Below are 288,358 nucleotides of genomic sequence, written 5' to 3'. Positions count from 1 at the left end.
TTTTGCCTGTTCTTTGCCTGGTGATAGCAAGTGAACATTCTGCTTGCATTGCTGTCATAAAAGAACCCACTGAGGAAACCACAAACTGATGATGAAACGTATCTCTACACAAAAGAACTACCATTCCTAGATTTGGGGTGCAACATGTTATGTGACCACATTGTTTAAATATTAATCACAGAGGCTCTGCACTCACCATGGTAACTAACAGTGGTAAACAGTTGGGTTTTGGTTCATAAATTGATCAATGCATTTAAGCCTGAAGCCCTCGACAAGTGACCCCACTTTACTGCAAGACCCTGCTTTATTTCTCAAAATTATAACCATGGAAATAGCTAACACATTAGTGTGAAACTTTAGGTATGCTACCTGGTTTAATACTTACAGCAACTTTGCTTTTAAACATGACAGTGTTGGTGAAATTAAACCACAGTGTTTGATTACTATTCCTAACTCATACACGTATTGTGACACTGTAGTTGGTACTTTTATTGGACAAATTGTAGTGTGTGCTGTACCCCACTTGATTCATGTTTGTGGATAGATATGGAGGATGAACAAATGAGAGGAGAGCAGGAAGCACATACTAGTGCTGCAAGTGCTGTCACCAGTCAAGACGATACAAGTCCGTCATTGTCATCTACTAAGGCCAATGCCCAAGGGCATAGACGACTTAAATCAGGGAATGTAAAATCGAAGAAGCAATATCAGTTTACAGTGTCAAAGAAAAAAAACATAAAAAATAAAGTTAGTTACAGAGAAAGATAAAATTGGTAATATGCCATTCACCACACAAACGGCAAGGAAAGGATAAGACCTTGGCCTTTAATTATGAGTGGTGGTTCTGCAACTGTCAGTGAGGCATCTTCTTCTGCTTCTTATGACAATATAAGAACTTTTCACTTAGAGTCTAGAAGAGGGGTCAAAAAAATGAAAACAACTAAAGCAGTAGAACATACTGTGCCTTTAGAACTGTAACACATTCCTGAGGAACGTTTAGGGATGTCCACATTAGCTATGTGTGAGTCTGACCATTCTCACACTGTCCTCATAGAGAAGCCTCTTCCATCACCTTCCACCATTTCTGCACATGTGGGGAGCAGTACACGTAAAGATGGTGATGGGGGCACAATAGAAATTGAGGATTCATGTGTGGAAGTCGAATCGGATAAGGAGGATATGTGTATACTACTACTATCTGACACCGAGGATGATGATGGAGTGTGTGTAAGTCAGCCACCAGTGGCTGCAGTTCTTGCCCATGATAAAAAGAAAGCCATTGTGATGCCTGGGCATAAGACCAAAAAAGCCACCTCTTTGGTGTGGAATTATTTTTCCACAAATCCTGACAAGGATTGTGAAATCATCTGCTCCATTTGTGAGGTCAAAGTTAGTAGAAGTAGGAACGTTAGCCATCTAGGCACATCCTCCACGTTACATCATTTGCGGTGGATTCATGACATTTATTTTACAAGATTTTAATGTAATTAACACTCTCATCATCCATCCTCCTCATTAGTGATTGGCGGTAATCCTTCCAAAAAATAGTTTTGTGCTTGCGAAATTAAAGCAAGCACTTCAACCACAAAAGTGTCAGTCCCTGTCGCTGAATTGCTCGGTATTTTACATGTTCTTTTTAATATCCAACATAAGGTTGGGAGGCAGGGCCGGATGAAGGGGCACATGGGCCTGGTGCTGAAAAGGTTTCACGGGCCTATACTGAGAAGAGGAGAAGCTGTGACCTGTGCTGTGTGGGTGTGGTCACTGACAAGGGTGTGTACACCCCTACACTATCAGACCCACTGTCTCACATAACCATAGAAAAATAGCTACATTTTGTGAGAAAACGAGAATTCGAATTGTAATAGTCATGATTTATCGCTGGTTGTGTTGCCAGCTAGGTGGCTTGTTATCATCCTACTGTCATGATGATGGGCCTATTTTATGTGGAGGCCTGGAGCTGTAGCTCCATCTGCCCCGTTGTTAATCTGGCCCTGGTGAGAGGGAGGGCCCAAGCACAATTCAGTCTTGCCCCAATCTTCATTTGTGCACTGCTGTGTGGCAATGTTTCATATAAACTGCCATGTGTTTGTGCTGCTGCTCTGTCAGTTAGCAACCAGTCAGCTCGCTTCAGCCTTTGGCCTACATGGATGAAAACAATATTGCGAGCTGTGAGGTGGTCACAGTTGACTGGAAATGAGTGGAAATTAATGCTATTGAGGTTAATAATGCTGTAGGACAGGGGTGGCCAACCAGTCAGAGACAAAGAGCCAGAAGAGATCCATAGGCAAGGGCAAGATTCACTATCATGCGCGCGCCAAAGGCGTGCAAAAATGGGGGGGTGGCCTAGTCACAAAGCACGCCCCATTTTTGTGCACACACCTTTCGGTATGATGTTTGTAGGAGCGTGACCTTGTGTTATAACCCCGTTTAGTCATGTTGTACAGTGCCACATACATATAAAAATGCCAAAAAATGGATGCCCCCACAGTGCCAGATACACATGTCCCCACAGTGCCAGATAAATATATGCCCCCAGTGCCAGATACACATGCCCCCACAGTGCCAGATACATATATGCCCACAGTACCAGATACACATGTCCCCACAGTGCAAAATACATATATGCCTCAAGGTGCAAGATACATATATGCCGCACAGTGCCAAATACATGAATGCCCCCACAGTGCCAAATACATATGCCCCACAGTGCCAAATAAACATGTCCCCACAGTGCCAGATACATATATGCCCCCAGTGCCAGATACACATGTCCTTACAGGGCCAGATATGTCCCCAATGCCAGATACACATGCCCCCACAGTGCCAGATACACATGCCCCCACAGTGCCAGATACACATGCCCCCACAGTGCCAGATACACATTCCCCCTCAGTGCCAGATATGCACCCGATGCAGATACACATGTCCCCACAGTGCCTCCCACAGTGCCAGATGTAACCCCAGTGCAGATACACATGACTCCAGTGCCAGCTATGCCCCCAGTGCAGATACACATGCCCCCACAGTGCCAGATATGCCCCCACAGTGCCAGATATAACCCCAGTGCAGATACACATTCCCCCACAGTGCCAGATATGCCCCCAGTGCAGATACACATGCCCCCACAGTGCCAGATATTCCCCCAGTGCTGATAAACATGCCTCCACAGTGCCAGATGTGCCCCCAGTGCTGATACACATGCCTCCACAGTGCTTCTCACAGTGCCAGATACACATGCCCCACACAGTGCCAGATATGCCCCCAGTGCAGATACACATGCCCCCACAGTGCCTCCCACAGTGCCAGATATGCCCCCAGTGCTGATACACATGCCTCCACAGTGCCAGATATGCCCCCAGTGCTGATACACATGCCTCCACACTGTCAGATGTGCCCCCAGTGCTGATACACATGCCCCCAAAGTGCCTCATCCCCCCCCAAAAAAAGTGCTGCTCAGCTGCTGCTGTGAAGGGAAGGAGAGCACAGTGTGTGCCTCTCCTACCCCACAGTCTCAGGCGGCGGTGTCTATCTTCAATTTGGCGCCAGCCCATGAGCCAATCAGAGCTTGCGGTCCGGCAGCCAATCAGGAGCCTTAGCTGCCGGTCCGCGAGCTCTGATTGGCTCACGGGCCGGCGCCGAATTGAACTTAGATAGACACCGCCGCTGGGGACCTGTCTGTGCGCCGGGCTGTGAGTGCGCTGTGTCGGGCAGCGGTGGCCGGGAGCGGATCGAGCCGCATGCGGAGGATGAAAGAGCCGCATGTGGCTCGAGAGCCGTGGGTTGGCCACCGCTGCTGTAGGAGCAAAAAACATGCCAAAATAAATACAGATCCAAAACCCACAAGGGCGGTTGGGGCAAAACCAATACAGATCCAAAACACGAAGGAGATACAGATACAAAACCCAAAACTCAAGATTTGGGCCGGCATTTATAACAGGTAAATCCTGATGCAACCTGAACAATATTTAGTTATCAGCCAACCTCCCCCAACTGGTAGAACCAGGGCTTGCTACAGTCTATGTGTTCACATCATACTTACCTACATTGTAAGTCTCCTCTCCAGGAGAAGCCCGGAGAGGAGACGCTGCAGGTTTCTTCGGGGGCGGGGCCGGACTGTGACATCACTAAGCCCCGCCCCCGCATCGGGAAATGCCGCGATTCTCGGGTCCGCGGGAAGGGGGCGGAGCTAAAATGACGCAATTTGCGTCATTTTAACCCCTTCTCCACCCGACGGACCCGCGAATGCAGGAGGTTATCTCTCCACCCTGCCCGCATCACTAGGGTGCGAGCAGGATGCGGGAGACCTGCCCACTCTTCCGGGGGTGCGGGGGGCTACCCCAAAAAATGGGAGCCTCCCGCAGCTTCCGGGAGAGTAGGTAAGTATGGTTCACATCCCGAAAACAGGGGCAAGAGGAGCAAATCTCTTGAAGTAATAACATTTTTTTTACACAAGGCTGCTTAACACTCAGTGCTGGTATTGCAGAGAGCAAATGCAATCCAGATCTTACACACTGTACAGGCAGAGTTACTTAACGATGCTTCCATTTTAGTTTAAGCAGTGAGTCACAGCAATTGGCAGACTTTCCAAGAAACCTGTGTCCCCATCTGTTAGCTAGAAGAGCCACATATTGCTGCAAAGCTGGTGTGAAATGAACAGCTTACAAAAATGCAGGATTCCATCCATGTGGCAAACAAATGACATGTAAATATTAAATAATCACTTACACAGTTCATTTTCTTTTATTCTTTATTTACCCCTTAGAGAAAAAAAAAGAAAACAGAAGAAATTACTTACTAATTTGAGACATTAATTGTAGATATGAATAAGATGTGTAATGTCTGTAGTCAAATACATGGTGGAAGGGCATTAGAGATGGGTTGGGGTTGCCTGACCAGCGCACGGGATCTCGGCGGTCAGCATACCAGCACCGGGATCCTGGCCGCTAGAATGCCGGCAGTTGGATGAGCGCAATGAAGCCCCTTGCAGGCTCACTGCGCTTGCAATGCTGCAGGATCGCTGCGCTCACTACACTGTGGGCTCGGTGGCTCGCCACAGGATTCATTCCCACTCTGTGGGTGTCGTGGACACCTACTAGTGGGAATAGCCCCTGTTGGCAGGTATTGTGGCTGGTAGCATTGTAAGTTTTGAGGATCCCATCATTGGTATGCTGACCGCTGGGATCCCGTTTTCCGGCCACGTAACCGCTTCCCTTATGAACATATTTAGTAATTATCAGGACCTAGACATTAAATTATTACCCAGATGTATAAAAAAACACCTGCAGTTATATTTTTATTGCCACTTTTACTAACCTTAGCACCTATCCTAACCATCAGAACTCATTTTATACACACATAGATTGACAAGACGTAGTGAATGCCACCCATATACCCCATTATTAATATCTTGTAGAATCTGATGGGGCATAACCAAGGGCGTAAAAAGTGAGGAGTGGGCCCATGTGCATTCTCCATCCAGGACCCCTCCCCTCTAGCCGTCAGCACAATAGATGTTTTGTTCATATGTTTGTAAATCCAGTCATAAGGACACAGAGATATGTGAGTTCACTGCTGTGCTGTTTATTCCATCACCAACTCCAGGCACACTGCACACTGGACCACCCACTTCCCAGCATCTCCCTGGTCCCAGGGACCATCACTGAAGATTCAGGCTTACACAGATTAGTAAGGAAGTGTCTACAAATATTAAGCATTCTAATACACTAACATCACATCCTCTTTTCTTTAAAGATAAGCCCTGTACGCTTCAATGCAACAATTAACAACATCATAATAAGAACGTCATCTAACACGTTTCAATGAGTCTCTCAGGTCTGCGTATTTTCCTTTTGGGTCTTTCATACACAGTCTGTGTTTCATCTACCATGTTGGACCTTTCTAGAATCGTGGTTTGTTCACCATTATCAGGATCATCATACATGTCAGATGAAGGGTATTCTTCAGTCATGTTGTCTTCATTATGGTTAGGTTGAGATCTTAAATCCACCCGATTTCTTCTTACTTCCGTTCCATGCTCTGTACGTATAGTATAAGATCTTGGTGCTACTTGTGCTTGCACAATACCTTTCTGCACCCAAATACCTTTCTCGTGATCTCTGAGACGGACTTGGTCACCCGATTTTAGATCAGATAAGCTTTTTGCTCGCCTGTCATGGAACAGTTTCTGTTTCACCTGTTGACGTTGACCAACGCTGAGTTATGTGTATTAAGCAGTTCATCATGTATCGGGAGATTTGCTCTAATCCTCCTTCCCATCAGCATTTGTGCAGGAGAAAGTCCATTCTGTAAAGGTGTACTGCGGTAGATTAAAAGACTTTTGTAGAAATCTTCTTTACCTTCTTGAGCTTTTTTCATGAGACTCTTTACAGTTTTTACTGAACTTTCCACCAACCCATATGAGCGTGGATAGTGGGGACTTGACGTAGTATGGACAAATTCCCACTCATCAGCAAATTGTCTAAATTCAGCACTGGAAAACTGAGGACCATTGTCAGTGAACACTTCCATAGGAACACCATGCCTTGCAAAGATTGACTTCATGCAATTGATTACGGCTTTACTAGTAGTTGTATGTAGTGTCTTCACCTCAGGGTAGTTAGAGTAAATCAGTCACGACAATGTACGTTTTCCCATTACAATCAAACAAATCTGCGCCAACTTTCTGGTACGGTCTCTCTGGCACTGTGTGAGGACTCAGTGGCTCGACTTGTTGATTCGATCTATATGTAAGACATAATTCACATGTAGCTGTAGTCTGTGCTATGTCTTGGTTCATTCTTGGACAATACATAACTTCACGCGCTCTCCGCTTACATTTTTCTTCTCCTAAGTGGCCTTCATGTATCTTGCACAGCATAGTTTTTCTTAGTCGTGCAGGTATGACAAACCTATTGCCGTTGTAAATAATACCATCGACAACTGTAAGGTCACTGCGGTACATCCAATAATCATGGATAGACAGCGGGCACGCATGTTTTTCTGCTGGTCAACCTTTCAGAATGATATCTTTCAACACTTTCATTGTGTCATCTGTCTCAGTTTCTTTCCTAATCTGTTCTTGTCTTGCAAGAGACACTGGTAGAGAAGCTACGATCAAATTAACATAGGCTTCTATCTCTTCATCCATCAGACTTTTGGAACCTTCACTTTTGTCCACAGCACGAGAAAGTGTATCAGCAATGTACATGTATTTGCCGGGACAGTACAGCAAGTGTACATCATATTTCTGTAGTCTGATAAGTATTCGTTGAATTCTCATAGGACAGTCATGTAATGATTTAGTCATGATAGCTACCAATGGCTTGTGGTCAGTTTCCACTGTAAATGTTTGACCATACACAAATTGATGAAATCGCTCACATGCATATGTGATCGCTAGAAGTTGTTTTTCTATCTGAGCATACCTTGTTTCAGCACTTGTCAGTGATCTTGATGCATAGATTACTGGTTGCCATGTATCCTCATGTTCTTGTAACAGCACTGAGCCTAGGCTAAATTGCGAAGCATCTGCTGAAATTCTTATTCTTTTCGCAGGATCAAAGAATTTTAGCACTGGTTGCTCTGTAATGATCTGTTTCAAGTTTTGCCAACTTTCTTCTTGTTCATGTGACCACATCCACTTGTTATCTTTGTCCAACAACCATCTAAGAGAAGCTGTTCGTTCAGAGAGTTGAGAAATAAACTTTCCTAAGTAAGTAATCATTCCTAGGAATCTTCTGACGTCGTCTTTGTTGTTAGGACGTTCCATGCTCACTATGGCTGATATTTTCCTTGGGTCTGGTTTTACACCTTGATCCAAGACCACGTTGCCCATAAAGGTAAGTGTATTCACGCCAAATTCACATTTGTCCTTGTTTAGCTTTAGATTCACTTTCTTGACAAGTTCCATTACTTGTCTCAATCTAGAATCATGTTCTTCCTTTGTAGATCCCCAGACAATAATGTCATCCATCATTGTTTCAACACCTGGAATATGTTCAAAAATGATGTGTATCTTTTGTGATATACTTCTGGAGCAGACAATATTCCATATGGAAGTCGAAGAAATCTGTATCGACCTTCTGGTGTATTAAATGTATAAAGCTTTGAGCTGGCCTCATCTAGCTTCATTTGCCAGAATCCTGAAGATGCGTCCAATTTACTGAACCATTTTGCTCCCGCAAATTGCGACATGATTTCATCTCTGGTTGGTAGTTTGAAATGTTCTCGTTTAATAGCTTTGTTTAAATCTCTGGGGTCTAGACATATTCTGAGTTGTCCATTTTTCTTTTCAACAATTACTAAGGAGCTTACCCATTCAGTAGGCTCATCAACTTTCTGTATCACACCCAAGGCTTCCATGGGATTTAGCTCTTGTTTCAGTTTCTCTCTCAGCGCAAACGGCACGTTTCTACAGGGGTGTATCACTGAAGAAACTTGTGTGTCTATATTTATTGTATGCTCTCCAGGCAAACAACCTAGACCTTCAAACAAGTCTCTGTATTCTGTAAACATCGATTTGCAGTCCTCTTCTAAAAACTTTCTTTAGCAAGCTTAGTTTCTCACAGGAACTTAATCCTAGAATCGGTTGCACATTTTTATCCAGAATCAGTAGAGATATTTTAAACTGTTGTTCCTTATATTTCAGTGTCACTAAGCATGTGCCTTTCACAGGAATTTTCTCCCCAGTGTACCCTGTAACTTTCACTTTGGCTGGATGAATTTTAGGTTTTACTCTAAAAGTCTTATAGTCTTGAAACGATATTAAATTCACCTGCGCGCCAGTATCAAGCTTAAAGGGAATTACAATCTCGCTCACTGGTAAAGGGACAACCCATTCTTTCTTATCTGCACTGCAAAGTTCAATGCAATCCACAAAGAATTCCTCTTTTTGTTTAACAGCATGCACATTGGTTGTTTTACTTTTCATTTTACAGCATTTGGCAAAGTGATTAAGGCTACCACATTTCATGCAGGTTTTACCATAAGCTGGGCACATTTTAGGATTGTGAGCATTTCCACATCTACTACACATTTCCTTATTAGACTGTGGCTTAGACTGCTTCATTCTTGAGAATGGAGGTTTGCTTGGCTCTGTTGTCTGCACTACATGTACATCAGCATCAGCTTCCTTGTGTAACGTTTTGGCTTGAAATCTAGTTATTTCTGCAGATCTACACATAGTCACTGCCTTGTCTAGTGTTAGGTCTTGCTCTCTCAGCAATCTCTCTCTGAGTCCATTATCAGGTATTCCACAGACAATACGATCTCTAATCAGTGAATCCTTTAAATCACCAAACTCACAGGTTTTACTGAGTGATTGCAGCTCTGTAACATACTGATCAAATCCATCTACAGACTTCTGATCACATGTGAAAAACTTTTATCTTTCATATGTCACATTTTTCCTTGGCACAAAGTAATCTTCAAACTTTTGCATTATAGAAGATAGCACCATATTCTGCCCCTCAGCAAACTGAAAACTATTATAAATGTCCAGCACATCCTCTCCTATCACATGGAGGAAAATGGATGCCTTCGTTTTGTCAGCCTCTGTATCAGCTCCACATGCAGCAAGATATATATTAAACCTTTGCTTAAATCTTTTCCAGTTTTCAGACAAGTTACCAAACATCAGCATGCTGGTTGGAGGAGCTAGTTTATCCATGGTTACTCACTGTTTGAAGAGAGGAGCACATGGCAGGCTTTGCAGACACCGAGTATCACAGCCTTACAGACTGCTGCAAGATTCTTTCACACTCTGAGAACACTAGCAGTCCAAGTTAAACTTCTTCTGACACCATGTTTTGTTCATATGTTTGTAAATCCAGTCATAAGGACACAGATACATGTGAGTTCACTGCTGTGCTGTTTATTCCATCACCAACTCCAGGCACACTGGACCACCCACTTCCCAGCATCCCCCTGGTCCCAGGGACCATCACTGAAGATTCAGGCTTACGCAGATTAGTAAGGGAGTGTCTACAAATATTAAGCATTCTAATACACTAATATCACAATAGACTCTCAGCATTAGTGTGCATTAGTGCCCGGAAAGTAGTGTGTGTGCTGGTACAGCAGAGGTTAAGGACAGATCCTTGTTCGATCACATGTTCCAGATGGTGGGCACGGATTGAACAAGGCAGTCTGGGAGCAGAGGAGTCTTGTGGGGAAAGAAAGGGAGAGTTTGAGGCAAGCGGTTGGTGGTTCTGGACACGCTGAGTGAGGAGCAGAGTGGCAGCTAAGTAACGGATGCAAACTGCATGGTCACACTGGGTGGAGAGAGCAGCAGAGCCGAAGAATCACGGTGCTACCAGGAAACGGAGAGCCGGGTAAGCAAGTCTGAGACGTTGCAGCCGGAGACCAGACACCGCCATGCCTACTGAAGGGCTCGCCCATCTTGTGCAGAAAGGAACTGCTGAGACAAGTCCAGCTAGTAAGTACATGTATCACAGAAGTTCTGAGTCAGAACACAGAGACCGTTTTTGTTATGAACAACAAAGTGCCAAGCCCAAGTGTCCATTTGTCAGACGATGCACATTGTAAATGAAACAAGCATTGTAATACAGCCCTTACCATCCAGCCCGTTTGAGTATAGCTAAGACAAACACTCTCTCTTTAAGAACTGTTAAGAGATATATTTAATGATCATGAAAGAGAAAGAGACCGAATAATTTATACAAGTGAAATTCAGTTATTTTATCTGGAAAGGTCTTCGTTTATTTGCCCAAGGAATCCTTATTACTAAGTAAGCTGTATTCATTGAGAGACACTACAAACCTTTGCTAGCTTCATCCTTTTTGAATAGACTGATAGGCCCTACACACTGGTCGACATCACTGCACGATATGAACGAATGAGATAACGTTCATATTGTGCAGTGTGGAGACACCAGCAATGAACGATGCTCGGCCCCGCGCTCGTTCATCGCTGGTGCCCCGTCGGCTGTGCATGCAGGCCAATTTGGATGATCTTGTCCATATTTGCCTGCAGTTCTATGGAGCCGTATGACGGGGGGAGTGAAGTAATTTCACTCCCCCCGTCACTACCCCCCTACCGCCGGGTCGCCTGTCGGCCGTATCCGCCGTCGGGCAGCTCGGCGGCGGATCGGCCAATGTGTAGAGCCCATGAGTCAAAGTGACATTCTTGCTAACCCAAAATTTCTTGTGTTCACCTGTGCCTTTTCCCAATTGCAAAACTGTGGCACCTCAGGATTTAAAGAGAGCTCCAACGTTATTTACTGTTTTCTGCATGCCATTAGCTATAGCCAACTGTGACTTACCAATCTTCTTCAGTGACTGTGATTTACCAATCTTCTTTAATGCCATGTCATTCTTGTGATTATTTTATTTTTGCCAAACAACTAATCACCATCTTTAATCAAGAGTTCATTGCGGCTCAATAAAAAGACATCCTGTTGGTAATGCTGTCTCACTCCTGTTTAGTATCAGTCTATCCTACCTCTCTGAGCAAGGTACTAAAAACAAGGTACAGGGAAGAACATTTCAAGAGAAAGGTCTGTCACCCAACACCCATGATACCTCCCCCAACAACTTAGACCTACCTGCCAACCCCGGCGGTGTTACACTAGGGTCACTAGTAGACCCTAGCAACATTGGCATATCTGTAATAGGTGTACTGTGTGCGGTGCACATTGGTCCCTGGGGTCCAGGGGAGCCCACACTGCTCACCATGCACCCATTTTGTTTCTAATACTTACCCACCGGAGTCCCGTGTCAGCAGCAGCAATGCTTCAGAAATCTCTGTGAAGATGGCACAGCAGCCAGTGTTTCGGTGCCCATTTTCCCAGAGACCTGTGCAGGCACAGTAGACTCTGGGACAGTGCTTAGGTCTCCTAGTCAGCACAGTGCCATGATTCTATTGCTCTTCGAAATGGAGACTGCACACAGGCTTCCTACTCTCTTGATCCGCCTCCGCCTAGCACTGTGCCAGAGTCTAGTACACCTATGTTAGTCTCCGGGAAAATGGTGCGGTGGCTACTTTCACAGTAACTTTCTTGCTGCACAGTTTCCCCGATGATTTTTGCAGCACTGCTGCCACTGATGCTGGACTCTGGAGGTGTAAGTATTGAAGATATGGGTGCAGGATGTGCTGTGTCCGGCAATGCAGCCAGTATTGATACGAGTTTAAAAAATCCTGTCACCACCAACAGCAACAGCCCAGCTTAATCAATTCCCAGGCAGTCCCTGCCCCTCACTCACTAACCTTCCCCCCCTCCTACGATCAGCAGAAATTCTATCTACCTATGGACTGGAGTAGTCTGAAGCTCTGCCCCCTGTGTGTCATGAGCAGAGCTGCTGTCTGAGTAAGAACACAGTCTGGCCGGAGGGAAAGGAGAGGCCAGAATCTCCTCTCCTCTCAACTCCTCCCCTCTCCCTATTGCTCTCAGTCTGAATTGGATTCCTCTCTACTGGAGCTGTCCTTGGTGTCATCCTCTCCCTGGCATCACTCATTGCTATCACCCTCTCCCAGTCACCCACTGCTTTCACCTTCTTGGCATCACCCTCTTCCTGGAGTCATCCTCTCCTTGGCATCACCTATTGCTGTCTCCCTTTTCCTGGCGTCACCCACTTTGTTTTCATCCTCTCCCTGGTGTTGCCCTCTACCACATCACCCAACGCCTCTTCCTGTCACCTTCTCCCCATCACCCTCTCCCCTTCAACCTCTGCCTCTCCCCATCGTCAACACACTTCTCACTGTCATCCACTGCCTCTCCCCGTCACCCTTTGCCATGTGACATACTGTATAATGGACTTAGGGTGGAGTGTTGGAGGCGGACCCAAAGTATATTTTTGCACCTGGGCCCACCAATCACAAGTTCCGCCACTGCATATTGAGTACTGTTATTAGATGTTAGGTAATGATTCTTTGTTATTTTTGAGTGTTTATAAATTTTTATTTTTTTTAACGTTTTATTTATGTGTGAAAGTCACCGACTATTGGGCTTTTGCATAGTATACTCCCGTGGTAAAGCCTAAATAGCTTTTCCAACAATATTGAAAGCTATGTATTATTGAATCGATTAGGTTTTAATATAGAAACTGCTTAAGAAGCCCCTTTATTGATTGAATGTTACATGTACAGTATTAGGGCCGGATGTAATGATCCCAAGTTTGGCGGCTGTGCGGGATGCCGGCCAAATTCTGACTTTTTCTTTAAAGGGGCAACCCTTGCAAGGCAAAACCATGACTTGTAAGTGATTACACCTTTAAAAAAATGTCCGTATTCAGCCGGCATCCCACTTGCGCGTCATTACATCCAGCCCTTATTGCTCGTTTAATATTTCACTTTATTAATTTAATTTTTAAATTTTTAATTTATTGTATTGCTGTGTCATTTCTGGCGGGGTGGAACAATGGTTGCTTTCCCGGGTGTGGGATTGGTAACTTGGTTCCGTTTGTCGAGGATGTACTGTATGTCTGGCAGAAGTCCAGCCGCAGTGCTTCCAGCACAATGGAAATTAATACTCTACCCGGACATATTGATTTGAGTTGTTGGGTTTCGTCTTACGGCCGACTAGCGAGCAGCATGTGGATTTGCTTTTTAAATGTCATGTTCTTACAGGTGAGGGGATTTTTATTAATCTCTTTGGTTATATAAAGCCTTTGGGAGGAATTCAGTTGCTGGTGAAGGAGTCACCATTGCCGTTGCCACTGTATTTAAATGCAGACAATGGCAGCCTGATTCGCCCCCTTCGCCCTTCCGATTTGCACCCTTGTTCATCCAAAAGTGTTAGACACCCTACTGATTATAGAGGAATAGATATTATTGCTGGCTGATAAATTCCATTCCAGGGACCATGGTGTGTGGCTATAATGTCTTCTGTATTTTATGCTGCCGTTGGAGTTCTCGGTTTTATATGGGACTAATTACAATGTTCTTTGTATTGTATGGAGGTTACTTGGATGCTTGGTGTATAATATGATGGACACTACGTAGCTTTCTGTTTTATTTGGTGGCCACTGATGGTCTCTATATAATCCTATCTGTATTATCTAGTAGTCACTATAATGCAATCTGTACTATATAGCACTTACTGCAATGCACTCTAAGTTATCTGGCTGTCACTTTAATGCTTTTTGTATTATATGGCATTCACTGCAATGCACTCTGTATAATATGGTGTTCACTGCTATGCTTTCCGTGTTATATGGCAATCACTGTAATGCTCTCTGTATTATACGGTAGTCACTGTGATGTTCTCTATTATATGGTAGTCACTGTAAAGCTCTCTGTATTATATGGTGGTCACTGCAATGTTCTCTACAGTATTAATTTAATTAAGTTAGTGCAGGGGCTAGGTATGTGGGATGAACACTTATAGAAATATGGAGATAGCCACACCTATGGCATAGGTCACACGGGATCTGCACTTTGGGTTGACATGCAGTATGTCGACAGTCAATAGGTTGACATGGATAATAGGTTGACACAAGCAAAAGGTCAACATGGTCATGGTTGATACATGACAAAGTTGACATGAGTTTTTTATGATTTTTTTTTTTTTTTTTTACTTTTTCATACTTTATATATATAAATATCTCCAGGAGTGATTGAGCAGCTACCACTGTTTGTCTGCACAGCCTTTAAAATGACATAGGCTGATTGGTTGGTACTTAGAGGCAGATGTGCTAAGCCATGGAGAGTGATAAAGTGGAGAGAGATAAAGTACCAGCCAATCAGCTCATAACTGCCATGTTCCAGGCTGTGTTTGAAAAAATACAATACAGAGACTGCACGTTTTGAAAGTCAACATAAAGGGATGTCAAACCTCATGTTACGCAGTTATCCAAAAGTGACAATGTCATATTGTGAATTATTATAAAAGAAACATTTTGGATGATGCAGCAGTAACAAGCCCAGGATATTGTGTGGGCTAAGGTGAGCCACACACGGAATGTCTTCAGTTCTCAGAACATCTCCCGAGAATCATGACTATCATCAAACAGACGCAGCGAGAGACGTTCAATTTTCTTCCAGCAAAATGTGCAGAAAATCCTCAGCTCAGTCAAGACAAAGCCTAAGGCGGTGTGAAATTAATACCTGGATTTAGACTGAGGATAAGGAATTCAGTTAAACAATATCTGAATCAAGAGATGTCATCCTTCCAAATAAAATAAGGTTATTCTTAATTGGTATTTGTTAGAGATGAGCGGGTTTGGTTCTCTGAGAAACGAACTCCCCCGAACTTCACGTCCCGAGCCCGGATCCAAGCCTAGCTCGGGACTTCCTGCGAGACTCAGAAACCATAATGAGGCAAAACGTCATCATACCACTGTCATATTCTCGCAGGTTTTGGATTCCATATAAGGAGCCGCGTGTCGCCGTCATTTTCACTCCAGTCCTGGAGAGTGTAGTGAGGGAATGTGTCTCCTCAGTATCTGTCTGTGCGGGAAAGTGGTGTGGCGTGTGGGGTGGCGACCTGCTCTTATGTGTGATTCCATTGCTGTCTTGTGCTGCATCAGTCCAGTGGTGGTGTCTTGTGCTGTAACAGTCCAGTAATAGTGGTGTGTCCTGTGCTGCCATATGTTCAGTGCTGCTGTATAAGTCCAGTGCAGTGGTGCTGTGTTGTGCTGCATCAGTGAAGTGGTGGTGTCTTGTGCTGCCATAATTCCAGTGGTGGTGTCCTGTGCTGCCATAAGTCCAGTGCTGCTGCTTTATAAATCCAGTGCAGTGGTGCTGTGTTGTGCTGCATCAGTCCAGTGGTGGTGTCCTGTGCTGCCATAAATCCAGTGCTGCCTCTGTATAAGTTCAGTGCAGTGGTGGTGTCCTGTGCTGCCATAAGACCAGTGCTGCTGCTTTATAAGTCCAGTGGTACTGCCTTATAAATCCAGTGATACTACCGTATAAGTCCAGTGGTACTGCCTTATAAGTCCAGTGGTACTGCCTTATAAGTCCAGTGGTACTGCCGTATAAGTCCAGTGGTACTGCCGTATAAGTCCAGTGGTACTGCCGTATAAGTCCAGTGGTACTGCCGTATAAGTCCAGTGGTACTGCCGTATAAGTCCAGTGCTGCTGCTGTATAAGTCCTGGGGTACTGCTGTATAAGTCATGGGTTACTGCCGTATAAGTCCAGTCCAGTGGTACTGCCGTATAAGTCCAGTCCAGTGGTACTGCCATATAAGTCCAGTAGTACTGCCGTATAAGTCCAGTGGTACTGCCGTATAAATCCAGTCTAGTGGTACTGCCGTATAAGTCCAGTGGTACTGCCGTATAAGTCCAGTCCAGTGATACTGCCATATAAATCCAGTGGTACTGCCATATCAGTCCAGTGATACTTCTGTATAAGTCCAGTCCAGTGGTACTGCCGTATAAGTCCAGTGCTGCTGCCGTGTAAGTCCAGTGCTGCTGCCGTGTAAGTCCAGTGCTGCTGCCGTATAAGTCCGGTGGTACTGCCGTATAAAACCAGTCAAGTGGTACTGCCGTATAAGTCCAGTGGTAATGCGGTATAAGTCCAGTGGTACTGCCGTATAAATTCAGTCCAGTGGTACTGCCGTATAAGTCCAGTGCTGTTGCCGTATAATTCCAGTGGTACTGCCGTATAAGTCCAGTCCAGTGGTGCTGCCATATACGTTCAGTGGTGCTGTCCTGTGCTGTATATTATTTACTCCAAATAAGGGGGATATTAATATTTAATCCAAATAATTTTCACAGGGTTTGCCCTGTGTGGTGTCGAAGTCAAAAATATTACATAAAAAGAACATACAAACTACACACATATAAGTTGCTATACTTGCAAATACGCGCAGCGAGCACAGCAAAATATGGTAACACACGCATTTACACGGACATACCACAGAGATGGATTCGACACTTATTTCATACAGTACATAATTATAATAATATCAAGCGTCAGACATCATGATGATTTAAAATTATATAATGAAGTAATGTCATATATGTGTATTATTTGAACGCAACCAGATACACCTGTCATATTTGGTATTTAAGCAACCATATTAATGTGTAGATTCATTTGATACTTGTTATTAAGTTGTAGGACATTGCAACAAATAATTATGAGTAAATGTATAAAAGCTAAAATCACTTTTATTAGAACAATAGATATTCCAAACAGGTAGTGGACAGGAAGCTCAGGCCAGCCCCTTTGGACGTCCCCAAGGCTGAACCTGATTAGCATATACAAAGAGACTAGTGACTCATCATGAATGAGTAAGTTCCCTCCCCCAAAAACTAGATAACACATTGCTGATCACACAGGAGCTCAGTTCCTGTTTTGGTCTCAGCGTAAGATGGAGTCCCAGCATGATTTTACAGAGAGAGAGAGACATAAGCATTGAGGGAATGGTATTGTATTGCTGGCCTGTAACTGTATGTAACTGTAACTGTATGTAACTGTATGTTTTAATTGCTTAATGTGTGAGTGTAACCATGTAACTATAGGTATACTGTACATTGTAATATATATTGAATCCATATCCTTTTAATAACAAATATATACATCAATGAGCTTTGGAACTCAGATAATGTGTGGGTGTATTGTTTTTCTCTTATGGGATGCAGTGTTTTGCGATGTACAGCGCACTTTTATCGTATATGGCAATAAGATGCGCCTGGCGTCTGCAGTATATATTAGAGTGGGCATTTTAAATATTTGTGAGAAAGCAATTTGGCATTCACAGATGAGGATACAAGGGAATAAACAGAAAAAGAAAGAGTCCTTATCTGTTATTCTTCCGGCGCTGATAACAATTAGTAATTAATTATATAAAGTGCATCAATAGCAGCTGAGTAGGACAACTTGCTAGGTTGCCAATTAATTGGAAAACAAGAGAAGAATTGTATACTCTGCGCTATATAACCACTGTATCAGAATAAACTATAGTGTGCAGTCTGTCATATAGAATAATTGACTCAGTAGAACTGTGAAAATATAACAATAAATTCTTTATCTAATAATAAAAAACGGTATACATTTTGTGCAGAATAAGCAGCATGTATTAAACAACAATTAATCTATAATCACAATTATTATAGCATATAATGAGATAAAATATCTTTGTTGTATTATTAAAAAGATGATGAATGAAAGAACACTGGCGTCCCAGTGATTAGTAAATGTCTCGTAGGAATTAATCACAGCTTTGTTTAATAATGAACTTTTGTGTATATTGAGGTATATTTACCCATGTGCAGATTTCTGGGAGTATGGATAAACCGGATCCGTTAATATATATGTGCACATCGATGGGTATGCAGTTTAAATTAAAACTGATTAGAGCTGGTTTTAAGCAGGCCGTATATTTTTCACGGCTACATTCCGGATAAATATAGTTCTTATTAACCTGTGTAAAGATCTCCAAAGAACCCACCTCCTCAAACCGGGTGTTAGACCTCACTGCAGAGGCCAGTAGCAGTCACTCGGTACGGGAGAACGGAAAGCTGGACGTCTGTGGTAATGGCAATCGCCTCAAGCCGGGTGTTAGACCTTCATGCAGCGGCCAATATCACTCACTCGGTACAGGTAGGAGGAGGACCTGACGTCTGCAGCACAGCACTTGGACGGATGTCAGCGTCCTCGCCGAGAGCCGCTGGCCGGAGCGCCCGGCGTGTAACCAAGCCGTAATGGGATGTAGCTGTGGAGATCGTTAGCTGTGAGACGGTTTAGCAAGATGGGTCAGCAAGTAGTGCCGAACAGCTGAACTTCGGAAAGTGGGCGTCAACGCGTTTCGTCTCCTTGGCAACCGGAGACTTCCTCAGGACGAAGTTCAGCTGTTCGGCACTACTTGCTGACCCATCTTGCTAAACCGTCTCACAGCTAACGATCTCCACAGCTACATCCCATTACGGCTTGGTTACACGCCGGGCGCTCCGGCCAGCGGCTCTCGGCGAGGACGCTGACATCCGTCCAAGTGCTGTGCTGCAGACGTCAGGTCCTCCTCCTACCTGTACCGAGTGAGTGATATTGGCCGCTGCATGAAGGTCTAACACCCGGCTTGAGGCGATTGCCATTACCACAGACGTCCAGCTTTCCGTTCTCCCGTACCGAGTGACTGCTACTGGCCTCTGCAGTGAGGTCTAACACCCGGTTTGAGGAGGTGGGTTCTTTGGAGATCTTTACACAGGTTAATAAGAACTATATTTATCCGGAATGTAGCCGTGAAAAATATACGGCCTGCTTAAAACCAGCTCTAATCAGTTTTAATTTAAACTGCATACCCATCGATGTGCACATATATATTAACGGATCCGGTTTATCCATACTCCCAGAAATCTGCACATGGGTAAATATACCTCAATATACACAAAAGTTCATTATTAAACAAAGCTGTGATTAATTCCTACGAGACATTTACTAATCACTGGGACGCCAGTGTTCTTTCATTCATCATCTTTTTAATAATACAACAAAGATATTTTATCTCATTATATGCTATAATAATTGTGATTATAGATTAATTGTTGTTTAATACATGCTGCTTATTCTGCACAAAATGTATACCGTTTTTTATTATTAGATAAAGAATTTATTGTTATATTTTCACAGTTCTACTGAGTCAATTATTCTATATGACAGACTGCACACTATAGTTTATTCTGATACAGTGGTTATATAGCGCAGAGTATACAATTCTTCTCTTGATTCACAGATGAGGGCTCTCTCGGGATATCAGAGTCTTAATGATGCACTGTACATTACAAACACGGCTGTAATCGACCGGCTCCGATGGACGCATCGCGACGCTGATGAAAATAACATCCACGTGTATTGTTGTGATATCAGTAAGCCAATGATATGAAATTTCAAGGGACAATGCATTTCTCATAATATTTAAGATGCTAAAATTTATTTTTATTGTTGCAAAACAAAGTTCAAATAAGTCATATTGTGTTTGATTCAGATTGGATTGTTTATCTGTTAAGTAGGGTTAAAAGTACATTTAAAAGTTGCTGCATAGCCTTGATATAGTTTTTTTTTAACTCAGGCCTAAAATAACTTCTGGTGCTTGTATAATGTGTGATTTCTTTGTGACAAAGGAAGCCGCATGGTCTGTCCTCCATTTTGGACTAACCACATGGCCTGTCCACCATTTTGTGTAAACCTCATGGATGTGGAAGGGGGAGGAGTGTCCATTTTAGGAAGGTCATTTTCTAAATAGCTGATTTTCAGTCTGCTCAGAATAATCAGTTTCCTTGGTCACATCGAACACCATTTATGAGTTACCAATGCATTTATTTAACCCATGCCATAGTCAATTACAAATAGTTTCAGTTGGGCCTAGTGAGAGTAAATGGTGAGATAAATGCTTGGCTTGGGGTAAAAAAATTGCACATAGATAGAAAAAGGAAAGAAAGGGTTTTTTTTTCTTTTTCTCTTTTTCCTTCCAAGACTTGTAGAATCTGCTTGCTATAGGATAGCCATTGAAATGCAAATTAACCTGTGTAACTGCTTTTTTTTTTTTTTTGCAGTGGAAAAGCAAATAGCTTTGATATGCAAATAAGAGGTAAGGGGTCTCATAGGAGACCAGTGAATGGTACATATATATAATATTATTATAATTATGTGTATATTTATATCAGTGTATGTTCTGCAAGATAGCTATCCAATCTGAATCATATCATTTAAATTATTGATTATTGCAGTCATTATAGATCTGTGTGAAATAGGATACATTTGTTGCTATATAGGTAAATTTGAAATAACAGTATTTTAAGGAAGTAAGGGGGTAATTCCAAGTTGATCGCAGCAGGAAATTTTTTAGCAGTTGGGCAAAACCATGTGCACTGCAGGGGGGGGGAAGATATAACATTTGCAGAGAGAGTTAGATTTGGGTGGGTTATTTTGTTTCTGTGCAGGGTAAATACTGGCTGCTTTATTTTTACACTGCAATTTAGATTGCAGATTGAACTCACCACACCCAAATCTATCTCTCTCTGCACATGTTATATCTGCCTCCCCTGCAGTGCACATGGTTTTGCCCAACTGCTAACAAAGTTCCTGCTGCGATCAACTCAGAATTACCCCCCATATGTAAAGACACAAACGCAGGTCTGCATAAAAGTTTATACAGAACAAGTTGTGTCTAGTGGGCAATAGTAATTAGTATTGTTCACATTTATAGAGCTGTGTGATTTGTTTTATTGCGGACACAGTGTTTTGTACACGTGTCTCGGACAAAGTACAGGACTGCGCACGCAGCGTAAGAGACACGCACGGTCACGTGTTTACGCAAAGTGTGTAAGAATGTGGGTGCTAAGTACAAATTATACAATAGTGTCGTTTAGTTCAAAGGTGGGATAGTAGACATTTAATACAATAGCACAAAACTACCCGGTTTCTAAAGCAGATTAGTATAAAACTTTTGTTTAAACTGTATTGCCTCTGGGGTAAAGCTGCCTATCTAAATGAATTGAAATTTTCTGTACAGAAAAAAACCAAAGTGTATTTGAGTGAGCGAACGGTAGGAGTGAGTGGATATTGAACCCAGGGAATTCGGGATCCCATATTGTGGTACATCAAGTAAGTGGAGGCTTGGTGGCATGAGGCGGCTGACTCACGTTAGTATAAGGTTTAATACGCAAATCGTGAGGAGATTTGCAGAGGAGCGTAATAGGGAATTGTGCATTGTGTAGTATTGAAGTAAAAAGGTTTTTTGTTACGCTCCGAGCTGAGGGTCACAGTTTGTACAATGACCCGTGGTTGTACGGCAGACAGGTAACAAGTACCTATACGCTGTTCGATTGGACCGCGCGTTTGTGGGTGCGATAGATAGCACAACTTGATACCCTTTTTACGAGTTGTTTGCATAGAATCGCGGTATCATTAGCGCTGTATAGAGCATACGCAAGCGTGATTTGTGTATAAAAGTGTATAGGGAGTTTTCGCTGGTCTCTCTCAGGAAAATCTCCAGCGGCAGATATTTACTGGAAAAGGTAAGTCACTCCTAACACTTCCAGTAAATAGAAACCAATAGGGCCTCACTGGGTACGCGGTGTTCACTATTGGAGTGAGTCGTGGTACTCAGCGGAGAAGGAGCGAGTGAAAGCGCTAGGTGTCTTTCACCGTCTATTTGCGGTGTGCATTGGGGATTGCGTTTATTGGCAAAAAATCCGCGATGGGATCCAATTGCACAAGCAGTGGGCGTTTGGTAGCTAGGGTTCAGGTTGAAGAAGAGTTGGGACCGAGAAGGTTAGACTCGGGACCGAGAAGGTCAGAATTGCGACCGAGAGGGTCAGCAAGGTTTATTATGTGTGAAAAGTATGGTTCACACACGGAGGCTTTTTGCAATGCATGGTTATGTATGACTGACAAAGATAGGGTACCATTCCCTAAGGTGGGCAGCTTTGAACCAGAGGTATTGCAGTACTTAAGGATAAGGATATGTCTGATAAAATCCAGAAAACAAAGGGTCAGACATACAAAGTGTTTAAACCTGTGGCAGCAGGAGGGGTTGGTGAGTTTGATCCTAAGGTATTGCAGGTGGTATTTCTAACCAAAGTCATATAAGACAAGAATGGAAATATAAGAACTGTTTGAACTTGTAGCAACAATAAGCAAGTAGGAAGAAAAAAAGAGAATGCAAGTACACCGCCATATGTAGATGTGGAAGCAGTTACGGCCAGCATACAAACTATAGAAAATAATAAAAATATGAAAAATATGACTCTAACCTATATATGTACTAATGAATGTTGAAGTTTTATTTAGAAGGAGAAGGTGACCTGATTGTTTTCAGCCATTTCTCATGCACCCAGAGGAGTATCCAACCGGTAAAAGAAGAGCAGTAGCCTGTGGGGGAAGTGGCTGAGACCAGTGGAACAGGTAAGTATGGTATCATTCGTGTACATATATAGTAAAACCAAAAAAAAAAAAAAAAAATCAAGAAAGTAACATCAGAAATGGAGAAAAACAACCTGTCCGCACATTAGTATTTGCCAGTAGGAAAGCGGACAGAGACAAGGTAACCCCCGGGTATTTCTTTCAGTTACCATATAAGAAGTATTCATTCCTAGTAATGCCCCTAGTCAAGATGAGCTCAGAAATGTTTGTTGGACCATGTACAGACCCTTAATACGGGATGAGAAGGATTGAATGAATACTTCGCATGACCTAGAAGCTTGTTAAACTTTTTTTTTTGTCTCTTGCAGAAATAGAAAACTCTCCATCTGGATAAGACCACTGGTAAACACTAATTCGGCAAATGGGAGGTGGCTGTCTCTGTGCAAATGGACAGGCTCAATAAGGCATTGAGTGTCAGGGTGCAGACTTCTTTGCAAAATTGGAAAGGGGTCACAGTAGCTAATCTTAGATAGTGTGCTATTGAACATCACAAGAATAGTGCTAGGCGCAGGAAACAACAGGTGGAGAGGTTGAGGACGGTAAGTATACTGGCACATACAGGAAAGACCCATCAGTCCATACCCCAGATCCCTAATGGTCAATAATATGTTACACTTGTAGGAAGGAAGGGCATTTTGCCAGAGATTGTAGGAGTAGTAGGACACATAGTCAATATAGATCCCCTAGACAGAAAACACAAGCCCCATTATTAAACACATAGACGGGACCAAGGAACATATAGTAAGGAATCATAAGCCATATAGAAAACACAGATTCGGCTAATGGGAAGATCAAAATAAATGCAACATTACCCTTTGACAAAACTTGCTGGGGTTAAGATGGGGCCTCTAAACTTTTGCTTCTTTTTCCTAGCAGAAATGGCCCCTGATTAATTTAATTTTGTTAGATATGATATACATATACTGTGCTCCCGCTCAGGAAGTACAAAGTATGTTAGACACCCACGAAGACTAATGTCGCATTCTACTGTTCTAGATGCATGTTCATCACAGGTAGAGGAAATTATCTCACAGATACCGGGTTCCCTATGAACTTAGTATGGAAAGGACACTGGATTGATGGCTGGGATAGTCCCAATAGCGATACGACAAACACAGAATTTTTTTCAAGGGGAGTAGACCAAGTAGAGAATCACTTCCCCGTAGTGCCCAATCCAGTTGTCAAATTTTTATAAAATCTTCTTCACCTCTACAAACCCATCTGTCACCAACCTCTATTCTATTTCTCTACAGTTTTCCTCTTCATCTTTTGCGTTCACACAGGGTGGTACAATACATGGACCCAAGTACAGTTCAAACTCCACATGCCTAGGTCCTTCAGAGTTCTGCTCGAACCCAGTATATCTCAACAGCACGATGACACCAGTATTACTGCAGTGTGCCTTGTCATGAACAAAGGGTGGAGAATGGGAATACTGGTGAAGGGAAATTTTGTATAGACACTGATATGCCTGTTGGTGAATGGCAAACCTGACATTCTCTTTTTCATTTTCTTCTTCTTTCTCTCCTCTAGAGATGTTTCTTTTTTCTTTTTTTTCTTTTTTAATTATGCTCATGGTACTCTACATTGCAAACACACGATAGTTAAATTAAGATACAAAAATTTGTGTTCCCTACAGGAAAAGGCAGTCTGGAGGACAAAGGGGTATGGCCAGGAGTCCTCAGGACTGTGGACAGGTGGACACGGTAAGCCAGTAGCCCCCAGAGCATACCTTCCAAGTCTAGCTGAGGTGGCACACGGTCTGACTCATCTAGGCAAAGAGGGTATGTGCAGGCTGATGAGAGCCTACTGGTGTGCGCCAGGATTCTATTCTCATGCAGGTAAGAGAGCAATGACCTGTCTTGCTTGCTTGAGGAAGAATATTGGTAAAGCAATACCAACAGAGCCATCCCATATCCCTCCTGCAGACGGATCTTTTTAGGAAATAAAAATCGACTTCGTAACACCCTTTAGGAATTATTGTTATGCACTGATGTTTTCTCAAACTGGATAGAGGCATTTCCTGCCGCCACGGATACTGCTCTGTTTACCGCAAAGAAAAATTGCGCAGAAATTTGTATGTAGATAATGGTACCCCTAGAAGTAGCAGCAAAGCTTGAAATTGTACTATTGTGATCATAGATACTGCCACTAGTATTATGTAGCATCGGAACCACTCCCAGATCTTCCCTTAACGAATCACCTTCTTCGAAATTTGTTTTTGTTTTGGTATTTGTGTTTTTTGGGGTGTTTTTGGAAGACAACCTCATGTCATGATTGATCCGCACAATGATCAGAAATACACCAATGAGGTGACAGTACAGTACCTTGTTGAGATGAGCCAGCATTTGAGAACTTGACAAAAGAACCTTAAATTGTTGATTGCTGGTATGCCAAATACTAACTGTCTTGATTGTGAACCAAGAGACTGTGTGATTGTTCTTACGCTCAGGTTGTCTAATAGACAGGTGGGAAGGACCATACCAAGTTTTGTTGACAGCACTATCCCAGTAAAAGTAGCCGAGAGAGAGACTTGGGTCCATGATTCCCATTGCAGGAAAGTTGGTAGTCCGGAAGGAACTCGTAAATGGAGTGAGATCGCAAAAGTATCACCAGAGACTCTGTTCCGTGAAGACTGAGAGGCGGCACTGTTGAACACTACCTGAGCATACTAAAGGATTGCAGAAAGACCAGTCATTGTAATTGATTTGTTATGAACAAGAGTTATTTTGTTCTATTTCTCTTTTCTCTCTTTCCCACTGACAAACATTTTTTTTTTCAGGATATTCTATTTTTGCGAGGTTTTTTATGAGGAGTCGAGTGTGGGACTGGAACCGGTTCTGGAGGAAGGAGTGATTTCCTTATAGGATCCCAGGATTAGCCGATCAGTTTGTTAAAATCAGAGAAAAATCAAAGGTCTATGTTACGCACACCAGTGCTAACAGGAGTATACCGGTGTATGAACAGAGAGGGAAGCGAAGCAAACGAACTCACAGACAGTATAACATAACATACACAGGAGGTGATGGAATAACTAATAAACACAAAGTGAACGGAGAAGCCCAAAGGCTCAGGAATTGGGTGTCTCCCTAGTGTCAGGAATGCTCAGATGGAATAGAGCGGACAATGAAGCGAGGTGTAGTGATTTAACATGTGGAGCACCTGAAATGATGTTGCTAAGAGCAACAGAAAAAACCCCAAAGGGTTACCAACGGGTGTGGGAATAAACTCCTTGGTCAGAGATAGAAATATAGACACAAGGAGAGTATCCACAATCCTAACCCCCACTTGCAGGGCACAGGTTCAGCTTACTGCCACTAAACTGACACCTGGACGCCCTGCACAGTGAGGGAGGATTAAGCAAGCAGGTCTGAGAGTACAGCCGCAAACCTGCTGGGTTCACAGAATAGCAAAAGAACCCCAGCAGGTCAAACAACTGACTCCAGTCTTACTGCTAGGTCCGGATTGGCAGAATGAAGTACCGAATCCCAAGGCCTATTCGCAGTAAGCAACAAGTAAATACAAAGTCACACAGTACTAGCTAACTCTCTGGAACTGACTAACAAACAAAGATTCAGCAGCATTTGCCTAGCCTGAGAGGATGGTTTATATAGCAGGTGCTGTCCACGCCCCACTCAGACCTCAGACTGTGAGCACAAAACCAGCGCCGGATTCCCTGCCGTGCACAGAGCCTGTAACCACTACACAGTAAAAACCCGGACCGGAGTATCAGCTGCGCTCAGGTTACTTCGCTAACACTTGCCTCCCGGTTGCCATGGCGACGTGGCAGCACAGAGCAGGAGATCCTAACAGTACCCCCCATCTGACGAGGGGTCAAAGAACCCCTACCACCGGGTTTATCGGGGAACTGCGAGAAGAAAGAGCGTATCAATCTGGGGGCATGAAGATCACAACTGCGCACCCACGACCGCTCCTCCGGGCCATACCCCTTCCAGTGCACCAAAAATGACAGCCGACCCCGAACCATCTTGGAGTCAAGAACCATTTCAACCACAAACTCCCTCTGACCCCGTATCAGAAGAGGAGAAGGTCTTCCACTGGAAGAAGGATTACTAACCGCCAGTTTTAAAAGGGAACAATGAAATGTTTTATTGATACCCAATGAACGGGGCAGATCTAACTGAAATGCCACCGGATTAATAACCCTGGTGATCTTATAAGGGCCGATGAACCGGGGGCCTAACTTATGAGATGGCTGTCTCAACTTCAAATTCTTGGTGGACAACCAGACGAAGTCTCCTAATTTAAGCTGCAGGGTCTTCTCCGCTTATCAAAAACCCTTTTGGTCACTAATGACACAGACACAAGGGCTTTCTTCACTTTCCTTCAAATACCCCTAAGGACCGAAACAACAGAGGAACCACCAGGCGTGGAATCCAGGGGGTCAAAAGAATTGGCCTTAGGATGATGCCCATACACACAAAGGAAGGGAGAGATCCCTGTAGCAGAGTGAGCCGCGTTGTTATAGGCAAACTCCGCCATGGACAGATGAGCAACCCAGTCAGTATGACACTTGGAGACATAACACCTGAGGAACTGCTCAAAGGACTGGTTCACCCTCTCAGTCTGCCCATTAGACTGTGGATGGTAGCCTGACGACAAGCTCACAGAAATCTGGAGATCAGAACAAAATGCCCTCCAGAATTTGGCCACAAACTGGGATCCACGGTCAGAGACCACATCAAGTGGCAACCCGTGGAGGCGCACAACATGCTGCATAAATAACTCAGACAGGCGTCTGGCCGATGGCAACCCAACCAGTGGAACGAAATGCGCCATCTTCGAAAACCTGTCAACGACAACCCAAATGGCTGTCATCCCCGAGGATTTGGGCAAGTCCACCACAAAATCCATGGAAATGTGGGTCCATGGCTTAGACGGAATAGAGAGTGGATGTAATGGGCCGACAGGAACCCCTCTAGGAGTTTTATTTCGGGCACAAACGTCACATGCCCGAACCCACTGATCCACATCCCTAGCCACCGAGGGCCACCACACCGCCCTAGACAGCAACTCCCGAGTTCTGGCAATACCCGGATGCCCTGCCGACCTCTTGGCATGGAATTCCAGGAACACTCGCTGTCTTAACCTAGGAGGCACAAACAAGAGACCTATCGGAAGGTCTGGAGGAGCCTGCTCCTGTGCTCTAAGGACTAATGACAAGAGGTCCTGGGTAATGCCCACTTTAATACATGATGGGGACACAATGGGCAATGGCTCCTCGGTGGTCTCTTGAACTGGAGCAAAACTCAGCGAGAGCGCATCAGCCTTGATGTTTTTTGACCCAGGGCGATATGTTATCAAAAAATTAAAGCGAGCAAAAAACAAAGCCCATCGTGCTTGCCTGGCATTGAGGCGCTTCGCTGACTCTAAATATGCCAGATTCTTATGGTCGGTGAGAATTGAGACCACAAACTTAGCCCCCTCAAGCCAGTGTCTCCACTCCCCGAGTGCATCCTTTATAGCCAACAATTCCCGGTTACCCACATCATAATTCATCTCGGCAGACGAAAATTTACGGGAAAAGTAAGCACAGGGATGAAGGCGATTATCAGACACCCCTATCTGAGAGAGCACTGCCCCAATACCTATCTCAGAGGCATCCACTTCTACCACAAAAGGACGCTCTGGATCTGGGTGTCGCAGCACCTTGGCCGAGACAAATGCCCTTTTGAGACGGGCAAAGGCCGCTTTGGCCTCACAAGACCAGTGAGCAACATCCGCCCCTTTCTTAGTGAGTGCCACCAAGGGGGCCACTATAGACGAAAATCCAGCGATAAACCGTCTATAAAAATTTGCAAAGCCCAGAAAACGCTGAAGCACCTTCAAACTAGTGGGCTGCACCCAATCCAGGACTGCCTGTACCTTAGAACCCTCCATTTGGAAACCTTCTGAGGAGATAATATACCCTAGAAATGCGATTTGCTGGACTTCAAACTCGCACTTCTCCAGCTTCGCCCCAAGCTGGTGGTCTCTGAGTTTCTGGAGGACTAAGCGTACATGCTTCCGATGTTCCTCCAGGGAATGAGAGAAGATTAGGATGTCATCTAGATAAACAACTAAGAATCTATCCAAATATTCCCTGAGCACATCGTTCATGAATTCCTGGAAGACTGCCGGGGCATTAGAGAGCCCAAAAGGCATCACCAAATATTCATAATGCCCTGAGTGGGTATTAAAGGCAGTCTTCCATTCATCCCCCTCTCTTATTCGGATTAGATTGTAAGCACTGTGTAGGTCAATCTTAGAAAAAATGGTGGCAGTACGAAGCTGGTCAAACAAAACCGAAATGAGAGGCAGTGGGTACGAGTTTTTAATCGTGATACGGTTCAATTCCCTGAAGTCGATGCAGGGTCGCAACGAACCGTCCTTTTTACCCACGAAGAAGAACCCCGACCCAACTGGGGACTGTGAGGGTCTGATAAATCCCTTAGCCAAGTTCTCCTGAATGTACTCTGCCATAGCCTGAGTCTCAGGACGTGACAGGGAGTACAACCTGCTCTTGGGAAGCTTAGCATCCGGCAACAAATCAATGGCACAGTCATAGGGGCGATGGGGAGGTAGAACCTCCGCAACTTTTTTGGAGAACACATCCGCAAAATCTGCATAACATCCTGGCAATCCTGGCAAACTTAGCTGCGAGAGCCTGACTGGAAGGCTCAAGCAACTCCTGAAACAATCACTACCCCAACTAAGAATCTCCCCAGAGACCAAGTCAAATTGAGGGTTATGGGCCCTTAACCAGGGTAACCCCAAAACCAATGGGGCAAAAGAACAGACAGTCACATAAAAAGACAATTTTTCAGAGTGTGTGGCTCCAATAAACAAAGGAATTTGGCTGGTGCAGGAGGTAATTTTACCCTGGGACAATGGTTCCCCGTTTAACCCACAGATCGCAATCTCTGATGCCAAAGGTACTGAGGGAACAGAGTGTTCCAGGGCGAATTGACGGTCCATGAAAACCCCATCGGCCCCACTGTCAACAAAGGCCTCAGTCTTGACAGTTTGACAGAGGATCTCCAAAGTCACCGGAATGAGAAAAGTCTTTTTGGGAGATTCTGACTTCTGGCCTGACAGGATATTTCCCATCACCCTTAGGCCCTGAAGTTTTCCGGTTTTTCTGGGCATGATACTACAACATGACCTTTATTCCCACAGTACAAACACAAACCCTGCTGTCTCCTCCGCGTCTTCTCACGCGTGGAGAGGCGGGTAACCCCAATCTGCATAGGCTCCTCGGAATATTCCTCAGAGTCTGAGGTTCCCTTGGGAAAAAAGGAAACTGCGGTCTCCCTTTCAAGCCTACGCTCTCTCAGCCGTCTATCCACCCGGATGGATAACTGCATGAGCTGATCTAAGCTATCAGGCGAGGGATATTGTACCAGTTGGTCCTTTATCTGGTCAGAAAGGCCCCTTCGGTACTGGTTTCTCAGGGCTGGGTCATTCCACTGGTTACATGAGCCAACCTCCGAAACTCCGTACTATAAACCTCAGCTGGCCGTCGCCCTTGCTTAAGAACCGTAATCTGAGCCTCGGCTGAAGCCATCTTGTCAGGGTCATCATACAAAATGCTCAGTGCCGTAAAAAAAACATCAACACTTTTAAGCGACGGACAGTCAGGCTGTAACCCATATGCCCAGACCTGTGGGTCTCCTTGTAGCAAGGAAATCACCATGCCCACCCGCTGAATCTCCGACCCAGAAGACTGGGGCCTAAGCCTGAAATATAGCTTACAGCTCTCCTTGAAACAAAAGAACTGCGAGCGATCTCCAGAAAAACGATCTGGGAGATTTACTTTCGGCTCCTTAACCCCTGAACTTGCCGCTGCTGCTGCGGGAGCTCCGCTAGCGGCCTGCGGGGTGTTCATTTTAATGGACATCTCATTAAATTGTCGAGTCAGGACCTGCACCTGATCGACCACCTGTTGCAAAGTATTTTGAGGGGTATGCTCCATATTCCCACAAAATTTCAACAGGAGTAGGGCTGCTGAATATGTTACGCACACCAGTGCTAACAGGAGTATACCGGTGTATGAACAGAGAGGGAAGCGAAGCAAACGAACTCACAGACAGTATAACATAACATACACAGGAGGTGATGGAATAACTAATAAACACAAAGTGAACGGAGAAGCCCAAAGGCTCAGGAATTGGGTGTCTCCCTAGTGTCAGGAATGCTCAGATGGAATAGAGCGGACAATGAAGCGAGGTGTAGTGATTTAACATGTGGAGCACCTGAAATGATGTTGCTAAGAGCAACAGAAAAAACCCCAAAGGGTTACCAACGGGTGTGGGAATAAACTCCTTGGTCAGAGATAGAAATATAGACACAAGGAGAGTATCCACAATCCTAAGCCCCACTTGCAGGGCACAGGTTCAGCTTACTGCCACTAAACTGACACCTGGACGCCCTGCACAGTGAGGGAGGATTAAGCAAGCAGGTCTGAGAGTACAGCCGCAAACCTGCTGGGTTCACAGAATAGCAAAAGAACCCCAGCAGGTCAAACAACTGACTCCAGTCTTACTGCTAGGTCCGGATTGGCAGAATGAAGTACCGAATCCCAAGGCCTATTCGCAGTAAGCAACAAGTAAATACAAAGTCACACAGTACTAGCTAACTCTCTGGAACTGACTAACAAACAAAGATTCAGCAGCATTTGCCTAGCCTGAGAGGATGGTTTATATACTAGGTGCTGTCCACGCCCCACTCAGACCTCACAGACTGTGAGCACAAAACCAGCGCCGGATTCCCTGCCGTGCACAGAGCCTGTAACCACTACACAGTAAAAACCCGGACCGGAGTATCAGCTGCGCTCAGGTTACTTCGCTAACACTTGCCTCCCGGTTGCCATGGCGACGTGGCAGCACAGAGCAGGAGATCCTAACAGTCTAGTAGTTATGGAGTTCAGAGGTAATCAGGAACAATCAGACAATGGCTATTCACACATTGCAGATAAAGAGCTCATTAATATATGTGGAAGAAAGGTTTATGAGTGGCTCACCCCGAACTCCGAAGGTTTATGTTATTTAGGAAGGACACTACTTATAACCCTTGTTCAATGATTAAACAGACCTAGTACACGTTCCAGAAATGGAAACAATGTTCAGAAAATGATAGGAATATGTAGATCATGAAAATTTTATATGTCACTGTCACGATTTGTTTGTGTCTTCTTCATCTACCCAGCAGAACCTCAATCGAATCCAAACATCAGTGTACAAAGACGTAGGTACATGTATGTGTGAAATGTTCGTCGCAAATCAGACATTATAGGCCAAAGCACTGTCCCAGCATACTCTATAGGTTGAATGTTGTCCCACACCCAACCAGTGGTCCCGTGACCACCGAGTGCATATAGAGGATGTCTCGTCCTCCTCCCTGTCTTCCCCAAATATAGTCAAGTGTCTGATTTGCGAAATGCATACATACTTGTGTCTAGGTCTAGGTCACCGATTATTGTATGAAATATTTTTTTTTCTTATGTTAATAATTGATGGCAGTTATTGTTTGCTGCCAAAGGGTGGACTGTCGAAGTCAAAAATATTACATAAAAAGAACATACAAACTACACACATATAAGCCGCTATACTTGCAAATACACGCAGCGAGCACAGCAAAATATGGTAACACACGCATTTACACGGACATGCCACAGAGATGGATTCGACACTTATTTTATAATTACAGTGATCCTGCCGTATAAATCCTGTGATCCTGCCGTATAAATCCAGTGATCCTGCCGTATAATTACAGTGGTACTGGCGTATAAGTCCAGTCCAGTGATCCTGCCGTATATATATATATATATATATACATACCCTGTTGCAAAGCCGATTACTAAGGCCATAACAACTATGCTGGTGTTAGATGTGCGTCCGGTATCCACCATTAGTGCAGTGGGACTGCAGTGCCAACCCTAGATGGGCCAGGTGTTTGTGCCGCACACATGTGTTGCTTAGCTTAGTCATACAGCTACCTCATTGCCCTCTTTTACTTCTTGGCATGATGTGCTGTTTGGGGACTATTTTTTTTAAAGTGCCATCCTGTCTGACACTTTACATATATGTCCAGTGGTACTGCCATTTAATTCCAGTGATTTTGCTGTATAATTCCAGTGATTTGGACATATAATTCCAGTGATTTTGCAGTATAATTCCAGTGATCTTGCCATTTAATTCCAGTGATTTTGCCGTTTAATTCAAGTGATTTGGACGTATAATTCCAGTGATTTGGACGTATAATTCCAGTGGGAATTGTTTGTGTCGCTTGGCATAGTCGTACAACTATGTAGTCATACAACTACCTCATTGCACCTCTTCGACATCTTTGCATGAGGTGCATCTTTGCATGAGGTGCCGTATGAGTCCAGGGGTACTGCCATATAAGTCCACCAATTGCAGATTTTTTTTAAAATGACAGGGTCGTACTGGAGATGCTGTCAGTGGACCGAACAATTGCGGCCCACTCTCAACATTCAGCCACTGCGTGACACTACTAGATGGGCCAGGTGGTTGTGTCGCATAGCTTAGTCATACAGCAACCTCTGTGCCCCTTTTTATCTTCTTTGCATCATGTGCTGTTTGGAGCTTTTTTTATATATATCTGCCCTTCTATCTGCCACTGCAATGCCACTCCTAGATGGGCCAATTGTTTGTGTCGCTTGGCTTAGTCATACAGCTATCTCATTGCACCTCTTCTACATCTTTGCATGAGGTGCTGCTTGGGGCCTAGCTTTTTAAAAGTGCCATCCTGTCTGACACTGCAGTGCCACTCCTAGATGGGCCAGGTGTTTGTGCCGCACACGTGTGTTGCTTGGCTTAGTCATACAGCAGCCTCGGTGCACCTTTTTTTCTTATTTGCATCATGTGCTGTTTGGGGACTAGTTTTTGAATAGTGCCATCTTGTCTGCAATTGCAGCGCCACTCCTAGGGGTAAATTTACTAAGATGGGATGGTGCCCATAGCAACCAATCGGATTCCAGGTATTATCTTCTAGAAGGTGCTAGATAAATGAGTAGTAAAATCTGATTGGTTGCTATGGGCAACATCCCATCTTAAATAGAACTCATATCTTAGTAAATTTACCACCTAGATTGACCAGGTGTTTGTGCCGCACACTTGTGTCACTTAGCTTGGTCATACAGCCACCTCGGTGCAACTTTTAGGCCTAAAAACAATATTGGCCCTCATTCCGAGTTGTTCGCTCGGTAATTTTCTTTGCATCGCATCGATTTTCCGCTAATTGCGCATGCGCAATGTTCGCACTGCGACTGCGCCAAGTAAATTTGCTAAGAAGTTTGGTATATTACTCACGGCATTAAGAGTTTTTTTCTTCGTTATGGTGATCGTAATGTGATTGACAGGAAGTGGGTGTTTCTGGGCGGAAACTGACCGTTTTATGGGAGTGTGTGAAAAAACGCTGCCGTTTCTGGGAAAAACGCGGGAGTGGCTGGAGAAACGGGGGAGTGTCTGGGCGAACGCTGGGTGTGTTTGTGACGTCAAACCAGGAACGAAACTGACTGAACTGATCGCAGTGGCAGAGAAAGTGTCGAGCAACTCAGAAACTGCAAAGAAATTTCTAATCGCAATTTTGAGAATCTTTCGTTCGCAATTTTGCTAAGCTAAGATTCACTCCCAGTAGGCGGCGGCTTAGCGTGTGCAATGCTGCTAAAAGCAGCTTGCGAGCGAACAACTCGGAATGAGGGCCCATGTGAGGTGTTCAGAATAGACTGGAAATGAGTGGAAATTAATGTTATTGAGGTTAATAATACCGTAGGAGCAAAATTACCCCAAAATTCTGTGATTTTAGCCGTTTTAATAAAAAATCATCCGGATCCAAAACCAAGCCAAAGCCAAAACACGAAAGTGGAATTACAACCAAAACACAAAAAGTGCCAGCCGCCCATCTCTAGTTTGAATGCAATAAGATTATGCATGATGGTCAAGCAGTCAGCAGATAATAATGAATAGTAGTGGGGGTAATTGATCGGGAGTTGATTGATTGATCGGGTGATTGATTGGGAGTTGATCGCAGCAGCAAATTTGTTAGCAGTTGGGCAAAACCATATACACTGTAGGGGGGAGGCAGATATAACATGTGCAGAGAGAGTTAGATTTGGGTAGGGTGTGTTCAATCTAAAATCTAAATTGCAGTGTAAAAATAAAGCAGCCAGTATTTACCCTGCACAGAAACAAAATAACCCACCCAAATCTAACTCTCTCTACATATGTTATATCTGCCACACCTGCAGTGAACATGGGGGGGGGTCATTCCGACCTGATCGCACGCAGCAACTTTTTGCTGCCCGTGTGATCAGGTAGACGCTGCCTATGGAGGAGTGTTTTTTTGCATAGCAAGGCTGCGTTCGCTTGTGCAGCCGTGCTATGCAAAAAAAGTTTTGTGCAAAAGTAGATTGGGGCTAGACATATAGTACTTACCCTGTGCGATCACTTCAGCGTGGCAGGTCCAGGAATTGACGTCAGACATCCACCCTCCAAACGCCTCGACACGCCTGCGTTCAGATCTCCATGCCACGAAAATGGTCAGTTGACGCCCGATCCGCCTTCCTCCTGTCAATCGTCTTACGGTCGCCTCTGCAACCGCTTTCTTCGTTGGAGGCATCACTGGCCGGCGACAGCCGTCGCTGCTCAACGACGCACCTGCGCAGTTCCGACCCGATCGCACGGCGCAGCCTGCGATCGTGTCGGAATGACCCCTATAGTTTTGCCCAACTGCTAACAAATTTGCTGCTGCAATCAACTCTGAATTACCCCCTGTGAAAGAGAAGGATAGTTCTCTCTCTATTAATGAACTAAGGGGGTCATTCCGACCCGATCACACGCTGAAGTTTTTTGCAGCCGTGCGATCGTGTCCAGAATGCGCATGTGCTGCGGCCGCATTGCGCAGGTGCATCGTTGCCCGGCGATAGGGAACGCAAGGCAGCGATTGTTCTAACGAAGATTTTGATCGCAGTGGCGATCGTAAGGTGACTGACAGCAGGAAGGTGTTCCGCGGTGGCAACTGACCGTTTTCTGGGAGTGGAGAGGAAAATGAAGGCATGTCCAGGCGTTTGCAGGGCGGGTGTCTGACGTCAATTCCGGGTCCTGACAGGCTGAAGTGATCGCAGCGGCTGAGTAAGTTAAGAGCTACTCAGCAACTGCACAAAATGTTTTTGTACAGCTCCCCTGCACAAGCGTTCGCACACTTGCACAGCTAAAAAACACTCCCCCATAGGTGGCGACTATCTGATCGCATGGGCTGCAAAACGTTGCAGCATGCGATCAACTCGGAATGATCTCCTAAGGGCAGCTGCTGCCTGCTGTGTGCTGTGCAATAATACAGCGGGTTAGTGCGTCTCTGGCACACCCCAGGAAAGGAATCAGTGCAGGAGGTGTCTGCTTTTGAAATATGACCCTAGTAATCCCTTTCTATCAGCGCAGTAATAATAATATAATACAATAAGAGTATCTTGAATATAACAGATATACAATATCAGAGGTTTGGAAAAATGTATACTGTAGGTTTTAGATTATATCGATGTACAGTGATCAGATGTTAGTACCTTCCCCTGTATGCAGTGTTGTCTGCTGCTGCTCCACAGTCCACATATACCCCTATTTTAAAATTTCTCAATAAATGTACATTTTTATAATAACAGTGCCCCCAAAAAAGGAGAGTTCTCTTTTTCTTTTTCCGTTACCAATGCACTGTAGTGCCCACACTCTGACTCTTGTCATGAAGATCTATGGAAAAGCCTTTTTTCAGGGTTCGAAGTCTACCTTTAAAAGTGGAATTATTGTCATGCATCAGTCCATGATATGACATGTACTGTACCTACAGTACCAGGCCTGGGGGGTACTGGCTTACTGCTAGGTACAACTTATACAATCACACTTCACTGCAGGAGTATCATCAAAGTATTGGACAGAATGATTGATAACGCATACATACTTCCAGGTTCGTCCGGCATTGTACCATCACATCTCATACATTTTAGGACTCGCAGAAAACCAGGATGAGCCAAAAACATGATCATGAGTGTGTACAAACTCTTACATTATCTTACTAATCTGTCAGACAATTGTATAGGTGTGTACCCGGCTGAAGACTGATGGGTACGGGAGAGCGCTCTAAAATGGATAGTGATGAGCGGGTTCGGTTCCTCGGAATCCGAACCCCCCCGAACTTCACCCATTTTACACGGTTCCGAGGCAGACTCGGATCCTCCCGCCTTGCTCGGTTAACCCGAGCGCGCACGAACATCAACATCCCGCTGTTGGATTCTCGCGAGATTCGTATTCTATATAAGGAGCCGCGCGTCGCCGCCATTTTCACTCGTGCATTGGAGATGATAGGGAGATGACGTGCAGCGTTCTCTCAGTTTCTGTGTTCAGTGTGCTGCAAATATCTGTGGTCAGTGTGCTGCAAATATCTGTGCTCAGTGTGCTTGCAAATATCTGTGCTCAGTGTGCTTGCAAATATCTGTGCTCAGTGTGCTGAAAATATTTATATTCTCTGCCTGAAAAACGCTCCATATCTGTGCTGCACTGTAGTATATAGTAGGAGGACAGTGCAGAATTTTGCTGACCAGTGACCACCAGTATTATATAGCAGTACGGTACAGTAGTTCACTGCTCTACCTACCTCTGTGTCGTCAAGTATACTATCCATCCGTACCTGTGGTGCATTTTAGTTGTGCGCAGTATATATAGTAGGAGGACAGTGCAGAATTTTGCTGACCACCAGTATATAATATATAGCAGTACGGTACAGTAGTCCACTGCTCTACCTACCTCTGTGTCGTCAAGTATACTATCCATCCATACCTGTGGTGAATTTTAGTTGTGCGCAGTATATATAGTAGGAGGACAGTGCAGAATTTTGCTGACCACCAGTATATAATATATAGCAGTATGGTACAGTAGGCCACTGCTCTACCTACCTCTGTGTCATCAAGTATACTATCCATCCATACCTGTGGTGCATTTTAGTTGTGCGCAGTATATATAGTAGGAGGACAGTGCTGAATTTTGCTGACCACCAGTATATAATATATAGCAGTACGGTACAGTAGTCCACTGCTCTACCTACCTCTGTGTCGTCAAGTATACTATCCATCCATACTTGTGGTGCATTTTAGTTGTGCGCAGTATATATAGTAGGAGGACAGTGCAGAATTTTGCTGACCACCAGTATATAATATATAGCAGTACGGTACAGTAGGCCACAGCACTACCTACCTCTGTGTCGTCAAGTATACTATCCATCCATACCTGTGGTGCATTTTAGTTGTGCGCAGTCTATATAGTAGGAGGACAGTGCAGAATTTTGATGACCACCAGTATATATATAGCAGTACGGTACAGTAGTCCACTGCTCTACCTCTGTGTCATCAAGTATACTACAAAAGTTCAGCAAAATGACCCAAAAATCAAAATTAAAAGCGTCTGAGGAGAAGCGTAAACTTGCCAATATGCCATTTACGACACGGAGTGGCAAGGAACGGCTATGGCCCTGGACTATGTTCATGGCTAGTGGTTCAGATTCACATGAGGATGGAAGCACTCATCCTCTCGCTAGAAAACTGCAGTGCCACTCCTAGATGGGCCAGGTGTTTGTGTCGGCCACTTGGGTCGCTTAGCTTAGCCATCCAGCGACCTTGGTGCACCTCTTTTTTTCTTTGCATCATGTGCTGTTTGGCAGTGGCGTACAGTGAGGTCAGTGGCTGGTGAGGCACTTCAGCCATAATGTCCACAGAGTCCCGCCGATGACTCCTACCACCGGCGAGCTGATGCCCACTACCACCGCCACTAATGGCTGCTGACCACGCCAATGGCCGCTGCCCCCACCAATGTCCTACAAACTGCCACCATCAACCACCCTGGCTTCCCTAATTCGCATCTCAGTCCAATTAATAAAAAATAAGAATTTACTTACCGATAATTCTATTTCTCGTAGTCCGTAGTGGATGCTGGGGACTCCGTAAGGACCATGGGGAATAGCGGCTCGGCAGGAGACAGGGCACAAAAGTAAAAGCTTTAGGATCAGGTGGTGTGCACTGGCTCCTCCCCCTATGACCCTCCTCCAAGCCTCAGCTAGGATACTGTGCCCGGACGAGCGTACACAATAAGGAAGGATTTTGAATCCCGGGTAAGACTCATACCAGCCACACCAATCACACTGTACAAACTGTGATCTGAACCCAGTTAACAGCATGATAACAGCGGAGCCTCTGAAAAGATGGCTCACAACAATAATAACCCGATTTTTGTAACAATAACTATGTACAAGTATTGCAGACAATCCGCACCTGGGATGGGCGCCCAGCATCCACTACGGACTACGAGAAATAGAATTATCGGTAAGTAAATTCTTATTTTCTCTGACGTCCTAAGTGGATGCTGGGGACTCCGTAAGGACCATGGGGATTATACCAAAGCTCCCAAACGGGCGGGAGAGTGCGGATGACTCTGCAGCACCGAATGAGAGAACTCCAGGTCCTCCTCAGCCAGGGTATCAAATTTGTAGAATTTTGCAAACGTGTTTGCCCCTGACCAAGTAGCAGCTCGGCAAAGTTGTAAAGCCGAGACCCCTCGGGCAGCCGCCCAAGATGAGCCCACCTTCCTTGTGGAATGGGCATTTACATATTTTGGCTGTGGCAGGCCTGCCACAGAATGTGCAAGCTGAATTGTACTACACATCCAACTAGCAATCGTCTGCTTAGAAGCAAGAGCACCCAGTTTGTTGGGTGCATACAGGATAACAGCAAGTCAGTTTTCCTGACTCCAGCCGTCCTGGAAACCTATATTTTCAGGGCCCTGACAACATCTAGCAACTTGGAGTCCTCCAAGTCCCCAGTAGCCGCAGGTACCACAATAAGCTGGTTCAGTTGAAACGCTGACACCACCTTAGGGAGAAACTGGGGACGAGTCCGCAGCTCTGCCCTGTCCGAATGGACAATCAGATATGTGCTTTTGTGAGACAAAGCCGCCAATTCTGACACTTGCCTGGCCGAGGCCAGGGCCAACAGCATGGTCACTTTCCATGTGAGATATTTCAAATCCACAGATTTGAGCGGTTCAAACCAATGTGATCTGAGGAATCCCAGAACTACGTTGAGATCCCACAGTGCCACTGGAGGCACAAAAGGGGGCTGTATATGCAGTACTCCCTTGACAAACATCTGGACTTCAGGAACTGAAGCCAATTCTTTCTGGAAGAAAATCGACAGGGCCGAAATTTGAACCTTAATGGACCCCAATTTGAGGCCCATAGACACTCCTGTTTGTAGGAAATGCAGGAATCGACCGAGTTGAAATTCCTCCGTGGGGGCCTTCTTGGCCTCACACCATGCAACATAATTTCGCCAAATGCGGTGATAATGTTGTGCGGTCACCTCCTTCCTGGCTCTGACCAGGGTAGGGATGACCTCTTCCGGAATGCCTTTTTCCCTTAGGATCCGGCGTTCAACCGCCATGCCGTCAAACGCAGCCGCGGTAAGTCTTGGAACAGACATGATCCTTGCTGAAGCAAGTCCCTTCTTAGTATCTCTTGAAGTTCCGGGTACCAAGTCCTTCTTGGCCAATCCGGAGCCACGAGTATAGTTCTTACTCCTCTCCGTCTTATAATTCTCAGTACCTTGGGTATGAGAGGCAGAGGAGGGAACACATACACCGACTGGTACACCCACGGTGTTACCAGAGCGTCCCAGCTATTGCCTGAGGTTCTCTTGACCTGGCGCAATACCTGTCCAGTTTTTTGTTCAGACGGGACGCCATCATGTCCACCTTTGGTCTTTTCCAACGGTTCACAATCATGTGGAAAACTTCCAGATGAAGTCCCCACTCTCCCGGGTGGAGGTCGTGCCTGCTGAGGAAGTCTGCTTCCCAGTTGTCCACTCCCGGAATGAACACCGCTGACAGTGTTATCACATGATTTTTCGCCCCGCGAAGAATCCTTGCTGCCATTTCCCTCCTGCTTCTTGTGCCGCCCTGTCTGTTTACGTGGGCGACTGCCGTGATGTTGTCCGACTGGATCAGCACCGGTTGACTTTGAAGCAGAGGTCTTCCTAGGCTCAGAGCATTGTAAATTGCCCTTAGCTCCAGTATATTTATGTGGATAGAAGTCTCCAGACTTGACCACACTCCTTGGAAATTTCTTCCCTGTGTGACTGCTCCCCAGCCTCTCAGGCTGGCATCCGTGGTCACCAGGACCCAGTCCTGAATGCCGAATCTGCTGCCCTCTAGTAGATGAGCACTCTGCAGCCACCACAGAAGAGACACCCTTGTCCTTGGAGACAGGATTATCCGCTGATGCATCTGAAGATGCGATCCGGACCATTCGTCCAGCAGATCCCACTGAAAAATTCTTGCGTGAAATCTGCCGAATGGAATCGCTTCGTAAGAAGCCACCATTTTTCCCAGGACTCTTGTGCATTGATGCACTGACACTTGGCCTGGTTTTAGGAGGTTTCTGACTAGCTCGGATAACTCCCTGGCTTTCTCCTCCGGGAGAAACACCTTTTTCTGGACTGTGTCCAGAATCATCCCTAGGAACAGCAGACGTGTCGTCGGAATCAGCTGCGATTTTGGAATATTTAGAATCCACCCGTGCTGTCGTAGAACTACTTGAGATAGTGCTACTCCGACCTCCAACTGTTCTCTGGACCTTGCCCTTATCAGGAGATCGTCCAAGTAAGGGATAATTAAGACGCCTTTTCTTTGAAGAAGAATCATCATTTCGGCCATTACCTTGGTAAAGACCCGGGGTGCCGTGGACAATCCAAACGGCAGCGTCTGAAACTGATAGTGACAGTTCTGTACCACGGACCTGAGGTACCCTTGGTGAGAAGGGCAAATTGGGACATGGAGGTAAGCATCCTTGATGTCCAGGGACACCATATAGTCCCCTTCTTCCTGGTTCGCTATCACTGCTCTGAGTGACTCCATCTTGATTTGAACCTTTGTATGTAAGTGTTCAAAGATTTCAGATTTAGAATAGGTCTCACCGAGCCGTCTGGCTTCAGTACCACAAATAGTGTGAAATAATACCCCTTTCCTTGTTGTAGGAGGGGTACTTTGATTATCACCTGCTGGGAATACAGCTTGTGAATTGTTTCCAATACTGCCTCCCTGTCGGAGGGAGACGTTGGTAAAGCAGACTTCAGGAACCTGCGAGGGGGAGACGTCTCGAATTTCCAATCTGTACCCCTGGGATACTACTTGTAGGATCCAGGGGTCCACTTGCGAGTGAGCCCACTACGTGCTGAAACTCTTGAGACGACCCCCCACCGCACCTGAGTCCGCTTGTACGGCCCCAGCGTCCTGCTGAGGACTTGGCAGAAGCGGTGGAGGGCTTCTGTTCCTGGGAAGGGGCTGCCTGCTGCAGTCTTCTTCCCTTTCCTCTACCCCTGGGCAGATATGACTGGCCTTTGCCCGCTTGCCCTTATGGGGACGAAAGGACTGAGGCTGAAAAGACGGTGTCTTTTTCTGCTGAGATGTGACTTGGGGTAAAAAAGGTGGATTTTCCAGCTGTTGCCGTGGCCACCAGGTCCGATGGACCGACCCCAAATAACTCCTCCCCTTTATACGGCAATACTTCCATGTGCCGTTTGGAATCTGCATCACCTGACCACTGTCGTGTCCATAAACATCTTCTGGCAGACATGGACATCGCACTTACTCTTGATGCCAGAGTGCAAATATCCCTCTGTGCATCTCGCATATATAGAAATGCATCCTTTAAATGCTCTATAGTCAATAAAATACTGTCCCTGTCAAGGGTATCAATATTTTCAGTCAGGGAATCCGACCAATCCACCCCAGCGCTGCACATCCAGGCTGAGGCGATCGCTGGTCGCAGTATAACACCAGTATGTGTGTATATACTTTTTAGGATATTTTCCAGCCTCCTATCAGCTGGCTCCTTGAGGGCGGCCGTATCTGGAGACGGTAACGCCACTTGTTTTGATAAGCGTGTGAGCGCCTTATCCACCCTAGGGGGTGTTTCCCAACGCGCCCTAACTTCTGGCGGAAAAGGGTATAACGCCAATAATTTTCTATCGGGGGAAACCCACGCATCATCACACACTTCATTTAATTTATCTGATTCAGGAAAAAACTACAGGTAGTTTTTTCACACCCCACATAATACCCTTTTTTGTGGTACTTGTAGTATCAGAAATATGTAACACCTCCTTCATTGCCCTTAACATGTAACGTGTGGCCCTAATGGAAAATACGTTTGTTTCTTCACCGTCGACACTGGAGTCAGTGTCCGTGTCTGTGTCGACCGACTGAGGTAATGAGCGTTTTAAAGCCCCTGACGGTGTTTGAGACGCCTGGACAGGTATTAATTGGTTTGCCGGCCGTCTCATGTCGTCAACCGACCTTGCAGCGTGTTAACATTATCACGTAATTCCCTAAATAAGCCATCCATTCCGGTGTCGACTCCCTAGAGAGTGACATCACCATTACAGGCAATTGCTCCGTCTCATCACCAACATCGTCCTCATACATGTCGACACACACGTACCGACACACAGCACACACACAGGGAATGCTCTGATAGAGGACAGGACCCCACTAGCCCTTTGGGGAGACAGAGGGAGAGTTTGCCAGCACACACCAAAACGCTATAATTATACAGGGACAACCTTATATAAGTGTTTTCCCTTATAGCATCTTAATATATAATAATATCGCCACATAAAATGCCCCCCCTCTCTGTTTTAACCCTGTTTCTGTAGTGCAGTGCAGGGGAGAGCCTGGGAGCCTTCCTAGCAGCGGAGCTGTGTAGGAAAATGGCGCTGTGTGCTGAGGAGAATAGGCCCCGCCCCCTTTTCGGCGGGCTTCTTCTCCCGTTTTTCTGACAACCTGGCAGGGGTTAAATACATCCATATAGCCCCAGAGGCTATATGTGATGTATTTTTAGCCAGCATAGGTACTTTCATTGCTGCCCAGGGCGCCCCCCCCCAGCGCCCTGCACCCTCAGTGACCGTTGGTGTGAAGTGTGCTGAGAGCAATGGCGCACAGCTGCAGTGCTGTGCGCTACCTCATGAAGACTGAGAAGTCTTCAGCCGCCGGTTTCTGGACCTCTTCTCTCTTCGGCATCTGCAAGGGGGTCGGAGGCGCGGCTCCGGTGACCCATCCAGGCTGTACCTGTGATCGTCCCTCTGGAGCTAGTGTCCAGTAGCCTAAGAAGCCAATCCATCCTGCACGCAGGTGAGTTCACTTCTTCTCCCCTAAGTCCCTCGTTGCAGTGAGCCTGTTGCCAGCAGGACTCACTGAAAATAAAAAACCTAACAAAACTTTTACTCTAAGCAGCTCTTTAGGAGAGCCACCTAGATTGCACCCTTCTCGGCCGGGCACAAAAACCTAACTTAACCTAACTGAGGCTTGGAGGAGGGTCATAGGGGGAGGAGCCAGTGCACACCACCTGATCCTAAAGCTTTTACTTTTGTGCCCTGTCTCCTGCGGAGCCGCTATTCCCCATGGTCCTTACGGAGTCCCCAGCATCCACTAAGGACGTCAGAGAAATATATAATTGGTGCACACCCCCGCCCCGCTGCCCAATCACATAAGACTCAATGACAGGGGCGTGCTTACATATGGACTGACAGCCAGAGGCATAACAAGGGTTTTTGGCACCCAGGGCAAGATGAAAAAAATAGAGAAGAGGATAGGAAGAGAGGGGAGAGAAGAGAGAGAGGGGGAGGAGAAGTAGAGAGGGATGGAGGAGAAGGGGAGAAAAAGGGAGGGAGAAGAAAGAGGAAGGAAGAGAGGGAAGAAGGAGGAGGAAAAGAGAAAGGAGGAGAGAAAAAGAGGGGATAGGAGGAGGACAGAGGGAGAGGGGAGAACAAGAGAGGGAGAGAGCGGGAAGGAGGGAGGAGGAAAAGAAGGTGAGAGGGAGGGAGGGTAGTAGTACAAAGAAGAAAGAGTGAGGGAGGAGTAAAAAAAGAAAGAGGGGAGGAGGAGGAGGAGGAGGAGGAAGAGAAGAAGAAGGAGAGCGGAGGAGGAGGAGAAAGCGAAGGAGGGAGGAGGAGGAGAAGAAGAAGAAGGAGGGAGGGTAGTAGGACAAGAGAGTGAGGAGGAGGAGGAGGAGAGGAGCAGAAGAGGGAGAGGGGGGATGAGGAGGAGGGAAAGAAGAGAGGGAAGTAGAGAGGATTAAGGGAGGAGGAGGAGTAGGAGGAGAAGAGGAGAGGGAAAAAGGAGATTGGAAGGAGTAGGAGAAGAAGAAATAGGGAGAGAGAGAGGAGGAGAGAGGGAGGAGGAGAGAGGAATAAGAGAAGAAAGCGAGAGGGGAGGAGAAGGAGGGAAAAAAGAGTAATAAAAATATATCACATTTACTGTATTAATAAATCACATTTAGATTAAGCAATAAAAATGAGTATATACTCAATATAAATATATACAAAAAAATATTAGCTGTGGGGTTTCCATGAACCGGAGCGGCTGAGTGTATGGAAGCAGTATCTCTCTCCGATATTAATAACTGGGAGTGTGCCACTGGAGTGTGATCCTGTTGCGCAGATCCACCGTCGGGTCAGCTGCGTGTGGCTCCCTGAAGCTAAAGGGTCCTCTGAATTCCAACCAGCGTCCACCAGGTCAACAGCAGGGAGCTACAAGGAGACATACACAGGGGTAAGGGGTGTAGAGTGTGTCATACATAGGGGGTAGGTGTGTACAGGTTGTCATTCACTGGGGAAATGGGCACAAGGTGTAATGCACACATACACAAGGGTAGAGGGGTACAGGGTGTCACATACACACAGAGAGGTAGGGAGATACAGGGTGTCTCACACACACACACACACACACACACACACACACACACACACACGCGTAAGGGGATACAATGTGTTACAACCACAAACACAGGAGTGTGTGTGTGTGTGTGTGTGTGTGGGGTGTTACAGAGTGTCACACACACACTGGTATGGGGGTAAAGGGTGTCACAAACACACACACACACACACACACACACACACACACACGGGTAAGGGAGTACAGGGTGTCACACACACACATGGGTAGGGGGGGTACAGGGTGTCACACACACAGGTAGGGGGGAGTACAGGGTGTTACACACACAGGTAGGGGGGAGTACAGGGTGTCACACACACACACACACACACACACACACACACACACACACACACACACACACACGTGTGGGGGGTACAGGGTGTCACACACATGGATAGGGGGTACAGGGTGTCACACAAATGGATAGGGGGGTACAGGGTATCACACACACATTGGGTAGGGGGGTACAGGGTGGCACAAACACATGGATAGAGGGGTACATGGTGTCACACACACATGGATAAGGGGGTACAGTGTGTCACACACACATGGGTGGGGGGGTACAGGGCATCACACACACGTGGATGGGAGGGGTACAGGGTATCACACACACATGGGTAGGGGGGGTACAGGGTATCACACACACACACACACACACACACACACACACACACACACGTGTAGGGGGGGTCACACACACACACACACACACACACACACACACACACACACACACACACACACACACACACGTGTAGGGGGGGTACAGGGTATCACACACACACACACACACACACACACACACACACGGGTAGGGGGGGTGCAGGGCTCCTTGGGCACTCACCACTTGAGCTCCAATCCACCTCAGGTAAGCTGAAGGGGTAGAAGGGCGCCCGCGGAACCAGGTACAGGCCTCCACTCAGGGAACTGTACTATGCCACAGGAGGCAGAGCCCTGCTTCCCCTAAACATCCCCCGAAAGAAACAGCCCTGCCTGCCATGGGGATATAAAAGGACAGGTCTGGTAAGCCGGAAAGCTGCGCACCTCGCCAAGGCCACCGGAGCCGCGGCGCCCCCCCTCCTCTAGCAGCTGATGACCCCCGGCACCCTCCCTCCTCCAGCACATCACCAAGGCCACAGGAGCCGCGGCGCCCCCCCCCCCCCCCTCCTTTAGCAGCTGATGACCCCCGGCACCCTCCCTCCTCCAGCACATCACCAAGGCCACAGGAGCAGCGGCGCCCCCCCTCCTCTAGCAACTGATGACCCCTGGCGCACTCCCTCCTCCAGCACATCACCAAGGCCACAGGAGCAGCGGCGCCCCCCCTCCTCTAGCAACTGATGACCCCTGGCGCACTCCCTCCTCCAGCACATCACCAAGGCCACAGGAGCCGCGGCGCCCCCCCCCCCCCTCCTCTAGCAGCCGATGACCCCCGGTGCCCTCCCTCCTCCAGCACATCACCAACGCCACAGGAGCATCGGATGCTAGAGGAGGGAGGGTGCCGGGGGTCACCGGCGGCTAGAGGACGGTGGGCGCCGTGGCTCCTGTGGCCTTGGTGATGTGCTGGAGGAGGGAGGGCGCCTGGGGTCATCAGCTTCTAGAGGAGGGCGGGCGCCGCGGGTCCTGTGGCCTTGGCGACGTGCGCAGCTTTACAGCTCACCAGACCTGTTCTTGTATGCCTCCGCAGCAGCGCTATTTCTTTTGGGGGACATTTAATGTGCAGGAGATGCTGTCCCTGGAAGCAGCCTGCTCTGGATCCATAGCAGCTGCTTCTCTGCCAGCAGAGATAGCAGCGCTACTAACGCTTTGCCGGCGGCTCCCCCTCTTCTGGACCTGCACGCACCCTACTCGCCCCACCAACCCACCCTTGTTACACCACTGCTGTCAGCACGCGAAGCAGCACTTCTGGAGGTGCCGCTTATAGGTTTTTTGTTAATGGGCTATTACTGCCCGATGCTTGGCCCCGCCCCCATCTTCCGGCCCTTCATCATTGATAGCGGGAGGCACCGAAAGCGGTGCCTCTAAAACACATTTAAAATAGTTTTTAGTGGGTTAAAAATGAATAAAATAATACTAAGGCTAAAGTATATACTTATGACAAAGAATATGTGTCATAAGTATCTTCTTTGTATTATTTTATTCATTGTTGACAGGGGAGGCACTGCCTCCTCTGACTGGACGTCCCTGCTGTTTGGGGCCTATTTATTAAATCGGCCATCCTGTCTGACACTGCAGTGCCACTCCTAGATGGGCCAGGTGTTTGTGTCGGCCACTTGGGTCGCTTAGCTTTGCCATCCAGCGACCTTGGTGCAAATTTTAGGACTAAAAATTATATTGTGAGGTGTGAGGTGTTCAGAATAGACTGGAAATGAGTGGAAATTATGGTTATTGAGGTTAATAATACTATGGGATCAAAATGACCCCCAAATTCTATGATTTAAGCTGTTTTTGAGGTTTTTTTGTAAAAAAAAACACCCGAATCCAAAACACACCCGAATCGGACAAAAAATTTTCAGGGAGGTTTTGCCAAAACGCGTCCGGATCCAAAACACGGCCGCGGAACCGAATCCAAAACCAAAACACAAAACCCGAAAAATTTCCGGTGCACATCACTAAAAATGGATCAGATATTGGCCCTCATTCAGCTTCACTAACAGATTCTGCTAAATTGTAAAATCTGCTACTGAAAAATTCTCATGCTGGGGGTTGCCCAGCAAAGGGCAAGGCCGCTCACCATGAGAAGGGCCGCCCCTGCGTTACAATCGCATTTAAAAATGCGAGCGTAATGCAGGCATCGGGCATCATCGGACTTACTGGTAGCCCCCCTGGATATGCAGCATTGCTTCGTATGCAGGTGCACCGGCATCATGTCTGCCCCTGCATGGGGCCGTGTGTGATGTCATGCGGCCGTCCCTTATACGGTCCAGACACACCTGCATTGTCCGGGTCACTCACCCCTAATGTCGCATTGCCCCCCCCCCCCCCCCCTAGCAGTCGCTGCTGTCAATCACCGTGTGATCGCATCATGACGGGATGCGATCGCTCTGTGATGCCAGCGCACGCACAATGCATGCCCAGGTGGCCATAAACTGAATGAGGGCCATCGCCTGGAATTGTAAATGTTCTCCACCAGAAGCACAAAATGATATGTCCATGTGGATATATTCAACCCAGTTGCTGACTTTGCTCCCAACACTGAATTACCCAAAAACTTTTTACTGAAACATTACCAAAGTCTACCAATTTGCAATATACATGCTTATTACACAAATATTTTGAAAGAACATTTGTCTTTGGAAGCTCGAGTGCTATTGGCACTGGGGGGAGAGACTTGTTACAATAGAATATGTTCAGTTTACAAAGTTTACGTTTGAATACAGAGACACTTTTGAAATTGTGCTGGAAAATGTCTGTATTTATGTCCAAATTGCCCAAATTTGCCCAGAGATGCAGGTGGGCGGTGACAGGGGTGGGGCCAGACTAGTCACATCATTAAGCCCTGCCCCTCACCGGTAAATGACCCTTGGACAGGCCCCATGAAGAAATCTAGCCTGTCCAAAACGTTCCCAGAGTAGCACTGCACGACTAAGGCGTGCTGCCATGACATCACGCAGATTCGCCCATACCTTCAGAGTCCCGTTGTCTGCACCGTGCATGTTAATTACTTGTAATATACTGTACTTGTAATGTAAGGCAGTCCTGTCCTCTTCCCACCTACAATACGCAATAAATCCTATAGTGTACTTGAAAAAAAAAAAGTGGTATGCTTATACGGCATCTATCAATTTACAGGGTTGTTGGGTAGTAAATGTCTAGCTTGTGAAATTACCTTGGCACCCCAGTAATGTCACTGTTATATTAGACAGGCACCCAGTGCTTGCAGTGTGAAAATGCAAATGAAAGCCCTGTGCCACACAGCTCGGGAGAGATAAGGCCACCACAGTTTGTGGTGATAACTCATCACCATCATTATATGTCATAGGCACTAAGCAGGGCACAGACACGCACATTACACAGTACATGCATCCTAACCCATCACACCACCAGCTCTTTGTGTCCACACCACAGCCACCACTGCAGATGCCACCTCACAGCGACCTTCTAATCCCTAGCACTCTTTCAGGTCAGAATTGTGTGTTGTATGTAAGGAGCAACAGACAGAGGGCCATCCACCTTTGTAGTACTAAGTAGTGATGAGCATCGGAAATTTTTCGGGTTTTGTGTTTTGGTTTTGGGTTCGGTTCCGCGGCCGTGTTTTGGGTTCAGACGCGTTTTGGCAAAACCTCACCGAATTTTTTTTGTCGGATTCGGGTGTGTTTTGGATTCGGGTGTTTTTTCAAAAAACCCTAAAAAACAGCTTAAATCATAGAATTTGGGGGTAATTTTGATCCCAAAGTATTATTAACCTCAATAAGCATAATTTCCACTCATTTTCAGTCTATTCTGAACACCTCACACCTCACAATATTATTTTTAGTCCTAAAATTTGCACCGAGGTCGCTGGATGACTAAGCTCAGCGACCCAAGTGGCCGACACAAACACCTGGCCCATCTAGGAGTGGCACTGCAGTGTCACGCAGGATGGCCCTTCCAAAAAACACCCCCCAAACAGCACATGACGCAAAGAAAAAAAGAGGCGCAATGAGGTAGCTGTGTGACTAAGATAAGCGACCCAAGTGGCCGACACAAACACCTGGCCCATCTAGGAGTGGCACTGCAGTGTCACGCAGGATGGCCCTTCCAAAAAACACCCCCCAAACAGCACATGACGCAAAGAAAAAAAGAGGCGCAATGAGGTAGCTGTGTGACTAAGATAAGCGACCCAAGTGGCCGACACAAACACCTGGCCCAGGCATCTAGGAGTGGCACTGCAGTGTCACGCAGGATGGCCCTTCCAAAAACTACTCCCCAAACAGCACATGACGCAAAGAAAAATGAAAGAAAAAAGAGGTGCAAGATGGAATTGTCCTTGGGCCCTCCCACCCACCCTTATGTTGTATAAACAGGACATGCACACTTTAACCAACCCATCATTTCAGTGACAGGGTCTGCCACACGACTGTGACTGAAATGACGGGTTGGTTTGGACCCCCACCAAAAAAGAAGCAATTAATCTCTCCTTGCACAAACTGGCTCTACAGAGGCAAGATGTCCACCTCATCATCATCCTCCGATATATCACCGTGTACATCCCCCTCCTCACAGATTATCAATTCGTCCCCACTGGAATCCACCATCTCAGCTCCCTGTGTACTTTGTGGAGGCAATTGCTGCTGGTCAATGTCTCCACGGAGGAATTGATTATAATTCATTTTAATGAACATCATCTTCTCCACATTTTCTGGATGTAACCTCGTACGCCGATTGCTGACAAGGTGAGCGGCGGCACTAAACACTCTTTCGGAGTACACACTTGTGGGAGGGCAACTTAGGTAGAATAAAGCCAGTTTGTGCAAGGGCCTCCAAATTGCCTCTTTTTCCTGCCAGTATAAGTACGGACTGTCTGACGTGCCTACTTGGATGCGGTCACTCATATAATCCTCCACCATTCTTTCAATGGGGAGAGAATCATATGCAGTGACAGTAGACGACATGTCCGTAATCGTTGTCAGGTCCTTCAGTCCGGACCAGATGTCAGCATCAGCAGTCGCTCCAGACTGCCCTGCATCACCGCCAGCGGGTGGGCTCGGAATTCTGAGCCTTTTCCTCGCACCCCCAGTTGCGGGAGAATGTGAAGGAGGAGATGTTGACAGGTCGCGTTCCGCTTGACTTGACAATTTTGTCACCAGCAGTTCTTTGAACCCCAGCAGACTTGTGTCTGCCGGAAAGAGAGATCCAAGGTAGGTTTTAAATCTAGGATCGAGCACGGTGGCCAAAATGTAGTGCTCTGATTTCAACAGATTGACCACCCGTGAATCCTTGTTAAGCGAATTAAGGGCTCCATCCACAAGTCCCACATGCCTAGCGGAATCGCTCTGTTAGCTCCTCCTTCAATGTCTCCAGCTTCTTCTGCAAAAGCCTGATGAGGGGAATGACCTGACTCAGGCTGGCAGTGTCTGAACTGACTTCACGTGTGGCAAGTTCAAAAGGTTGCAGAACCTTGCACAACGTTGAAATCATTCTCCACTGCGCTTGAGACAGGTGCATTCCACCTCCTATATCGTGCTCAGTTGTATAGGCTTGAATGGCCTTTTGCTGCTCCTCCAACCTCTGAAGCATATAGAGGGTTGAATTCCACCTCGTTACCACTTCTTGCTTCAGATGATGGCAGGGCAGGTTCAGGCGTTTTTGGTGGTGCTCCAGTCTTCTGTACGTGGTGCCTGTACGCCGAAAGTGTCCCGCAATTCTTCTGGCCACCGACAGCATCTCTTGCACGCCCCTCTCGTTTTTTAAATAATTCTGCACCACCAAATTCAAGGTATGTGCAAAACATGGGACGTGCTGGAATTTGCCCAGATTTAATGCACACACAATATTGCTGGCGTTGTCCGATGCCACAAATCCACAGGAGAGTCCAATTGGGGTAAGCCATTCTGCGATGATCTTCCTCAGTTGCCGTAAGAGGTTTTTAGCTGTGTGCGTATTCTGGAAAGCGGTGATACAAAGCGTAGCCTGCCTAGGAAAGAGTTGGCGTTTGCGAGATGCTGCTACTGGTGCCGCCGCTGCTGTTCTTGCGGCGGGAGTCCATACATCTACCCAGTGGGCTGTCACAGTCATATAGTCCTGAGCCTGCCCTGCTCCACTTGTCCACATGTCCGTGGTTAAGTGGACATTGGGTAAAACTGCATTTTTTAGGACACTGGTGAGTCTTTTTCTGAGGTCTGTGTACATTTTCGGTATCGCCTGCCTAGAGAAATGGAACCTAGATGGTATTTGGTACCGGGGACACAGTATCTCCAACAAGTCTCTAGTTGGCTCTGCAGTAATGATGGATACCGGAACCACGTTTCTCACCGCCCAGGATGCAAAGGCCTCAGTTATCCGCTTTGCAGCAGGATGACTGCTGTGATATTTCATCTTCCTCGCAAAGGACTGTTGGACAGTCAATTGCTTGGTGGAAGTAGTACAAGTGGTCTTACGAGTACGACTTCCCCTCTGGGATGACCATCAACTCCCAGCAGCAACAACAGCAGCGCCAGCAGCAGTAGGCGTTACACGCAAGGATGCATCGGAGGAATCCCAGGCAGGAGAGGACTCGTCAGAATTGCCAGTGACATGGCCTGCAGGACTATTGGCATTCCTGGGGAAGGAGGAAATTGACACTGAGGGAGTTGGTGGGGTGGTTTGCGTGAGCTTGGTTACAAGAGGAAGGGATTTACTGGTCAGTGGACTGCTTCCGCTGTCGCCCAAAGTTTTTGAACTTGTCACTGACTTATGATGAATGCGCTGCAGGTGACGTATAAGGGAGGATGTTCCGAGGTGGTTAACGTCCTTACCCCTACTTATTACAGCTTGACAAAGGCAACACACGGCTTGACAAATGTTGTCCGCATTTCTGTTGAAATACTTCCACACCGAAGAGCTGATTTTTTTGGTATTTTCACCAGGCATGTCAATGGCCCTATTCCTCCCACGGACAACAGGTGTCTCCCCGGGTGCCTGACTTAAGCAAACCACCTCACCATCAGAATCCTCCTGGTCAATTTCCTCCCCAGCGCCAGCAACACCCATATCCTTCTCATCCTGGTGTACTTCAACACTGACATCTTCAATCTGACTATCAGGAACTGGACTGCGGGTGCTCCTTCCAGCACTTGCAGGGGGCGTGCAAATGGTGGAAGGCGCATGCTCTTCACGTCCAGTGTTGGGAAGGTCAGGCATCGCAAACGACACAATTGGACTCTCCTTGTGGATTTGTGATTTCGAAGAACGCACAGTTCTTTGCTGTGCTTTTGCCAGCTTGAGTCTTTTCATTTTTCTAGCGAGAGGCTGAGTGCTTCCATCCTCATGTGAAGCTGAACCACTAGCCATGAACATAGGCCAGGGCCTCAGCCGTTCCTTGCCACTCCGTGTGGTAAATGGCATATTGGCAAGTTTACGCTTCTCCGACAATTTTATTTTAGATTTTTGAGTCCTTTTTTTACTGATATTTGGTGTTTTGGATTTTACATGCTCTGTACTATGACATTGGGCATCGGCCTTGGCAGATGACGTTGCTGGCATTTCATCGTCTCGGCCATGACTAGTGGCAGCAGCTTCAGCACGAGGTGGAAGTCGATCTTGATCTTTCCCTATTTTTGGAACCTCAACATTTTTGTTCTCCATATTTTAATAGGCACAACTAAAAGGCACCTTAGGTAAACAATGGAGATGGATGGATACTAGTATACTTATGGATGGACGAGCGACTGCCGACACAGAGGTAGCTACAGCCGTGGACTACCGTACTGCGTCTGCTGCTAATATAGACTGGATGATAATGATATAAAAAATATATATATATCACTACTGCAGCCGGACAGGTATATATTATATAATGACGGACCTGCTGGACACTGTCAGCACTGCAGACTCCTAAAGTAAGCTACTAGTATCAAGAAGATAGAAAAGAAAAAAACACCACAGGTAGGTGGTATACAATTATGGATGGACGAGCGACTGCCAACACAGAGGTAGCTACAGCCGTGGACTACCGTACTGCGTCTGCTGCTAATATAGACTGGATGATAATGATATAAAAAATATATATATATCACTACTGCAGCCGGACAGGTATATATTATATAATGACGGACCTGCTGGACACTGTCAGCACTGCAGACTCCTAAAGTAAGCTACTAGTATCAAGAAGATAGAAAAAAAAAAAACACCACAGGTAGGTGGTATACTATTATGGATGGACGAGCGACTGCCGACACAGAGGTAGCTACAGCCGTGGACTACCGTACTGCGTCTGCTGCTAATATAGACTGGATGATAATGTTATAAAAAATATATATATATCACTACTGCAGCCGGACAGGTATATATTATATAATGACGGACCTGCTGGACACTGTCAGCACTGCAGACTCCTAAAGTAAGCTACTAGTATCAAGAAGATAGAAAAAAAAAACACAACAGGTAGGTGGTATACTATTATGGATGGACGAGCGACTGCCGACACAGAGGTAGCTACAGCCGTGCACTACCGTACTGCGTCTGCTGCTAGTATAGACTGGATGATAATGATATAAAAAATATATATATATCACTACTGCAGGACAGGTATATTTTATATAATGACGGACCTGCTGGACACTGTCAGCAGAATGCGTTTATAGAATAAAAACACCACACGACGAGTGTTTAACTTTTTCAGGCAGACAATCACAATATACTGGTGGTCACTGGTCACTGGTCAGTCACACTGGCAGTGGCACTCTGGCAGCAAAAGTGTGCACTGTTAAATATATGTACTCCTGCTATAACTGCTCCCCAGTCTCCCCCACAATTAAGCTGTGTGAGCAGTGAGCACTCAGCACAGTCAGATATACATAGATGATGCAGCACACTGAGGCTGAGCAGATATGGTATACTGTGTCACTGTGTATCGTTTTTTTTCAGGCAGAGAACGGATTATATTAAATAATAATAAAACTGCACTGGTGGTCACTGGTCAGTCACTAGTAAACTCTGCACTCTCTGAGTACTCCTAAGCTCCAGTAAATCAAGTGTCTCACTCTCACTATCTATTTCTATTCTAAACGGAGAGGACGCCAGCCACGTCCTCTCCCTATCAATCTCAATGCACGTGTGAAAATGGCGGCGACGCGCGGCTCCTTATATAGAATCCGAGTCTCGCGATAGCATCCGAGCCTCGCGAGAATCCGACAGCGGGATGGTGACGTTCGGGCGCCCTCGGGTTAACCGAGCAAGGCGGGAAGATCCGAGTCTGCCTCGGACCCGTGTAAAAAGCGTGAAGTTCGGGGGGGTTCGGTTTCCGAGAAACCGAACCCGCTCATCACTAGTACTAAGAGGAACATTTTTTGGTAAGGATATTAGGGTTAATTTAGAGATTTGGATTAGGGTGTTAGGATTGGTGTAGTGGTTTGGGTTAGGGTATTAGGGTTTGTTAAGGGGATTGGGTTAGAAATAGGGGGCAGGATGTACTAAACGGAAAATGTGGTAAACCCCATCTTTAACGCATTTTCCTAATGTACTGTCCCCCAGCCGCTAGGTCAATTGGATCCCTCCCAGCATGCCTTGCATCCGCTCAATTGGATCCCTCCCAGCATGCTTTGCATCCACCCCCGTCACCCCGCACATGCCAGACTGACTCCCGGGGGAGAATCCCGGAAGTCAGGCTGCCGTTGCGCATCGTGGAAGACAGCTCTTATCGGAAGAGCTGTCCTCCGCAATGCTGATCGCATATGTAAGTGTGATACCCCACCATAGGCGTGCGCAGCACATTTTATTAGGGGGTGCATGACTGGAGTGCCGTGCCTAGCACCGCCTACTGGGCGTGCCTAGCACCTCCTACTGGGCGTGTCTAGCACCGCCTAATGGGCTAGTATACACATATATATATAAAAAAAAGGGTTACACACACTTGGGAGAGAAGCTGCCGGGGGAAGTGGAGCAGGGAACTGCACATACACAGTACAATCCCGTGATTGGAACCGCCAATCCCAGGATTCAAACCCTGGTGTTTTGGGGTTGGGATCCCGCAGATCCCAGTGATCGCGCTGAGCGAAAAAAATTGTGGGTCCCAGGGACCCATTACGTTAAAAAAATTGGGGTCCTACTCCACTGTTTCTGGGTCCTATCACATATTATGGGGGTAGAGGCAGGGAGAAGCTGGTTAGAGCTGGAGGTAGAGGCAGGGAGAAGTTAGGGTAGAGCTAGGGGTAGAGGGGGTAAGGGCAGGAAGTGCTGGGGGTAGAGAGGGGTAAGTGCAGACAGCAGTTGGGATAGTGCTGAGGGGCAAGGAAGGGGATAGGGGCAGGCAGTGCTGGGGGTAGTGAGGGGCTAAAGGTAGATAGCAGCTGGGGTAGTACTGGGGGGCAAGACGGGGGTTAGGGGAAGTCAATACTGGGGGTAAGGAGGAGGAAAGGATAGATAGCAGCAGGGGCAAGTAGTCTTCAATGCTGTAAGTGTAATAACACTTAAAAAAAAACCTGTGATCCTAGCTCACCGCTCTGTCACTACAGCCACACACTGCAATCACTGCACCCTTACTAAAGACACACACTATAATCACTGCACCCCTACTACTGCCACACACTGCAATCACTGTGCCCTCACTACTGCCACACACTGCAATCACTGCGCCCTCACTACTGCCACACACGGCAATCACTGCGCTCTCACTGCTGCCATCACTGCGCCCTCACTACTGCCACACACTGCAATCACTGCGCCCTCACTACTGCCACACACTGCAATCACTGCGCCCTCACTACTGCCACACACTATAATCACTGCACCCTCACTACTGCCACACACTGCAATCACTAGTCTGCGCCCTCACTACTGCCACACACTGCAATCACTGCGCCCTCACTGCTGCCACACACTGCCATCACTGCGCCCTCACTACTGCCACACACTGCAATCACTGCGCCCTCACTACTGCCACACACTGCAATCACTGCGCCCTCACTACTGCCACACTATAATCACTGCACCCTCACTACTGCCACACACTGCAATCACTGCGCTCTCACTACTGTCGCACACTGCAATCACTACGGCGACACATTGCCTTCTCTGTATTTTCTCTGCGTCCCCTTCTCCGTTCTTATTGCAATTACGTCCTGCCTGTAGCGGCCCATCACCTTGTGGATGGCCGTCTCTGGCGGTCCTGGCCTCTGTTGGAGGTCCCCGCGAGGTGAGGCATCAGCTTGTCTGGATCACCGATCCAGGGGGCAGTGCTCTCAGGTGGCTCTCTCCTCCCAGCTCCCCTCTGCCGATAGCACAGCAACACGGTCTGTGGAGAACTGTGGGGCGGCGCTGAGGCCACGGGGTATCGGCAGGGGCATAACTAGAACTTTGGGGGCCCCATAACAAAATTTTGAAAAGGGACACCTTTCTACAGAGAGGGGAGGTAGAGGGTGACAAAAACCCAGGGGTAGAGTGTGCGTACAAGGTGGCACAAACACACACAAGGATAGGGGGTACAGTGTCACACAGGGGTAGGGGGTACAGGGTGTCACACATATGGGTAGAGGAGTACAAACACACACACACATGGGGTAATGGGTACACTGTGTCACACATACACAGGGGTAGGGGGTATAGTGCAGGGTGTCACACAATGTCTGCGTGGGCAGTAACAGGCAGGGTACGGTCCCCGGGCTGTAAGTCACCTGTGTCCAGCACCCAGCAGTTCAGCGTTGTCCTGGTACTGCTAGCCCTGGCTCCCGGGCACACACCAATCCACCAGCTGTAGGAGCAGTACGTATGTCTGGCGGGAAGAGCTGCCCATGTCCCCCTGGGACACCCGGCAGCGCCTGCTTGGCTCACCATTCATGCAGAGCCAGCCGTACGTGTGACCGCTCACAAAGGATACCCCACAACCTGGGCACAGCAGATTTCGCCCAGTGGTGGGTCCCTCTGCGCAGTCTCTTCGAGCTTCAGCAGGCACTCCATCAGACCTCCAGCTGCAGCCGCAGAGCGGAATCCATTTCTTCCTTCAGCACCGCTACCTACCGGAGAAGGGCTGTTTGCAGTGTGTCTGGTGTGGGGGATGTGGCCCACGGTAGTTACGCCACGAGGTATCGGGATTCCAGCAGCTCTGGCATTGGCTGCAGGTGCTGCTCGCCGCGGGAGGGACTAGTGGGTAGGCGGAACACACTCCTGAGCGCGGCTCCCTGCTGACGGCATACTGTATGTACTTTTTCAGAATGGGTGGGGGTACCCGGGTATGAGCTCCAGTGGGATTGGCTACAAGTTTAATGAATGATATCTGCCTTGCCTGGCTGCTTCTCCTCCACTTTTATAGTCCCCTCTGCAGCTGGGCAAGGGAGACATCAATTATTAAACCTGTAGCCAATACAGGCAGAGTGCGTCTCCGGGGACCAACCCACTTTGAAAAAGTGAGTCACCGGGCAGCAAAATCGCGTAAAATACGCGCCATATCGCGTTTTTGCGAACACTGGATCCCAATCTCTGGATTGGCCCCCCTATTCACAACTGGCCTTGCTGCCCTCAGGTAGAAACAATAGATGCTAAGTGGATGGTTGGTTCTATATCGGAGGGGCTGAAGGGACCTTGTGACGTATTGAGGGGAGGAGCTACGTCACCAGGGGGAGGAGCTACGGGCGAACAGGGTACCCGAAAAGTACCCTCGCGGGCTCGCTTCGCTCGCCACGCTTCGGGCACGGTGGCTCGCTCCGCTCCGCTTCGCTCACCACCTAATTACTAAAGGTAATAGTTGGTGGCGTGGATAGTAGAGGAACTATCCCGCTGGCCTAGCTCCTCCCCCTTGCGTCGTAACTCCTCCCCCTTACGGAAAAGGTCCCTTAGCCCACTTGATTCTAGCATCTACCCTAAGTGGATGGTGGCACTTGCAGGACTTTAAAGCATGCTACGTTCCTCTGCTGAGTTGTCAACGTTTCAACTTATTCAATAAATTTTCGTCAGGAAATAATGAAAATTATTGTCCTGACGAAAATGTATTGAATAAATTGAAACATTGACAACTCAGCAGAGGAACGTAGCATGCTTTAAAGTCCTGCAAGTGCCACCATCCACTTAGCATCTATATATAAACATATATATATATATATAAATATATATATTTATATATATATATACTTAAACATATATACATACTGAGTGTATATATATATATATATGTATATATATATATACACACACACACACACATATATATATATACACACACACACACACACACACACACACACACACACACACACACGTGTGTGTGTGTATATATATATATATATATATATATATACACACATGTTTATATATATACACAGACACTTTTGAATACATGTAAGTTGCCTTACTATTATCAAAAATAAACGTCATCGTGCGCTGGTCTGCCCCTGCATTTTGTGCTGGAGGGTAGCAAAGGTCCGGCCACAGTGGTGGCGCAATGTCCGGAGTCTCACTGACTCCGCAAAGGACCATGGGTGGAGGAGCTGCTGCAGCCGGGCATGCGCAGCAGCCCTCCTCCCGATAGGGGCTATCATACATACGCTAACTACAGTGCCCCACCAACAGTGCCGGCGCCGCAGCCCGCAGTGCACCCGCATCGGCGCCACCACAGGCGGCTCTGTTCAGATGTGCGACTGCAGAGCCGCTGGCGGCGCCATATCTTCACATCGGCGGCACAACGGATCACAGGTGCGGGGGGGGGGTGCCGGACATTAGGGGGTGCCTGTGCGCACCAGGCACCCCCCGTGCGCACGCCTATGTACCCCACGGGTATCTGGTATGCAAAATCTGCAGTCACTGTGTATAGTACATCACAGTTACTTTACCCCGGCTTGTCATGGGTTCAGGCACAGTTGCCAGAGGGTCCCCTGAAGAATCAGGTCTTTAACTACAAGTACATTGTGGGTGTGGACTACAGGTGTCGGTGCAGCGCATAAAGAATTGGGCTCCAGGCCATCTCAGATAAACAGCATAAAGTTTATTTAAACATCAAACAGGGAGATTGCAGGGATAACTTGTGAACACTCCTCCAGCACAAAGCATAAGTTACAGTGGATCCCATATCAGGGCACCTCCTCCAGCGCATCGCTTAGTCGCAGCGGCATATATATGGCGAACATCAGTACATACCAGGGCATTCTGTGACCAGTAGTGCTACACATCAGGTGACCGTCTGTCTCTCTTACTTAGCGAGGATTGTTTTCCTTGGGGGGCGCTTACTCACGCCGCGTGGCTTTCCGCCCACTTCACCCAGATACCTCTCGAGATACTGTTCCATGGGGGAGCTTACTCACGCCGCGTGGCTTCCGACCACTTCACCCAGATACCTCTTGAGACTCACACCATTAGCACACTTTTCTCCTGGCATCACCCTTTCACTGGATTCTGCATACTGCTGCTCTCACACTGCGATGTCTCCCTCTGTCATCAAGCGCTTTGCTGTGGCTGGCATCACTCCCCACCAAAACATGTGGGGAGGGGAGCCCTCACTGGGGCTACATCTTTCTGGTCAATCCACCACACTTCTGCTCACTCTCCTCACTGACTGTCCTCTAGGCTGCTGCAGGACAACCTTTTTATAACCTTGCATTCCCAGGGACACATTCTAAATCTGGGTTTTCCCGCTCTGTGTTTCCCGCTCTGTTTGCAAAAGGGTGAGTCATGCCCTTTGCATTTTGCAGACTGATCTGTATTGCTATGAGCTGTGCTGTTAACTCCTTCTGTGCTGCAAGCTGTAGGCTGCTGGCACAGTGCTTATGCAACTCCAGCAAACATTTTACTTTTATTAAAGTCATGCTGGCACCTGTAGTGCCACAGTTGATTTGGGCTGCAGTTTCAGGGTATCACATAAGTACATATGCGGTCAGCATTGTGGCGCTGGGCGGCGATGTACATTAGTACATCCCACTCAGGGTATTAGGGTTGTGTAGGGTCTAGTGGATTAAGTTTGGGGTTATACTGTAGTTAGGGTGAGGTTTGGGGTTACTGTAGTTATGAGCTAGGTTCAGGATTAGAGTAGGGATGCTATGCATCCTGGATTTACAGATCTATGGCCCAGATTTATCAAGCCTTGGAGAGTGCTAAATTGCACGGTGATAAAGGACCAACCAATCAGCGGCTAACTGTCATTTTCAAACAGCCTGTAACATGGCAGTTAGGAGCTGATTGGTTGGTACTTTATCATCCTGTAATTTATCACTCTCCAAGGCTTGATAAATCTGGGCCTAAATATCTTTGTGTAGCTTCATGTCCAGGCATCATACAGTTTTCAGCTGCTGTGTAATGTGTTATTGCAGTCTCATTTAAACACTCATCTATACACCTAGATCCTGTTCAGTCCAAGAAATATAAGGTCCTGAACCAATAATCCGGAGAATGCAGCCTGTCAGCTTATAACGTCTAGTGACATCTTTGTCACTAGTCCATTGTATGTGGGCAGTTGGTTTACCTTAACTGTGAAACAGGTTTCATATCTACTTCTAAAAGACCTAGGGCCTGATTCAGATTTGTACGCAATGCCAATGTTCATGCAACTGAGCGATTATTGGTAGTCTGTGCAAGTGCTGCGATCGCACTACACATGCACCAAGGTATTGTTGTGATGCTGCTCGCAACCAGGAATGAAAATACAGTGCGATGGATTGTTGAAGGAGGGGGACCCCAAACCGATATCTTGCCTAGGGCCCCATGAGATCTAAATCTGGCTCTGCCCCATTCTGCCCACTTCATTAGGAAGTGGACGGGATGTGGGAGGGCTGGCCACTCTTCCGGGGCTGCGGAGGTCAACCCCAAAAATCTGGTGTCTCCCGCAGGATCCAGGAGAGTATTTTTATGCCATAGGGGGTATATTCAATTGAAGTCGAAACTGCCGTCTTGTCGGAAAGACGTCAGTTTCCGACTATTTTAGGTCGGAAGGGGTTCCGACCTATTCAAAAGACCCCTAAAACACATGGATTGGCGGAATAGGCACCGATACGCATGCTTCTGTCGGAAATGGGGCCAAATCCAACAGGTTTTGGCCCAGTTTCCGACAATCTCAATACGACTTAAAAAAAGTTTGGATTGAGGAGATGAGACGGGGAGAACAGCCAATTTCTTCTAAAAAGAAGATAGATAAAGCCAAAATATGCACCTTGATGGAACCCAATTTCAGGCCGGCATCGACGCCTGCCTGCAAAAAATGGAGAAACCGACCCAAGTGAAATTCTTCCACAGGAGCAGCTTTAGTCTCAAACCACGAAACATACTTCCTCCAAATACGGTGATAATGTTTCGCCGTAACTTCCTTCATCGCCTTAAGGAGAGTGGGAATGACCTCCCCGGGAATACCTTTCCGAGCTAAGATCTGGCGCTCAACTTCCATGACATCAAACGCAGCCACGGTAAGTCTGGAAACACGCATGGTCCCTGTAATAACAGGTCCTCTCTTAGAGGGAGTGGCAAAGGATCTTCCACAAGTAATTCCTGAAGATCTGGATACCAGGCCCTTCTTGGCCAATCTGGAACGACAAGAATCGCTTGCACTCTTGCTCGTCGAATGATTCCCAGTACCTTTGGAATGAGAGGAAGCGGAGGGAACTCATACACCGACTGAAACACCCACGGAGTTACCAGGACGTCCACTGCACTGGCTTGGGGGTCCCTTGACCTGGAACAATACCTCGGAAGCTTCTTGTTGAGGCGAGACGCCATCATGTCGATCAGTGGAGTTCCCCAACGCTTCGTCACTTCTGCAAATACCTCTTGGTGAAGAGCCCACTCTCCCGGATGGAGATCGTGTCTGCTGAGGAAGTCTGCTTCCCAGTTGTCCACTTCCGGAAGGAAGACTGCTGACAGGGCGCTCACGTGCTGTTCCAACCAGCGAAGGATTCTTGTGGCCTCCGCCATAGCCGCCCTGCTCCTTGTACCGCCTTGACGGTTTATATGCACCACCGCTGTTATGTTGTCCGATTGTATCAGGACAGGCCGACCCTGAAGAAGGCTTCTTGCTTGTAGCAGGCCGTTGTAAATGGCTCTTAACTCGAGAACATTTATGTGGAGACAAGATTCCTGGAGCGACCATTTCCCCTGGAAATTTCTTCCCTGGGTGACAGCGCCCCGGCCTCGGAGACTTGCATCTGTTGTCAACAGGACCCAATCCAGGATACCGAATCGGCGCCCTCCTAGGAGGTAAGAACTTTGTAGCCACCACAGGAGAGAAATCCTGGCCCTGGGAGATGGACTTATCTTCCGGTGCATGTGCAGGTGAGACCCGGACCACTTGCTCAGCAGATCCCACTGAAACGCCCATGCATGAAACCTGCCAAACGTTCCAGAGCTTTGTCTTCCGGAAGAAACACCTTCCGTAAGCCCGTGTCCAGAACCATGCCCAGAAAGGGCAACCGAGTGGTCGGATCAACTGAGACTTTGGCAAATTTAGCAGCCAACCGTGTTGTCGCAGAACAGACAGAGACAAATTCACATTTCTCAGGAACCGTTCCCTGGACCTCGCCTTTATCAGGAGATCGTCCAAGTACGGGATAATGGTAACCCCTTGCTTGCGAAGGAGAACCATCATTTCCGCCATGACCCCGGCGAAAATCCTCGGGGCCGTGGAAAGCCCAAACGGCAACGTCTGAAATTGGTAATGAGAATCCTGTACCGCAAACCTGAGGAAAGCTTAATGCGGAGGATATATCGGGACGTGTAAGTAGGCATCCTTTGTGTCGACTGAGGCCATAAAGTCCCCCCCTTCTAGGCTGGCAATCACAGCTCGAAGAGATTCCATCGTGAACTTGAAAACCTTCAAGTATGGATTGAGGGACTTTAGGTTCAGAATCGGTCTGACCGAACCGTCCGGTTTCGGTACCACAAACAGGCTCGAGTAGAACCCCTCCCCCTGTTGGGACGGGGGAATGGGAACAATGACCCTCTGTTGACACAACTTTTGTATTGCTGCCTTCACCACCTCCTTGTCCGGAAGAGACACTGGTAAGGCCAAAATGAAGAACCGGTGAGGGGGCACCTCCTGAAACTCCAGCTTGTATCCCTGAGATACTATCTCTAGGACCCAAGGATCCAGGCCTGATTGAACCCAGACCTGACTGAAGATCCGCAGACGGGCCCCCACCAGTCCGGACTCCCCCAGGGAAGCCCCAGCGTCATGCGGTGGACTTGGTAGAGGCAGGGGAGGACTTTTGGTCCTGGGCGCCTGATACCGCAGGCGACTTTCTTCCCCTTGCTCTACCCTTTGAAGCGAGGAAGGACGAACTTTTTCCACGCTTGTATTTATTGGGACGAAAGGACTGCATCTGCTGCTGTGGTGTCTTTTTCTGTTGTGTGGGAACATAAGGAAGAAAAGATGACTTACCCGCCGTCGCGGTAGACACCAGATCAGCCAAGCCGTCACCAAACAAGACATTACCTTTGAAGGGGAGAGCTTCCATAGCTCTTTTGGAGTCGGCATCAGCATTCCATTGATGAATCCACAGCGCTCTTCTGGCCGAGATCGCCATGGCATTGGCCCTTGATCCCAAGAGACCAACATCCCTCGCCGCATCCTTCAGGTAATCTGCAGCGTCCTTGATATAACCAAGAGTTAAAATAAGAATTTACTCACCGGTAATTCTATTTCTCGTAGTCCGTAGTGGATGCTGGGTACTCCGTAAGGACAATGGGGAATAGACGGGCTCCGCAGGAGACTGGGCACTCTTAAAAGAAAGATTAGGTACTATATCTGGTGTGCACTGGCTCCTCCCTCTATGCCCCTCCTCCAGACCTCAGTTAAGGAAACTGTGCCCGGAAGAGCTGACATTACTAGGAAAGGATTTGGAATCCAGGGTAAGACTCATACCAGCCACACCAATCACACTGTACAACTTGTGATAACCATACCCAGTTAACAGTATGAACAACAACTGAGCCTCAGTCAACAGATGGCTCAAAACAATAACCCTAAGCAATAACTATATACATGTATTGCAGAGAGTCCGCACTTTGGGACGGGCTCCCAGCATCCACTATGGACTACGAGAAATAGAATTACCGGTGAGTAAATTCTTATTTTCTCTGACGTCCTAGTGGATGCTGGGTACTCCGTAAGGACCATGTGGATTATACCAGAGCTCCCAAACGGGCGGGAGAGTGCGGACGACTCTGCAGCACCGAATGAGCAAAGGCAAGGTCCTCCTCAGCCAGGGTATCAAACTTGTAGAATTTAGCAAATGTGTTTGAACCCGACCAAGTAGCAGCTCGGCAAAGTTGTAAAGCCGAGACCCCTCGGGCAGCCGCCCAAGAAGAGCCCACCTTCCTCGTGGAATGAGCTTTTACTGATTTAGGATGCGGCAATCCTGCCGCAGAATGAGCTTGCTGAATCGTGTTACAGATCCAGCGCGCAATAGTTTGCTTTGAAGCAGGAGCACCCAGCTTGTTGGGCGCATGCAGGATAAACAGCGAGTCAGTCTTCCTGACTCCAGCCGTCCTGGCTACATAGATTTTCAAAGCCCTGACTACATCTAGTAACCTGGAGTCCTCCAAGTCCCGAGTAGCCGCAGGCACCACAATAGGTTGGTTCAAATGAAATGCTGATACCACCTTAGGGAGAAATTGGGGACGAGTCCTCAATTCTGCCCTGTCCATATGGAAGATCAGATAAGGGCTTTTACACGACAAAGCCGCCAATTCTGACACACGCCTAGCCGAACCTAAGGCCAATAGCATGACCACTTTCCACGTGAGATATTTTAGTTCCACGGTCTTAAGTGGCTCAAACCAGTGGGATTTCAGGAAATCCAACACAACGTTAAGATCCCAAGGTGCCACTGGAGACACAAAAGGGGGCTGAACGTCTGAACTTTTCTTACTCCTCTCTTTCTTACTATCCTCAGTACCTTGGGTATGAGAGGAAGAGGAGGGAACACATAAACCGACTGGTACACCCACGGTGTCACTAGTGCGTCCACAGCTATCGCCTGAGGGTCTCTTGACCTGGCGCAATATTTTTTTTAGCTTTTTGTTGAGGCGGGACGCCATCATGTCCACCTGTGGCCGTTCCCAATGGTTTACAATCTGCGTGAAGACTTCTGGATGAAGTCCCCACTCCCGGGTGGAGGTCGTGCCTGCTGAGGAAGTCTGCTTCCCAGTTGTCCACTCCCGGAATGAACACTGCTGACAGTGCTAGCACGTGATTTTCCGCCCATCGGAGAATCCTTGTGGCTTCTGCCATCGCCATCCTGCTTCTTGTGCCGCCCTGGCGGTTTACATGGGCGACCGCCGTGATGTTGTCTGATTGAATCAGCACTGGTTGGTTTTGAAGCAGGGGCTCTGCTTGACTCAGGGCGCTGTAAATGGCCCTTAGTTCCAGTATATTTATGTGTAGTGAAGTCTCCTGACTTGACCACTGTCCCTGGAAGTTCCTTCCCTGAGTGACTGCCCCCCATCCTCGGAGGCTTGCATCCGTGGTCACCAGGATCCAGTCCTGTATGCCAAATCTGCGGCCCTCGAGAAGATGAGCACTCTGCAGCCACCACAGCACACCACAGGCCCTTGGGGAAAGGGTGATCAACCGATGCATCTGAAGATGCGATCCGGACCATTTGTCTAACAGATCCCACTGAAAGCTCCTTGCATGGAACCTGCCGAAGGGAATTGCTTCGTAAGAAGCCACCATCTTTCCCAGGACTCGCGTGCAGTGTTGCACCGACACCTGTTTTGGTTTCAGGAGGTCCCTGACCAGCGATGACAATTCCTGGGCTTTCTCCACCGGGAGAAACACCTTCTTCTGTTCTGTGTCCAGAATCATGCCCAGGAAGAGCAGACGCGTCGCAGGAATCAGCTGCGACTTTGGGATATTCAGAATCCAGCCGTGCTGTTGCAACACTTCCCGAGAAAGTGCTACGCTGACTAACAACTGCTCTCTGGACCTCGCCTTTATAAGGAGATCGTCCAAGTACGGGATAATTATAACTCCCTTCTTCCGAAGGAGTATCATCATTTCGGCCATTACCTTGGTAAATACCCTCGGTGCCGTGGACAGACCAAACGGCAACGTCTGGAATTGGTAATGACAGTCCTGTACCACAAACCTGAGGTACTCCTGGTGAGGTGGGTAAATGGGGACATGCAGATAAGCGTCCTTGATGTCCAGCGACACCATAAAATCCTCCTCTTCCAGGCTTGCAATAACCGCCCTGAGCGATTCCATTTTGAACTTGAACTTCCTTACATAAGTGTTCAAGGATTTTAAATTTAGAATGGGTCTCACCGAACCGTCCGGTTTCGGTACCACAAACATTGTGGAATAGTAACCCCGTCCCTGTTGAAGGTGGGGACCTTGATAATCACCTGCTGAAGGTACAGCTTGTGAATAGCCGCCAGCACTACCTCCCTTTCCCTGGGAGCCGCTGGGAATGCTGATTTGAGGTAACGACGAGGGGGAGTCGCCTCGAACTCCAGCTTGTATCCCTGAGATACCACTTGTAGAACCCAGAGATCCACCTGTGAGCGAACCCACTGGTCGCTGAAGGTCCGGAGACGCGCCCCCACCGCACCCGGCTCCACCTGTGGAGCCACAGCGTCATGCGGTGGACTTAGTGGAAGCAGGGGAGGAATTTTGTTCCTGGGAACTGGCTGTCTGGTGCAGATTTTTTCCTCTACCCCTGCCTCTGGGCAGAAAGGATGCGCCTCTGACTCACTTGCCTTTCTGAGGCCGAAAGGACTGTATTTGATAATACGGTGCTTTCTTAGGCTGTGAGGGAACCTGAGGTAAAAAAGTCGACTTCCCAGCTGTTGCTGTGGATACGAGGTCCGAGAGACCGTCCCCAAACAATTCCTCACCCTTATAAGGCAAAACCTCCATGTGCCTTTTAGAATCAGCATCACCTGTCCACTGCCGAGTCCATAATACTCTCCTGGCAGAAATGGACATTGCATTAATTCTAGATGCTAGCCGGCAAATGTCCCTCTGTGCATCCCTCATATACAAGACGATGTCCTTTATATGCTCTATGGTTAGCAATATAGCATCCCTGTCGCAGTGCCGTAACTACACATTTTAGCGCTGTGTGCAAGAAACAGCATCGGCGCCCCCCCCCCCCCCCCCCCCCGTATACAAGACAGGGCCAGTGTCAGCTTTAGGCGTGTACAAAATATGTAGGGGCGTGGCTTCATGGGGAAGGGGCGTAGCCACGGAGCTCCCTTTTACACATTATGGCAGCAGAGCCCCCCTTTTTACACCAGCAGAGCCCCCCTTTTTACATATTACGGCAGACAGCGTCCCCTTTTTACACATTACGGCAAACAGCGTCCCCTTTTTACACATTACGGCAGACGGCGTCCCCCTTTTTACACATTACGGCAGACGGCGTCCCCCTTTTTACACATTACGGCAGACAGGGTCCCCTTTTTACACATTACGGCAGACGGCGTCCCCTTTTTACACATTACGGCAGACGGCGTCCCCCTTTTTACACATTACAGCAGACAGCGTCCCCCTTTTCACACATTACGGCAGCAGAGTCTCATATATAAACTGTGGCCCAGACACAAGTTATGGTGAAGGAGGGAGGGACTCACCACAGCCAGGGACTCATGTCTGGCACAGGGACTCTGTGTCAATATGGACGGCAGGGGATGGGGGCTGCCGGGTGTTGCTGCGCTTTGTATGTCCCCCATAGACTCATGTCTGGCGCCGGCGGGAGGCTGGGCAATAGCATTGCTGGTCTCAATAGAGTGCGCTGCGGTGGGGGACATGGAGAAGTGCACAGCACAGGTTCCGGTTCGTTATGCCCGGCACCAGGTCTTGGGAGCCAAGGGCGTAAGTTCAAACAAGATGCCAGGAGGTGAAATAGAAGATGGTGTGACCCCCGTTCGCACACAGTCAACAGGCAGGTTAGGGTTAGGCTGTGGGAGTGGACAGTTAGCACTAGGCTGCAGGAGGGGTGAGTAGGGGTATGGTAAAACATTTACTGGGCTCTGTCGGGATGCCAGTGTCGGCTTTCTGACTGTTGGGATGGGCAGCGCTGGGATTTCGATACCAACCCGAAGAAACTACTAAAGAAGTCCAATAAAGTCTACTTTGAAGGACGTTCCTGTGTTATGGTGGAAAGCGGTAATGGGCAATATGATCTGGTCACTCCAACAATACGCTTCTAGTAGAAAAAAAAAAGACCTGGGAATAAAGTATGATTATGGAGGAAGCTGGCAGGGGCTCATGTGAATACCTGGGCACAATCTCTGCAGGCACCCACCAATTACATCTGAGCTCCCAAACCCCATGAGTGAGACCTATGCTGTGGGGACCTATCATGTCAACCACTGGCAGGTCTGCACTATACAGTGATAAAGCAATAGGCTCTGCCCCCCTGCTAATAAAAGGGGTTTCCTCTCTCTCCTCCCAAACAGGTGGCTAATTAAAATACTGTATTTTTAAAAATTGTCCTGTCCCCCCCTCCCCCACAGGCCAACCAGACGCTATGTACTGTACTCACCTTGACCGCAGCGTTGGCAGCGGAGGAGGGATTAAGGAGAACAGACAATTCACGCGGCTGCAGTGCATTGTACAGTGGCCGCTAGTCTCTGGGGAGGGGCCACCCAGCCACCAGGCAGGAAGTAATCTGCCCCCTCCCTTCCTCCCCATTGTAGATTGACAGATCATTTACAATCAGACCACTGTCATTCCCTCAGCTGTAGAAGGAGAACTGTGGCAGGCATCCAGCACAACACAGCATCTTCCCCTCTGGGTCCGCATCTATGTTGCTGCGCCTGAGAGCAGTGCCCTGAACGCGGCTGCACAGCAGCGTTGTCACTACTCACTATCGATGTGATGGCAGCTGCTGATGGTGTCTGTCTAAGCTGGCATTTCCCTACCGCCGGCATCACTGTCCATTTCCCCTCCCCCGTACTTTTTTGGTCCATACCGTCCAGACTGCCCACACACACTGCTACGCGGCGCCTGCTGCTCTCCCACCCACCTGCCGAGTGACAGCCGCATCACCCTCTCTGCACTCCCACACAGACTGCCACGGTATCCCGGAGGGCTCCCCTGTCAAGCTCTGTGTCACAGTCGGATGTCACATCCGTGACCAAAGCACAGCAAAGAGCAGTGAGCACCTCCTCGGGCAGCCGCAGCGCTGCAGATAACTGGTGATGGCTGGCTGGCGAGCGGTAGTGTGGCGAGGCCCGGCGGGTGTGTGCGGAGATTTTTCCGCCTCTCAGCGCATTGCGCTGTGTGCAAAGCCCCGCTCGCCCATAGGTAGTTACGGCACTGCCCTGTCGAGGGTATCAATGTTGTCTGACAGGGTATCAGACCATGCTGCTGCAGCACTACACATCCATGCTGAGGCAATAGCAGGTCTCAGTATAGTACCTGAGTGTGTATAAACAGACTTCAGGATAGCCTCCTGCTTCCTATCTGCAGGCTCCTTTAGGGCGGCCATATCCTGAGACGGCAGTGCCACCCTTTTAGATAATCGTGTGAGCGCCTTGTCCACCCTAGGGGATGTCTCCCAGCGTAACCTATCCGTTGGCGGGAAAGGGTACGCCATCAGTAACCTCTTAGAAACCACTAGTTTCTTATCAGGGGAACTCCACGCTTCTTCACACAATTCAATTAATTCAGCAGATGGGGGAAAAGTCACTGGCTGCTTTTTCTCCCCAAACATAATACCCTTTTTAGTGGTAACTGGGTTAATGTCAGAAATGTGCAACACATTTTTCATTGCCGTAATCATGCATCGGATGGCCCTTGTGGACTGTACATTTGTCTCATCCTCGTCTACACTGGAGTCAGACTCCGTGTCAACATCTGTGTCTGCCATCTGAGCTAGCGGGCGTTTTTGAGCCCCTGATGGTCTCTGAGACGCCTGGGCAGGCGCGGGCTGAGATGCCGGCTGTCCCAAGGCTGTTACGTCATCGAACCTTTTATGTAAAGAGTTGACACTGTCGGTTAATACCTTCCACATATCCATCCACTCTGGTGTCGGCGCCGTAGGGGGCGACATCACACTTATCGGCTCCTGCTCCGCCTCCACGTAGCCCTCCTCATCAAACATGTCGACATAGCCGTACCGACACACCGCACACACACAGGGAATGCTCTGACTGAGGATAGGACCCCACAAAGTCCTTTGGGGAGACAGAGAGAGAGTATGCCAGCACACACCACAGCGCTATATAACACAGGGATTTCCACTATACTGTGATTTTTCCCAATAGCTGCTAATACACAAATTGCGCCTAAATTTATGTGCCCCCCCTCTCTTTTTTACCCTTGTCGTACTGGATACTGCAGGGGAGAGCCTGGGGAGCGTCCTTCCAGCGGAGCTGTGAAGAGAAAATGGCGCTGGCTGTGCTGAGGAAGATAGCCCCGCCCCCTCAGCGGCGGGCTTCTCCCGCTTTTTATAATGTTAATGGCGGGAGTTTTTGCACATATACAGTGTTATACACTGTATTATGTGCTAATTTATGCCAAAAGGTAAACTAATTGCTGCCCAGGGCGCCCCCCCCCAGCACCCCCTGCACCCAACAGTGACCGGAGTGTGTGGTGTGCTATGGGAGCAATGGCGCACAGCTGCAGTGCTGTGCGCTACCTTAATGAAGACAGGAGTCTTCAGCCGCCGTTTTTCATCTTTATCTTCCGTCTTCTGGCTCTGCAAGGGGGACGGCGGCGTGGCTCCGGGAACGGACGATCGAGGTCGGGCCCTGTGTTCGATCCCTCTGGAGCTAATGGTGTCCAGTAGCCTTAGAAGCACAAGCTAGCTGCAAGCAGGTAGGTTTGCTTCTCTCCCCTCAGTCCCTCGTAGCAGTGAGTCTGTTGCCAGCAGATCTCACTGAAAATAAAAAACCTAACAAATACTTTCTTTTCTAGTGAACTCAGGAGAGCCCACTAGGTGCATCCAGCTCTGGCCGGGCACAGATTCTAACTGAGGTCTGGAGGAGGATCATAGAGGGAGGAGCCAGTGCACACCAGATATAGTACCTAATCTTTCTTTTAAGAGTGCCCAGTCTCCTGCGGAGCCCGTCTATTCCCCATGGTCCTTACGGAGTACCCAGCATCCACTAGGACGTCAGAGAAAAGAACATTATCTTTATCAAGCGTATCCATATCAACAGCTATATTCTCAGCCCATTTAGCAATAGCACTACTCACCCATACTGACGCCACAGCAGGTCTGAGCAATGCACCCGTATTAGCGAAAATGGACTTCAGAAACGTCTCCAGCTTGCGATCCGCCGGATCCTTGAGAGCTGCCGTCTCAGGGGACGGAAGCGCCACCTTCTTAGACAACCGGGATAGAGCCTTGTCGACATTTGGAGACGACTCCCATTTTTCCCTGTCTTCAGAGGGGAAAGGATACGCCATGTAAATTCTCTTGGGAATCTGCCACCTCTTATCCAGCGCAGGGCCGAAACTAGGATTCCTGTCACCCGGGGCAAGGCAGTAATTTGGCGCCCCCCACCCCACAAAAAAAATTAAAATAATGAATAAATTTTTTAAAATAAAAACATAAATAAATAAAATAATAAATAAAAAACACAGAAAACCCCACAACTGTACACTTTGCCTTTCAGACATTTTTCAACCATTAACGATGGCCTTTCTGACATAAATGTAGTATCCATCCCTTAAAAATATTGAATGGTTTCTTAAATAACACCATCAAATATCCAAATTTGTAACACTTCAAAAGACCTGCCTGAGTGCTGATATATTTATATATCTATATGTGTATAATATATATATATATATATATATATATGTGTATATTTATATAAATTTTATATATATATATATATATATATATACATACATAGAACAGCCAGTCAGGCGGCACTCCAATTACTTCAAATGATTCACATAAAGCATACCGGTGCTCTCCAATTGAAGAAAGAAACTTATTCCTCAAACATAGAACGTCTGTGCAGGCGGCACTTACGGCGGAGAAACAGGACAAGAGCCAAAAGTTGCTGTCATATACATACAAAAATAGGCATATATATATATATATATATTAGAGATGAGCGCCTGAAATTTTTCGGGTTTTGTGTTTTGGTTTTGGGTTCGGTTCCGCGGCCGTGTTTTGGGTTCGAACGCGTTTTGGCAAAACCTCACCGAATTTTTTTTGTCGGATTCGGGTGTGTTTTGGATTCGGGTGTTTTTTTCAAAAAACACTAAAAAACAGCTTAAATCATAGAATTTGGGGGTCATTTTGATCCCAAAGTATTATTAACCTCAAAAACCATAATTTACACTCATTTTCAGTCTATTCTGAATACCTCACACCTCACAATATTATTTTTAGTCCTAAAATTTGCACCGAGGTCGCTGTGTGAGTAAGATAAGCGACCCTAGTGGCCGACACAAACACCGGGCCCATCTAGGAGTGGCACTGCAGTGTCACGCAGGATGTCCCTTCCAAAAAACCCTCCCCAAACAGCACATGACGCAAAGAAAAAAAGAGGCGCAATGAGGTAGCTGTGTGAGTAAGATTAGCGACCCTAGTGGCCGACACAAACACCGGGCCCATCTAGGAGTGGCACTGCAGTGTCACGCAGGATGTCCCTTCCAAAAAACCCTCCCCAAACAGCACATGACGCAAAGAAAAAAAGAGGCGCAATGAGGTAGCTGTGTGAGTAAGATTAGCGACCCTAGTGGCCGACACAAACACCGGGCCCATCTAGGAGTGGCACTGCAGTGTCACGCAGGATGTCCCTTCCAAAAAACCCTCCCCAAACAGCACATGACGCAAAGAAAAAAAGAGGCGCAATGAGGTAGCTGTGTGAGTAAGATTAGCGACCCTAGTGGCCGACACAAACACCGGGCCCATCTAGGAGTGGCACTGCAGTGTCACGCAGGATGTCCCTTCCAAAAAACCCTCCCCAAACAGCACATGACGCAAAGAAAAAAAGAGGCGCAATGAGGTAGCTGTGTGAGTAAGATTAGCGACCCTAGTGGCCGACACAAACACCGGGCCCATCTAGGAGTGGCACTGCAGTGTCACGCAGGATGTCCCTTCCAAAAAACCCTCCCCAAACAGCACATGACGCAAAGAAAAAAAGAGGCGCAATGAGGTAGCTGTGTGAGTAAGATTAGCGACCCTAGTGGCCGACACAAACACCGGGCCCATCTAGGAGTGGCACTGCAGTGTCACGCAGGATGTCCCTTCCAAAAAACCCTCCCCAAACAGCACATGACGCAAAGAAAAAAAGAGGCGCAATGAGGTAGCTGACTGTGTGAGTAAGATTAGCGACCCTAGTGGCCGACACAAACACCGGGCCCATCTAGGAGTGGCACTGCAGTGTCACGCAGGATGTCCCTTCCAAAAAACCCTCCCCAATCAGCACATGATGCAAAGAAAAAGAAAAGAAAAAAGAGGTGCAAGATGGAATTGTCCTTGGGCCCTCCCACCCACCCTTATGTTGTATAAACAAAACAGGACATGCACACTTTAACCAACCCATCATTTCAGTGACAGGGTCTGCCACACGACTGTGACTGATATGACGGGTTGGTTTGGACCCCCCCCAAAAAAGAAGCAATTAATCTCTCCTTGCACAAACTGGCTCTACAGAGGCAAGATTTCCACCTCATCTTCACCCTCCGATATATCACCGTGTACATCCCCCTCCTCACAGATTATCAATTCGTCCCCACTGGAATCCACCATCTCAGCTCCCTGTGTACTTTGTGGAGGCAATTGCTGCTGGTCAATGTCTCCGCGGAGGAATTGATTATAATTCATTTTAATGAACATCATCTTCTCCACATTTTCTGGATGTAACCTCGTACGCCGATTGCTGACAAGGTGAGCGGCGGCACTAAACACTCTTTCGGAGTACACACTTGTGGGAGGGCAACTTAGGTAGAATAAAGCCAGTTTGTGCAAGGGCCTCCAAATTGCCTCTTTTTCCTGCCAGTATAAGTACGGACTGTGTGACGTGCCTACTTGGATGCGGTCACTCATATAATCCTCCACCATTCTATCAATGTTGAGAGAATCATATGCAGTGACAGTAGACGACATGTCCGTAATCGTTGTCAGGTCCTTCAGTCCGGACCAGATGTCAGCATCAGCAGTCGCTCCAGACTGCCCTGCATCACCGCCAGCGGGTGGGCTCGGAATTCTGAGCCTTTTCCTCGCACCCCCAGTTGCGGGAGAATGTGAAGGAGGAGATGTTGACAGGTCGCGTTCCGCTTGACTTGACAATTTTGTCACCAGCAGGTCTTTCAACCCCTGCAGACCTGTGTCTGCCGGAAAGAGAGATCCAAGGTAGGCTTTAAATCTAGGATCGAGCACGGTGGCCAAAATGTAGTGCTCTGATTTCAACAGATTGACCACCCGTGAATCCTTGTTAAGCGAATTAAGGGCTGCATCCACAAGTCCCACATGCCTAGCGGAATCGCTCCCTTTTAGCTCCTTCTTCAATGCCTCCAGCTTCTTCTGCAAAAGCCTGATGAGGGGAATGACCTGACTCAGGCTGGCAGTGTCTGAACTGACTTCACGTGTGGCAAGTTCAAAGGGCATCAGAACCTTGCACAACGTTGAAATCATTCTCCACTGCACTTGAGACAGGTGCATTCCACCTACTATATCGTGCTCAATTGTATAGGCTTGAATGGCCTTTTGCTGCTCCTCCAACCTCTGAAGCATATAGAGGGTTGAATTCCACCTCGTTACCACTTCTTGCTTCAGATGATGGCAGGGCAGGTTCAGTAGTTTTTGGTGGTGCTCCAGTCTTCTGTACGTGGTGCCTGTACGCCGAAAGTGTCCCGCAATTTTTCTGGCCACCGACAGCATCTCTTGCACGCCCCTGTCGTTTTTTAAAAAATTCTGCACCACCAAATTCAAGGTATGTGCAAAACATGGGACGTGCTGGAATTTGCCCATATTTAATGCACACACAATATTGCTGGCGTTGTCCGATGCCACAAATCCACAGGAGAGTCCAATTGGGGTAAGCCATTCCGCGATGATCTTCCTCAGTTGCCGTAAGAGGTTTTCAGCTGTGTGCGTATTCTGGAAAGCGGTGATACAAAGCGTAGCCTGCCTAGGAAAGAGTTGGCGTTTGCGAGATGCTGCTACTGGTGCCGCCGCTGCTGTTCTTGCGGCGGGAGTCCATACATCTACCCAGTGGGCTGTCACAGTCATATAGTCCTGACCCTGCCCTGCTCCACTTGTCCACATGTCCGTGGTTAAGTGGACATTGGGTACAACTGCATTTTTTAGGACACTGGTGAGTCTTTTTCTGACGTCCGTGTACATTCTCGGTATCGCCTGCCTAGAGAAGTGGAACCTAGATGGTATTTGGTAACGGGGGCACACTGCCTCAATAAATTGTCTAGTTCCCTGTGAACTAACGGCGGATACCGGACGCACGTCTAACACCAACATAGTTGTCAAGGACTCAGTTATCCGCTTTGCAGTAGGATGACTGCTGTGATATTTCATCTTCCTCGCAAAGGACTGTTGAACAGTCAATTGCTTACTGGAAGTAGTACAAGTGGGCTTACGACTTCCCCTCTGGGATGACCATCGACTCCCAGCGGCAACAACAGCAGCGCCAGCAGCAGTAGGCGTTACACGCAAGGATGCATCGGAGGAATCCCAGGCAGGAGAGGACTCGTCAGAATTGCCAGTGACATGGCCTGCAGGACTATTGGCATTCCTGGGGAAGGAGGAAATTGACACTGAGGGAGTTGGTGGGGTGGTTTGCGTGAGCTTGGTTACAAGAGGAAGGGATTTACTGGTCAGTGGACTGCTTCCGCTGTCACCCAAAGTTTTTGAACTTGTCACTGACTTATTATGAATGCGCTGCAGGTGACGTATAAGGGAGGATGTTCCGAGGTGGTTAACGTCCTTACCCCTACTTATTACAGCTTGACAAAGGGAACACACGGCTTGACACCTGTTGTCCGCATTTCTGGTGAAATACCTCCACACCGAAGAGCTGATTTTTTTGGTATTTTCACCTGGCATGTCAACGGCCATATTCCTCCCACGGACAACAGGTGTCTCCCCGGGTGCCTGACTTAAACAAACCACCTCACCATCAGAATCCTCCTGGTCAATTTCCTCCCCAGCGCCAGCAACACCCATATCCTCCTCATCCTGGTGTACTTCAACACTGACATCTTCAATCTGACTATCAGGAACTGGACTGCGGGTGCTCCTTCCAGCACTTGCAGGGGGCGTGCAAATGGTGGAAGGCGCATGCTCTTCACGTCCAGTGTTGGGAAGGTCAGGCATCGCAACCGACACAATTGGACTCTCCTTGTGGATTTGGGATTTCAAAGAACGCACAGTTCTTTGCGGTGCTTTTGCCAGCTTGAGTCTTTTCAGTTTTCTAGCGAGAGGCTGAGTGCTTCCATCATCATGTGAAGCTGAACCACTAGCCATGAACATAGGCCAGGGCCTCAGCCGTTCCTTGCCACTCCGTGTGGTAAATGGCATATTGGCAAGTTTACGCTTCTCCTCCGACAATTTTATTTTAGGTTTTGGAGTCCTTTTTTTACTGATATTTGGTGTTTTGGTTTTGACATGCTCTGTACTATGCCATTGGGCATCGGCCTTGGCAGACGACGTTGCTGGCATTTCATCGTCTCGGCCATGACTAGTGGCAGCAGCTTCAGCACGAGGTGGAAGTGGATCTTGATCTTTCCCTAATTTTGGAACCTCAACATTTTTGTTCTCCATATTTTAATAGGCACAACTAAAAGGCACCTCAGGTAAACAATGGAGATGGATGGATTGAATACTAGTATACAATTATGGACGGGCTGCCGAGTGCCGACACAGAGGTAGCCACAGCCGTGAACTACCGCACTGTACTGTGTCTGCTGCTAATATATAGACTGGTTGATAAAGAGATAGTATACTCGTAACTAGTATGTATGTATAAAGAAAGAAAAAAAAACCACGGTTAGGTGGTATATACAATTATGGACGGGCTGCCGAGTGCCGACACAGAGGTAGCCACAGCCGTGAACTACCGCACTGTACTGTGTCTGCTGCTAATATATAGACTGGTTGATAAAGAGATAGTATACTCGTAACTAGTATGTATGTATAAAGAAAGAAAAAAAAACCACGGTTAGGTGGTATATACAATTATAGACGGGCTGCCGAGTGCCGACACAGAGGTAGCCACAGCCGTGAACTACCGCACTGTACTGTGTCTGCTGCTAATATATAGACTGGTTGATAAAGAGATAGTATACTCGTAACTAGTATGTATGTATAAAGAAAGAAAAAAAAACCACGGTTAGGTGGTATATACAATTATGGACGGGCTGCCGAGTGCCGACACAGAGGTAGCCACAGCCGTGAACTACCGCACTGTACTGTGTCTGCTGCTAATATATAGACTGGTTGATAAAGAGATAGTATACTCGTAACTAGTATGTATGTATAAAGAAAGAAAAAAAAACCACGGTTAGGTGGTATATACAATTATGGACGGGCTGCCGAGTGCCGACACAGAGGTAGCCACAGCCGTGAACTACCGCACTGTACTGTGTCTGCTGCTAATATATAGACTGGTTGATAAAGAGATAGTATACTCGTAACTAGTATGTATGTATAAAGAAAGAAAAAAAAACCACGGTTAGGTGGTATATACAATTATGGACGGGCTGCCGAGTGCCGACACAGAGGTAGCCACAGCCGTGAACTACCGCACTGTACTGTGTCTGCTGCTAATATATAGACTGGTTGATAAAGAGATAGTATACTCGTAACTAGTATGTATGTATAAAGAAAGAAAAAAAAACCACGGTTAGGTGGTATATACAATTATGGACGGGCTGCCGAGTGCCGACACAGAGGTAGCCACAGCCGTGAACTACCGCACTGTACTGTGTCTGCTGCTAATATATAGACTGGTTGATAAAGAGATAGTATACTCGTAACTAGTATGTATGTATAAAGAAAGAAAAAAAAACCACGGTTAGGTGGTATATACAATTATGGACGGGCTGCCGAGTGCCGACACAGAGGTAGCCACAGCCGTGAACTACCGCACTGTACTGTGTCTGCTGCTAATATATAGACTGGTTGATAAAGAGATAGTATACTCGTAACTAGTATGTATGTATAAAGAAAGAAAAAAAAACCACGGTTAGGTGGTATATACAATTATGGACGGGCTGCCGAGTGCCGACACAGAGGTAGCCACAGCCGTGAACTACCGCACTGTACTGTGTCTGCTGCTAATATATAGACTGGTTGATAAAGAGATAGTATACTCGTAACTAGTATGTATGTATAAAGAAAGAAAAAAAAACCACGGTTAGGTGGTATATACAATTATGGACGGGCTGCCGAGTGCCGACACAGAGGTAGCCACAGCCGTGAACTACCGCACTGTACTGTGTCTGCTGCTAATATATAGACTGGTTGATAAAGAGATAGTATACTCGTAACTAGTATGTATGTATAAAGAAAGAAAAAAAAACCACGGTTAGGTGGTATATACAATTATGGACGGGCTGCCGAGTGCCGACACAGAGGTAGCCACAGCCGTGAACTACCGCACTGTACTGTGTCTGCTGCTAATATATAGACTGGTTGATAAAGAGATAGTATACTCGTAACTAGTATGTATGTATAAAGAAAGAAAAAAAAACCACGGTTAGGTGGTATATACAATTATGGACGGGCTGCCGAGTGCCGACACAGAGGTAGCCACAGCCGTGAACTACCGCACTGTACTGTGTCTGCTGCTAATATATAGACTGGTTGATAAAGAGATAGTATACTCGTAACTAGTATGTATGTATAAAGAAAGAAAAAAAAACCACGGTTAGGTGGTATATACAATTATGGACGGGCTGCCGAGTGCCGACACAGAGGTAGCCACAGCCGTGAACTACCGCACTGTACTGTGTCTGCTGCTAATATATAGACTGGTTGATAAAGAGATAGTATACTCGTAACTAGTATGTATGTATAAAGAAAGAAAAAAAAACCACGGTTAGGTGGTATATACAATTATGGACGGGCTGCCGAGTGCCGACACAGAGGTAGCCACAGCCGTGAACTACCGCACTGTACTGTGTCTGCTGCTAATATATAGACTGGTTGATAAAGAGATAGTATACTCGTAACTAGTATGTATGTATAAAGAAAGAAAAAAAAACCACGGTTAGGTGGTATATACAATTATGGACGGGCTGCCGAGTGCCGACACAGAGGTAGCCACAGCCGTGAACTACCGCACTGTACTGTGTCTGCTGCTAATATATAGACTGGTTGATAAAGAGATAGTATACTCGTAACTAGTATGTATGTATAAAGAAAGAAAAAAAAACCACGGTTAGGTGGTATATACAATTATGGACGGGCTGCCGAGTGCCGACACAGAGGTAGCCACAGCCGTGAACTACCGCACTGTACTGTGTCTGCTGCTAATATATAGACTGGTTGATAAAGAGATAGTATACTCGTAACTAGTATGTATGTATAAAGAAAGAAAAAAAAACCACGGTTAGGTGGTATATACAATTATGGACGGGCTGCCGAGTGCCGACACAGAGGTAGCCACAGCCGTGAACTACCGCACTGTACTGTGTCTGCTGCTAATATATAGACTGGTTGATAAAGAGATAGTATACTCGTAACTAGTATGTATGTATAAAGAAAGAAAAAAAAACCACGGTTAGGTGGTATATACAATTATGGACGGGCTGCCGAGTGCCGACACAGAGGTAGCCACAGCCGTGAACTACCGCACTGTACTGTGTCTGCTGCTAATATATAGACTGGTTGATAAAGAGATAGTATACTCGTAACTAGTATGTATGTATAAAGAAAGAAAAAAAAACCACGGTTAGGTGGTATATACAATTATGGACGGGCTGCCGAGTGCCGACACAGAGGTAGCCACAGCCGTGAACTACCGCACTGTACTGTGTCTGCTGCTAATATAGACTGGTTGATAAAGAGATAGTATACTACTAATATTATATATACTGGTGGTCAGGTCACTGGTCACTAGTCACACTGGCAGTGGCACTCCTGCAGCAAAAGTGTGCACTGTTTTAATATAATATTATGTACTCCTGGCTCCTGCTATAACCTATAACTGGCACTGCAGTAGTGCTCCCCAGTCTCCCCCACAATTATAAGCTGTGTGAGCTGAGCAGTCAGACAGATATATAATATATATATATGATGCAGCACACTGGCCTGAGCCTGAGCAGTGCACACAGATATGGTATGTGACTGACTGAGTCACTGTGTGTATCGCTTTTTTCAGGCAGAGAACGGATATATTAAATAAACTGCACTGTGTGTCTGGTGGTCACTCACTATATAATATATTATGTACTCCTGGCTCCTGCTATAACCTATAACTGGCACTGCAGTAGTGCTCCCCAGTCTCCCCCACAATTATAAGCTGTGTGAGCTGAGCAGTCAGACAGATAATCAGATATATATAATATTATATATAGATAATAGATGATGCAGCACACTGGCCTGAGCCTGAGCAGTGCACACAGATATGGTATGTGACTGAGTCACTGTGTGCTGTGTATCGCTTTTTTCAGGCAGAGAACGGATTATAAATAAAACTGGTGGTCACTATCAGGAAAACTCTGCACTGTACTGAGTACTCCTAATGCTCCCCAAAATTAGTAAATCAAGTGTCTCTCTAATATATTCTAAACGGAGAGGACGCCAGCCACGTCCTCTCCCTATCAATCTCAATGCACGTGTGAAAATGGCGGCGACGCGCGGCTCCTTATATAGAATCCGAGTCTCGCGATAGAATCCGAGCCTCGCGAGAATCCGACAGCGTCATGATGACGTTCGGGCGCGCTCGGGTTAACCGAGCAAGGCGGGAAGATCCGAGTCGCTCGGACCCGTGAAAAAAAACATGAAGTTCGTGCGGGTTCGGATTCAGAGAAACCGAACCCGCTCATCTCTAATATATATATATATATTCATATATTTATATATATATATATATATATTAATGTGGGATACTGGTTTAACATTTTTTTTACCTGTCAGCGAGCCAGTCACAGTGTATATCGTACTCTGCAGTCAGGCATGTTAGCCCCGGCCCCCGTTGCTGATAGTGTGGTGATAGATGCGGCCGCGGCGCCAGAGACTCCCGCCTCCGTCCTCTCTCTAGCCGGGGGGACACCTGTGACGTCACATGCATGTGCGACGTCATGATGTCACACGCGCGATGTGCCGCCGTCCGCATCCCGGAAGCCCAGGGAGCCGCGTTTAGTGCTGCTGGCTCCCTACAGCAGGTCAGTTGCTGTCGGGGAGCCAGCGGAAGCTACTGTTACACAAGAACTGGGCTCAATAGTGGCCCCTACAGCCCAGCACCCGGGGCACGTGCGCCCCCTCCCCCTAGTTTCGGCCCTTTCCAGCGACTCCCAAGCCTTTTCGCAAAGAGTATTCATTTCATGAGAGGGGGGAAACTTCACCTCAGGTTTTTTTTCCCTTTGAACAAACAAATCCTTGTTTCCTGCACCGCAGGTTCATCAGAAATATGTAAAACATCCTTTATAGCCACAATCATGTACTGAATACTCTTAACTAACCATGGATGTAAAGCAGCCTCAGTGAAGTCGACATCGGAATCAGAATCCGTGTCGGTATCCGTATCTACCAACTGAGTAAAACTGAGTCGGTATCCGTATCTACCAACTTTGTGACCCTGATGGGGTCTGCACCTGAGACAAAGCATCTTCCATGGATTTCCTCCATACCTGAGTCTGAGACTCCGATTTATCCAACCTTTCAGACAAAGAGCCCACATTTGTATTAAGCGTACTTAACATTGTAAGTAAATCAGGTGTCAGCTGCGCCGACAGGGCCAACTCCAGACCCACATCTGCTCCCCCAGCAACCTCCTCCGGGGAATAACACTCAGCCTCAGACATGCCGACACGGAGTATCGACACACCGACACACACACACCCCGTCTCAGCTAGGTGACAGACCCACAAGGAAGCCCAGATAGAGAAACACAGAGGGAGAATGCCAGCTCACACCCCAGCGCCCATATATCCCAGAACACAATATATGTTGAAAGCGCTGCTATGGAAAACAACAATTATGCACCAATAACTGTGCCCCCCCCACCCGATTAGCTCCCTGTTACTTGTAGTGGAGCTTGGAGGTCCTGGGCCAGCGTTCTCTGCAGCGGCGTGGATGAGAGAAAATGGCGCTGGTGAGCTGTGCGGCTAAGCCCCGCCCCTTCCCGGCGCGCTTCAGCCCGCTAAAATTTGAAAATTGAAAATGCCGGCGGGGGGCTGAAAAACGAAGCCTTTTGCCAGCTCCCAGACCCAGTAACATGCTGCCCAGGTGCTCCCTCCCCCCCCAGCGCCCTGCACCCTGTGAGTGCCGTTGGTGAAGTGCGTGGGAGCATGGATCGCAGCGCTATCGCTTCGCTGTACCTCGTTACTGGAGTCTTCTGCCGTCACTGAAGTCTTCTGTCTTCTGCATACTCACCCGGCTTCTTTCTTCTGGCTTCTGTGAGGGGGGTGACGGCGCGGCTCCGGGAACAAGCAGCTAGGTGCACCAAGTGATCGAACCCTCTGGAGCTAATGGTGTCCAGTAGCCTAATAGGCAGAGCCCTGAACTAAGTAGAAGTAGGTCTGATTTCTCTCCCCTCACTCCCTCGATGCAGGGAGCCTGTAGCCAGCAGGTCTCCCTGAAAATAAAAAACCTAACAAAGTCTTTTCTAGAGAAACTCAGGAGAGCTCCCCTAGTGAGTGTCCAGTCAGTCCTGGGCACAAAGTCTAACTGAGATCTGGAGGAGGGGCATAGAGGGAGGAGCCAGTTCACACCCAGTCAAAGTCTTTTCAGTGTGCCCAAGCTCCTGCGGATCCCGTCTATACCCCATGGTCCTTTTGGAGTCCCCAGCATCCTCTAGGACGTAAGAGAAATTATGATATCCATTAATATAATATACTTTACTTATACACAGATCGTAGACACATTGAGGACCAACAGTTACAACAGGAGAAGCATCCTAAGTAGGCATCAGCAGTAGGCATCAACAGCCAATTAGAAAGTACATAAACATATAAGCAAAACAAGAAAACAGTGACTTACAGGCCAAGACAATATAGGACCGCCGCCGAGATGCCAGTGGTCATGTGACTGACGCCGGAATCCCGACACCGCTCAGGACACCAGCGCTGAAACACAGACCACCGAGATCCGAAGGTAAGTATCTCACTGGGTAGTAGGTTTAGGACCCGGGGGGGCAGGGGGGGGGGAGTGGGTCGTAAGCTTAGGGTTAGGCATTGGGGGGTTATGGTTAGGTACTAGGGGGGTGTTTAGCCGTAGCTGCCATCCCCCAATATTTAGGCATGGCCACCGCCCGCCTAGATTTAGTCCTAGCTGCCACCAGAGGAGGGTTAGAGGGGCGGTTGGCATGCATGGTTTGTTCCCGACACACAAGGTTACTTGCTTTTTTTGCTTTACTTACAAACATGAATCAGGCCCGTTGTCCACAACATCATACAACAAAGCTGAATAACATACATGATGCAAAAAAAAAAAGGATAGCCATAATACAAGAAAAACACAAAGGGCAGATGGACTCACTGGGCCACACCAGAGGAACTAGGAAGGAAACAGCAAACAATGAGCCTGTACCCACACAGCAGGCTTACAAACAGGATCAGAGTCACTGGGGGGGAAATGGAGCTAGAAAAAGCAAGGGAAGGGCACCAGCACGCAGGGGGGTTTCTGAGAACCCTGAAACCCTACCCCCCCCCCCCCCCCCCCCCCGACAAGCCGATATTCCTGCCTGCAGGTCCCGATCGAAGCCCTGCCTCTTGCGGCATAATTCCATGAGTAGTTTTTAAGAATCGCATAATTTTTGGCCCCGCCCTCTCACAGATCCACGAATCACGGGATTGTGAGTGGGCGGGGCCAAACAAGACTATGCCTGGTCCCAGTTCTCATCAGCTCATGTGCTGCATCTGCCTGCAGTAAAGCAAAAGTAAGTTTATATTTATATACTGTACGCTTACAGGATGGTGGCACACAAGGGACTTAGTAATGTATAAAAAAAAATGAGTAGATGGATGCAGATCTTGCTGCGGAAGCAAGATCTGCATCCATCTCTGAATAACCCCCTATATACATACAGGAAATGACACATTGGAGTGCAAACATGGTGCAAGTAGTGATGAGCGGGTTCGGTTTCCGAGAAACCGAACCCCCCCGAACTTCACCCTTTTTAGACGGGTCCGAGCCATACTCGGATTCTCCCGTATGGCTCGGTTAACCCGAGCGCGCCCGAACGTCATCATCCCACTGTCGGATTCTCTCGAGATTCGGATTCTATATAAGCAGCCGCGCGTCGCTGCCATTTTCACACGTGCATTGAGATTGATAGGGAGAGGACGTGGCTGGCGTCCTCTCCGTTTATATAGTTACACAGTTGATCTGATTGCTTAGCTTATTGTGGGGAGGATTGGGGAGCAGCTGTTAGGAGGAGTACAGTGCAGAGTTTTGCTAATAGTGACCACCAGTTTTTTATCCGTTCTCTGCCTGAAAAAAACTCTCCATACCATATCTGTGCTCAGTGTGCTGCATGATATATCTGTGCTGAGTGCTCACACTGCTTAATTGTGGGGACTGGGGAGCAGCTATAGCAGGAGTACAGTGCACAGTTTTGCTGACAGTGACCACCAGTATACGTTTGTCTGCCTGAAAAACACTCCTGTGGTGTCTTTTTTTTTTATACTATAAACGCAGTCTGCTGACAGTGTCCACCAGGTCCATTATACTGTATATAGCAGTACGGTAGGCCACTGCTCTACCTACCTCTGTGTCGTCACTCGTCGTCCATAAGTATACTATCCATCCATCTACATTGTATACCTGTGGTGTCTTTTTTTCTTTATACTATAAACGCAGTCTGCTGACAGTGTCCACCAGGTCCATTATACTGTATATAGCAGTACGGTAGGCCACTGCTGTACCTACCTCTGTGTTGTCACTCGTCGTCCATAAGTATACTAAGGGGTATATGCAATTGCGGTCGAATTCCCGAAATTGTCGAATTTCGGGTCATTTTCGCCAAAAAAAATAATTCGTCAATGCAATTCAGTGCTTTCCGTCAAAAAAACGGACTTTCAAAATTCGACTTTTTGAAATTCGACTTTTTGCAAATTCGACTTTTCTGCAATGATACAAGTGCTGCAATTCGACAAAAGCATATTCAATTCAAGTTTGGAAATTCGACAGCAGTGCTTTTAGACAGTAAATTCGTCATTTTCAATCCGCCACACTTTGGAGGGTGAAAACAATAAAAAAAATTTTAAACATGTTTTTTTTTGTGTTTTTTTTTTTGGGAATAGCATATCTATTTATATTAGAAGGGATTAGGTACTTTTTTTTTTTTTTGGAGGCACAAGTATTATTTATATATTTTTAAAAATATTATTTTTTTTTATTTTTTTTTTATTGCTGGAACGGTAAAATTAAAAAAAAAAATGGCGTGGGGTCCCCCCTCCAAAGCATAACCAGCCTCGGGCTCTTCGAGCTGGTCCTGGTTCTAAAAATGCGGGGAAAAATTGGGCAGGGATCCCCCGTATTTTTAAAACCAGCACCGGGCTCTGCGCCTGGTGCTGGTGCAAAAAATACGGGGGACAAAACGAGCAGGGGTCCCCCGTATTTTTCACACCAGCATCGGGCTCCACTAGCTGGACAGATAATGCCACAGCCGGGGGTCACTTTTATACAGTGCCCTGCGGCCGTGGCATTAAATATCCAACTAGTCACCCCTGGCCGGGGTACCCTGGGGGAGTGGGGACCCCTTCAATCAAGGGGTCCCCCCCCCCACCCAAGGGCCAGGGGTGAAGCCCGAGGCTGTCCCCCCCATCCAAGGGCTGCGGATGGGAGGCTGATAGCCTTGAGTAAAATGTCAGAATATTGTTTTTTCCAGAAGAACTACAAGTCCCAGCAAGCCTCCCCCGCAAGCTGGTACTTGGAGAACCACAAGTACCAGCATGCGGGAGAAAAACGGGCCCGCTGGTACCTGTAGATCTACTGGGAAAAAAATACCCAAATAAAAACAGTACACAGACACCGTGACAGTAAAACTTTATTACACACTGCCGACACACACATACTTACCTATGTTCACACGCCGACATCGGTCCTCTTCTCCATGTAGAATCCACGGATACCTGAAAAGAAAAGATCAATATAGTATACTCACCTCAGCCATGGTCCAGAGATAAATCCACGGACTTGGCAAAAAAAGAAAACGAACACCCGGACCACCGGACTGAAAGGGGTCCCATGCTGACACATGAGACCCCTTTCCACGAATGAGACCTGTCAGTGACAGCTGTCACACAAAGGTCTCTAAAGCCAATCAGGAAGCGCAACTTCGTTGCGCTCACCTGATTGGCTGTGCGCTGTCTGAACTCAGACAGCGCATCGCACAGCTCCGTCCATTATATTCAATGGTGGGAACTTAGCGGCTAGCGGTGAGGTCACCCGCCGGTCAGCGGCTGACCGCGGGTAACCCCACCGCTGACGGCAAAGTTCCCACCATTGAAACTAATGGACAGCTCAGACAGCGCACAGCCAATCAGGTGAGCGCCACGGAAGTAGCGCTTCCTGATTGGCTGAAGGGACTTCAGTGACAGGAGTCACGTGATGTCCCGGCAATCGTGGAAAGGGGTCTCATGTGAAAGCATGGGACCCCTTTCAGTCCGGCATGGAACGGGTGTTTGTTTATTTTTTTAACAAGTTCGTGGATTATCTCTGGACGTGGATGTACCTCTGGACGCTGGAAGGTGAGTATAATTGTTTTCACAGGTACCCTCGGATCGTCGGAGACCGTGGCAGTTGGCGTGTCAACATAGGTAAGTATGTGTGTGTCGGCAGTGTGTAATAAAGTTTTACTTGTCACGGTGTGTGTGTCCTGTTTTTATTTGGGTATTTTTTTTCCAGTAGAACTACAGTTACCAGCGGGCCCGGTTTTCTCCCGCATGCTGGTACTTGTGGTTCGCCAAGTACCAGCTTGCGGGGGAGGCTTGCTGGGACTTGTAGTACTGCTGGAAAAAACAATATTCTTGTCATTTTACTCAAGGCTATCAGCCTCCCATCCGCAGCCTTTGGATGGGGGGGACAGCCTCGGGCTTCACCCCTGGCCCTTGGGTGGCTGGGGGGGGGGACCCCTTGATTGAAGGGGTCCCCACTCCCCCAGGGTACCCCGGCCAGGGGTGACTAGTTGGATATTTAATGCCACGGCCGCAGGGCACTGTATAAAAGTGACCCCCGGCTGTGGCATTATCTGTCCAGCTAGTGGAGCCCGATGCTGGTGTGAAAAATACGGGGGACCCCTGCTCGTTTTGTCCCCCGTATTTTTTGCACCAGCACCAGGCGCAGAGCCCGGTGCTGGTTTTAAAAATACGGGGGATCCCTGCCCAATTTTTCCCCGCATTTTTAGAACCAGGACCAGCTCGAAGAGCCCGAGGCTGGTTATGCTTTGGAGGGGGGACCCCACGCCATTTTTTTTTCCGGGTTTTTCCCGTTTTTTTAAATCGCGGCAAAATCCGGCAAATCGGCCGATTTTCGCCCGCGGGACTGTCGAATCTGTTTTTCATTGAATATGGTGAATTCCGGCAGCCATCTGCCGGAATTCACCTGTCGAATTGTGTCGAATTAAAAAACGGCGATAATTTGCCGCGATTCGCCGTGAATTGCATATACCCCATGGTCTCCTTAAATACATAAAAACAGAAAATGTGCAGAATTTTGTAAGAAAATTAGACATGTACTTTTAATACTTATGACAGGCATTCCCAACCACGGTCCTCAAGGCACACTAACAGTGCAGGTTTTAGTGATATCCAGGCTTCAGCACAGGTGACTTAATTAGTAGCTCAGTTATTTTGATTTAATCATCTGTGCTGCAGCCTGGATATCACTAAAACCTGCACTGTTGGTGTGCCTTGAGGACCGTGGTTGGGAATGCCTGACTTATGATGATGGGACTATTTTTATGAGGAGGCCTGGAGCTTGAGCTCCATCCGCCCCATTGTTAATCTGGCCCTGACTCTGCTAGATTGCATTGATCAATTTGATGTGCAATGTGCGAGTCTGAATCTGTATAGGAAGTGCTACAATGCAGCAGCCACAAATTTTTCTCACACCAATGGGGTCATTCCGACCCGTTCGCACGCTGCTGTTTTTCGCAGCAGTGCGAATGGTTCGGTTCTGCGCATGCGTGGAGGCCGCAATGCGCAGGTGCGTCGTTGCCCAGCGATGTCCGCCGCTGGGCAACGACAAGAAGACCGAACAAAGCGATCTCTACCGCAAGAAGATTGACAGGAGGAAGGCGTTCCGAGGCATCAACTGACCGTTTTCTGGGAGTTGTGCGGCGAACGCAGACGTGTCCAGGCATTTGAAGGGCAGATGTCTGATGTAAATTCCGGGACCTGCAAAGCTGGAAACATCGCACAGGGTAAGTAACTCCTACCCTGATCTAGTTGTACACAAAACTTTTTTGCATAGCAGGTCTGCACAAGCGTTTGCAGCCTTGCTATACAAAAATACACTCCCCATAGGCGGCGTCTAGTTGATCGCACGGGCAGCAAAAAGTTGCTACGTGCGATCAACTCGGATTGACCCCCAGTGTTCCATTGTGCTTCATCTGCTACTTTGTATGCGTTTAAAACAAATTCCTGTGCAGTTAAAGTCACAGCCAAGCATCCTAGTACACTGTGAATGGGGTTTCGCTGGGCATCTTTGAGGTAAATTTATTAAGAAACGAGTTTGGGTTAGAATGCTTCCAAGTGCGAGTTTAGCCTGTTCTGCCGACTCTCAAATTTACTAACATTAAACACGTGCAAACTTCCCGAAAACAGAAATTAAAACTCGCACAAATTCAAAAACTACGACAAAACACACGATCAACCAAACTCTCAATTACTTGCCATAGGAAACAACAAAACTCACAATTTACCAGGAATTGAGTTTAGAAACTTGCAGAGGAAATGACAAAACTGTCAACAAAATAGACTTTTCAAATAGACTACCTCCCGAGATGAGTGTCTGCATGTGTTCACAGGTGTTTCAAGTTGCAATTAGTGGGAACACAATGATGATGCCTATAATTCAGCTGCATTGATTTGTGTAAAGCAAACATGGCAGAATATGCTAGTACTGCTGTACACTGCATGTGGCTGGGATTTCAGAGGCTTTACCTCTAGGCTGGAAGGACACAGAAGCAAGAAACTGAGCAGGCTGCGCACAGGGGCAAACGCAGGATTTCTGGAGGGGGAGGGGTGGGGTTCCAAGTTGTCGCCAGCCCATAAAGAATGAAGAATTAGCATGTAACAAGCTATAGTCTACCCCCCAAAAAGTGCAATTTATGTAATACAGAAAAATAAGGTGGATGTACCACCAAATCTCCCGACGCAATAATCAATAAATTGCTCTTACTTTGTTCCGGGTTCACCAGCTGCACAAACGGAAGCATTGCTAGAGCCTTGGGATTAAAACACTATATATACAGAGAGTTGGTGTGCTATATGAGCGGACAAAAGTATATAGTTAATAAGTGTTTGCTTTCATTCATAAAATTCAAGAGACTTGTTTAAAAGTAGAGATGAGCGGGTTCAGTTCTCAGAGAACCGAACCGTACTGAACCTCACGCTCTGAGCCCGGTTCCGAGCCCGGCTCGGGTTTCCCGCCTGACTCGGAAACTCGAACGAGGCAAAATGTCATCATCCCGCTGTCGGATTCTCACGGGATTTGGATTCCATATAAGGAGCCGCGCGTCGCTGCCATTTTCACTCCAGTCTCGGACAGTGTAGTGAGAGGACGTGTCTCCGTCCTCAGTGTCTGTGTGGGGGCGGGAAAGTGGGGTGGCGAGTTTTGTGCTGTGTTGTGCTGCTCAGTCCAGTCCAGTGTAGTCAGTGTATTGTGCTGCATCAGTCCAGCCAGTCACAGTGTTGGTGTCCTCTGCTGCTATACAGTATGTCCCCAGCGCTGCTGGCTGCTGTATAAGTCCTTTGCAGTTTTGCTGTGTTGTCTTGCATCAGACCAGGGGTAGTGTCTTGTGCAGCATCAGTCCAGTGACCAGTCACAGTGGTGGTGTCCTCTGCTGCCATATATCCAGTGTTACTGGCGTATAATTCCCGTGATACTGGCGTATAATTCCCGTGATATTGGCGTATAATTCCCGTGATACTAGCGTATAATTCCTGTGACATTGCCATATAATTCTCGGAATACTGGCATATAATTCCTGTGACATTGCCGTATAATTCTCTGAATACTGGCGTATAATTCCTATGATATTGCCGTATAATTCTCGGAATACTGTTGTATAATTCCTGTGACACTGCCGTATAATTCTCGGAATACTGTCGTATAATTCCTATGATATTGCTGTATAATTCCTGTGACATTGCCGTATAATTCTCGGAATACTGGCGTATAATTCCTGTGACATTACTGTATAATTCTCGGAATACTGGCGTATAATTCCTATGATATTGCCGTATAATTCCTGTGACATTGCCGTATAATTCTCGGAATACTGGCGTATAATTCCTGTAACATTGCCTTATAATTCTCGGAATACTGGAGTATAATTCCCGTGATACTGGCGTATAATTCCTGTGATATTGCCGTATAATTCCAGTTATCCTGCCCTATAATTCCATATAATTCTGTATAAATCCAGTCCAGTGGTGCTGCCATATAAATTCAGTGGTGCTGTCCTGTGCTGTATATTGTTTACTCCAAATAAAGGGGTTATTAATATTTAATCCAAATAATTTTTACAGGGTTTGCCCTGTGAGGTGTAGGGGTACGCTCTCTTGTGCCGCATATTGTGTTTTATAAATCCAGAAAAATAATGGAGAACAAACATTTGGAGGATAAAATAGGGAAAGATCAAGAACCACTTCCTCCTAGTGCTGAAGCTGCTGCCACTAGCCATGACATAGACGATGAAATGCCATCAATGTTGTCTGCCCAGGTCGATGCCCATTGTGATAGTAAAGGGCATGTAAAATCCAAAAAGCCAAAGTTCACTAAAAAAAAAACAAAAAAGAAATTTAAATGGTCCGAGGAGAAACGTAAACTTGACAATATGCCATTTACGACACGGAGTAGTAAGGAACGGCTGATGCCCTGGCCTATGTTCATGACTAGTGGTTCAGCTTCACATGACGATGGAAGCCCTCATAACTGAGGCCTTGACACTTATGTTGGTGTTAGACGTGTGTCTGGTATCCGCCATTAATGCAGTGGGGTTTAGATCTTGTGCTGGCGGGTACGGTTGTGGACTTCCAAACAGTGAGCGGATCTTGCAGGCGGCAAAGGCGGCAAGAGCGTTTGAACTGGTATCTTTGAATTGGGCGGTACTCCAACACGAAGTGACATCAATCCATTTCGTCCCGTCGGTTCTCTGGACTTTCCCAAGACTCTTGAGAAAGTCCCGAGAACCGACGGGATGAAACGCTCTTGCTGCCTTTGCTGTCGTGCCGACTGCAAGATCCGCTCACTGTTTGGAAGTCCACAACCGTACCTGCCAGGACAAGATCCCTGCACCAGTGCTAAGTGCCGGCGGTGGAACCAAACAATCAGAGGGGTAAATATTGATTGAAATTCCCCAACAAAAATACCGCATGATCGGGTAAAAACTCTATTGGGAAACCATCCTGCACTGGGACGCCAGTGACAGGCAAATCCGAGACTTTACCCCCTCTATGGTTGTGAGACTATATCATCCGTTATTGCAGGCATAAATTTATATACCGCGATTATTAGCAGCTGCTTAAAGCGACACTGAGCATTTTTATATAATCGTTAATCATCTTTATAATCTGGATATCACTGGATAAATTACTTGCCAATATTATTGGTACTTTACTGAGATTTTACTTATGGCATATCTATGTTAATGTACGTCTTGATCTGTGTGTGTCAAGTGTTATAATTGTGGCTGCTACATTTGTTTTAGTATTGGATCAATTTGTTACTATACTATATGTGTTTTAGTAAATATTTGTACTTTTAAACAAGTCTGTTGGATTTTATGAATGAAAGCAAACTATATACTTCTGTCCGTTCATATAGTGCACCAACTCTCTGTATATATAGTATTCAGACATATGCAGGAACAATGATCATGGTAAGTCACTTACCAGATTCTCTCTCTGGTGCGATGACTGAGCACTCAGATCCACAGACACACTCACAACGGACTTGGTAGGAAAATCTGCTGCCACTGGTCTTGTGCAGCAGCCTATTTCACCCGTCATACTGCTTGTAGTGACCGCTGGCCAAGCTGTGGGGAAGGGAGGGTTTCCGAAAAACTGGAACACCTCTCATGTGTTTGCCTATGGTGCAGGCGGTGGTTTTTTAGGAGGTGTTTGAACCTGAATGCATTGGTCAATGGCGAGGTCATACAGATGTTACGGATCAACCAAAACAACATATTCCATCTGTATGGCCAAGTCACACTGGACCTAGACACTGACACAGCACATGCCCACTCTTGCTCAAGGCCTGCATAAGCTTCTAGCGGTGCTGCCCTTTCCACTATGGCCATTTTTTGCTTGACATGGTGCTTTATTTTAAGCAAAGCGTTTTTTTTTTGTTTTTTACACGTTTCCACCAAATGGCGACTAATGGGCCCCTCTACATTTACAGCAGCCACAACCGCCGCCCAGATTGCGTTCTTTCTGTGGATTGAGGTGCTGGCAGCCTTCCTCCTGAAGAGGAGCTGGCGTGACTTCATTACGTCCTCTACCAGCACCTGGTTCTCCTCGAAAGAGAATTTCACATTGTGGCCCATCTTTGGCTTGACCCCCTGGATGGGCGTTTCATCGCTGCTGTCTGAAGAGCTTAATAAGTCCTCTTGCATATGTGGCACCCCACTGCTTGGAGACCCCCTTGTGGAGTACCACTGGTGGCTGTGAACAGTAACTACCCAGCCGGGCCACTTTTGACCTTGCACTGTATGCAGGGACTGTGAACTTCTAACCTGGTTGCTTGGCAACCCGGGTGGGACAGAGAAAGGCCACCTGGAGGGTGTTGAGACCCAGAAAGAACCGCAGACGCCTGGAGAGTGAGCGCAGGAAGGCTAGTAGGGTCGGATTGGCTGGCACGGACTGGTGACGTCAGATGCCGGGGAAGTGGTGTGAGGAGAGGTCAGACTGAGCCACACTGAAGTGAAGTGCGATGCGCGGGACTTGCGCTCACCTGATCCTCGCACCTGTGACCTGACGGGCGCCTGTGGAAAGAGCGGCGAGTGGCGACTCCTGCCCTGCCACCCAAGTGAGACCCTGGTGTCTGGCTGAGTATGGCAACGCAGCTGCGCCCATACAAGCCCAGGACAGGGAGAGGAAAAGCTGCACGCGAGTGCGGCGCGGAAGGGGTGACTTCTGAAGCTGGAGACTCCAGCATATTGTGTGACCGGGGACGTGACTGGCAGGAGCCAGCAATGGCAGCAGACGCACCGGTACTAGGGTAGCCATAACCTCTACCAATAAGACTTAATGCCACCTGGCCTCTCTAGGCTGTCCTCGCTGTTTTAGTGGCCCTGACCCAATTCATGCTCGCATCCACTGACAGCCAGGCCCACACCAGCCCATAACGAAGGGCTCCTGAGCTGAGAGAGACACTGGGAAAATGTCTAAAGACTTTGCAAACATTCCTGGGCCCTCATTATGCCCTAATTATAGGAAACTGCTTCTTTTGTGAGAACGGGGTGTGTAAGAGGTGAGACTCTGTCAGTAGCTCTTATCAGACTCTTTGATGTGACAAGTAACCTCTATCTTGTTACTCCTTTCAGTGATCTTTTCATGGAGATAGCTGTTAATCCAAATTACTGGGACAGTAGCATGTTTGTCGGCTTCACTGAACTGTTCTAACTGCCTATATTGAAGCTAAGATGTGTAAAGTCAAGTATTCAGAAATAAACCAGCGTCAACTTGCGGCCACCAATAAATTCACAATCATCTGCTTTGTACTAAGGAGAAAGGTATTGAGCCTTGATTAGCCCAGGCTTCCTTGTGGACTGGATAGTGGCTTTACTTACCCCAATTCCGGATAAAGCTGGCTTGTTGCCCAAGGTGATTTTTGCACATTGTTTTGGAATAAATTGTTCTTGAGGAAACACTAACAGAAAAATTCTGTGCACAGGTCAGAATCCTGAACTCACGTCCTTAAGTTACAGAATGAGAGGGTACCCGGTGTTAGGGTGACACATTGCCTACAGTCATGGGTTATTATATTGTGATATTGATATGTGTGACATTTATGGTGTTATTGATAATTGGTTAACTGACTCCAGTGCTACTGCTACACTAAGTCAGGAGCAGCGAGACTCATTTCTCTGCTATACAGGTGGAGTATTATTTAGTGCCACTATACCCGGTCCATCACCTGACCTTGCCTAACAATATTAACAACACTAAAAAGGAAAAACATATAGTTACAGAAATAATGTTGATCTCATGTGTTTTGTGATATAGAATATTGGAAAGTCTGTTGTTACACTAAAGTACTTACCTGATATGTGCAATTGTCCTAGAGTCAACCTATCCAAGGCTAAAGTTTCTATAACCTTTTATTGCTTTAAATAAATTGGAAGCAGTTAAGTACTGTATTTGTCATTGGTTATTCATCATGAATACATGAATCAAGGTGATACTTACCTCTCTGCGAAGAAAAGTGGTCAACATCGGTCAAGGTACATCTGGTAAGACAAGTATCTGTAGTATCCTTATAGAGTGTCACACATAGCGACCTCCTCTCCACACTCTCTCCCTGCCTCTCCTCTACTATTTATTTTTTATATTTATTTATTACCAGTTATTTATATAGCGCACACATATTCTGCAGCACTTTGCAGAGAATTGGCCATTCACATCAGTCCCTGCCCCAGTGGAGCTTACACTCTATATTCCCGATCACATGTACATGCACACACATTCACCCTAGGGTTCATTTTGTTGGGAGCCAATTAACCTACCAGTATATTTTTGGATTGTGGGAGGAAACGAGAGTAACCGGAGGAAACCCGCGCAAGTACAGGGAGAATATACAAACTCCACACAGTTAGGGCCATGGTGGGTATCGAACCCATGACCTCAGTGCTGTGAGGCAGTACTGCTAACCATTACACCATTCTCTCTACTACAGACATACTCCCTGTCCTTCACACATCACACACACAAACCACTGACAAAATCAAAAACAACACCACAAATATGCACAAAACAACTTACACTGACCATTCAAAAATCAATTAGTAAAACTCCTCAGCCACTAAACACACTCCTAACTCACTCTACCAACTCCAAACAACAATAGTGTCAAAGGTGAGGCTGTTTGGCTATTTTTTATATGCTTGGCAAGTGTGTACATGACACGTGAGTGCTTCAACCAATCAGAACACGTTTCTATGGTGATGCATGCATTCTTCTACGTGTTTTACAAACATACCCAAGCTTGTGTGCGTTTATGTCGCATGTGTTGAAAATCTCTACGTACTTTCACATGCGTGTTTCAACTAGTACGTGTTTGGGCTAAAACTTGTACGACAAAACTTGTTTGCTTTCACCATCAGAAAACCCGATTTAGTAAAACTCGCTTCTTGGTAAATTTGTGAGTTTGGTTTGGGAGAACTCGTGCATGTTCATGCGAAGTGCGAACCTGTTGAGTTTAATCTCACCCAAATTTGTTTCTTGGTAAATTTACCCCTAGGTGTATGAGTATTCATCTGTACCTTAGAAATATATTTTTGTGTTTAATTAAGGTAGAATATCAGTTGTATAAACCACTGCGGCTTTATCATGAGCTGTATACCATTTGTACATACCTGAACCAATTTCATGACCTTCACTTTATACTTCAGAAGTTTACACAGCAACCAATAAATGTTCTCGCAAGCAAGAAGTGTGGCTCCGATTCTGTTATAGCTACATCTATTAATGACAACAAAAGAAGAAAGCAAGTTAATGCATTTTTTTTTATTTACAATGTGTATACAACAGTACATTCTAATTATATTATTGGCTACAGATACAGTTGTATTTGCAAGATATATACATTCTGGAATTGAGGGGCTTTTTAAAAAAGGCAGAGGCTACACACAGTCCCCCTCCTCTGTTGCCAGCAGCGTTGTAGATTCTGAGCACAGGGGGCTCAGACTCTAATACGCATGCGCAGATCTCCGCCAAAAATGGCACGGTGGCCATTTTCCCGGCGATATCTCTACTGCGCATGCGGTGATGATTTGTGCTGTTTCTGCCACTGAAGAGGGGCTACGGAGAGGTGAGTAGTAAAGAAATGGGTGCTGCTTGTGAAGTGTGGGCCCCCCTGCACCTTATACACTCAGGTTTGGACTGGCCTACAGGGGTACAGGGGAAACCACCTGTGGGCCCTACTGCCTGGGGGCCCACCTCCTGCTCTAAGGATCAGGTTCCAGACTGTGCACTTGAATTATATATTATACATATTTTACCTTATACTGGACTATGGTGTATTTTCTACAGTGCATTGCTGTTTATTAATCTGTTATTAATCTCGTACATTACCATGCATGCAGCAGCTGAATTTACTGCATATATTTATGAAGGGGCCTAGACGTTGCACTCTCTAATGGTTAGTCAAACCAATGAGGTGGCAGGCCACACCCCCTCTGCAGACTGGCCACACCCCTAACATAGGCCCCTACCACTGCATTTCCCCGGTTGGGCCATACATGCCCCAGTCTGACACTGTATACACTGCACCCATTATAAATACGCCTGTGCTGGAATTTCATGTACTGTATGTAATACTAGGATTACAATTTAGATTTTAAAATGAGTTGTTCATATACAGTAACTGTCCCCTATATCGGTATCATAGTCGAGATTACAACCCTTTGTCATTAAACTGCGTAACTGACTACATAAATATGGACAAGTCACGCAATAAATTGGCATTTGCCTGTGCTCCATTATCCTCACTACAGATGAATTGTAGCACCGAATATTAGCAGGATTCATCCACTTCCCCTGAGCAGCAAAGGATTTGTTGTAATGTTGTGCAATGCTGGGCTAAGCCGGGCAAGCTCAACTAATCTTCAGAATATGTGCCAGAACATTAGAACAACATGTAGAGGTAGCAGTCTGCAGACAGACCTTTACCAGAGATTAGATAAACTGAAGGCTGCATAAGCCTGAGGCCATATAAGCGATCAACTTTTTGTGATTGGTTGTTAAATGACTAAGCAGTTGCTAGGCAGATCAGTTTTCCCGGTTGGTTTTTCCTATTGGATTAGAGGGTTGTGCATCAAGATGAAGAGGAGGGTCTTAGGTTAGTATATAGGGGGTGGCCATTTTTGCTAGACTTCCTCTTGCCATTCAGTTTATGCCCAGGAAGGATAAGTATACTATTGCTTATTCAACTTGCTATAACTTGGTTAAATTTCATTTGCCTTCACTAGGGCATTATATAATACTGTTGCCCCCTCTTTGTGCGGTCATTTGTTTTGCTTTTACCGACGTCTCCCTCCCTCTGCAATGCCTCGTCCCAGACGATCAGCTCCCCCCCCCCGGCGCCTCGTGGATGCGGGGAGCGCCTTCCGCTCCCGCTCCCCGAGCATTGCGCCTCAGAGAGGCCTTTCCCCTGCTGCAGACAGGCGGCGGGGGCGGGCAGTTACAGCCCGCTCCCCTGCCGCACGGAGACGGGCGGCCAGCGGCCGCTCGTCACGTGGTGCCGGGCCGCGCGCACCGGCGCTCGCAGCGGGACGGGCCTCTCCTCGCCCTCCTGCTCCGGGCGCCTTCAGTCCTCCTCCTCCGGCGGCCAGCGGCCGCTCGTCACATGGCGCAGGTGCGCGCGGCCCGGCTGGGCCGCGCGCCCCGGCGCCTCCCGCGGGTCAGCCATCTCCTCACCCTCCTCCTATCAGTGCCTCCGGCCCTCCTCCTCCATCCCCGCGGACGGCTCTCGGCGGCGTCCTGGGGGCACAAGCCGTGCCGGACGGCCGCGGCAGAGCCGCAGGGGGCGAGGGGGGGTCAATGTTCAGCGAGGGAATATGAGCCCAGGACAGCGGGTAGCGGCTCCCGCTGTCCCCGGGACAACACAGGGCCCCAGCCTACCCCCCTCCAGCGATGGGGCTAGCACACCCCAGGGCGTTTTAAATAATGTGGGGCCGTTTGGGCCTAGTGTGGCTGGGGCGGGGGACGTGGCAGCGGCTGCCGCCACACCCGCCCCGGCGACAGTCACATGGCAGGGTTTCCCCCCGGCCTCGGGGGCCTGCTCGAGCGCCCCCTGGTCGTCAGCCGCCCCGCCGCCATTAACGGCGCCCCCGCTTGCAGGGTTTCAAACTCCTCCCCACGCCCTTCCCGGTCCTTTTCAATTCGGGTCCACGCAGGCGTCCGTCTCGGCGGCTTATATTACGCCCGGCGGGGCGCTTGCGGTAGCAGCGCAGCAAGGCTTCGCGGGGAGCCAGTCCTTCCCCGGGGGTTTTGCTTGGCCTCCGGCTCCAGCATTCCCCTTAGCCGCCAGCATGCCTTCCATGGGCTTCATGACGGTGTCCGGCACACAATTTTCCCCGCACGGGTCCAGCGCGGGCGCCGGCGTGCAGTCCACGTGGTCGGTTGGTGGCCCCCGAGTCGCGGTGCCCTTTCCGGCCTTTGCGGGCCTGCAGTCAGGTCAGGCACCGGGCGGTGGGTATCAGGTGGCACAGAGTTGGCCCCCTCTCCCGGCGCCCCCTCAGTTCCTTCCGGCGTCATCCAGATGGGCGGGGGCAGGCGTCTGCCCGCCGCATACGGCGTGGCGGCCGTCTTACCCCGCGAGTTTTGGTGCAGTGAGCGGGTCGGCCTTTACGCAGTCGGTCGGGTACACCTCGGTGGGGGCCCCCTCCCTGCAGCTGCCGGGCGGCCATCCGCCGCGGAGCGGAGGGGCGGGCCCTCCGCCTCCGCAATTGCGGCCAATTGTTAATGATGTTTTCGTTCCCTCTGTGCCCGTTGTCCCCTCTTTTTCTCCCTCACAGGTCCCGTCTAATTCAGGGGCTACGCCCGGCAGGAGGCGAAGGTCGCGGACGACCGCGACTGCGAACGTGGAGGTACGGCCATCAGCGGAGGCGGATGCAGCGGACGACGCGGTTCCGGGTCCTTCGAACTCCGGTGAGCTAAACATTCCTTTACACGTTTCAACTTGTAGTTCCTCATCTTCTAGCAGCGTATCATCCGGCTCTCCGCGGCACCCGCGTAAATTAGCTAGGCTCATCGCGCGGCGAATGGCTAAGAAGGCGCATAAGGTGGCCGCTCCTGCGCAGGTGGTCCCCTCTGACCCCCCCCCGTTACGGGGAGATGGTACATTGCGCCAACACGGCAGTTACAAGGGGGGTTCGCAAGCGCATGCGGGGAAAAATCCGTAAGGGGAAGTATGTAGACATATTCACCCTTACGGAGGAAATGCGGCAAGGTTTTGACGCAGCCAAGAAGCCGGGTGGTATTGGGGAAAATGCGTTTCGCAATTTTCACCAGTGGCTGCGTGGTTTTTTGGTTTTCATGGCTTGCTACACGGAATCGCGTCCCTCGGAGTATGCCAACTTGGTGAAATATGTTTTTAGTACACGATATGTACTTAAAATCCAAGGGTTCCGCGTGGCGGGATTACGACGAGAAGTTTCGTCGCAATCAGGATGGCAACCCCATCCTGCCCGCGGGTTTTAAGGATGTTGAGGTGTGGTTGGAGGTCACGCAGCAGGTCAAACCCACCCCGGACGTCACGGCCAAGAAGCCCGGGGCCGCCGGGGCGGCGGCTTCCCGATTGACGGGAAAAGGCAAGTGCTTTGCCTACAACGACGGCAAATGCGTCAAAGGAACGAGTTGTCGTTTTCGCCACTCATGTAGGTTGTGCGGAGCAAGTCACCCGGCCAAGGAATGCACCGCGGCGACAGGCAGTAAGCCTGCCGCTTCCACCGAGGCCGGTGGAGTTGGCAAGTAAGGCCTTCTCCCCGATTATAGTTCCCGAGTTGCAGCGCTGGCTTACCTTGTACCCCGATGAGTCGGCGGCATCGTTTCTCTTGGAGGGCTTTCAGCACGGTTTTAGTTTGCCAATTCCGGATTCGGTGTATGTGGTTGCACGCCAGAATTTGAGATCGGCTCGGGAATTCCCGCAGGAAGTCCGGCGGAAGGTTGACGGGGAGATTGGGCTGGGGCGCATGGCTGGGCCCTACGCCTTTTCCCCGCTGCCCTCCTTGTGCATTTCCCCAGTAGGGGTAGTGCCCAAGAAGGCCATAGGCAAGTTTCGTTTGATACAGCACTTGTCGCACCCGCCGGGGTTGTCGGTCAACGACGCTATCCCGGAAGCCCAGTGCAGGGTTCGATATCAGTCGTTTGACGACGCGCTGCGCTTGGTGAGGGAGTGCGGTCCGGGGAGTCTGTTGGCAAAATTGGACGTGGAGTCGGCCTTTCGGCTACTCCCGCTACACCCAGATTCCCTGCGGTTTCTGGGTTTCAAAATAGGGGGCGAATTCTACGTCGATCGGTGTCTCCCCATGGGTTGCTCTGTCTCCTGCGCCTACTTTGAGTGCTTTAGCACATTTTTACACTGGTGCGTCCAGACCGCCTCCGGGCAACTGGGGGTGGCTCACTACCTGGATGACTTTCTCTTTGTTGGGCCCGGGGACAGTGCGGTCTGTGGGGACATTCTCTCGGTGGCCAGGTCGTTATTCTGCGCTGTAGGGGTGCCGGTTGCGCAAGATAAGTGCGAGGGTCCTTGCACTTGTCTTAGCTATTTAGGTATCGAAATTGACACGGTAGGGGGGTGCTGTCGCTTGCCCGAGGATAAGGTGCGGAAACTATTGGGTTTGATTACAGACTGTTTAGGAAAACGCAGGGTTCGGCTTAAGCAGGTGCAGTCCTTGCTTGGTTCTCTCAATTTTGCGTGTCGGAGTATCCCCATGGGTAGGATTTTCTGTCGCAAACTCGAGCGGGCCACGGCGGGGGCGGTACGGCAGAATCACTCCGTGTACCTTTCCCGCGAGATCAAGGATGATTTGCGGATTTGGGTCTCTTTCCTGGTGTCCTTCAACAGGGAGGTCTTGTGGCCCGCTCCTTGTTGTTCTAGTAAGCAGCTGCAATTGTTCACGGATGCTTCTGGCAGTCGAGGGTTTGGCGCGTTCTTCGCTGGCGCATGGTGCGCTGCGGCTTGGCCGGCATCTTGGGTGACGCGCGGGTTTACCAAGAACCTTTTGTTGCTGGAATTGTTCCCGATCTTAGTGGCGCTTGAGTTATGGGCCGGACGGTTCGCGAATAGGGACATCTTGTTTCTTTGCGACAACTTGGGGGTAGTGCATGCGATTAATAATCAGCGTTCCTCCTCACCGCAGGCACTGAGACTGCTAAGGCATTTAGTGTTGGTTTGTTTGCAGCGCAATATTAATTTTAGGGCCAGCCACGTTCCTGGAGTTGACAATGGAATTGCGGATGCATTGTCCCGGTTCCAATTTGACAGGTTCAGGACGTTGGTTCCGGGAGCGGAGGCAGAGGGGTTACAATGCCCACCTTCTGTCTGGCAGATGGTCGAATCAGTTTAACGGCTTTAGCCAGGTGTGCTCTGGCTCCCTCCACGCTACGAGCGTATGATGCTGCATGGCGGGATTGGTCAACCTTTCAGAGTAGGTACGGGGTAGCAGGTGAGTCCTCGGCCGACGCCCTGTTGACCTTTGTTTGGGAGCATTACCAAAACGGTAGGTCAAAAGCGGCCATGGCTACTGCCCTTGCGGGCATCGCCTTTCACTCGCGGCTCCACGGGACGACAGACCCCACGGGGTCGTTTGTCCTTTCCAGAGCGCTGAAAGGTTGGGCTAGGTTGCACCCGGCGCCTGCGGATTCACGTAGGCCTGTAACGTTGCAGCTGCTAGCAGAATTGCTGCGCGTGCTACCTCAGATTGCGTCCTCGGAATTTGAGGTGGCATTGTTTAGTAGCGCGTATGCCCTGGCCTTTTTCGGGGCTTTTCGGGTGAGCGAGTTAGTGGCGAGCAGCAAGGCGTCCCGGGAATCGGGTCTGCTCTACGAGAATGTGCGCTTGCAGGAGGGCCTGTTGCTCTGTAGGATTGTGCGATCCAAGACAGATCAAACAGGTAGGGGTCGCTGGTTGTCCTTGGAGGCTCAGGAAGGAATGGGCGTTTGCCCGCTGCGGTTGACGCAAGAGTATGTGCGTTTAAGACCTCCGGGGGGCAACCAGTTGCTGGTGCACGCGCAGTCGGACCCTCTGACAAAGTTTCAGTTTTCATCTGTGTTCAAGAAATGTTTGACGACGCTGGGCTTGCAGGAGGCGGACTTCGGTACTCATTCCTTTCGGATTGGGGCGGCTACCCATGCGGCGGCCGCTGGTTCATCACCAGCGGCTATTCGGGAGTTGGGTCGCTGGAGGTCGGCCTCCTATAAGTCCTACGTCCGTATAGATAAGTTATAAGTGCGCCTGTTGCGCTAACCCAAAAACGTGTTTACTCGTCGGTTTTTGAACGCTTACCGTTCAGGAATCGAGGGTGTGAAGTGAATTTTTAAAATTTTTCCTCCGAGGGGGCCTAATTTCAATTGGCTGTTCTATCAAGGTCCACGGGAGGTTTTTTGAGTTTTCTCCTTCACTTGGGTTTAATTTGGTTACGTTGTGTTTAAGTTACAGATTATGTGCATAATCTGACGTTAGGATATTTTCTTTTACAGCTGTCATCAATTTTGGAGACCACATATGGATGGTTGGTCATTCTTATGTTTTTTGGGCGGAGAAACATCCCATGGCATCTAGGGCGACTGAGATTTTTGGGTCCAGGCAATTTAGATGGTTAGGTGTTAGGGGCATGTTATGGGGTGATCTGTTGCGCGTCCTTTTTTCTCGGGAGCGCCGCTGGGGTCGCCCCAGTTGTATTATCATTCATTTGGGTGGTAATAATCTCGGCCGAGTTAAAGGCATAGACTTGATTTTGTCTATAAAGGCGGATGTAGTGGCGATCCGTTGTCACTGGCCTGGGGTATGCATTGTCTGGTCGGAAATGGTGCCCCGTTTTCATTGGCGTGGTGCGGTGCGTTTCTCTGCGCTGGAGAAAGCACGCAAAAAGGTGAATTCTACGGTGTCTCTTTTTGTCAAGGCCATAGGCGGAGTGGCAATCAAGCATCCTCTGCTGGTGCTGCGGAACAGGCAGTTCCACAGAGACGATGGGGTTCACCTTTCTCCGGAAGGAGTGCAGTTTTTTCTGGAGGACATTTTTGGTCTTTTTCGGTAGAGCTAGTTAGTTTCTGGTTTGGTTAGGGTTCTGTTTGCGGATGGCGGTGGCGGTTTGGTAAACCTTGGTGGCGGGAAATCGCTGCCAACCAGCTGTCACACAGGCATAAGTGGTCATTGTGGGGCTCCCTCTTTAGAAGGACGGCAGGTGTGTCCTTTTCTTGCGGTTGGACATTTAGACGTTCCCCTGCGGGAACCGAACGTTTGCCAGAGAGAGAGGGGTAAGGCCAGCACAATGCGGTTTATGCGGGAAGGAGGTGGGGTAGGTGTACGCCCCTCCTTGGTTTGGTGGTTTTTCATCTAGGTGACGGGTGCTGGTGTTTGGCAGCGGTTTTCTGTTTGCGATCCTCCAAACTAAAGTTAAATATATATTCAATTCAATTCTAATTCGGCCTCAATTATTAGTTTAAAGAGTTGGTCAGCGATTAATAAACATCGTCTGACCTTTAACTCCAGCTACTGTGTCCGTGTCTTTATTTCAGTGTGTGGTGTGGTTTTATTTAGTGATAAGCTAGTTTAAAGAAAAGGTTTATGTAATCACAATAAAGTTATGAGCGGCTTAGATAAGCTGAAGGCTGCATAAGCCTGAGGCCATATAAGCGATCAACTTTTTGTGATTGGTTGTTAAATGACTAAGCAGTTGCTAGGCAGATCAGTTTTCCCGGTTGGTTTTTCCTATTGGATTAGAGGGTTGTGCATCAAGATGAAGAGGAGGGTCTTAGGTTAGTATATAGGGGGTGGCCATTTTTGCTAGGCTTCCTCTTGCCATTCAGTTTATGCCCGCCCGCCCTCCCAGAATGCGTCTACGTTTTTTGTTCTTGCTGTGGGCTATTGAAAGCCAGATTGGCGGGAAATCGCTGCCAACCAGCTGTCACACAGGCATAAGTGGTCATTGTGGGGCTCCCTCTTTAGAAGGACGGCAGGTGTGTCCTTTTCTTGCGGTTGGACATTTAGACGTTCCCCTGCGGGAACCGAACGTTTGCCAGAGAGAGAGGGGTAAGGCCAGCACAATGCGGTTTATGCGGGAAGGAGGTGGGGTAGGTGTACGCCCCTCCTTGGTTTGGTGGTTTTTCATCTAGGTGACGGGTGCTGGTGTTTGGCAGCGGTTTTCTGTTTGCCATCCTCCAAACTAAAGTTAAATATATATTCAATTCAATTCTAATTCGGCCTCAATTATTAGTTTAAAGAGTTGGTCAGCGATTAATAAACATCGTCTGACCTTTAACTCCAGCTACTGTGTCCGTGTCTTTATTTCAGTGTGTGGTGTGGTTTTATTTAGTGATAAGCTAGCTTAAAGAAAAGGTTTATGTAATCACAATAAAGTTATGAGCGGCTTATGCCAAACAGGCAGGTGATGAATAGAAGAGATTAAATAAACATAACTAAAATCAGTCTTAGTATTTATCCAAAAATAAAATTAAATACAGGACTATTTTAACCACTTAATCAACGTTTCTGCTGCGGGATACACTGGGCTCCACAAGGGTTGGACAATGGGGTGTAGAGTAGGATCTTGATCCGAGGCACCAACAGGCTCAAAGCTTTGACTGTTCCCAGAATGCACAGCGCTGCGTCCTATATCACTCCGCCTCCCTGCACAGGAGCTCAGTTTTGTCAGTTGGTGCTGCAGTAAGCAGGCACTTAACAGAGGGGCTGCTCCAAGCAGCCCTGAGAAAAGCTTTTTATGAGGTAAAAAGTGAAGACTTCAAGGGCAGCAGCGGTGGTAAATGTCTTGTGACATTCACTGCTGCAGCTCCAGCTCTCCCCAGCGGCGCTGTACACTCCCGAGCCCTGGTTGCCGGGTACCTACAGCGGAGGCTCCGGTTTTCTTCATGTTAGACACACACGGCTGGGGCTCTCCAGGATCGCGTGGCCGCGCTTTGGGAGGTGGTAAGTGGGTCCCGCTTGCGGGACCCGGTCTTTATCGCGATCCGGCACGGTCAGTGGGAGGCGGACCGCGCGCGCTGGCGGTGGACACAGTGGCAGTACAGTCGATCCCACTAGATCACCAGGGCATGGGCGCAGGTCAGGTTTTCTCTCTAAACCAATTCTTATATCGTCCACAGTACCCCGTGGTTTTGCCAGCAGAGGGAATAAGGCTTAGACCTGAAGCCCCGCCCCCAGCCCCAGGGCGCCATTTCTAGCAAGTGTTCCCGCCCTGGAGCTGCATATCTGTCTTTTCCTCACTCCCTGTCAGTGTCTGCGGCGCCATTATCCCTCAGCTCACTGTTCCTGGGACTGCTTGGGCAAATCTTCCTATGTAAAGCCGCCTGGTTGTCAGCGCTGTGCCTTTACATGACACTTAAGTATTCTACCTGCCTTTTCAGTAGGGATGAGCGGGTTCGGTTCCTCGGAATCCGAACCCGCCCGAACTTCATGTTTTTTTACACGGGGCCGAGCGACTCGGATCTTCCCGCCTTGCTCGGTTAACCCGAGCGCGCCCGAACGTCATCATCCCGCTGTCGGATTCTCGCGAGGCTCGGATTCTATCGCGAGACTCGGATTCTATATAAGGAGCCGCGCGTCGCCGCCATTTTCACACGTGCATTGAGATTCATAGGGAGAGGACGTGGCTGGCGTCCTCTCCGTTTATAGAGAAGAGAGTGAGACAGTAGAGAGAGACACAGTAGTAATTTTGGGGAGCATTAGGAGGAGTACTAGTTACTTGCTGAAGTGATAGATAGTGTGACTGTATATTATCTGACTTGTGGGGGAGACGCTGACAGTGGGGAGCAGTTAGAGTCTGAGAGCAGGACTCAGGAGTACATATAACGTACAGTGCACACTTTTGCTGCCAGAGTGCCACACTGCCATTGTGACCACACTGACCACCAGTATAATATATATTGTGATTGTCTGCTTAGGAGTACTACTAGCAAGTTGCTGATAGTTTGACCAGTGACCTGACCACCAGTCACCACCAGTTTAATATATATATATATATATATATATATAATTGTATATAATATATATATAATATTGTATACCACCTACCCGTGGTTTTTTTTTTTTTCTTTCTTCTTTATACATACTACTATAGTAGCTTACTGTAGCAGTCTGCGGTGCTGCTGAGCTGACTGTGTCCAGCAGGTCCGTCATCAGTCATTACATAATAAATATATATACCTGTCCGGCTGCAGTACTAGTGATATTATATATATATATATATATATATATATATATATATATATTGATTTCATCTCATTATCATCCAGTCTATATTAGCAGCAGACACAGTACGGTAGTCCATGGCTGTAGCTACCTCTGTGTCGGCAGTCGCTCGTCCATCCATAATTGTATACCACCTACCCGTGGTTTTTTTTTTTTCTTTCTTCTTTATACATACTACTATAGTAGCTTACTGTAGCAGTCTGCGGTGCTGCTGAGCTGACAGTGTCCAGCAGGTCCGTCATCAGTCATTACATAATAAATATATATACCTGTCCGGCTGCAGTACTAGTGATATTATATATATATATATATATATATATATTAATTTCATCTCCTTATCATCCAGTCTATATTAGCAGCAGACACAGTACGGTAGTCCACGGCTGTAGCTACCTCTGTGTCGGCAGTCGCTCGTCCATCCATAATTGTATACCACCTACCCGTGGTTTTTTTTCTTTTTCTTTCTTCTTTATACATACTACTATAGTAGCTTACTGTAGCAGTCTGCGGTGCTGCTGAGCTGACAGTGTCCAGCAGGTCCGTCATCAGTCATTACATGTTTTTTGGAAGGGCCATCCTGCGTGACACTGCAGTGCCACTCCTAGATGGGCCAGGTGTTTGTGTCGGCCACTAGGGTCGCTTATCTTACTCACACAGCTACCTCATTGCGCCTCTTTTTTTCTTCTTTGCGTCATGTGCTGTTTGGGGAGTGTTTTTTGGAAGGGCCATCCTGCGTGACACTGCAGTGCCACTCCTAGATGGGCCAGGTGTTTGTGTCGGCCACTAGGGTCGCTTAGCTTACTCACACAGCTACCTCATTGCGCCTCTTTTTTTCTTCTTTGCGTCATGTGCTGTTTGGGGAGTGTTTTTTGGAAGGGCCATCCTGCGTGACACTGCAGTGCCACTCCTAGATGGGCCAGGTGTTTGTGTCGGCCACTAGGGTCGCTTAGCTTACTCACACAGCTACCTCATTGCGCCTCTTTTTTTCTTCTTTGCGTCATGTGCTGTTTGGGGAGTGTTTTTTGGAAGGGCCATCCTGCGTGACACTGCAGTGCCACTCCTAGATGGGCCAGGTGTTTGTGTCGGCCACTAGGGTCGCTTAGCTTACTCACACAGCTACCTCATTGCGCCTCTTTTTTTCTTCTTTGCGTCATGTGCTGTTTGGGGAGTGTTTTTTGGAAGGGCCATCCTGCGTGACACTGCAGTGCCACTCCTAGATGGGCCAGGTGTTTGTGTCGGCCACTAGGGTCGCTTAGCTTAGTCATCCAGCGACCTTGGTGCAAATTTTAGGACTAAAAATAATATTGTGAGGTGTGAGGTATTCAGAATAGACTGAAAATGAGTGGAAATTATGGTTTTTGAGGTTAATAATACTTTGGGATCAAAATGACCCCCAAATTCTATGATTTAAGCTGTTTTTTAGGGTTTTTTGAAAAAAACACCCGAATCCAAAACACACCCGAATCCGACAAAAAAAATTCGGTGAGGTTTTGCCAAAACGCGGTCGAACCCAAAACACGGCCGCGGAACCGAACCCAAAACCAAAACACAAAGGCCCTCATTCCGAGTTGATCGGTCGGTATTTTTCATCGCATCGCAATGAAAATCCGCTTAGTACGCATGCGCAATATTCGCACTGCGACTGCGCCAAGTAATTTAACAATGAAGATAGTATTTTTACTCACGGCTTTTTCATCGCTCCGGCGATCGTAATGTGATTGACAGGAAATGGGTGTTACTGGGCGGAAACACGGCGTTTTATGGGCGTGTGGATGAAAACGCTACCGTTTCCGGAAAAAACGCAGGAGTGGCTGGAGAAACGGGGGAGTGTCTGAGCGAACGCTGGGTGTGTTTGTGACGTCAAACCAGGAACGACAAGCACTGAACTGATCGCACAGGCAGAGTAAGGTTGAAGTTACTCAGAAACTGCAAAGTAGTTTGTAATCGCAATATTGCGAATACATCGGTCGCAATTTTAAGAAGCTAAGATACACTCCCAGTAGGCGTAGGCTTAGCGTGTGTAACTCTGCTAAATTCGCCTTGCGACCGATCAACTCGGAATGAGGGCCAAAACCCGAAAAATTTCAAGTGCACATCCCTACTTTTCAGTCAGTGATAGTTAAGAAAGAGTGCATTTAGTCAGGGTTTTATAGTACAATTACCCTGTGATATACATCCAGTTCTTACTGTGTACGGTTATATCTATTGTTATAAAGCTGTGTAAGCTAGTCCAGTGCAGTATTATTGTCAGTAATAACCTCTGCATTGTACAAACTATGACTTTCTGTGTGTGCATTTGATAGCTGAGGGGTGTCCATTTCGTGTCTTTCACTCAACCTGCTATCCCTATATTCCATAACCTGAGGGGGCCTGGTGCGTCAGGTGTTATCTAATATAGGATTTTCACAAAGATATACTGTATTACATATTTTTCTCTGTGATTTAGTCACCATATCTCTCCTTTATCTCTGCTAGTGCTGACTACACTGCGCAGGGGTTTGGGTTTAGAGGTATAGTGCTGCTGATAATTGTACTGTGTTACCTGATACTGCAAGTTATATCATGTCTGCTTCTGAGGGTAACGGTTCTGGGGCTGAACACACTGCCGGTGTTGCTACAGCCGCAGATAACTATGAGGAGAATATAGCAGCTTTGGGCTGTGGTTCTGGGAGCTCCTTGCCCCCCAGTGGGAGGGTGGCAACGGGGGCTAATAATGACCCGCCGCGGGCCGCTTTTTCCACGCTTCTGCATACGCTAGTTCATAAAGTGCAACCGTTTGTGGTCCCTGCAGCTAACCCGCCGTGGGCGGACAATTTATCTGCTCAAATAAAGAAGTTGAACCAGTCCCTGACTACTAAAAAGTCTGACCGTCGCTTGCCTACGTCCAAGGGGTCCTCTAAGCGAGCGCTTGTCTCATCACAATCCACTGCTGTCACTGACACCTCGTCGGATGAAGACGGCACTTACACTGACCCCACAGGTTCTGACTCAGATACGGCTGATGGGGAGGGTGGTTCACATGTGGATGTTCCTGATCTTTTGGAGGCTATTAAGTTAATTTTACAGATTAGGGATGATCCCGAGCCATCCGTTCCTCCTAAGAAACCAGATAGGTTCAAGCGTCAGAAGGTGATTAAACAAGTTTTACCTCACTCTGACCACCTAATTGATATACGTCAGGAACCCTGGGAAAACCCGGGTACGAAGTTTGTGCCTCAAAAGAAGATGCTGGCTCGCTATCCCCTCGCGCCGGAGTGTCTAAGAATTGGGAAACGCCTCCTCCAGTGGACTCACATGTGGCTAGGATGGTGGTTTCCTCAGCTCTACCAGTCACCACCGTCACGTCTCTAAAAGAGCCTACGGATAAACGTGTGGAGGGTTGTCTGAAAGTGATTTACGCCCTCATGGGTGCTGCACAAAGGCCCACTATCGCAGCTACTTGGGCTGCAGAGGCCATTGAAGCATGGGCCTTGGAGTTAGATGCTGAAATCTCCTCTGACCATGCTAGACAATGCTTGTCTTATATTGTCACAGCTTCTCGTTATATTAAAGAGGCGGCTTCTGATGCCGGTATCCTGGCAGCCAAGGCCTCTACTACGTCAGTCCTGGCTTGCCGGATATTGTGGCTGAGATCCTGGTCTGTGGATAAGGACTCTAGAAAAACCCTGGAGGTACTCCCTTTTAAGGGAGATATTCTGTTTGGGGAGGATTTAAATAAGATTGTGGCTGACTTGGCTACTGCCAAAACTGCCTGTCTGGCAAGTACTGCTCCTTCTGTGTCGAAGGCTAAAAGTACTTCCTTTCGCCCCTTTCGTCCTTCAGGTAAAGCAAAAGGTCAGGCGTACAACAAGCAGGCCCGCACTTCCAAGCCTAAGCCCAAAAGAGCATGGGCAGCCCATCAGCCAGCTTCCAAGACAGATAAGCCTGCCGCATGACGGGGCGGCCTCCCTCTGGGGGATCCCAGGATGGGGGGCCGGCTTCTAGGGTATACCAGGAATGGTTGAAGACCACTTCAGATGCCTGGGTACGGGAAGTCGTCACTCGAGGTTACGCCATAGCCTTCAAAAACCGACCCCCTCATCGATTTTGCCAGATAGATGTCCCGTTGGACAAGACAAAGGCAAACACTCTACATTCGGTGGTACAGACCCTCCTGGATACAGGAGTCGTAGTACAGGTGCCTCTTGCACAGAGGGGCCGGGGGTACTATTCTCCGCTGTTTCTAGACCCGAAACCGAATGGGTCCTCCCGGCCCATTCTCAACCTCAAGGCATTGAACAGGTTTGTGAAGGTTTCCAAGTTCCGGATGGAAACCCTTCGCTCTATAGTTCTGGCCTTGGAACCTGGGGACTACATGGTCTCCCTGGATATACAGGATGCTTACCTGCATATTCCTATAGCAGTGTCTCATCAGCAATACCTGAGATTTGCAATTGGCAACTGCCATTACCAGTTTTGGGCGTTACCTTTTGGTTTAACAATGGCTCTGCAAGTCTTTACAAAAGTCATGGCGGTGTTGACGGTGGTACTCCGCCGTCAAGGGGTCAGGATACTGCCGTATTTGGACGACTTGTTAATCCTGGCAAATTCCCCAGAACTTCTCCTGCATCATCTAGATGTGACGGTCCGGTTTCTGCAAGCCCACGGGTGGCTCATCAACTGGAAGAAGTCATCCCTGATCCCTGCTCAGAGCATGGTGTATCTGGGAGCACTATTGGACACTCACAACCAGCGGTTGTTCCTGTCTCAGGAGAAAGTCCTGAAACTTCAGGACAGGATTCGTTGCTTCCTATCTCGTCCGCAAGTGTCGATACATTCGGCAATGCAGGTGCTGGGCCTCATGGTGTTAGCATTCGACATGGTGGAGTACGCTCAATTTCACTCTCGCCCTCTCCAGAGGCTGATTCTAGCCAAATGGGATGTCCTGCCTCAGATGATCTCATTGACTCCGGAGGTCCGTCTGTCGCTGCTCTGGTGGCTCCAGGACCAACAACTGTGCAAGGGGCTGTCCGTTCTGGATATCCGACTGGGTCCTGTTAACGACAGATGCCAGTCTAAGAGGTTGGGGCGCGGTGCTGGAGCAACACTCCCTTCAGGGTCGGTGGACCAAGGAGGAGTTCCTCCTCTCGATCAATATTCTGGAGTTGCGGGCGGTCTTCAATGCCTTGAACCTAGCCCAGCATTTAATTCAGAACCGTCCTGTTCAAGTACAGTTGGACAACGCTACCACAGTGGCTTACATAAATCATCAAGGCGGCACTCGAAGCCGCCTAGCAATGAAGGAAGTCTCACGGATTCTACAGTGGGCAGAACACCATCTACCGGCCATATCGCCAATATTCATTCCGGGAGTCCTGAATTGGGAAGCAGACTTTCTCAGTCGTCAGGACGTGCATGCCGGCGAGTGGGGCCTCCATCCAGAAGTGTTTCAACTCCTAGTGGAAAGGTGGGGCCTTCCAGACGTAAATCTGATGGCGTCTCGACACAATCACAAGGTTCCGGTCTTCGGAGCAAGGACAAGGGATCCTCAAGCAGCATTCGTGGATGCGCTGGCGGTACCATGGAGGTTTCGGCTGCCGTATGTGTTTCCTCCGGTGTCACTCCTGCCCAGGGTAATTCGGAAGTTCAAGCAAGAAAAAGGAATTCTGCTTCTCATAGCTCCAGCGTGGCCCAGACGGCACTGGTTCTCAGACCTGCCCGGCCTATCGTCAGAGCGTCCAATTCTACTTCCACAACGCCCAGACCTCCTCTTTCAGGGCCCCTGTGTCTTCCAGGACCTAGCCCGGCTGTCTTTGACGGCGTGGCTCTTGAAGCTTCCGTCTTAAGGGCTAAAGGGTTTTCTGAGGCGGTCATTCAAACTATGTTGCGGGCCCGGAAACCGGCTTTCGGCTCGGATTTACTATAGGGTCTGGCATTCTTACTTTGTTTGGTGCGCATCTAACGATTATGATGCTTCCAACTTTAGTATAGCCAAGTTGTTGGCTTTTCTTCAGCAGGGCCTGGACTTAGGCCTGTGTCTGGCCTCCCTCAAGGTTAAAATATCTGCCTTGTCGGTGTGGTTTCAGAGAAAAATTGCAACCTTACCTGATGTGCATACCTTTACTCAGGGTGTGTTGCGTATCCAACCTCCCTATGTCCCGCCTGTGTCTCCTTGGGACTTGTCGGTGGTTTTGGAGGCGTTACAAGAGTCTCCGTTTGAACCTCTTGGTTCAGCTGACCTTAAGTGGCTTTCCCTTAAGGTGGTGTTTCTGCTGGCTATTGCTTCAGCTAGAAGAGTGTCGGATTTGGGTGCCTTGTCCTGTAGTTCCCCATATCTGATATTTCACCATGACCGGGCGGTTCTTAGGACTCGTCCCGGCTATCTACCTAAGGTGGTTTCTTCGTTCCACCTTAATCAGGAGATTGTAGTTCCGGCACTTGTTTCTCCTGATCTGTCTCCCAAAGAGCGGTCTTTGGATGTGGTACAGGCTCTCCGTATCTATGTGAAGAGAACTGCTCCTCTTAGGAAATCTGATTCTCTTTTTGTTGTGTTTGGGTTTCACAAACGTGGCTGGCCTGCTCACAAGCAAACTCTGGCCAGATGGATTAGAATGGTGATTGCACATGCTTATGTAAAGGCTGGTCTCTCTGCTCCTGATCACATTAAGGCCCATTCTACTCGGTCTGTTGGACCTTCTTGGGCGGCCCAACGTGGTGCGAACCTTGAACAATTGTGCAAGGCGGCTACGTGGTCCTCTGTGAACACGTTCATAAGGTTCTATGCCTTCGATACTGCCACTTCCCAGGATGCTTCCTTTGGACGCCGGGTTCTTGTGCCCGCTACAGTGCATCCTCTCCCATAAGGAACTGCTTTAGGACATCCCCATTGTCCATTCCTTGTGGAGCCCAGTGTACCCCGCAGCAGAAAACGAGTTTTATGGTAAGAACTTACCTTTGTTAAAACTCTTTCTGCGAGGTACACTGGGCTCCACAAGGCGCCCACCCTGACGCACTTAGCTTCTTTGGGTTGGTATGGCATTAGCCGCTGACACGTCTCCTGTTGTGAGAATGCGGTGTTGTGGCTACTAACAGTTGTCGTCTCTTTTCCTGCTACTGCATTGGACTGAAAACTGAGATCCTGTGCAGGGAGGCGGGGTGATATAGGAGGCGGCGCTATGCATTCTGGGAACAGTCAAAGCTTTGAGCCTGTTGGTGCCTCGGATCAAGATCCTACTCTACACCCCATTGTCCATTCCTTGTGGAGCCCAGTGTACCTCGCAGAAAGAGTTTTAACACTCGTTGTTTATTTTTTATTACTAAGTGTATGTTTATTAATTTTAATAACATTGTGTTGTGTGTGATTACTCTATTAACATGAGATTTTCACTGATATCCCTGTGTAATAAACATTCCACTGGGAAAACTCAACTTTACAAAATAAATATTGTAAAATAAATCTTAAAACAGGAAGAAAATAGTTGAGGAATGTAGGATACAATCCATTAGTTAATCAAAGATTTAAGGTAATGTAATAAAAATGTCACAATGCAATAGATTGATGAGACATTAAGCAGGAATTATTGTCCCTGCTTCTCGGTTTATAGAGATCAGTGGTTTCTTACTTGGAGGTCATAGTCCGTTATGAAATGTGTATGACAGTTATGTCATTGAGGATGCTGTAAATAATATTAGGCATTAAGTCTGCACCAGACAAAAAAGTGATGAATTGAAAACAAAAGCACAGTGCACCTGATACTAGCTTACATTATTTATGTATTAACAGTTTCTTATATAGCGCAGAAAATTCCGCTGCACTATACAACTGGACACAATTAGAAGAAAAAAACGTGTAAAAACAAACAGTCATAGAGGTAGGTACATGAAAATGAACAGGTGACACTTCACACCTTGTTATTATTAGAGATGTGCGGGCTTGATTTCCCGAAAACCTAGTCCGCCAGAACTTAAGGGATCTGAGGGCTAAAATAAGGCAAAACGTCATCTTCCCAGCATCAGATCACACGGTTTGGATTCAATATAATAAGACCCTCCCATAGTGATTCTGGCATCATTTGACACAGGACCACCAGAGATCTGTGTGCTGATCCTGCGTGCTGATGGCTGCTGACCTCTGTGACTGTCCACTGATGACTGCTGACATATGTGATTGTCCACACCTCACTGAGGCTCTTGGTGTTAATATTGGCCAAGCTACAAAAATGATAGGCAGAGAGCAAAACACTGTTTTTTTTTTATAGTGCAGGATTTTATAAGGTACTATACATATATATTGTCTAAGTGTGTCACACTATTGCTGAGCATTAACAGTTGATGGAACTGTACACTGGTTTTGTATTTTTTGTCACTGTCTATAGTGCAGCAGCAGCCCAGAGCTCCTAATATAGGGCAGCATTAATCCTTGGTGCACACCGGTGTTTTTTTTAATCACTGCCCGCAATGCAGCCCAAAGCGACTAATATATAATACAGTGGTAGTATTTGTTGGCAGAGTGTTCTGGGCTATCTGGTGCAGTGACGTCAGTCCACACACTTTGTGACTTGAACAGTAATGCAGGTTTATTTAGTGAACACAGGTGACTCAGATGTAACACTGATAGCTGTAATCAGGAGTCCATATATCACACAAGGTAACAGCATTAGGTAGTGGTACTTATCAGGAGATGTCTGTGGTGGTAAAGCATGGAGGACTGCACAGCCGTGCAGACTGACTCCCACTGTAGAGAAGATGATGCATGCACTGGAACACTGTGAGTCTCTGTAGCTGAGATCTGCTCCCAGTCTCAGCTCTGCACACTTGTATACCAGGACTCTGTCTCTCAGTCTCTGTGTGTCACACTCTCCTCACTCTCTCTCTGAGATGGAGGAACAGGAACTACATCATATAACTCTGCCTCCGAGTGACTCCTGCCACTAGAGGTCTAACACTAGGGGATGCACCCATAGACTGATCCACAGAAGGAGGCAGGTACAGAGCGCACCATATCCTAACACTCCCCCACGCTCAAGACTGTCTCCGATCACAAGTTTAAACAACATGATATTTTATTAACCAAATCAATATAATCACTCTGTAACCCGAAAACATAACGTGAAGCAAAATCAGTAAGAATAAATCAACATTAACCATATTCTAGTCCACATTCCATCAGGAATGCAAGTAGCAAGTGTGATGACAGTTTTTGTCAACATGTCAGCAATATTTTCTTCACTTGCAACATATTCCACATTGACGGAATTGTTTTACACCAACTCACGAATGAAATGATGTCTTATAGCAATGTGCTTAGACCATCCATAATGCTTTGTGCTACAAGAAAGATCAATTGCTTCCTTGTTGTCACACTTTATGTTGATGATCTCACTATGGTAAAGAAGACCTAATTCGCATAGAGTCTCTCTTATCCAAAGCGATTCTTTTGAAGATTCTGTGAGGCAATATACTGTTGTAGAAAGAGCTACTGTGGGTTGTTTCCTACTTGCCCAGCATACAGCTGCGCCTGCTAGTGCAAACAGGTATCCAGTATAAGAACGTTTATCATCCTCATCTGATCCCCAGTCGGCATCACAGAATACTTTTAAGCTGGTATCTGATGATCCTGTAAACTGCAGCCTTAGTGAACTTGTACCTTTGAGGTACCTTAGTATTCTCTTTACTGCAATCCAGTGTTGTCTCCTAGGATTATTTGCGAACTGGCTTGGTGACATGGCCATGACCATCTTTGTACTTTTATCAATGGGAGTACTTACTGGTTTTGCATCTGTCATTCCGTACTTGGAAATTATTGCCCCAATGTATGTTTATTGGTCAATTGTGATAGTTCCCTCTTGCAGGTTTTGTACAATTTTCATACTTGATTGGCAGTGTCACAGTACTTATGAAAATAAAATAAAAATTGTATAGTACACTGGGGTACAGCGTAAACACAAAAAATATATATTTTTTATAATTATAGGTTTAGGCTTTTTGTTTTTAGCTTTTATTATTTTAATTTTACACTGGGGGGGAGACCCTGGATGGACGCACAGAGCACCACTTTCAGATACAGCAGACAGAGCACCCCACCTGGACTGATACAGTAGAGCACCACTTTTTCAGAAACAGCAGACAGACCACCCCTTTCAGATACAGCAGACAATGCACCCCTTTTTCAAATACAGCAGAAAGAGCACCCCTTCAGATACAGCAGACAGAGCACCCCTTCAGATACAGCAGACAGAGCACCCTGTCTGGACTGATACAGCAGTCAGATCACCCCTTTCAGATACAGCAGTCAGAGCACCTCTTTCAGATACAGCAGACAGAGCACCTCTTTCAGATACAGCAGACAGAGCACCCTGTCTGGACTGATACAGCAGAGTACCCCTTTTTCAGAAACAGCAGACAGAGCACCCCTTTTCAGATACCGCAGACAGAGCACCTTTTCAGATACAGCAGACAGAGCACCCTGTCTGGAGTGATACACCAGTCAGATCACCCCTTTCAGATACAGCAGTCAGAGTACCTCTTTTAGATACAGCAGGCAGAGCACCCCTTTTTCATATACAGCAGACAGAGCACCCCTTTTTCAGAAACAGCGGATAGAGCACCCCTTTCAGATACAGCAGACAGAGCACCCCACCTGGACTGATACAGCAGAGTACCCCTTTTTCAGAAACAGCAAACAGAGCACCCCTTTCAGATACAGCAGACAGAGCACCCCGCCTGGACTGATACAGCAGAGTACCCCTTTTTCAGAAACAGCAGACAGAGCACCCCTTTCAGATACAGCAGACAGAGCACCCTGCCTGGACTGATACAGCAGAGTACCCCTTTTTCAGAAACAGCAGACAGAGCACCCCTTTCAGATACAGCAGACAATGCACCCCTTTTTCAAATACAGCAGAAAGAGCACCCCTTCAGATACAGCAGACAGAGCACCCTGCCTGGACTGATACAGCAGTCAGATCACCCCTTTCAGATACAGCACTCAGAGCACCCCTTTTTCAGATACAGCAGACAATGTACCCCTTTCAGATACAACAAAGCAGACAGAGCACCCACCCCATGCCAGACTACACATTCTAATGTATATTATTATTATTATTATTATTATTATCATCATTATCTTGGTATATATATACCTATTTAAACTTATTTGTATTTGTGGAAGAAAACACTCTGTTTTATCCCTTAATCTGTATTTTTCATCAACTGAGGTCTAATCCGCAGGTGTTAATCATATTACTTGCAATTATCACAGAGAGCCTACAGGGACACTGCGAATGTCAGCAGCAGCCAAATAACGGCTCTACACAAACATTTCAACCTATGAATAGTTTGAACATCTGATTCAGTGTAATTAAGAACAGCTGCCCAAAGTATGCTATAATGGCTTAGCAGGTGCCTTCTGCAGCTCTCATAATTGCCATAATTCTTATATATGTATGTATGTGTATATATGTATGTATATATATATATATATATATATATATATATATATATATATACACACTAGGTGATTCATCGCGCCCTACGGGCGCTCTTCACACCATCGTAAGGGGCTACACCCCCTTAACCCTTGCACACACTTGTGGCGTGCAATATTTTTATTATATGGAGTATTACCGCCAATCATAATTGTGTGAGTGGTTAAAAGGCGTGCAATGGTTAAGGGGTCGAAGCTCCTTGCAACAGCGTGAAGTGCACACAGGGCCTGATGAATCACCTTGTAGGTGCTTTGGTTGGGGGAGTGGCGGGTGCAGGGAAGATGTGGATGGGATGCGGCGGGTGCCGTGAGAGGGGGAGGGGCGTTGCGGTGGTGCCACAGGTAGGGGAGGGGCTGGTGCGGTGGTGCCGCGGGTGGGGGAGGGTGCGTGGGTGCCGCCGGTGGGGGTCCGGAGGCACTGAGGGTGAGGGATGAGCAGTTGCGGGGGTTCCCCGGGTGGGGGAGGGTCGGATGCAGTGGTGCAGCGAGAGGGGCTGGTGCGGGGATGAAGTCCGGAGCTACTACGGGTGCTGGAGGGGGTGTGTGGGGGTGCCGCAGATGGGGCCCGGAGGTACTGTGAGTGGGGGGAGGGGCGGGTAATGCTTATCCTGCTTATCCTCCTGTCAGCAGCTAAGCTGCTGTCCTCCCTTTGGCAGTGGCTCTTCCGGAGACTCGCACAGCAGCCAAGCAGCCAGTCACTATTGTTAGCGCCGGTGTCCCAACGTGCCGCATTACAGGGAAGAAGATGCACTCAATAAACTACAGCTCCCAGCAGCCCTAAGGGCTGGAATGCTTCGGCGGTAAGGGCTGCTGGGAGCTGTAGTTTAGTGCGTCTACTTCCCTGTAATGCGGCGCTTTGGGACACTGGTGCTTACAATAGTGACTGGCTGGTAGAACTGAGTGACTGGCTTAATCAATGTAATAGGTGAGAGTGCTGTGCAGTGTCATTGTCAGCGACACCGCACACAGGGCCGGCGCTAGCCGCTCAGCAAAGGGATGCAGTGCAGGGAGGCACCAGGAAGGAGAGGCGTTCTCCCTGCTCTAAATCCCCGTGCTGAGCTGCTGCTGCTATCCCTGCTGCTGCTGCCGGCTGCTGTCACACATGCAGCGGCGCCGGCAGCAAAAAACCTCCTCTCCTACTCGGCGCCGGCAGCACAAAGCCTCCTCTCCCCCTCCACTGTGTGACATTCAGTGGCCGAGTGGGAGCCAAAGGGGGTGGAGCTAGATGGGAATAATTGGCGGAGCTAGACAGGACCATGTTGCAGCAGGAGGATGAGCTGCTACAGCTTCGGCCAGTCAGACTTCATTAGGTAAGTGTCTGGAAAGAGAGTGAGTGTGTGTGTGTGTGTGTGTGTGTGTGTGTGTGTGTGTGTGTGTGTGTGTGTGTGTGTGTGTATATACAGTGTTTGTGTATACTGTATATATGTGTGACTGTGTATGTGTGTATTGTATGTACAGTATGTATGTGTGTGTTTGTTTGTATATATATATATATAAATATATATGTGTGTGTGTCTGTTGTGCGTGTATGTGTGACTGCGGCATAATGTGTGTAAGAGTCACTGGTACAGGAGGCGTTACGTGTGTAAGCGGCACTGGTAAAGGGGGCGTTACATCTGTAAGCGGCACTGCTTCAGGGGGCGTTACATGTGTAAGCGGCACTGGTAGAGGGGCTGTTACATGTCTAAGCGGCACAGATACAGGGGCGTTACGTGTCTAAGCGACATGTGTAAGTGTTTCTACTACAGGGGGTATTATGTGCGTTGTGTCTTTGTAAAGTATGCGAGGTTGCCAATTTATAGTTTGCAGGGGGGCGCCGAACATCCTAGCACCGGCCCTGACTGCACACCCACTGCACTGCACAGCACTGTCACCCTTTACATTGATTCAGCGTCAGGAGGACATTACCCTCTGCGATATCACCCACTCTATCCGTTACATTAGCCATCTCAGGGCTTCCAGGCCGGCAGCCCAGGTGCTGTGTTGCGGAGCCAGGGCCTTTGGAGATCTGGGCGCGGCTGTGGCTGGGAGGCACTTCTGTGACATTACACGCAGAGGAGACTTCGGGGCTCAGAGAGTATGCAGTGCAGGGAGGGCTATGAAAGCCTTCCGCTGCGCCGCTTTCATACACATCTACACCGGTGGCCGCAGCAGCTTTTGTTCCACCTGCGCCGTGGCTAGGGAGTGGGGATTGTTGATGCCGGAGGGGGCAGGCGGACTGGCAGCAGGACATAGGACGCTGCAGTAAAAGGATGTTTTTTCCCCTATCTTCAGCACAGAGACTTGCTGCAGATGCAGTGGCATACCCTCCAGCTGCACCTTTTTGTCAGGTACAGTCCCTTTTTTTTTATGGTCTGTAGCGATTTTTGACTCTCCAAGCTTCCATTGAAAGTATAGGAAAAGGGGCGTCGCCACGCTGCTGCTCCCGTGGCCACGCCCCCTTTTCAAATTTTTATCAATTTTTATGTGTAAATTGTTGGAGGGTATGTTGCTGCAGATGCAGTGGGACTATTTTGGGGTGTGGGGCTGGAGCTAAAGCTCCATCAGTCCCATTGCTAATCCTGCTCTGTGAAAACACAGCAGCCAAAGGGCAGAGCCTCCCATTGGATGTAACCTGTATGGGAGGGCATTTCTCGCCCAATCAGCTGTGGACTGGATGTGATAGACCTGCTGCCACTAACCCAATGAGAGCTCCTAGCCATGCCCAGCATTAGAGGCCCAGGCACAGAGTCACAAATCTGGGCTATTATATAGCCGTATATAATAGCCGTATAGTCGTATAAGTCCAGGGGTACTGCCGTATAAGTCCAGTCCAGTGGTGCTGTCTTGTGCTGCATCAGTCCATTCACTCCAGTGGTGGTGTCCTGTGCTGCAATAAGTCCAGTAGTGCTGCTGTACAAGTCCAGTCCAGTGGTGCTGCCGTATAAGTCCAGTCCAGCGGTACTGCCGTATAAGTCCAGTGGTGCTGTATAAGTCCAGTCCAGTGGTGCTGTCTTGTGCTGCATCAGTCCAGTCAGTCCAGTAGTGGTTGTCACGATCTGGGTAACCAAACATACTTATTTACCTTCTCAGTGCCTTCTGAGACTATCCCTGTGCTCCAAGGCTGGCTTACACCTGCACTGTCTGCATGTCTCCAGAACCAAACATGGGCGCAGCCATGTTTGGCCTCATCACATGACTCTCCATAGCCTATCCATTGCACTCTGGACTCTCCCTGATTGCTCAGCCAATAGCTGCTTCCCAGCTGGTATAAATATCCTGAATCAAGGCTGCCTAATCATCAGTGCTTTGGTTGTCTTACCCAGTATGGATGTCTCTCCTGTCTGTGGATGTTTCTGCTTGCAGTCTTAAGGTATTCCAGCTCCTGTGACCTTGCTCCACTTAAAGAGACATGCACCAGTTTCCACCCTGCGGTGCTGCCTGACTACAGCAGTGTTACGTCTATGTGATCTGCAGTGATTCTTCACCGGCTTCCAGCTCTCAGCGGTGTTCCAGTATCACGTCCAGCTCTCAACGGTATACCTACATCGCTCTCTGTGATCTGTAGTGATTCCTCACCGGCTTCCAGCTCTTAGCGGTGTTCCAGTATCGCTTCCAGCTTCCAGCGGTGTTCCTGTATCACAGATGTCAGCGATGTTCCAGTATCGTTTCCAACTCTCAGCGGTGTTCCAGCATCGCTTCCATCCACCATCGGTGTTCCAACATCGAACAACAGTTTACCATCAGTGCTCTCACCATCGGACTATGTCGTGATCGATGAGTTCCATAGCACCTTACCATCTGGGCCGGTTCCACTCGGCATCCCTGGCAGTTCCCCAGTGCTCATCTCTACCTCTGTGTATTATAATCATCTCCAGTTTCCAGTGTGTCACCTGCTGGTCAGTATCAGTACATTCATCTACACAGTGGTTAGCTGTTGGCTATATGGACTTACCATCTCCGGGTTTTGCAAAGACTGTTCCATGCTGTGTTTACAGCATTTCAACAGTAATCTATTACCACTGCGCCCTAGGAACTGTACTGCTACCTGTTATCTGCACATTCCTATTGTTGAGCATTACATTATCCCTAAACTGCCGAAGTGTATCTGAACCGTGGGCCTAATTCTGATTTGATCGCAGCATCAAATTTGTTAGCAGTTGGGCAAAACCATGCGCAGTGCAGGAGGGGCAGATGTAACATGTGTAGAGAGAGTTAGATTTGGGTGGGGTGTGTTCAAACTGAAATCTAAATTGCAGAGTAAAAATAAAGCAGCCAGTATTTACCATGCACAGAAACAATATAACCCACCCAAATCTAACTCTCTCTGCAAATGTTATATCTGCCCCCCCCTGCAGTGCACATGGTTTTGCCCAATTGCTAACAAAGTTGCTGCTGCGATCAACTCAGAATTACCCCCTGTGTGCTTAATAAACAAACTTTACTGATGCCCAATGTCATAGTAGAGGGTATGTAAAATCCAAAAAGCCAAAGTTCAGTAAAATTACCCCAAAAAATGTTTTAAATGGTCTGAGGAGAAACGTAAACTTGCCAATATGCCATTCACGACACGGAGTGGCTAGGAACGGCTAAGGCCCTGGCAAATGATCATGACTAGTGGTTCAGCTCCACATGACGATGGAAGCCCTCATCCTCCCGCTAGAAAACTGAAAATAGTTAAACTGGCAAAAGTACAGCAAAGAACTGTGCGTTCTAAGATGGTATCACAAATCCCCAAGGAGAGTCCAAGTGTGTCGGCGGTTGCGATGCCTGACCTTCCCAACACTGGACGGGAAGAGGTGGCGCCTTCCACCATTTGCACGCCCTCTACAAGTGCTGGAAGAAGCACCCACAGTCCAGTTTCTGATATTCAACTTGAAGATGTCACTGTTGAAGTACACCAGGATGAGGATATGGGTGTTGCTGACGCTGAGGAGGAAGTTGACGATGAGGATTCTGATGGTGATGTGGTTTGTCTGAATAAGGCACCAGTGGAGACAGCTGTCCGTGGGATGAGAAAACCTATTGTCATGCCTGGGTAAAATACTAAAAAAGCCACCTCTTCGGTGTGGAATTATTTCTCCACAAATCCGAACAACAGATTTCAAGCCATGTGTTGCCTTTGTCAATCCGTAATAAGTAGGGGTAAGGACATTATCCACCTAGGAACATCCTCTCGTATACGTCACCTGCAGCGCATTCATCAGAAGTCATTGTCAAGTGACAATTAAATGGCCTAGTTTTTAAAACTGCCATTTTGTCTGCCACTGCAGTGCCACTCCTAGATGGGCCAGGTGTTTGTCACTTAGCTTAGTCATCCAGCGACCTTGGTGCAACCTTTTGGCCTAAAAACAATATTGTGTGAGGTGTTCAGAATAGACTGTTATACCCCTTTCACACTGCCAATGCTGGATCCCACCCAGGAATTGTAAACGGGTCCTTTCCGGGTGGGATCCGGCATTGGCAGCTGCTGCAATATGCCGGGCGGGTTGCCATTGCAGCGGGGGGGCGGAGCCGGCTGCAGGGGCGGAGGTGGCGCTGGGAGATGAGATCTTCTCCGCACCGCCTCTCCCTGCTGTAGTAAAAGGGTCCCGGGACGCATAGACCAGGGAGCCCGTTTACGCAGCCACTGACCCGGTATTCAACCCGGGTATAACACTGCTTTATTCCCAGGTTGAATTACCGGGTCAGGCAACCTGCGATTTCGCCTATGCCCCTTTCACACCGCACGCCGACCTGTGTTGATCCGGCAATATGCCGAGTCGATACCGGGTTATTTGTGCGGTGTGAAAGTGGTATAAATGAGTGGATAATAATACTGTAGGATCAAACTTATCCCCAAAGTCTGTGATTTTAGCTTTTTTAATGTTTTTTTTCAAAAATCATCCAGATCCAAAACCAAAACCAACCCCCAAAATGGTGGTTTTGGCAAAACCAATCCAGATCCAAAACACGAGCGGGGATCCAGATCCAAAACCAAAACCAACCCCCAAAATGGTGGTTTTGGCAAAACCAATCCAGATCCAAAACACGAGCGGGGATCCAGATCCAAAACCAAAACACAAAACATGAAAAGTGCCCGCCGCACATCTCTAACATATATACGCTGCTCAAAAAAATGAAGGGAACACTTAAACAACACAATGTAACTCTAAGTCAATCACACTTCTGTGAAATCAAACTGTCCACTTAGGAAGCAACACTGATTGACAATCAATTTCACATGCTGTTGTGCAAATGGAATAGACAACAGGTGGGAACTATAGGCAACTAGCAAGACACCCCCAATAAAGGAGTTGTTCTGCAGGTGGTGACCAAAGACCACTTCTCAGCTCCTATGTTTTCTGGCTGATGTTTTGGTCACTTTTGGAAGCTGGCAGTGCTTTCACTCTAGTGGTAGCATGAGACGGAGTCTACAACCCACACAAGTGGCTCAGGTAGTGCAGCTCATCCAGGATGGCACATCAATGCGAGCTGTGTCTGTCAGCGTAGTGTCCAGAGCATGGAGGCGCTACCAGGAGACAGGCCAGTACATCAGGAGACGTGGAGGAGGCCGTAGGAGGGCAACAACCCAGCAGCAGGACCGCTACCTCCGCCTTTGTGCAAGGAGGAACAGGAGGAGCACTGCCAGAGCCCTGCAAAATGACCTCCAGCAAGCCACAAATGTGCATGTGTCTACTCAAACGATCAGAAACAGACTCCATGAGGGTGGTATGAAGGCCCGACGTCCACAGGTGGGGGTTGTGCTTACAACCCAACACCGTGCAGGACGTTTGGCATTTGCCAGAGAACACCAAGATTGGCAAATTCACCACTGGCGCCCTGTGCTCTTCACAGATGAAAGCAGCTTCTCACTGAGCACATGTGACAGACGTGACAGAGTCTGGAGACGCCAAGGAGAACGTTCTGCTGCCTGCAACATCCTCCAGCATGACCGGTTTGGCAGTGGGTCAGTAATGGTGTGGGGTGGCATTTCTTTGGGGGGCCGCACAGCCCTCCATGTGCTCGCCAGAGGTAGCCTGACTGCCATTAAGTACCGAGATGAGATCCTTAGACACCTTGTGAGATCATATGCTGGTGCGGTTGGCCCTGGGTTCCTCCTAATGCAAGACAATGCTAGACCTCATGTGGCTAGAGTGTGTCAGCAGTTCCTGCAAGACGAAGGCATTGATGCTATGGACTGGCCCGCCCGTTCCCCAGACCTGAATCCAATTGAGCACATCTGGGACATCATGTCTCGTTCCATCCACCAACGCCACGTTGCACCACAGACTGTCCAGGAGTTGGCGGATGCTTTAGTCCAGGTCTGGGAGGAGATCCCTCAGGAGACCATCCGCCACCTCATCAGGAGCAAGCCCAGGCGTTGTAGGGAGGTCATACAGGCACGTGGAGGCCACACACACTACTGAGCCTCATTTTGACTTGTTTTAAGGACATTACATCAAAGTTGGATCAGCCTGTAGTGTGTTTTTCTACTTTAATTTTGAGTTTGACTCCAAATCCAGACCTCCATTGGTTAATAAATTTGATTTCCATTGATAATTTTTGTGTGATTTTGTTGTCAGCACATTCAACTATGTAAAGAACAAAGTTTCTCTGACGTCCTAAGTGGATGCTGGGACTCCGTAAGGACCATGGGGAATAGCGGCTCCGCAGGAGACTGGGCACAACTAAAGAAAGCTTTAGGACTACCTGGTGTGCACTGGCTCCTCCCTCTATGACCCTCCTCCAGACCTCAGTTAGAATTTTGTGCCCGGCTGAGCTGGATGCACACTAGGGGCTCTCCTGAGCTCCTAGAAAAAGAAAGTTTATTTTAGGTTTTTTATTTTCAGTGAGATCTGCTGGCAACAGACTCACTGCTACGAGGGACTAAGGGGAGAGAAGCGAACCTACCTGCTTGCAGCTAGCTTGGGCTTCTAAGGCTACTGGACACCATTAGCTCCAGAGGGATCGAACACAGGGCCCGACCTCGATCGTCCGTTCCCGGAGCCGCGCCGCCGTCCCCCTTACAGAGCCAGAAGCAAGAAGAGTCCTGGAAATCGGCGGCAGAAGACTTCGGTCTTCAAACAAGGTAGCGCACAGCACTGCAGCTGTGCGCCATTGCTTCCCATGCACACCTCACACTCCGGTCACTGATGGGTGCAGGGCGCTGGGGGGGGGGGGGGGGGCGCCCTGTGCTGCAATATTAAGTACCTTGGCTGGCAAAATAACACATAATATAGTCATAGAGACTATATATGTGTAAAATACCCCTGCCAGATATACATAGAAAAAAGCGGGAGAAGTCCGCCGAAAAAGGGGCGGGGCTATCTCCCTCAGCACACTGGCGCCATTTTCCCTCACAGCTCCGCTGGAAGGATCGCTCCCAGGCTCTCCCCTGCTGTTTCCAGACTACATAGGGTAAAAAAGAGAGGGGGGGCACTAAATTTAGGCGCAATATTGTGTATACAAGCAGCTATTGGGAAAAATCACTCAGTTATAGTGTTAATCCCTGTGTTATATAGCGCTGTTGGTGTGTGCTGGCATACTCTCTCTCTGTCTCCCCAAAGGGCTTTGTGGGGTCCTGTCCTCAGTCAGAGCATTCCCTGTGTGTGTGCGGTGTGTTGGTACGGCTGTGTCGACATGTTTGATGAGGAGGCTTATGTGGAGGCGGAGCAAGTGCCGATAAATGTGATGTCACTCCCTGCGGGGCCGACACCTGAGTGGATAGACTTGTGGAAGGAATTACGTGAAAGTGTCAACTCCTTACATAAAAGGTTTGACGACATATCAGATGTGGGACAGCCGGCTTCTCAGCTTGTGCCTGCCCAGCTGTCTCAAAAGCCATCAGGGGCTCTAAAACGCCCGCTACCTCAGATGGCAGACACAGATGTCGACACGGATACTGAATCCAGTGTCGACGACGATGAGACAAATGTACATTCCAATAGGGCCACACGTTACATGATTGAGGCAATGAAAAATGTGTTGCACATTTCTGATATTACCCCAGGAACCACAAAAAAGGGTATTATGTTTGGGGAGAAAAAACTACCAGTGGTTTTTCCCCCATCTGAGAAAATAAATGAGGTGTGTGAAGAAGCGTGGGCTTCCCCCGATAAGAAACTGGTAATTTCTAAAAGGTTACTAATGGCGTACCCTTTCCCGCCAGAGGATAGGTCACGTTGGGAAACATCCCCTAGGGTGGATAAAGCGCTCACACGTCTGTCAAAAAAGGTGGCACTACCGTCTCCGGACACGGCCGCCCTAAAGGAGCCTGCTGATAGGAAGCAGGAGGCTATCCTGAAGTCTGTATATACACACTCAGGTATTATACTGAGACCAGCTATTGCTTCAGCATGGATGTGCAGTGCTGCAGCTGCGTGGTCAGATTCCCTGTCGGAAAATATTGATACCCTAGACAGGGACACTATATTGCTATCCATAGAGCATATAAAAGACGCAGTCTTATACATGAGAGATGCACAGAGCGATATTTGCCGGCTGGCATCTAAAATAAGTGCATTGTCCATTTCTGCCAGGAGAGGATTATGGACTCGGCAGTGGACGGGTGATGCATATTCTAAAAGGCACATGGTAGTTTTGCCTTATAAGGGTGAGGAGTTGTTTGGGGATGGTCTCTCGGACCTCGTTTCCACAGCAACAGCTGGGAAGTCAGCATTTTTACCCCATGTTCCCTCACAGCCAAAGAAAGCACCGTATTATCAGGTACAGTCCTTTCAGCCCCATAAAGGCAAGCGGGGTAAAGGCGCGTCCTTTCTGCCCAGAGGCAGAGGTAGAGGGAAAAAGCTGCAGCATACAGCCAGTTCCCAGGAGCAAAAGTCCTCCCCCGCTTCCTCCAAGTCCACCGCATGACGCTGGGGCTCCACAGGCGGAGCCAGGTACGGTGGGGGCCTGTCTCAAAAACTTCAGCAATCAGTGGGCTCGCTCACGGGTGGATCCCTGGATCCTTCAAGTAGAATCTCAGGGGTACAAGCTGGAATTCGAGACGTCTCCCCCCCGCCGTTTCCTCAAATCTGCCTTGCCAACAACTCCCTCAGGCAGGGAGGCAGTGCTAGAGGCAATTCACAAGCTGTATTCCCAGTAGGTGATAGTCAAGGTGCCCCTCCTTCAACAAGGACGGGGTTACTATTTCACAATGTTTGTGGTACCGAAACCGGACGGTTCGGTGAGACCCATTTTAAATTTGAAATCCTTGAACACATATATAAAAAAATTCAAGTTCAAGATGGAATCGCTCAGGGCGGTTATTTCAAGCCTGGAGGGATTACATGGTATCACTGGACATCAAGGATGCTTACCTGCATGTCCCCATTTACCATCATCACCAGGAGTACCTCAGATTTGTGGTACAGGATTGTCATTACCAATTCCAGACGTTGCCGTCTGGTCTGTCCACGGCACCGAGGGTATTTACCAAGGTAATGGCCGAAATGATGATACTCCATCGAAAAAAGGGAGTTTTAATTATCCCGTACTTGGACGATCTCCTGATAAAGGCGAGGTCCAGGGAGCAGTTGTTGGTCGGGGTAGCACTGTCTCGGGAGGTGCTACAACAGCACGGTTGGATTCTAAATATTCCAAAGTCACAGCTGGTCCCTACAACACGTCTACTGTTCCTGGGGATGGTTCTGGACACAGAACAGAAAAAAGTGTTTCTCCCGGAGGAGAAAGCCAAGGAGCTGTCATCTCTAGTCAGAGGCCTCCTGAAACCAAAACAGGTGTCGGTGCATCACTGCACGCGAGTCCTGGGAAAAATGGTAGCTTCCTACGAAGCAATTCCATTCGGCAGGTTCCATGCAAGGACTTTTCAGTGGGACCTGTTGGACAAGTGGTCCGGATCGCATCTTCAGATGCATCGGCTGATAACCCTGTCTCCAAGGACCAGGGTGTCTCTGCTGTGGTGGCTGCAAAGTGCTCATCTTCAAGAGGGCCGCAGATTCGGCATACAGGACTGGGTCCTGGTGACCACGGATGCCAGCCTTCGAGGCTGGGGGGCAGTCACACAGGGAAGAAACTTCCAAGGACTATGGTCAAGTCAGGAGACTTCCCTACACATAAATATTCTGGAACTGAGGGCCATTTACAATGCCCTAAGTCAGGCAAAACCCCTGCTTCAAAACCAGCCAGTACTGATCCAGTCAGACAACATCACGGCAGTCGCCCATGTAAACCGACAGGGCGGCACAAGAAGCAGGACGGCGATGGCAGAAGCCACAAGGATTCTCCGATGGGCGGAAAATCACGTGTTAGCACTGTCAGCAGTGTTCATTCCGGGAGTGGACAACTGGGAAGCAGACTTCCTCAGCAGGCACGACCTCCACCCGGGAGAGTGGGGACTTCATCCAGAAGTCTTCCAACTGATTGTAAACCGTTGGGAAAGGCCACAGGTGGACATGATGGCGTCCCGCCTAAACAAAAAGCTAGAAAGATATTGCGCCAAGTCAAGAGACCCTCAGGCGATAGCTGTGGACGCTCTAGTGACACCGTGGGTGTACCGGTCGGTTTATGTGTTCCCTCCTCTTCCTCTCATACCCAAGGTACTGAGGATAATAAGGAGAAGAGGAGTAAGAACTATACTCATTGTTCCGGATTGGCCAAGAAGAGCTTGGTACCCGGAACTTCAAGAAATGATCTCAGAGGACCCATGGCCTCTGCCGCTCAGACAGGACCTGCTGAAGCAGGGGCCCTGTCTGTTCCAAGACTTACCGCGGCTGCATTTGACGGCATGGCGGTTGAACACCGGATCCTGAAGGAAAAGGGCATTCCGGAGGAAGTCATTCCTACGCTGATTAAAGCTAGGAAAGAAGTGACCGCAAACCATTATCACCGCATTTGGCGAAAATATGTTGCGTGGTGTGAGGCCAGGAAGGCCCCAACGGAGGAATTTCAGCTGGGCCGTTTTCTGCACTTCCTACAGTCAGGGGTGACTATGGGCCTAAAATTGGGTTCCATTAAGGTCCAGATTTCGGCTCTATCGATTTTCTTCCAGAGAGAACTGGCTTCACTACCTGAAGTTCAGACTTTTGTTAAGGGAGTGCTGCATAATCAGCCCCCTTTTGTGCCTCCAGTGGCACCTTGGGATCTCAACGCTGTGTTGGATTTCCTAAAGTCACATTGGTTTGAGCCACTTAAAACCGTGGAATTAAAATATCTCACGTGGAAAGTGGTCATGTTGTTGGCCTTGGCTCCGGCCAGGCGTGTGTCAGAATTGGCGGCTTTGTCATGTAAAAGCCCTTATCTGATTTTCCATATGGATAGGGCAGAATTGAGGACTCGTCCCCAGTTTCTCCCTAAGGTGGTATCAGCCTTTCATTTGAACCAACCTATCGTTGTGCCTGCGGCTACTGAAGACTTGGAGGCTTCCAAGTTGTTGGACGTAGTCAGGGCCCTGAGAATTTATGTTTCCAGGACGGCTGGTGTCAGGAAAACTGACTCGTTGTTTATCCTGTATGCACCCAACAAGCTGGGTGCTCCTGCTTCAAAGCAGACTATTGCTCGCTGGATCTGTAGTACGATTCAGCTTGCACATTCTGCGGCTGGACTGCCGCATCCTAAATCAGTGAAAGCCCATTCCACGAGGAAGGTGGGCTCTTCTTGGGCGGCTGCCCGAGGGGTCTCGGCTCTACAACTTTGCCGAGCAGCTACTTGGTCGGGGTCAAACACATTTGCTAAATTCTACAAGTTTGACACCCTGGCTGAGGAGGACCTAGAGTTTGCCCATTCGGTGCTGCAGAGTCATCCGCACTCTCCCGCCCGTTTGGGAGCTTTGGTATAATCCCCATGGTCCTTACGGAGTCCCAGCATCCACTTAGGATGTCAGAGAAAATAAGATTTTACTCACCGGTAAATCTATTTCTCGTAGTCCGTAGTGGATGCTGGGTGCCCATCCCAAGTGCGGACTCTCTGCAATACTTGTATATAGTTATTGTTTAACTAAAGGGTTATTGTTGAGCCATCTGTTGAGAGGCTCAGTTATTGTTCATACTGTTAACTGGGTATAGTATCACGAGTTATATGGTGTGCTTGGTGTGGCTGGTATGAGTCTTACCCGGGATTAAAAATCCTTCCTTATTGTGTCAGCTCTTCCGGGCACAGTATCCTAACTGAGGTCTGGAGGAGGGGCATAGAGGGAGGAGCCAGTGCACACCAGGTAGTCCTAAAGCTTTCTTTAGTTGTGCCCAGTCTCCTGCGGAGCCGCTATTCCCCATGGTCCTTACGGAGTCCCAGCATCCACTACGGACTACGAGAAATAGATTTACCGGTGAGTAAAATCTTATTATTTAATAAGACTATTTCATTCATTCAGATCTAGGATGTATTATTTTAGTGTTCCCTTTATTTTTTTGAGCAGTGTATAGAGAGAGAGAGAGAGAGAGAGAGAGAGAGAGAGAGAGAGAGAGATAAAACCACACCCAAGTATATCCATTACTGAGGGAATAACTTACCTCCTAACATGACCCTTTCCAGGTGGGACGTGTGTGTGTGTGTGTGTGTGTGTGTGTGTGTGTGTGTGTGTGTGTGTGTGTGTGTGTGTGTGTGTGTGGTATTCAGAGATGGTTGCTCTCGCAGCACAATCTGTGCCAATATACTCATATGCTGGGGGCCACCTAGGATCGCAAGGATTGTGATCAGCTCTGAATAAGGCCCAAAATGCTCTGTTTCTGGACCTTATAATCTATGATTGCCGTCACCTGTAGTGAAACACCTTTCTTATCCATTAACTAGTTCAACACAGGTGATGGCAATCATAACTTAAAGGTCCATACACGGAGCGATATAGCTGAGAGATTTTGACTATATAGTTAAAATCGCTCAGAAAGTTAGTGCATATCACTCTGTGTGTACACAGCCAGCGATAGTGATGCGCATCCCCGCCAGGTCGCTACCACTGCTAAAAATAGACTGTGCAGGCAAGTCAATTTTGGCTAGGTCGCTGGAAAAGAAAAAGCATCCCCTTGCTTAAATGAGTTAGCCAAAATCACCCATAGCCAAAATCGCTAGTAAAGTTAGTCAAAATCGCTGGAAAAGTTAGTCAAAAATCTCCTACTGCCAGTTCAAGGGAAAACGCTCAATCAAAATCTCTAAAGAAACAAAATGTCTCCGTGTGTATGCACCTTAAGAGGGAAGGCCAGGAACAGAGCACTTTTGTCCCTCCTAGAAAGGGTCATGTTGGGATGTATGGAATAAACTGCCAAAACTTGACTTACATATGGGAAATAGGGTGCAGTAGAAAACGTGACCACAAAAGTTTACATAAATAATTGTCTTTAATCCAAGGAAACTAGAATTCCAATTTTAGATGAAATACGAGGCCTTATTCAGTATGCGATGCATCTGAGATGCGATTGCGTAATCCCGAATCCCGGGCCAGTGTGTACGCGCAGTGCTCGCACTGCGCATGTGCAGGCAGGGAGATTTGATTGCATCTCAGTAATGCGGACGCCTCTGCCTGACATTTTTATTTAAATGATGTGGTCACAAACCACAGGCAACGCAGTAGGTTGAGTGCAGTGGTTTAAAGCCTATTGTTTATGTAAAATTTGTGGTCACACTTTCTCCTGCACCTATTTCACATATGAAAGTCAAGTAATACTGGCTACACACTAGTAGATATATCTGCAGATCAATTGATCTCCAGATATATCTACGGACGGACATGGCAGCAGGGCTTAAAGTGGTCCTGGAGAGGTGGAGGAACACACCTCCCTCACCACCAGCGCGCCAAAGGCGCGCGCCGCAAAAAGGGTGTGTGGCTTCACTAGGAAGAGGCTTGGCCACACAATAGTACCCCCAATTCAAAATAACGCCTCACAGTAGCACAATCATATACACATTGCCCCACATATTAGTACCCTTTACACACACAATGCCCATAGTAGCAGTGTCACTTACACGCACAATGCCCACCCCCTGTGCCTCACTTCCCCATCTCACCCCCTGGGCTTCACTCCCCCATCTCACCTCCTGCTCCTCTCACTCCCCTATCTCACCCCCTGTGCCTCACTTCCCCATCTCACCCCCTGGGCTTCACTCCCCCATCTCACCTCCTGCTCCTCTCACTCCCTGCTACCACTTCAGCCTCTGCTTCTATCTTAACTCCTGCACATCTCACTCCTGTGCCTCACTCCCCCACCTCATCCTCTTCTCCTCTCATTCCCCCATCTCACCTCCTGTGCCTCACTCCACCATCTCACCCCCTGTGCCTCACCCCCCCATATCACCTCCTCTGCCTCACTCCCCCATATCACCTCCTCTGCCATCTCACTCCCCTATCTCACCCTCCTGTGCCTCACTCCCCCATCTCACCTCATGTGCCTCACTCTGCCATCTCACCCCCTGTGCCTCACCCCCCTTCCCCATATCACCTCCTGCTCCTGGCATTTCCATGAGACACACCTCTGTCGCTCTGGGACTGGGACGGAGGAGGAGCAGGGAGCATCGGCTGGGTCCCAGCTGCAGTGCAGTTGAAGTTGTCAGCGGATGCCAGGCATTCCTGTGGACCGGCTGCTGATCAAAAGCTCTTTGAATCTGACGCCGATTGCGCGCTAATCACGGCTGGCTGACCGCCAGCCAATGAGAAGCTGCTACTCAGCAGCTTCTCATTGGCTGGCGGCGCGTGAGCCGTGATTGACTCACGCAGTTTAGAAAAAAAGCCTTGCTTCCTTTTAATTGGCAGCCGGTCCGCCCATGATGCAGGATTGGCTGGCAGCCGCTGATAGCTTTAAAGTGCACACTGAAGCCGGGACCAGATGCTAGTGGCCGGACAGAGGCGGAACTGGTTCCGCCTTCAATCAGAGGTGACGGAACGCACTTCCGCCCTGCTCCGGCCCACTTTAAGCACGGCCTGGCAGTGTGTTGAGCATACACACTGCCCGATCCGTCGGGACTGACATCAGGAACTGGACGGGCGTTTACATGCGCCTGCCCAGTTCAGCTGTCAATCACCGCTGGCTGCTGCAGCATGTGTACAGGCAGTTGGCTGACCGCCCATACACACACATCGATGCACCAATATCGGTAGATATATTGGTCATTGGCTGTGCTGCAGGGCCGACACGATATGTCTGTGAACGTCGGTATTCACAGACACATCATTCGTACACACTGGCCGACAGACCCGCGATATATCGGCCGTTCAGTAGAACAGCCGATATATTGCCCAGTGTGTATGTACCCAACTTAAACCAAATCACAAAGACTCTGCACTCATCATCATAAAGCATACCTCCCAACATCTGGAGGCTGAAGATTGGGACTCTATGCGCGGCGCCGAAAAAGAGGCATGGCTTAATGGAAAGGGGGCATGGCTTAGCATGAATGACGCGATCGCGAGCCACGCCTCACATTCTGTCACAGTGGGGGCATGGCCAGCGCTCTGTGAGCTGCTGCCCATGCCCCCAGTCCCTCTCCCTCACTGGAATAGACGCTGTGCGCATGCGCAATTTGGCCACATTACATTTCCCATTATAAGTATGGGGAATGCGATGTGGGTTACTAAAAAAAAAGTGAATTAAAGGGTTTGGAGCACTTTTTCATGAAAACTGCTCCAAATGCCCTTTAATGCATTCAGGTGATACTAAAATAATGTGAAAAGGGTGTAAAAACACCATTTATCACATTATTTTAGTAAAAATAATGTTAATAAATAGGCCCCTAAACGTCACAGCAAGCACTCCTAGGTGTCTGATTTACAGTATAGTGTAGTATACTTTAATGAGGAACAGGATTTCCACGATAACTCAAATATAGGGGATAATTCCAAGTTGATCGCAGCAGGAACATTTTTAGCAGTTGGGCAAAACCATGTGCAGTGCAGGGGGGGCAGATATAACATGTGCAGAGAGAGTTAGATTTGGGTGTGTTATTTTGTTTCTGTGCAGTTTAAATACTGGCTGCTTTATTTTTACACTGCAATTTAGATTGCAGATTGAACTCACCACACCCAAATCTAACTCTCTCTGCACATGTTATATCTGCCTCCCCTGCAGTGCACATGGTTTTGCCCAATTGCTAAAAAAGTTCCTGCTGCGATCAACTCAGAATTACCCCCATGGTCCTAATGGAAAATGGTACACTCCAAGCCACAATACATGATCAGTTATTGGCTGTGAAGAGATTAATATTTTAGGCACATGAAGTACGTCACGTGTCGTGCGCTGGCTTGGTGGGTATATAAGGTGTACTATAGGCCGTCTGCACACATATCACTCGTTGCTGCCATATGTAAGAGGGCCGATTTATCCGAGTTGCAAAAAGGGATGATTATCTGCATTCTGGCCAAGGGTGTCAGTATTTCTGAAGTGGAGACAGGAGGAGAGGGGGCATGCCAGCAACTCACGGAGCGCTGGGCATGCCCCCTCAGCAGTGTCGGACTGGGGCATGTAGGGCCCACCGGGGGAATGCAGTGGTAGGGGCCCATGTTAGAGGTAGGTTTAGCCAGTCTGCATAGGGGGTATGGCCTGCCACCTCATTGGTTTGACCAATGATTACAGAGTGCAACGTCTGGGCCCTTTCATAAATATATACAGTAAATTCAGCTGTTACATACATTATAATGTACCAGATAACTTTTCAGCAATGCACTCTAGAAAATACACCATAGTCCAGTATAAGGTAACATGTGTATAATTCAAGTGCACAGTCTGGAACCTGATCCTTAGAGCAGGGGGTGGGCCCCCAGGCTGTGCGGCCTACTGGTGGTTTCCGCTGTACCCCTGTGAGCCAGTCCAAGCCTGTCCCTCAGTGATGAAAAAGGGGGCATGGCTTGCGATTGCGGGCCCTCCCGAGAAGCCATGCCCCCTTTTCATAGGCCATGCCCCCTTTTCGGGAGCGCCCGTGGCTTCGCCGCACGTGTGTCCCTCTTTGTCAAAGCAGAAAGTTGGGAGGTATGGGATATTTTATATATAGGGACATATATAACAAAAAAACTATTGTGTGGTACTAATGCAGTATACAAAAGGTATTGCAGATGCAAATAAGGGAAAAATTCCTTTGTCAGGGCACACTTCAAAAAGTAACATTCATTTTTACGCCAGCTAAGAAAAGCATAAAATGTTAGTCTCAGTTATGAAAAGATTGACTGACACTTTAGATAAAATGTATTAAATCAGATAAGGATTTTCTATTCCCCAGCAAGCATAAAGTACAGTAGGCTCTATCCAGCGAAAATATATTAACTCTTTAACACAATGGGAACTCAATATTATGTCAGTAATCCCAATTACAGTGGATTATCAAACTGTAAATACTCTCAGATACATCAATCCCAAAGCATAGGTATCTCATTAGGGCTCTGATTCAGAGGAGGACACAGAAACACATGCAGCAATGTCTATTGGCAGTCACCGATGACTGCGTGCAAATGCAGCTGCAGACTCCTCCCCTTAAGTACATCCATGTGGTTGTGGGTGCAAGGACTGAAGTACCTGCTTTCAGCATCCGTGCACGCAGTAATACTGATTAGAACGTCCTTAGATGTTGCACCATGGAAATTTACACTAGCCCTATGGCAGGTGCATCTTCTCCGTCTGCGCATAACCTCCTCTGTGAGAGGGCGACTGTCTGTGTGGGCAGACACTTTTATTGACATGCCTGTAACACCCCCATAATACGCCCACTAAACGGACCACTTTTGTGTGGATTTCTAGTAGAGATGTGGGTCGGGCACTTTCCGTGTTTTGGTTTTGGTTCTAATTCCCCGCTCGTGTTTTGGTTTAGTGTGCGGCACAAACACCTGGCCCATCTAGGAGTGGCACTGCAGTGTCAGACAGGATGACAGATTTAAAAAATAGGCCCCAAACAGCACATCATGCAAAGATGTAAAAGAGGTGCAATGAGGTAGCTGTAGGAGTAAGCAAAGCGACACAACCACCGGGCCCATCTAGCAGTGGCATGCAGTGGCTGAATGTCAAAAGTGGCCCGCAATTTTTCAGTCCATCTCCTGCACGCCCGTGTCATTTTTAAAAAATGTTGCTATTGGTGGACTTATACTGCAGTACCCCTCGACTAATATGGCAGTGTCAGACAGGATGGCACTTTAAAAAACTATGCCCCAAACAAACAGCACATGATGCAAAGATAAAAAATTGGTGCACCAAGGTTGCTGTATGACTAAGCTAAGTGACACAAGTGTGCGGCACAAACACCTGGCCCATCTAGCAGTGGCACTTCAGTGGCAGGCAGGATGCCACTTAAAAAAAAACTAGTCCCCAAACAGCACATCATGCAAAGAAGTAAAAGAGGTACCAATGAGGTAGCTGTATGAGTAAGCTAAGCGACACAAACAATTGGCCCATCTAGGAGTGGCATTGCAGTGTCAGACAGGAGGGCACTTAAAAAAAAGGGTGTAGTAGGGTATGCCGGCGGGCAGGCTACCGGCGACCAGTATACCAGCGCCGGAAGCCCAACCGCCGGCATACCAACAGCGTGGCAAGCGCAAATGAGCCCCTTGTGGGCTCGCTGCGCTCGCCACGCTGCGGGCACCGCACGCTATCTATTCTCCCTATAGGCTATTCTCCCTATAGGTTATGGACCCCCAAGAGGGAGAAAAAGTGTTGGTATGCCGGCTGTTGGTATTCCAGCGCCGGTATACTGTGCGCAGGGATCCCGACAGATGGCAACCTGAAGACCACCCAAAAAAAATAGTACCCAAACAGCACATCATGCCAAGAAGTAAAAGAGGACAATGAGGTAGCTGTATGACTAAGCTAAGCGACACAAACAATTGCCCCATCTAGTAGTGGCACTGCAGTGTCAGACAGGAGGGCAGATATAAAAAAAAGGCCCCAAACAGCACATCATGCAAAGATGTAAAAGAGGTGCAATGAGGTAGCTGTATGACTAAGCTAAGCGACACAACCACCTGGCCCACCTAGGAGTGGCACTGCAGTGGCAGACAGGATGCCAGATATTAAAAAAAGGCCCCAAACAGCACATGATGCAAAGATGTAAAAGAGGTGCAATGAGGTAGCTGTGTGACTAAGCTAAGCGACACAAACAATTGCCTATCTAGAAGTGGCATTGCAGTGTCAGACAGGAGGGCACTTAAAAAAAAAAATAGTACCCGAACAGCACATCATGCCAAGAAGTAAAAGAGGGCAATGAGGTAGCTGTATGACTAAGCTAAGCGACACAAGTGTGCAGCACAAACACCTGGCCCATCTAGGAGTGGCACTGCAGTCCCATTACACTAGTGGTGGATATCTACGCATGTCTAACACCAGCATAGTTGTTATGGCCTCAGTAATCCGCTTTGCAACAGGGTATATATATATATACGGCAGTATCACTGGACTGGATTTATACACCAGTACCACTGTAATTATACGGCAGGATCACTGGACTTATACGGTAGTACCGCTGGACATATACAGCAGTATCAATAGACATATACGGCAGTATCACTGGACTGGACTTATACGCCAGTACCACTGTAATTATACGGCAGGATCACTGGACTTATACGGCAGGATCACTGGATTTATACTGCAGGATCACTGGAATTATATGGCAGGATCACTGGAATTATACGTCAGGATCACTGGATTTATACGGCAGTACCGCTGGACATATACGGCAGTATCAATGGACATAAACGGCAGTATCACTGGGCATATACGGCAGTATCACTGGACTGGACTTATACGCCAGTACCACAGTAATTATACGGCAGGATCACTGGATTTAAACGGCAGGATCACTGGATTTATACGGCAGGATCACTGGAATTATACGGCATGATCACTGGATTTATACGGCAGTACCGCTGGACATATACGGCAGTATCAATGGACATATACGGCAGTATCACTGGACTGGACTTATACGCCAGTACCACAGTAATTATACGGCAGGATCACTGGATTTATACGGCAGGATCACTGGAATTATATGGCATGATCACTGGAATTATACGGCAGGATCACTGGATTTATACGGCAGTACCGCTGGACATATACGGCAGTATCACTGGACTGGACTTATACGCCAGTACCACTGTGATTATACGGCAGGATCACAGGAATTATACGCCAGTATCATGGGAATTATACGGCAATATCACAGGAATTATACAGCAATATCACTGTAATTATACTCCAGTATCACAGGAATTATATGGTAATATCACTGTAATTATACGGGATATAGGGCAGCAGAGGACACCACCACTGTGACTGGTCACTGGACTGATGCTGCACAAGAGAGACACTACCCCTGGTCTGATGCAAGACAACACAGCAAAACTGCAAGGGACTTATACAGCAGCCAGCAGCATTGGGGACGGGTGGTCTTCAGTTTGCCGGCTGTCGGGGTCCCGGCGCAGAGTATACCGGCGCCGGAATCCCCACGGCCGGCATACCGACACCGTTTCTCCCTCTTGGGGGTCCACGACCCCCCTAGAATGAGAATAGATTGCATGGCGCGTGTAGCGTGCCATCGTGCCCGCAGCATGACGAGCGCAACAAGCCACAAGGGGCAAATTTGCGCTTGCCATGCTATCGGTATGCCGGCGGCCGGGAATCCGGTGCTGGTATGCTGTGCGCCGAGACCCCGACAGCTGGCATGCCATACTACACCCCTGGGGACATACAGCAGCAGAGGACACCAACACTGTGACTGGCTGGACTGATGCAGCATAAGACACTGACTACACTTGACTGAGCAGCACAAGACAGCACTAGAATCGCCACCCCACTTTCCCGCCCACACAGACACTGAGGTCGGAGACACGTCCTCTCACTACACTCTCCAAGACTGGAATGAAAATGGCTGCGATGCGCGGCTCCTTATATGGAATCCAAATCCCGCGAGAATCCGACAGCGGAATGATGACGTTTTGCCTCGTTCTGGTTTCAGGCTGGAAAACCAGAACCTGACTCAGATCCAGGCTCATGATGTGATGTCCGGCAGGGTTTGGTTCTCTGAGAACCGAACCCGCTCATCTCTAATTTCTAGCCACCTCCTAGTCACCGCCCAGGAAAGCCCATTAGTGTTCCACAAATTTCTGATAAAGTACCAACCAATCACATACCTCCCAACTTGCAATTCAAACGAGTTGGGACACGCCACGCCAGAGACAAGGCAACAACCGAAAAGGGGGCAGGGACATAGAGTGGGCCTTGGGAGGAGCCTAGAACAGCGAACCTGTTTTCGCCATTTTGGGGGCTTGCTGGACAGAGGAACAGTGTCCGATTAGCGGGAGAGTTGGGAGGTATGCAATCAGCTCCTAAGTGTCATTTTTCAAACACAGCTGTAACATGGCAGGTAGGAGCTGATTGGTGGTACTTTGTCTCTCCACTATGGGGGTAATTCCAAGTTGATTGCAGCAGGAATTTTGTTAGCAGTTGGGCAAAACCATGTGCACTGCAGGGGAGGCAGATATAACATGTGCAGAGAGAGTTAGATTTGGGTGTGGTGAGTTCAATCTGCAATCTAAATTGCAGTGTAAAAATAAAGCAGACAGTATTTACCCTGCACAGAAACAAAATAACCCACCCAAATCTAACTCTCTCTGCACATGTTATATCTGCCCCACCTGCAGAGCACATGGTTTTGCCCAATTGCTAACAAAATTCCTGCTGCGATCAACTTGGAATTACCCCCTATATCTCTCTCCAAGGCTTTGTACATCTTCCCCAGTCACTGAGTATGAGTATGAGTAATTACAATTTCAGAAAATTATTAATACACTATACCAGAGGTTCTCAAACATAATCCTCAAGGCACCCTTACGGTCCAGGTTTTCAGTACATCCATCGGCACAGATGGCTAATTAAGTCGCCTGTGGCCAAGCATGGATATACATAAAACCTGGACCGTTGTGGTGCCTTGAGAAACCTCTGCTCTGTACATTCGCACAGCAAGATGACATATATAATTTAAGCATGCGGCATAGGTAAAGTGTAGTAAAATTTCAAGGCTCCATTTAATCTCTAGACATAACCCCTTTAGCAGTCAGAAGTATGTATAAATATATTGCAGGAAATTAGTTGCATTATTACATACAAATTACAAAGCTTCAAACGGGCGCTAAAAACCCACCTATTCATCAAAGCATACCCTCCCAAGGCATAACCCAGTCCTGAGGCTGCTCCTCCATCCCCCTGCCTCATGCCTTGAACATCTCAGCTTTGCTTGCATACTGCCATCAGGCTACCTCCCGCTTGCCTGCACCTCATGTCATCTGTCTGTCGACCCTTCCCACTAGATTGTTAGCTCTTTAGAGCAGGGCCTTCTTTCCTCTTGTTATCTAAGCCCTCTTCTCGACACATTTCACTCACAGCTCTCCCCTACTCAGCGACCATCTTTACCGCTTTTTCTCCTGCTGGTAAAGGCTCATCTCCATCTATGGCCGCCAGCCCCTAGTAGTACGATGATCACTCCCTCGCTACTTACATCTTAGCTGTATTATGTTTTGAGAATTGTGGTGCTCTTTGTTACCTGTACTCTATTTTTGTTATTTATTTACTGTAATGCTAAGTTTGTCAGTACTGTCCTTTGTACGGCGCTGCGAAACACGTGTGGCGCCTTATAAATAAAATATAATAATAATGATAATACAGCATCTCAAATACTGATTGATAAATGAGAATTTATGAGAAATATTTATGCACACAGAAAGAAATGAGGTAGCATCACGTCATCTCTAACATCATATACAGGTAGGTTTCTGGTTAATAAGATCACTGTAAAGTCCCCTACACACTCGGCGACCTGTGGCCGAGGTGCCCTGACGGCCGATACGGCTGATGGGCGACCCACCACAGGTGCGGGTGACGAGGGTAGTGAAAGGTTTTTTTCACTCCCCACGTCACCCGGACACTTTCCCGAACACGCAGATCATCCATATCGATCTGCATGCAGTGCCGTAACTAGGTGTGTGCTAGCGGTGCATTGCACACAGCCAGTAGCGGATCTTGCCATGGGCAAGCAGGACTTTTGCCAGGGCTGCCGCCTTCCGGAGGGTGCCAGCGCCATCCGGAGGGCGCCGCACCATGGCAAGATCCGCCACTGTGCCCCCCGCAGTGCCATCCCCCGCTGTGAAGGGAACCAGATGCTACGCGTCTAGTTTCCCTTCGTGGAGAGGACCTTTGCTGTGCAGTGCACGATGACGTCATCGCGCACCGCACACCATTGTGGCACAGACGCTAGGGGTCATAACTGACCTCTAGTGTCTATGCATCCGAGGAGAGGAGCGGCGCCGGCGGAGGTCTGGAATCAGGAGTGGGGATGTAAGCATACTTTTTTCTTTTCTTCTTTCAGTGGCGCTACAAATGGGGGCGTAACTGACCATGCCCCCATATTAAGCCACGCCCCTAACGTTTTGCTCGGGGCGCCACAAGGGCAAGAACCGTCCCTGCACACAGCGCATGTGCACTGGGGGCGCATCTGCTAGCACACACAGGAAACGGGCAAGCAGGGTACTAGTATTTACCCTGAAGGCACCGCCGTCCCCCGTCGCTGTCAGCCAAATTTGGAAACAACAGTGCCGCGCTGCGCTCCCACCCAGCGTTTCAAGCCGGGGATGCGCATGGCATTCTGGGAGTGGCAGCGGGAGAACGGAAAAGAGGAGCAGCCAGCAGCTCACTGCAGCAGCGCATCTCGGCATTGGGAGTGGCCACAAACGCCACGGCACTTCATTCCCCCCTACCTGACTGCGCTCCTGAGAGAACTGCTGTGCGACCTTGCACTCGGTAGTGTCGCACACATGGCCTGCCAGAGGAAGAGTCCAGCGCAGGAGCAGAGGCAGCGTTGGGTGAGTCACAGAGTGGGGTGGGGGTTGGGGGGTTACAGCTGGAAGTTGGGAACACACACTTTGCTCAGTGCCTCCACAGTCCACACTGATGTCCCTCACTGTTCATTACACCCACTCTCTGCTCCCCTACTACTCCCACCCTCACTGATCCCTACACCCACTCTCTGTTACTCTCACTCACCCACCAACATTGCTCCCTACTCTCACCCTCACTGATTCTTACACCCACTCTCTCTGTTACCCTCACTCACCCACCAACATTGCTCCCTATTCTGCGCTCTACGCTGTCTGCTGTAATGTGTAAAAAGAGGACTCTGTCTGCCGTAATGTGTAAAAAGGGGGATGCTGTCTGCCGTAATGTGTAAAAAGGGGGACGCTGTCTGCCGTAATGTGTAAAAAGGGGACACTGTCTGCCGTAATGTGTAAATAGGGGGACGCTGTCTGCCATAATGTGTAAAAGGGGGACGCTGTCTGCCGTAATGTGTAAAAAGGGTACGCTGTCTGCCGTAATGTGTAAAAAGGGTACGCTGTCTGCCGTAATGTGTAAAAAGGGCACGCTGTCTGCCGTAATGTGTAAAAAGGGGGACGCTGTCTGCCGTAATGTGTAAAAAGGGGCCGCTGTCTGCCGTAATGTGTAAAAAGGGGCCGCTGTCTGCCGTAATGTGTGAAAAAGAGATGCTGTCTGACGTAATGTGTAAAAAGGGGGACGCTGTCTGCCGTAATGTTTAAAAAATGGGACACTGTCATATTGTGTAAAAAGGGGATGCTGTCTGCCGTAATGTGTAAAAAGGGGGAAGCTGTCTGCCGTAATGTGTAAAAAGGGGTACACTGTCTGTCATAATGTGTAAAAAGGGGGATGCAGTCTGGCGTAATGTGTAAAAAGGGGGACGCTGTCTGCCATAATGTGTAAAAAGGGGGACGCTGTCTGCCGTAATGTGTGAATGGGGCTCTACCTCGTGTAGTGGCGCTACTGTGCAGCGTAATTTGAATAATGGAGACTACTGTACACCGTAGTATGAATTGGTATTATTTTATGGCCAAGCCCCTTCCCCACGAAGCCACGCCCCTATATATTTTTCACACGCCTACGTCACGCACTGCCCCTATCTTGCATGGGGGGGACACCAGTGCCGTTCCATGCACACAGCGCTAAAATGCCTAGTTACAGCACTGCCTGCATGTTCAAACGACGGGAAACCAATGATGAACGAGCACGGGGACGCGCATCGTTCATCTTTGGCGGCTTCACACTGAATGATAGGAACGATATAGTGTTCAAAAAATGAACCATATCATCCATATCGCTCACTATATCGTCCAGTGTGTAGGGGTCTTTACTCTCCCTCCCAATCCTATATAGCCTCCCTCTGCTTATTTACTACAGGAGAGTTAATAAAATCCTTAGATTCAGAAAAGCATGTCTCACAATATAAAGCTCTAACCTCGCTGCATCACAGACACGCAACATGTCCCAGTCCAACATGGCAGTGCTGTTAATGTGGCTAAAGAGTAGTGGAAAGTGTTGCTGTGCCGGGGTAGTGACATCTTTGGCTCCTAAGATCCAATGCCATTGCAGTAATCATGTACAAGAAGTATGTTTCTTTTATAGATATCCTTAATATTTATAGCAGGCGCAGTGGCAGAACTAGCGAGTGGTGGGCCCAGGTGCGACAAAATGCTTTGGGCCCCCCATCCCATCCAAGTCCACCCCCTCACCCCTGGAGAGGATCTGGTGAGGGGGACCTGCTCAGGGCCAGAGAAATGGATACCTAGCAACAGTGCCGTAACTAGACATTTTAGCACTGTGTGCAAGAAACAGGCATCGGAGCCCCACCCCTGCATGCAAAACAGGGGCAGTGCGCGCCATAGGCGCGCGCAAAAATACATAGTGGCGTGGCTTCGTGGGGAAGCACCCCTTCCCCACGAAGCCACGCCACTATCTATTTGGCCACAAAATAATACCAATTCATAAAACGGTGCACAGTAGTCTCCATTATTCAAATTACGCCGCACAGTAGCACCACTACACCAGGTAGAGACCCTTTTACGCCTTACGGCAGACAGATTCCTCTTTTTACACATTACGGCAGACAGTGTCCCCTTTTTACACATTACGGCAGACAGCTTCCCGATTTTTACACATTACGGCAGACAGCGTGCACTTTTTACACATAACGGCAGACAGCGTCCCCTTTTTACACATAACGGCAGACAGCTTGCCCTTGTTACACATAGCAGCAGACAGCGTACACTTTTTACACATAACGTCAGACAGCGTGCCCTTGTTAAACATAGCGGCAGACAGCGTACACTTTTTACACATAACGGCAGACAGCGTACACTTTTACACATAACGGCAGACAGCCTTTTTACACATTATGGCAGACAGCGTCCCCTTTTTACCCATTATGGCAGACAGCATACACTTTTTACACATAACGGCAGACAGCGTCCCCTTTTTACACATTACGGCAGACAGCGTCCCCCTTTTTACACATTACGGCAGGCAGATTGCCCCTTTTTACACATTGCGGCAGGCAGATTCCCCCTTTTTACACATTGCGGCAGACAGCATCCCCATTTTTACACATAGCGGCAGGCAGATTCCCCATTTTTACACATTGCGGCAGGCAGATTCCCCATTTTTACACATTGCGGCAGGCAGATTCCCCATTTTTACACATAGCGGCAGGCAGATTCCCCCTTTTTACACATTGCGGCAGGCAGATTCCCCCTTTTTACACATTGCGGCAGGCAGATTCCCCCTTTTTACACATTGCGGCAGGCAGACTCCCCCTTTTTACACATTGTGGCAGGCAGATTCCCCAGTTTTACACATTGTGGCAGGCAGATTCCCCATTTTTACACATTGCGGCAGGCAGTCCCAAGAAAGACAGAAAGAAAAACAGAAAGAAAGAAAGAGACAGAAAGAAGGAAGAATTATACTTACCCTCTCCGCTGGCTCAGGCTCCTCGGTGCAGCTTCTGACGATTCCCGGGCAGTAGAGAAGGAGGAGGAGGGAGGTGGAGGAGGGAGCCGCAGCAGCACTGTGTTATTGGTGGAGGCGCTGCTGCTGCTGCCCCTCTGCTTCACTATAGGCTGTTCTCGGAAGACAGCCTATAGTGAAGCAGAGTGGCAGCAGCAGCAGCGCCTCCACCAGTAACAAAGCGCTGCTGCGGCTCCCTCCTCCACCTCCCTCCTCCTCCTTACCCCCGTGCCGCTGCAGTAGGCTCCTCTCCTCTCTGGGCGGCTGTGTGCTGCGGGCAGCGGTTGCCCGCAGCACACAGCGGCATGTAATGAGTCAGTTTGACTCATTACATGCTTTGGGCCCCTGGACAGAGGCGGGCCCCAGTGCAACGCACTGGTTGCACTGGCGGTAGTTCTGCCTCTGAGCAGGCGGACTCAGCTGTTTCCTCCAGGGTGCTGGCAGCATTGCAGGCCCTGGGCAAAAACACAGTTATAAATTACCGCACCTGCAGTCCTGTGCCATCTCTCCATATGCTCTCATTTAGTGAATTGCTGTCATCGCTCTGATTGATCAATATCTCCAGCCATACACCAATCAGCATGCTTCACTGTCTGATTGCAGGATGGGAGGCAGGTTGGTAGAGAATGCTGCACTCTGATTGGTGGATAGCTCCAGCCAGAATGCTGCTCCCAAGAAGCTCAGGAGGCACCATCCCGGGAGGCAGATGCCCACTGCCCAATCTACTCCTGCTTGAAGGTCCTTAGAATTGTCACAATAAGCCCATATGTTAAGATGGCTTTACCTAGGCAACTGCCTAAACCTGCCTGATGATTCAAGAAAGTTTGGGAACCACTGCAATAGTGTATAAATAAGATATATGATATGTATAAATAATAGTACAGTATTATATATAACCATGATACTTGTCAAATGGACTTTTCCAGGCAAAGTTATTGTTAGCAACAATGCTATTGCCAGCAGTAACCTTCTTTACATATTGTCGGTGATGAAATAAAGTGCCATACACTATGTAAAACATTTACATTTTTGGTTTGAAGTGTTTTTTCGTAATTGCCTATGCTCTAATTATTAGTGCCCATGAGGGAGGGTTTGTGTTAGGCACTAGGGGTGTTAGGGTTAGCCACCAGCTTCTGAGGGTTAGTTCTAGCAACCACCCCCAATGATTAGCCCCAGCCACCATATCCCAAGGGTTAGGGTTAGGGTAGGGACAGGAGGTAAAATACTTATCCCTACTTGATGTCAGGATCCTCATTGTCTGGATGCTGTAGTCAGTCATGTAGCCACCAGCTTCCCGACCATTGATGTTTCATACCAAACCCCAACACCAGAGAGAAGCACAATATCACTGACTGTACCTCCAAATGCTGCTTCATAATGCCGGGAATATGGCTGGGAGGACATCAGAGACTCCAAAAGTTTCTCTGCTTTCTTTGCCTTTGGGACAGCATGCACACCAAGGTGTACTACAACAGATGCCTGGACCATTGGGGGGTGCGACCTGGGCAGCGACGAGCAGCTCCCTGCCAGCACGCAGGAACTGCGCTGGCTGGGAGCTACACTGTGCGATGCTTTTGTACTTGGGCGGCGGGGTGGGGACTGACATGCGGGGTGGACTAGCCCTGTGCTGGGCGTCTCCCCGCATGTCATGGAAGCTAAATTTAGCACATCTACGATCAGGTCTGAATCACCCCCTGTATTCATACATGGTAAAGAGACATGTATGGGGGTGCTTGTAATTACTGACTATGGCCTGATTCATGTTTGCAAAAAAGCAAGTAACTTTGTATCTGGAACAAACCATGTTGCCATGCAAGGGGAGCAAATACAGTGATCATTTTCCTGTGCAGGGTAAATACTGGCTACTTTTGCATGTAGCCCACAAATGTTAGACAGCTTTTTAGATTAAGATTTCAGTTGGAGCACACCCCACCCAAACTTAACTCTCACTGCACATGTTACATCTGCCCCACCTGCAGTGCAACATGGTTTTGCCCAGTTGCTTGCTTTTTGCTTTACTTACACATATGAATCAGGCCCTATATGCATTGCCTACACGCACACATTTTCCTACTGAAATTGCAAGCACACTCAATTAGAATATATTTTTTCTTAAAGGCATATTCAAGAAATATTTGCTCCACTAGGGGACGCCATTGTGGATCTATTGGGTAATGCACTTGGCAAATTTTCTTAACATTGCAAATACACGCTGTGATTAAAAAAAAAAATATTTAACTCTCTTAAGTGTATATTTACTAAAGTGTGGGTTTTTAGAAATGGAGATGTTGCCTATAGTAGTAACCAATTAGATTTTGCTAATATCTTCTAGAAGGTGCTAGAAAAATTAAAAGTAGGGGTATATTTACAAAGGTGTGAGGTTTTTTTAGAAGTGGAGATATTGGGGGTCATTCCGAGTTGTTCGCTCGCTAGCAGATTTTAGCAGCATTGCACACGCTAGGCCGCCGCCCTCTGGGAGTGTATCTTAGCTTAGCAGAATTGCGAATAGAAAATTCTTAGCAGTTTCTGAGTAGCTCGAGACTTACTCCTACACTGCGATCAGCTCAGCCCGTTTCATTCCTGGTTTGACGTCACAAACACGCCCTGCTTTCGGCCAGCCACTCCCCCGTTTCTCCAGACACTCCCGTGTTTTATTCTGGCACACCTGCATTTTTCCGCACACTCCCAGAAAACGGTCAGTTTCCGCCCAGAAACACCCACTTCCTGTCAATCACACTCCGATCACTTCAACGATGAAAATTCTTCGTTCGGACGTGAGTAAATATACTAAGTTTTGTGCTAAAATACTTAGCGCATGCGCACTGCGTACCATGCGCACTTTTGCCTTAATCGCTCCGTTGCGAAAATCTGCAACGAGCGAACAACTCGGAATGACCCCCATTGCCCATAGCAACAATCAGATTTTAACTATGGGCCTAATTCAGACCTGATCGTAGGCGTGCAAAATTTTGTATGGCTACGATCAGCCAACCTGACACGCGGGGGGACGCCCAGCACAAGGCTAGTTCGCCCCGCATGTCTGGCCCTCCCCCCGCCGCACAGGTACAAAAGCATCGCACGGCGATGCCCGCCGTGGACGGAAGTGACGCCGCACTGAGGGCGGAAGTGACTACTCCGGCGGCCAGTCTGTGGTAATCTTCACATACTGATGAGTGCTGTCGGAGCTCCGGTCACGTGACGTGTCAGCGGTCACGTGACCGGGTGCCCGACATACTATCTTACTATTGGCAAGTGCGGCCTGAGTACCGGTCACGTGATGCGATGGCGGTCACGTGACCGGGTCTACGAACATGTGACATTCACAGGGGATAACCCTGTGTTACTTACAACTCTGTCCCCATCCAATAGTGGTGTATTAAAAGTATCTCCATAGTGACACGAATCACAACAAATTCACTGATTGGCTGTGAATTACACTAATACTTCCTGGTTTTCTTCAGTTGTTAAAAGTAAACATATTTTATTTATTTATATTTCATTATTAAAACTGAATTATGTCTACATTTTTCCCATCATACGAGAAGTAGGTCCGTCTTCTATACAATTCTGTTGTATTTATTTGCTTATTATTTAGTAACCATGCAACACCAGTTTCAGGTGCTAATTAGCCACCATATTGAAATGGGTATATAAACCCCACACACTTAAACCAATGTTACCTTTGAAAAAGCTGCTATTTGACTGCAGCGAAACGCGTCAAGTGTACAGGGACCCACGCCAGGAACTAATTGGAGACCGAACCATACCCTACGGCAATCCAGACTACCATCCATATTTGGAGGACTTTGCATTTAGCCGAACCAATGAACTTTGCCTACCGCACTGCATGAGGAGCCCACCATTTAAAAATCTGGAGCATCATACCCTCTAGCGGTAAAGTTTCAACATTGGACACTTGCATACCTCAAATTAAACTGCTCATGCTGGACTTTCATTATTGGGGGAAATATTTTGGAACGGACTTCCTATATTGAAAGCTTTCTTCACATTCCTGGCGGTTTGGGTAACCCTTGTTTTATCCACTGTACTATTTGTACTTTTTAATATTTATTATTGGTGCATGCATTAGGGTGTATTTACTAGAGATGAGCGGGTTCGGTTTCTCTGAATCCGAACCCGCCAGAACTTCATGTTTTTTTTCACGGGTCCGAGCGACTCGGATCTTCCCGCCTTGCTCGGTTAACCCGAGCGCGCCCGAACGTCATCATGACGCTGTCGGATTCTCGCGAGGCTCGGATTCTATCGCGAGACTCGGATTCTATATAAGGAGCCGCGCGTCGCCGCCATTTTCACACGTGCATTGAGATTGATAGGGAGAGGACGTGGCTGGCGTCCTCTCCATTTAGATTATAAGAGACTGAGAGAGATTTACTGGAGCTGACTAGGAGGAGTACTGTTACTGTAGAAGTGTAGAGACTGAGTGGAGAGAGTTTACTAGTGAGGACAGTGCAGTTTACTTTATAATCCGTTCTCTGCCTGAAAAAAGCGATACACAGCACACAGTGACTCAGTCACATACCATATCTGTGTGCACTGCTCAGGCTCAGGCCAGTGTGCTGCATCATCTATTATCTATATATAATATTATATATATCTGTCTGACTGCTCAGCTCACACAGCTTATAATTGTGGGGGAGACTGGGGAGCACTACTGCAGTGCCAGTTATAGGTTATAGCAGGAGCCAGGAGTACATAATATATTATATAGTGAGTGACCACCAGACACACAGTGCAGTTTATTTAATATATCCGTTCTCTGCCTGAAAAAAGCGATACACACAGTGACTCAGTCAGTCACATACCATATCTGTGTGCACTGCTCAGGCTCAGGCCAGTGTGCTGCATCATCTATATATATTATATATCTGTCTGACTGCTCAGCTCACACAGCTTATAATTGTGGGGGAGACTGGGGAGCACTACTGCAGTGCCAGTTATAGGTTATAGCAGGAGCCAGGAGTACATAATATATTATATAGTGAGTGACCACCAGACACACAGTGCAGTTTATTTAATATATCCGTTCTCTGCCTGAAAAAAGCGATACACACAGTGACTCAGTCAGTCACATACCATATCTGTGTGCACTGCTCAGGCTCAGGCCAGTGTGCTGCATCATCTATATATATTATATATCTGTCTGACTGCTCAGCTCACACAGCTTATAATTGTGGGGGAGACTGGGGAGCACTACTGCAGTGCCAGTTATAGGTTATAGCAGGAGCCAGGAGTACATATTATATTAAAATTAAACAGTGCACACTTTTGCTGCAGGAGTGCCACTGCCAGTGTGACTGACCAGTGACCTGACCACACTGACCACCAGTATAGTTAGTAGTATACTTATATTGTGATTGCCTGAAAAAGTTAAACACTCGTCGTGTGACTTCACTTGTGTGTTTTTTTTTTTTTTATTCTATAAAAATAAAACTCATTCTGCTGACAGACAGTGTCCAGCAGGTCCGTCATTATATAATATATAATATATACCTGTCCGGCTGCAGTAGTGATATATATATATTTTTTATATCATTTATCATCCAGTCGCAGCAGACACAGTACGGTAGTTCACGGCTGTGGCTACCTCTGTGTCTCTGCACTCGGCAGGCAGTCCGTCCATAATTGTAATACCACCTAACCGTGGATTTTTTTCATTCTTCTTTATACATACATGGTTACATAGACATCTTCTCTTTATCAACCAGTCTATATTAGCTGCAGACACAGTACAGTACGGTAGTTCACGGCTGTGGCTACCTCTGTGTCTGCACTCGGCAGGCAGTCCGTCCATAATTGTATACCACCTAACCGTGGTTTTTTTTCATTCTTCTTTATACATACATAGTTACATAGACATCTTCTCTTTATCAACCAGTCTATATTAGCTGCAGACACAGTACAGTACGGTAGTTCATGGCTGTGGCTACCTCTGTGTCTGCACTCGGCAGGCAGTCCGTCCATAATTGTATACCACCTAACCGTGGATTTTTTTCAGTCTTCTTTATACATACATAGTTACATAGACATCTTCTCTTTATCAACCAGTCTATATTAGCTGCAGACACAGTACAGTACGGTAGTTCACGGCTGTGGCTACCTCTGTGTCTGCAGTCGGCAGGCAGTCCATAATTGTATACTAGTATCCATCTCCATTGTTTACCTGAGGTGCCTTTTAGTTGTGCCTATTAAAATATGGAGAACAAAAATGTTGAGGTTCCAAAATTAGGGAAAGATCAAGATCCACTTCCACCTCGTGCTGAAGCTGCTGCCACTAGTCATGGCCGAGACGATGAAATGCCAGCAACGTCGTCTGCCAAGGCCGATGCCCAATGTCATAGTACAGAGCATGTCAAATCCAAAACACCAAATATCAGAAAAAAAAGGACTCCAAAACCTAAAATAAAATTGTCGGAGGAGAAGCGTAAACTTGCCAATATGCCATTTACCACACGGAGTGGCAAGGAACGGCTGAGGCCCTGGCCTATGTTCATGGCTAGTGGTTCAGCTTCACATGAGGATGGAAGCACTCAGCCTCTCGCTAGAAAAATGAAAAGACTCAAGCTGGCAAAAGCAGCACAGCAAAGAACTGTGCATTCTTCGAAATCCCAAATCCACAAGGAGAGTCCAATTGTGTTGGTTGCGATGCCTGACCTTCCCAACACTGGACGTGAAGAGCATGCGCCTTCCACCATTTGCACGCCCCCTGCAAGTGCTGGAAGGAGCACCCGCAGTCCAGTTCCTGATAGTCAGATTGAAGATGTCAGTGTTGAAGTACACCAGGATGAGGAGGATATGGGTGTTGCTGGCGCTGGGGAGGAAATTGACCAGGAGGATTCTGATGGTGAGGTGGTTTGTTTAAGTCAGGCACCCGGGGAGACACCTGTTGTCCGTGGGAGGAATATGGCCGTTGACATGCCAGGTGAAAATACCAAAAAAATCAGCTCTTCGGTGTGGAGGTATTTCACCAGAAATGCGGACAACAGGTGTCAAGCCGTGTGTTCCCTTTGTCAAGCTGTAATAAGTAGGGGTAAGGACGTTAACCACCTCGGAACATCCTCCCTTATACGTCACCTGCAGCGCATTCATAATAAGTCAGTGACAAGTTCAAAAACTTTGGGTGACAGCGGAAGCAGTCCACTGACCAGTAAATCCCTTCCTCTTGTAACCAAGCTCACGCAAACCACCCCACCAACTCCCTCAGTGTCAATTTCCTCCTTCCCCAGGAATGCCAATAGTCCTGCAGGCCATGTCACTGGCAATTCTGACGAGTCCTCTCCTGCCTGGGATTCCTCCGATGCATCCTTACGTGTAACGCCTACTGCTGCTGGCGCTGCTGTTGTTGCCGCTGGGAGTCGATGGTCATCCCAGAGGGGAAGTCGTAAGCCCACTTGTACTACTTCCAGTAAGCAATTGACTGTTCAACAGTCCTTTGCGAGGAAGATGAAATATCACAGCAGTCATCCTACTGCAAAGCGGATAACTGAGGCCTTGGCATCCTGGGTGGTGAGAAACGTGGTTCCGGTATCCATCATTACTGCAGAGCCAACTAGAGACTTGTTGGAGGTACTGTGTCCCCGGTACCAAATACCATCTAGGTTCCATTTCTCTAGGCAGGCGATACCGAAAATGTACACAGACCTCAGAAAAAGAGTCACCAGTGTCCTAAAAAATGCAGCTGTACCCAATGTCCACTTAACCACGGACATGTGGACAAGTGGAGCAGGGCAGGGTCAGGACTATATGACTGTGACAGCCCACTGGGTAGATGTATGGACTCCCGCCGCAAGAACAGCAGCGGCGGCACCAGTAGCAGCATCTCGCAAACGCCAACTCTTTCCTAGGCAGGCTACGCTTTGTATCACCGGTTTCCAGAATACGCACACAGCTGAAAACCTCTTACGGCAACTGAGGAAGATCATCGCGGAATGGCTTACCCCAATTGGACTCTCCTGTGGATTTGTGGCATCGGACAACGCCAGCAATATTGTGTGTGCATTAAATATGGGCAAATTCCAGCACGTCCCATGTTTTGCACATACCTTGAATTTGGTGGTGCAGAATTTTTTAAAAAACGACAGGGGCGTGCAAGAGATGCTGTCGGTTGCCAGAAAAATTGCGGGACACTTTCGGCGTACAGGCACCACGTACAGAAGACTGGAGCACCACCAAAAACTACTGAACCTGCCCTGCCATCATCTGAAGCAAGAAGTGGTAACGAGGTGGAATTCAACCCTCTATATGCTTCAGAGGTTGGAGGAGCAGCAAAAGGCCATTCAAGCCTATACAATTGAGCACGATATAGGAGGTGGAATGCACCTGTCTCAAGTGCAGTGGAGAATGATTTCAACGTTGTGCAAGGTTCTGATGCCCTTTGAACTTGCCACACGTGAAGTCAGTTCAGACACTGCCAGCCTGAGTCAGGTCATTCCCCTCATCAGGCTTTTGCAGAAGAAGCTGGAGGCATTGAAGAAGGAGCTAAAAGGGAGCGATTCCGCTAGGCATGTGGGACTTGTGGATGCAGCCCTTAATTCGCTTAACAAGGATTCACGGGTGGTCAATCTGTTGAAATCAGAGCACTACATTTTGGCCACCGTGCTCGATCCTAGATTTAAAGCCTACCTTGGATCTCTCTTTCCGGCAGACACAAGTCTGCTGGGGTTGAAAGACCTGCTGGTGACAAAATTGTCAAGTCAAGCGGAACGCGACCTGTCAACATCTCCTCCTTCACATTCTCCCGCAACTGGGGGTGCGAGGAAAAGGCTCAGAATTCCGAGCCCACCCGCTGGCGGTGATGCAGGGCAGTCTGGAGCGACTGCTGATGCTGACATCTGGTCCGGACTGAAGGACCTGACAACGATTACGGACATGTCGTCTACTGTCACTGCATATGATTCTCTCAACATTGATAGAATGGTGGAGGATTATATGAGTGACCGCATCCAAGTAGGCACGTCACACAGTCCGTACTTATACTGGCAGGAAAAAGAGGCAATTTGGAGGCCCTTGCACAAACTGGCTTTATTCTACCTAAGTTGCCCTCCCACAAGTGTGTACTCCGAAAGAGTGTTTAGTGCCGCCGCTCACCTTGTCAGCAATCGGCGTACGAGGTTACATCCAGAAAATGTGGAGAAGATGATGTTCATTAAAATGAATTATAATCAATTCCTCCGCGGAGACATTGACCAGCAGCAATTGCCTCCACAAAGTACACAGGGAGCTGAGATGGTGGATTCCAGTGGGGACGAATTGATAATCTGTGAGGAGGGGGATGTACACGGTGATATATCGGAGGGTGAAGATGAGGTGGACATCTTGCCTCTGTAGAGCCAGTTTGTGCAAGGAGAGATTAATTGCTTCTTTTTTGGGGGGGGTCCAAACCAACCCGTCATATCAGTCACAGTCGTGTGGCAGACCCTGTCACTGAAATGATGGGTTGGTTAAAGTGTGCATGTCCTGTTTTGTTTATACAACATAAGGGTGGGTGGGAGGGCCCAAGGACAATTCCATCTTGCACCTCTTTTTTCTTTTCTTTTTCTTTGCATCATGTGCTGATTGGGGAGGGTTTTTTGGAAGGGACATCCTGCGTGACACTGCAGTGCCACTCCTAGATGGGCCCGGTGTTTGTGTCGGCCACTAGGGTCGCTAATCTTACTCACACAGTCAGCTACCTCATTGCGCCTCTTTTTTTCTTTGCGTCATGTGCTGTTTGGGGAGGGTTTTTTGGAAGGGACATCCTGCGTGACACTGCAGTGCCACTCCTAGATGGGCCCGGTGTTTGTGTCGGCCACTAGGGTCGCTAATCTTACTCACACAGCTACCTCATTGCGCCTCTTTTTTTCTTTGCGTCATGTGCTGTTTGGGGAGGGTTTTTTGGAAGGGCCATCCTGCGTGACACTGCAGTGCCACTCCTAGATGGGCCCGGTGTTTGTGTCGGCCACTAGGGTCGCTAATCTTACTCACACAGCTACCTCATTGCGCCTCTTTTTTTCTTTGCGTCATGTGCTGTTTGGGGAGGGTTTTTTGGAAGGGACATCCTGCGTGACACTGCAGTGCCACTCCTAGATGGGCCCGGTGTTTGTGTCGGCCACTAGGGTCGCTTATCTTACTCACACAGCGACCTCGGTGCAAATTTTAGGACTAAAAATAATATTGTGAGGTGTGAGGTATTCAGAATAGACTGAAAATGAGTGTAAATTATGGTTTTTGAGGTTAATAATACTTTGGGATCAAAATGACCCCCAAATTCTATGATTTAAGCTGTTTTTTAGTGTTTTTTGAAAAAAACACCCGAATCCAAAACACACCCGAATCCGACAAAAAAAATTCGGTGAGGTTTTGCCAAAACGCGTTCGAACCCAAAACACGGCCGCGGAACCGAACACAAAACCAAAACACAAAACCCGAAAAATTTCAGGCGCTCATCTCTAGTATATTTACCCCTATTTTTTAGAGTTCTAACTTATATTATTAAATTTTGAATTATTAGATATATCAATACTATTGTTATATATTAATTCTAGCGCAGCCTCAACTCCGTTCTGTAAATGTTAAGTGGAATCTGATTGGTTGCTATGGGCAACATCAGCCATCTTCAGCATGCAGAATTAGATTTCACCAGTGGGTCCCATCTCACAGTCCAGCAGCAATGGTGGGTGCACCGTCACTTGCTGCAGCGCATGTTATGTGGTACCAGAGAGGGGCGTTCTTGTCCCCTATTGCAGGTGTTTCCAGGGCTCCTGGGATAGAGCCGATTAACTCTACAGCAGAGAGCTGCGGTCACAATTGGATTCTTCAGTGAGCCACAAAAGTCCTGCTGTACATGCAGCAGGTGCCCCTTCGTTATTACATCCTGAGGATGAGGTATTAAACTTCGGAACGTCAAGTCACAGGATGTCTGCAACCAGAGCAAAGCAGCAGAAAGCACCAAGACGGATCAGAGGAGGAGCGAGCGGCGCTCATACTGATAGGCGCAGCGCTTGGCGGCTCCACTAGCAGCTGTAGAATGGGCTCTTTGTACTATGGATGGAAGGGGGGACAGTGAAGGAAGCGCCCCCCCTTCAGGGCTGGGGCCCGGCGGCAACTGACTCCATTGTCTCCGGCAGTTCCGTACCTGTTTATATGTATATTTTAAATATGTACAGTATATATGTAATACATTTGATATCAAAATTAAGACATCACATTTTTAATGTTCTGCTGTATTAATCACTGATCAATATCTATCATTGTCTAGGAAACAGTGACAACTATTTTATTCTATGGAGGTGTATTTGTGCTTTTCTATTTGCCTTAAATGTATAACTGTACTTTAGATAATTTTAGCTTCACCGGTGTTTCAGCTTTTGACCTTTAATTATAATTATTCTTTCCTTTTGTATCCGCCCAGACCTTTTCAGTAGTGTTAAAAAATATAATCTCACAGGCAGTATGTTGCTGTAGCTGTATAATGCAGTAGCGCTCGTCTGGGAAATGTCATTACAGAAGCAGTGCCACGCTAACGAGAACTACAGGAGCATAAAAGAAGAGCATTCTTATACTTAGCTTCACTGCAAATGACCACCAGAAGTAATTTATGTTGTGGGGTCCTCATTCTACTATATTCTTTCTTTCTTTCTTTCTTTCTTTCTTTCTTTCTTTCTTTCTTTCTTTTTCTTTCTTTTTCTTTCTTTTTCTCCTGTAAAATGGCAGCTAGAAGCTAATTGGTTGATACTTTATCTTTCCCCACTTTGTCTCTCTTCAATGGGCAGATTTATCTAAGCTCAGAGAGCTATAAAGGGAGAGAGATAAAGTCAGTTTACAGACTCTGTGGTCTATTTATTTACTAAGCCTTGGATGGAGATAAAGTCGATGGAGATAAAGTACCAGCCCGCTGATAACTGCCATGTCACAGGCTGGGTTTGCAAAATGACAGGAGCTGATTGGCTGGTACTTTATCTGCATCCACTTTTATGTTTGAAAAATGACCCAAGCTTATTGGTTGATACTTTATCTCTCAACACTTTATCTCTCTCCAAGTTTTGATACCTCTCCCCTCAAACTTGATACATCTCCCCCACAGCGAGAGATCAAAGCTGTATTAGCAATATGGTGTCATCTTCCAAACCCTGCCAAGTTAATATTCTGCTTTTCAGCTTTTTATTTTGATGACCTGTACAAATGTGAGGCAAAAAATGGGTTTAGATCTTGGAAACGAATAAACCTTTCTTGTGTAACATTAAGGCAATTCCATACCTCCCAACCTCCCAACTGCCCTGATTTTTGTGGGACAGTCCTGTTTTTTTGTGACTGTCCCTTCCACAGGCTGCAGTGTCCCACGGTGTGTGTGTGTGTGTGTGTGTGTGTGTGCGCGTGTGTGTGTGTGTGTGTGTGTGTGTGTGTGGGGGGTGGGGGGGGGGCAGTTAGGAGGCTCCCTATCACTCGCTGCTCTGCTCAGTTCTGAGCAGTGGTGAATAGACGCTGTGCACATGCACACAGTGTCTATTCCAGTGAGGGAGAGGGACTGGGTGCATGGCCAGCAGCTCACAGAGCACTGGCCGTGCCCCACTGTAATGGAAATGGGAGGCGTGGCTCGCGATCGCGTCATTCACACAAAGCCTTCTCATTAGGCCACACCCCCTTTCCATCAGGCCACACACCCTTTCCGACACCGCACAGCTTTGCCGCACATAGGGTCCCGCTCTCAAACCTCCAGATGTTGGGAGGTATGCAGTTTAACAATTTTCTTTTAGAAGGGTAGAGCCTTTCAGATCCACCTGAATGTTTATATTGATCCAGACACAGCAATTTAGATTCCGGAATTTAATCCAGTAGCCAGAAGCAGACAGGGAGCCTAGACAGTAAAAAAAGCAAAGCTACAATTGTTCTCCCAGTTTGGTACATACAGTGTTAAAGATGCAGTACCATAATTGTGCTGCACTTTGCATCCATTCACTAAAATAGCAGGCAAAAGCAAAGTCAATTAGCATGGTGTCTCATGTACCAAATAAAGTTAATATACATCCATCTTTTCACAGAACCGTTGTATAAAAATATTAAAACATTAGAACACTGAAGTACACATCTCAAAGTTTCCATAACTTACTAGTAGACCAATTGCAGGAGGGGCTATCATTACTGTAGCCCAGATCATGACATTGCTCACTATGGGGGAGATTTATCAAATCATGGAGAGATAGAAAGAAAAAGTACCAAGTATCAGTTCCTAACCACACAGGTCAAATAAAATGGGGGGAGTATGGGGGGGCAGGATGTGATAAAAGCACTGGTAAGGTGCTGCATGGGAGATTTATTTGTCCCAGGTTCCTGACCTATAAGTTTTAAAATCCCAGGGAAATGTCTGTGATTGCAAAACAGACTTGATAGACTATAGGGCTTTAGTAAAAGCCAGTTAAGGGTTCCTGTGGTTATGGATGGAGAGTGAGGGCAGGCTCCATCCATTAGGCCCATGTCAGGTCTTTAGATCTTCAGCCTGAGAACAGGCTAATTAGTACTTCCACCCAGGCTGATAAAGGTGTGTCAAGGTTTTAATCAGTGTCTCACTACCTGGGGGAACAGGTAGCAGGCTTTTTGAGAGATTTGATATTGTTCCAGTCCTAACATTCTTTCACACTGAGCCGGACACCATCTTGTTTGATACCTTTAATTGCTTTTAAGGTCGGAGCATCGCGGCGTCCTCCCTCCCTCACACAGTCTCCATCTGCACAACCGCTGACAAATAGACAAACCTAAACAGTTCCCTATTTTAGGGATATGTGAGTATGATTGTTCACATTGGCTATACACCACTCTCCTTATAATAAATTAATACTAGTGACAGCGTGAGGATGTGGAAGGCCGAGCATAACGCCAACAGGAGCGGGTCTGCACCTAAATTCATCCATATCCGTTTTATTCATTTAATGAGTGAACTCTGTTAAACATCATACTTATATTGGGAAATCCCAATACCTACGGGACATCAGGACATTTCTGTCATTTACTAAATATAAGGTGCTACAAAACAACATATAAAAGTCTCAGCTGGGGTGAGACCAATTATTTCTGCTTGCCGGATGCACCTTATACCCATCTGATACTATGACATGTTGACTGTTAAGGACTGGATGTTTTCATTATTATTGGTAACCACATTAGATTACACAATTTGACATATAATGTGGCTATTCTGATGAATACATATTTTGTGTGTAATGTGAAGATTTTTTATTAAATGTTTAAATACAGCGCTCTCTTTGTTTGGCATGTTGAGAGACACTGATTTACTGACCATGACTACTGTGTATATGCCTATGTATATGGCAGGGGCATTAGGTCCTACCATTTTTTGAGAGGGGAAACCTGCTTGTTTAGTTAGAGCCCAAACTGGCTAGGATTATGATGTATGCTTTAGTTTAACTGCTTGATAAACTAGCTTTGGCTAAATTGCACGAAAACCCTGGACTGATGTGCTGTTTCCTGGCTGCTGTGTTTGGAAGTGCCCATCTACACCAAGAGAGGGCACCTCTACCTTGAGCTCCTCACTTTGATGTATATGATTCACATATATGGCCTGTAACATGATACACTGTGCAAGTTTCTTGAGTCCCAGAAATGCAATAACACTTATTCCATTTATATTAGAAATTGTAATGGAGAAAGCAAAATTTAAACAAAGTTAAAATAATTAACATTTTAATGCAACTGTGAAACATCTGATAATTATAAAGTAAAAATAAATTTGTATTATAAGATAGTATATTATTAGACTTTGTATTATTTATGCTGTTCACAATTTTCTCAGTTCATCGCACTAGAATTATGGGAACCTTTTATTTTTCTTTTCATTCTATTGTCTGAAATCTGGAAAAAAGTCTTTTATACTGCTCATCACAGGAGGCCAGCAGAGAGAGACCTGCCCCAAGAGGCTTCTTCCAACAATTATCTCTGCTTGTGTCCTTTACAACTGCTGCTGAGATCAGAATGTGACTGATAAGACATAAAAGGAACCAAGGTTATTTAATGAATCCAATTATGTAACATTTTCCCTAAGTAGTAACTCGGATGCATTTCATCATGATAGATGGAAAATTCTGTGTTCTCGCACTAATTTAGAGAGCTATTTATATCTTGCTGGGTCTCTGCTGGTGTCACTGTCATTGTGTGCTGTAATCAATGAGGGCATTGGGATGTCACAGCTACTCAGCTATCTCCTGTCAACTTTCAGTCTGAAAAGTTTTGTCAGCAGTTTTTGTATATGCTCCATCTACTAGTATCACACTCACGTTACTTCCAGTAGATCAAGTGAACCACAAAAGAAGAACAGCTTATATATAAACACATATTCTACATAAAGGGCAGCGTCCTGCATGCAAGCTTTACAGTGATGCACTAGAAAAACATTTTATAAAAAAAAAAACCCTGGAGACAACTATAGTCTTGAAATGGAATGCAGAAGTACTTTAAAAAATGTACACAAATTTATATTTGTATATTAAAATATTAAAGGGCAGCTCCGCCCAGAACTTAAAACTCAGTTGTGGTTTTAGTTCAGTGTGTAAAAAGACAACTAGAGCTCAAGTGTAACCTCCTCTGCCCATACATAGGTTGGGTTCTTCCCCCACAGCACCCCATTTCCAAAGCCAAGGACTTGTGACATCCAAAGCTCTACCAAAAAACACTTGTACAGAGGAGATGTCTTCAGGATCCTGGCGGACGTGATCCCGGTGGTTGGGATCCCAACACTGGAATCTTGACGCTCACAATACCGACGGATGCCCAAGGTGGAAATTAGTATTGAGGTTAGGGCATACTACTTGCTAATATTCTGGCTGCCTCCTCCGGGAGGAGGCAGCCAGCTTTGCAGGGTGGGTTGCGTGGCTCAGCATATTCAAGGCATTCCGGAGGGGGCGATGCTAGGTAGGGGCGGCTTGGGGGGGCGGTTAGGGGTTGGCTGAGGGAAGGGGTGGTAAGGGTTAGGCTGCGGAAGAGGATGGTTAGGGTTAGGCTTAGAATGCTCACTGGGATCTACAGGCATTCTGAGCATTGGGATTCCACTGTTGGGATTCTGACTTTCAGGATCCTGACCGCCAGTATTTTGATACCAACCAGTAAGTAGCTATGGGTGGGGTTGGCCATTGACTATCGATGGTTGTACACACTGATACTGTAGATGTATTGATATAGATTTGCTGATCTAGAGCTAGTCATATCTGTGCATGAGTAGAGATGTGGCAAACCCCAGAATTTTAATTTTGGTTCTAAGTCATCATTGTTGTTTTGGTTTTTGAATCTGGATTTCTTTTTTTTTATTTTATTTGTGTAATTGATAAAAACAGCTAAAATCATGTAATCTGGGCCTTTTTTTTTTCTACAGTATTAGTAACCTCAATAACATTAATTTCCCTTCATTTACAGTCAGACCCCCTCACACCTCACAATAGTTTTCACCAACAAAAACTAATGAACAATGCAGCAGCACAAACACGGCAGTTTAAAAGAATATAACACATCTATGAAACATTGCGGCACAGCAGTGGTAGACAGGATGGCAGTTAAATAAACTATATGAACCCACAGAAAGCATGTTTTCATTAAACCAGTAGAGGCCCCAGAGCAGTACAGGTAAAAAGAGATGGAGTATGTAGAGGAAGGCAGGTAAAGGATTAATTGATTGATTGATCGATTAATTAATTGATTGATTTAGAATGTTTGAGGTGCCTTTAGGAGAGTCAGAATACTGACTCTGTTTTGCAGCAACTAAGAAGTGAAAAGGCCATAAACAAATTCAATGTTAATAGCCAAGGTTTCCTGGCAAGGGTTGAAAGAGAAGCCAAGAAAAATGATACCTTGCACTACAAAGCTGGTAACTCCAAATCAGCCTATCTTACACTGACAAATATTAGGAGGCTGCTGGGTAACACACCCCTGTAGTACATTTATGAGGTGCACCAGAGAGTCTGAGTATGAGAGATAATACCATGCTTTTTCTCCTAAATCTAGTCCACAAGCAGAGAGATTTTTAGCTTATATATATATTGGTAGATGCTCAATTAGCTTAGTGATATCATTCAGGTGCTCGAAAGGAAGGGGTATTTCTAAGCAAGAAAAAAAGGCATTTGTTTCCCCCAGCACCCTGAATGATAACCGTAACCAGATATAAATTCCACATGATAATAGAATTCAGAGATCTTCGTTACACATATTTGCGCAAATGTGTGAATAAGCCCCAAAGTCGCATCAAGGCATCTCTGTATATTTGGGGTCCCTAGCGCTATATCTAGGTGCAGGGTGTGGCACCCCAAAACACCAGCATAGCCAGAAGCCCAGCGTAGCATACCAGTGAAAAAACTATAGTGTTAATAAATTAGTATTTAGGAAGCCGAAGCTATAGAGAAAGTGATACAAAAATGAAATGCAATTAAAATAGAGAAATAGTGTTAAAAAATTAATAAGTGAAAAGTGTTAATAGAATGTAAAGGTATGCCACACTAAGGCCATCCAGCTCAGCCAGTCCAGAGGCACCACACCTCACACCTCCATTACCCCAATCTGGGTCTAAGATTAACCAGCAAGGAGCCACATGATAATGGCTCCTTACTACAATATGTCTAAGCTAAGAGCTACCTACCTTGGAGCAACCCCATAATGCTCCATGTGGCATGTCAGGGCCTGCACCTCCTCCTAATGCAGGAACCTCTCTGCCTCTCACAACAGACATATATATTGGTAGATGCTCTATTAGCTTAGTGATATCATTCAGATGCTCGAAAGGGAGGGGTATTTCTAAGCAAGAAAAAAAGGCATTTGTTTCCCCCAGCACCCTGAATGATTACCGTAACCAGATATAAATTCCACATGATAATAGAATTCAGAGATCTTCGTTACACATATTTGCGCAAATGTGTGAATAAGCCCCAAAGCCGCATCAAGGCGTCTCTGTATATTTGGGGTCCCTAGCGCTATATCTAGGTGCAGGGTGTGGCACCCCAAAACACCAGCATAAGCCAGAAAGTCCAGCGTAGCATACCAGTGAAAAAACTATAGTGTTAATAAATTAGTATTTAGGAAGCCAAAGCTATAGAGAAAGTGATACAAAAATGAAATGCAATTAAAATAGAGAAATAGTGTTAAGAAATGAATAAGTGAAAAGTGTTAATAGAATGTAAAGGTATGCCACACTAAGGCCATCCAGCTCAGCCAGTCCAGAGGCACCACACCTCATACCTCCATTACCCCAGGCTGGGACATCCCGGGACCATAGCCACGCCTCCTCCCAGTAATGCAACTGTGAAGGAAAGACAGCCGGCGGTGGTTAGGACACAACGAAGATAGGAGGACACAGCACCCTGCGGTAGCAGGCTGTTTTTAAAGGAGATGCCGCCTGCGTGGATCTGCAGGCAATTCAAATTATGCCACACAGTATTACAATCTTATTCGCATTACCCCAAATGTAGTGCACCTGATTTATATTATGCCACAAAATAGGGCCCCTTATTCACATTACGTCACACAGTAATGCCCCTTATACATGTTACGCCACACAGTACTATCCCTTATACACAATGCCCACATACAGTAGTACTCCTTATCAGAGGTATAGCTAGGTGCCATGGTGCCCTGAGCAAAGGTATGTTTCAGCGCCACCTCCTCTGTATTGAATTGGGGGCATTTTGCATTTGAAAAGAAAAAGATAGTTTAAAAAAAAAAATTGATGACAGGGCCAGTTCTAGACCTTGAGGAGCTCAGGGCGAAAGTTTCCTTTGGTACCCGCCATGCTGAAAACAGGGACAGTGTGCGCCGAAGGTGCACGAAAAAAAATAATAATTAAACCTACCGGTAAATCTTTTTCTCGTAGTCCGTAGAGGATGCTGGGGACTCCGTAAGGACCATGGGGATAGACGGGCTCCGCAGGAGACATGGGCACTTTAAGAAAGACTTTAGGTATGGGTGTGCACTGGCTCCTCCCTCTATACCCCTCCTCCAGACCTCAGTTAGAGAAACTGTGCCCAGAGGAGACGGACAGCACGAGGAAAGGAATTTTGTTAAACCAAGGGCAAGATTCATACCAGCCCACACCATTCACACCGTATAACTTGAGATAAACAAACCAGTTAACAGTATGAAAAAACAACATAGCATCAGTCGAAGACCGATGACAACAATAACATAACCCTTATGTAAGCAAAACTATATACAAGTCTTGCAGAAGTAGTCCGCACTTGGGGCGGCCGCCCAGCATCCTCTACGGACTACGAGAAAAAGATTTACTGGTAGGTTTCAAATCTTATTTTCTCTTACGTCCTAGAGGATGCTGGGGACTCCGTATTGACCATGGGGATTATACCAAAGCTCCCAAACGGGCGGGAGAGTGCGGATGACTCTGCAGCACCGATTGAGCAAACAGGAGGTCCTCCTCAGCCAGGGCATCAAACTTATAGAACTTTGCAAAGGTGTTTGAACCCGACCAAGTAGCAGCTCGGCACAGCTGTAGTGCCGAGACCCCTCGGGCAGCCGCCCAAGACGAGCCCACCTTCCTAGTGGAATGGGCCTTGACCGATTTTGGTAACGGCAATCCAGCAGTCGCATGGGCCTGCTGAATCATGTTACAGATCCAGCGAGCAATAGTCTGCTTTGAAGCAGGAGCGCCAACCTTGTTGGCTGCATACAGGACAAACAGAGCTTCTGTTTTTCTAACTCTAGCCGTTCTGGCCACGTAAATTTTCAAAGCCCTGACTACATCAAGGGACTCGGAATCCTCCAAGTCTCGTGTAGCCACAGGCACCACAATAGGTTGGTTCATATGAAAAGATGACACCACCTTAGGCAAAAATTGAGGACGGGTCCGCAATTCCGCTCTATCCATATGGAAAACTAGATAGGGGCTTTTATAAGACAAAGCCGCCAATTCCGACACTCGCCTAGCCGAAGCCAAGGCTAACAACATGACCACCTTCCAAGTGAGATATTTTAACTCCACCGTTTTAAGTGGTTCAAACCAGTGCGACTTAAGGAAACTCAACACCACGTTAAGGTCCCAAGGCGCCACCGGAGGTACAAAAGGAGGCTGAATATGCAGCACTCCCTTCACAAAAGTCTGTACTTCTGGGAGAGAAGCCAATTCTTTTTGAAAGAAAATGGATAAGGCCGAAATCTGAACCTTAATGGAGCCTAATTTTAGGCCCAAATTCACTCCAGTTTGCAGGAAGTGAAGGAAACGGCCCAGATGGAATTCTTCCGTAGGAGCATTCCTGGCCTCACACCAAGAAATATATTTTCGCCATATACGATGATAATGTTTAGCTGTCACGTCCTTCCTAGCCTTTATCAGAGTAGGAATGACCTCATCCGGAATGCCCTTTTCCGCTAGGATCCGGCGTTCAACCGCCATGCCGTCAAACGCAGCCGCGGTAAGTCTTGGAACAGACAGGGCCCCTGTTGCAACAGGTCCTGTCTTAGAGGAAGAGGCCACGGATCTTCTGTGAGCATCTCCTGCAGATCCGGATACCAGGCCCTTCGCGGCCAATCTGGGACAATGAGAATTGTCTGTACTCCTCTTTTGCTTATTATTCTCAACACCTTTGGGATGAGAGGAAGAGGAGGAAATACATAGACCTACTGGAACACCCACGGTGTCACTAGGGCGTCCACAGCTACCGCCTGAGGGTCTCTTGACCTGGCACAATACCTCTGCAGCTTTTTGTTGAGGCAGGACGCCATCATGTCTATCTGGGGCAGTCCCCACTGGCTTGCAATCTGTGCGAAGACTTCCTGATGAAGTCCCCACTCTCCCGGATGCAAGTCGTGTCTGCTGAGGAAGTCTGCTTCCCAGTTGTTCACTCCCGGAATGAACACTGCTGACAGTGCGCTTACATGATTTTCCGCCCAGCGAAGAATCTTGGTGGCTTCCGCCATTGCCACTCTGCTCCTTGTGCCGCCCTGGCGGTTTACATGAGCCACTGCAGTGATGTTGTCTGACTGGATCAGAACTGGTGAGTCGCGAAGCAAGGTCTCCGCTTGACGAAGGGCGTTGTATATGGCCCTCAGCTCCAGGACGTTGATGTGAAGACAAGTCTCTTAACTTGATCAAAGACCCTGGAAGTTTCTTCCTTGTGTGACTGCTCCCCAACCTCGGAGGCTCGCGTCCGTGGTCACCAGAACCCAGTACTGAATGCAGAACCTGCGACCCTCTAGAAGGTGAGCACTCTGCAGCCACCACAGCAGAGATACCCTGGCCCTGGGGGACAGGGTGATCAACTGATGAATCTGTAGATGTGACCCGGACCACTTGTCCAGTAGGTCCCATTGGAAGGTCCTCGCATGGAACCTGCCGAATGTAATGGCCTCGTAAGATGCCACCATCTTTCCCAGGACTCGAGTGCAGTGATGCACTGACACCTGTTTTGGTTTCAATAGGTTCCTGACCAGAGTCATGAGTTCTTGAGCCTTTTCCATTGGAAGATAAACCCTTTTCTGGTCCGTATCCAGAATCATGCCCAAGAAGGTCAGACGAGTCGTAGGAACCAGCTGCGACTTCGGGATATTGAGAATCCAGCCGTGTTGCTGTAACACCTTCAGTGAAAGTGACACGCTGTTCAGTAACTGCTCTCGTGATCTCGCTTTTATGAGGAGATCGTCCAAGTACGGGATAATTGTGACTCCCTGCTTGCGCAGGAGCACCATCATTTCCGCCATTACCTTGGTGAAAATTCTCGGGGCCGTGGAAAGCCCAAACGGCAACGTCTGAAATTGGTAATGACAATCCTGTACCGCAAATCTCAGGTACGCCTGATGAGGTGGATATATGGGAACACGAAGGTATGCATCCTTTATGTCCAGAGATACCATAAAATCCCCCCCTTCCAGGCTGGCGATAACCGCCCTGAGTGATTCCATCTTGAACTTGAACCTTTTCAAGTATAGGTTCAGGGATTTTAAATTTAGAATGGATCTGACCGAACCGTCCGGTTTCGGGACTACAAACAGGGTTGAGTAATATCCCCTCCCTTGTTGAAGTAGGGGAACCTTGACCACCACCTGTTGAAGATACAATTTGTGAATTGCATTTAACACTATCTCCCTTTCTGGGGGAGAAGTCGGCAGGGCCGATTTGAAAAACCGGCGAGGAGGCACCTCTTCGAATTCCAGCTTGTAACCCTGAGAAACAATTTCTATTGCCCAGGGATCCACCTGTGAGTGAACCCAGATGTGGCTGAAAATTCGAAGACGTGCCCCCACTGGGGCTGACTCCCTTAGCGGAACCCCAGCGTCATGCGGTGGATTTTGTAGAGGCCGGGGAGGACTTCTGTTCCTGGGAACTAGCTGTGTTGTGCAGCTTTTTCCCTCTGCCCTTACCTCTGGCAAGAAAGGACGCACCTCATAATCTCTTGTTTCTTTGTGACTGAAAGGACTGCATTTGATAATGCGGTGCTTTCTTAGGCTGTGAGGGAATATAAGGCAAAAAATTTGATTTACCAGCTGTAGCTGTGGAGACCAGGTCCGAGAGACCTTCCCCAAACAATTCCTCACCCTTGTAAGGTAAAACCTCCATATGCCTCTTTGAGTCGGCATCACCTGTCCACTGCCGGGTCCATAGGACTCGTCTAGCAGAAATCGACATAGCGTTGATTCTAGAACCCAGTAGACCAATGGCGGTCATTCCGAGTTGTTCGCTCGCAAGCTGCTTTTAGCAGCTTTGCACACGCTAAGCCGCCGCCTACTGGGAGTGAATCTTAGCTTATCAAAATTGCGAACGAAAGATTAGCAGAATTGCGAATAGACACTTCTTAGCAGTTTCTGAGTAGCTCCAGACTTACTCGGCATCTGTGATCAGTTCAGTGCTTGTCGTTCCTGGTTTGACGTCACAAACACTCCCAGCGTTCAGCCAGACACTCCCCCGTTTCTCCAGCCACTCCCGCGTTTTCCCAGGAACGGTAGCGTTTTTTCACACACACCCATAAAACGGCCAGTTTCCGCCCAGAAACACCCATTTCCTGTCAATCACATTACGATCACCAGAACGAAGAAAAAACCTCGTAATGCCGTGAGTAAAAAACCTAACTGCATAGCAAATTTACTTGGCGCAGTCGCACTGCTGTCAAAGTCAGAAAAATACCACGATGCACACTGCCATATTTGCACCTCATACAGGTCTGCGCTGCGCATGCGTGCGCTCTCCCGTGCGTGTGCATACTCGCTGTTGCGGGCACCCACGGGCGCGCGGTATGTGCATTTACGGTAGAGTTCATGTGTTCGTAGCGTGCGACTCTTTCGTTACATATTTCCACTATATAATGTATTTTGTAGATCATGGTCCCTTTGATAGATTCTGAAAGTTTGGTTAATGTAGAATGTTCATGAACAGAGAAATTCCCCTTTGTTTGATACGAAGGGTCAGACAGGAGTAATACAGTGGTGTTTAGTATCCATCGGAAGAGTATTTAATTAGCAATATTCCGGTGTTGGTTTGAAGCGGATTAATCGCTCGTGCGAATAGTTATGGACATAAGAAGTTTATGTCCATTTACTATTATTTGCACTTACTTATCCATGCGGCGGGAAACCTAGTTGCCCACCCACCTGAGCAGTTGGAAATCGTCACAGCCCACCTGTATGAATCAACCTATGACCTTTTGTTATAATGCGAGGAGGAATTCCTGTGTCCAATGAACAATGAGATTGTAGGGACCATTGAATTGCATTGTGTGTGGGGCATAAATGGACAAGCCGATCACATCCAGCTCTCACTCTTCAATGGTTCTCATTGCTGAAAATCGGGAGCTGGATGTCCAGAGGCGCATGCGATCGTTCCCTTTGTGCGTAAGTTTTCTCCGCAATCATATTGTCTTTCTTGTTGTTATGGGCCATATCTCTCTCTCTCTCTCTCTTCTCCTCTTTCTCTCGTATTCTCCTAAACGTAATAGTATTGTATTGTATTTCCTGTGTAGTTATCTGGTTAGGTAGTCTATGTTATATTGTAGTGTATGACTTGTATTGTATTAATTCTTATGCAAGTATAACATTCATAATATATATATTAGGCGTTGGACCCTAAGCACGGTATCTGTGTATTTCTTATAGTGTTAAGTATTCACAGAGCGTCGGTGACGCTCAAACAGCTTTTCAGTTAATAGGGTTACACTGTGTTGCATCTATACCCTATCTCTACACTAAGGTTTTACAGCATATTACATTGTTTATGGTTTAGATTTAAAGGTTTAACATTGTGAGCGTCAGCGCCGCTGGTGATCTCCTCGTGGTCCCGAGCGTCCGCTACGCTATAGCGAATCATTACGTTAGTCGGCAGCCAATAGCGTGCCTGCCTGTGATCTCTCGGCCGTGAGCGAACGTGACGCTTGAGCGTCTCGACCACGGCTAAGCGATCGTTACGCAACGAGCGTACCATTATGGTACTCCATACGTAAATAGCGTACAGTGTTCTTAGACCTCATAAAGGGTTTTATATAAGATAAAAGATTTAGCTTTATCAATTGGCGGCTCGTCCTGTCCTTCACATATCTCTGCTAGGTAATTTCAGCAGACATTATCCAGCAGCAAAGGGCGGGAGGTCATATTCCTCGTAGTGCTGTTTGGATAAGCGTCTGCTTCGCTTAGTAAAGGGTGCTGAAGGAATCCGGAACCGGAGGTAAGAACAACACGCTAGTGTCTTTTAAAACTGTTTATTTCTGTCTTGCGTACACACGCACATATCTGCATTTCTTTTTCATTCGTGTATTTTCATATATCACTCTCCTGTTTGCCATTTTATAATTGATAAAACGTGCTAAGAAGAGATTTGTCGCTATTTCATAGTTAAAGTGTAAAAGCACACACGCAGCTCTACCTAAAGGTAAAAGGAGAGATTGGTGTGTTGCGCAGTAGACGATCGAGGATCATCTACATTGATAAAAGTGTTAGTTGTGTTGCGGTGGACATTGGTTTTGTGTACACGTGTCTCTAACAAAGGGCTGAGACTCGCTTACACAAAGGCCGACGCACGCAGCGTAAATTACGCAACGGAGCGTCTGGGTACGCCCACGTAACTCAAGTCACACGACAGTGTTGATTTTTAAGTAGCGCAACAGGCGATAAATAGCGCAACAGGCGATAAGTAGCGCATCAGGCGGTAAATAGCGCAAATCTATTTTAAATCCGAAATTTAAATTAACAGATCCTTCTCCAAATTCACAACACATCTGGTCTAAAGAAAATTTCTGCGCAGAAATAGAAATAGAAGCAAAAGTGTACGTGTGGTGAGTGAGTGTTTTGTATATATAAGTTTATACAATTTTACAGGTTGAACCACAAGAAGTCGAGTTCTCGCAGAGGTACATACATGTAAGTGACGTGCATGGTGGCTAGGGAGGCATCTCTGGTTAAACATAAAATTTGAGCAGTAGAGAATAGTAGACCAGGAGGTCATACTACAGACCGGGAGGTCCAGGTACAGCAGACTAAGAAGTCTGCCATAAAAGAGAAAAGGGCACAACCCAGGGGGTTGGTGCAAAACCCATATAGGCCAATAAAGCTCTGGCTGAAGGAATTCGCAGCCGAAATTTTCGATTCCACTGGTCGCTCAGCACATAAGATTAGTTGCTTATGTGCTGAACGATTGTACCGCACGTAATTGTGTACATTAGTTAATCTGACCAGTACCATTTGTGTACAAACCCGGTCGTAAAACTATTTATACACTCTGATGTGATTTGTGTAATTTTTTATTTTCTGAAGGGAAGTTCGCTGGTCACTCAGGAATTGTCCAACAACCAATAGTTACTGGAAAGAGTAAGTGTTCTGCGGATATCCCTCGCATGTTCCAGTAAATAGAGGTTCATAGGGGCCCTGGGTCGAGTACGCCAGCACTAAGCCAGTGTGTGGGTCGTATTGGTCGGCGTGGGCGAGTGAGTGGGGTACTCGGTAAACTGCCACCGTCAGCCTATCGTGAACATTTTGGTTTTTGTAAGGGTTCGCTGAAGACCCTGAAATAAGGTCAGAGGTGGTGAAAGCAACGCCTGCAAGTTATGGGGGCCAATTGTTCAGGAAGGGGGCGATCAACCTCGGTTCGGGTTGATTCAGTAAACTGACCAGTCGGGTCGGCAAGGTACGTAATGTGTGAAAAATATGGTTCACATACAGAGGTTTTATGTGATGAATGGGAGAGAATGACAGTGCATGACGGGGAGAAATTCCCAAGAGTAGGTAGCTTTAGCCCAGAAGTGTTGCAAAATTTAAGGAGGAGGATATGTCTCATTAAATCAACAAAGAGACGAATCCAACATTATGATTATTTGCAGTTATGGCAACAGGAGGGTGAAATACAGAGAGGATTGGCTTTGGCGGCAGGATCTAATCCTATCAAGAAATTGATAGCGACGGCCCCGCCGCCACCATACATATCAGGAGAGAAATTGGTTGCGGAGAATGACGCATTGGGGTGTAACAAACAAACACTTAGCAACTGTGTAAATGTTAATAAGTTAACCAATGCAAGTATTAACCCGTGCAAGTTGTACCCTGTTTTGAACTTTCCCCAGGAGTGTGATCAAGAGGACGAATCGGCAACAATATCGGCGCTCTCTCTAGCAGCCACCATAGCAGAGACAACAGTAGGCACGGCTCCACCCACGAGATTAGTAACAAAAGCCCCTAGCGGAGGGATAGGTGAGGTCGTATCTACAGGTAAGTACGGCACCATACACTATGCTGAAACCATTTCACCACAGGCTGTAGAACCTACACAGAGTGATGTTAGTAAACTTAATCCTGTTAGGGTTATAGCAGTGCCAAATGGGAAAACTGACACGACAGGAATCACACCTGTTAGGAACATTGCCATGTACAGCCCATTTTCCCGAATGGAATTAAGAACCATAGTGTCTGAGTTCCCTGACCCTAGGAAAGACTTAGTTGCCAGCCAGAAATACATCAGAGACCTAGGGAACACTTTAGAGCCCAATAACAAAGACTGGCAGGTATTGCTGAGGGCATGTTTACCCTCAAATGTCGACGCAACTCAATTTTTGGCTGATTGTGGATTAGATCAGGATGTACCTCTTACAGATGTGTACAACAAAGATAACGTAAAAAGAATAAGTTTACAGTTAAAGGAGTATTTCCCAGCAGTAGTTAAGTGGAACAAGATTTTCTCCATTAGACAGAAAGAGTCAGAAACTGCTGCAGAATATTTTCACAGGGCATTACTAGAAATGGCAAAGTACACAGGTATAGAGGACATTAAAACAAACATAAACCATCGAGAAGTAGCAGTATCTGTACTAATGGATGGGTTAAAAGAGACATTAAAGACAAGAGTACAGACCACGCAACCATGTTGGCGAGGTCTGTCGGTGGCTACTTTGAGAGAGGCTGCTATTGATCACGACCGGAATATCACCCGACACAGGGAGTCACAAGGTGATAAGTTAATGGCCGTAAGTATACAGGCCCTGACCACAAGGCAGCCTTCGTATAAATCACCAAACCCTGTGGGTAAGTCAAATGTGGTAACTTGTTTTTCATGTCATAGACAGGGACACATGGCACGAGACTGTAGAGTGAAAAATTCACAAAACTCATATCAACCCCCTAGACAACGACACGACACACGACATTGGGAGCAAGGTCCACAGAGACGGAGTTATGAGCCACATACAGGGGAAACAAAAAGATACCCCCCGAACAGAGACTGGCAAGCCACTGGTAGTTCCCATTTCACCCCTTCACAAGCAGTTGCTGCCAGCGGGATTCAGGGAGGTCACCATACACAATAGGGGTGTGGCCATACCTGTAATCTGCAGCCAGTAAAATTGATTGCAAGTCTTGGGAATGAACCAGAAATTGCAATCAATGTAGCTGGTAAATCGTTAAACTTTCTTGTAGACACAGGGGCGGCCAAATCAGTGATAAATTCGACAGTGGGCATGAGAACCACTGGTAAGACAATTCCAGCCATAGGGGTAACGGGAGTAGTCCAGCACTACCCTGTTAGCAAACCAGCCGAGATTACAGTAGGGCCGTTACATACCAAGCATTCCTTTTTGATGGCTGCATCGGCACCGACTAATCTCCTGGGAAGAGACTTATTGTGCAAAATGGGGTGCGTCATTTATTGTACTCCTGAAGGTGTATTCTTGGACATACCTGAGAATCACGCTCAGGAAGTGTGAGACATGTTAGACTCCCCGTCAAAATTAATGTCACATACCATTATGACAAATAGGACTCCATCCCAAGTAGAGGAAATGACATCCCAGATACCAGAGTCACTTTGGACTAAAGATGGACAGGACACTGGATTAATGGCAAACGTAGCTCCAGTAGTTGTACAAGTAAAAGATGGTAGGATAGCTCCAAAAATCCCACAGTACCCTCTGAAGCCAGAGGTGGAGTTAGGAGTTTATCCCGTAATAGAGCGCTTGCTACAACAGGGCATTCTGGTAAGAACGTCCAGCACTGCCAATAGTCCCATCTTCCCTGTTAAAAAGAGTGGGGGGAGGGGTTACCGGCTAGTGCAGGATCTAAGGGGGATTAACAAAATAGTTGAGAGTCAGTTCCCCGTAGTGCCAAATCCAGCTGTCATCCTTATGCAAATCCCTCCCACTGCGAAATTTTTCACTGTTATTGACCTCTGCTCCGCTCTCTTTTCGGTACCTCTGCACCCTGACAGTCAATATTTGTTTGCATTCACATACAGAGGAGTCCAATACACATGGACACGATTACCACAAGGTTTCATAGACAGTCCAAGTATCTTTTCCCAGGCTTTGCATGATTGTTTACAGTCTTTCCAACCAGAGAGTGGATCAGTATTAATACAGTACGTGGATGATTTACTACTGTGTTCTGATTCATTGGAAGCATCCCTGAAGGATACGAAACAGCTCCTGTTTCAGCTTTCAGACACAGGACACAAGGTTTCCAAAGACAAGTTGCAATTATGCCAAACTAAGGTAAAATATTTGGGACACTGTCTAACACAAGGACTGAGACACCTGACCGCTGATAGAATTCAAGCAATTAGAGACATGACTCTGCCACAAACCCAGCAACAGATCAGAACATTTTTAGGAATGTGTGGGTATTGCCGTAACTGGATCCCAGGATTTTCCATTCTGGCGTTACCTTTGCAGGAGATGGTCTCCTCAAACAAACCTGATCGGATTTCGCATACAGACGAGTCCGAGATGGCATTTGAGAGACTTAAACAGTGCCTAACGCAGGCACCAGCATTAGGTATGCCAGACTATGGGAAACCCTTTGAGCTGTACGGAACAGAAAGTGCTGGTTGCGCGGCAGGCGTCTTAACCCAAAAGCACAGTGATGCCAGCAGGCCGGTAGCATACTACAGCGCTCAGCTAGACACGGTAGCGCGATCCCTCCCCACATGCTTGCGAAGCGTTGCTGCGATAGCATTGCTAGTAACGAAAAGCGAAGATGTAGTGCTAGGTCACAACCTCACAATTCATACACCACATGCAGTGTCAGCCTTGCTAAATTCTGCCCAAACCAGGCACGTCTCATCAGCGCGGTTTACAAGATGGGAATTGGCACTAATGGCCCCCGTAAACATCACCATAAGGAGATGCAGTGCATTAAATCCTGCAACATATCTCCCAGGTGTGCCTGGACAGGCACAAAGGGTGGAGGATGAGAGTGGTGGGGAAGGAGAATTTAACACACAGGAAGACACACATGATTGTATGGAATATTTGACCCAAAATTTTACCGCAAGGCCTGACATCAGTGACAATCCACTGGAAGATGTAGATCTAACTTTCTACACGGACGGTAGTTGTCACAGACAGTCAGACTCGGGAGACTTGTGTACTGGATACGCAGTCGTAGATGACCAAGGCACCATAGAAGCGGAACCGCTAGGCCCACCTCACTCAGCCCAGGTTGCTGAACTGGTCGCCCTAACCAGAGCATGTGAATTGGCTAAGGGCAAATCAGCCAATATCTACACCGATTCTAGATACGCATTCGGGGTAGTCCATGATTTCGGAGCCCTATGGCGCCTCAGAAATTTCATGACGGCAGCTGGTACACCGATAGCGCATGCAGCTCACATCAAAAGGCTTCTAACAGCGATACAGGAACCCGACAGAGTGGCTGTTATCAAGTGTAAAGCACACACATATAGCCAAGACCCAGTATCACTTGGTAACAGCCGAGCAGACGAAGCAGCTAAGTTAGCAGCTGGTACCCACAGACAGACAGACACCACACAACTGATGGTATTTAATACCATCAACACACAGAAGTTGTGTGAAATGCAAAATTTGTGTTCCACACAGGAAAAGGCAGTCTGGAAGGCAAAGGGATATGGCCAGGAGTCCTCAGGACTCTGGACGGATGGACAAGGTAAACCGGTGGCCCCCAGAGCATATCTTCCATGTTTAGCTGAGGCAGCACACGGGCTGACTCATCTGGGCAAGGAGGGAATGTGCAAGTTGGTAAGAGCATATTGGTGCGCCCCAGGATTTTCATCTCATGCAAGTAAGAGAGCAATGTCATGCCTTACCTGTTTGAGAAAGAACATCGGAAAAGCAATACCAACAGAACCATCTCATATCCCACCTACAGGCGGCCCTTTCCAGGTAATACAGATTGACTTCATTCAATTACCCCCTTGTCGAAATTTGAAATATGTACTTGTTTGTATAGATGTGTTCTCAAATTGGGTCGAAGCATTTCCTGCGGCCACAAATACCGCTATGTTTACTGCTAAGAAAATTGTGCAGGAATTTGTATGTAGATATGGTATCCCTAGAATAATTGAAAGTGATAGGGGTACCCATTTTACAGGTGATGTCTTTCAAGGAATGTGTAAGTTGATGGGAATTGATAGCAAGCTGCACACTCCATACCGTCCACAGGCGAGCGCGAAGGTGGAAAGAGTGAACAGCACTATTAAAAATAAACTGAGCAAAGTTATGGCAGAGACAGGATTGACATGGCCAGAAGCTTTACCCATTGTACTATACAGCATCAGAACCACTCCCAGGTCCCTGTCACGATCCGGGTATCTGGACGCCATTACTTACCCTTCAGATGCCTCCTAAGGCGGGCTCAGCGTTCCAGGACCGGATTCCGCTGTTCCTGAGTTTCCACATGCAGAGTGGTCTTTTCATCAGCTGCGGCCTCCGCTGTGCCCGCGTGGTTAAATGTGCATCTATCAGCCTGGCGTCTCCTGTCTCCGGTGGCCGGCGCCGCCATTACTGTTTCCCAGACCACATGGATTACAAACCAAACTTCCCTCCAAGTGTCTGCATGGGCGCAGCCATCTTGGATTCTGTCATCTGATCATTTCCACCAATCTGCTGTCTGTGTTGTTGATTTGCATAATTGCCTAGCCAACCCCTTCCTTGCTGCAGGTATAAGTAAGCTGTACCTGAGCAAGGAAGACGTCAGTGCTTTGGTTGTCAAACCTAGTTCCTGTTTGTCTCTCTTCTATGATTGTCTTCCAGGTTCCAGCTCCTGTCTCAAGACTTCCACCATAGAGACCCGCACCAGCATTCCACCTGCGGTGTAGCCTGACTCTCCAATCCATTGTGGATTCATCTGTTTCCAGCTACAACACTACCTGCTTCCAGCCTCAGCTTCCAGCAGAGTACAGCTTCCCTTAAAGGGCCGGTGTCCTTTCTACACTTTACCACTCTCCACCGGAATTATTATTTCTCCGCTCTCAAGTTCTACATTTCAGTTCACATTTCATCGCTCCCAAAGTTCATTTATTATTTAACTGGTTCCAGCCAGTATCCACTCCGTGCTAACAACAGTCTGGTTCCAGCCAGTATCCACAGCAGCTGTTTTACCTTCAGCAACCCAGCTCTTCCTGGAACACCAGCTGGTACAATCCTGGGTTATCTCCATTGCTACAGCCGGGCCTGGTAAGGACTTTCCATCTAGAAGATCATAAGAACTATCTCACACTACCAGTGCCCTGTGGCTCCTGCCATGCTGTAGTACTCAGGAACTGTATTTATTCTTTGCTGACTTTTGCGTTTTCTTTTATTGCTGCTGTGATGCGGAGTTGTCATAATAAACATCATTGACTTTTATCTAAGTTGTCGTGGTCACGCCTTCGGGCAGTTATTGTTCATGTTACTTACATGTCCAGGGGTCTGATACAACCTCCCAGGTTCCGGTACATCTCAGCCCCTACAACTGAGGCTGCCTCCCATCAGCTCAGGCCCTCAGTTGTGACAGTAAGCACTGACCTAATGAATCCAGCCGGAGACCAGGATCAAGCGGCCAGGCCGATGCAAGAACTGGCAGCCCGACTAGAACATCAGGAGGCTGCACAGGGCCACATCATCCGCTGTCTCCAGGATCTCTCTACTCGGCTGGATGGGATTCAGACAACTCTCCGTGGATCAGGCGCGTCTGGTGCGTCAACCACAGTGACTCCAGCTATAACCCCACCCACCTTACCCATTTCTGCTCCACGTCTTCATCTTCCAACGCCAGCAAAATTTGACGGATCTCCAAGATTCTGCAGGGGATTTCTCAACCAGTGTGAGATTCAGTTTGAGCTACAACCTGGCAATTTTCCCAGTGACCGTACAAAAATTGCCTACATTATTTCTCTTCTCAGTGGCTCAGCCCTTGATTGGGCATCACCGTTATGGGAGAGGTCCGACACCCTGCTATCTTCTTACACTGCATTTGTGTCAACATTCAGGCGCATCTTCGACGAGCCAGGCCGGGTAACTTCAGCTTCGTCTGAGATTCTCCGTTTACGCCAGGAATCACGTACTGTAGGACAATATCTTATACAGTTCCAGATCCTGGCATCCGAACTGGCATGGAACGACGAGGCCCTGTATGCTGCATTCTGGCATGGTTTATCCGAGCGTATTAAAGATGAGTTAGCTACCAGAGACTTACCCTCCAAGTTAGATGAGCTAATCTCACTTTGTACGAAAGTTGACTTACGTTTCAGAGAGAGAGCAACTGAGCGTGGAAGATCATCTGCTCCAAAATCTTCTACTCCTCCTCCTCGCCAACTGTCACCAACTACAGATGAACCCATGCAAATTGGCCGTTCCCGTTTAACTCCTGCTGAGCGCCGAAGACGTCTCTCCGAGTTTCTCTGTCTGTATTGTGCAGCTCCGTCTCACACCATTAATGCCTGTCCCAAACGTCCGGGAAACTCCAAATCCTAGCTCGCCAAGGAGAGGGCCGGCTAGGAGTAATGATCTCCTCTCCATCTCCTCAAGATTGTAACCTCCCAGTCTCGCTTCAAGTTGCTCAACGTTATCAGAACGTCATTGCCCTCCTGGATTCCGGAGCAGCTGGGAACTTTATTACTGAAGCCTATGTTAAACGGTGGTCCCTACCCACCGAGAGACTTCCTTCGTCCTTTTCCTTAACTGCTGTGGATGGCAGTAAAATTTTTGATACAGTTATTTCTCTAAGGACTCTACCAGTTCGTCTGAGAGTGGGAGTTCTTCATTCCGAACTTATTTCATTTTTAGTGATTCCAAGAGCCACACATCCTGTGGTCCTGGGCCTTCCATGGCTCCGTCTTCACAATCCTACAATTGATTGGACGACTACGCAAATCCTGGCATGGGGTTCCTCCTGTACTAAGACATGTTTGTTTAAAGTGTTGCCTGTCTGTTCTTCCTCCCCCAGGTCGTCTGATGTTCCACCTCCTCCATATCAAGATTTCACGGATGTGTTCAGTAAAGCTTCTGCTGATATCCTTCCTCCTCATAGAGAATGGGACTGCCCGATTGATCTCGTTCCAGGGAAGGTTCCACCTCGAGGCCGAACTTATCCGTTGTCTCTCCCCGAGACACATTCTATGGAGGAATACATTAAAGAGAACCTAGCAAAGGGGTTCATTCGACCTTCTTCTTCTCCAGCCGGCGCAGGCTTCTTTTTTGTAAAGAAGAAAGATGGTGGTCTGCGGCCGTGCATCGACTACAGAGGTTTGAACGACATTACCATCAAGAACCGCTATCCTTTACCCCTGATTACTGAGCTCTTTGACAGAGTTAGCGGAGCTACCATCTTTACAAAGCTGGACCTGAGAGGTGCATACAATCTCATCCGGATCCGTGAGGGTGACGAGTGGAAGACCGCATTTAACACCCGTGACGGACATTATGAGTACCTCGTCATGCCCTTCGGATTGAGCAATGCTCCAGCTGTCTTCCAGCATTTCGTCAATGAGATCTTCAGAGACATTCTGTACCGTCATGTCGTGGTCTATCTAGATGATATCCTCATTTTTGCCAACGATTTAGAGGAACATCGTTTCTGGGTAAAGGAGGTTCTGTCCCGTCTCCGTGTCAATCATCTCTACTGCAAATTAGAGAAATGCGTCTTTGAAGTCAAGTCCATTCCGTTTCTAGGGTACATTGTGTCCGGTTCCGGACTAGAGATGGATCCTGAGAAACTACAAGCAATCCAGAATTGGCCGGTACCCTTAACCCTCAAAGGGGTCCAGAGGTTCTTAGGGTTCGCCAATTATTACCGAAAGTTTATACGAGACTTTTCCACCATTGTGGCGCCTATTACTGCTTTCACCAAGAAGGGTGCTAACCCGTCCAAGTGGTCTGAAGAAGCCATGCAAGCTTTTCATCTTTTAAAACAGAGGTTCATCTCTGCACCTGTCCTGAAACAGCCTGACATCGACTCTCCTTTCATCTTAGAGGTGGATGCCTCCTCCGTTGGAGTAGGAGCGGTGTTATCTCAGAGGGCTAAAGATGGTCATTTACATCCTTGCAGTTTCTTCTCACGGAAGTTCTCCCCAGCGGAGCGCAACTATGCCATTGGCGACCAGGAGTTGCTAGCCATCAAGCTCGCTCTAGAGGAGTGGAGATATCTGTTGGAGGGAGCTTCTCATTCAATCACCATCCTTACAGACCACAAGAACCTTCTATATCTAAAAGGCGCACAATGTCTCAACCCTCGTCAGGCCAGATGGGCACTTTTCTTTTCCAGGTTCGACTTTAAACTCCAGTTCTGTCCGGGCTCTCAGAATCGCAAGGCCGATGCCCTTTCCCGCTCATGGGAGCAAGAAAATGAGTCAGAGTCTTCAGACAAGCATCCTATTATAAATCCGTTGGCATTCTCCACGGTAGGGATGGACTCTACGCCCCCATCAGGGAAAAGTTTTGTGAAGCCGACACTAAGGAAGAAGCTCATGCATTGGGCCCATGCTTCCCGTTTTGCCGGACATACAGGTATCCAAAAAACCCTGGAGTTTATCTCTAGGTCCTATTGGTGGCCAACTCTGAAAAAGGACGTTTTGGAGTTTATTGCATCTTGCCCAAAGTGTGCTCAACATAAAGTATCCCGCCAGTCGCCTGCGGGGCAACTGGTTCCACTATCTGTTCCCCGTCGACCATGGACCCATTTGTCGATGGATTTTATTACAGATTTGCCCATGTGCAACAAGTTCAATACCATCTGGGTGGTAGTTGACCGGTTCACCAAGATGGCACACTTCATTCCTCTCACCGGTCTTCCGTCAGCTTCCAAGTTGGCTCAAGTATTCATACAAGAGATCTTCCGACTCCACGGTCTTCCAGAAGAAATTATCTCAGATCGAGGAGTTCAATTCACAGCCAAATTCTGGCGAAGTTTATGTCAAGTCCTCCAAGTCAAGTTAAAGTTTTCCACGGCTTACCATCCTCAGACCAATGGTCAAACTGAGAGGGTGAATCAGGACTTGGAGGCCTTCCTCCGCATCTATGTGTCCTCCTCTCAAGATGACTGGGTTCAATTACTTCCCTGGGCCGAGTTCTGTCATAACAACCAGTATCATTCTTCATCTTCCTCAACACCATTCTTCACCAACTTTGGATTCCACCCTAAAGTCCCTGAGTTCCAACCGCTTCCAGCAACTTCTGTTCCCGCAGTGGATATCACCTTGCATCAGTTTGCCAATATCTGGAAGAGCGTACGATCAGCTCTGCTCAAGGCATCGTTCAGGTACAAGAAGTTTGCGGATAAGAAGCGTCGAGCAGTTCCTGCTCTCAAGGTGGGTGATCGGGTATGGTTATCCACGAAGAATTTGAGGTTAAGAGTTCCCAGTATGAAGTTTGCACCTCGCTACATCGGTCCTTTTAAAATTGATCAAGTCATCAATCCTGTTGCTTACAGACTCCAGTTACCTCCCTTCTTAAAAATACCCAGGACATTCCATGTTTCCCTGTTGAAACCGCTAATCTTGAATCGGTTTCATTCCTCACTTCCACCAACTCCGAAAGTCCAAACTCAACGAGGCGTTGAGTATGAAGTGGCCAAGATCCTGGACTCACGTCACCGTTACGGTCAACTTCAGTATCTCATTGACTGGAAGGGCTATGGTCCTGAAGAACGCTCTTGGACCAATGCCTCTGACGTCCATGCTCCTGCCTTGGTCCGAAATTTCCACGCAAAGTTTCCTTTAAAGCCTAAGAAGTGTCCTGGGGCCACTCCTAAAGGGGGGGGTGCTGTCACGATCCGGGTATCTGGACGCCATTACTTACCCTTCAGATGCCTCCTAAGGCGGGCTCAGCGTTCCAGGACCGGATTCCGCTGTTCCTGAGTTTCCACATGCAGAGTGGTCTTTTCATCAGCTGCGGCCTCCGCTGTGCCCGCGTGGTTAAATGTGCATCTATCAGCCTGGCGTCTCCTGTCTCCGGTGGCCGGCGCCGCCATTACTGTTTCCCAGACCACATGGATTACAAACCAAACTTCCCTCCAAGTGTCTGCATGGGCGCAGCCATCTTGGATTCTGTCATCTGATCATTTCCACCAATCTGCTGTCTGTGTTGTTGATTTGCATAATTGCCTAGCCAACCCCTTCCTTGCTGCAGGTATAAGTAAGCTGTACCTGAGCAAGGAAGACGTCAGTGCTTTGGTTGTCAAACCTAGTTCCTGTTTGTCTCTCTTCTATGATTGTCTTCCAGGTTCCAGCTCCTGTCTCAAGACTTCCACCATAGAGACCCGCACCAGCATTCCACCTGCGGTGTAGCCTGACTCTCCAATCCATTGTGGATTCATCTGTTTCCAGCTACAACACTACCTGCTTCCAGCCTCAGCTTCCAGCAGAGTACAGCTTCCCTTAAAGGGCCGGTGTCCTTTCTACACTTTACCACTCTCCACCGGAATTATTATTTCTCCGCTCTCAAGTTCTACATTTCAGTTCACATTTCATCGCTCCCAAAGTTCATTTATTATTTAACTGGTTCCAGCCAGTATCCACTCCGTGCTAACAACAGTCTGGTTCCAGCCAGTATCCACAGCAGCTGTTTTACCTTCAGCAACCCAGCTCTTCCTGGAACACCAGCTGGTACAATCCTGGGTTATCTCCATTGCTACAGCCGGGCCTGGTAAGGACTTTCCATCTAGAAGATCATAAGAACTATCTCACACTACCAGTGCCCTGTGGCTCCTGCCATGCTGTAGTACTCAGGAACTGTATTTATTCTTTGCTGACTTTTGCGTTTTCTTTTATTGCTGCTGTGATGCGGAGTTGTCATAATAAACATCATTGACTTTTATCTAAGTTGTCGTGGTCACGCCTTCGGGCAGTTATTGTTCATGTTACTTACATGTCCAGGGGTCTGATACAACCTCCCAGGTTCCGGTACATCTCAGCCCCTACAACTGAGGCTGCCTCCCGTCAGCTCAGGCCCTCAGTTGTGACAGTCCCCTCTTAATCTGTCTCCTTTTGAAATCTTGTTTGGTCGACAACCGCATGTTATGATTAACCCTCAGGATGATTTGAAGTGTAACAATGAAGTGACTGTAAAGTACCTGGTTAATATGAGTAAACAGCTAAGGAATCAAAATGATAATTTGAAGTTAGTGATTCCTGATTTACCAGATAGTAATTGTCATGACATTGAACCTGGGGATTATGTAATGATACGGAATTTTCTACGCTCAGGTTGCCTTATTGACAGATGGGAAGGACCATACCAAGTCTTATTGACTAGCACTACAGCATTGAAAGTTGCCAAGAGAGAGACTTGGGTTCATTCGTCCCATTGTAAGAAGGTTGCTGATCCAGAGAGGTCCCGTGATAAGGAACAGACGGTAGAGGAAGTTGTATCACTGGAGTGTCTGTTCCAGGAGGACTGAGGCGGCACCTGAGCATTGAGAATCACAAGATCAAAAGCAGTTGTCGATTCCCTGTTCCCTTTTATTGTTTTTCTCCACTTCCCATCCCCCCTCCCTCAAATTATTTTTCCCCCTTCTCATTCTTCTTCGTTTCCTCCTATAAGATGGACTTGCCCCAAGAGACTGTGATCCGGATTTTCCTGTTGACCATGATGTTGACCAGAGCAGTCTGTTCCGGCGAGAGTACCATGGAGGTCGAGAGAGGTTCTGGAATGGGTTCTGATGACAGAGATGGAGGCGTAGTTTTCCGAGAACAACATAATCAACAAGCAAAGGCGAGTATCAGAAAACGATCCGATAGCATTGACCATACGAGGAATTGTGAAGGATTGATAGCTGAAGAAAACTGTATCTGTAGGCTCTGTGACAACGTAGTTGAGGATGGGTGCATCAAGAAATGCCAATCCAGTTTTAATATCCACATGGACCGGCATCCCTTGAGTGACTATCACTCCTTAGTGGGTAGTGTGTTAAATCAAACAGATTGTTGGGTATGCTCTCAAGTACCTCAAGGTCATAGCAAATCAGGACTAGTACCATTTCCTTTAACGATAGGGGAGGTACTTGAGCTAAGTGGTGGGAGGCCGGTGGACAGGAGGTTTAATATCTCCAGTCCTCCTAGTTTGAAGCTCCACCAATATCATGTGGATAGATCCCTCATATGTTTTAACATTTCCAATCCCCGAAAGCCAGGAAATTGGGAAGTGTCATGGAGTAACCAAACCATGACCTTTTCATATAGAGCAGATAGAATGCCGACAGATACAGAACTTATACGCCACATAGCCAGTAGAGGAAAATCTTTCCGATATAGGTATACCCTAGGAAATAGGATTACGAGAGTTGGAGAGGTATCACCAGGATACTGTGCACATATCGTACAAGCTGATACGTGTACTAGACAGATGGGAGAATTAGGGTTAGGAGATTTCACATGGAAGATGTGTAATATGGTTATGTCCTACTCCGTCCCATATGTTCTCCCCGATGATGCATATTTCATATGCGGGAGGAAGGCGTATAAGTGGCTTGCCCCAAACTCTGAAGGATTGTGTTATATTGGAAAAGTACTGCCTGAAGTAATGACTGTATCACATGCCAAAATGAAGGATATACACCGTGTTGCCCAAGCTCCTTATACTCACACCCATTACGAGCACGTAGTTAAACGGCACCTGATAGAAAGAACAGAGCATCCGGCCTCTGACATGATCCATGAATCCACCGGGATTCAGGTTCTAATCGCGTTAGATTTCACTCGCACCGCCAGAGGAGTGTTGAATTATAAATACATATCTGCGCTCGCAAATTTGTTAGACAATATCACAGAAATGTATGATGACACGTTTAGGTATACTGGAAGAGAACTTCAAGCTTATAAAACAGAACTAGTTCAGCTTAGAATGATTCTCAATTATCTCACGGCAGTAACAGGCGGATATTGTGTCACACTGGCAACGCAGTACGGCGTGAAATGTTGCACATATATTACAAATAGTACCGAGGACCCGGTCGAGGTCATAGACCAAAAGATGGACGATATTCTCCAACTGAAGTGGGAATTTCGCAGGAGACACAATCTCACCCTTGCTGCTGTGAGTAATGAGCTGACTGGTTGGGTGTCATGGTTGAACCCGCGAAATTGGTTCTCTGGTTTAGGAGAATGGGCTCAAGGAGTCATAATGGATGTAGGGAAGTTTCTCCTATGTATCTTAGGTGTTATCATAACGATTGGCTTGATATTTAGATGCGGTCAGGCTTTAACGAAGTGCAAACGAAGTACCAGGGTGATGAGTTTAAGGAGTGAGGAAATTGTAATTCCAGTGGATTTGATTTATGACCCAAATGTAGAAACAATGATGTGATGAAAATGCGATTTCTACGGTCCGTTTCTTTCACCTGTTTTTCCGTTTTCTCCAAGGTAAAAAGACCCACTTGGACGAGGAATTTGATGAGCCGATATACAGACAACAGATGGATTAAAAGAAGAAGTTTTGACAACCTGATACACAGATTTTTGATGGACTTTGCCATAGATCCCCAGTTTCCCTAGAAATTTTAAAATTACGCTAGCCCAACACTTTTGTAAATCTATGGACATTGAGAAAGCTTTTGCTCGCACCTTATGGGCAAAAGCACAAAGAAGACTGCATTCAACAGACACCGAACAAGACTTCAACCGACAAATGTTCATTTACCTGACATAGAATACCACTGCATTTACCGTAATTATGTCTTTTCTTCATCTCTACAACCTTCAGGTAATTACACACATAGTATAGGGAATACAGGCACAGATATCAGCAATCACATATTCCCCCATTCATGTATCATCAACTAAAATGTGCTCCCCATTTTGTTCAAAAATCCGAAAAGAGCTCGGTAAAGTTTGACAGCCCATCCACAGACCCGTACCACGGGATAAGAAGGAATTCAAATGTATACTTCGCAATACCTCGAAGCTTGATTTAAAACACGTACGGCACGATGATACATGACCCCCCAAACACGGATTCATACACACATGCTTCTGCTATCTCACTAGGTCATACCCTTTTCCTACCTTCTCCTCTCCTCCCCTACCCAACCATGTAAATGTATTAACCCCTGACATATATTTTTCTCTTTTTGAAATGTTTTAGGAAGTGGCAGTTATTGTTGACTGCCAAAGGGTGGACTGTCAAAGTCAGAAAAATACCACGATGCACACTGCCATATTTGCACCTCATACAGGTCTGCGCTGCGCATGCGTGCGCTCTCCCGTGCGTGTGCATACTCGCTGTTGCGGGCACCCGCGGGCGCGCGGTATGTGCATTTACGGTAGAGTTCATGTGTTCGTAGCGTGCGACTCTTTCGTTACATATTTCCACTATATAATGTATTTTGTAGATCATGGTCCCTTTGATAGATTCTGAAAGTTTGGTTAATGTAGAATGTTCATGAACAGAGAAATCCCCCTTTGTTTGATACGAAGGGTCAGACAGGAGTAATACAGTGGTGTTTAGTATCCATCGGAAGAGTATTTAATTAGCAATATTCCGGTGTTGGTTTGAAGCGGATTAATCGCTCGTGCGAATAGTTATGGACATAAGAAGTTTATGTCCATTTACTATTATTTGCACTTACTTATCCATGCGGCGGGAAACCTAGTTGCCCACCCACCTGAGCAGTTGGAAATCGTCACAGCCCACCTGTATGAATCAACCTATGACCTTTTGTTATAATGCGAGGAGGAATTCCTGTGTCCAATGAACAATGAGATTGTAGGGACCATTGAATTGCATTGTGTGTGGGGCATAAATGGACAAGCCGATCACATCCAGCTCTCACTCTTCAATGGTTCTCATTGCTGAAAATCGGGAGCTGGATGTCCAGAGGCGCATGCGATCGTTCCCTTTGTGCGTAAGTTTTCTCCGCAATCATATTGTCTTTCTTGTTGTTATGGGCCATATCTCTCTCTCTCTCTCTTCTCCTCTTTCTCTCGTATTCTCCTAAACGTAATAGTATTGTATTGTATTTCCTGTGTAGTTATCTGGTTAGGTAGTCTATGTTATATTGTAGTGTATGACTTGTATTGTATTAATTCTTATGCAAGTATAACATTCATAATATATATATTAGGCGTTGGACCCTAAGCACGGTATCTGTGTATTTCTTATAGTGTTAAGTATTCACAGAGCGTCGGTGACGCTCAAACAGCTTTTCAGTTAATAGGGTTACACTGTGTTGCATCTATACCCTATCTCTACACTAAGGTTTTACAGCATATTACATTGTTTATGGTTTAGATTTAAAGGTTTAACATTGTGAGCGTCAGCGCCGCTGGTGATCTCCTCGTGGTCCCGAGCGTCCGCTACGCTATAGCGAATCATTACGTTAGTCGGCAGCCAATAGCGTGCCTGCCTGTGATCTCTCGGCCGTGAGCGAACGTGACGCTTGAGCGTCTCGACCACGGCTAAGCGATCGTTACGCAACAAGCATACCCTTACGGTACTCCATACGTAAATAGCGTACAGTGTTCTTAGACCTCATAAAGGGTTTTATATAAGATAAAAGATTTAGCTTTATCACTGCGGACATTGCGCATGCGCATTAGCGACTAATCGCTCTGTTGCGAAAAAAAAATAACGAGCGAACAACTCGGAATGACCCCCAATGTCTCTTTGAGCATCTCTCATATATAAGACAGCATCTTTTATATGACCTAGGGTCAATAAGATAGTATCCTTATCCAGGGTTTCAATCTCCGCTGATAAGGTATCTGTCCACGCTGCTACAGCGCTACTCACCCAAGCCAACGCAATAGCCGGTCTGAGTAAGGTACCCGAATGTGTGTAAATGGACTTCAAGGTAACCTCCTGCTTGTGATCAGCAGGATCCCTGAGGGTAGCCTTATCTTGGGATGGCAGCGCTACCTTTTTGGATAAGCGTGTCAACGCTTTGTCCACCCTAGGGGAGGATTCCCACCGTATCCTGTCCGTTGGCGGGAAAGGATACGCCATAAGAATCCTTTTGGGAATCTGCAGTTTTTTGTCTGGAGATTCCCAAGCTTTTTCACATAACTCGTTCAGCTCATGTGAGGGAGGAAAGGTTACCTCAGGTTTCTTTCCCTTATACATGTGTACCCTCTGTGATATGCAAAACATCTTTTATTGCAATAATCATATATCGAATACATTTAGCCACTTTTGGCTGTAACTTTGCATCATCGTAGTCGACACTGGAGTCAGAATCCGTGTCGGTATCTGTGTCTACTATTTGGAATAGTGGGCGCTTTTGAGACCCCGAAGGTCCCTGCGACATAGGGACAGACATGGGTTGACTCCCTGGCTGTTCCCTAGCTTCCGCTTTGTCTAATCTTTTGTGCAATAAATTACATTAGCACTTAAAACATTCCACATATCCATCCAGTCAGGTGTCGGCGTTGTCAACGGAGACACCACATTCATTTGCTCCTCCTCCTCCCTAGGAAAGCCTCAGACATGTCGACACAGGCGTACCGACACACCACACACTCAGGGAATCCTCTTATCTGAAGACAGTTCCCCCACAAGGCCCTTTGGAGAGACAGAGAGAGAGTATGCCAGCACACACCCAGCGTTATATGACCCAGGAAAAAACACACACAATATGTTTACCTAGATAGCGCTGTATGTATTTTGCGCCAAATATGTGCCCTCTCCCCTTCTTTAAAACCGTCTTTCACCGTGGATAAGCAGGGGAGAGTCCGGGGAGCTTCCTCTCAGCGCTGTGCTGTGGAGAAAATGGCGCTGGTGAGTGCTGAGGAAGAAGCCCTGCCCCCTCGGCGGCGGGCTTCTGTCCCGCTCAAATATCTAAAAAACCTGGCTGGGGCTCTTTATATATACAGTGCTCAGCTGTATATATATACTTTTGCCAGAAAACAAGGTTTATTGCTGCCCAGGGCGCCCCCCCCTGTGCCCTGCACCCTTACAGTGACTGCCGTTTGTGTGTGCTGTGTGGGAGCAATGGCGCACAGCGTTACTGCTGTGCGTTACCTCAGTGAAGATCTGAAGTCTTCTGCCACCTCTGAAGTCTTCTTTCTTCTCATACTCACCCGGCTTCTATCTTCCGGCTCTGCGAGGAGGACGGCGGCGTGGCTCTGGGACGGACGGCGAGGGTGAGACCTGCGTACCGATCCCTCTGGAGCTAATGGTGTCCAGTAGCATAAGAAACAGAGCCTAACATTAAAGCAGGTCTGTTTCTCTCCCCTCAGTCCCTCGATGCAGGGAGTCTGTTGCCAGCAGGCTACCTGAAAACAAAAACCTAACAAATATACTTTATTTCAGGAAACTCAGGAGAGCTCCCTGTAATGCACCCAGTCTCCTCTGGGCACAGTAGTAAACTGAGGTCTGGAGGAGGGGCATAGAGGGAGGAGCCAGTGCACACCCATACCTAAAGTCTTTCTTAAAGTGCCCATGTCTCCTGCGGAGCCCGTCTATCCCCATGGTCCTTACGGAGTCCCCAGCATCCTCTAGGACGTAAGAGAAATAGAGCCAAAGAATACACAGCACAGAAGTTTCCGTTATTCACATTACACTGCACAGTAGTACCCTTATACACGTTACACCACACAGGAGAGCCACTTATACAAGTTATGCCAGAGTAAATGCCTCTCATACACGTTACGCCACAATAGAGCACCTTATACATGTTATGCCAGGTAGAGCTGCTTATACACTTATGCCAGGTAGAGTTCCTTATACACGTTATCCAGCTAGAGCCCATTATACACATTTGCCAGGTACAGCCCATTATACACATTATAGGGGTCATTCAGACCCCGCCGCAAAAGCGGCCCACAGCGCAGTTTGTTGGTGGCAGCAAACTGCGCATGCGCAGTGGGCGTGAGGCCATACACATTGTGGTCGCTTCTCCGATGGATGCAACCACAATGTGATTGACAGGTGACAGCGTAGCGGGATTAAGGCAGGGTGGTGACGGAAATACGGGGGCAGGCCGGGACCATTTTTGGGGCGGCTGCATGATGTCACACACAGACGCTCCCCCAATAAAAAAGTCTGCTGGCCGCCTGACAGCGCAGCCAGCCAACACAACCTTAGATCAGATGTGTCCGCAATCTAATTGCGGATGCATCGGGAGGCGGCCTTGCCCTGTGCTGGGCGGCCCTCAGCATGTGCAGGGATGAATGCAGATCTGGCTGCGTATGCAGCAATCTGCTTTCATCTCTGAATAACCCCCTATGCCAAGTACAGCCCTCGTTCCCTCCACAATGCGGTCCCAGTACCTGCAGGAGGTCCCGGCTCGTGTGCTGCTCCTCCTCTCTCTTCTCCACCTCCGGTGTCTCGCAGGCTCCGTTACTCCAGCAGCAGCGGCTCCATCCTATGTCGTCAGTGACGGCGAGAGGAGGGGGGGGGGGGGGGAGAAGCAGGTACTAATTACCCAGACCTGGGACTGATAGAGAGGTCTGCCGGGGGACCCCTGGTGCACTGCACACCCATCCCTCTCCCTCCTTACTGGGCAGCAGCATAAGCTCTCATGTTGGCAGCACAGCACATGCTGCAGTGTGCTGTGCTGCAGTGAGGCAGATAGGCTGCTGTTCTTTCTCAGCCCCTGCCTTTTCCTGTATAGGGGAAGGGGGGCGGGGTGATCACACTGATCACATTCCCCCCCTCGAATTGAACCTGGCTGAGGGGCTGAGCCAGGGCTGGGGACTCAATCAGGGGTCAGGCACTGCACAGATTCCCCCACCACCACCACTTTTTCTATAAAGGGGCGTTGCCACGCCTCCCACGATTAGGCCACCCCCCCCAAAACGTTGCGGCAGCAGGGGAAGTCGGCGGCAGCAGCGTAGCAGTGTGTGGGCAGAGGCCGCACACTGGAGGAGTGAGCGGCGCTACACGGGGCAAGCGCTGCCATTAGCTGTCATGCAGTTTGACAGGCGCAGCAGCAGGGTAGCAAAGCAGGGAGAGCGCCTCCCTGCTTTGCTTGCCCTTGCTGAGCGAGCAGCGCCAGCTCCCCTGCGCCTCTGTCATATTTGGGGGGGGCAAGCTGCCCCCTTGCCCTCCCTGTTCCGACGCCCCTGCACACAGACACATTCACACTAGGGTTAATTTTTGTTGAGAGCTAATTAACCTACCAGTATATATTTTTGGATTGTGGAAGGAAACCGGAGCACCCGGAGGAAACCCACGCAAGTACGGGGAGAATATACAAACTCCGCACAGTTAGGACCATGGTGGGAATCGAACCCGTGACCTACTGTAAGTGCTGTGAGGCACTAATGCTAACCATTACACCATCCGTACTGCCCTATTGGGGATGACCGGCGCCAGTAAGTAAGTGTGTGGGTGAGTGTGTATTAAACGACTTTAATGGCGCATGGGGTTAGTGTGGACGCAGCCGGAGTTGTCGTCTATATGCGCTACAGTTGTGACAGCCTTGGTGCCCCTTCTTACCACCGTACCCGGTGGGGGGCTACCTGGGGGAGTGTCTGACCCTGGGGCTGTAACGGCTCTATTGGTGCAGGCTTTGGGGCCAGCGGTTGTTTCGGCGGTAGATAATGCGTCTGTTGCCGGGTCAACCATTGCGTCTAATGTTAGTAACTTACCTGTCAGGTCTGGAATGTTCTCTTCTATATCTGCAGCTGCGGAGAATCGGACTGAAGAAGACGTGATGGAACGGGATCAGGCTGCGAGATCAGGAGAAAGCGCTGCTCAGGCGGAGTGTACTTCGGGGACATCAGGTGTATCCGTGTCTGACCTGGATCAGGTTATCACGGGGCCAAGCGCTGGTAGCTTATCTACGTCGGCCTCTGGGGGGGTCCTCCTCATCTGCGCGAGACAGGAAGCATAAGCAGCGTAGGAGTCGGGAGGAAGCAAGTTTTTCTTCGACATCATCAGGGTCTTCGGGATCTTCTCAAGATTGGAGGCGGTCCTCGGGGCATAGAGGAAGAAAGAGGCACAGGCGGTCTTCTAGTTCGAGCATGTCTATTGAGTCAGGTCAATCAGATGAGGTGCGCTGCGCTAATACGGCAGTACTTCGGGGTTTACGTCCTTGAGTGAAGGACCGTATTTGGAAAGGACGGTATGTGAACATTTTTGCGCTAACGGGCAAGAATAAGAAGGCACTTGCTGAGGCTCAGAAAAAAAGACGGAGCAGCCAAGGACACGTACATGTCTTATCATAATTGGGTACGAGGTATGTACAATTTTGTGGCTTGCTATCTGGAGACCCAGCCCGATGAACATATCAACGTGGTACGTTATATATTTCTTATACACAAGCTTTCCACAAGGGGGTCAGCCTGGTGGACTTATGATGAGGAGTTCAGTCGCAAGCAGCATGGGCGCAAGGTGATGGACCTCGGGAAGAAGGATGTCGAGTTGTATGTGGATGTGACTAACCGTGATGAGTCGCCGACTGAGGCTGATACGGTGAGGCGAGGGGGCCGTGGCTCCTGGAGCGCTTCAGCTAAGGTGGCCACGGGTAGGGCTGGTGGGTCACGGATTGGGCATGGGAAATGTTTTGCTTTCAATAATTGGCAATGTTCTTTGGGAGCGAAATGCAAGTTTCGGCATCTTTGTATTAGGTGCGGGGGCACTCACCTGATCAAAGATTGTACGCGATTGGTTGGTGGGGGAGGGGTGCAGCTGGTCAACCAAACCGTGTTCCCACGGTGGCTACTTCTAAGTACAGCCCCCACTGCAGTTCACTTGGGGAACTGTCTGGATTGCTTGATGTTTAACCCGATCGCGAGGTGGCGGAGTTCCTTAGGTTGGGTTTCTCGCTGGGTATTTCCCTGCCTATGGATAAGGAAGTTAGGACAGGGTTATTCCGTAACTTGCACTCTGCAAAGGAGTTCCCTGTCATATTGCGTTGGGTCGCATGGCAAGGCCGTTTGTGGACCCCCCCCCCGGTTGAGGGCCTGATGTTGTCCCCGGTGGGGGTGGTTCCTAAGAAGATCCTAGGTAAATTCAGGCTGATCCAGCATCTGTCTTCTCCAGTGGGCTCTTCAGTGAACGATGCTATAGATGACGTTCTCTGCAGTGTGACGTACCAGTCATTTGAGTCCGCGTTGGACATGGGCCCTCATTCCGAGTTGTTCGCTCGGTAAAAATCTTCGCATCGCAGCGATTTTCCGCTTAATGCGCATGCGCAATGTCCGCACTGCGACTGCGCCAAGTAAATTTGCTATGCAGTTAGGATTTTTACTCACGGCTTTTTCATCGTTCTGGCGATCGTAATGTGATTGACAGGAAATGGGTGTTACTGGGCGGAAACAGGCCGTTTTATGGGCGTGTGGGAAAAAACGCTACCGTTTCCGGAAAAAACGCAGGAGTGGCTGGAGAAACGGGGGAGTGTCTGGGCTAACGCTGGGTGTGTTTGTGACGTCAAACCAGGAACGACAAGCACTGAAATGATCGCAGATGCCGAGTAAGTCTGAAGCTACTCAGAAACTGCTACGAGGTGTGTAATCGCAATATTGTGAATAGATCGTTCGCAATTTTAAGATGCTAAGATTCACTCCCAGTAGGCGGCGGCTTAGCATGAGCAAATCTGCTAAAATTCACTTGCGAGCGAACAACTCGGAATGAGGGCCATGGTTTGGTCGTTTGGTACGGGAGCCCACACGTGTAAGCTAGATGTTGAGTTAGCTTTTCGTTTGCTTCCATTGCACCCGTCAGCGTTTTGGTATATGTGCTTTCAGTTAGAAGATGGCTATTATATTGATAAATGTCTCCCGATGGGCTGTGTGATCTCATGTGCATATTTTGAGTGGTTTAGTACCTTTTTGCATTGGTGTTTGGTGCAGAGCTCAGGGGAAGACAGGGTTGCACATTACTTAGACGATTTTCTCCTGGTGGGTCCAGCAGGGTCCTTGCACTGCGCTAAGCTGCTGGAGAATGCCGTAACACTGTTTCGGACTTTCGGGTCCCCATAGCTGCTGATAAAACGGAAGGTCCTGCGGAGGTTATGGTCTATTTGGATATTGAAATAGATACCTTGGCTGGGCTATGTCGGCTTCCCCAAGAGGTCTCGCATTTGCATGACGGCGTCTTGTTGGTGTTGGCAGGGGGTAAAGTCACTCTTAGACTGGCCCAATCGCTTTTGGGTTGTTTAACTTTGGTACAAGAAAGTCTCACGGCGCTAGTACTAAATTTTAAATTTTATATTTATTCTAAAACAAACCTTAATAGTTAATAGGAATACAAATATTAATCAGCTGCTGAATGTTAATTGTGCTAGTGTAAGCACAAAATCAGTGGTTCCCCTTTAAGAAAGGGGGATTACTAGCTAGACAATAAAAGAAAAGAACACTCTGCGCTATTTAAGAACCTTCCAGACTCCAAATAAAGTGAATTCACATGTATACATAAAAACACCTTTTTATTCCATATTAGATTAATCACATAAATCTCTAATTAGTAGATGGAACCACATAAAATTCTTAATCTAATAAAAAAAGCTATCATATGCATATATAAATTTAACAACTCTAATTAATTCTTATTTTCAAAAGCCGTCTTTCTATATGCACCTAAAATAAAATATGGATCAGCTCTCATGCGTATATAATAACCACAATATGTGCAATAGGGGATATACTTATTAATTGATGTGCAAATCAGTATTCTCAGATTGTCCACTAACTGCTTGTAGAGAGACGGTCGGTTTCCCCATTGCTGACGTCACATGTGGTGCTTCAAGCGGATGCTCTGTGGTGTCGGGTGTAGTGGTTAAAGATGGATCCGGTTGGTAGACGGCATTGGATCTCCATGGGTCGCTGCTCGGAGCACAGAATTTGTCCTGTGGCCTTGGTGGGGGCTTATGCGTGATTATGTCCCGACTTAGATTGGATCCTGGCTAGTTCATGCTGACAGGTCTCCTTTAACCTGTTATCAATTTGGGTGGATCTTGAAGTGCTGCATATTCCACCTGGGTCTATCTCCAGGTGTTTATGGTACTCATTCTGCCGTATCGGTGCTTCTACGGCTGCTGCCGTGGCAGGGTGGTCCATAGACGATATTCGGGTGCTGGGCAGGTGGAGGTCTGGGGTATTTCGGAAATACATCAGACGTAGACCTTGTCTGCGCAACCTAACTTGAGGAGTAGCCACTCATCACCATTAGGTGGGGGTCATGAGGAATTTTTTGTTTAACCATCAGTATTAATTACGGTTTCTGCCGGCTGATGGAAGTTTGCATTTTCTGCCTCAAGTCAAGTTAGGAGACCCGTGCCCCCATCCCTGGTCCTTTGGTTAGGTGTTATGATTCCCGTACTCCAGACCAGATGAGATCTTATGGCAGAGGTCTGAGTACTGGAAAGATATGCTGGTTACGGGAACAGGGAAGCCTAGTAACCCCTGGCGCCCTAACTCCGTTGTCTCGCCCGTGTTATCAGAAATCCCCTGCGAGACTATGGTTGCTTGAGCCCATGGCAGCCGCGTTCGAAGGGCGGATTATGTCTGCCCAACCCCGATGCCCCCTCAGGTCTTAATGGGAGACAAAGGGAAATCCGAGACAGGGTGATAACAAGGGGCCCTCTGACTAAGCAACCAGGCCAGGGGTTACAAGCTATCTAACTTAACCAAAAGTATGTGCGGACAAAACCGCCAGGGAAAAGGACAACCAAAGATCCACTGATCCGTTACTCCTATCCAGCACCGCTGGATACCAGAGTGGACTTGTGGGAGCGGAATCCTCCGCAAAAGCTCCGGAACACAATAAAACTAAATAATAAATAGTAAGCGGTCAAGCCGCAACACACGGCTACGCCGCGACTCACGAACACCACAGGATGTTAAAGGTGCTCGGTAGGACTCCAGGAATAGATGACAAATTCCGAGTACTGGATCACTGAGGACAGGAACAACCGAATTGAGCAGGACTGGAAACTCTCTGTAACTGACACAGCCAACAGGAAGCTAACACCGGCGTCTGTGAGAAGTCCTGAGAGTGCTTTTATTAGGAAACCCTCCAATCCGGATCCAGACAGGGTAATCATAATTATGCCGTGCAGCTGCATGCTGCACGGCCAGGATACAATTTGACCTGATTAATTAGACCTAGCAACGGGGAACGCGGTCCGACAGTGGCGTCCCCGTTGCTATGGTCTAAGCGGCTCCGTGCGCCCGGCGTCTAGCGTTGCTAGGGAGCCGGCGGCTGTCTGCCTGCGGCGTCCCTAGTTGCTAGGCACCGGGCCGCACTGACGGGCGGACCCTCGGCGCCTAACAGTACCCCCCCCTTGAGGAGGGGTCAAGGAACCCCTAAGGCCAGGTTTTTGAGGAAATTCTCGAAAAAATGCCCTTTTGAGCCTCGGGGCATGGAGATCCTCGTCCAGGACCCAAGACCTTTCTTCTGGACCATAACCTCTCCAATGTACCAAAAAATAAAGCCGACCCCGGGACAACTTGGAATCGAGAACCTTCTCCACTAAGAACTCCTGCTGACCCTGCACGTCTATTGGTGATTTCCCCTGAGAGATCTTGCGAGGAAATTTACTGGACGAAACATATGGTTTTAACAAGGAGCAATGGAAGGTATTTCCGATCCGTAAAGTTTTTGGTAACCGTAAACGGAAAGCCACTGGATTGACTTTTTTGATAATATGAAATGGTCCAATAAATTTAGGACCCAATCTGGCTGAGGTTTGTCGAAGTTTAATGTTGCGAGTCGACAACCATACCCTATCTCCAACTTTAAAAGTGCACGGCCGCCGGAGCCTGTCAGAAAATTTTTTCTCCCGAAATGCCGCTTTTCTGAGAGCCAGGTGCACTTTTCTCCAAATGAGTTTGAGATGAGAGGTCAAGGTCAGTGAGGAGACAGAGGAATGTTGAAAAAAGGAATTAGCTCTGGGGTGAAAACCAAAAACTGTAAAAAATGGAGATACATTGGTGGAGGAATGACAGGCATTGTTGTAAGCAAACTCTGCTAATGGAAGAAACTCAGACCAGTCATTTTGGAGTTTGGCCGAGTACAAACGCAAATATTGTTTTAATGATTGATTGACTCGCTCAGTCTGCCCGTTGGATTGGGGATGGTAGCCAGACGTTAAAGATAATTTCATCTTCAATGAGGCACAAAAAGACTTCCAAAATTGTGCAATGAATTGTGGACCCCGATCAGAAACAATATCAGTGGGTAACCCATGGAGTCTGAAAACATGGCGGAGGAACAAGACTGCCAATCCCTGGGCAGATGGCAATCGGGGAAGAGCAATAAAATGGGCCATTTTGCTAAAACGGTCCACTACCACCCATATGACTCGGCATCCGGCTGACAGAGGAAGGTCCACCACAAAATCCATGGAAATATGAGACCATGGCCTAAGAGGAACATTCAAGGGCAAAAGTTGACCGATAGGCAAGGAACGGGGAACCTTATGCTGTGCACAGACCTGACAAGAAAAAACAAATTCCTTAATGTCTTTGGAAAGACCAGGCCACCATACCGAGCGGGAAACTAATTCAAAAGTTTTAGCGATCCCCGGATGCCCGGCAACATTGCTATCGTGAAACTCCGTCAAAACCGTTGCTCTCAAAAACTCGGGGACAAAAAGACGACCAGCAGGAGTATTACCAGGAGCTTGATGTTGAAGCTGCTTCAACAGGGTAAATAAATCCTGTGTGAGGCCTGCCCGAATGACTGAAGACGGAAGTATGGGAGTAACAGGACTGTTGTCTTGAACTGGAAGAAAACTGCGTGACAGGGCATCTGCCTTGGTATTCTTGGAACCTGGCCTGAAGGTGATAATGAACTTGAAACGAGTAAAAAATAAAGCCCAACGAGCTTGCCGGGCATTCAGCCGTTTAGCTGATTCAATGTATTGAAGATTTTTGTGATCAGTCAAAACCGAAATGGTATGAGTGGCTCCTTCAAGCCAATGTCTCCACTCCTCGAAAGCCCATTTAATAGCCAGTAATTCCCGGTTACCAACATCGTAGTTGGATTCAGCAGATGAGAATTTCCTGGACATAAAGGCACAAGGATGTAATTCCAGGGAATCCGGATCCTTCTGAGACAGGATAGCCCCTACTCCAACCTCCGAGGCATCGACCTCAACAATGAAAGGCAATTCTGGGTTGGGATGTCTGAGGACAGGGGCTGAGACAAAGGCTTGTTTCAAGGCCTGAAAAGACAACTCCGCTTCACGTGACCAGTTGGTAGGATCTGCTCCCTTTTTAGTCAGTGCCACAATGGGAGCAACTAGGTCAGAGAAAGAGTGAATAAATCTTCTATAGTAATTCGCAAACCCTAAAAAGCGCTGAATTGCTTTTAAATTGGTGGGTTGCGCCCAACTAAGGATGGCTTGGAGCTTCTTTGGTTCCATACAGAATCCCCGAGGGGAAATAATGTACCCTAAAAAGGATACCTCCGTGACATGAAATTCACACTTCTCCAGCTTGGCATATAGGTGATTTTCACGTAATTTTTTTTAGAACCTGACGCACCTGGGTAACATGTTGTTCTATAGAGTCAGAATATATCAAAATATCGTCTAAGTAGACTACAACGAATCTTCCAAGAAATTCACGGAGCACATCGTTAATGAGATCCTGGAAAACTGCCGGAGCGTTGGACAGGCCGAATGGCATAACCAGATACTCATAGTGGCCTGACTGAGTACTGAATGCCGTTTTCCACTCATCCCCTGACTTGATTCTGATGAGGTTATATGCTCCTCTTAGGTCAATCTTAGAAAAAATCACAGCCGAACGTAGCTGATCAAAGAGGACAGAAATCAGCGGCAAAGGGTAAGTATTCTTTACTGAGATTTTATTCAAGGCTCTAAAGTCAATGCAAGGTCTGAGTGATCCATCCTTCTTCTCCACGAAGAAGAAGCCTGCACTTAAAGGGGATTTAGATGGCCTGATAAATCCTTTCCCTAGGCTTTCTTTAACATACTCATTCATGGCCACAGTTTCAGGTCCGGACAATGCATATAACCTTCCCTTAGGCAAAGTGGCACCAGGAATTAACTCAATAGCACAATCATAAGGCCTATGGGGAGGCAGAATATCCGCATTGCCCTTGGAAAATACATCAACAAAATCCTGGTATTCCACAGGAATGGGTGCGGGAATGACAGCAGCAATTCTGATGGGAAGCGTAATACATTCTTTATTACAGATGGTACACCATTGTAAGATCTCCCCCAACTGCCAATCAATGATGGGATTATGAAAGGCCAGCCAAGGGTGACCCAGAACCACAGGAACTGCTGGGCAATGGGTAAGGAAAAACTCAATCTTTTCAGAATGCAGAGCTCCTACCGAAAGAAGAACAGAAGGTGTACAGAGAGAAATAACCCCATTGGGCAAGGGACTCCCATCTAAACCATGCATGGTGATACACCTACCCAAGGCTAACTGAGGAATACCTAAGGCCTTGGCCCATGTTAAATCCATAAAGTTCCCTGCAGCTCCACTGTCCACAAAAGCCGAGACCGAGGAACAGAGGCTGCCAAAGGAAACTTTAGCTGGAACTAACAGTGAATTATTTGAGGAGATAAGCTGTAAACCAAAGTGAACCCCCTCACAATTCACTTGGTCGAGGCGTTTCCCGACTTGTTCGGACAACTACGGGCAAAATGTCCCTTACCCCGACAGTATAAACAAAGACCAGAATTTTGCCTTCTGGTTCTTTCTTCAGGAGACAGTTTGGAGAGGCCTATCTGCATGGGCTCCTCAATGTCCACAGGAATGGAAAAAACACAAGGAGTAGACCCGACAGATGCTCCTTTTTCAGCCCTCCGCTCCCTGAGACGACGATCAATCTTAATAGAGAGCTCCATGAGTTTATCGAGAGTCTCAGGAGCGGGATACTGAAGGAGACTGTCTTTTATAGACTCAGATAAGCCGAGGCGAAACTGACTGCGCAGGGCTGGGTCATTCCATCCACAGTCGTTCGACCAACGGCGAAACTCCGTACAATAAATCTCTGCGGGATTCCTACCCTGTCTGAGAGCACGCAACTGACTCTCGGCGGATGCCTCTCTATCAGGGTCGTCATACAAAAGCCCTAAGGACCCCAGAAAGGCGTCTACAGACAATAAAGCTGGATCGTCTGTCTTTAAACCAAAAGCCCAGGTCTGAGGATCCCCCTGTAGCAGAGAAATAATAATTCCTACCCGCTGAGATTCCGTACCTGAGGAGACTGGTCTTAAACGAAAATACAGTTTACAAGACTCTTTAAAATTAAAAAACTGCTTTCTATCCCTAGAAAAACGGTCAGGCAGATGCATTTTTGGTTCAGGAATGACCCTCGGGGAAGTCCGTAACAGATCTTCCTGTGACCTCACCCGAAGGGACAGATCCTGAACCATCTGAGTAAGCTCTTGAATCTGGCTAACTAAAAGCTGGCCCGGATTTGGCCCAACACCGGTGGGATTCATGAGGCTGACAAATCTCCCAACTGAATAAGGGAAAAAATTAACTCCTGTTAATTTTAAATTTTAGTATGGCCGGTGTTAATGTTATGATTCCCGTACTCCAGACCAGATGAGATCTTATGGCAGAGGTCTGAGTACTGGAAAGATATGCTGGTTACGGGAACAGGGAAGCCTAGTAACCCCTGGCGCCCTAACTCCGTTGTCTCGCCCGTGTTATCAGAAATCCCCTGCGAGACTATGGTTGCTTGAGCCCATGGCAGCCGCGTTCGAAGGGCGGATTATGTCTGCCCAACCCCGATGCCCCCTCAGGTCTTAATGGGAGACAAAGGGAAATCCGAGACAGGGTGATAACAAGGGGCCCTCTGACTAAGCAACCAGGCCAGGGGTTACAAGCTATCTAACTTAACCAAAAGTATGTGCGGACAAAACCGCCAGGGAAAAGGACAACCAAAGATCCACTGATCCGTTACTCCTATCCAGCACCGCTGGATACCAGAGTGGACTTGTGGGAGCGGAATCCTCCGCAAAAGCTCCGGAACACAATAAAACTAAATAATAAATAGTAAGCGGTCAAGCCGCAACACACGGCTACGCCGCGACTCACGAACACCACAGGATGTTAAAGGTGCTCGGTAGGACTCCAGGAATAGATGACAAATTCCGAGTACTGGATCACTGAGGACAGGAACAACCGAATTGAGCAGGACTGGAAACTCTCTGTAACTGACACAGCCAACAGGAAGCTAACACCGGCGTCTGTGAGAAGTCCTGAGAGTGCTTTTATTAGGAAACCCTCCAATCCGGATCCAGACAGGGTAATCATAATTATGCTGTGCAGCTGCATGCTGCACGGCCAGGATACAATTTGACCTGATTAATTAGACCTAGCAACGGGGAACGCGGTCCGACAGTGGCGTCCCCGTTGCTATGGTCTAAGCGGCTCCGTGCGCCCGGCGTCTAGCGTTGCTAGGGAGCCGGCGGCTGTCTGCCTGCGGCGTCCCTAGTTGCTAGGCGCCGGGCCGCACTGACGGGCGGACCCTCTGCGCCTAACATTAGGTTTATGAGTGTTGCCCATCCAAGGCTCCATCTGTTTTTCTTAGTTGTTGCTTGCTTGGCTTTTTTCCCGTTTGTGCTTCATATAATTGGTTAGTTATTAATAACCCTTCTTAATTTTTCTACAGGGGCGCGGTTAGACAAGCAATTCATATGGATAATAGGTCACTCATTTGTTTATTGGGCAGCTCGTTCATTGTTGGTGGCAGATGTCACCAGATACCCTGAGGCATTGTTCTGCGTTGGATACATTGCTGGGAGGCTTTCCGACAGAGGCTGGATGAGACTGTGCAGTTGTTTGGCTACCAGTTGTTCCTCATTGTGCATCTTAGGGGCAACAATTTGACGTCTAGGTCATCTCTGGACCTGAGATGTGAGATCAGGTGGCAGTTGGTGTATTTGATTGCAGAATGGCCTTTCTGCAAAATATGGTGGTCAGACATTACACTGCGTTTAGTTTGGCATGGTGCCGAGAGACCGGGTGCCATACATGTGGTGCGTAGAAGGGTGAACGTGGTTGTGGGCCATGCTGTGGTGGCTTCTAGTGGAGGTATAATTTTGCATCCATCCATCTCTTATAGAAATCACTCACTGTTTAGGGCTGATGGTGTGCATCTCTCGGAGGAGGGTATGTCTAGGTTCGCAGACAATATTTTAAGTTTATTAGGTTGGGTTAGGGCTGTTTGTTAAGAGTAAGGGGTTTGGAGTATGGTGGCAGCGCAGGTTTTAGTTAAAACCTTTGAGTTGGCCGGTCTCAGAACGGCTTATGTGTAGTTCTTGTTATGATAGGTTAATTTTTCTCTGGGGAGCAGTTCAGTCAGGAAGGAGTATGGGCATGGTCAATCAGGGGCAGACTAGAGGGCATCACCGGACCAGGTGGGCCCTCCTTTCTCCTTCTACATAGCTAAACTGCTGTCTCAAGTCGATGCTGATGTGGGCAGATGGCTTCATCAGTGTGTGGTGTTGTCCCTGCAAGGCTTGGGCTGTTGGTCCTTGGTGAGTCAGATGGGCAAGGAAGGTGGCAGTTGGCTCTTCCTTGCCTGTCGGGCAGTTGGCCCTGGTTCGCACAGTTAATGTTAATAGTTTGGCTTATGCTAGGCCGTTCTTATCCTGCCACCATACTTTAGTTAGCTTAAATTTAAATAGTTACTTCAAACCCTCTCACTAAAAAGCTGACCCCATTTCACCGCAATTTACAGTGGTCGATGTATTTATTTATTTAGATAAGTTGTGTGCGTGAAGTATGAGTGCATTGGCAATGGAGAGTTTAATATTTGTCAGTCTGAAAGGGGTATTAGAGATGTTCGGGTTCGAATTTACCCGGATTTATAGGGATCTCAAAATGGAATCTTATTGGCTATCGGATGTCACGTGTTTTGAATTGCCAATAAGAAAAATCCTGATAAATCTGAAAATTGTGTTAATCATGGTGTGAAGAATTGAGTAAATCCAAACCAGCACATCTCTAATTATAACAGTAGGTAGCTGGAGACATGAGTAGATGCCTGGGAAGAGTGACTGGCTGCAGGCATCATTGTCAGTGTATGTATATGTAGATTACGTACAGTAACAGTATATATGCTTGACTTGTCACAAACACTGCACACTCACTAGAGATGAGCGGGTTCGGTTTCTCTGAATCCGAACCCGCCAGAACTTCATGGTTTTTTTCACGGGTCCGAGCGACTCGGATCTTCCCGCCTTGCTCGGTTAACCCGAGCGCGCCCGAACGTCATCATGACGCTGTCGGATTCTCGCGAGGCTCGGATTCTATCGCGAGACTCGGATTCTATATAAGGAGCCGCGCGTCGCCGCCATTTTCACACGTGCATTGAGATTGATAGGGAGAGGACGTGGCTGGCGTCCTCTCCGTTTAGAATAGATTAGAGAGACACTTGATTTACTAATTTTGGGGAGCATTAGGAGTACTCAGTACAGTGCAGAGTTTTGCTGATAGTGACCAGTGACCACCAGTTTTATTTATAATCCGTTCTCTGCCTGAAAAAAGCGATACACAGCACACAGTGACTCAGTCACATACCATATCTGTGTGCACTGCTCAGGCTCAGGCCAGTGTGCTGCATCATCTATTATCTATATATAATATTATATATATCTGTCTGACTGCTCAGCTCACACAGCTTATAATTGTGGGGGAGACTGGGGAGCACTACTGCAGTGCCAGTTATAGGTTATAGCAGGAGCCAGGAGTACATAATATATTATATAGTGAGTGACCACCAGACACACAGTGCAGTTTATTTAATATATCCGTTCTCTGCCTGAAAAAAGCGATACACACAGTGACTCAGTCAGTCACATACCATATCTGTGTGCACTGCTCAGGCTCAGGCCAGTGTGCTGCATCATCTATATATATTATATATCTGTCTGACTGCTCAGCTCACACAGCTTATAATTGTGGGGGAGACTGGGGAGCACTACTGCAGTGCCAGTTATAGGTTATAGCAGGAGCCAGGAGTACATAATATTATATTAAAATTAAACAGTGCACACTTTTGCTGCAGGAGTGCCACTGCCAGTGTGACTAGTGACCAGTGACCTGACCACCAGTATATATAATATTAGTAGTATACTATCTCTTTATCAACCAGTCAATATTAGCAGCAGACACAGTACAGTGCGGTAGTTCACGGCTGTGGCTACCTCTGTGTCGGCACTCGGCAGCCCGTCCATAATTGTATATACCACCTAACCGTGGTTTTTTTTCTTTCTTTATACATACATACTAGTTACGAGTATACTATCTCTTTATCAACCAGTCTATATATTAGCAGCAGACACAGTACAGTGCGGTAGTTCACGGCTGTGGCTACCTCTGTGTCGGCACTCGGCAGCCCGTCCATAATTGTATATACCACCTAACCGTGGTTTTTTTTTCTTTCTTTATACATACATACTAGTTACGAGTATACTATCTCTTTATCAACCAGTCTATATATTAGCAGCAGACACAGTACAGTGCGGTAGTTCACGGCTGTGGCTACCTCTGTGTCGGCACTCGGCAGCCCGTCCATAATTGTATATACCACCTAACCGTGGTTTTTTTTTCTTTCTTTATACATACATACTAGTTACGAGTATACTATCTCTTTATCAACCAGTCTATATATTAGCAGCAGACACAGTACAGTGCAGTAGTTCACGGCTGTGGCTACCTCTGTGTCGGCACTCGGCAGCCCGTCCATAATTGTATATACCACCTAACCGTGGTTTTTTTTTCTTTCTTTATACATACATACTAGTTACGAGTATACTATCTCTTTATCAACCAGTCTATATATTAGCAGCAGACACAGTACAGTGCGGTAGTTCACGGCTGTGGCTACCTCTGTGTCGGCACTCGGCAGCCCGTCCATAATTGTATATACCACCTAACCGTGGTTTTTTTTTCTTTCTTTATACATACATACTAGTTACGAGTATACTATCTCTTTATCAACCAGTCTATATATTAGCAGCAGACACAGTACAGTGCGGTAGTTCACGGCTGTGGCTACCTCTGTGTCGGCACTCGGCAGCCCGTCCATAATTGTATATACCACCTAACCGTGGTTTTTTTTTCTTTCTTTATACATACATACTAGTTACGAGTATACTATCTCTTTATCAACCAGTCTATATATTAGCAGCAGACACAGTACAGTGCGGTAGTTCACGGCTGTGGCTACCTCTGTGTCGGCACTCGGCAGCCCGTCCATAATTGTATATACCACCTAACCGTGGTTTTTTTTTCTTTCTTTATACATACATACTAGTTACGAGTATACTATCTCTTTATCAACCAGTCTATATATTAGCAGCAGACACAGTACAGTGCGGTAGTTCACGGCTGTGGCTACCTCTGTGTCGGCACTCGGCAGCCCGTCCATAATTGTATATACCACCTAACCGTGTTTTTTTTTTCTTTCTTTATACATACATACTAGTTACGAGTATACTATCTCTTTATCAACCAGTCTATATATTAGCAGCAGACACAGTACAGTGCGGTAGTTCACGGCTGTGGCTACCTCTGTGTCGGCACTCGGCAGCCCGTCCATAATTGTATATACCACCTAACCGTGGTTTTTTTTTCTTTCTTTATACATACATACTAGTTACGAGTATACTATCTCTTTATCAACCAGTCTATATTAGCAGCAGACACAGTACAGTGCGGTAGTTCACGGCTGTGGCTACCTCTGTGTCGGCACTCGGCAGCCCGTCCATAATTGTATATACCACCTAACCGTGGTTTTTTTTTCTTTCTTTATACATACATACATACTAGTTACGAGTATACTATCTCTTTATCAACCAGTCTATATATTAGCAGCAGACACAGTACAGTGCGGTAGTTCACGGCTGTGGCTACCTCTGTGTCGGCACTCGGCAGCCCGTCCATAATTGTATACTAGTATCCAATCCATCCATCTCCATTGTTTACCTGAGGTGCCTTTTAGTTGTGCCTATTAAAATATGGAGAACAAAAATGTTGAGGTTCCAAAATTAGGGAAAGATCAAGATCCACTTCCACCTCGTGCTGAAGCTGCTGCCACTAGTCATGGCCGAGACGATGAAATGCCAGCAACGTCGTCTGCCAAGGCCGATGCCCAATGTCATAGTACAGAGCATGTCAAATCCAAAACACCAAATATCAGTAAAAAAAGGACTCCAAAACCTAAAATAAAATTGTCGGAGGAGAAGCGTAAACTTGCCAATATGCCATTTACCACACGGAGTGGCAAGGAATGGCTGAGGCCCTGGCCTATGTTCATGGCTAGTGGTTCAGCTTCACATGAGGATGGAAGCACTCAGCCTCTCGCTAGAAAAATGAAAAGACTCAAGCTGGCAAAAGCAGCACAGCAAAGAACTGTGCATTCTTCGAAATCCCAAATCCACAAGGAGAGTCCAATTGTGTCGGTTGCGATGCCTGACCTTCCCAACACTGGACGTGAAGAGCATGCGCCTTCCACCATTTGCACGCCCCCTGCAAGTGCTGGAAGGAGCACCCGCAGTCCAGTTCCTGATAGTCAGATTGAAGATGTCAGTGTTGAAGTACACCAGGATGAGGAGGATATGGGTGTTGCTGGCGCTGGGGAGGAAATTGACCAGGAGGATTCTGATGGTGAGGTGGTTTGTTTAAGTCAGGCACCCGGGGAGACACCTGTTGTCCGTGGGAGGAATATGGCCGTTGACATGCCAGGTGAAAATACCAAAAAAATCAGCTCTTCGGTGTGGAGGTATTTCACCAGAAATGCGGACAACAGGTGTCAAGCCGTGTGTTCCCTTTGTCAAGCTGTAATAAGTAGGGGTAAGGACGTTAACCACCTCGGAACATCCTCCCTTATACGTCACCTGCAGCGCATTCATAATAAGTCAGTGACAAGTTCAAAAACTTTGGGTGACAGCGGAAGCAGTCCACTGACCAGTAAATCCCTTCCTCTTGTAACCAAGCTCACGCAAACCACCCTACCAACTCCCTCAGTGTCAATTTCCTCCTTCCCCAGGAATGCCAATAGTCCTGCAGGCCATGTCACTGGCAATTCTGACGAGTCCTCTCCTGCCTGGGATTCCTCCGATGCATCCTTGCGTGTAACGCCTACTGCTGCTGGCGCTGCTGTTGTTGCCGCTGGGAGTCGATGGTCATCCCAGAGGGGAAGTCGTAAGCCCACTTGTACTACTTCCAGTAAGCAATTGACTGTTCAACAGTCCTTTGCGAGGAAGATGAAATATCACAGCAGTCATCCTACTGCAAAGCGGATAACTGAGGCCTTGGCATCCTGGGTGGTGAGAAACGTGGTTCCGGTATCCATCATTACTGCAGAGCCAACTAGAGACTTGTTGGAGGTACTGTGTCCCCGGTACCAAATACCATCTAGGCTCCATTTCTCTAGGCAGGCGATACCGAAAATGTACACAGACCTCAGAAAAAGAGTCACCAGTGTCCTAAAAAATGCAGCTGTACCCAATGTCCACTTAACCACGGACATGTGGACAAGTGGAGCAGGGCAGGGTCAGGACTATATGACTGTGACAGCCCACTGGGTAGATGTATGGACTCCCGCCGCAAGAACAGCAGCGGCGGCACCAGTAGCAGCATCTCGCAAACGCCAACTCTTTCCTAGGCAGGCTACGCTTTGTATCACCGGTTTCCAGAATACGCACACAGCTGAAAACCTCTTACGGCAACTGAGGAAGATCATCGCGGAATGGCTTACCCCAATTGGACTCTCCTGTGGATTTGTGGCATCGGACAACGCCAGCAATATTGTGTGTGCATTAAATATGGGCAAATTCCAGCACGTCCCATGTTTTGCACATACCTTGAATTTGGTGGTGCAGAATTTTTTTAAAAACGACAGGGGCGTGCAAGAGATGCTGTCGGTGGCCAGAAAAATTGCGGGACACTTTCGGCGTACAGGCACCACGTACAGAAGACTGGAGCACCACCAAAAACTACTGAACCTGCCCTGCCATCATCTGAAGCAAGAAGTGGTAACGAGGTGGAATTCAACCCTCTATATGCTTCAGAGGTTGGAGGAGCAGCAAAAGGCCATTCAAGCCTATACAATTGAGCACGATATAGGAGGTGGAATGCACCTGTCTCAAGTGCAGTGGAGAATGATTTCAACGTTGTGCAAGGTTCTGATGCCCTTTGAACTTGCCACACGTGAAGTCAGTTCAGACACTGCCAGCCTGAGTCAGGTCATTCCCCTCATCAGGCTTTTGCAGAAGAAGCTGGAGACATTGAAGGAGGAGCTAACACGGAGCGATTCCGCTAGGCATGTGGGACTTGTGGATGCAGCCCTTAATTCGCTTAACAAGGATTCACGGGTGGTCAATCTGTTGAAATCAGAGCACTACATTTTGGCCACCGTGCTCGATCCTAGATTTAAAGCCTACCTTGGATCTCTCTTTCCGGCAGACACAAGTCTGCTGGGGTTGAAAGACCTGCTGGTGACAAAATTGTCAAGTCAAGCGGAACGCGACCTGTCAACATCTCCTCCTTCACATTCTCCCGCAACTGGGGGTGCGAGGAAAAGGCTCAGAATTCCGAGCCCACCCGCTGGCGGTGATGCAGGGCAGTCTGGAGCGACTGCTGATGCTGACATCTGGTCCGGACTGAAGGACCTGACAACGATTACGGACATGTCGTCTACTGTCACTGCATATGATTCTCTCAACATTGATAGAATGGTGGAGGATTATATGAGTGACCGCATCCAAGTAGGCACGTCACACAGTCCGTACTTATACTGGCAGGAAAAAGAGGCAATTTGGAGGCCCTTGCACAAACTGGCTTTATTCTACCTAAGTTGCCCTCCCACAAGTGTGTACTCCGAAAGAGTGTTTAGTGCCGCCGCTCACCTTGTCAGCAATCGGCGTACGAGGTTACATCCAGAAAATGTGGAGAAGATGATGTTCATTAAAATGAATTATAATCAATTCCTCCGCGGAGACATTGACCAGCAGCAATTGCCTCCACAAAGTACACAGGGAGCTGAGATGGTGGATTCCAGTGGGGACGAATTGATAATCTGTGAGGAGGGGGATGTACACGGTGATATATCGGAGGGTGAAGATGAGGTGGACATCTTGCCTCTGTAGAGCCAGTTTGTGCAAGGAGAGATTAATTGCTTCTTTTTTGGGGGGGGGTCCAAACCAACCCGTCATATCAGTCACAGTCGTGTGGCAGACCCTGTCACTGAAATGATGGGTTGGTTAAAGTGTGCATGTCCTGTTTTGTTTATACAACATAAGGGTGGGTGGGAGGGCCCAAGGACAATTCCATCTTGCACCTCTTTTTTCTTTTCTTTTTCTTTGCATCATGTGCTGATTGGGGAGGGTTTTTTGGAAGGGACATCCTGCGTGACACTGCAGTGCCACTCCTAGATGGGCCCGGTGTTTGTGTCGGCCACTAGGGTCGCTAATCTTACTCACACAGTCAGCTACCTCATTGCGCCTCTTTTTTTCTTTGCGTCATGTGCTGTTTGGGGAGGGTTTTTTGGAAGGGACATCCTGCGTGACACTGCAGTGCCACTCCTAGATGGGCCCGGTGTTTGTGTCGGCCACTAGGGTCGCTAATCTTACTCACACAGTCAGCTACCTCATTGCGCCTCTTTTTTTCTTTGCGTCATGTGCTGTTTGGGGAGGGTTTTTTGGAAGGGCCATCCTGCGTGACACTGCAGTGCCACTCCTAGATGGGCCCGGTGTTTGTGTCGGCCACTAGGGTCGCTAATCTTACTCACACAGCTACCTCATTGCGCCTCTTTTTTTCTTTGCGTCATGTGCTGTTTGGGGAGGGTTTTTTGGAAGGGACATCCTGCGTGACACTGCAGTGCCACTCCTAGATGGGCCCGGTGTTTGTGTCGGCCACTAGGGTCGCTTATCTTACTCACACAGCGACCTCGGTGCAAATTTTAGGACTAAAAATAATATTGTGAGGTGTGAGGTATTCAGAATAGACTGAAAATGAGTGTAAATTATGGTTTTTGAGGTTAATAATACTTTGGGATCAAAATGACCCCCAAATTCTATGATTTAAGCTGTTTTTTAGTGTTTTTTGAAAAAAACACCCGAATCCAAAACACACCCGAATCCGACAAAAAAAATTCGGTGAGGTTTTGCCAAAACGCGTTCGAACCCAAAACACGGCCGCGGAACTGAACCCAAAACCAAAACACAAAACCCGAAAAATTTCAGGCGCTCATCTCTAACACTCACACCCTGCAAATGAAACCTCTGGGTCTGATTCATGTTTGCAAGTAAAGCAAAAAAGCAAACAACTGGGCAAAACAATGTTGCATTGCAGGTGAGGCTGATGTAACGTGCAGAGAGATTTAGATTTGGGCGGGTTATATTTTTTTTGTGCAGGGTAAATACTGGCTGCTTTTGCATGCAGCCCACAAGTACTGGACAGCTTTATTTTTACACTGCAATTTAGATTTCAGTTTTAGTTTGAACACACCCAACCTGAGGGGTCATTCCGATCAACTCAACAACGCCTATGGGGGAGGGCTTTTTTGCATAGCAAGGCTGCGAACGCTTGTGCAGCCCTGCTATGCAAAAAAAGTTTTGTGTAGAACTAGACCAGGGTAACAGTTACTTACCCTGTGCGATCCATCCAGCGATGCAGGTCCCGGAATTGACGTCATACATCCACCCTCCAAACACCTGGACACGCCTGCGTTGGACTCACCACTCCCAAAAAACAGTGAGTTGCCACCCCAGAAAGCCTTCCTGCTGTCAATCTTCTTGCGATCGCGCAAGTGATCGCTTCCTTCGTTGTTCTGGTCGTTGCCCGGCAACGGCCGTCGCTGGGCAACGACGTGCGTGCGCAGAACCGACCCATTCGCACCGCTGCGACAAACAGCAGCGTGCAAACGGGTCGGAATGCCCCCCCTAAATCTCTCTGTACACGTTACATCTGCCGCACCTGCAGTGCAGCATGGTTTTGCCCAGTTGCTTGCTTTTTTTGCATTACATGAGTCAGTCCCTTTGTGTGAAGCTGCAAAAAAGAGGTAAAATTAAAAAAAAAAGTCTCTTGTTTGTTTAAAGTGAACCGGCACTTTTCTGTTGTTTTTTTTTCTTAAGGAAATTATTCGCCAGTATTGCTTGTCACTGAATTGTGCATGAGCCTGTTCAAAAATAACCTGCTGTGTCTGACTGCACCCCAAGAAGACATTTTTGGAGTATTTTCCTGATATACAAAAAAAATTATAATTATTTTTTTTCCCCTGTTGTCTAAACAAAACTGCAGTCTTTTCTTTTCTAATTAAATTTCAAATATTGTATACTTTAAGAAGTGTGTGTTGATTAGAGACTCAGCATATATTGCTGTTCTCTGTGCAGTGGTATTCCCCCATTAAAAACTGCACCCCCAAAAAACTACTGTATCAAGCAGACCTTTTCTGTTCCTGATATATAAAAAACCCCAGTCTTCTTTGCATTAATTAAAATGCAAAATGTGTCAGCGACTGTGTGTGGGGGTATCCTACCATCATCTGCACCCCAAAACAAGTACTGCCAGGCAGAGCCGGCCTTAGGCATAGGCAAACTAGGCAAATGCCTAGGATATTTGGTATGCTTAGGGGCACCAGCAGCTTCTGCTGATTAAAATGATATGCAGCATGCCTATATTCTGTGTGTGACTGCGGCTGTATCTGTATATGAAATGCTACGTTGCCGTGTATTCCTGGAAATTACTATAATGTAGCAATTCATATGCAGATACAGCCGCAGTCGCACACAGAATATAGGCATACTGCATATCATTTTAATCAGCAGAAGCTGCTTGTGCGTCCTAGCCACATAGTAATGCAAATAAGATGCATTTTCATAAACAAAAGGCGCCCAACGTTAGCAGAGCTGCCAACTGACTCATGCCAGGCATCTTCTGCAGAACTAGTGGCGGTGCTAGGGGGCACCAGCCTAAATCTTGCCTATGGCATCATATTGGTTAGGGCCGGCTCTGCTGCCAGGAGACCTTTTCGGCTCCTGCTGTGTAAAAATAATGGCCTGCCTTGGCCCATCTAGGGGCAAATTAGATGGACCAAGAGGTTCTTATATGCCGTCAAATTCTATGTTTATGTTACTCTGTTATAATCAGATGTAAAAATAGTGCATTTTTGAGTCACAGCGTATATTAAGGGTTGTTACTGGGCACATGGTATCCCTGCCATCTTTTTTTTTTTTAAATTCAACAATTTTTATTGAAATTTTTTCTTTTTTGTTCAGGTTACAAAACATTAATACAACTTAAACCTAAAGCATTGCTGTCGACAGTAGTATCAAGCAACATATAGGGTTACATACACAAACATATACTTATAATCATAATCGATTGGCATTAGATATTAAACCTGGCGGACACGTCACTTCACCCATATATATATCTATACGCATACATACACCTACAGACATATATATACATATATACATACATATACATACACCATATATACAAAAAGACATAATAAAGTATAGCTCTCCAGAGCCACTGAATACAACCATATCAAAATAAAGGAAGCGGTGTCTCGGGTGAGCTATATAGTAAATATCAATATTGTGCAAGCAGTACAATTTCCTAGCCTCATCAGGTAGCTTCGGGGTGATTATGTTGAGGCTAAACTTGCATCCGCAGATATTGTTATGCAGGCGCCCCCAACATATGGTGATGACAACCATCTATCCCATATCGCATAATATTTAGTAATGGCTTTCCTGGACACATAGACAAATCTTTCATGCGCCACTGTAGTATTCACTAAAGCAATCCATGAGTCAATATCTGGGCCATCAGGTGCCATCCACGATCGGGCTATAGAAACCTGTGCAAGAGCACACAAATTAATAACGTAACGCCTGGAGGGGGCATCCAGCAACTCCTCGTCCACCACCGCCAGCACACATACAGGGGGGGTCAGCACATCAGCAGGTATACCAGTGGAAACCATAATCTTGAGTACATCCTGCCAGAAGGTATTAACTATCCTACAGGACCAAATCATGTGCCAAAAGGAGCCACCATCTAGAGTACACTTGGGGCATTTAGAATCCACTCTTCCTCCGAATCTCATTAACCTCTCAGGAGTAATATAGACTCTATGTAAAACAAACAGATGCACCTGTTGGTAGCGGACCGCTGTGGTCGCTAGTCTAGAGGCACCCAATGCATCCTCCCAGGTATCATTAGATATGGGCCCCAGATCACTTTCCCATCTAGATTTAAGAGAAAAAAGGGTCTCACAATGATAAGCACGTAGTAGAGCCGAATAAAATATGGAAATAGTGCAATTTTGAAGCTTAACAAATAGTTCCCTTACTGGTGTGTCCCGTAGCATCAGGGGAGCGTTTGCAAATTGAGTTTGACAAGCATGGCGGAGTTGTAGATATCGATAAAAATAGAAGGTAGGAATATTATAATCCTCCTGTAATTGTTGGAAAGACTTAAATACACCCATATGATACAATTGCCCAATAGACTGCACTCCCCGGCTGCTCCAGACCTCCCTCATCTGCAGCGATGTAAGCTCGTTAAAAGAATGTGCATAGGCTAGAGGCGTTTCCGGATCCCAACCCTCTCCATGGAGTAATCTATGCGTCTGTCTCCATACCATAATTGCTTGCTTGACAACGGGAAGGTTAAGTAGCGATACATTATCACTCAACAGTAGTTGTAATGGGGTGCAGTTCCGATCTGTTATATAGAGAATTCGGGAAATCAATTCATCTCTATCAGGATCATGTAACCACTTACTAATATGTACCATTTGTGCCGCTAGATAATATAATCTGAATTTAGGGAGGCTCAAGCCCCCAGAGTCACGTGGGCGCATGAGGGTGTCCAATTTTATTCTGACCCGGCGTTTAGACCATACGATAGAGGACAGAAGACCATCTATTCTCCTAAAGGTTTTTAATGGGAGATAAACAGGGGAGTGCTGTAGCGCATACAGCAACTTAGGCAGGGCCACCATTTTCACTAAATTAATTCTACCCGTTATGGTTAGAGGTAAAGTCCCCCACACCGCAATACGGGAGTGCAAATAATCCATGTGAGGTTTTATATTTAGGGAAAAGTATTGAGAAGGATTATTTGTGACCCAGATTCCTAAGTACTTGAATGAGTCCACCCAACGAAGAGGTAGGGCCACGAGCGGAGCCCCAGGACAATTACCCCGAAAGGGCAATATGCAGGACTTATCCCAATTTATGGACAAGCCAGAATACCCGCCATAGGTGTCTATAATACGTAACACGTGCGGCATGGTATTGCAGTAGTCTGATATAAACAGCAGAATATCATCCGCGTATAGAGCAATCTTGTCCGTGATGGGGCCCACCCGGAACCCCCCCACCCGCAAGTCAGAACGCAGCAAGCACGCCAAAGGCTCCACTGCTAGAGCAAAAAGGATAGGGGATAGCGGGCAGCCCTGTCTTGTACCCCTAGCCAGAGGGAATGCAGAGGAAATGAATCCATTTATCGAGACCCTGGCTGATGGTGCGGAGTAAAGTAACTTGACCCACCGTATAAAGCGTGGTCCAATACCGAAGCGGGCCATAGACCCCCACAAGAACGCCCACTCCACTGAATCAAAAGCTTTAGCAGCGTCGAGGGACACTACAACAGAAGTGTCGGCGTCCTCGCGAGGGCCCTGTAAGTGTGTGAACAAGCGCCTAAGGTTAGTTAGAGTGGACCGCCCCGGCACGAAACCAGTCTGATCTGTGTGTATAATTTGGGTAATAACGGAGTTGAGTCTAAGTGCCAGGATCTTTGCTAACACCTTGATATCAGTTGTAAGTAGCGAGATAGGTCTATATGAATCTACCCGCTCTGGGTTCTTATCCGGTTTCAATAGCACTATTATCAAAGCCTCAGTCATGGAATCTGGCAGCGACCCCAACTCCAACAAGTCATTGAACAGAGCAAGTAATCTAGGGCCATAAAAGTCAATATGCTTCTTATATAGCTCAATAGGAATTCCATCTAGCCCTGGTGCCTTGCCTCCAGGAAATGATTTGATGGCTGTTTCAATCTCCGTCAATGACAAAGGGGAGTCCAGGAATTCAACCGCCACATTAGAGAGCGAGGGCAATGGTAAACCAACAAGATAATCATTTATTTCCGTTGAATCGGCCGTTAATCTCGTACTATACAGACTTTTATAATAGGCAACAAATTGGTCCGCTATTTCCGGGGTTTTTACATAAGTTACACCATCATCCCCGCCTATCGCAAGGACAGTATTAGAGAATTTATCTGCCGCCGCTAAATGTGCTAGATAAGTACCAGGTCTATCGCCTGTAGCATAATAAGAGTGTTGGGCATACAGCAAACGGTATTTGGCTTTATCAGATAGACAGCTCCTCCATTTGGACTGCGCAAGCAACCATGCGTCCTTGGAGGCAACCAATCCATCTTGCAAATATTGGATTTCTAGGGACCTACAGGAAGCCTCAAGTTCCACTTCTTGGCGTTTGTAGCCATTTTTTAAAGTAGCAACCCGTCTAATTAGGGAACCACGTATAAATGCTTTAAATGCGTCCCAGAGGATTGCTGGCCCAGCAGTACCCCCATTCAGCTCCAAGAACTCCCGCCAAGCAAGTTCAAGCTCCGCTCCAGTGCCCATCTGTGAAAGCCAGAATGAGTTAAATTTCCAAAACGACTGACCCCGGGTACCCCCAATATCCAGATTCAACAGTACTGGTGAGTGGTCAGAGATACCTCTAGTTGCATACTGGATATCAACAATCTTGGGAACTAAACAGGGGGAGACCAGGGCCATATCAATCCTAGAAAAGGAGGAGTAAGTAGGGGAGAAGCAGGAGAACTGTCGAGCAGCTGGATGCCGCACCCTCCAGACGTCCACCAAACCCATACCCTCCACTAGCAGAGCAAAGTTACCCGGACGTGGGCGAGGCACAGTAGCATTGGTGCTGAATCTATCCACTCTAAGATCCATGACATTATTTAAGTCCCCACTGCAGACAGTGGGAATATTGGGGTAAAGGGACATAAAATCAGCAGCCTTGCGTAGAACCTCCGGGGAGTACGGTGGAGGTATGTAAATAGCTAACAATAATAAAGACATGGAGTTTATTTGACATTTAAGGAAAATATATCGTCCCCATTGATCTACCTGGGCCTGGTCCAAAACAAACGGGACAGATCTACGGATCAGAATGGAGACGCCTCTGGAATGGGAGGTATGAGTGGAGTGATATAGCCACCCAATCCATGGCTTTTTAAGAGATAGAACTTTGGCTCCCTCCAGGTGCGTCTCCATAAGACAAACAACATCCGCGGAATACTGCCTAATCTGCCGAAGCACCAGGGCCCTTTTAATTTTGTCATTAAGGCCCCGCACATTCCAGGATAAAATTTTTAGACTAAGTGATGCCATAATACATAACAGCACCAAGTGCAAGATGTGCCCGCAACATTGAAGGTATTTGAAAGAGACAAAAAAGTAACCGCCTGCGAAAAATTTCTCTAAACATGTCGCCACAGCAATGCTTATAAAACAACCACCCATTAAATCCTACCTTCCCCCCCATACAACCCCCCACCCTGTATACCGGCCCGAACTGTGGCATACCTAATCCCAAAAAACCCCTCCCAACAACTAAATGACTAGTAAAGAGGACAAAAAATACAGCGGTCTCAAGCAGGCATTGCTCCCCCGCCATAACCTAACCCCCCCCCAGGGCCAAATAAGCACCCGATCCCCGAACATGCAGGGACCCGATATCAAGTGCAACATTTAGTATATTACCAATAAAGGCTGTATCGATGACCTAGTAGGAAAAGTCAATAAACATTAATGCAGTAGCTGTATACACAAATACTTAATGACATAAATCGCAGCCCAGCCAACGGGCAGCTGCGACATTCAGTCATTTGCCAGAGCGCGCCCTGCCGGGAACTGCCGGTCAAGCCACGTCGCCGCCTCCCGCGGGGTCAAAAAGAATTTAGTCTCTCCTCCTGCGACCACCCGCAACTTTGAGGGAAAGAGCATAGCATAAGGGAGATTGAGCTCCCGGAGACGTCTCTTAATTGGAAGGAACTGGGCTCTCTCCTTCTGGACGTCAACCGCAAAATCAGGAAATACAGAGATCCGGGTACCATTCCACTTAAGTGGGCCTTTGGTGCGTGCCAGGGTGAGTACCTTGTCCCGATCCTTGAAGTGGAGGAATTTAGCTATAAGTGTACGGGGAGGGGCCCCCGGCGGCAATGGCCGCATAGGGATTCTATGTGCTCGTTCCACCGCGTAGTGTGATGTAAAAGCATCCGTCCCAAAGAAATCTGTAAGCCACTTCTCCAAAAACTGCTCAGGTGCATCACCCTCCTCCTTTTCCGGCAAGCCTACAAACCGAATGTTATTCCGTCTCAGGCGCCCCTCCATATCGGTCAATTTTTTCTGCACCTCCGACATCTGGGATTCAAGGGCAGTGGTGCGTCGGCCAAGCGGGGCCACAGTGTCCTCGACAGTAGAAATGCGGGTTTCCGCCTCCCCCACTCTCTCTCTAACTCGTTGTAGATCCTGATGAATTAAGGAGAGATCTGATTGCACCTGAGTGATCTTTTCGGCCAGCCTGCCTTCGCTGGCATTAACTGCGTCCAGTACCCTTTGGATAGCATCCTCTGAGGTCTCTGGAGGGCCGGAGCCCGCACTTGTAGCCGGGGAGGGGGGAGAGGATCCGTCCTGCGACCCCCCCATTCTCTTATTTTGCGCGGGAGGATTTCTAGCGTATTTTTCAAGCTTGGCCGCAGCCTGAGAAGTCTTCCCCATAGTATTCGTTATAGTCACCCCTACAGGGAGTTGCAGCACTATATGAGAGAGTTATGGTAAATCAAGCAGGTAAGCCTCCAGACAGTGCTAGATCAACAAATCAGGAATCACACAGTGGTAGACCAGCAGCCTCCAGCTGGATATATATAATGAAAAGAGAAAAAGTCACAGTATATTTTTGTCAGGGAATAAGCAGCAGAGGGGGCCGAGATCCAGGAGCACTGAGCAGTTATAAGGACAATGGGTGGGAGCCTAATTCCTCATCTCCCAAGCCCCACACTGGAATGTCATATATTAGCCCCAGCAGGGGTTCTCAGAAACTGCAGCCGGAGGCTTATGATGCAGTTAGTTTTTTTTGTTTTGTTTTTTTTTGTTGTTTTGTTTTTAATTTATATTTTTTATTTTATTTTTTATTTCCCCCCACAGTGCCCTATCCTGTGGAGCAGGAGAGCAGTGGCAGCAGCAGCACGGCCCAGAGTGTGTCAGGCAAGGACGAGTGGGGGAGCGGACTGGAGCAGGCTCTGTGCGCGTCTCCCAGCCGCCGACCGGAAGTAGCAGGGCCAGCCGCGGCCGGAGCAGGGGAGACCGCACTTACGGCAGCGGGCACAGGCGGCAACAAGAAGGAGAGCAGGGGGCGCTTACCGCCGTAGATCTCTCCCCGGGAGCCCAACAGGCAGTGCAGACAGAGCGCGCCGATCCCCGCCACCACGGACACCGCGTCCCACGTGGCGCGACAGCAGCCAGGCCGGAGTCGTCCCGCTGGCCAGGCACACGGGCAGGACAACGGAGCTGGCCAGAAACTCTCCTATGGGTGCACCAGACGACAAGGTATGTCCAGGGCACTTCTTAACCCCGGGGGGGAGACTGCAGGATGATTTTAAGGATGATTAGGCAGGAGAGCTCAGCACAGTACGTGCTACTCCATGCCCAGCATAGCCACGCCCCGTATCCCTGCCATCTTTACTGTAAAATAATTCTTGAAACAGAGACCTTTTCTTGTAACTTTTCTTTATAGGGATAACTGCTTTTCTGTTTGTATAATCAAGCAATCAGTGTCACACTACGGGCTAAATATAATAGCCTACTTGTGCAGCAATCATTTACCAGGTTGGTTTTGCCTTGTAAATGGTTGCTGCTTTAAAAAAAAAAGGGCAGACTTACACAAAGGCCCGTGCCTCTGGCAACAAGGAGGCTATTATATTTAGCCCATGTTTCTGTTTTCTTTTCTGTTTATAGTGATATCTGCTTATCTATTCAAATAGTTAATTAATCGATCAATCAATCAATCCATCCATCCATCCATCCATCCATCCATCCATCCATCCATCGCATGCTTTAACTGGCTTTCACAATACATGTTTGCCAGGCCCAGGCATCTCTTTTTCTTTTCTTTATAGTTATAACTGCTTTTAGCATAGTCAATCAATCAATCAATCAATCAATCAATCAATCAATCCTTTACCTGGCTTTCCCTACATAAATAGTATTAAATACAGTACTTCCATTTACCTGCACTGGCCTTGGGCCTTTGATCTAGTTCTTGATCAATGAAAACATTCTATAGGGTCGTATAGCTTATTTAAACTGCCATCCTGCCTGCCGCTGCTGTGCCTATATGTTTCATCTGTAGATGTACTATATTATTTTAAACTGCTACAGTATGTGTTTGTTTGTGCCATGGATCTGTTGCTTAGTTCAGCCAGTCAACTTGCTGCAGCCTGGCCTGTGAGGTTGTCAAAACGGGTGGTCTTCAGTATGCCGGCTGTCAGGATCCCGGCGCACAGTATACTGGCGCTGGAATCCCGACAGCCAGCATACCCACACTTATTCTCCCTCGTGGGGGTCCACAACCCCCCTGGAGGGAGAATAAAATAGTGTGGCGCGTGTAGCGCACCACCGTGCCCGCAGCGTGGTGAGCAAACCGAGCCCGAAAGAGGCTCATTTGCGCCCGCCACACTGTCGGTATGCCGGCGGTCGGGCTCCCGACGCCGGTATGCTGGTCGCCAGGAGCCCGACCGCCGGCATACCATACTACACCCGTCAAAACTGACTAGAAATGACTGGAAGTGAATGTTATTGAAGTTAATAACACTGTAGGAACATAAATAGGTCCAAATTACGTGATTTAAGCTGTTTTTATCAATTTTAAATAAATCCAAAACCAAATCCAAACCAAACACTTGATGGTGGTTTTGCCAAAACCAAACAACAAAAACAAAACATTGGGTGGTTCTGCCAAAACCAAAACTAGTGTGTCCACATACAGTACATCTCCACTATTTTTTTGTTTTTGTTTGGGCCGCAGCCAATCTGTGGCATGCCCTCCCACACACACAACAATGTTTTCCTCTAGTCTATAAACCTTCAACTGTTTCCTGAAAACTCACCTCATCAGTACCACAGCATGCTGGCCCCCAGCACTCACTTACCCGGTCTGGTGGACTCCTGCAAGGCAGTGGATGGGTGGTTCCCGATGCTCGCTACCGTGATTCGGCCAGCAGGCAGCTTCTGCAGGGCTGCCGGCGTCTTTGCTCCCTCTCTGGCTGCACTCTTGTGCACTCCGGTATACTTTCAGTTATGTGGGTCATAGGGTGTCCGCATCTCACAAACACTGAACTTAAAGGGCCAAGTGTGCCAAAATGGGATATTACATTTGTTGCCAAATTTAAGTCTCCACCTATAATAGGAAGTCCAGGGGATTGTTACTGTGCCAGAGTATAGGCTCTCAAACCTTGCTCCAGTGTCTGCCTTGTGTTATTGTGTTTTCTTGTGAAAATGACATTCTACATTTCTGTTCCCCGTGCGGTATCGGATTCCAGCCTGCTGTGCTCTGTTACAATGCCTGCTCCGATACCGATATTGTTCTCTGTGTTCCATCTGAGTTCCAGATGACTGACTTACCACTCCTGTTTCTACACGCCATCCTGCTTACTCCTGAGTCTGCCCCAGTGCATACCAGCTCCTGTACCTGGGAACCCAGACTAAGGGCTGCAACTTGCGTGTCGGGCGCAGCTAAGGCCAAATCTTCTGGCAAGAGTCCCTGGTGACCATCAGCGGCATAGCGGTTAGACTCCCCTCCTCAGTCTAGGGTCTCTGCCAATCCCACTGCACGGGCTCGCATCCACTGTCCACCCGTGACTTTGTGACAGGCAGTTCATCAAATTCCAGAACCTAAACATAACCTCCATAGTCTATTCTACCCAATTTTATCACCCCCGCAGAGTTCACACATAACTTTGCATACTGTATATTCTCTTTCTATACTTACTTGCTATTACCCAGTTATGTTTTATTTATGTTTTGTTCCCAGTTGTTAAGTACAACGGAATATGAAGACGCAATAGAAGTAACTGTTACAGTACTTATATAATGACATCACAAAACTGTCCCAATACAGGTCAATGGCTAGTCACGTAGCTCATTGGCTTATGATAACACGCCTGACTCTTCAGCTAATGACTGCATTCATTATTTTATTATAATTCTAAAACACCAGTGTTTTCATCTCCTGACATGATCTGTGTCTGCGTGATTATTGTGTGAAGCCACCAGATACACTCTCCACAGTATCCAGTTCCTAAGCGGGAACAAAAATAGTTTAGTGTTGAATAAAGGCTTACGTATCAGTCTTTCAGTTTTACCGAGTATTCAGCCATCTCATTTTACCAGCACAATATACCAGAATATCCTGGCCTTGTAATTCAAGGTTCAGAGCCTGGGGGTTCAGGGATAGAGCATTTTGACCTTTCAGCAGCAGACGTGGTACTCTGTAATATCCATGATCAGTGCCTGATTCACATTGGCACAAATGGTGATGTACTGTAGCTCCAGGCACCATCTTTTAGTTATACTGCACCACTGGTGATTTGGATAAGTTTAACATCTTCGAGCACTTATCAAAATACTAACGAAGGATTCCAACTATTGATGTGCACCGGAAATTTTTCGGGTTTTGGATTCGGTTCCGCGGCCGTGTTTTGGATTCGAACGCGTTTTGGCAATACCTCCCTGAAATTTTTTTGTCGGATTCAGGTGTTTTGGATTTGGGTGTTTTTTTTCAAAAAACCCTCAAAAACAGCTTAAATCATAGAATTTGGGGGTCATTTTGATCCCATAGTATTATTAACCGCAATAACCATAATTTCCACTCATTTCCAGTAGAGATGAGCGGGTTCGGTTTCTCTGAATCCGAACCCGCACGAACTTCATGTTTTTTTTCACGGGTCCGAGCGACTCGGATCTTCCCGCCTTGCTCGGTTAACCCGAGCGCGCCCGAACGTCATCATGACGCTGTCGGATTCTCGCGAGACTCGGATTCTATATAAGGAGCCGCGCGTCGCCGCCATTTTCACACGTGCATTGAGATTGATAGGGAGAGGACGTGGCTGGCGTCCTCTCCATTTAGATTAGGAGAGAGAGAGAGAGATTGACCTGAGGCTGATACTGTAGAAGAGAGTGCAGAGTTTAGTGACTGACCACAGTGACCACCAGCAGTGCAGTTGTTTTATTTAATATATCCGTTCTCTGCCTGAAAAAAACGGTACACACAGTGACTCAGTCACATACCATATCTGTGTGCACTGCTCAGCCCAGTGTGCTGCATGCCTGCATCATCTATGTATATATTATATATCTGACTGTGCTCAGCTCACACAGCTTATAATTGTGGGGGAGACTGGGGAGCACTGCAGTGCCAGTTATAGGTTATAGCAGGAGCCAGGAGTACAAGACAGTCACATACCATATCTGTGTGCACTGCTCAGCCCAGTGTGCTGCATCATCTATGTATATATTATATATCTGACTGTGCTCAGCTCACACAGCTTATAATTGTGGGGGAGACTGGGGAGCACTGCAGTGCCAGTTATAGGTTATAGCAGGAGCCAGGAGTACATATTATATTAAAATTAAACAGTGCACACTTTTGCTGCAGGAGTGCCACTGCCAGTGTGACTGACCAGTGACCTGACCACACTGACCACCAGTATAGTTAGTAGTATACTATATTGTGATTGCCTGAAAAAGTTAAACACTCGTCGTGTGACTTCACTTGTGTGGTGTTTTTTTTTTTATTCTATAAAAAACTCATTCTGCTGACAGACAGTGTCCAGCAGGTCCGTCATTATATAATATATATACCTGTCCGGCTGCAGTAGTGATATATATATATTTTTTATATCATTATTTATCATCCAGTCGCAGCAGACACAGTACGGTAGTTCACGGCTGTAGCTACCTCTGTGTCGGCACTCGGCAGTCCGTCCATAATTGTATACCACCTACCCGTGGTTTTTTTTTCTTTCTTCTTTATACATACATACTACGACATCTCTTTATCAACCAGTCTATAATAGCAGCAGACACAGTACAGTACGGTAGTTCACGGCTGTGGCTACCTCTGTGTCGGCACTCGGCAGTCCGTCCATAATTGTATTCCACCTAACCGTGGTTTTTTTTTCTTTCTTCTTTATACATACATACTACGACATCTCTTTATCAACCAGTCTATATTAGCAGCAGACACAGTACAGTACGGTAGTTCACGGCTGTGGCTACCTCTGTGTCGGCACTCGGCAGTCCGTCCATAATTGTATACCACCTAACCGTGGTTTTTCTTTCTTTCTTCTTCATACATACATACTACGACATCTCTTTATCAACCAGTCTATATTAGCAGCAGACACAGTACAGTACGGTAGTTCACGGCTGTGGCTACCTCTGTGTCGGCACTCGGCAGTCCGTCCATAATTGTATACCACCTAACCGTGGTTTTTTTTTCTTTCCTCTTCATACATACATACTACGACATCTCTTTATCAACCAGTCTATATTAGCAGCAGACACAGTACAGTACGGTAGTTCACGGCTGTGGCTACCTCTGTGTCGGCACTCGGCAGTCCGTCCATAATTGTATACCACCTAACCGTGGTTTTTTTTTCTTTCTTCTTTATACATACATACTACGACATCTCTTTATCAACCAGTCTATATTAGCAGCAGACACAGTACAGTACGGTAGTTCACGGCTGTGGCTACCTCTGTGTCGGCACTCGGCAGTCCGTCCATAATTGTATACCACCTAGCCGTGGTTTTTTTTTCTTTCTTCTTCATACATACATACTACGACATCTCTTTATCAACCAGTCTATATTAGCAGCAGACACAGTACAGTACGGTAGTTCACGGCTGTGGCTACCTCTGTGTCGGCACTCGGCAGTCCGTCCATAATTGTATACCACCTACCCGTGGTTTTTTTTTCTTTCTTCTTCATACATACATACTACTACATCTCTTTATCAACCAGTCTATATTAGCAGCAGACACAGTACAGTACGGTAGTTCACGGCTGTGGCTACCTCTGTGTCGGCACTCGGCAGTCCGTCCATAATTGTATACCACCTACCCGTGGTTTTTTTTTCTTTCTTCTTCATACATACATACTACGACATCTCTTTATCAACCAGTCTATATTAGCAGCAGACACAGTACAGTACGGTAGTTCACGGCTGTGGCTACCTCTGTGTCGGCACTCGGCAGTCCGTCCATAATTGTATACCACCTAACCGTGGTTTTTTTTTCTTTCTTCTTCATACATACATACTACGACATCTCTTTATCAACCAGTCTATATTAGCAGCAGACACAGTACGGTAGTTCACGGCTGTAGCTACCTCTGTGTCGGCACTCGGCAGTCCGTCCATAATTGTATACTAGTATCCATCCATCTCCATTGTTTACCTGAGGTGCCTTTTAGTTGTGCCTATTAAAATATGGAGAACAAAAATGTTGAGGTTCCAAAATTAGGGAAAGATCAAGATCCACTTCCACCTCGTGCTGAAGCTGCTGCCACTAGTCATGGCCGAGACGATGAAATGCCAGCAACGTCGTCTGCCAAGGCCGATGCCCAATGTCATAGTACAGAGCATGTCAAATCCAAAACACCAAATATCAGTAAAAAAAGGACTCCAAAACCTAAAATAAAATTGTCGGAGAAGCGTAAACTTGCCAATATGCCATTTACCACACGGAGTGGCAAGGAACGGCTGAGGCCCTGGCCTATGTTCATGGCTAGTGGTTCAGCTTCACATGAGGATGGAGGCACTCAGCCTCTCGCTAGAAAAATGAAAAGACTCAAGCTGGCAAAAGCAGTAGCACCGCAAAGAACTGTGCGTTCTTGGAAATCCCAAATCCACAAGGAGAGTCCAATTGTGTCGGTTGCGATGCCTGACCTCCCCAACACTGGACGTGAAGAGCATGCGCCTTCCACCATTTGCACGCCCCCTGCAAGTGCTGGAAGGAGCACCCGCAGTCCAGTTCCTGATAGTCAGATTGAAGATGTCAGTGTTGAAGTACACCAGGATGAGGAGGATATGGGTGTTGCTGGCGCTGGGGAGGAAATTGACCAGGAGGATTCTGATGGTGAGGTGGTTTGTTTAAGTCAGGCACCCGGGGAGACACCTGTTGTCCGTGGGAGGAATATGGCCATTGACATGCCTGGTGAAAATACCAAAAAAATCAGCTCTTCGGTGTGGAACTATTTCAACAGAAATGCGGACAACAGGTGTCAAGCCGTGTGTTCCCTTTGTCAAGCTGTAATAAGTAGGGGTAAGGACGTTAACCACCTCGGAACATCCTCCCTTATACGTCACCTGCAGCGCATTCATAATAAGTCAGTGACAAGTTCAAAAACTTTGGGTGACAGCGGAAGCAGTCCACTGACCAGTAAATCCCTTCCTCTTGTAACCAAGCTCACGCAAACCACCCCACCAACTCACTCAGTGTCAATTTCCTCCTTCCCCAGGAATGCCAATAGTCCTGCAGGCCATGTCACTGGCAATTCTGACGAGTCCTCTCCTGCCTGGGATTCCCCCGATGCATCCTTGCGTGTAACGCCTACTGCTGCTGGCGCTGCTGTTGTTGCTGCTGGGAGTCGATGGTCATCCCAGAGGGGAAGTCGTAAGCCCACTTGTACTACTTCCAGTAAGCAATTGACTGTTCAACAGTCCTTTGCGAGGAAGATGAAATATCACAGCAGTCATCCTGCTGCAAAGCGGATAACTGAGGCCTTGACAACTATGTTGGTGTTAGACGTGCGTCCGGTATCCGCCGTTAGTTCACAGGGAACTAGACAATTTATTGAGGCAGTGTGCCCCCGTTACCAAATACCATCTAGGTTCCACTTCTCTAGGCAGGCGATACCGAGAATGTACACGGACCTCAGAAAAAGACTCACCAGTGTCCTAAAAAATGCAGTTGTACCCAATGTCCACTTAACCACGGACATGTGGACAAGTGGAGCAGGGCAGGGTCAGGACTATATGACTGTGACAGCCCACTGGGTAGATGTATGGACTCCCGCCGCAAGAACAGCAGCGGCGGCACCAGTAGCAGCATCTCGCAAACGCCAACTCTTTCCTAGGCAGGCTACGCTTTGTATCACCGCTTTCCAGAATACGCACACAGCTGAAAACCTCTTACGGCAACTGAGGAAGATCATCGCGGAATGGCTTACCCCAATTGGACTCTCCTGTGGATTTGTGGCATCGGACAACGCCAGCAATATTGTGTGTGCATTAAATATGGGCAAATTCCAGCACGTCCCATGTTTTGCACATACCTTGAATTTGGTGGTGCAGAATTATTTAAAAAACGACAGGGGCGTGCAAGAGATGCTGTCGGTGGCCAGAAAAATTGCGGGACACTTTCGGCGTACAGGCACCACGTACAGAAGACTGGAGCACCACCAAAAACTACTGAACCTGCCCTGCCATCATCTGAAGCAAGAAGTGGTAACGAGGTGGAATTCAACCCTCTATATGCTTCAGAGGTTGGAGGAGCAGCAAAAGGCCATTCAAGCCTATACAATTGAGCACGATATAGGAGGTGGAATGCACCTGTCTCAAGCGCAGTGGAGAATGATTTCAACGTTGTGCAAGGTTCTGATGCCCTTTGAACTTGCCACACGTGAAGTCAGTTCAGACACTGCCAGCCTGAGTCAGGTCATTCCCCTCATCAGGCTTTTGCAGAAGAAGCTGGAGACATTGAAGGAGGAGCTAACACGGAGCGATTCCGCTAGGCATGTGGGACTTGTGGATGGAGCCCTTAATTCGCTTAACAAGGATTCACGGGTGGTCAATCTGTTGAAATCAGAGCACTACATTTTGGCCACCGTACTCGATCCTAGATTTAAAGCCTACCTTGGATCTCTCTTTCCGGCAGACACAAGTCTGCTGGGGTTGAAAGACCTGCTGGTGAGAAAATTGTCAAGTCAAGCGGAACGCGACCTGTCAACATCTCCTCCTTCACATTCTCCCGCAACTGGGGGTGCGAGGAAAAGGCTCAGAATTCCGAGCCCACCCGCTGGCGGTAATGCAGGGCAGTCTGGAGCGACTGCTGATGCTGACATCTGGTCCGGACTGAAGGACCTGACAACGATTACGGACATGTCGTCTACTGTCACTGCATATGATTCTCTCACCATTGAAAGAATGGTGGAGGATTATATGAGTGACCGCATCCAAGTAGGCACGTCACACAGTCCATACTTATACTGGCAGGAAAAAGAGGCAATTTGGAGGCCATTGCACAAACTGGCTTTATTCTACCTAAGTTGCCCTCCCACAAGTGTGTACTCCGAAAGAGTGTTTAGTGCCGCCGCTCACCTTGTCAGCAATCGGCGTACGAGGTTACATCCAGAAAATGTGGAGAAGATGATGTTCATTAAAATGAATTATAATCAATTCCTCCGCGGAGACATTGACCAGCAGCAATTGCCTCCACAAAGTACACAGGGAGCTGAGATGGTGGATTCCAGTGGGGACGAATTGATAATCTGTGAGGAGGGGGATGTACACGGTGATATATCGGAGGGTGATGATGAGGTGGACATCTTGCCTCTGTAGAGCCAGTTTGTGCAAGGAGAGATTAATTGCTTCTTTTTTGGGGGGGGTCCAAACCAACCCGTCATATCGGTCACAGTCGTGTGGCAGACCCTGTCACTGAAATGATGGGTTGGTTAAAGTGTGCATGTCCTGTTTGGTTTATACAACATAAGGGTGGGTGGGAGGGCCCAAGGACAATTCCATCTTGCACCTCTTTTTTCTTTTATTTTTCTTTGCGTCATGTGCTGTTTGGGGAGGGTTTTTTGGAAGGGACATCCTGCGTGACACTGCAGTGCCACTCCTAAATGGGCCCGGTGTTTGTGTCGGCCACTAGGGTCGCTAATCTTACTCACACAGTCAGCTACCTCATTGCGCCTCTTTTTTTCTTTGCGTCATGTGCTGATTGGGGAGGGTTTTTTGGAAGGGACATCCTGCGTGACACTGCAGTGCCACTCCTAAATGGGCCCGGTGTTTGTGTCGGCCACTAGGGTCGCTAATCTTACTCACACAGTCAGCTACCTCATTGCGCCTCTTTTTTTCTTTGCGTCATGTGCTGATTGGGGAGGGTTTTTTGGAAGGGACATCCTGCGTGACACTGCAGTGCCACTCCTAAATGGGCCCGGTGTTTGTGTCGGCCACTAGGGTCGCTAATCTTACTCACACAGTCAGCTACCTCATTGCGCCTCTTTTTTTCTTTGCGTCATGTGCTGATTGGGGAGGGTTTTTTGGAAGGGACATCCTGCGTGACACTGCAGTGCCACTCCTAAATGGGCCCGGTGTTTGTGTCGGCCACTAGGGTCGCTAATCTTACTCACACAGTCAGCTACCTCATTGCGCCTCTTTTTTTCTTTGCGTCATGTGCTGATTGGGGAGGGTTTTTTGGAAGGGACATCCTGCGTGACACTGCAGTGCCACTCCTAAATGGGCCCGGTGTTTGTGTCGGCCACTAGGGTCGCTAATCTTACTCACACAGTCAGCTACCTCATTGCGCCTCTTTTTTTCTTTGCGTCATGTGCTGATTGGGGAGGGTTTTTTGGAAGGGACATCCTGCGTGACACTGCAGTGCCACTCCTAAATGGGCCCGGTGTTTGTGTCGGCCACTAGGGTCGCTAATCTTACTCACACAGTCAGCTACCTCATTGCGCCTCTTTTTTTCTTTGCGTCATGTGCTGATTGGGGAGGGTTTTTTGGAAGGGACATCCTGCATGACACTGCAGTGCCACTCCTAAATGGGCCCGGTGTTTGTGTCGGCCACTAGGGTCGCTAATCTTACTCACACAGTCAGCTACCTCATTGCGCCTCTTTTTTTCTTTGCGTCATGTGCTGATTGGGGAGGGTTTTTTGGAAGGGACATCCTGCGTGACACTGCAGTGCCACTCCTAAATGGGCCCGGTGTTTGTGTCGGCCACTAGGGTCGCTAATCTTACTCACACAGTCAGCTACCTCATTGCGCCTCTTTTTTTCTTTGCGTCATGTGCTGATTGGGGAGGGTTTTTTGGAAGGGACATCCTGCGTGACACTGCAGTGCCACTCCTAAATGGGCCCGGTGTTTGTGTCGGCCACTAGGGTCGCTTATCTTACTCACACAGTCAGCTACCTCATTGCGCCTCTTTTTTTCTTTGCGTCATGTGCTGATTGGGGAGGGTTTTTTGGAAGGGACATCCTGCGTGACACTGCAGTGCCACTCCTAGATGGGCCAGGTGTTTGTGTCGGCCACTAGTGTCGCTTAGCTTAGTCATCCAGCGACCTTGGTGCAAATTTTAGGACTAAAAATAATATTGTGAGGTGTGAGGTATTCAGAATAGACTGAAAATGAGTGGAAATTATGGTTTTTGAGGTTAATAATAATATGGGATCAAAATGACCCCCAAATTCTATGATTTAAGCTGTTTTTTAGGGGGTTTTTTTTAAAACACCCGAATCCAAAACACACCCGAATCCGACAAAAAAAATTCGGTGAGGTTTTGCCAAAACGCGGTCGAACCCAAAACACGGCCGCGGAACCGAACCCAAAACCAAAACACAAAACCCGAAAAATTTCAGGCGCTCATCTCTAATTTCCAGTCTATTCTGAACACCTCACAATATTATTTTTAGTCCTGAAATTTGCACCGAGGTCGCTGGATGACTAAGCTAAGCGACCCAAGTGGCCGGCACAAACACCCGGTCCATCTAGGAGTGGCACTGCAGTGTCAGACAGGATGGCACTTAAAAAAATAGTCCCCAAACAGCACATAATGCAAAGAAAAAAAGAGGTGCACCGAGGTCGCTGGATGACTAAGCTAAGCGACCCAAGTGGCCGACACAAACACCTGGCCCATCTAGGAGTGGCACTGCAGTGTCAGACAGGATGGCACTTAAAAAAAAAGTCCCCAAACAGCACAAAATGCAAAGAAAAAAAGAGGTGCACCGAGGTCGCTGGATGACTAAGCTAAGCGACCCAAGTGGCCAACACAAACACCTGGCACATCTAGGAGTGGCACTGCAGTGTCAGACAAGATGGCACTTAAAATAAATTGGCCCCAAACATCACATGATGCAAAGATAAATTAAAGAAAAAAGAGGTGCAAGATGGAATTGTCCTTTGGCCCTCCCACCCACCCTTATGTTGTATAAACAGGACATGCACACTTTAACGAACCCATCATTTCAGTGACAGGGTCTGCCACACGACTGTGACTGAAATGACTGGTTGGTTTGGGCCCCCACCAAAAAAGAAGCAATCAATCTCTCCTTGCACAAACTGGCTCTACAGAGGCAAGATGTCCACCTCCTCCTCATCGTCCGATTGCTCACCCCTTTCACTGTGTACATCCCCCTCCTCACAGATTATAAATTCGTCGCCACTGGAATCCACCATCTCAGGTCCCTGTGTACTTTCTGGAGGCAATTGCTGGTGAATGTCTCCACGGAGGAATTGATTATAATTCATTTTGATGAACATCATCTTCTCCACATTTTCTGGAAGTAACCTCGTATGCTGATTGCTGACTAGGTGAGTGGCTGCACTAAACACTCTTTCGGAGTACACACTGGAGGGGGGGCAACTTAGGTAAAATAAAGCCAGTTTGTGCAACGGCCTCCAAATTGCCTCTTTTTCCTGCCAGTATACGTACAGTCCGTACGTATACTGGCAGGAAAAAGAGGCAATTTGGAGGTGCCTACTTGGATGCGGTCACTCATATAATCCTCCACCATTCTTTCAATGGTGACAGAATCATATGCAGTGACAGTAGACGACATGTCAGTAATCGTTGGCAGGTCCTTCAGTCCGGACCAGATGTCAGCACTCGCTCCAGACTGCCCTGCATCACCGCCAGCGGGTGGGCTCGGAATTCTTAGCCTTTTCCTCGCAGCCCCAGTTGCGGGAGAATGTGAAGGAGGAGCTGTTGACGGGTCACGTTCCGCTTGACTTGACAAGTGTCTCACCAGCATGTCTTTGCACCTCTGCAGACTTGTGTCTGCCGGAAAGAGAGATACAACGTAGGCTTTAAACCTAGGATCGAGCACGGTGGCCAAAATGTAGTGCTCTGATTTCAACAGATTGACCACCCGTGAATCCTGGTTAAGCGAATTAAGGGCTCCATCCACAAGTCCCACATGCCTAGCGGAATCGCTCCGTTTTAGCTCCTCCTTCAATCTTTCCAGCTGCTTCTGCCAAAGCCTGATGAGGGGAATGACCTGACTCAGGCTGGCAGTGTCTGAACTGACTTCACGTGTGGCAAGTTCAAAGGGTTGCAGAACCTTGCACAGCCTTGAAATCATTCTCCACTGCGCTTGAGTCAGGTGCATTCCCCCTCCTTTGCCTATATCGTAGGCAGATGTATAGGCTTGAATGGCCTTTTGCTGCTCCTCTATCCTCTGAAGCATATAGAGGGTTGAATTCCACCTCGTTACCACCTCTTGCTTCAGATGATGACGGGGCAGGTTCAGGAGTGTTTGCTGGTGCTCCAGTCTTCGGCAAGCGGTGGCTGAATGCCGAAAGTGGCCCGCAATTCTTCGGGCCACCGACAGCATCTCTTGCACACGCCCCTGTCGTTTTAAAAAAAATTCTGCACCACCAAATTCAGTGTATGTGCAAAACATGGGACGTGCTGGAATTTGCCCACATGTAATGCACGCACAATATTGGTGGCGTTGTCCGATCTCACAAATCCCCAGGAGAGTCCTATTAGGGTAAGCCATTCTGCGATGATGTTCCTCAGTTTCCGTAAGAGGTTGTCAGCTGTGTGCCTCTTATGGAAAGCGGTGATACAAAGCGTAGCCTGCCTAGGAACGAGTTGGCGTTTGCAAGATGCTGCTACTGGTGCCGCCGCTGCTGTTCTTGCTGCGGGACACAATACATCTACCCAGTGGGCTGTCACTGTTACGTTCCTGGTGCTCAGAACAAGAGAGATGTTGCGTAGTGAGTCCAGAGCACCAGAACGTGACGCTGAAATAAGGTGTGGTATGGAAGTAGCCCCTAGCAGCCTACCTCCATTGTTTCACCTGTGTGGTCAGTTCACGCCTGCGTGACTATGGTTTCTTGGGCCCACGGCAGCCGCGTTTGAAGGGCGGATTAGGTCTGCCCAACTCCGATGCCCCCAGGTCTTAGAGTGAGACAAGGCGTGAACCGAGACAGGATAATAACAAGGGGACCTCTAACTAAAGCAAACAGAAGGCTAGGGGCTACTAACAACCCTAAAACTAAATATATGTGCGGCACGCCGCCAAAGGAAAAGAACAACTAAGGAAATGCTGTCCACACGCCGAATCAATACTGTTGTGTACCGGCGGTGACAGCATATGCAGAACCCTCTGCAAAACACCAGTAACAAATATAACTAAAGAATACAGCTGCCTAGGCCGACGGACGCGGCAAAGCCGCTACTCACGAAACTGGTACAAATACTGGCAAACGGACAGGAACCCCCAATGTAGCAGACACAGGCTCACAGAACCGGAGGACAGGCAGAATCCCAAACGACAGACCGGTGGACACCAAGAAGCCAGATACTCGATCAGGCACAGACAAAGCCACAGGACTTCTGGACAGGAACGCTTCACGGCAGGACACTGAATCAGACACTGGATCAGACACTGGATCAGACACTGGAACAGACACTGGAACAGACACTGGAACAGACACTGGATCAAGGCTGGAAGCAGCTAGACAGAAGCTGCTAGACAGAAGCTCAGAAACTCAGGAACTAGCTCAGAACTATCACCGGCGTCTGTGTATTGCACTGAGCCAGAATATAACAGAGAGCCCTAATTAATTATGTCGTGCAGCTGCCCTGTTGCACGACTCCAAACTGACAGGTGCAATTAACAGACAGGTGAGGCCAAATACATGGAAACAGGCTGCAATTACACAGACTCACCACCGGCAGCAAACAAGAGTCTTCTAAACCAGAGCAAAGAGAAATCCTGGCCTGCAAGAGAACTAAAACATAAAATACATAAACGGAAAACAGGAATGAACCACTACCTGTGGTTCAAAACAGTACCCTCTCCTTAAGGGTGGGCTCCGAACACCCCATGACACCCACGGGGAACAGAAACATTAGTATAACATAAAATACATAACCAAAGTGCAAAACAGGAATGAGCCACTGCCGTGGCTCATAACAGTCACAGTCATATAGTCCTGAGTCTGCCCTGCTCCACTTGTCCACATGTCCGTGGTTAAGTGGACATTGGGTACAACTGCATTTTTTAGGACACTGGTGACTCTTTTTCTGAGGTCTGTGTACATTCTCGGTATCGCCTGCCTAGAGAAATGGAACCTAGATGGTATTTGGTACCGGGGACACAGTACCTCAATCAATTCTCTAATTCCCTGTGAATTAACGGTGGATACCGCTCACATGTTTAACACCACCGCAGCTGCCAAGACCTGAGTTATCCGCTTTGCAGCAGGATGACTGCTGTGATATTTCATCTTCCTCGCAAAGGACTGTTGGACAGTCAATTGCTTACTGTAAGTAGTACAAGTGGTCTTCCGACTTCCCCTCTGGGATGACGATCGACTCCCAGCAGCAACAACAGCAGCGCCAGCAGGAGTAGGCGTTACACTCAAGGATCCATCGGAGGAATCCCAGGCAGGAGAGGACTCGTCAGACTTGCCAGTGACATGGCCTGCAGGACTATTGGTGTTCCTGTCTAAGGAGGAAATTGACACTGAGGGAGTTGGTGGTGTGGTTTGCAGGTGTGGTTTGCAGGAGCTTGGTTACAAGAGGAAGGGATTTACAGTAGTTGTCAGTGGACTGCTTCCGCTGTCACCCAAAGTTTTTGAACTTGTCAATGACTTCTGATGAATGCGCTCCAGGTGACTTATAAGGGAGGATGTTCCTAGGTGGTTAACGTCCTTACCCCTACTTATTACAGCTTGACAAAGGCAACACACGGCTTGACACCTGTTGTCCGCATTTCTGTTAAAATAATTCCACACCGAAGAGGTGATTTTTTTTTATAATTTGACCAGGCATGTCAATGGCCATATTCGTCCCACGGACAACAAGTGTCTCCCCGGGTGACTGACTTAAACAAACCACCTCACCATCAGAATCCTCCTTGTCAATTTCCTCCTCAGCGCCAGCAACACCCATATCCTCATCCTGGGGTACTTCAACAGTGACATCTTCAATTTGACTATCAGGAACTGGACTGCGGGTGCTCCTTCAAGCATTTGCAGGGGGCGGCGACGCGCGGCTCCTTATATAGAATCCGAATCTCGCGAGAATCCGACAGCGGGATGATGACGTTCGGGCGCGCTCGCGTTAACCGAGCAAGGTGGGAAGATCCGAGGCTGCCTCGGAACCGTGTAAAATGGGTGAAGTTCGGGGGGGTTCGGATCCCGAGGAACCAAACCCGCTCATCTCTAATTCCAACATGATTGGCATCCGCTAATAATAATATTTTTATAAAGAATAACAAACCGTTCAATTAAAAACTGAAACTTGGAATAGATTTATGTCCCCTTGCATCACATCATGGGTTTCCCTGGTGCAAAACTACTCCTTTTTTTTTCTTTGCTTCCAACTAAGGGCCAGATTCAGACCTGATCGCAGCAGCAAGATTGTTATCTAATGGGCAATCCATGTGCACTGCAGGTGGGGCAGATGTAACATGTGCAGAGAGAGTTAAGTTTGGGTGGGTTATATTGTTTCTGTGCAGGGTAATACTGGATGCTTTATTTTTACACTGCAATTTAGATTTCAGTTTGAACACACCCCACCCAAATCTAACTCCCTCTGCACATGTTATATCTGCCCCCCCCCCCCCCCTCCCTTGCAGTGCACATGGTTTTGCCCATTAGAGAAAAAGTTTGCTACTGCGATCAGGTCTGAATTAGGCCCTATGTTCATCCCCAGAATTTTGTAGCCATGGTGTATCTGTCATGGGTGAGGGTTGTGCTGTACCGCAGAGCACACCCATATAATTATACCTACCTCTCCGAAAGTAATGCGTCCACCAGCGCTATAGGCACAATCACCAGGTAAGTGCACGGCGGTCATTTTCCCAGAGATTTGCACATGCGCAGTAGAGATGTCTCAGGGAAGATAGGGCGAGCACCATGTTCCCAGAGACCTTCAGATGCGCAGTAGACTCTGGCACAAAGAGCACGTACACGGGCCCTTTAACAGGCCCTCTCCTCTCTTAAACTGCCCATGCATGAGCAAAAACAAGAATCCATTTTTCAAGAGAGGGGGATTCTTCTGATTACATTACAAAAATCTTTTAGAGGAGAATGGAGAAGCTGAAATGAAAAAAGGGCTGATCCTAACATGATAAAATGTAGGACATATTTTTAGATAGATCTGAAACCCCCCAAAACTAGGTACTTACTGATTTTCCTGGGGCAGCTCCAGGGAAAGTGTCCATAAAACGCACTTGCGGACAAGCTAGTGCCTTGCACAAATATAGAAGTGACAATGAGCTTTTCCCTTTTTGTACCAAATAATCCATATTTGTATAAATGCTCATTAAAAAAAATTACACAATATATTATTTATTTCTAAATGTCTCATCCAAAAAGGGATTGTGCACAAAATGCTCACTGAAAATAAGAATTTACTTACCGATAATTCTATTTCTCATAGTCCGTAGTGGATGCTGGGGACTCCGAAAGGACCATGGGGAATAGCGGCTCCGCAGGAGACTGGGCACAAAGTAAAAGCTTTAGGACTAGCTGGTGTGCACTGGCTCCTCCCCCTATGACCCTCCTCCAAGCCTCAGTTAGGATACTGTGCCCGGACGAGCGTACACAATAAGGAAGGATTTTGAATCCCGGGTAAGACTCATACCAGCCACACCAATCACACCGTACAACTTGTGATCTGAACCCAGTTAACAGCATGATAACAGAAGGAGCCTCTGAAAAGATGGCTCACAACAACAATAACCCGATTTTTGTAACAATAACTATGTACAAGTAATGCAGACAATCCGCACTTGGGATGGGCGCCCAGCATCCACTACGGACTATGAGAAATAGAATTATCGGTAAGTAAATTCTTATTTTCTCTAACGTCCTAGTGGATGCTGGGGACTCCGAAAGGACCATGGGGATTATACCAAAGCTCCCAAACGGGCGGGAGAGTGCGGATGACTCTGCAGCACCAAATGAGAGAACTCCAGGTCCTCCTCAGCCAGGGTATCAAATTTGTAGAATTTAGCAAACGTGTTTGCCCCTGACCAAGTAGCTGCTCGGCAAAGTTGTAAAGCCGAGACCCCTCGGGCAGCCGCCCAAGATGAGCCCACTTTCCGTGTGGAATGGGCTTTTACAGATTTTGGCTGTGGCAGGCCTGCCACAGAATGTGCAAGCTGAATTGTACTACAAATCCAACGAGCAATCGTCTGCTTAGAAGCAGGAGCACCCAGCTTGTTGGGTGCATACAGGATAAACAGCGAGTCAGATTTTCTGACTCCAGCCGTCCTGGAAACATATATTTTCAGGGCCCTGACTACGTCCAGGAACTTGGAATCCTCCAAGTCCCTAGTAGCCGCAGGCACCACAATAGGTTGGTTTAAGTGAAATGCTGAAACCACCTTAGGGAGAAATTGAGGACGAGTCCTCAATTCTGCCCTGTCCGTATGAAAAATTAGGTAAGGGCTTTTATAGGATAAAGCCGCCAATTCTGATACACGCCTGGTTGAAGCCAGGGCTAACAGCATTACCACTTTCCATGTGAGATATTTCAAGTCCACAGTGGTGAGTGGTTCAAACCAATGTGATTTTAGGAATCCCAACACTACATTGAGATCCCAAGGTGCCACTGGAGGCACAAAAGGAGGCTGTATATGCAGTACTCCCTTGACAAACGTCTGAACTTCAGGAACAGAAGCTAGTTCTTTTTGGAAGAATATCGACAGGGCCGAAATTTGAACCTTAATGGACCCTAATTTGAGGCCCATAGACAGTCCTGTTTGCAGGAAATGCAGGAATCGACCCAGTTGAAATTCCTCCGTAGGGGCCTTCCTGGCCTCGCACCACGCAACATATTTACATCAAATACGGTGATAATGTTGTACGGTTACATCCTTCCTGGCTTTGATCAGGGTAGGGATGACTTCATCCGGAATGCCTTTTTCCTTCAGGATCCGGCGTTCAACCGCCATGCCGTCAAACGCAGCCGCGGTAAGTCTTGGAACAGACATGGTCCCTGCTGGAGCAGGTCCTGTCTTAGAGGTAGAGGCCACGGGTCTTCCGTGAGCATCTCTTGAATTTCCGGGTACCAAGTCCTTCTTGGCCAATCCGGAGCCACGAGTATAGTCTTTACTCATCTCCTTCTTATGATTCTCAGTACTTTTGGTATGAGAGGAAGAGGAGGGAACACATACACTGACCGGTACACCCACGGTGTTACCAGAGCGTCCACAGCTATTGCCTGAGGGTCCCTTGACCTGGAGCAATATCTGTCCAGTTTTTTGTTGAGGCGAGACGCCATCATGTCCACCTTTGGTTTTTCCCAACGGTTTACAATCATGTGGAAGACTTCTGGGTGAAGTCCCCACTCCCCCGGGTGAAGATCGTGTCTGCTGAGGAAGTCTGCTTCCCAGTTGTCCACTCCCGGAATGAACACTGCTGACAGTGCTATCACATGATTTTCCGCCCAGCGAAGAATCCTTGCCACTTCCGTCATTGCCCTCCTGCTTCTTGTGCCGTCCTGTCTGTTTACGTGGGCGACTGCCGTGATGTTGTCCGACTGGATCAATACTGGCTGACCCTGAAGCAGAGGCCTTGCCTGACTTAGGGCATTGTAAAGGGCCCTTAGTTCCAGGATATTTATGTGAAGTGACGTTTCCATGCTTGACCACAAGCCCTGGAAATTTTTTCCCTGTGTGACTGCTCCCCAGCCTCTCAGGCTGGCATCCGTGGTCACCAGGACCCAATCCTGAATGCCGAATCTGCGGCCCTCTAGGAGATGAGCACTCTGTAACCACCACAGGAGAGACACCCTTGTCCTTGGAGACAGGGTTATCCGCTGATGCATTTGAAGATGCGATCCGGACCATTTGTCTAGCAGATCCAACTGAAAAGTTCTTGCGTGGAATCTGCCGAATGGAATCGCTTCGTAAGAAGCCACCATCTTTCCCAGGACCCTTGTGCACTGATGCACTGACACCTGGCCTGGTCTTAGGAGTTTCCTGACTAGGTCGGATAACTCCCTGGCTTTCTCTTCCGGGAGAAACACCTTTTTCTGTACTGTGTCCAGAATCATCCCTAGGAACAGCAGACGTGTCGTCGGAATCAGCTGCGATTTTGGAATATTTAGAATCCATCCGTGCTGTCGTAGTACTATTTGAGATAGTGCTACTCCGACCTCTAACTGTTCTCTGGACCGTGCCCTTATCAGGAGATCGTCCAAGTAAGGGATAATTAAGACGCCTTTTCTTCGAAGAAGAATCATCATTTCGGCCATTACCTTGGTAAAGACCCGGGGTGCCGTGGACAATCCAAACGGCAGCGTCTGAAACTGATAGTGACAGTTCTGTACCACAAACCTGAGGTACCCTTGGTGAGAAGGGCAAATTGGGACATGGAGGTAAGCATCCTTGATGTCCAGAGACACCATGTAGTCCCCTTCTTCCAGGTTCGCTATCACTGCTCTGAGTGACTCCATCTTGAACTTGAACCTTTTTATGTAAGTGTTCAAGGCTTTCAGATTTAAAATGGGTCTCACCGAGCCGTCCGGCTTCGGTACCACAAACAGCGTGGAGTAATACCCCTTTCCCTGTTGTAGGAGGGGTACCTTGATTATCACTTGCTGGGAATACAGCTTGTGAATGGCTTCCAATACCGCCTCCCTGTCGGGGGTAGACGTTGGTAAAGCAGACTTCAGGAACCGGCGAGGGGGAGACGTCTCGAATTCCAATTTGTACCCCTGAGATACTACCTGCAGGATCCAGGGGTCCACTTGCGAGTGAGCCCACTGTGCGCTGAAATTCTTGAGACGGGCCCCCACCGTGCCTGAGTCCGCTTGTAAGGCCCCAGCGTCATGCTGAGGACTTGGCAGAAGCGGGGGAGGGCTTCTGTTCGTGGGAAGAAGCTGTCTGTTGCAGTCTTTTTCCCCTTCCTCTGCCCCGGGGCAGATATGAGTGGCCTTTTGCCCGCTTGCCCTTATGGAGACGAAAGGACTGAGCCTGAAAAGACGGTATCTTTTTCTGCTGCGAGGTGACTTAGGGTAATAAGGTGGATTTCCCAGCCGTTGCCGTGGCCACCAGGTCCGATAGACTGCCCCCAAATAACTCCTCCCCTTTATACGGCAATACTTCCATATGCCGTTTGGAATCCGCATCCCCTGACCACTGTCGCGTCCATAATCCTCTTCTGGCAGAAATGGACATCGCACTTACTCTTGATGCCAGAGTGCAAATGTCTCTCTGTGCATCTCGCATATATAGGAATGCATCCTTTAAATGCTCTATAGTCAATAATATATTGTCCCTGTCCAGGGTATCAATATTTTCAGTCAGGGAATCCGACCAAGCCACCCCAGCACTGCACATCCAGGCTGAGGCGATTGCTGGTCGCAGTATAACACCAGTATGAGTGTATATACTTTTAAGGATATTTTCCAGCCTCCTATCTGCTGGCTCCTTAAGGGCGGCCGTTTCTGGAGACGGTAACGCCACTTGTTTTGATAAGCGTGTGAGCGCCTTATCCACCCTAGGGGGTGTTTCCCAACGAGCCCTAACCTCTGGTGGGAAGGGATATAGTGCCAATTATTTTTTAGAAATTAGCAGTTTTTTGTCGGGGGTAACCCACGCTTCATCACACACTTCATTCAATTCATCTGATTCAGGAAAAACTACGGGTAGTTTTTTCACACCCCACATAATACCCCTTTTTGTGGTACTTGCAGTATCAGAGATGTGCAAAACCTCCTTCATTGCCGTGATCATGTAACGTGTGGCCCTACTGGAAAATACGTTTGTTTCTTCACCGTCGACACTGGAGTCAGTGTCTGGGTCCGTGTCGACCCACTGAGGTAACGGGCGTTTAATAGCCCCTGACGGTGTTTGAGATGCCTGGACAGGCACTAACTGAGCTGCCGGCTGTCTCATGTCGTCAACAGTTTTCTGTAACGTGCCGACACTGTCACGTAATTCCTTAATTACGGCCATCCATTCAGGTGTCGACTCCCTAGGGGGTGACATCACCATTATAGGCAATTGCTCCGCCTCCACATCATTTTCCTCCTCATACATGTCGACACACACGTACCGACACCCAGCACACACACAGGGAATGCTCTGATAGAGGACAGGACCCACTTAGCCCCTTGGGGAGACAGAGGGAGAGTTTGCCAGCACACACCAGAGCGCTATATATGTATAGGGACAACCTTACAATAAGTGTCTATCCCTTATAGCTGCTTATATCTGTTATTTTGCCAAATAAGTGCCCCCCTCTCTTTTTTACCCTGTTTCTGTAGTTGCAGGATGCAGGGGAGATTCTGGGAGCCTTCCTACCAGCGGAGCTGTGTGGGAAAAATGGCGCTGTGTGCTGAGGAGATAGGCCCCGCCCCCTTCACGGCGGGCTCTTCTCCCGCTTTTTTCTGGAAAACTGGCAGGGGTTAAATACATCCATATAGCCCAGGAGCTATATGTGATGTATTTTTTGCCAAATAAGGTAAATTCATTGCTTCCCAGGGCGCCTCCCCCCAGCGCCCTGCACCCTCAGTGACCGAAGTGTGAAGTGTGCTGAGAGCAATGGCGCACAGCTGCAGTGCTGTGCGCTACCTTATGAAGACAGGAAAGTCTTCTGCCGACGATTTATGGACCTCTTCTTGCTTCAGCATCTGTAAGGGGGCCGGCGGCGCGGCTCCGGGACCCATCCAAGGCTGGGCCTGTGATCGTCCCTCTGGAGCTAATGTCCAGTAGCCTAAGAAGCCCAATCCACTCTGCACGCAGGTGAGTTCGCTTCTTCTCCCCGTAGTCCCTCGATGCAGTGAGCCTGTTGCCAGCAGGTCTCACTGAAAATAAAAAAACTAAACTTTTACTCTAAGCAGCTCAGGAGAGCCACCTAGATTGCACCCTTCTCGTTCGGGCACAAAATCTTAACTGAGGCTTGGAGGAGGGTCATAGGGGGAGGAGCCAGTGCACACCAGCTAGTCCTAAAGCTTTTACTTTGTGCCCAGTCTCCTGCGGAGCCGCTATTCCCCATGGTCCTTTCGGAGTCCCCAGCATCCACTAGGACGTTAGAGAAAATAAGTTTTAGGTATATTATATACATTTCCCTTATACTGTCTGTGTAGTTTTGCCAGTATGTTATAGCCAAGCAATGAAAATATTAAATTGGCATGGGGTGGGGTATTTCTGTTGTGTCTAGTGCATACTTGCCTACTTTTGAAAACTAGTTTCAGGGAGATTCCAGGCAGCAGAATACGCCACACAAAGCGTGGCGTGCCGTTGAGGGTGGGAAGGGGGGGGGGGAGTGGCATGCTTCGCCCAAAGTGCGTGTTGAGGACTACCTATTAGCGTATTTATTGACACTCAGGGGCAGTGGCGTACCTAGAAATTTTTCTCCCCCAAGCCAAAAAGGTGTGTGGCTTTGTTGAAATGGGCGTGGTTTCACATAAAGGGGCGTGGCATTGCAGGAAAATACTACCTTATACCCCAGTTTTGCAACCTGCACGCCCAGACGTTGCCGACCACAGGAAAGAAAAATAATCCTGATTCATGCCCCTTACATTATTTGTCATTTTTCCTCCTTATAGTAATGGCCAGTATACATTATGCCACATACTGCAATGGCCCTTAGACATTATGCCACACACAGTAATGCACATGACACAATATGCACACACCATAATGCCCCCCAACACATTATGCCACACACCGTAATGCCTGTGACACATTATGACAGGAATCGCAATGCCCGTTATACATTATGCTACACACTGCAATGCCCCTGATACATTATAGCACATACAATGCCTGTGACACATTATGACACACACCGCAATGACCCTGAGACATTATACCACATACCACAATGCCCGTGATATAGTATACAACACACCGTAATGCCTGACACATTATGACACACACCGCAATGTCCGTGATACATTATGCCACACACTGCAATGACCCTGATACATTATACCACATACCACAATGCCCGTGATATAGTATACCACACACCGTAATGCCTGTGACATATACCGCAATGCCCGTTATACCCTATGCCACACACCGCAATGCCCGTTATACATTATGCCACACTGCAATGCCCCTGAGACATTATACCACATACCACAATGCCCGTGATATAGAATACCACACACCGTAATGCCTGTGACACATACCGCGATGCCTGTTATACCCTATGCCACACTGCAATGCCCGTTATACATTATGCCACACTGCAATGCCCCTGAGACATTATACCACATACCACAATGCCCGTGATATAGTATGTCCCACACCGTAATGCCTGTGACACATTATGACACACACCGCAATGCCCATTACACATTAAGTCCTACAGTAAGGCTTCTAATTACTTTTAAATTACCTGGTCGTTGCCAGGGGTTTCATGCTCTTGGTTCCATGCACGGTGCCAGTGGTTTTCATGTTCAGGGTGTCATGCTCGTTGCCAGGGGTTTCATGCACTGGGGGTCATGCTCGTTGCCAGGGGTTTCATGCTCTTGGTTCCATGCTCGGTGCCAGGGGTTTCATGCACTGGGTGTCATGCTAGTTGCTAGGGGGTAATACTTGTTGCTAGGGCTGTGTTCCCAGTGCCACATATGCCCCCAGTGCCAGGTACACACATGCCCCCAATGCCAAATATGCCCCCCCCAAGTGCCAGGGACACATATATCCCTCAGTGTCACATATGCCCCCTCAGTGCCACATATGCCCCCCCAAGTGCCAAATATGTTCCCACTCCCCCAGTGCCAGGTACAGCTCCCCCCCCCCCCCCCCCCCCCCGCTGTTTTGTAAAGGAGGGACACGGAGAGCACAGCGCGCGCCTCTTCTGTGTCCCTCCTGCGTCTCCGGCGTGTCTGTTGAATGAAGTGCCGGTTTGTGAGCCAATCAGAGCTCACGAACGGGCACTTCATTTAATAGACCCGCCGGAGACGCAGGAGGGACACAGGAGAGGCGCGCGCTGTGCCCTCCGTGTCCCTCCTTCACAGCAGCAGCTAGGAAAGGAGGGAGACAGCAGACTGACATGCGTACGGCTTGTCCGCATGTCAATCTGCTCTAAATCAGTGGCGGCGCCCCCCGCAGCCCTGCGCCTCCAAGCCACCGCGAGGGCTGCGGGGGCAGTAGTTACGCCACTGCTCAGGGGTGTGTCCTGCAATGGCAGGTGAAAATTAGTACTAAAAGCAGCAAAAAATAAAAATAAAAAATAGAGTAATACTATAGGTACACTAGAGTAATAATACAGGTGCACTAATATATGATACCGTGTACATTTCTGAGAAGAAACGGACAGTATATTACACCCAGTACACACAGCTTATAATACATTATATTATACACAGCCCCCCTCCCCATATTGTACCCAGTACCATATTACATTACATTATACACAGCCTTACTCCCCCATATTACAGCCAGTACACCCGGTACCACATAACATTACATTATACATAGCCCCAGTCAGTGCCTTAAATAATAAGAATTTACTTACCGATAATTCTATTTCTCGTAGTCCGTAGTGGATGCTGGGGACTCCGTAAGGACCATGGGGAATAGCGGCTCCGCAGGAGACTGGGCACAAAAGTAAAGCTTTAGAACTACCTGGTGTGCACTGGCTCCTCCCCCTATGACCCTCCTCCAAGCCTCAGTTAGGATACTGTGCCCGGACGAGAGTACACAATAAGGAAGGATTTTGAATCCCGGGTAAGACTCATACCAGCCACACCAATCACACCGTATAACTCGTGATCTAAACCCAGTTAACAGCATGATAACAGAGGAGCCTCTAGAAAAGATGGCTCACTACAGCAATAACCCGATTTTTTGGTAACAATAACTATGTACCAGTATTGCAGACAATCCGCACTTGGGATGGGCGCCCAGCATCCACTACGGACTACGAGAAATAGAATTATCGGTAAGTAAATTCTTATTTTCTCTAACGTCCTAAGTGGATGCTGGGGACTCCGTAAGGACCATGGGGATTATACCAAAGCTCCCAAACGGGCGGGAGAGTGCGGATGACTCTGCAGCACCAAATGAGAGAACTCCAGGTCCTCCTCAGCCAGGGTATCAATTTTGTAGAATTTTACAAACGTATTTGCTCCTGACCAAGTAGCTGCTCGGCAAAGTTGTAAAGCCGAGACCCCTCGGGCAGCCGCCCAAGATGAGCACACCTTCCTTGTGGAGTGGGCATTTACAGATTTTTGGCTGTGGCAGGCCTGCCACAGAATGTGCAAGCTGAATTGTACTACAAATCCAACGAGCAATAGTCTGCTTAGAAGCAGGAGCACCCAGCTTGTTGGGTGCATACAGGATAAACAGCGAGTCAGATTTTCTGACTCCAGCCGTCCTGGAAACATATATTTTCAGGGCCCTGACAACGTCTAGCAACTTGGAGTCCTCCAAGTCCCTAGTAGCCGCAGGCACCACAATAGGTTGGTTCAGGTGAAACGCTGAAACCACCTTAGGGAGAAACTGAGGACGAGTCCTCAATTCCGCCCTGTCCGAATGGAAAAACAGATAAGGGCTTTTACAGGATAAAGCCGCCAATTCTGACATGCGCCTGGCCCAGGCCAGGGCCAACAGCATGACCACTTTCCATGTGAGATATTTTAACTCCACAGATTTAAGTGGTTCAAACCAATGTGACTTTTGGAACCCAAAAACTACATTGAGATCCCAAAGTGCCACTGGAGGCACAAAAGGAGGCTGTATATGCAGTACCCCTTTTACAAACGTCTGAACTTCAGGGACTGAAGCTAGTTCTTTTTGGAAGAAAATTGACAGGGCCGAAATTTGAACCTTAATGGACCCCAATTTCAGGCCCATAGACACTCCTGTTTGCAGGAAATGTAGGAATCGACCCAGTTGAATTTCCTCCGTCGGGCCTTACTGGCCTCGCACCACGCAACATATTTTCGCCAAATGCGGTGATAATGTTTTGCGGTTACATCCTTCCTGGCTTTGATCAGGATAGGGATGACTTCATCCGGAATGCCTTTTTTCCTTCAGGATCCGGCGTTCAACCGCCATGCCGTCAAACGCAGCCGCGGTAAGTCTTGGAACAGACAGGGTCCTTGCTGGAGCAGGTCCCTTCTTAGAGGTAGAGGCCACGGATCCTCCGTGAGCATCTCTTGAAGTTCCGGTTACCAAGTCCTTCTTGGCCAATCCGGAGCCACGAATATAGTGCTTACTCCTCTCCATCTTATCAATCTCAGTACCTTGGGTATGAGAGGCAGAGGAGGGAACACATACACTGACTGGTACACCCACGGTGTTACCAGAGCGTCTACAGCTATTGCCTGAGGGTCCCTTGACCTGGCGCAATACCTGTCGAGTTTTTCCCAACGGTTTATAATCATGTGGAAGACTTCTGGGTGAAGTCTCCACTCTCCCGGGTGGAGGTCGTGTCTGCTGAGGAAGTCTGCTTCCCAGTTGTCCACTCCCGGAATGAATACTGCTGACAGTGCTATCACATGATTTTCCGCCCAGCGAAGAATCCTTGCAGCTTCTGCCATTGCCCTCCTGCTTCTTGTGCCACCCTGTCTGTTTACGTGGGTCACTGCCGTGATGTTGTCCGACTGGATCAACACCGGCTGACCTTGAAGCAGAGGTCTTGCTAAGCTTAGAGCATTGTAAATGGCCCTTAGCTTCAGGATATTTATGTGAAGTGATGTCTCCAGGCTTGACCATAAGCCCTGGAAATTCCTTCCCTGTGTGACTGCTCCCCAGCCTCGCAGGCTGGCATCCGTGGTCACCAGGACCCAGTCCTGAATGCCGAATCTGCGGCCCTCTAGAAGATGAGCACTCTGCAACCACCACAGGAGGGACACCCTTGTCCTTGGTGACAGGGTTATCCGCTGATGCATCTGAAGATGCGACCCGGACCATTTGTCCAGCAGGTCCCACTGGAAAGTTCTTGCGTGGAATCTGCCGAATGGGATTGCTTCGTAGGAAGCCACCATTTTACCCAGAACCCTTGTGCATTGATGCACTGAGAGTTGGCTCGGTTTTAGGAGGTTCCTGACTAGCTCGGATAACTCCCTGGCTTTCTCCTCCGGGAGAAACACCTTTTTCTGGACTGTGTCCAGGATCATCCCTAGGAACAGAAGACGAGTCGTCGGAACCAGCTGCGATTTTGGAATATTGAGAATCCAATCGTGCTGCCGCAACACTACCTGAGATAGTGCTACACCGACCTCCAACTGTTCCCTGGATCTTACCCTTATCAGGGAATCGTCCAAGTAAGGGATAACTAAAATTCCCTTCCTTCGAAGGAATATCATCATTTCGGCCATTACCTTGGTAAAGACCCGGGGTGCCGTGGACCATCCATACGGCAGCGTCTGAACTGATAGTGACAGTTCTGTACCATAAACCTGAGGTACCCTTGGTGAGAAGGGTAAATTGGGACATGAAGGATAAGCATCCTTGATGTCCCGAGACATCATGTAGTCCCCTTCTTCCAGGTGCAATCACTGCTCTGAGTGACTCAATCTTGAATTTGAACCTCTGTATGTAAGTGTTCAAAGATTTTAGATTTAGAATCGGTCTCACCGAGCCGTCCGGCTTCGGTACCACAACAGTGTGGAATAATACCCCGTTCCCTGTTGCAGGAGGGGTACATTCGCAAGCTGGGAATACAGCTTGCGAATGGCTTCCAAAACTGTCTCCCTGTCAGAAGGAGACATCGGTAAAGCCGACTTTAGGAAACGGCGAGGGGGAGACGTCTCGAATTCCAATTTGTACCCCTGAGATATCACCTGAAGGATCCAGGGGTCTACTTGCGAGTGAGCCCACTGCGCGCTGAAATTCATTGAGACGGGCCCCCCACCGTGCCTGATTCTGCTTGTAAAGCCCCAGCGTCATACTGAGGGCTTGGCAGAGGCGGGAGAGGGTTTCTGTTCCTGGGAACTGGCTGATTTCTGCAGCCTTTTTCCTCTCCCTCTGTCACGGGGCAGAAATGAGGAACCTTTTGCCCGCTTGTCCACGAAAAAGACTGCGCCTGATAATACGGCGTCTTCTCATGTTGAGAGGCGACCTGGGGTACAAACGTGGATTTCCCAGCTGTTGCCGTGGCCACCAGGTCTGAAAGACCGACCCCAAATAACTCCTCCCCTTAATAAGGCAATACTTCCAAATGCCGTTTGGAATCCGCATCACCTGACCACTGTCGTGTCCATAACCCTCTACTGGTAGAAATGGACCACGCACTTAGACTTGATGCCAGTCGGCAAATATTCCGCTGTGCATCACGCATATATAGAAATGCATCTTTCAAATGCTCTATAGGCAATAATATACTGTCCCTATCTAGGGTATCAATATTTTCAGTCAGGGAATCCGACCACGCCAACCCAGCACTGCACATCCAGGCTGAGGCGATTGCTGGTCGCAGTATAACACCAGTATGTGTGTAAATACATTTTAGGATACCCTCCTGCATTCTATCAGCAGGATCCTTAAGGGCGGCCATCTCAGGAGAGGGTAGAGCCCTTGTTCTTACAAGCGTGTGAGCGCTTTATCCACCCTAGGGGGTGTTTCCCAACGCACCCTAACCTCTGGCGGGAAAGGATATAATGCCAATAACATTTTAGAAATTATCAGTTGTTATCGGGGGAAACCCACGCATCATCACACACCTCATTTAATTTCTCAGATTCAGGAAAACTACAGGTAGTTTTTCCTCACCGAACATAATACCCCTTTTTGGTGGTACTCGTATTATCAGAAATGTGTAAAACATTTTTCATTGCCTCAATCATGTAACGTGTGGCCCTACTGGAAGTCACATTTGTCTCTTCACCGTCGACACTGGAGTCAGTATCCGTGTCGGCGTCTATATCTGCCATCTGAGGTAACGGGCGCTTTAGAGCCCCTGACGGCCTATGAGACGTCTGGACAGGCACAAGCTGAGTAGCCGGCTGTCTCATGTCAACCACTGTCTTTTATACAGAGCTGACACTGTCACGTAATTCCTTCCAACAGTTCATCCACTCAGGTGTCGACCCCCTAGGGGGTGACATCACTATTACAGGCAATCTGCTCCGTCTCCACATCATTTTTCTCCTCATACATGTCGACACAAATGTACCGACACACAGCACACACACAGGGAATGCTCTGATAGAGGACAGGACCCCACTAGCCCTTTGGGGAGACAGAGGGAGAGTTTGCCAGCACACACCAGAGCGCTATATATATACAGGGATAACCTTATATAAGTGTTTTTCCCCTTATAGCTGCTGTATTGTTAATACTGCGCCTAATTAGTGCCCCCCTCTCTTTTTTAACCCTTTCTGTAGTGTAGTGACTGCAGGGAAGAGCCAGGGGAGCTTCCCTCCAACTGAGCTGTGAGGGAAAATGGCGCCAGTGTGCTGAGGAGATAGGCTCCGCCCCTTTTTCGCGGACTTTTCTCCTGCTTTTTTATGGATTCTGGCAGGGGTTAAAATTCATCCATATAGCCCTGGGGGCTATATGTGATGTATTTTCGCCAGCCAAGGTGTTTTTATTGCTGCTCAGGGCGCCCCCCCCAGCGCCCTGCACCCTCAGTGACCGAAGTGTGAAGTGTGCTGAGGAGCAATGGCGCACAGCTGCAGTGCTGTGCGCTACCTTGGTGAAGACAGGACGTCTTCTGCCGCCGATTTTCCGGACCTCTTCTGTCTTTTGGCTCTGTAAGGGGGCCGGCGGCGCGGCTCTGGGACCCATCCATGGCTGGGCCTGTGATCGTCCCTCTGGAGCTAATGTCCAGTAGCCTAAGAAGCCCAATCCACTCTGCACGCAGGTGAGTTCGCTTCTTCTCCCCTTAGTCCCTCGATGCAGTGAGCCTGTTGCCAGCAGGTCTCACTGAAAATAAAAAACCTAAAACTAAACTTTTCACTAAGCAGCTCAGGAGAGCCCCTTAGCCTGCACCCGTCTCGTTCGGGCACAAAAATCTAACTGAGGCTTGGAGGAGGGTCATAGGGGGAGGAGCCAGTGCACACCAGGTAGTTCTAAAGCTTTACTTTTGTGCCCAGTCTCCTGCGGAGCCGCTATTCCCCATGGTCCTTACGGAGTCCCCAGCATCCACTTAGGACGTTAGAGAAAGACATTTTTTTTTAGCACTGTGTGCAAGAAACAGCATCAGTACCCCCCTATAAAAAAACTGGGCAATTGTGTGCCGTAGGCGCGTGTGTGCCAAAAGTGTAGGGGCGTGGCTTCATGGGGAAGTGGCGTGGCCACAGAGCTCCCTTTTGCAGATTACTGCAGGCAGAACTCCATTTTACGGCTCCCGGACCGCCAGCTAATGAGAAGCTGCCACTTGGCAGCTTCTCATTGGCTGGCGGTCCACGAGCCGTGATTGGCTCACGCCAGATTTTAAAAAGCCGCCCCTTTTTTTGATTGGTGCCGCAGCCATTTCGCGAGCCGGGATTGGCTGGCGGCCGCTGCCACCATTACAATGCAGCAGGGACCTGATGCTGTGGCTGGGCGGAGGCAGAACTGGTTCCGCCTGCAATTAGAGGTGACGGAACACAGTTCTGCCCCACTTTAACCACTGCATTACATTTAACATAGCCCCAGTCCCCCATATTACAGCCAGTACACCCGGACCCATATTTCATTAAATTATACACAGCCTACACAGTCCCCACAATATTACACCGAGTAGCACATTACAATTCACACAGCCCCCCCCCCCCCCCTAATATAACACCCGGTAGCACATTATACATCACACAGCCCCCCCCCCCCCTATCACAGATGGTACACAACACCATATTACATTATATTATACACAGCACAACCCCCCCCCCCCCCCCCCAATATTACACCCAGTAGCACATTACATATCACACAGCCCCCCCCCCCCCCTCCCCCTTATTACAGAAAGTACCATGTAACATTACATAATGCACAGTACACACTCCCTTCCCCTGACCACACTATACACGTCCCCCCTTTCTCATAAAACCCCCCAGCACATACAGCACCCACCTGGCTATTGCTGCTCCTTCCTGTGAAGAGCAAGAGCCGGGACAGTGTGGTGGAAGGAAGCAGCAGCACTGGGCAGGCACATGAGGAGGAGCAGGAAGAGGTAAGCTGGGCTGTGTGTTACACGCAGCCCTGTGAGTGTGGTGGGCGGGGCAAGCAGCAGTGAAGCAGAGCATTGGATGTCAGCAGACCAGCTGCTCTGCTGTTTAATCTCCTGCCTCCGCTCAGGCTGACGGCTCTGTGTGCACACTGCACAGCAGGAGTCAGGACGGCCACCACGGACGGTTGTGACCTCTTACGTGCAGGCCTCGCCCCCCGCATTTCCGGACTCGCGCATGCGCAGTCCGGATTAACAGGGAGCTCATTTAAAAACCGGGAGGGCAGGCAAGGTTTGCGGGGCAGCGGGAGGCTCATTGAAAAATCGGGAGCCTCCCGCTGAATCCGGGAGGGTAGGCAAGTCTGGTCTAGTGGTGCCCTGGCACCTACATACACCCCTGTGCCCACCTCCAGAATTTTTCTAAATGCTTTGCTTTTTATAACTGTCTTTATTAGGGTTGGGTATGGCTGACCGGCACTGGGGGATCCTGGCAGCAGAATGCTGGCATGGGGGCGAGTGCAACGAAACCCCTTGCGTGCTTGCTGTGGGCTTGGAGGTGAGCTGCGCTTGCCACAGGTTCTATTCCCACTCCATCGGTGTCGTGGACACCCACGAGTGGGAATAGTTCTTGTTAGTTGGCATGCCGACTGTCGGGATTTAGAGCGATCGGGATGTAGCCATCGATATTGTGACTGGTGGTCTCCTGACCGCCGTTCACATAACTACAGTACATTGCGTTTATTAAGCATGTGTCAGCCATGCCACTTGGAGGTGGTACAGTAGCTGTCTGAGAGAAGTCCCATTAGGGCTGTTGAATTCACCACTGCTTCTAAGAGCGTTCCATGATACTGGAGTTGCGCCACTCAGACCACCCCCAAATCATACTTGCCTACCCTCCAGGAGGTTGCAGGAGACCCATAGTTTTTCGAGTTGTCCCCTGCAGCCCTGGAAGAGTAGGCGGCTCTCATGCATCCCGGCCACTTCCTAGTGAAGTGGGTAGGATTGGGGAGAAAATCACTAGAATTGTAGTGTAGATGTGGAGGAGGTGGGGCTAAATGACATGAATCACGGCCTAAAGACAGTCTGCCTCTGCCCCCCGAAGTGGCCTGCAGCGTCTTGTTTCCCCTATCTAACACTGACAAACTATTTACATCTGTCATTGAATCCCTTTCACTCCACTACGTGTGCCTATGCATAGCAGGCTTGGGGGTATATTCAATTAGAGTCGAAAGCTGCTGTCTGTCGAAAAGATGGCAGTTTTTAACTTTTTAAGGTCGAATCGGGATTCGACCTATTCAATCCCCTGCATTTTTATTTGACAAGTCTGGGAATTCGACTTGTCGAATAGTACGTGAATTGGCGGTATAGCTGCCGATTCACATACATTTGAGGGAAACGGGGCCAAATTCGACAGGATTTGGCCCCCGTTTCCGACCATCTCTGTCCAACATAAAAAAATATCGGACTGAGATGAGGGACCTTAGAGGAGGAGACGGGAGAGCCGCGGGCACAGGGGGAGAGCAGCGCTGGAGGAGACGAGAGAGCCGCGGGCACAGGGGGAGAGCAGCGCCGGAGGAGACGAGGAGGAGACGGGAGAGCCGTGGGCACAGGGGGAGAGGAGCACCGGAGGGGACAAGGAGGAGACGGGAGAGCCGCGGGCACAGGGGGAGAGCAGCGCTGGAGGAGACAAGGAGGAGACGAGAGAGCTGCGGGCACAGGGGGAGAGCAGTGCCGGAGGAGATGGTGGGGGCAGACGGGGGAGAGCAGCGCTACAGCAGCGGGCAACGTAGCTGGAGGGTGTCACAGCCACCACTCACAGCAGCGTCCACCCGGCTCCAGCAAGGTTTATTATTTTCAGGGAGCACTGCTGGCAACAGGCTCCCTGCATCGTGGGACTGAGGGGAGAGAAGCAGACCTACTTCTGTGAGTTTAAAGGCCCTGCTTCTTAGGCTACTGAACACCATTAGCTCCAGAGGGTCTGATCACTTGGTACACCTAGCTGCTTGTACCCGGAGCCGCGCCGTCACCCCCCTCACAGAGCCAGTAGAAAGAAGCCGGGTGAGTAAAAGAAGAACAGAAGACTTCAGTGACGGCAGAAGACTTCAGTGTCTCTGAGGTACCGCGCAGCGGTCGCGCTGCGCGCCATTGCTCCCACGCACAAGCGGCACTGCAAGCATGCAGAGCGCAGGGGGGGCGCCTTTGGCAGCAATATACCTCATATATTAGCCTGGCAAAGAGGTATACAGTGCATAGGCACTGTATAAAGACCCTTGCCAGTATAAAATTTTGAAAAAATAGCGGGACTGAAGCGCGCCGATAAGGGGGCGTGGCTTAGCCCTCCCTGCTCTATCCAGCGCCATTTTCTCCTCACAGAGACGCTGGCCCTGCCTAAACACTGATGAACAGCGCACAGTGTAAAACGGAGGGGGGCACAGTTGTTTAGTGCAATATATGTAAAAAAATAAAATCAAAAAATAAATAAAACACTATGGGGTATATTTACTAAGCTCCCGATTTTGACCGAGATGCCGTTTTTTCTTCAAAGTGTCATCTCGGTTAATCTCGGTCATTTACTAAACACTAATCACGGCAGTGATGAGGGCATTCGTAATTTTTTGCTAGTTCAGGTAAAAAATTACGAATGAATACACCATCGGTCAAAACGCGGCTGTTTAAGTATGAATCTCGGTCATTTACTAAGAAGTGCAAAGCAAAAAAAGAACAAACACTGCCGTGAAAAATTACAACTCGTAAAAAAGTGCTAAAAAAAACCAGAACTTTTTTTTTTATTCGTGTTTGGATAGGCATGCACGGATCCATGAGATCCGTGCATGTATATCAGTGGGAAGGGGTGGGAAAGTGCTTATTTTTACAAAAAAAATTGCGTAGGGTCCCCCCTCCTAAGCATAACCAGCCTCGGGCTCTTTGAGCCGATCCTGGTTGCAGAAATATGGTGAAAAAAATGACAGGGGTTCCCCCATATTTAAGCAACCAGCATCGGGCTCTGCGCCTGGTCCTGGTCCCAAAAATACGGGGGACAAAAAGAGTAGGGGTCCCCCGTATTTTTAAAACCAGCACCGGGCTCCACTAGCTGGACAGATAATGCCACAGCCGGGGGTCACTTTTATATAGTGCCCTGCGGCCGTGGCATCAAAAATCCAACTAGTCACCCCTGGCCGGGGTACCCTGGGGGAGTGGGAACCCCTTCAATCAAGGGGTCCCCCCCCCCCAGCCACCCAAGGGCCAGGGGTGAAGCCCGAGGCTGTCCCCCCCCATCCAATGGGCTGCGGATGGGAGGGCTGATAGCCTTTGTTGTAAAATAAAAGATATTGTTTTTAGTAGCAGTACTACAAGTCCCAGCAAGCCTCCCCCGCATGCTGGTACTTGGAGAACCACAAGTACCAGCATGCGGCGGAAAAACGGGCCCGCTGGTACCTGTAGTACTACCACTAAAAAAATACCCAAAAAAACACAAGACACACACACCGTGAAAGTATAATTTTATTACATACATACACACATACATACATACTTACCTTATGTTCTCACGCAGGTCGGTCCTCTTCTCCAGTAGAATCCAAGGGGTACCTGTTGAAAAAATTATACTCACGAGATCCAGGGGTCCAGGCTCCTCGGGAAATCCAGGGATAATCCACGTACTTGAATAAAACAAAAAAACGGTTGCCCGACCACGAACTGAAAGGTGACCCATGTTTGCACATGGGTCACCTTCCCACGAATGCCAGAAACCCACTTTGCCTTCTGGCTAAGTGGGTTTCTTCAGCCAATCAGGGAGTGCCACGTTGTGGCACCCTCCTGATCAGCTGTGTGGTCCTGTCCTCACTGACAGGCAGCACGCGGCAGTGTTACAATGTAGCGCCTATGCGCTACATTGTAACCAATGATGGGAACTTTCTGCTCAGCGGTGACGTCACTTTAGGTCAACCGCAGGGCAGAAAGTTCCCATCATTGGTTACAATGTAGCGCATAGGCGCTACATTGTAACACTGCCGTGTGCCGCCTGTCAGTGAAGACAGGAGCACACAGCTGATCAGGAGAGTGCTACAACGTGGCACTCCCTGATTGGCTGAAGAAACCCACTTAGCCAGAAGGCAAAGTGGGTTTCTGGCATTCGTGGGAAGGTGACCCATGTGCAAACATGGGTCACCTTTCAGTTCGTGGTCGGGCAACCGTTTTTTTGTTTTATTCAAGTACGTGGATTATCCCTGGATTTCCCGAGGAGCCTGGACCCCTGGATCTCGTGAGTATAATTTTTTCAACAGGTACCCCTTGGATTCTACTGGAGAAGAGGACCGACCTGCGTGAGAACATAAGGTAAGTATGTATGTATGTGTGTATGTATGTAATAAAATTATACTTTCACGGTGTGTGTGTCTTGTGTTTTTTTGGGTATTTTTTTAGTGGTAGTACTACAGGTACCAGCGGGCCCGTTTTTCCGCCGCATGCTGGTACTTGTGGTTCTCCAAGTACCAGCATGCGGGGGAGGCTTGCTGGGACTTGTAGTACTGCTACTAAAAACAATATCTTTTATTTTACAACAAAGGCTATCAGCCCTCCCATCCGCAGCCCATTGGATGGGGGGGGACAGCCTCGGGCTTCACCCCTGGCCCTTGGGTGGCTGGGGGGGGGGGACCCCTTGATTGAAGGGGTCCCCACTCCCCCAGGGTACCCCGGCCAGGGGTGACTAGTTGGATTTTTGATGCCACGGCCGCAGGGCACTATATAAAAGTGACCCCCGGCTGTGGCATTATCTGTCCAGCTAGTGGAGCCCGGTGCTGGTTTTAAAAATACGGGGGACCCCTACTCTTTTTGTCCCCCGTATTTTTGGGACCAGGACCAGGCGCAGAGCCCGATGCTGGTTGCTTAAATATGGGGGAACCCCTGTCATTTTTTTCCCATATTTCTGCAACCAGGATCGGCTCAAAGAGCCCGAGGCTGGTTATGCTTAGGAGGGGGGACCCCACGCATTTTTTGGGGGGATTTTACATTGTTTAATTAAAAATAAAAAATAAAAAGAACCCCAGCACGGATCACACAGATCCGGCCGAGACTGATTGTAAAAAAAAACGGCAGTGTTTTGCTAATCACTGCCGTAAAATTAGGAAAAAAAAAACGAATGACATCGACATCGGAAGAAAAGAAAAACACGAATACGACAGCTTAGTAAATCCATCGTAATAAATTCAAAAAGTTGCAGTTTTACACTCTCGATGTCATTCGTGATTGAACTTTGACCTATTTTCGGAAATTACGAATCTTAGTAAATATACCCCTATATATAATGAGCGTGGTAAATGATCTGGTAAACGTTTTCTGTGTTTTCCCTGTCAGATACTGGGATCTACCCTTTATAGTCAGTGTAATGTCGGTGGGTGTTTAGTACACGTGTGTCGACATGTCTGAGTGCTCTGCCACAAACGGCTATGGGAATGCCTCTGTTGGCACCGCTGACTCCTGATGGTACTTGATTCATGAAATTAAGTGTCAACATGTCAGTAGTTGTATGCTTTTCCAAAAGAAAAAACTATATGGGAGACACAGGCGTGTGTGGGTGACCCTGTCAGCACCAACTAATCTGGCTGGGTATAAATTAACATGATAATGTGATGCATTTCAAAAAGCTATACCTGTGTGTGTGTGTGTGTGTGTGTGTGTATATATATATATATATATATATAATATATATATATATATGTGTGTATGGTACGGTTGCATTGATCTGTGGCTCGAGCACAGTCGTGGTAATATTTGTGAGGGCGTAATATTAATAATATATATATTTCCCTCAGACCCCTCGGGGTCGCAAAAATGTTATTTTGCCCAGTTACTACTCCCTGTTGTCGACACGAATACTATGTCTTATGTCGACCATAATGTTTCCTGATTAGATCCATATCATCGGCATTCAGTACATGTTTCATACACATAGTAACATAGTATCTAAGGTTGAAAAAAGACAATTGTCCATCGAGTTCAACCTATTTGTGGTCTCCTATGCACGATTATTTTGTATAAAATTTTGACTGAAGTTGATGACTGTCGTTACGTTTTACCCCTCTTTTTTATAATAACCATAGTGCGTGACTATGCCCCGTAACCCTGGATATCCTTATCCATTAGGAATTTATCTAATCCATTCTTAAAGGTGTTGACTAAGTCGGCCATTACAACTCCCTCAGGCAGGGAATTCCAAACACGTATCATCCTTACCGTAAAAAAGTCTTTACGCCGTATTGTGCGGAATCTCCTCTCCTCTAACCTGAGCGAGTGTCCACGAGTTCTCTGTGTTGATCTAACCAAAAACAGGTCCTGCGCAAGATCTGTATATTGTCCCCTTATATATTTGTAAATGTTGATCATGTCCCCTCTTAATCTCCTCTCTTCCAGTGTAAACATGCCTAGTCTTGCAAGCCTTTCCTCGTATTCCAGCATCTCCATACCCTAAATTAGTTTGGTCGCCCGCCTCTGAACCTTTTCTAGCTCCAGGATATCCTTTTTGTAGTAAGGTGCCCAGAATTGTACACAGTATTCAAGGTGTGGCCTCACAAGTGATTTATATAACGGGAGTATAATACTCTCGTCCCTAGCATCAATTCACCGTTTTATGCATGCTAATATCTTATTAGCCTTCTTTGCTGCAGTCCTACTTTGGGTACTACTGCTTAGTTTGCTATCTATGAGGACACCTAAGTCCTTTTCCAGTACAGAATCCCCTAATTTTACCCCATTTAGTAGGTAGGTGTTATTTTTGTTCTTGTTACCACAGTGCATTACCTTACACTTGTCTGTATTGAAGCGCATTCTCCATTTCGCTGCCCAAGCTTCTAATTTAACTAAGTCGTTCTGAAGCGACTCAGTATCCCCCTCCGCATTTATAACTTTACACAATTTGGTATCATCTGCAAAAATTGACACCATGCTCTCTAGACCTTCTGTTAGGTCGTTAATGAAAATATTGAACAATAGCGGTCCTAATACTGAGCCTTGCGGCACACCACTTAGCACTTCAGTCCAATTTGAAAAAGATCCATTAACCACAACGCGCTGCTCGCTATTATCTAACCAGTTTTTGACCCAAGTGCATATTGTGCTTCCTAGCCCTGTTTCTTTTAGCTTGTAGATAAAACAGTGGTTTTGCAAGTTCAAAGTGAAGCTCCATTAGAACCCTTGGGTGAATACTAGAGATGTGCACCGGAAATTTTTCGGGCTTTGTGTTGTGGTTTTGGATTCGGTTCCGCGTCCGTGTTTTGGATTCGGATGCGTTTTGGCAAAACCTTCCTGAAAATTTTTTGTCGGATTCGGGTGTGTTTTGGATTTGGGTGTTTTTTTTCCAAAAACCCCTCAAAAACAGCTTAAATCATAGAATTTGGGGGTAATTTTGATTCTATAGTATTATTAACCTCAATAACCACAATTTCCACTCATTTCCAGTCTGTTCTGAACACCCCACACCTCACAATACTATTTTTAGTCCTACAATTTGCACTGAGGTCGCTGGATGACTAAGCAAAGCAACCCAAGAGGGCGGCACAAACAACTGTCCCATCTAGGAGTGGCACTGCAGTGTCAGACAGGATGGCACTTAAAAAAATTGTCCCCAAACAGCACATGATGCAAAGAAAAGAGAAAAAGAGGTGCACTGTGGTCGCTGGACGGCTAAGCTAAGCGACACAAACACCTCAATATCACAGGAATTATTCGTTCTAATCAATGGTATTATTGGTCCAAATCACTGGAAGAAAATGACAAAATCACTGGAATTATTTGTTCTAATCAATGGTATTATTGGTCCAAATCACTGGAAGAAAATGACAAAATCACTGGCATTATTTGTTCTAAAAAATGGTATTATTGGTCCAAATCACTGGAAGAAAATGACAAAATCACTGGAATTATTCGTTCTAATCAATGGTATTATTGGTCCAAATCACTGGAAGAAAATGGAATGGATGGATACTTGCAGTGACACAGAGCTGCAAGATACAGCAATGGCCTACTGTACACAACTATATACTGTTGGGTCACCAAAATGCTGCACTGTAATACTATATATACTGCTCACAAAAATGCTGCACAGATATGGAATGGATACTTGCAGTGACACAGAGCTGCAAGATACAGTAATGGCCTACTGTACTGTACTACTATAAGTATAATTATATACTGGTGGTCCCCAGTCCCCACAATAAAGCACACTGAGCACAGATATTTGCAGCACACTGAGCACAGATATGGAGCGTTTTCAGGCAGAGAACGTGGATATTTTCAGCACACTGAGCACAGATATTTGCAGCACACTGAGCACAGATATTTGCAGCACACTGAGCACAGATTACAGAGCTTTCAGGGAGAGAACGCAGCCACGTCCTCTCCGTTCAATCTCCAAAGCACGAGTGAAAATGGCGGCAACGCGCGGCTCTTTATATAGAATACGAATCTCGCGAGAATCCAACAGCGGGATGATGACGTTCAGGCATGTTCGGGTTAACCGAGCAAGGCGGGAAGATCCGAGGCTGCCTCGGAACCGTGTAAAATGGGTGAAGTTCGGGGGGGTTCGGATCTCGGAGAACCGAACCCGCTCATCTCTAGAGAATACCATCGAGACCTGGTGACTTATTAATCTTTAAATGTTTTAATCGGTCACAGACTACTTCCTCGCTTAAATAAGTACCTATCAGTGGGATATTCTCATTATTGAGATTATGTGTTAGTCCAGGGGTTAAAGTGAGCCGGAACGGGGCGGAACTGCGTTCCGTCAGTTCCACTTGGAGACGGAACGCAGTTCCGCCTCCCCCGGCTCACCTAACCCGATGTCCCGGCGCTGCAGGGAGATGCCGGGCGGCCGCTGTTATCAGCGGCGCCCGGATCTCCCCGCACAGCGGCAGCTGGAGGCAGGAGCTCAGTACTGAGCTCCTGCCTCCGGCTCTGTCAGTACGCGCTATGAGAGAGACGTCATGACGCCTCTCCCATAGTGCCGAGGAGCGGGCGCCAAGAGAGGACTGCGGCGGGAGCGGGGCTTGGTAAGTATGGTGCCTCTCTCTCCCCCCCCCCCATATGTGCACTACTAGCGGCGCTGTTATTGGGGGCTCTATACTACTGGGGGCCAAACTACTGGGGGGCTATACTACAGAGGGGCAAACTACTGGGGGGCTATACTGCAGAGTGGCAAACTACTGGGGAGCTATACTACAGAGTGGCAAACTACTGGGGGGCTATACTACAGAGGGGCCAAACTACTGGGGGGCTATACTACAGAGGGGCAAACTACTTGGGGGCTATACTACAGAGTGGCAAACTACTGGGGGGCTATACTACAGAGGGGCAAACTACTGGGGGGCTATACTACAGAGTGGCAAACTACTGGGGGGCTATACTACAGAGGGGCAAACTACTGGGGGGCTATACTACAGAGTGGCAAACTACTGGGAGGCTATACTACAGAGGGGCAAACGACTGGGGGGGCTATACTACAGAGGCAAACTACTGGGGGGCTTTACTACTGGGGCAAACTACTGGGGGGCTATACTACAGAGACAAACTACTGGGGCAAACTACTGGGGGGCTTTAATACTGGGGACAAACTACAAAGGGGCAAACTACTGGGGGGGCTTTACTACTGGGGGCATTACCAGAGCCGGCCTTAGGCATAGGCAAACTAGGCAAATGCCTAGGGCATTTGGTATGCTTAGGGGCACCAGCAGCTTCTGCTGATTAAAATGATATGCAGCATGCCTATATTCTGTGTGTGAATGCGGCTGTATCTGCATACGAAATGCTACGTTGCCGTGTATTCCTGGAAATCACTGTAATGTAGCATTTTGTATGCAGATACAGCCGCAGTCGCACACAGAATATAGGCATGCTGCATATCATTTTAATCAGCAGAAGCTGCTTGTGCATCCTAGCCACATAGTAATGCAAATAATGTGATGCATTTTCATAAACAAAAGGCAGCTGACGTTAGCAGAGCTGCCAGCTGACTCATGCCAGGCATCTCCTGCAGAACTAGCGGCGGTGCTAGGGGGCACCAGCCAAAATCTTGCCTAGGGCATCATGTTGGTTAGGGCCGGCTCTGGGCATTACTACAAGGGGGCAAACTACAGGGGGGCTGGGGCAAACTACTGGGGGCATTACTAACGGGGCTAAACTACATGGGGCAAAACTACTGGGGCCATTACCAGGCTAAATTAAAGGGGGGGGGGTAAATTACTGGGGTCATAACTGCAGGGGCATTACCAGTGGGGGCATGACTACTGGGGCTAAACTACAGGGGGCTAAACGACTGGGGGCATTACTACAGGCAACATTACTACTGGGGGCAATACTACACAGGGGCATTACCATTAAGGGCATTACTGATGGGGTGCACTGCTAATGAGGGCATTGTAAAGGGGACACTTCATAAGGGGCACCACTCTTGGGGACATAAGGGGCACTACTATTGCGGGTATTGCATAAGGGGCACTACTATTGCGGGTATTGCATAAGGGGCACTACTACTGTGGGCATAGTATAAGGGGTGCTACTGCTGTGGGCATTACTGTATGGGCTGACAAAGAAGCTGAGCTCCTGGTCCGCCCTCCGTCGCTCCGCCCCTACCATCGCCGCCGCACTGGGAGCCCTGGTTCCAGACTCCCAGCTGCAGCGGATCTGGGACCAGGCTGGCTTTATAATCCCTGCCGCTGCATCGAGCTCCTGTGACCGCGGCGCTACTAGTTCAAATCTGTCGCTGATTGGCTGCTGGTCCGCAGCAGTTTTTAAATATTAGCACCGTGGTCACAGGAGCTCGATGCGGCGGCAGGGATAATAAAGCCAGCCTGGTTCCCGATCCACTGCAGCCGCCCTCAGCCTCCTCTGCCGCCCCGCTCTCGGACCTCTGCATGCCCACAGCCTCCTCCTCCGCACTATCTCTGAGGCCCACAGCCTTCTCCACTCCACGCCTACCACAGCCTACTCATCCACAGCACCGCAGACCACCGCCGCTGCTAAACAGGTAATCTTACCCTGCTGCCTTTCTCTCTCTCTCTAGTGCCTACTGTATGCCCCTGCTATCACTCTCCATGTCCCTGCTGTCATTTTCCATGTCCCTGCTGTCACTCTCCCTGTCACTCTGTCACTCTATAATGTGAATTTCGGCTCATTCTGTATGCTATAATGTGAATGGCGGCGCATACCGTGTGCTATAATGTGAATTTCGGCGCATACCGTGTGCTATAATGTGAATTTCGGCTCATACTGTGTGCTATAATGTGAATTTCGGCTCTTACCGTGTGCTGTAATGTGAATTTCGGCTCATACCGTGTGCTATAATGTGAATTTCGGCTTATACTGTGTGGTGTAATGTGAATTTGGCTCATACTGTGTGGTGTAATGTGAATCTCGGCTCATACTGTGTGGTATAATGTGAATTTCGGCTCATACTGTGTGCTATAATGTGAAAGGGGTCCTGTTATTGTGGTGTATAAGGGGTATATGGTGTGGTAAACTACACTGAAGGGCACACCCCCTTTTGCGTGGCCATGCCCACTTTTCAGGAGCGCGCACGCCATTGGCGCGCACATAATTACAACCTTCACTTTTCCATACCCCCACTTCAAAATTTACACTTGAGTGCTACTACTGTGGGCATTATTACTATTGTGTGACCACGCCCCTTTCTTTTTGAGACCACACCCCCTTTTTGACGCGCGCGCCTACGCCGCGCGCAATACCTTTATTACATGGGCACCGTGGGGAGGAGGGTGAGTTCCACCACCTCTCTAGGACCACTTTAAGCACTGTGTTAGTCCCTGAATTGGGTCCTCTCTAGTAAATACTGTTGAAAAAAACTAATTTAGCGTGTCCGCTATGTCATTATCATTTTTGCTTAAGACTCCCAACTTGTCTTTTAAAGAGCCTATACTCTCCTTCTTTAATACCTTGCTATTAATGTATTTAAAGATTTTTTTGGGATTCGCTTTGCTTTCCTTTGCTACTTGTTTTTCAGTTTCTACTTTAGCCGTCCTTATTAAGAATGTATTAATGTCACTAGGGACCCTGCTGTTCCTGACAAAAAAAAAAAAAATATATATATATGAGATATGTATATATAGATATATGTGTGTATATGTGTATTTAAATGTGTATATTTATACAAAAAATTTATAATGAATGCTGAAGTAAACTTTTCCTTCTCATGTTCTGGTCGCTCTGTTGAATAACTCTAGGTCAGCCGTGACAAGATGGTTTCACATCATCACGAGGAGTCCGAGTGTTTATTCTTTTCCCGCCGTGGATAGAATAAAGTGAGAGTCAACCCCTGTTCTGCACGGGGACCTGTCACAAAGGATTCTTTACAGGAAGCTAAGTGATATTTTAATTATATGCTTTAATTATACTTGCATTGCACGAGCAGGGGGGAGTGCTTGTATTCAGAAATGGTCGGTTACTTTGTCATCCGATATAATTACCCTGGGGAGAGATGTGATACTCCTTCAGTTGGGTCATATCTAGAACATTGCAGCATACTGCCGTGTGACTACAAGGGATGCGACTCTTGGGTGCGCGGGCCATTTCCATGATCGTCTCGGCTAGGAGGATGTTGTGGATTCACCAAAGGGATGCAAACGCTGACTCCAAAAAGAAGTGGAGTCTCTTCCCCATGAAGGTGAAGCCTGGTTTGGTGATGGCATTGTTAATATGCTCTCGGCAGGTGCCACGGGTAAGTATACCTTCTTGCCCTATGTTCCTCACAACGGTTGGTGACGCATTGTTGTAGGATGCAGTCATTTCGACCGAATAGATAAGGATTCCCCTTTCTTTGCAGGTAAAGGAAGGTTAAAAAGGTAAGAGGTCAGCTGCCTTTTCAGGTTCATAGGACCAGAAATCATCCGTTGTTTTCTGCCACGTCCACCGCAGGACGTTGGGTCTATTTTGCGGGGGGCCCACACTGGTGAGACCACGTCTAAAACTCTTCAGTCAGTCCTGGAAAGGACATGGACCAGTGAGTTAAGGATAGAATCCCTAGGGGGACATACGGGAGTTTCCAGGCGTTCCCCTCACCGAATTTTTTAAATCGACCTTACCGATCCTCCTCATGACAGGGAGACAGTATGTGACGCAATACAAGAGTTGTGTCAGGATCAGGTCATTGGCCTGCTGTTCCGGTCATAAAAAAAAAAAAAAAAGAGAAGAAGCTGTTAGTCATGCTTTTTCGTGCTCCCGAGGCCGGACGGCTCGGTCAGACAAATCCCAATATTCCTACTTAAACTCCATGAGGAAATCTCTCATGGCAGGGTTCTCCACTCTGATAGAGGAGTAAGGAGGTCTAATTACGGTTTCTTCCGCATTAGGCTTCCCTGAGGTTTGCGATTCAGGATTGTTGTTACCATTTCACCAGGGTGATGGCAGTATGATGGGTTTCCTTTGATAGTAAGGAGTCATAATTATTCTGTACTGGATCGCTCTCCGAATTACGGAGAGATCAAGAAGACAAATGGTGCAAAACGATGTTTTCTCCTTGACTGTTCTTCAACAACAGGTCCTGCCAGAACCCCTGTTGGTCCCAACGACGTGGTGATCGGCTTGCGCAATATTATTAGATGCAGTACTGAGGAGAGTTTATTTGCTTCCAAAAAAAAAAGGGGAAGCTCTGAGAATTCAGAGTCTGGAAGACCTGCAACGGTGTCAATACGTCAATACATTGAGTTGCTGAAAAAGATGGTTGCAGCCTACGAGGCCATTCAGTGAGCAGGTTGCAGGCCTGAGTGTTTAGCGGGCCCTGTTGGACAAGTGGTCCGGTTCCCACCTGGGATAATCATGGTTTCAAGACCAGTATCTCGCTCCTGTGGTAGCGGCGCCATTCTCACCGAGGATAAGTGTCATGTTAGGATACTCATCGCCTCATTAACGGTCTAGAATTAAGGGCCATTATAGCGGTTTTCCACAGACAAAAACCGGAGAAGAAATGGCAGAAGCCAGAAATATTTTCCGCTGGGCGATGAAAACATTTACGCGCTCTATAAGCAATGTTCGTTTCAAGAGTGGATAACTGGGAAGCAGACTTACTCGGCGGACACGTTCTCCATCCAGGAGGGTTGAGTCTTCATCAAGCGGTTTTCACAGAAGTGACAAGTCTTTGGAGAATTCCGCAAATAGACAAGATGGCGTCTCGCCTCGACAAGAAATATTGTTCCAGGTCGAGGGTCCCTCAAGCGATAGCGGTGGACACCCTAGTGACACCGTGGGTGTTTCGGTCGGTCTATGTGTTTCCCCCACTTCCACTCTTTCCAATGACGGTAAAGATTATAAGAAGAACAAAGGTTCAGGTGATCCTCATTGTTCCAGACTGGTCAAGGAGGGCTGGTGTCCGGATCTTCAGCAATTACTCATAGGAGATCCCTGACCTCTTCCTCGGCGAGAGGATCTGTTATAGCAGGGGCCGTGTGTGTTCCAAGACTTACCGCGGTCTCCATTGATGACTTGGAGATTGAACGTCGGATCCCAGCCCGAAAGGGTATTCCCAGTGAAGTCATCCCTACTCTTCTTCAGGCAGAAAAGAAGTAACGTCAAAACGTTACCACCGTATTTGGAGGAAATTATGGCCCTCATTCCGAGTTGTTCGCTCGCAAGTGAATTTTAGCAGATTTGCTCATGCTAAGCCGCCGCCTACTGGGAGTGAATCTTAGCATCTTAAAATTGCGAACGATGTATTCGCAATATTGCGATTACACACCTCGTAGCAGTTTCTGAGTAGCTTCAGACTTACTCGGCATCTGCGATCAGTTCAGTGCTTGTCGTTCCTGGTTTGACGTCACAAACACACCCAGCGTTCGCCCAGACACTCCTCTGTTTCTCCAGCCACTCCTGCGTTTTTTCCGGAAACGGTAGCGTTTTTTCCCACACGCCCATAAAACGGCCTGTTTCCGCCCAGTAACACCCATTTCCTGTCAATCACATTACGATCGCCAGAACGATGAAAATGCCGTGAGTAAAATTACTAAGTGCATAGCAAATTTACTTGGCGCAGTCGCAGTGCGGACATTGCGCATGCGCATTAAGCGGAAAATCGCTGCGATGCGAAGATTTTTACCGAGCGAACAACTCGGAATGAGGGCCAATGTGTCTTGGTGTGAATCCAAGAACGTTCCTACAGAAGAATTCCAGTTGGATCGGTTTCTCCATTATTTTCTTACAAGAGCGTGTGGATGCGATCTTAGGTTGGGCTCGATTAAGGTTCAGATTTCAGGCTTATTGGTTTTCTTCCAAAAACAATTGGCCTCCTTTCCAGAGTTTCAAACTTTCATAAAAGGAGTCTTACACATCCATCCTCCCTTTGTGCCTCTGTGGCACCATGGGATCTTTACGTGGTGTTGCAGTTCCTGCAATTTCTTTGGTTGAACTTTTCAGTAGAGTTGAGTTAAAATTCCTCACTTGGAAAGTGGTCATGCGGTTGACCTTGGCATCCGCAAGGCGGGTGTCTGAGTTGGCGGCTTGGTCTCACAAGAGCCCTGTTTAATCTTCCATGAAGATAGAGCGGAGTTGAGAACTTGATAGCAGTTTCTGTGTTTTCATCGGTTTCACTTGAACCAACCTATTGTGGTGCCGGTGGCTAGTGACGCCTGGGCGACTTCGAAGTATCTCGATGTGGTCTGAATTTTGAAATTTTGTGTTGCCAGATTGGCTCAGATCAGGAAAACGGAGGATCTGTTTATCCTATATGCTCCCAACAAGATTGGGGTTCCTGATTCCAAGCAGACTATTGCACGCTGGATCTGTAATACGTTTAAGCTTGCTCGTTTTACGGCTGGATTGCCGTTACCGGAATCGGTGAAGGCCAATTCTACCAGGAAGGTGGGCTCATCCTGGGAGGCTGCCCGAGGGGTCGCGATTTTATAGCCTTGCAGAGCAGCTACTTAGTCGGGTTCAAACAATTTTGCAAATATTCTACAAGTTTGATACCCTGGCTGATGAGGACCTCTTGTTTGGGCAATCGGTGCTGCAGAGTCATCCGCACTCTCCAGTCCGTTCTAGAGCTTTGGTATAGACCCTATGGTCCTTTTGGAGTCCCCAGCATCCTCTAGGACGTATGAGAAAATAGGATTTTAATACCTACCGGTAAATCCTTTTCTCTTAGTCCGTAGAGGATGCTGGGCGCCCGTCCCAGTGCGTACTGTATCTGCAATTATTGGTTATGGTTACACTCCTGTTGTGTTTCTTTTCAGTCAGTCTGTTGCTGACGTTATTCATGCCATGGCATGCGGTATGCTATTATTGGTTGTGTTTACAATAGTGATGTGCACCGGACATTTTTCGGGTTTTGTGTTTTGGTTTTGGATTCGGTTCCGCGGCCGTGTTTTGGATTCGGAAGCGTTTTGGCAAAAGCTCACCGAAAAATTTTTGTCGGATTCGGGTGTGTTTTGGATTTGGGTGTTTTTTTCAAAAACCCCTTAAAAACAGCTTAAATCATAGAATTCGGGGGTCATTTTGATCCCATAGTATTATTAACCTCAATTACCATAATTTCCACTCATTTCCAGTCTATTCTGAACACCTCACACCTCACAATATTATTTTTAGTCCTACAATTTGCACCAAGGTCGCTGGATGACTAAGCTAAGCGACCCAAGTGGCCGACACAAACACCTGGCCCATCTAGGAGTGGCACTGCAGTGTCAGACAGGATGGCCGATTTAAAAAATTATCCCCAAACAGCACATGATGCAAAGAAAAAAGGCGCACCAAGGTGGCTGTTTGACTAAGCTAAGCGACACAAGTGGCCGACACAAACACCTGGCCCATCTAGGAGTGGCACTGCAGTGTCAGGCAGGATGGCACTTCCAAAAAATTGTCCCCAAACAGCACATGATGCAAAGAAAAAAAGAGGCGCACCAAGGTGGCTGTGTGACTAAGCTAAGCGACACAAGTGGCCGACACAAACACCTGGCCCATCTAGGAGTGGCACTGCAGTGTCAATCAAGACAGGATGGCACTTCCAAAAAATTGTCCCCAAACAGCACATGATGCAAAGAAAAAAAGAGGCGCACCAAGGTCGCTGTGTGACTAAGCTAAGCGACACAAGTGGCCGACACAAACACCTGGCCCATCTAGGAGTGGCACTGCAGTGTCAGGCAGGATGGCACTTCCAAAAAATTGTCCCCAAACAGCACATGATGCAAAGAAAAATGAAAGAAAAAAGAGGTGCAAGATGGAATTGTCCTTGGGCCCTCCCACCCACCCTTATGTTGTATAAACAGGACATGCACACTTTAACGAACCCATCATTTCAGCGACAGGGTCTGCCACACGACTGTGACTGAAATGACTGGTTGGTTTGTGCCCCCACCAAAAAAGAAGCAATCAATCTCTCCTTGCACAAACTGGCTCTACAGAGGCAAGATGTCCACCTCATCATCATCCTCCGATTCCTCACCCCTTTCACTGTGTACATCCCCCTCCTCACAGATTATTAATTCGTCCCCACTGGAATCCACCATCTCAGGTCCCCGTGTACTTTCTGGAGGCAATTGCTGCTGGTGAATGTCTCCACGGAGGAATTGATTATAATTCATTTTGATGAACATCATCTTCTCCACATTTTCTGGAAGTAACCTCGTACGCCGATTGCTGACAAGGTGAGCGGCTGCACTAAACACTCTTTCGGAGTACACACTGGAGGGAGGGCAACTTAGGTAGAATAAAGCCAGTTTGTGCAAGGGCCTCCAAATTGCCTCTTTTTCCTGCCAGTATACGTACGGACTGTCTGACGTGCCTACTTGGATGCGGTCACTCATATAATCCTCCACCATTCTTTCCATGGTGAGAGAATCATATGCAGTGACAGTAGACGACATGTCAGTAATCATTGTCAGGTCCTTCAGTCCGGCCCAGTGTCAGCACTCGCTCCAGACTGCCCTGCATCACCGCCAGCGGGTGGGCTAGGAATTCTTAGCCTTTTCCTCGCACCCCCAGTTGCGGGAGAATGTGAAGGAGGAGATGTTGACGGGTCACGTTCCGCTTGACTTGACAATTTTCTCACCAGCAGGTCTTTGAACCTCTGCAGACTTGTGTCTGCCGGAAAGAGAGATACAACGTAGGTTTTAAATCTAGGCTCGAGCACGGTGGCCAAAATGTAGTGCTCTGATTTCAACAGATTGACCACCCGTGAATCCTGGTTAAGCGAATTAAGGGCTCCATCCACAAGTCCCACATGCCTAGCGGAATCGCTCTGTTTTAGCTCCTCCTTCAATGTCTCCAGCTTCTTCTGCAAAAGCCTGATGAGGGGAATGACCTGACTCAGGCTGGCAGTGTCTGAACTGACTTCACGTGTGGCAAGTTCAAAGGGTTGCAGAACCTTGCACAACGTTGAAATCATTCTCCACTGCGCTTGAGTCAGGTGCATTCTCCCTCCTTTGCCTATATCGTGGGCAGATGTATAGGCTTGAATGGCCTTTTGCTGCTCCTCCATCCTCTGAAGCATATAGAGGGTTGAATTCCACCTCGTTACCACCTCTTGCTTCAGATGATGGCAGGGCAGGTTCAGGAATGTTTGGTGGTGCTCCAGTCTTCTGTACGCGGTGCCTGAATGCCGAAAGTGGCCCGCAATTCTTCTGGCCACCGACAGCATCTCTTGCACGCCCCTCGTTTTTTAAATAATTTTGCACCACCAAATTCAATGTATGTGCAAAACATGGGACGTGCTGGAATTTGCCCAGATGTAATGCACGCACAATATTGCTGGCGTTGTCCGATGTCACAAATCCCCAGGAGAGTCCAATTGAGGTAAGCCATTCTGCGATGATCTTCCTCAGTTGCCATAAGAGGTTGTCAGCTGTGTGCCTATTCTGGAAAGCGGTGATACAAAGCGTAGCCTGCCTAGGAACGAGTTGGCGTTTGCGAGATGCTGCTACTGGTGCCGCCGCTGCTGTTCTTGCTGCGGGAGGCAATACATCTACCCAGTGGGCTGTCACAGTCATATAATCCTGAGTCTGCCCTGCTCCACTTGTCCACATGTCCGTGGTTAAGTGGACATTGGGTACAACTGCATTTTTTAGGACACTGGTGAGTCTTTTTCTGAGGTCTGTGTACATTTTCGGTATCGCCTGCCTAGAGAAATGGAACCTAGATGGTATTTGGTACCAGGGACACAGTACCTCAATCAAGTCTATAGTTGCCTCTGAATTAACGATGGATACCGGAACCACGTTTCTCACCGCCCAGGCTGCCAAGGCCTGAGTTATCTGCTTTGCAGCAGGATGACTGCTGTGATATTTCATCTTCCTCGCAAAGGACTGTTGGACAGTCAATTGCTTACTGGAAGTAGTACAAGTGGTCTTCCGACTTCCCCTCTTGGATGACGATCGACTCCCAGCAGCAACAACAGCAGCGCCAGCAGCAGTAGGCGTTACACTCAAGGATGCATCGGAGGAATCCCAGGCAGGAGAGGACTCATCAGACTTGACAGTGACATGGCCTGCAGGACTATTGGCTTTCCTGGGTAAGGAGGAAATTGACACTGAGGGAGTTGGTGGTGTGGTTTGCAGGAGCTTGGTTACAAGAGGAAGGGATTTAGTGGTCAGTGGACTGCTTCCGCTTTCACCCAAACTTTTAGAACTTGTCACTGACTTATGATGAATGCGCTGCAGTTGACGTATAAGGGAGGATGTTCCGAGGTGGTTAACGTCCTTACCCCTACTTATTACAGCTTGACAAAGGCAACACACGGCTTGACACCTGTTGTCTGCATTTGTGTTGAAATAATTCCACACCAAAGAGCTGATTTTTTTTTATAATTTGACCAGGCATGTCAATGGCCATATTCCTCCCACGGACAACAGCTGTCTCCCCGGGTGCCTGACTTAAACAAACCACCTCACCATCAGAATCCTCCTTGTCAATTTCCTCCCCAGCGCCAGCAACACCCATATCCTCATCCTGGTGTACTTCAACAGTGACATCTTCAATTTGACTATCAGGAACTGGACTGCGGGTGCTCCTTCCAGCACTTGCAGGGGGCGTGCAAATGGTGGAAGGCGCAAGCTCTTCCCGTCCAGTGTAGGGAAGGTCAGGCATCGCAACCGACACAATTGGACTCTCCTTGGGGATTTGTGATTTAGAAGAACGCACAGTTCTTTGCTGTGCTTTTGCCATCTTAACTCTTTTAAGTTTTCTAGCGGGAGGATGAGTGCTTCCATCCTCATGTGAAGCTGAACCACTAGCCATGAACATAGGCCAGGCCCTCAGCCGTTCCTTGCCACTCCGTGTCGTAAATGGCACATTGGCAAGTTTACGCTTCTCCTCAGACGATTTTGATTTAGATTTTTGGGTCATTTTACTGAGCTTTATTTTTTTGGATTTTACATGCTCTCTACTATGACATTGGGCATCGGCCTTGGCAGACGACGTTGATGGCATTTCATCGTCTCGGCCATGACTAGTGGCAGCAGCTTCAGCACGAGGTGGAAGTGGATCTTGATCTTTCCCTTTAACCTCCACATTTTTGTTCTCCATTTTTTAATGTGTGGAATTATATGCCAGTATCAATAGCAATGGCTTACTACTATATTTACTGCGCAAAACTAAAATGCACCACAGGTATAGAATGTAGATGGATAGTATACTTAATGGATGACGAGTGACGACACAGAGGTAGGTACAGCAGTGGCCTACCGTACTGCTATATATAGTATACCGGTGGACACTGTCAGCAAACTGCAAAACTAAAATGCACCACAGGTATAGAATGCAGATGGATAGTATACTTAATGGATGACGAGTGACGACACAGAGGTAGGTACAGCAGTGGCCTACCGTACTGCTATATATAGTATACTGGTGGACACTGTCAGCAAACTGCAAAACTAAAATGCACCACAGGTATAGAATGTAGATGGATAGTATATTTAATGGATGACGAGTGACGACACAGAGGTAGGTACAGCAGTGGCCTACCGTACTGCTATAAGTATATATAGTATACTGGTGGACACTGTCAGCAAACTGCAAACTAAAATGCACCACAGGTATAGAATGTAGATAGATAGTATACTTAATGGATGATGAGTGACGACACAGAGGTAGGTACAGCAGTGGCCTACCGTACTGCTATATATAGTATACTGGTGGACACTGTCAGCAAACTGCAAAACTAAAATGCACCACAGGTATAGAATGTAAATAGATAGTATACTTAATGGATCACGAGTGACGACACAGAGGTAGGTACAGCAGTGGCCTACCGTACTGCTATATATAGTATACTGGTGGACACTGGACACTGTCAGCAAACTGCAAAACTAAAATGCACCACAGGTATAGAATGTAGATGGATAGTATACTTAATGGATGACGAGTGACGACACAGAGGTAGGTACAGCAGTGATGCAAAGAAAAGAATGTATCTGAGCGCTCAGTCCTGTATCAACATAAATGTCCCATGCAAACAACCTTTTTCGGAAGCATTATCTTCTACAGGTCACCAAACCTCTTGTAGAAGATGTATCAATCCTTAATCATCAGTCCATATGATTTCTTCCAGTGATGGATGTACCTCAGAACAAACCAAATGGAAATTATATGGTGTAGTATGTCTATAGGAAAATGGTGACACCCATGTGCAGACAAGGATGATGATATAATTCTGCGTACCAAAACTCACACTCGTTTAGAGGAAGTGACTCCCATAAATGTATCTTTAGCCACCAATCTCAGACAGCATGAGTGAATCAGTCGCACAAACTCCTTTCACCAATGATCTCAAATATTGTGACGTACCGTACTCACATAATCGATAGTGAGTACACTCCCATAAAGGTATCTTTGGTCACCGGTATCCCAGGGTATCTTCTACGTGTCACTCGACTTCTTACAAATGATGTATCCTTATTCAACAATCCTTATGATTACCTCCGATGAAACATGAACCTCAGGACAAACCAGATAGGAATAATATGGTGTAGTACGTTTACTGAAGAGTGATAACACCCATGTGAAAATGTGAAAAAAGGGGGGGAAATATTCTGCGTACCGAAACTCACACTAATTGGAAGTAAGTAACTCCTATAAAGGTTTCTTTGGCCACCGATCTCCAATACCGTGAATGAGCTAGCCGTGCGGACACCTTCATGCACAAAACCCCGTAGAATGACGTACCGTACTCACACAGTGTGCAGCAAATATGTTCCCATAAAGGTATCTTTAGCCACCAGTATTCAGTCAGGTGTGTGGAATCCCCGAAAACACCCCTCCAAATTATTCAACAGGTGCGGGACGTACCGTACTTACATAGCACGTAACAGTTGTACTCATATAGCGGTTTCTTTGGTTTTCTTCTAGGACAGTGTAACGTATATTGATTCTCCCAAATGGGGGAATTATGACCCAAAAGAAACCAAAATGGCACTCTTAAAATCCATAAAATTTATTTATAAACAATGACTAAAAACATGACCTTGAAAAAGACTCTTTAGTCGAAACATGTTGGTCCAGGAGTGCTACTGATCATCATCTTACATTTGGGCACAGACGGTTCAGTTATTCCTGTTTGGTATTCACGGACGAGATTGCCTCTCAGGTACACTGTTTTTTTCATCTGCCATCTGTTACCCCATGTTTTTAGTCATTGTTTATAAATAAATTTTATGGATTTTAAGAGTGCCAAAGATACCTTTATGGGAGTGTACTCACTATCGATTATGTGAGTACGGTACGTCACAATATTTGAGATCATTGGTGAAAGGAGTTTGTGCGACTGATTCACTCATGCTGTCTGAGATTGGTGGCTAAAGATACATTTATGGGAGTCACTTCCTCTAAACGAGTGTGAGTTTTGGTACGCAGAATTATATCATCATCCTTGTCTGCACATGGGTGTCACCATTTTCCTATAGACATACTACACCATATCATTTCCATTTGGTTTGTTCTGAGGTACATCCATCACTGGAAGAAATCATATGGACTGATGATTAAGGATTGATACATCTTCTACAAGAGGTTCGGTGACCTGTAGAAGATACTGCTTCCGAAAAAGGTTGTTTGCATGGGACATTTATGTTGATACAGGACTGAGCGCTCAGATACATTCTTTTCTTTGCATTACTGTCTCCATTTTAGGGTATTGGTGGTCCCTTTGTTTGTATTTAGCTGCATAAGTTTGTTTTGCGCCTTGGGACAGTTCATTTTCTGTATTTTAGGTACAGCAGTGGCCTACCGTACTGCTATATATAGTATACTGGTGGTCACTGTGTCAGCAAACTGCAAAACTAAAATGCACCACAGGTATAGAATGTAGATGGATAGTATACTTAATGGATGACGACACAGAGGTAGGTACAGCAGTGCACTCTGCACTGTACTCCTCCTATATAATATTAATTATACTGGTGGTCCCCAGTCCCCACAATAAAGCAGCACACTGAGCACAGATATGGAGTGTTTTTCAGGCAGACACGTATACTGGTGGTCACTGTCAGCAAAACTCTGCACTGTACTCCTGCTATAGCTTCTCCCCAGTCCCCACAATTAAGCAGTGTGAGCACTCAGCACAGATATATTATGCAGCACACTGAGCACAGATATGGTATGGAGCGTTTTTTTCAGGCAGAGAACAGATAAAAACTGGTGGTCACTTATCAGCAAAACTCTGCACTGTACTCCTCCTAACAGCTGCTCCCTAATCCTCCCCACAATTAAGCAATAAACCAATCAACTTCTACAATAAACGGAGAGGACGCCAGCCACGTCCTCTCCCTATCATCTCCAATGCACGAGTGAAAATGGCGGCGACGCGCGGCTGCTTATATAGAATCCGAATCTCGCGAGAATCCGACAGCGGGATGATGACGTTCGGGCGCGCTCGGGTTAGCCGAGCAAGGTGGGAAGGTTCTAACCTGCCTCGGACCCGTGTAAAAAAGGTGCAGTTCGGGGGGTTCGGTTTCCGAGAAACCGAACCTGCTCATCACTAGTTTACACACAGGTTGTGTTACATTTTCGGTCAGCATATTGCTGTATATTTTTTCATGCCGTCGGCTGGTGTTCTATTGAATGCCACGTTCTGTGGCATGTTTGAGGTGTGAGCTGGTATGACGCTCACCGTGTTTAAACAATAAATTCTTTCCCCGAAATGTCAGTCTCCCTGGTCACAGTTCTATAACTGGAGTCTGGAGGAGGGGCTTAGAGGGAGGAGCCAGTTCACACCCATTTAAAGTCTTAAAGTGCCCATGTCACCTGCGGATCCCGTCTATACCCCATGGTCCTTTTGGAGTCCCCAGCATCCTCTACGGACTAAGAGAAAAGGATTTACCGGTAGGTATTAAAATCCTATTTTTTAAAGTCGAATTGAGATTGCTTTGAATAGCCCAGGTTGGATCCATTCCGACAAATGAATGTCAGAATGGAACCGACTTCAATTGAATATACCCCTTGGTGGTGGGTTTATGCCAAGCCACGCATACTGCTGTAATTTCAAATGAAAGTCCTCATTTACAATGGGAACTGGTTTACATGTATGTACTATTTTTCAGTAACTTTTTATTATTAATGATGATGATAATGATGATGATGATAATAATAATAATAATAATAATAATAATAATAATTATTATTATTATTATTTTTACCATGCAATGAAAGAATCCGTCCATTAGACATAAGACATTTTAGCTCAAGGACAGTGCAACCTTTTACTTATGTAGACTATGCTGGAATGTTGTCTTTGCTTGGACTGTATGACACATTGTCAACACACAATACATTTCTTGACAGTCACTAAGAAATATAGTCAAATGTTTGCTCACCAGTACGTTTTATTAAAGGTCAGTGACTACACAGTATGACACCGTAAAGCTACAATGTCATGGGAAACAATTACGTGTGTTTGTCTGACATAAATCAGCCATGCTTACTGTAAAATAAAAATTGTGGCATTCATTTTGTGTGTATAGGTAGATAGATAGATAGATAGATAGATACTGTAGATAGATTCTAAACAGAGTAAAGGCCCCCACACAAATGCGACAGATTTTCGCATTTCCTTGATCTCCCAATACCTGGGTCAGGGAATCGGAAATATTCAACATGTTGAATTTCCAAGATTAGTGAAACATGCACTAAAAATGATCAAGATCAGCAAATCAAAGGGTTTTTAACATGCAGAAGTTCCCCAATTCCCCGGCCAAAAACCACTCAGAGATAGTCGGGTTTTTTTTAATGATTAGATTAGGTTGAGAATATTTAAATAAACACTGTTCAAAATGATTGAAAAAAACAACAACAAAAAAAACCCACATTTAAAAAAAAAGAAATACGTTTAAAAAAAAAAAAACATTGTTGCAAACATCAAAGGATAAAACATCATGACCATTGATGAAAGGAACATTGCAACTATCATGGCTTCCGGTTCTAGGCATCAAGCCTTCTCAGCAGTCCCCGGAGCACATCGGGAAGGTGAGGGGCTATTTTTTTTTTACATTTCCCTAGTGGCTGCTAGTGTCTGCAGCCGCTGGGTGGGGGGTGCTCCCGGTCTGACCAATCAGTAGTGATCGGCAGCACGGCAGGCATGGGGGGGAAATCAAGAAGCAGAGGGACCAGAGGAGCTTTGCTTTCTGTTGCTGCACAGTGGGCATTCTGGCCGGTCGCATCAGATGTGACCATGTCAGGGAAAGCCCAGGCTAGTGTGGTCACATCTGATGCGACTATGCTAGGCAAGTGGTTAAGACACAAAATTTGCTCCAAATTAGGCACGGCACTACCCGCTCCACAAAGGGATGCAGAGCAGGTAGGTGCCAGGCTGGAGGCGCTTATCCTGCTCTGCATCCCTGCTGCTGCGCCGCCCTGTCCTTCCCCCATACCAACAGCTTGGAGCCTCCTCTCCCCCTCCCCCTCCTCATCCCCTGTGACAGCAAGGTTGCTCTGGACCGAAAAGGGGGCGTGGCTACATGTGAATGGGGTGGGGCTACATGGGACCATGCTGCTACTGATAATGAGGATGCGCTGAAGAGATGGACAGCCAGATTGTTAGGTAAGTGAAGGGAAAGCGAGTGAGTGAGAGAGACAGTGAGTGTATGTACAGTATGTGTATGTGTGTGTGTGTGTGTGTGTGTATATGTGTGTGTGTGTGTGTGTGTGTGTGTGTGTGTGTTGTGTGTTTAAGTACCATTTCTGTGGGAATTACGTTTAAGCAGCACTACTACTATGGGCATTACGTAAAAGTGGTGCTACTACAATGGGCATTACATAAAAGTGGCGCTACTACAATGGGCATTACATATAAACAGCACTACTACAATGGGCATTACATTAAAGCGGTGCTACTACTATGGGCATTACATATAAGTGTCGCTACTACTATGGACATTACGCAGTGGCGGATCTAGACTTAACTTCTAGGGGGGGGGGGGGCGGTTTAAGAATTATGACTCCTCCCTAATCATAGCCCTTCCAACTTAGAAATGCCCCTCCCATTCACTTCTAAATTCCTATTGTTGACATTACTAATAAAATGTTGCCAGTTAGTGGAGAGAACCCTGGTGATACAGACTGCCAAATCGCCATTCCTGCATGCATCTGCACATTCGTAGATCACACATGCACAATCATGCAGCCCAGATTTACTCTCAGACTCTCAGTGGCAACAGCGGGGGATGCCGGCGCTGGGATGGATGGTCAGACTGGATGGTTGATACCCGGCCGTGCAGTACTTCTGCCCACTGCGGTCGCGATGATCATCTGCGGTAGCCCTAGCCAGCCAGCACCTCAGTGCTGGCTGCCGCAGATGATCGTCATGGTGGGCGCTGGGCGGAAGTACTGTATGGCTGGGTGTGCTGCCTGGCTGCAGCTGCCGCAGATGATCATCGCGGTGGGACCCTACCATCCATTCCGGTGCCAGTATATGTAGGGGGGGCGTTTGCCCTAATCGCCCCCTCGATAAATCCGCCACTGGCATTACGTATAATCAGTGCTACTACTATGGGCATTATGTGTTTAAGGCGAGCTACTACTGTGGGCAATTATGTATAAGAGACGCTACCACTGTGGGCATTACGTATATGGGGCACTACTACTGTGGGCGTTATGTGTTTAAATGGTGCTACTACTATGGGCATTACATATAAGGGGGGCTACTACTATGGGCATTATGTTTAAGGGGTGCTAATACTATGGGCATTAGATATAAGTGGTGCTACTACTATGGGCATTACGTATAAGGGGCACTACTACTTTGGTCATTATGTATAAGGGGCACTACTTCTATGGGCATTACGTATACAGGGCACTACTACTATGGGCATTATGTGTTTAAGCAGAGCTATCACTGTGGGCATTATGTTTAATGGGTGCTACTACTGTGGACATTATGCATAAGGGGCGCTAATACTATGGGCATTATGTGTATAAGCGGCACTATTAATGTGGGCATTATGTATAAGGGGTGCTACTACTATGGGCATTATGTGTTTAAATGGCATTACCACTGTGGGCATTATGTATAAACAGCACTACTACTGGGGACATTATGTGTGTAAGTGGTGCTACTACCATGGGCATTAAGTATAAGCGGCGCTATTACTGGGGTATTATGTGTATGAGCGGCACTACTACTGGGGGCATTATGCATTAGGGGCGCTACTACTTCAGTTGTAATGTGCAACAGAATTTTCTGCGCTATATAAGAAACTGTTAATAAATAAATTAAATAAATAAATACTATGGGCATTATGTATGAGCGGCACTACTACTGGGGCATTATGTGTATAAGCAACACTGGTACTGTGGGCAATATGTGTATAAGTGGCACTACTACTGTGGGCAATATGTGTATAAGTGGCACTACTACTGGGGGCATTATGTGTATAAGTGGCACTACTACTGGGGGCATTATGTGTATAAGCGACACTATTACAAGCTGTGTAATTGAATATGATTGTGCTGTGTGGTGTAAATTGAAATGGGGTACTATTGTGTGGCCACGTCCCTTCCTTGTGAGGTCACACCCCTTTTTCCGGCGCACACTGTTTCTTTCTAAAGTATGGGAGGGCGCACATTTATAGTTTGCAGGAGGGAGCCGAACACACTAGCACCAGCCCTGCTCCAACCCACACTGCAGCTTCAGATGAAAATGATTTTTAAAAAAATCACCAAATATCAATCACCTTGAAGCGCCGAAAGGGTCAAATATACATGTTATAGCAATTGGTTAAAAATCAAGGTAAAAAAAAAATCTACATAATGTCCAAATGAATATTTCACAAAGTCAATGTTCAAAAAAATAAAATCCCAAATGGAAAATCGTATGTTCATAAATAAAAAAGAGACAATGGGGGGGAATTCAGTTGCTGGTAAGAGTATGAATTTACCTCCTCCCTGATTTGCACACAGTGCTCACGACCCTATGTTATCCTGGCCGAATCTGAACCATTATACTGTACCTACAATTTTTTTTTTAAACTGCATTATTAGCTGTTAAATGATAAGAGCATGTCTCTTCTGATGGTGCTTGTAAGCTGCCCATTCACATCAATGTATTATTTTCTGAGCCTGGCAGAGGGACTGTTACTTATGACCGAGTGGCCTATAATGTGCGATGTCAAATGTGACTTAGAAATAGGATGCATTAGCTCCTGAGATAGCTCTTGAAGTTTTGAAGATCTTCACTTCAAACGTTTCATTTCTGCCTTAAAAGATTCTATGTTCCTATATTTTAAGTATGAAAGGATAATTGTTCTATTGTATTTTTCAACCTTGTGTTTTATGCACAGACTCATCCTAACCTGTACATTGACACTAATATTATTGTCTCCTGGTCAGGTCACAAATGTCTTGCACATTTGTTCTGTGGAAGAGAGTTGCTAAATTACAAGATCAGAGAAAACTAAAACCCACACGCTCATTTAATGTGGCCCTCTGTAGGAAAGGTTGTATATTTCATACATAGCCTAGTTTCAGCCAACATGACGGCTGCTGTATTCTGAAATACAGTGGCATGAGATTCGCAGTCTGCAGCTTTTAAAGTAGGAATTCTTTAACTTGAGCCCAGGACAGAGATTACAGTAAATCAGAGAGTTAGCCTTTGGACCAAATGTTTATACTTTGGACCATATGTTTATTTGTGTGTTAACAAATTTCATGTACCATTAGATTAATTGAAGCATTTGGTGGGAGGGGGGAAGGGGGGTGTATTTATCAAAGCATGGAGAGAGATAAAGTGGAGAGAGATAAAGCACTAACCAATCAGCTTCTTGCTCTCATCCTAAAGGCTGTGTATGAAAACTACCACCTATAAACTAGAGATGTGCGGCGGGCACTTTTGGGATTTTTGGTTTTGGATCTGGATGATTTTTTTTTAAAAAAACATAAAAACAGCTAAAATAACAGAATTTGTGGGTAATTTTGATCCTACGGTATTGTTAACCTCAATAACATTCATTTCCACTAATGTCCAGTCTATTCAGAACACCTCACACCTCACAATATTGTTTTTAGGCCGAAAGGTTGCACCAAGGTCGCTGGATGACTAAGCTAAGTGGGCTGCACAAACACCTGGCCCATCTAGGAGTGGCACTGGAGTGTCAGACAGGATGGCACTTTTAAAAACTAGGCCCAAAACAGCACATGATGCAAAGAAGAAAAAGAGGTGCAATGAGGTATATGGATGACTAAGCTAAGCGACCCCAGGGGGCGGCACAAACACCTGGCCCATCTAGGAGTGGCACTGCAGTGTCAGACAGGATGGCAATTTTAAAAACTAGGCCCCAAAGAGCATATAATGCAAAGAAGAAAAAGAGGTGCAAGATGGAATTGTCCTTGGGCCTTCCCACCCACCCTTATGTTGTATAAACAGGACATGCACACTTTAACAAACCCATCATTTCAGTGACAGGGACTGCCACATGACTGTGGCTGAAATGATTGGTTTGTTTGGGCCCCCACCAAAAGAACTGTCTCTACAGTGGCAAGATGTCATCCTCATCCCCAGATCCCCCCCCCCCCTTCAGTGTTTGCATCCTCACAGAGGAATAATATTCAAACAAACAAACCACATCATTTAGGTGTCAGTGGTCTGCTTACGCTATTACCCAAAGTTTCTGAACTTGACAATGACTTATGATGAATGCGCTGCAGGTGACGTATAAGGGAGAATGTTCCTAGGTGGTTAATGTCCTTACCCCTACTATTATGGATTGACAAAGGCAACAGATGGCTGGACACCTGTTGTCCGGATTTGTGGAGAAATAATTTCACACCGAAGAGGTGGCTTTTTTGGTATTTTGCCCAGGCACGACAATGGGCTTTTTCATCCCATGGACAACAACTGTCTCCACTGGTGCCTTATTCAAACAAACCACATCACCATCAGAATCCTCATCGTCAACTTCCTCTACAGCGTCGGCTACACCCATATCCTCTTCATCATGGTGTACTTCTACAGTTACATCCTCAATCTCAATATCAGCAACTGGATTGGCGGTGCTCCTCCCAGCACTTGCAGGGGGCGTGGAAATGGTGGTAGGAGCCTCCTCTTCCCAAATAGTGTTGTGAAGGTCAGGCCTAGACATCGCAACCGCAGACAGTGCCAGCACCCCTGTATTTTCATAACACCCCTGTAATTTTACAGCATACAAGACAGGGCCAGTGTACATTGATTTTCACTGCACCCTAGAATTATTACAGCATACAAGACAGGGCCAATGTACATTGATTTTCACTGCTAAAATTATTACAGCATACAAGACAGGGCCAGTGTACATTGATTTTCACTGCACCCTAGAATTATTACAGCATACAAGACAGGGTCAGTGCACATAGATTTTCACTGCACTCCTGAATTTTTATAGAATACAGGGCCAGTCTAATGTTATTTGAACAGCAGCATCCCTATATTTTACAGCATACAGCAGTGTGCTTTTAACTTTTAACAACTGCACCCCTGAATTTTTATAGAAGACAGGGCCAGTGTAATGTTATTAAAACATCAGCACCCCTATATTTAACAATATACAGGAGCAGTGTACTTTTAATTTGTAAGAGCTGCACCCCTGAATTTTTATAGAATACAGGGCCAGTCTAATGTTATTTGAACAGCAGCATCCCTATATTTTACAGCATACAGCAGTGTGCTTTTAATTTTTATCAACTGCACCCCTGAATTTTTATAGAAGACAGGGCCAGTGCAATGTTATTAAAACATCAGCACCACTATATTTAACAATATACAGGAGCAGTGTGCTTTTAATTTGTAAGAGCTGCACCCCTGAATTTTTATAGCACACAGGGCCAGTGTAATGTTATTAAGACATCAGCACCCCTATATTTAACAGCATACATGGGCAGTGTGCTTTTAATTTGTAAGAACTGCACGCCTGAATTTTTATAGCAGACAGGGCCAGTGTAATGTTATTAAGACATCAGCACCCCTATATTTGACAGCATACAGGAGCAGTGTGCTTTTAATTTTTAACAACTGCACCCAATTTTTTATAGCAGGCAGGGCCAGTGTAATGTTAGTAAGACATCACCACCCCTATATTTTACAGTGCCCCTGCTCCCTGTACAACACAGTGACAGCCAGGACAGCAACACCCATGTACAGCTGTAGCACATGAATCACCAGTGACAGCCAGGACAGCACCCTCAACACAGCACAGACACACCACAGTGACTGCAGCAGCACCCCTACAGAGCACACACTAACCTCACCCAACGCCACCACCTACAGAGAGACAGAGGTCTGTCTCCCTCACTCTCCAAGTCCGGAGTGAAAATGGCAACGACGCGCATCTGTTTATATGGAATCCAAATCCCACGAGAATCTGACAATGGGATGATGACGTTTAGCCTCGTTCTGGTTTCCATGTCTGGTGGGAAGTCCCGAGCCGGACTCGGATCCGGACTCAGAGCATGAAGTTCGGGGGGTTCAGTTCTCAGGGAACCAAACTCGATCATCTCTACTATAAATTGATCTGTTAGTGCTTTATCTCTCTCCACTTTAGCCACACTGCACACCCTGCCCTCATACAATTATACTTACCTCTTTTGAGTACTACTTCAACTAGGGCTGCAGACACAAATCACTAGGAAAATGGCACGGTTACCACAAACCTCCCAACTGTCCCGATTTCAGTCCTCCTATTCGGACACTGTCCCGCTGTCCCTCCCGCAAGTCGCAGTGTCCCGCGGGCGCGGGGGGCAGCTGGAGGAGGCTTTGATCACCCGCTGCTCTGCTCTGCAAAGCAGCCGGTGATCACTGAATAGATGCCGTGCACACGCTCACGGCATCTATTCAATGCTGGGAGGGGAGCAGGGGGCTGCCCAGCTGCTCGGGGAGCACTGGGCAGTGAAAACGGGTCCGTGGCGCTCGACCACGCCCACTCGGTGGATGCCATGCCCTTCCATGGAAAGCCACGCCCCTTTTGGGTCATGCGCGGCTTCGCTGCACAGGGGTCCCTCTTCCTCCCCCTTCAAAGTGGGGAAGTATGCTACCATGTTCCCAGAGATTTGCACATGCACAGTCCAAATGTCTCAGTGAACATAGCGCATGCACCAAGTTCCCGAAAAATCCCACACACATGCAGTAGAGAAGTCTCTGAGAACATAGCGCAGGCACCATGTTCTCAGAGGCCCTCACATGTAGACTCTGGTACAAAGACCATGTATACGGGCCCTCTCCTCTCTTAAACCGCCCCTGCACGTGCAAAAACAAAAATTCATTTTTCAGGAGAGGGAGAATCCTGAGGGACTTTCCTTCCTTTTTTGATTCAGTTAAAAACACACTCTATCTTTTAGAGGAAAATGGAAAAGTTGAAATAACAAAAGGACTGATCCTAAAAATGTTAACATGTTGGTAGATCTGAGTATGGATAGATAGGGGTACTGGCGACCAGCTGGTGTTTTTATATACCAAAATATTTAGCGGACTTGAGTATCATATATAAAGGACTGGATTGAGAAAAAACTCCTTTTTATGTAAAAGAGAAATAACAATTTATTTTATCAATAATAAAAAATATATATATTTTACACTTGCTTTCTAAAAGATACATATAAAACCGATTCCTCTACAAATATAAAAAATGTATTAAAACGGATTATATAGTAAAAAGCAGTTGTATAAAAATATTTTAAGACATAAAATGGAAAGACATAAAAAAAAAAAAAAAAAAAATTTTGGATTAGTAGTTATTGAAAAACAGCTTAACTTAGGGTGGAGGGTCATACAGGAGATCCCAACGCGTTTCGTCTATCTGACTTCATCTACCAATGTTGGTAGATCTGCAAACTCCCCAACACTAGCTGCTTACTGATTTTCCTGGGGCAGCTCCAGGGAAAGTGGCCATAAAACGCACTTGTGGACAAGCTAGCACCCTTGCACAAATATAGAATGTATGTGACCCTCCTGACAGTACATTCATGAGCCTTTCCCAATAATCCATAATTGCAAAAATGCTAATTTAAAAACATTTACACACTGTATTATTTATTTCTAAAGTTCACACAGAACGCCCACTAAAAATACGTTTTCTCCTCCGCTGCACAGCATCAGTGGGCATTGCAGGACACTCAACCGAGGACGCTCGGTTCTTGACCAGCCCACAAGAGAGGTATTTACTATTATCCTCACCCAGCTCGGTGACGGCAAGCCTTTGAAATTCCAGGACTGTTCACATTGCATGTTGCCTTTCAGTGTATACATGAGCTTAACTCCTTCTCTGTGATTGCGGACACTCACTTAGAGAATTAGCATCAGTTGCTTTGTTCCACATGTTGAATGAGATACCTAATATATATGATATAACCAAGGTGTGCCAATTAATGTATTTTATGGCAATTTTATTTTTATTTTTATTATCTTAGTGTGTCTATTGTTAATAAATTTTATATTTTACATGTCGGCTCTCATTCTTTCCCTGATATACTGCGGAGCCGTCTCTTTCTTGAACTATTCACCATATAAACACTCACATAGTGTTTCACGGCAGCGCAATTTACCAGGGGAATTTATTTTACTATTATATACTTTAGAGGCGCTTTGAAGCAGTTAATTGTTTTACCCAAGAACAGAAACCCGCTTCAGGTACGCCAAAGTCCTCAGCATGACAGTGGACCGCGCGGCCTGGAGGTAGGGCCGGTGGGGGCGAGACTCAGACATATCAGTCACGTCTGGTTGTCGTCCGGCCTGGATCCCTGGGTACAAGATATTGTGTCCCAGGGGTACCGGGCTGGAATTTCAAGATCTCCCTCCTCACCGGTTCTTGAAATCGGGCTTGCCAGCTTTGCGGCAGACAGGGCTATCCTACAGGGAGCCATCCAGAAGTTGGTGGAGGCACAGGATATTGTACCAGTACCTCCCCAGATGCAAAACAAGGGTTACTGGGCCTAATTCCGAGTTGATCGCAGCAGCAAATTTTTTAGCAGTTGGGCAAAACCATGTGCACTGCAGGGGGGGGGGGGGGGAGATGTGACATGTGCAGAGAGAGTTAGATTTGGGTAGGGTGTGTTCAAACTGAAATCTAAATTGCAGTGTAAAAGTAAAGCAGCCAGTATTTACCCTGCACAGAAACAAAATAACCCACCCAAATCTAACTCTCTCTGCACATGTTACATCTGCTCCACCTGCAGTGCACATGGTTTTGCCCAACTGCTAACAAATTTGCTGCTGCGATCAACTCGGAATTACCCCCACTATTCGAACCTTTTCGTAGTACCGAAACCGGATGGTTCAGTCAGGCCCATTCTGAACTTAAAATCACTAAACACCTTCCTGAGGGAGTTCAAGTTCAAAATGGAGTCTCTAAGGGCGGTGATATCAGGTCTGGAAGGAGGTAGAATTCCTGGTATCCCTGGATATCAAGGATGCATACCTCCACATTCCGATTTGGCTGCCGCATCAAGCTCATCTTCGATTCGAACTGTTGGACTGTCATTTTCAGTTCCAGGCCCTACCATTCGGCCTCTCCACAGCACCAAGGGTATTCACCAAGGTGATGGCGGAAATGATGGTTCTCCTCCGCAGACAGGGGGTGAACATTATTCCATATCTGGATGATCTGCTGACAAAGGCATCATCCAAGGAAAAGCTGTTACGGTCCATTGTTCTCACGACCCATCTGCTCAGGGAACACGGTTGGATCCTGAATCTTCCAAAATCACATTTGGAACCAACATGGAGGTTGATCCTCGACACGGAAGTGCAGAGGGTGTTTCTTCCAGAGGAAAAAGTGTTGGTGATACAAACAATGGACCGGGATGTCCTGAAGCCAGCCCGGGTGTCGGTTCATCAGTGCATTCACCTTCTGGGGAAGATGGTGGCCTCTTATGAGGCTCTACAGTACGGGAGGTTTCATGCTCGGTCCTTTCAACTGGATCTCCTGGACAAATGGTCGGGATCCCATCTACACATGCAGAGAATACGTCTGTCGCCAAAAGCCAGTATTTCACTCCTCTGGTGGCTGCAATTACCTCACCTTCTGAAGGGCTACAGGTTCGGGATTCAGGAATGGATACTTCTAACCATGGATGCAAGTCTCCGGGGCTGGGGCGCAGTCACTCAAGGGGAAACATTCCAAGGAAGGTGGTCAAGTCTGGAAGCTGGCCTGCCGATAAACATTCTGGAACTAAGAGCCATCTACAATGGTCTTCTCCAAGCGGCCCATCTTCTGAGAAATCGGGCCATTCAAGTGGCTTACATAAACTGACAGGGCAGAATGAAGAGTGGAGCTGCAATGTCAGCAATCTTCATTCTGGGAGTAGACAACTTCCTCAGCAGACACGATCTCCATCCAGGGGAGTGGGGTCTCCATCCGGAGGTGTTTAAGGAGGTAACAGATCTTTGGGGTGTACCCCAAATGGACATGATGGCCTCTCGTCTCAACAAGAAGCTTTGGCGATATTGTTCCAGGTCGAGGGACCTGCAAGCAGTGGTGGTGGATGCCCTAATGACTCCGTGGGTATTCCAGTCGGTGTACGTGTTTCCACCCCTCCCACTCATTCCAAGAGTGCTAAAACTCATAAGGAGAACAAGGGTTCAAGTGATCCTTATTGCTCCAGACTGGCCAAGAAGGTCTTGGTACGCGGATCTTTTGGATCTACTGCTAGAAGAGCCGAGGCCTCTTCCTCTTTGGGGGAACCTGCTGCATCAGGGGTCGTTCGCCTATCAAGACTTACCATGGCTTTGTTTGACGGCATGGAGGTTGAACGCCAGATACTAGCTCGAAAGGGCATTCCAAACAAGGTTATTCCTACCCTGATTCAGGCTAGGAAAGGAGTGATGTCTAAACATTACCATCGTATTTGGAATAAATATGTGTCTTGGTGTGAATCCAAGAAGTTTCCCACGGTGGAGTTTCAACTGGGACGGTTTCTCCTCTTCCTGCAAGCAGGTGTGGATATGGGCCTGAGGTTAGGGTCTATGTGTCACAACTGAGGGCCTGAGCTGACGGGAGGCAGCCTCAGTTGTAGGGGCTGAGATGTACCGGAACCTGGGGGTTGTATCAGACCCCTGGACATGTAAGTAACATGAATAATAACTGCCCGAAGGCGTGACCACGACAACTTGGATAAAAGTCAATGATGTTTATTATGACAACT

General features: G+C 47.5%; 1 long non-coding RNA gene across 2 annotated transcripts; it reads right to left on the bottom strand.

Annotated features, from left to right (window-relative positions):
* Positions 1 to 45,211: 45,211 nt before the first annotated feature.
* On the bottom strand, positions 45,212 to 251,982 carry LOC134911165 (uncharacterized). Of its 2 annotated transcripts, XR_010176373.1 has the most exons (4): positions 251,686 to 251,982; positions 97,081 to 97,186; positions 89,597 to 89,682; positions 45,212 to 45,464 (listed from the first exon to the last, which is right to left on the bottom strand). It is a non-coding gene; the product is annotated as an uncharacterized LOC134911165 (long non-coding RNA). The 2 variants fall into 2 exon arrangements; XR_010176372.1 differs by lacking the exon at positions 89,597 to 89,682.
* Between the last annotated feature and the right edge of the window lie 36,376 nt (positions 251,983 to 288,358).

The sequence above is a fragment of the Pseudophryne corroboree genome, chromosome 4 (genome assembly GCF_028390025.1).
Source record: "Pseudophryne corroboree isolate aPseCor3 chromosome 4, aPseCor3.hap2, whole genome shotgun sequence".
Lineage (NCBI taxonomy): Eukaryota > Metazoa > Chordata > Amphibia > Anura > Myobatrachidae > Pseudophryne > Pseudophryne corroboree.
Note: the sequence above shows the minus strand (reverse complement) of the source record. Positions and strands in the feature narration are given on the sequence as shown.